General features: G+C 35.7%; 1 protein-coding gene and 1 long non-coding RNA gene across 4 annotated transcripts; one reads left to right on the plus strand and one right to left on the minus strand.

The window, feature by feature from the left end:
- Positions 1-29,333: 29,333 nt before the first annotated feature.
- On the minus strand, positions 29,334-49,504 carry LOC127472283 (uncharacterized). The gene is made up of 3 exons (XR_007904950.1): positions 49,342-49,504; positions 35,015-35,082; positions 29,334-29,438 (listed from the first exon to the last, which is right to left on the minus strand). It is a non-coding gene; the product is annotated as an uncharacterized LOC127472283 (long non-coding RNA).
- Positions 49,505-49,754: 250 nt separating this feature from the next.
- Positions 49,755-229,567, plus strand: SPOCK3 (SPARC (osteonectin), cwcv and kazal like domains proteoglycan 3). 3 transcript variants are annotated; one of them, XM_051790188.1, is made up of 11 exons: positions 49,799-49,891; positions 50,048-50,224; positions 119,593-119,638; positions 135,338-135,452; positions 162,258-162,384; positions 179,825-179,939; positions 210,820-210,939; positions 220,164-220,385; positions 226,914-226,976; positions 228,095-228,232; positions 229,215-229,567. In XM_051790188.1, exons 2-11 carry the CDS (start codon positions 50,048-50,050, stop codon positions 229,385-229,387), a joined length of 1,296 nt encoding a protein of 431 aa, XP_051646148.1. In that variant the 5' UTR covers positions 49,799-49,891; the 3' UTR covers positions 229,388-229,567. The 3 variants fall into 3 exon arrangements, with proteins under 3 accessions (XP_051646147.1, XP_051646148.1, XP_051646149.1); XM_051790187.1 differs by having other exon boundaries at positions 49,755-50,224; XM_051790189.1 differs by lacking the exons at positions 49,799-49,891; positions 50,048-50,224; positions 119,593-119,638 and adding an exon at positions 122,425-122,719.
- Positions 229,568-278,274: the final 48,707 nt, after the last annotated feature.

The raw sequence follows: 278,274 nt of genomic DNA on the forward strand, positions 1-278,274 counted from the left end.
CTGTTTCTAAGGGCAACCTATTCTCTCTTCACTTTTTTTTTTTTTAATCCACCTTTTCCTACTTGTTTAGCCATAAATGTGAGTGGGGGGAGAATCCCATTTAAGATTGCCTTGCCAATTCACTGCTTTGAATTTTTAATGATGACAGCTAAATAATAAACACTCCCCAAAGGTAAAAAAATCACAGTAACATTCTGATGGCTCTTCTGTAGTCTGCTACAAACATCTGTGAAAACTAATTTCCTTTAATGCTGCCTGATGAAGGTGACCTTTAGAGTTGTCACAAAAGCTATACTTTAACCACCTGCAGAGGAATGAAAGGCAGATATTTACATGGTAAATATTTTAATTATTGCAGGTAAAAATATTTTAAAAAAATATTTAGGTAAGTCATCAAATGATATGATAGTTGGAAGTTGGGCACTAGGAACTTCTTCAAAGTTAAATTGTTGCATTTTACGTTCATGTTCAGTAGGTAATAACAACACAAAGGAATAACTCAAAAAGTACCAAATACAGAAGATTTTGAATAGGCATGCACAGTATTTCATCTGAAAAGAAAGAAAAGTATTTAAAAATAATATTAAATATTAAATAAAGAGTTACCAGGACTTTGGTAAGCAGTGCAAAGTAATTACTGCAGTACATACTAAAGGAATCTGTGCTAGAGTAGCTCTAGGGCAGCAGCTGGAAGTACATTAGGTGATGGTGATATGGGCTGATGTGACCTAGCAAATGTCTTCTGAAAAATTTCTTAGGCTAAGCTGCAATGGGAAGCCAGGTTTACAGAAAACTTACATAAAACACAGTGTGGAATAGAGTTTGACATTTTTAATATTCAGAACAGTGGATTAATGAGCTTTGAATCTATGGCAGTATCATTTTTCAAGGGGGGAAAATATTTAATTTTAAGGTTATTATATATTTTTATTAAAATCCAGTTCTATTTACACATATTTACACAACAGTATATTTACACAGCAATATTATGCTGACATATTGGCATAATTCTATGTAATATTCATTGAATGTTAAGGGTTTGGAGGGGACCTTAAAGATCATCTAGTCCCAACTCTCATTGCCACAGGCAGGGACACCTCCGACTAGACCAGGTTGCTTAAGATCTTATTCAATCTGGCCTTGAAAAATATATTCACACAAAACACAGAACAAATCTGTCATAATGAAATCAATAATTTTTTTTGTAAAATTTAATTCTAGTTTTTCTCTGAATTATAATTGTTTTTCACCTTTGACTTCTGAAATACTGAACTTTTTCCTAAAAATCAACCCAGCTGCAGTCAGAACTTAAGTTCAGTGAAAAACTTCATACCTCCAGAAATGCATTTCTCACAGCATTAGGTGAGGGCATTGATCAATTTTGCCTTGGAAACATGTTGATCCTTAAATAAAGTCTCAAAAACCACTACATGCTGAACTACAAGTATTTTTGGAAACTTTTCCTTTCATGATCTTGCTTATGTTGCCAGAAGTGATTGAGTCACAGCACACAGTTCAATTTATATCTTTGTTTCCTGTTTTTGGTTTGTTTTGGTGTTTTTGTGTTTGTTTGGTTTTTATCTCCACTTTATTTCCCATTCAGGTGGGACTGATTTCATAGTGAAGAGATGGAATAAGCTCTAGAATATCTGTGATGTATTCTTTTTTGGTTGTTTTTTTTTTTCATTTGGAATTAAGACCTGGCTTTCACAAAGTAATCTCTAATACTGAGGAACTGTTAGTTTTGTACTGTTGACAAAACAGGATGTGGGGAGGGTGCCTGTAATTGTCAAGAATAAAAATAAATAATAAATCTAAAGGCATGAAAATGTATCTTTATATTTCCCAGACATTGATTTAGTGACTGGAAAAAAGATAAAATTGATTTTTTTTCTCGCAGAAAAGCAATTATAAAAGTTGATTAACTGTTAACCACAGGATTTAATAATCCTTAAATGATCCAGACAGAAGGTAAAGCATTAAAGTCAGCCTTTAATTATAGAGGCTGGGCATTTCTGGTAGGAGTTCATGCAAAGTATTTTCTCTGTACAAATGGTGTACAAATTGTGTGGATTCATTTCTTTTAATATTTCAGATATGCTGTACAATTTTGAGAATGGTTTGCTTAGACTAATTTAGGTAGATTAAGTTTAGTGGTTTTTTTTATAGCGGTTTTTTTGTGGAATTTTTCCCTATCTCATCATACAACCTGAGTTTGCAATGATCTTTTCTAGTTTTCCTGGCATGATTTTTAACCAGTTTACAGTTCCTTTAGAACTGTTCTTCCAGAAGAGTTCACATATACATTTTTTTCTGATGTGCATGCAGCCCATTTAGATCTTGGTTCTACAGCGGATACATGTTACAAGATCTCCCATCTTCTCACATAAGATTTTCTCGATTTTGAGAGAATATTTCTGGATTTTCATGGACCCATTGTCAGAAAAGAAATAACTTTCCTTTTTTCCAAAATTTTGAGAAGTGACTACTTGTATGATGTTTGAATTTCAGCTTGAATTACCTTGGAAGTGGTCTGGGTAGGTAAATAAGAGCCCTTTCAAGAGCCTAAAGTGAAATCATTTAAGATCACTGGTATCTATAGGTACTAGTTAGTCCTGGACTAGCATTACTCTTTGTTTATGGGTAGCTTGCGCTTGTGAGAGGAATTTGTCTGATGTTAAGATGAAATGTATTACTTTGAGTTACCAGAAATGAAAAGTTGCAGCTAATGTCTGTCACGGGTGGGAGTGGAAAGCTTAGACAAAGTTATTAAAAAGCAAAGCCTTGCTGATGAGTTTCAAGGTACAGAAAGGATTCCCTTGCTTTCTAAACCCCTTCTCAGAGAGGAGTCTAAGTGCAGCTAAACCCAGTCTTAGCCTCGGATTATGTTAACAGTTTAAATTTAAGGAATTATAGAGGTATGATTGAACAACTTTTGTCCCGCAAGTTTTAATGATTGGCAAAATGACAATATTTATATAAAATGAATAATTTATTTTATACAAATGGTCAGACAAAATATCTTAATTAGAACTATTTACTACATAATATAAACACTAAAAGTCTACTAGTAGAGTATAATATAGCATAAAGTAGTATAGTGCACTGTAACAAGGCAATTATTGAAGCAGTTATAATAAAGCTAGCAAAAAGAAAAATAATTATTAAGTAGAGATCTGATGTAACTCACCCATACCAATGCTCGTGGGGAGATCTCTTTCTCTCAGCCTCGAGGAGTATCTTTGGGGGGCATCCCCAGCCCAAGGGAGGAATCTCCACACATACACCCCAAGAAGGGTTATGTCAGAAGAACCTGACTGCTTGAGAGGACACTAGACTTTTAGAGTATAAAGTGATTGACTACTAATCACGAATTTACAGGCCAGCTTATCTGTCAAATCAGACTTCAAAAAGCAGGGTGTGTATTCAAAGTCTGATGAACCAGGATGGTTTTTGCATAATTAACACCAAGACAACACCCGGGCTCCAACAGTTGATCCTGCATGATAGCTTGCATGATAGCTTGATTGGATTTTAGGTCTTATCAGGGTGGGTCTATCCTGCCACAATGTCACAGGAATTTTAGAAAAAAAGTAAAAATTTCAAGTGCATCACATTATGTGGGAAATAATTCAAGCATACTCTCAGCACCTACCTTAATCATAAAACTGATAAAATTCAATTATCAGTTCTCAGAAGCAAGAATGTATGAAGTATCTTCTTTAGGGATCAATCTAAATTTTAATGAAGGATTACATTTGGGAGTTACAAAACAATATAAAGCTCTGTCTGTTGGTCTATGGTGAGAAAAATCATGAGGACTGAAATATTGATGATTCAAGGATTTGGGGGTTTAAGCAGTTTGTATATGGTGAGATTGTTTCATAAGACCTTCATTAAAATTTTGTTTGAGCAGTTAAAGAAGAGAAATAGCATTGCTAAACCCATTTTCTTGTAGTAGGACTATTATATTATGATCCACTTACATTCTAATTCAAGCTTTTAACCTCTTTCAGTCTGGGACATAGGCTCATATCCACAAAGCTATTTGAGAACCTAATTCTTGTTTGAACACCTAATTGTCACTGATTTTGAGAGAATGTACTTGCTAGAATGGGAGTTAAGTGTCTAAATACCTATAGCTGAGCTGTAGTGCTTTTCTTCAGAGCTGTAGCTTATACAGGAACTAATGTTCTGATTTTTCGGGAGACAAGGCAACACTTTTCTAACCTTTTCTATTAAAAAAACGCATACCTGCAAATTATGCTCTGACACGGTTAAACGTGAAGGCTTTTATCACTTTTGTCTACACTACTGCAGAAATATAAAAGCTAGAAATTCATGTAAGCAAGGAGAACGCCTTGCCAGTCCATTTCTGCAATATGCTTTGACTTTTCAGTCGTTAATGCTCTCTCTTGAAATGTTGATGCGAACATTAACAGCTAAATGACGCTCTTGTGAATTAGCATGGGATTATATTAACTGAAAGTGCAATATTCAGCCAGCAGAACCACCTGATTACTTCATATTTTTATGTTTATATGGCTATACTCACTTCCATGTAATTGGACTGCTACTATTAGCAGAAACCATTCAGACTTTATTAAACATATTTGTAAACCTAATTTTCATTAAATATGTGACATCTGCATTTCTGTCTTCTGGGTTCTGCCTTCCTACCTGAAACAATCAAATCTAGACATATACCTCTGTCATCTTTCATAATCTAAACTGCTTCAAGCAGGAACAATGCATTTATATTTTATAATGAAAAGAAAGCCTCTGAATGCCAACTAGTAGACACAAAAGATTATCTTCTGATTTTCTAGGCTTGCATTGTCAGACATTAAATTTTTTAACAGCCACTTCGGATGAATTATTGATGCTCTCACTATTTAGAAAATGGATCACATCACTAGAGTAATTAGCACCCTGCCACTTCTGCCTGTCTTATTTAATGTGTCACAAGAGAAGGCTGTGTTGAACTATTTCTTTTTAAATGAAAGACAGGCTTTGTTTCTCGTCCATTGCTCTGTTGTGTATTATCACCTAGTGAATACAGGTGGTCCATAGGGTTAGGATCTGACATGGATATGTGGCTTCCATTTAGGATAAGTCTACATGCTTCTTGTAGGAATTTAAGGATGTAGATTTTTCCTCAGGATTACTATGCCAAGCAAAGGTTTGAACCAGTGTTTTTCATATGTCAACAGAACCTGTTGACAATAGAGAAACACTTTCTCCACAAAATATGCAGTTTTATCAATTTAGAAAAGAATTCTTCAGTTTATCATCTGACAACTCATATTAAACTCGTAGTAGAAATTACTTCCTAAGGAACTTATGACAAAATTTTATCCTGCTAGCTGAATGTTTGAGGTTATCACAATACATGGTTTCCTTCTAATTAAATTATTACAAACCCATAAAACTGCTGAGGCATTGATTAGAAATTAAGCACAGTGTGGATGAACCATATATTTTGCTTTGAGTGATGTAAAATTTAATTTTTACATGTAAAACATAGAATGGATGCCTTCTAAAAGTGTTGAAGTTGCAGTAAAGGTAGTAATTGAGGTGTGTGGAAATTCAAATAACAAAGTGTTATCTCCTTATAGGTACAGATATCTCACTTCAGAAGGTCTAAATACTTAGAAATAATGATGATTAGCAGATTTTTATACTTTCAATAAAATAGAATGCTCTTTGGAAGTTTGTATTCAACAAATGAAGAAGTTCTACAGATTTAGATGAAAAAAATCCCAAAGCCTTCAACATAAATAAAGACTATTGAAATCTCATCAGAGTAAAAGCTCCTTGCCATAATTCGCTGTCCTTTTCCAAAATCAAGATGCGACAGTGGTAGTTTTGCTTTCTTCTTGATTTATATACATCTATGCATTTTTGAATTTGTCATGCCTTAGTCATGTATTTCTTCCTAACAGCCTGCTAGAAATGACTGAAAACACAGAGCTAAATGTCTATCAGCAAAGTAATTTTTATCAGAGCAGTAATTTATAAATTAATGTGTGTTAACTAGAAATACAAATTTTAGAACATATCTGGAACTGCATATTTGCCTAGGTTATTGTGCACTTAACTGAGCACTTAATTATTCTCTAAATTTAAATTATATCAATGCCTGATACTTGGGAAAGCAGTAATAATAAGAGATACTTAAGAAAATAGGAAAGTGGAAAGAAGTATCACATAGAGCTCATGCTTATCAAGTTTTTTTAAAAATCAGTAATTGTGTACCTAAATGAGAGACCACAGAAACAGAAACTGGCCTCATTCCGGTATTTAAATGGACAAGGCCATTGATCAGCATAATTAGATGCTTAACTGGATGCACTAGTCTATGAACTTGAATAAATACACAGTATTGAAAGGTAACCTGTTTCAAAGTGCTTTGTTTTCTGCTTTCAGGCTCTTTATATTACTGAAGATTGTAGATTATGTAAAAAGGACAATGAGAGCAAAAATTCAAAACCAGATGCAAACAAAAATCTATTAAACAAAATAAATAAAACAAAAGCTGAAAAATTAAAAGAAAAACTAAGCAACTATAAACAGAATAAACATAATGACCTTCTGGCACTTTTTAAGATAATTTATTCTCACTTATAGACATGCATTTAAATTGTGTCCCGCAATTGGAAAGTGGAATTGCTTCCTGATTTCCACGTTAAAGTGGATTTTGCTCAAAGAAATTATAGAAGCTGAAGAAATGGAAGCTTTCCCTGTTGACATCTAGCAGATCTGGAGTAGAATAACTGCAAGGCAATTTCTGTGATCACCTGGCAGCTGTGGTAAGTGCTGGAGCACCTCTAGAGTCTCTAATTTGAGTGCATTAAACCTTAGGATGCATTTAATGCATTAGCAGAGCATAGAATCATAGAATTGTTTCGGTTGGAAAAGACCTCTAAAAACATTGAGTCCAACTGTTAACCCAGCACTGCCAGGTCCACTAATAAGCCATGTCCTTAAGTGCAATGTCTGCATGTCTTTTAAATACGTCCAGGATTGGCGACTCAACCCCTTGGCAGCCTGTTCCAATACTTGACCACCTTTTCAATGAAGAAGTTTTTCCTAATACCCAATCTAAATCTCCCCTGGTGCAGCTTGAGGCCGTTTTCTCTTGTCCTGTCACTTGTTAGTTGGGGGAACAGACTACCCCCCCACCTGGCTACAACCTCCTTTCAGGTAGCTATAGAGAGCAATAAGGTCTCCTCTGAACCTCCTTTAATTCAGGCTAAACAATCCCAGCTCTCTCAACTGCTCCTCATCAGACTTGTGCTCCAATCCCTTCACCAGCTCTGCTGCCCTTCTCTGAACATGTTCCAGCACCTTACCTTGTAGTGAGGGGCCCAGAACTGAACACAGGACTAGAGGTGCAGCTTCACCAGTGCTGAGTAGTGGGGGATGGTCACTGCCCTGGTCCTGCTGGCCCCACTATTTCTGATACAAGCCAGGATGCCATTGGCCTTCTTGGCCACCTGGCCACACTGCTGGTTCATGTTGAGCTGCTGTCGACCAGCACCCCAAGGTCCTTTTCTGCTGGGCATTTTTCCATCCACTCTACCCCAAGCTTGTAGCACTGCAGGGGGTTGTTGTAGCTGAAGTGTAGGACCCAGCACTTGGCCTCATTGAACCTCAAACAATTGGCCTTGACCCATTGATCCAGGCTGTCCAGACCCCTCTGCAGAGCCTTCCTACTCTGCAGCAGATCAACACTTCCGCTCAACTTGGTGTCTGCAAACTGACTGATGGTGCACTCAATCCCCTCATCCAGATCATTGATAAAGATATTAAATAGAACTGGCCCAAACACTGGCCCCTGGGAAACACCACTTGTGACCGGCCACCAACTGGATTTAACTCTGTTTACTACCACCACTCTGGGCCTGGACATCCAGACAGTTTTTTACCCAGCAAACAGTCCATGCCATAAGCAACCAGTTTCTCTCCAAGAGAATGCTGTGGGAGACGGTGTCAAAGGCTTTACTAAAGTCCAAGTGGAAAACCTCCACAGCCAATAAGTGGGTCACTTTGTCATAAAGGAGATCAGGTTAGTCAAGGATGTCCTGCTCTTCACCTCTCAGCCCTATGTGTCTATTATGTTGTTGAGTTGACTCTGTGCTGCAAGGGAAGCCAAGACTGTGTAACAAGTGGAGCACACAGAAAGCTGGCAGAGGTTGTTGTCTCTGCACTGTCTGCTGTTGCAGTGGAATAGCAATAGCTTCATTTCTGCAGGTCAGCACGAGGGTCCACTTAAATATGTGAAAGGTCTACCAAATCTTTCTGTATGCCCAAACCATCTTGATCTCCTAGCAAGACCTGTATCTCTGCAGAGTTCTTTGCCAGTGTTAGATGTTGTGTAGTCTCCTTTTTGGTGATGCAGAAACACAGTATATGTAATTACCTCTATCTGAAAGTATAATAATTTGTGATTAGTTCTTATTTTGATTGGTAATAGGGGCAAAGAGAGATATTAGGTACAATTAATACAAACTACAACAAAATTGGCAAAGAACATAGGTGTGTTAGTGACCAAGGCAGTGCTGATCACACTGCAAATGAGAGCACACCACTCATGTATTCACTTCTGCTGTTGTCAGACTGAACTGGATGCTGTACACTGGAGAGCTGAATACAATGCTGTTAGAAAGGAGATGTGCAGATTGCTCAGCTTACCTTAGTGCTGATGCAGGAGGCTTTGATGCCAGGATCTGAAAACAAGGTAGTAGATGTGTTGGACCAGTGTACTCGATGAGACCATACACAGCTTGTGCATTTTCAGTAGAAGGTTGCTCCTGGGAAAAAGTACCTCTGAGGAGGCTGCTTTCAAATAGATGTCCTGTAAATTAGGGTGGTGGCATCACCCCAGAAGTGAGCATTATTCTGATGCAACTGAGTTTAGGGGTTGTGAAGTACTTGCAGTGGAAAAGCAGGATATCTGATTTCTATGCAGAATGGAAAAATAAGTGGTAAACTGTACATGCACTGGCTGGTTTCAGAGAGAGACAGATTGAAATATTTGAGTTGGGCAAGTCATCTGGCTTCTTTTGTCTTTCTCTTTTCCTATTATCCCTGCCCATTGTGTGGTCTGCTCAGGAAAACTTAGTAAATATGAAAGAGTATATTTCATATTTACTAAGTTTTCCTGAGCAGACCACACAATTTTCCGTACTAAAAAACTCACTGTGCTGGATCCCTTGCATTTCCTGATACTGCAGCCAAATTTCTTGCTTGCTGACCCACAGATGACTGCAGAGAAAAGTTTGCTTTCTGTTGTAGATTCAGTTTTTGGAAGAGGGTCTGAAAGTTCTCCTTTTGTTCCAAAAGTTGTAGTGTTGGCCACAAAACTAGAAAATGTTTGATATGTATCACAAAGTGTGTTTTATTTTCCCCCTCTGCTTCAGGGTTCCCAATTCAAAGCTGCAGTTCTTCTCCAGTAGCAAACTGCAGTAAAAAAGAAAAAAAAAATTGAAATGTAGCGTTGCTAAGCTTAATGGCCTGCACTCCTGCAGTTAGCAATACCAGGGTTATAGCACTCAAGTGGAATCTCTGATCACTGGAGGAGATCACACAGAACATGAGTCACTGTGTGAGCTGTCAGTTGCTAAGTGCACATCTTGGTTTGCATTCCAAAGTGTGCATTACGGACACTTGCATACCATTTAAGATCAAGTCTGTAGGAGAAAAGAGAGTGCTATTATGTGCTCAGCATACAAATAAGAAAGTTTCTATAAACAAAAAAGAAGTATATGTGTATGCTAAAAATCACTTGAATTATGTTGGTTTTATATTGTTGCTTGTGTAATTAACTTGGATGTACTTCAAAGAACAATTGTGGTTTACAAATCCTTTTTTTGTAAGTACAACCAAATAATAATGAACAAAAGATGTGTAGCAAAAAATAATTAAAAAATCACTTCTGTTGTTTTCAAAAAGTAATTATGTACACAGAGAAAAAATAAGAGACAGTGCAGCCTAATCACTGAAATTATTATTTTCATTTAACTCACATGGCTGCAACAGTCCAGAAGAATACTTAACTCCTCTTTCTACTAGGATTATAAAACTCTTGTAACATTGTGTTTTTAGTCACCTAATGTCAATATGAAAGCCTTGGCTCTCTCCACTGTAAAAATCTTGCTGTATTATTTGACATAAATAACTACATCACACTGTTTAATGGAAAGAACAATAAAGAAAAAAGTGCTTTGGTGACTCAGGACTTCCTTCTCATTGACTTTCAATAATACACAGGCGTCTACAAGTCTTACTGAGTCATACAGAAGGACACTGAACATTAAAATGGAATTAAAACAGACTTCAAGTCTATAATTCTGTTCAAAGAGTCCCATTGAGCAGTCACCTTCCCCTAAAACTACCTAAATTGACAAGTATCTCCTCCTTATCTGATCTGGCATTTACAAAGGCTCTTACTTTATGTAGCCATGCAGCTGCCCCAATCTAAGCATCTGACTCTTACTGAAGCTTTGCAAATCTAGCAATTAGGGCAAGTGATGCTTAAGTCCTTCAGAGGACCTTTCTGTCATCTCTGCTCTAGGGTTGTCCCATAAACCATGCCTCCCTTTCATACAAACTGTCTATGCATAACAGCCTTGCAGCCTTGCATTTTTTGTTTTTAAAGTAAAACAACATTTTTATGTAGTTGGTAAAGCATATTTTTTTCCCCTGTTAGACAGCTTAACTGCATTTGGGAGACATCAGGGTAGAAGCTTCAGATGTCTTCTCTGTTTTCTAATGGTGAAGGAAAAAAGGGACCGTGCAGAACAGTGGGGTACAACCCACAATATGTGAGCCCTCCAGATCTCCCTGAACTCTTTTTAAAGGGTCAAAACAGAGGAAACATTGTAAATCTAGCCTATTGTTTTGTGTCAGTTCACAATATAGAACTATTCCTTCAAAAAAAGCTGAAAAATAATTTCTTTACATCGATCACACTGTTCCATGGTTTGATCCTGAACTTAGATTTTTGGGTGGTTTTAAATGCCTAATTTCTTTAACATTACAGTGAGATATAAAGTATTTAGTAGTAAATATAGGCTTATTAACAGCACACCTAAATCCAACACGTAAGGACTCAAACCAGTATGTTAGTGTGCTGAAAAGCTATTTATTTGCTAAAACATCATTTTGAGATTTTAAATGGAGGACTAGGAAGAATATCAACATCCTGCAACATTAAAAGAGGACTTCCCATGAATTTGGAGTCATGCCTAGGAGCCTAACTTGCAGCTTTTCTTGTGTTGTCCCAGAGTGCACACACAAATCTCCAAAGATTTCATATCCTGAAATGAAGTTTAGTAGATAATATAGAAAATTCCCCAAAACAAAATGAAAATAATGCTTGTGTTTTTCTCTTTGGTAAACTTATCATGAAATAATGAGGATAAAATGTGTGTTTTCTGGGATAGGTTGTCAGGAGGGTAAAAAAAGATCTGGGTATATAAAACCACTCAATTATTTCTGGATTTTGTACACTGTAGTTCTGCTCCCATATGTTTATGGTTTTACATGGCTTGTGTTTGACTGAAAACTATGTATATGTGTGCTAATATACTCCACCTGGGGAATTCCAGTACAGAAACTAATTAGTTCTTGAAATTGATCTGACACCATGCACAATCGATACTGATGGGTGATGGGATTATAATTTTCTTGTGATTAAACTGATTGTAAAACTAATGTCATCTGTTAGTGACTAAGGGTAGCTTGACATTACAATTGAGTGATGGTCATAAACTCATCATCATAATTGTGTTGTTATCTGTTCATAATAAGAACCTATTGGACTTAAAAGTTTGATAGCAATTGATTTTTCTTTTTAATGTGCTGCCAAGCAGATACAAAGTACTAGTTGTTCTAATACAACTACATTTCCAAGCACTTGTGGTAAAAAAACTCAAGTCTAGTCAATGTGGAAGCTGGATCTGGCATCAGAAACTTTTTCTTCATGGCTTTGATTAGAAGTGGGAGCCAAATAGCAGTGGTGGGAGGGGCAGGGAGCAGAGTACTAATGATATGTTCCTTTATGACCATGGTAGTAGATTTTTATTTTTTTTGCACTGAGGTTGGATAAGGATAAGGAGGAAAAAAAAGAGAGCCTGAAATAAGATCATCTGAACATCTGTTTTATCCTGATATAAGCTTCATTTTCCTTTCCCGTCAGTCATAGATCTGCTACTGCATTGTTGCTCTGTTACACATTTTTTTGGTCTTGGAATGACTTGAAGGTGATAATGTTGCACTTGGGTTATTTACATGCTTTGGACTTGAGGGGAAATCTCTGCCCTTTGAGAATATGCAAGGATATAGGATGAGGAGAAGAGCATCATAAAAACATATTAGGAGACAGGCTGGCTTCTCTGAGTTAGATAAGCCTAACCTGGAGCCTTAAAAAATTTACCATTACTTCTTGCAAAGTCAAAATCTTAAAAGTGGTTACTGCCAGGATCATCTCAACGTTACCATTTTGAGTATGTCAGTTGTAATAACCTTAACAGGTCACATACTGCTCTTTTAACCCCACCAGACCTCTGTCTTATTCAATGTGCCGAATGTGTAACTGTTAGTTCCTACCTTTTAATCTTACTGCTCAGTATATGGCACTCAAACTTATCTACTGTGCATTATTCTAACAAGTACAACACTATTTCCCCCATATGCTTTTCTGTAAATCATTATCCTGTCCAAGGACTTAAACTAATTTTCATGATCCTGAGAAAAGAGATATTTTTCCATTAGTTCCATTTCCCAAATAGAAGACCTGGGACATCAAATGGCATCAATATTGGAGCAGCTTCTGGCTTTCTTCTTTGGAATAGTTTGCATTGCAAACTTCTTGCTTTGAAAGCACAGTTCTAGTCAGCTTTAGATAGAGTTGTGGCTCTTCAGTGACTCAAACTCCACAGTCTCAAAATGTGTATATATAAGTAGAATATATATTAGCATCTAACTGTTAAGCTTAATTTCAATTACTATTTTAACATCACATTCTGGTTTGTATCAGAAATAGGGTGGTCAGCAGGACCAGGGCAGCGATCATCCCCTGGTATTCGGCACTGGTGGGCCACATCTCAAGTCCTGTGTTCAGTTCTGGGCCCCTCACTAGAAGAAAGGCATTGAGGTGTTGGAACATGTCCAGAGAAGGGCAATGGAGCTGGTAAAGGGATTGGAGCACAAGTCTGATGAGGAGCAGTTGAGAGAGCTGGGATTGTTTAACCTGGATTAAAGGAGGTGTAGGGAAGGCCTTATTGCTTTCTACAACTACCTTAAAGAAGGGGTAGTGGAGAGAGGTTGGTCCCTTTCTCCAGCTAACAAGCGACAGGACAAGAGGAAATGGCCTCAAGATGCACTAGGGGATGTTTAGATTGGATCTTAGGAAAACTTTCTTCATGGAAAGGGTATCATTGGAACAGGCTGCCAAGGGGTTGAGTCACCATCCCTGGAGGTATTCAAAAGATGTGTAGATGTGGCACCTAGGGGCATGATTTTCTGGTGGCCTTAGGAATACTGGGTTAAGGTTGGACTTGATCTTAGAGGTCTTTTCCAACCCAAGAGATCGTATGATTCTGTGATTCTATCACAGTTCACATTAGTGTGTTGCTGTACAGTTATATCTCTGCTTGCTTAAACACAGAGTTCAGCAGTTCTGCATTAGTATGACATTCCTCCTTTGTCTGCTTTGTTTAGCCTCAGTGCAGCCAGCACAGCACTGCATTGTGCTATAAAGATATGTCCTGTCACATGCAGCAGTAGCATCCAGCTCAGCGTTATGCTATTTATGTCCTTGTTCATAGGAGCAGCTTCTGTCTCTGTGAAAGCCCTTGTCTTTTTTCACTATACACATTCTGCCCCCTGAAACAATGTAATATCTGGTAGAAAACAGGTCCACCTGTATATTTAATGCCAAGTGGAGAAAACTAGTGCAGAATAAGGTCTTGGAAGATTTTAATTTTATGCATTTGTGCAAGGTTCTTGGTTTGAAAAGCTTGACATTTTTTGGTGGGGTTTCTAGAGGAAAAAGAACTCCTGGGGAATTCTGATACAACTTACCTGGTTTATCCCTTACTCTAATCCTCTTCTTACCAATATCTATTTACTCTGTTGCTTAGTGTTGCAATGCCATCTTGCTCACATTGTTTTCTCTCTGTCTTGCCCAGCAGTTGCCCCCACTTTCTAAGAGGCTAAAACAAATCCAGCAATGTTTCTCTAAAAGTATGCAAAATGTTGCACCTTTCCAATGCATTTTAAAATACAAATTTCCCTACTTTGACAATAATTTTAATTAAAAGTACTGTATTTTAAAAATAAGTATAGCACAAGCATGAAGCTTACTTTGTGTTTGGTTATTCCGTTGTTTTACATTTTTTTTTTGTTTTTTTTTTTTTCTTTTTCAACTCCAATATATTTATTTGATCCTATAAACCTATCTTTGGAAATTCTGGTACAGCTCTATTCAGAACTCCAACAACTCATTGAACACTAAGAGGACAGTGCACAACCCTGGCAAACAGCAGGGATCAGATGGAGACTGAATCACAGCTCAGTTATTGCTTAGCATCAGAGGGAAGTAAATTCTCTCATTCTTATTCATGGGGTATCTTGCAACTCCCTTAATTTGTGTCAGCTCATCCTTCACCTCCCTATCTGGGAGCAAAAGTGATACTCTGTCTGTTGCAGAAGTCCTCTGCTTTACATGCAGAGTACCTGACATTCCCCATTCGGAGGAGTTCAGAAGATCAGCAGAACATCTCCTCAGCTTTCTCTCGAGGATATGTGGCTGAACTGGCCTGCAAGCCAGTCACTAGCTTCTGTTTGCTTCAGCTCTGCTCTTACCCTACAGATGTGTACTTGTGCTGGGCTCATTTGTTATGGTTTTATCTTACCTTAATTTTTGTTAGGTGATCTTCAGGGTATGTTCATATCAGATACTTCTGAAAAACCAAAGTATACAGTATTTCCACATGCCGCACTAATAAGATCTTAAAAAATTTCTATCAAGTTAGTTATGACATTTGTCTCTTAAATTCATGTTTGGTCTCTGTCAGAGCATGTTTTTCATGACTCCGCCTCACTGTGAAATATATCCTCTATGCTGAAAGCTGGTTTTAAATTAACATGTCCATAACTCTGTTCAGCCTCCTTCAGTAGTGCTCAACTATTTTATAAATAAACTGAACCTGTTTTGGTACAGCAAAAATGACATTATCCTTCAAAGAACACTTTCTTAAACCTGCATCTTCTGTCATTCATGGGAGAGTGGCATTAGTTTTTATACAAAGAGAATCTTAACATACATGATGTGAGTTTGTACTATTAAATGCCTCAAACCTCCATTTACTTCACTGCCAAAAGTAATAGACTGGAGAAATCAATACTGAGGTTCAAGGCAAGAAAATGTAGCTACAGAGCTTTTCTCATTCTGCTTTTGCTTTTAGCCAGACTGTGGTTTGTATGTGTTTGCTCTGCAGTCATGCAACTTCCAGAACTGAGAAGTTTTGTTGCAATAGGCTACAAAACAGTGGATGCACCAAAACCTACTGGAGTATCAGGGTTAGTCTATGCCATGACACCATAAGAGGCTTTTGGTTTTTGCACTCTGCTATCAGGGGGATTGCGAATGCACATCTATTGTGGTATTTCACGCAGTGCTAGGAGGCTTATTCTCCAAAAAGCTTTTCTTTTTCCTGGCTGTGAATTGAGAGGATGTCATCAAAGGTTTTTTCGGACTGGGTGAAGTGACCAGAGTCTCTTCTATCGCTATTTTCTGAATAGTTGTAATGTTCTAATATTTTTCAGGCTTTTGACTAGTGTGACAAAAAACTTTCTTCATTTCCATCTTCACTTCCTTTCAGTCTCTTAGCCATGTATCGCTAGACAGAGTACTTTGTCTATTTTAATATATGACTAATCTTTTCAGACCCATTTCCATTGCTGTCTGTGCACTACAATTGCTAACTGTATTATACCATTCAATATGGTACGCAGCAGTCCATCAATCTTCTTTCTTCATCTAAAGGCAGAAAATATATAGTAATTGCTTAATAAATCTGCCATTTCTTTATCTCAGTCTCCAATTCTCCATTTGCATTTTTAGTAGTTTTATCTTTAGGGCTGGCTGGTCATCTAACCAAGACAGGGTGATAGCTAACTTTTATAGTACAGAAAGCAATAGGATTCTATGGCGAATTAATATTTTTTTTATTAATAATGGGTACTAAATCTTGATGGAATAGTTAATGTCGTGCATAGCTCCAACCCCCACAGAACTTGTCTTGGGCACCTGGGATGGCTAATGTTTTCTGCTGTAGTATCAGAAATATATGTTAGTTGAATCTATTAATGATTCCAGTTTTTTATATATATTGACAAGAACTGTCTGCCAGGAAGAAACCTAAAAGTTCTAGCTAAGAAAAACAAAGGAAAACCAGAAAGCCCATCTTGTTTATTAATTGTTTATTAATCACGCTTGTGTTTTACACCTTATTCTGTGCTACATTGAAGCTTAAGATGACTCCATTACCTATCTGAAGTTTAATTTTCTATTTATTGTTTGCCTTCTGAACTTTGAGCTGTGTGATAGGGAGGATTTGCAAGGAAGCATTTATTCCTGCTCTTGCTTATCTGCACTTGACATTTCTGAAAAGGAGCTTCTGTTGAGCAAACCTTTTGATTTGATAGCGAAAATTTTCAGCATTTAGGAAGCGTGGACCTGTGCACACTCATAAAATATATGTCATCAGCAAAACAGCCTTTTGTGAACATATTTGACCCATCCTGTCCCTCCTACTTTTCAGACTTGGGCCAGAATATCCAAGCGAGTTCAAGATCTCTGTCTTCATCTTCAGGGAACTCCATAGCATAAGTCTTCAGATATCTAAAAGATCTTAAGAAATTCCAGCATAAAGCCTGTTTTGGAAAACTTGCATGATGCACCTTCCTATTTAGGACTAAATCTCATTTCTGATGACAATAAAATTCTTAAGGTTGTGCTTGAGACCATGGACTAAACTGGAAATTTTAACAAATGGAAATCTCACAAACTTCTCCTATCTTTAAACTATGTGTTTGCTAGAATAAATACATAGCAATAGACAGAAAAGAAAAAACCTCCCCAAACCAAATACTTTTAAAACCAAACTAGAAAACCTACTAAATCAAGACATTGATTGCCTGGGCTCCTGAGGGACTCTTAATAAATGAAAACACGTGGCTGATATTTAGTTATTTTACCTAAATACATACCAAGGAAATATTAAAAGCAACCTCTGTAGAGGACTTTCGTAGAACTACCAAAATGTACTGCTTCTTGCTACTATTACAGTCTACAATCAAAATTCAGGAGCAATATAGAATCCCTCATTTATTTTTAGTTGAGTGCCAAAGCAAGAGGAATAACCATGTATGACACACAGCTCCAGTCTCACGCTTTAGGGAACCTAGGAGACTTTATTTCTGGGGGAGTAGAGGTACATAAGGGAGTATACAGTAGAAGAACTACTGCTTTAACATTTAAATTTTCAAAATAATGGGAAAAATAAAAAGAGAAAAGCTTTCTAGTTAAGCTGTACAAATATTTTTTCATGGAATCTGCTAGTGTAATTTTTTTTCAGACATTAAATGGACCAACAGTAAGTATGTGACATGAATCAGACTTCCTGTGGTGTGTGGTCCAACACAAGCTGCATACAAGTGGGGAGACTGTCTCAATCTTTAAAAAAATGTATTTTAATGTTGACAAGCAAGCACAGCAAGAGACAGAAATGTAGTCTGTACAGTGCAAAGACAGATTCTAAGACTGTAGATGTTAAAAAGTAGTTACAAGAACACTTAATCCAGACTCATGATACAATTCCTGCTTGAAAGGTGGGATAGCCACATCCATTTAATTTACTGTCTTTTAGAGAACTAGATACGCAAACTAAAATCAAAGATCTTACTGCAGTGAGACTGCTGTGTGTGAATATCTCTCTTTTCTCCTTTCCCGTTATGGAAGAACAGTGTCTTTCTTACTCTTCAGTTTGCTTCTGATTCACCTAGGAATCTCAAATTCCTTTCAATTTTTCAGAGCATTCAATATTTAGAAATATTCTTATTGCTTCTATTGTTCTTGATTATTCAATCTTACTTGATAAAATTGGTCTCTGCTGCCCTATTTTCTTTTGGTTTCACCTTGGATGAATTTCAGTTATCTCCTATTCTTGTGCTCTCCTTGTGAATTTTGATCATGTTTTCTTGGAGTATTTTACATTCTTTAAAAGTTACTTATATTAAAAAAATAGCTTTATTTTTGTTACAGTACTTTCATTCTTGGGTGTTTATATTGAATTACAGTGTTTTATCAAAGTGTTCTCTAAAATCAAATTCATCTGCTTTACTTTTTCTCATTTGGCATATGAGTTCATGGACAGCCTTTTTGATGTTGCCTTGTGAGGAAACCAAAAGGATCAATCCCACTCCCTTTTAAAGCCAATGGCAGAAATCAGTCCGATTTATCTAGGAGGAAGATCAAGGCTTCTTGTAAATGTCCCTAGAAATGTCTCCCATGTTTCAGATCTGCAGTTGTTCTCCCAAACAATACCTCTGCCCTTTTTCACAGGTCTCATGAAACCTTTCCTGATGTTCTACAGATGTACAGCAGCATATGTTATTCATCTAACAGGCAAAATGAACACCTAGGTAACTTCTTACCATCCATAATTCTTTACCATTACAACTGACCTTCTTCCTGCACTGGTTTCCACTACACATTTGATAAAACGTGCATTCTAGTATTTTTTGGTCCATATGAGGTTTGTCCTTCAGTCAACCTTCGATTTTTTTTTTTATTTAAGTAATCAGTGTTTTCTAAATATCTTCATGGAGGTAAGAAGGCAAGCCTGCCTTTGCTATTGGTGTAACAGTTGCATATCAAGGCTTATACCTGTAAACTACTAAACATCTGAACTACAGATGACTTCACTTAATAAAATCTCTGAGGTCTATTTTAAAAGGCTATGCTTCTACAATGATGATTGCAGTAAAGCCTAGAACTGCAATGAATTAAACAAATATAAAATGGATTGTTTCTTTTCTGTCTTGTAACAAAAAGCTATTTCTGGGAAAAAGAAACTTAAAATTGTTCTGTGACAGCAATGCATATGAAGTTGGCTTCCATGTTCAGGAGCAGAAAAAAGACTAGAGGCAGAAGGCAAGAGAATCAAGTAGTATTTTGAATTATTTTTCTACATGGCAGGTCTATGAGCCACTTAATACTGTGTGGGGATTAAAAAAAACCACAAACCATTACATAACAGAAACAAACCAATGAGCCAACTTGACACTTGAATCATAAATTGATTCAGGGATTTCTATAGAAATTACAGAAATTATATATGTGAGAATACCATTGTGCAGCATCTATCTTCCTCTAGCTTGCTTTGACTGATCAGCTACACAGTGCAAAATGTTTCAAGTAGAAGCTCAATGGGTGGAAAAGTTGTGATCCTAGTAAAGTGCTAAACTTTTACTGATTTCAACAGAGCCAGGGTTTCACCTGAGGAGCCACGTGCCATTCCTAATTGTCCTGGGTGCATTCATGGAGCTGAGAGTGGGGGAAGTTGATATGAACTGTACTAAGAAACTGCAATTAATGACACATAGTGATCACAAAAATCATTCAAGAAAATGGTTTATTCTATGGGAAAGGAATGCAGCAGTGAATGCATATTATATTTATATATACATATATATACAAACTGTCTATTGTAGTGATCATAGGGATACTATACTGATAAGTAAACTTAAATTCTGAGTTTAAAATTAGCTGTTTACCTTAGAAATTTTATTCCTTGTTACCACTCTTATTGTTGGAGCAATAAGTTCCTTTCTAAGGCATCAGGAAAGCAAGACATTTAGTATGAAGGTTCTCTGAAGGTCCAGGAACACCAAGAAGGTAAGATCCACTTGCTAATGAACTGCTCAGTGTCATCCCTGCAAAGTTTTTGCTTCTTGACAAGCAGCAACAGCAGGAGGGTTCAGATCAGAAAACAGGATCCTTGGGTCATGAGTGATTTAAAAGGCTGACATATATGGTGTGCCCACATAAATAAAACATCTATTAGTTGCCCAAGGTAGACATGATGTGACCACAGTGCACAGTGCATGTCACAGCTATGTATGAACTGAAGAAACAAATATGACAGAATAATGATGGTGTCCTTGTGTACTCCAGACAAAACATAGCATGTACTCGGCTGTTGTGAGTTGAACAATATGGATGTGGGCTAGTCCTTACCATTTAACCATAACCAAAGCCTGAACCACACAAAACGTGTGTGAAGTCAAATATACCAGGCAAGGAACAGAATAGGACAACCATGAATCATATGTTGGTTTTGAACTGTCTTGCAAAACTAACATCGATATAAAATATTCTATCCTATAATGATACAGAATACATATAGATATAATGTCAGTTATGGACCAAAACATCCATCTGGAGGATCTTTTTTTTGTTTAGGCTGTTTCCAGTTCAGACACATGGGAGTCTGGAAATCACTTTATCCTTGCCAGCATGTATAGGTTTCTGGGTTTTATTGTTCACTGTTTCTGTCTTTTATTGTATTTCCTTTACAGCTGTGATTTGTGGCCATTTGCCTTTTTGCTGACATGTACTAAGAGTAAGTCAATATTTATAAAGTACTTTTTTCTATGCCTTCCTTTTACTAGAGACTTTCCTAATTGTAATGAGCTCCTTTTTCAGAAAGCAAAATACAATTTGGGTGCATATGCCAACAATAATTCTACTTGTCGAAAGAAATAGATAACATTATAACTGCCCAAAAATTTAATCACAAGAAATGCAATAATTCATACGGGAAATCATGTTTTACAATTTCTTTCTTTCCATGGGGTTTATAGTAGTTCAGGGAAAAAATTACACTGTTTAGGCTAAGCATGCAGAATGGTATAGAAAGGCAATTTAATGCAAAGAGTCTAAAATGTATTAGTGTTTCCTGCCAACAGAAACATATCTGAGACTACAACAATAAAAACACCATATGAGAACTTGGAAAAAAGGGATTTTATATTTAACTGTTGTATAATATACTGTCTTTGATTTTGTTTGGAATGTCAAGATTTTTCTGGCAGTTCTTCTGGGAGCAAGTATAATGTAGCATATAAAATAACCTCTCAGCTGTGAAGTGTGAGATTCAGTTCTGTCATTTGTGTAACATTGGGCTAATTCATTGCATCAGTTTTGTTCCATATTGGTAACCATATAAGTGAAGATGGAATCTTGGCCAGATCTTGTATACTAAAATCCACCATAATTTTAAATTCTGCTTTACTCAAATTACTTTTTAACAGTATCAACTCATTGCTCTAAAAACAAACAACAACAACAACAAAAAGTCACAAACTCAACAAAACCAATCAACTCATAAAAATCAGCTATTCAATCAAAAAGTTACTAACACAGGATTTTTTCATTTTCACATTTTTTTTCATTTTCATACTAATCGAGTTGTGCTCTTACTACATGGCTTGGGGAAACTGATAACCTACATGAAGCTAGACCTTTAAAGACAGACTTCAGATGTATGAGCCTGGCTGGAGGAAAGTGCAGAGAGCTTCTGTGCTTGGTTACCTTACAGAAAGCCTGACTAGAGTCCCAGCCATGGTTGGCACAATGGCTTAGCTCTGAGCATGCAAGCTCTTCCCAGGAAACATCTCTGTCATCCATCATATTCTGGTGGTATCTTGATACCTTCTATTTACTGAAGGCATCTTGATTAGTGACAGGGAGGGACTGATTCACTTGAGATACGTATAAAAACTTCAGAAAGAATGTGTAAATGCAAATTCATTACTCAAGTATGTATCCAGCCTTTGCAAGAATACAATCAGGATAAGGATTTATAGTCTGTTTTTATTATTTGTGTGTGGTGTGTGTGTGTGTTTTTGTTTTGGTTTGATTTTTGTCAGTTTTCTGCAAAGCAATACTCTCTTCCTACAACCTAAATTAAATATAGGGGAGAGTCAGTAAGTTATTTGTTGTAGTGCTCCTTTCAGAAATACAAAGAAAATTAATAGCTTGTTTTTTGAATTTGGACAATGCATAATAGGGGTAGTACATGTAGCTTGGAACTGAGAAGAGACTCTGCTCACTCTACTTTATACATACTAATTTGCCCTGGAAAGGGGAGAACTTAGCAATTCAACAGTCACTTGAGGTTTTTATAACTGTGATGTTCCCTGCCTAGAAATGGAGTTCTGCAGCAGAGTGAGGAAATGAGCAGCAACAGGAGGCTTTAAAGAAAACAGGCCACAGCAAAGAAAAGCAGGAAGCTTAAAACGAAGATGATAGATGCAGTTCAGAATAATGACTATATACTTTTCATCAAGATTGATAGAGATTTCTTTGCCCAGCAAGGAAACTTATCAACAGTGCAATGTAACAATTGGGACAGGAGATTCTTTGTACTCAATACCTCTTAATGTCTAAAGAAAAAAAAATAACAGCTTGTAGGTTAAGTCTTGCCATACTCTGATATAAACTCTTAATTTTGTTCAACACTATAAAAACACAGAAGATGCAGAATGAGATTTTTTTTTAATACTTTCATTTTTATTGTCGGATATAAAATTTGAGCAGTTATACAGGAACACAGTTCTATGAACTGATGTATTTAAATGTTAATATGACCATAATAACCCAGCATAGTTTATATTTCAAGGGAACTTTTTTAAGAACAGAGTAAGTTTCTGCTTCAGAAAGAAGTCCACCAGCAGTATATAGTGACTTAGAGCTGATATGATAATATATCTCTAAAGAGTCTAGCAAATAATTCTGAACAAACCAGCTATTTATACTGCACTTTCACGCAGCGAGACCTCTGGAGATGTAATCTAAGAGTTTTGAGCTCTGTACAAGTACTAATCATCAGAAGAGCTTGACAGCTTTGTAATTTTTCTCTCTGTGCATTCCCATGGCATAGTAGTAAGGTGATTCATAAAACAAGTCAGCAACAGATTTAGGATTATAAATATGCAAATTAGGAGAAAATATTTTAATAATTTTTTTCTATATTTATATGTAGCAAGATTTACTATTGGATTTCATTCTTTCTTCTGTTGGTGACTCCTGCAGTAGTTGTAAGTGATGCCTTTGATGTTGTGACACTGTTGGCAGTGTTCATCTCCCATCGTGTTGGGTATAGACACCAAAGGTGTAATAACAGTTTGTAAGAGAAAAGAAGTTGAGAAGAGCGTGTGTGTGTGTGTGTGCACACGCGCGCGTGTGTGATTTCTGAAGGCATTATTCATGCCCTGAACCATGCCCTATGCTTTTTAAATGGTGACACTTATTTCTAGCCAGATGCTACAGGAAATAAAGAAGAAATCCACAAATGAAAGAATTTTGATTAGAAAATTTCTTCTTCCATATTGAGATGAGAGAAGGCTTGCCATCCCACCTGTTTCCCAGCTGGTTTGGGAGGGCAAATAGGAACTGCTAGAGCTTAAGGAGATATCAAAATTGATTTTTAAGCTATCTTGACAGTTTGAAAATACATTTAACTGGATCACTAGGAGACTAAATAAATTTGGGACATCATCAGTAAGTCCATTAAAATTTCCCCATCTATTACATAAAGCAACAGGGAGCAAGAGCAGCTCATTTAGAACCACATCTTCCAAATTCAGCAATAAAAAGTGAAAGGCCATCTTTTTCCATTTCTAATGCCTGCTGGAAGTAGATAAAGGAGAGCTTCATGTGTTTTCCATCCATTTGTATTCCTTCCTCCTTTTACCTCTTAGTTGCTTCAGTACTTCAGGATATTGTGTTGCATTAAACAGTAGGTCTTTCCACTGTATAACCTTCAGAAGGGTTATACAGTGTTTTACAGGCTCTTTTGTAGGTGGACTGGAATAAATGAGAAGGGGTCTTTCTCTGGAGAATAACATACTGCTAAATAAGAATGAATATTGTAAGAACTGCTCCCCAAGGAACTGAAGTACGTAAGAGGGGTGTAGTGTTTGACATGAACAATTAGCATATGGAAGCTGGAAAAGTGAGACTTGAAGGTAGTTGGTTTTGTGTATGAGGGTCAATGGACTTAACTTACTTGACAAATAAAAATACATTTTTTTTTCACCTCTATGCAATAACAATTATTCAGCTCCTTCAGAGAAAGTGGGGAGCAAAGCAAGGTGGGTATTTTAAGCATATAAGAAATATGTACGTAAGGTCAGTAGTTGGTTGTGTGTGTATGCAGGAAGGTGAGGGAGACACTCATGTTTCCCTTCAGCATTTAGGAGATGGTGATTATTACTTAAAGAAACTTTGCAAACTGCATATCTCATAGATAACCTTTCATGTCTTTAAATTACAAATAATTAGAATAAAACAAGAGGTCCAAATATCCTTGAACAATTTAGAAATTCAGAACAGAATCTAATCCAATCTAGTATTAAGGCTTTCATCTTTTCATGGCTGCCTGATTAGCCCTAATAAAGATTTTGGTTGGTGCTTGGATAAGTATAGAAATATTTTAACATTCAGCTGGAAGTGTGGAACTACCAGAAATTCACTTTTGTAACTTTGGCTCATCTTTCTTTCCAATGACTCTTACATATTATTCACAGGACTCTACTTATTTTTCCTTTTGATGTAGAAGGGGGTGGTAAAAGTCAATCTGATTATTTCAAAGAGCTGTTTTTCTTAGTTCCCCTTGTCTATATTAACAGTTACATCTTCAAAGAACTTGCAGAGGAATGTATTCTGAACTCACCTTTGGACACGCTAGTTTTTTCAGTTTCCATTCATTACCATAGCCATAGTGTCATTTCTAAGAAATTCTTTAAAATTCATTGAAAACTCATAGGTTTATGGATTAATTTGTCTCTAAACAGCCTGGTGAAATTGCATTGCATTTTCTCCCTCATCTGCAATCCCTTTGGTGCACAAGAGTTTTGCTAAAGGAAATACAAAAGATGAACTTACTCAAATATAAAGAAGCATTGTGAATGATCTTTCAGATAATCTGTTGGTCTGGATTTAATATCTCTGAAACTTCTCAAACTATTCTAATACAGTATACTCTACTCTCTAAAGCATATTTCTGTGCTTAAACTGTGCTGCTTTAAAACTTTTGTTGCCATAAAGTAGAAATCTTTTTCAGCATTACTCCCCCCCGGTATGATGACAGTCTGAGAACAGCCTAAGCTAAAATTTAGAGTTATATTTTCAGAGTGAACTTCCTGTTCATATTTTTTTCCCCTCTAACAACTTGTCTTTTCAGTAGTTGATGAGTATTTATTGGGAATCAGACGCATCTCAGAAATGGCACCACTAGACTGGTGCCTTTAGCAATGAGTATGTACATATACACCATCCCCAGCACCACCCTCTAGCCTGAAAATTTGGATGGGAATATATAAACTCTTTTATTTTAATAGCTACCAATTATTATAGTCTGCACACAAATTTCTTATGTTTTCCATTCAAACACAGAGTTTCAGAACAGTCAGGACTATAATTTTGACATTATTGTGATGGTGATCAGTGCTCAGGGCCAGTGCTCCAGGTGACATCATCACTGTAATATGATACCTGTGAGATAGCAGGTATTTTGTGTAGGTTCATATACATCCTTCTTGTTCCTTTCAGTTTATTCTAGTTTCATAGAATAAAGGAAAAGGCTTCCTTCCATGTTATCAGTGGTGATAGTTAAGTCAGGCTTCAGGTTTTAAATTGGATTATTTTTCCTAATCATGGCATAATCTAATGGGTAAAATGTTCATTTTTTCCTTTTAAAGTATCTTTTAATTAAAAATATGAGACATTTACTCAGGAATCATTCACATATACATGATAACTTTAAAACTCTTTTCTCTGATTCCCTTGACACCTCCAGAAGCATCTGACAACAGTAAAACCTGCTGTATCTTGTCTCCAAATCATCTAAAAGTCCCTTATCTCTTTCTAACATGTACAATAGCAAGAAATTATTCTCTTGGAGTAGCAGACTAAATAGGATTGTCGGTGTCTTAGGCACACTCTCATCTGTGGAAAGGCTCAGTTAACACAAGTTTGTCACAGAAACAGCAGAGAAGAGAAAAAGCCAATTTTGCCATGAAAAGAGGACGTAAAAACCAAACCACCAAGGAATTTGATCTGACACCAGACAAGGGAAATAACAGCACAGCACAGGAACAGTTCTGGTGTTTGAATGCTCTGTGCTGCTTTTGCTGATATATCAGATCTGCCTGTGATTCCTACAATCATGCTTGCTTCTAGACATGTTTAAAGTGTTCAATTGTCAAATAAACGGGGAATATGATTTCTCCTAATTCTTTTTGCAAACAGCAAAGGACCTTCCCCCCCCCGAAAAAAAAAGAAAAAGTGATAAAAAAATTGCACTAAAGAACAAAATCTGGGACACCCATTTTCCTAGTCAAAAGGTAGAACAAACTGCATTAAACCTAACAAATGTTGTAATTTTTCACTTTCAACATTGGATCTTCAGTTTCAGTCCTGATTCACTATATGTAACATGAAATTCAGGACAATTTCATTTGTATACAGCTGTCTACTAAAGTTAGAGAAGGGATTTAGAGATTTTAGATAAAATCTATATGAATTTAATTTTAGAAATATCAGTGTCTTAAGAACTTTTAAAAATACAGAATGCATTAAATTTTCAAGTCTATCTACTTGGCTATGCTTGAGCTTATGAATAGTTATTTAGAAGCTTAATTTCACCATCTTGAATATAAATTTCTTCTTTTTTTCTTTCTTGAAGTAACCTTCCCCTTCCCCCCCCGCCCCTGTTCTCTCCCCCTGCCTCAGTGTAGCCTTCCACTGAAGATTTGTAAGAAAAAGATGTTTTACTGGCTGAAAAATGGATATTAACTGTGTATGGGTAAATGATGATTGTAGACCTTTATCATCTGTGCTGTGTGTTAGACACTTAGATCATGGGTTAAAAGAGGGATTTGCTCATTTCAGGCACTTAAAATGGAAAGGTAGGACCAGAATGAGGTGGAACGATAGATGTGATTTATCTTTCAAGTAGATCAGTCTAAAGCATGTGTAGGCTCACTGATTCAGTTAGACAGTTCAACGTAGATTTACAGTAGTGTATGGAAATTAGGATCTGGAGTCAAATGTCTTTTACACTCTTGGGAGGGTTTCTTATTTTTTAAGTGAAGGAAGAAAAGTCACGAATAGAGTAAGATAGAATAAAAGAGAAGACATAAATAAAAGATAAAATCTTATTAAACACTCCATGTACTATTATCTTCTAATGCTCCGTTGTAAGAAAGGAACTAAAGGAAAGAATAATGAGCTGTAAAAAAAGGAGAAAGAAAATAAAGTCAGAATATAATGGCTTATAAAGAGATGGTGCACATAGGCAGGTAACTGTCCATATTGGAAAGTGCTAAACAATATCTCTTTCCATTTACTATATTTTCAAACTTTGTGATCAACATCCCTGTATAGAACATCATTCCACAGCTATTTAATAAACAAAACCTTTAGCATCAAATTGTTAGCTTAAATTCTATTATGAATGGAGAAAGATGGGACTATTTACTCTGCAAATCATAGTTATTTCCCTGGCTGCCTTCTAGTTCCTGGAAGGAAAGTGAATTGCTTTGGATCTAACCCTCCTCCATGTCTTGAGTGGACCAATTCAGAGTGATTTACTGATTATCTGCTAGTTTGTTCTGTTTGGCTAAACATAATGTTTGCTTGCCTTGTTGAAGAATTCCAAATGCTTTCTTCATCAGACTTTCAGGGACTATAACCTACTCACCAGGTATTCCAAGAACTATCTCAAAATGGATTTTCCAGTTGTGCATCAGATAACAGTATTATTCATTTTTTGCCATGCACAGCCTCTCCTCTGAGAAATCCATTTTGAGTTGAGCTAATGGCCATTCAGCTGCATAAAGAAATACAGCATAGAGCAATGCTAGAATTGATTGGACGACGGGATACCATCACAACCTGCACAACAAAACAAAACGTTCAACAAGCAGCACGACTTAAAATCTGACCTATATTCACCACAAGTTGGGGGAAAAAATCTGAGATCATATGTTCTTGCTAGAAGACAATACACTGAAGATTTTTTTTTTTTAAACTTTCTCAAAATATTTCGATTTTCTCCAAAGTGGTGCTATTTCTTTAAACAGTTGTCCCATTTTTCATTTTAAGAGTTCATTTGCACAAAAATATTTTCACTTCTCTCTCTGATTTGTTTTGCTGTAGGGAAGGCTTCTTCCTTTGGTGTTCTGCACATTCTGAACATTTTATTAGGTATTTCAAATACTCAACACGCAATAAACTTTTTCAAGGACTGTATTGCAGAGATAAAAATATTGATTAAAATTCTGTTTATTTTGTTTTGGATTCTGAATAATGCATTTTCTGCTTACTTTGTGATTCTCTAGCAGTATTATTTTATAGATTCACTGCTGCTAAAAATCATACGGTAAGACTGACAAAGTACTCGCTTTCTCTTAGTAGTTCTTGTGACTGCTTGGAGTCCATTCAGATGATCTTATGCTGGTGGCTGGGTTTTTTGTCATTCTAATTGGGCTTCTGTCATTTTAATGACTGAAATAAGTTTTGACTCTGAATTATGTCCTGCCTTGGTCCTTCATCATCTCTTTTGAGTTTATACAGGATCCTAGAATAAATCATATTCTGGCTTTCACAAGCTTTCATAAGTCCCTTTTGTTATGTATACATATGGAGTATATGAATACATGCTGTTTAATAACATATATATCTTATGAAAAAGTACAGGTGAATTTAAGGCTAAATATATATTTCATTTTGGAACTGAGTCTATTAGTTTTAGAAATATCTTTTATAGGAATGCAAGGGCATAGCCAGAGACAATTGAAGTCAGTGGAAAAGACTGTCATTTAGGGACTAATATTTTTCTACAATTTTTAAGGGAAAATTTATTTTTTTTTACATTAAAATGCTTTTACCAGACCATAGTCCAAAAGACATTGAAAATTAAATTTTGCTTTTAAGAGTGTACTTATAAAAATTATAGGATTTACAAAGTGTATGAAGTGCAGGAGATTTTTGGCAACTCTAAACCATTGTACAATTACTGAAAAACTGCAAGACTTAAATAATTAAAGTATTGAATATAATTTAAAGAATCAGCTGAATAGATCACGTGCCTTGGATCAACATCCACTAATGGGCAGTTAATCAGTTTACAAATGGTGCCTGCTAAAGTCACAATGAAAAGTCATAACTTAAAAAGGAGAGAAGATGTGTATACAGTGGATAGAGAAATGAAATTCATAACTTAGCTTCACTTGGTCTGTGTGTCAAGGAACGGACACTGTGTTGCCCATTGCCAGCTCCTGCCTGTGTAAAACTTCAAATAAAAGGACAGAGAAGGAAGTGAAACACTATGGTTCATAAGAAAATATGGCATAAAAGAAAATAGAATGTTCTACTAAAAGTAGGGGCCTTGTACCAGAGTTAATACACATTTGGAGATTAATATAGTCTTTATAAGTATTTTATAAGGGATTTTTAATCTTAAAACCTAGATTCTAAAGAAACTAAATAAAAGTGCAAATAAAATACATTATTCTGATAGTTTGTACATGAATTTTCCATCAATATATCTCCACAAATTGGAGAAATATTTGGTTCATTTTTCCAATATTAAATAATGTAATGAACTAATCTTTTTAGAAGAAAAAATCACAAATAATATTGAATTGAAAACATCCTTTAGTAAAAATTATCTTATTCAGTCAGAAATTAAATAGCTTTAGTAATAGGATTTAGATTTAAATTACTGCTACTCTTGCTTACCAATTGTCTTTCAAAATATCATAGTATATTAGTTCCACAGCACTTTAATATCGCCCTACATTTTAATAAAATATTACCTGCTTTCATATCTCCATCTTAATTACATATATGTGGAAAATTGCCACAAAGAGAAAAAATATCTTTTCAAACTAACTGATATTTCCAGCAAAAAGGTGGTTGTTACCGTGGAGATGAACTCTTGAGTTTTCCAGCTGCTATATTTCTAAAAGTAACTATTCACATAAACAACCCACTAGAAGCAGAACAACAAAAAAATCCCAAAGAGTATAAGTGACATAGCAGTGTTCATGAAGTGTTCGTTAATCATACCAGGTTGGATGAACGGCAAAACCATATAATTACATTTTCCAGCTTTTATCACATATTATGTTTACCAGTTTGTGAATAAGAACACATTTACATAGTTCTCAACTCTAAGTTAAACTTCTTTTTTTAGCTCTACCTGATGTGATAAACTTCTCTCTGAAACAGAGATGCAAATACTAGATTAAAACATAGTAAGAGACATTATGATGTTATGAAAAATATGAAAAATATTAATTTGTATATTGTGAGATCCCACTGATTTTACAGTCAAAACAATTGGATTCGTTTAAGGTCTATTTTGACAGGGAAAACACGCAGCATGGGTTTTAGTAGCACTGCTATCTGGAAAACCTGAGCCTCTCTTTAATAATATGCATATTTTGTATGTACATTATTGACTTCACAGTGAGTTACAAATTTGAAACATCTAAGTCTGTACTCTGACTATGGGACAAGTTTACATTGTTAATATAGATGTCACAACATGTTTTGAAATATGCAATACTGACAATGAAGGAGGAAATTTGACTGAACTAGGAAATAGAACCAGTTAACCACATTTATATTAGCTTTAAGCCATTTCCAAATGCTGTACAGAAAAATACCGATAATGAACATTGTCATTAAATTTAAATCACAGTCATTGTAGAGTGTAATGCTATTTAAATTTCTCTCACCATTTGACTGAGTAAAATTTTTCCAGTTACATGGAATAAAAGAAAGAATAAAATGTCTTATTTCTGCTGACAGCTTTCAGACTTCCCTTCTTCTGTGTCTTTTAAAGAAGACAACTTATGAAGTCCTTGCCTTACAAATGACTCTGTTATCTCAAGAAATTATATGCATGGCACTGTCTATGAAAGGAAAGACCACTCCTTCTTAATTGGATGGTAGAATTGGAATTCTTTCATCTTAAAATCAGAGTTTTTCAGAGGAAGGAAAAAGTAATCGAACCAATAGCAAAGAATAGAGAGAGAATGACAAAAGATGAAATTATGAGTAATCATTAAAAATAAAATAGTGTAACCTTCCTAAGTTTGCAAGGTATCTTCTTTCCTCTTTTTACAATCTTGGTATGTCACACCTTAGTTGACAGTGGGGAGGAAGAAACTACTGAAGGCCAAGTCTTTGGGTTCTGAAAATGATCTTACAGAGAGGGTAATGGAAAGAAGGCTAAACAATCTTGTGGTGGATGAGTACTTCTGAAGATTTACAGCTTTTTAGTTCTGCTAGGTCACATCTGGAACCCTCAGTTAAACCATAAGTCTTGATTAATGGAAAGTTTTGATGATCTGGTACTTTGGCACAAACATAGTTTAATATTTCTTCAAAAGTCTTAAATTCACCTACTTTTGCTTCAAGAAAGCTGTCTGAGAGAAGGTCTTACTGCTCACAAATGATTACGCCCTTCACAGTTTTGTCGTTGTTCGTTTGCAATGAGTGTTCATAAAGCTAAATCAATGAAGACTGCATTAGGTGGGACTCTGAAGGGATTAGGGGAACAGAGAGAAGTATGTATAGCACAGCTTATCTGGGAGGCAAAAAGCAGCTTAGTAGGGCTGATGTACTTTTTCCACTCTCCAGAAGTTGCTTGAGACCAATAGCTGAGGACAGAAGTTCAACAAGAGGCCAACATTTTGCTGTGCCTCAGTGGAAAAAACCCAGGTCCACTCAATCTGATTGCATTACAAGTGGCTTTCAACAAGGTAAGCTGAGTCTGCTATGGACTGTTTCCAGCAGCTGTACTGTGTTCTGGGAGGATGGGGCTTGTTATTTAAGTGCTTAAGACTGCATCAAGAATATGCAGAAGCTAAATTTAGCACTGCCAATTTGAACTCTTGGGTTTGGCTTGTTTGATGTGTTTTACTGGCAAGAAAGAAAAACATGTAGGGTTAAAAATATGTACCTTAAAAATAATATTGTGTTTTTAGGATCAGAGTCTATTTTTTAAACAATTTAATGGAGCTTCTTGAAAATGTTATATACATGTCCAAAGGCAAAATTTAGAATACTTTGTGCAGCAAAAATAAATTGCAGACTTGTAGAATGTTTTGCATTTTGTGATTGCTTTGAAGAAAAAGCTGTTCTGTGAGGACTATTCAAACTTTTTAGATGTCTTATTATAATCTTGGGGGCTCTGTGAAGTATGCTCTTCAGTCAAAGAATGGGGTGGCGGAGGAAGGATGTTGCCTCTTTTGGGCCCATACTAGTGTCCAATGGCACTTGGGAGTAGTGTGTCCTGATAATAAAGTCACTGAATAGTTGGAAGAGGTATGACTTCAGTGTAAGGAAGCTGATGGACAGGTAGATTCTTTCTGTCATTAAGATACACTTTTAAAAGTCACCTACTCTTCCAGCAGCCCAGAGGACAGAGTAAAGTGCTAATGCAAGGAGAAAGAATAGCAAGTGCTTTAGACTGCCATTTCACCTTTAAGCAAAATCTATGTTATACTAACTGCTTTTGTGATAAAAGTCTACATAGTTTAAAAAAAAAAACCAAAACAAAACACGTATGCAGTACAACAGAACATAGTACATATAAATTTGCTATTAATTCTGTCAAAACTTATGCGCTTCAGCCAAGGAAAGACAAACAGGAATATGGAAAGATCCCCAAGGTTCTAAAAATTCTTCTTTTACAGTCACACCTATACTAAGGAATTCTGCCAGTAAACAGGTAACAACAGCATGTGCTAATCTAAACATTATATTTGATTTCTGTTAAGCAAATTTCTATGCCTCCCATACCTTCACCTAGCTCATTGTGGGGTAGAAACACTTCACCTGAAGAACTCAGGGCACTCTAATCCAAGAAGCCATAGTTCCTTTCTTGTTATGATCATACTCCATATCATCTAGGTCTTTCCCCACAACCACATGGTCTCCCACAGCTGCTCTTTGCCCTCACTCTTCTCTCAAAGGTAGATTCTGTGCAGCTAAAAGTGTTCCCATCTCCATTTTAGAATCAACATGCATGGTTCCTACAGCATTTCAGTCACTAAACCACTATGTGTTAGCTTGAAGATGAGAAACTTGAAAATAATGAAAACACACAACTGTTTCAGGTTCTATCAGACACTTGGCAACTAGTTCTGCACCCTGTGAACTGATGCTTCTAAATTTCAAAAAAACAGTTTGGCTGTATTATGGTACCGATACAATATAATTAACTGTGTATGTGCAAATCTTTCAAATGGGGAGGAGAGCTTCTTTGAAAGTATAAAGGAAACATGCAAATCTGTACTGATACATGTCAGTGCATAAGTAGTTTACAGCAGGGATGATAGTTATGCAGATGGAGACATTGAATCTTACAGAAAGCTGTTTCGAAACAATGTAGAAAACAAGAGCTAACATATCCCACGATACCAGAACCCTGTTGATGGATAACCTCAACATGCCATTCCCTAATGCTGTTTGTGTGTACAAAGTATTTTTGTGAGTACAAGTGAATCACTGGGAGATCTGGCTGATAGTAGTACTGTTTCTATGATCTATATCTGTTGTTCCCCAATTCTGAAACATGACACTGTTATTAAAAAAAAAAAAGTTAAATGGAAAGAATAAATATAAAGTGGAAAACAGAAAGTTGAAAGCAAGCTACTTCTTCAACAGCTAGACAGAAGGCTTTCATTTAGTGTCCTTGGCTGAGGGAGACTGAAAAGAATGCCTTAGAGTGCCAGGCATCCAACATATATTGTGATGCAGCTCTAACAGAGTCAAAAATCGGTAATCAGTGTAATTGTTCACTAAAGCCAGCTCAAGTACACAGTAAATGATTTACAAAGCCCATTTTAAATTAGCATTCTGATGCAGTATGTCATTAGACACAAGTTAAAACATATGAACATACCTGAGCACATTAACAATAGCAGTCAAAGATTACAGAAAGTACTCTTACTTAAATTTTGTATTTTAAAAAATTTGAGTGTGAGATTTCTGCTTAACCTTATATTTTATCTGAACTCAACACTGTTTTCTAAGTGGCAGAGCTAGCAAGTTTGGCTGAATGGCTTTGCTGCTTTGAAATATATTTCTGAGGCAGCTCAAGTGTAAACATTTCCACAGATGTGAAGGTTTTGTGGGTATTTTTGCAGCATTTGTGTTTGCTGCCTGAAAATGACATACTATCCTGTTGCACTTCTCACTACATCTCTGGGCTTGGCTATTTTCTCCAGGAAGCATTTCTGTTGATCGTGCTTGCTTTGCTATGTCAAAATTATGACCTGAATATAAATTTTTCTTTTGTATTCCTGAAAGTGGACTTACGATTAACAATGAATTTGTTTTGCTTAAATCTTTTCCACAAATATTATCTGTAGGAAATAGTAGTAAAAAATGTTCAGTCATTTTGCATGAAATTGCCAACATTAATAGTAGCACTTGATTATATGACCCACATATTTTCTCAATTAACAAGAGGCGGCCTTCCTCTTGCCAAATAATCTGGTTTACTGCACACAGGTACATAGATCTATTAATTTGTGACAGGCCTACACTTCGAAAAATTGTTATATTTCCTTGGTATCCACAGAACAATTGCAGATGTTTTTCAAGCACCTTAAAAGGAAGACAAGCTACTCATGTCACACTACTTTAATTCCAGCTTCTATTGTCTTCTAAGGAAGCACAGATTTGCAAGGAAGACTATGGAACTTGCACCTGGCATCATGCTCTGTGACAGCCCTACTTTGCTTGCTGCTGTGCTGTAGCAGGAAAATGACATGCTGAGGGGAAACACAATTGATTCTGAAGACAGATCTACACAACTGACTCCTATTGACATTAAATGTTACTCACTGTAAGAATCTTAAGGGTGCATGGCTCTTACTGATGTTCTTGCATTAGCTTCTCAAAGAACAGCAGTCCTGAAAGGCATATGCGATCACATTGGGGTGCTAGGAAAACTTAGGATAACTGTAAATGCATAAGTTCTAGTATCTGCAAGTAAAGTTTCCAGGATCAAGGAATTTTACAGGTGTTAATAGGTACAGTGTAAGGGACAAACAGAAACACATCCATTGTCAAATAACGTCCAATTTATCTAAATAAATAATTAATAAGGGAAATAAAATATTTTATTTTTAAAATAAGGAATGAAAAAAAAGTATTGCTAGGACGATGTGCAAGTAGAAGAATTGTAATAACTCATCTCTAAAAGCCATCTTAACTGATGTTCAATAAAGTAAATGTGATTCCCAGTCATCACTAGGGGGTGCTCCTCTCCTAAGCACATTAGGAAAAGGCACAAACTGTACATTCCTATAAAAGAGTTTTCTTGGTGAGATGTTAACATGCACATGGTCTATTTAAAGAGTTTCCTATGTTTCTAAAAGTAAATTTTAAAAGGTAAGAATATTTTGATAACTAACCTTTTGTCACGTTCCTTGAATTTGTGAATCTTTGACTAAATTGAATGTTAAAATTAGTTTAGAAACGACTGTGTCTTGAGAAACTGGGATGTTTTATTCTCCTTAATTTGAGTCAGTTAATGAAGATTATTATTGAATATCTTATTCCTGCTTGGAACTCATAAAGTCTCATAAGACTATCATGTTCTTAATTTTCATTGTCAGTTTGTAATCATTAACTTAACATTAATTAATACTTCCCTATTTATTATCCATATACTTTCAAAGAAATTTATAATTTAATACTCTTTGACTTAAAGGAACAAAAGATAAAAGCTTTCCAAATGTTCAGAGTATGTAAATTAACTGTTATTATTCTTCTGACCTTTAACCCAAATGTGTTTTTAATTCCCTGTGAGTGCATTGGCACTGTATGTAGTACAAAACAACTTCATTTCCAGCTGCATAAAGCAGTTTGCAAGTGAGTATATCTGAATAGAAAATGAGAAATTAAAAAGAAGGGAAATATCTGCCATTCAAAAAATAAAAAATACAAAAAAAAGGAGAGTAGTGGCACTATATAACATGACTTGTACTATAAAACAAGCCTCATAGATTTCAGCATTTAGCTTTCAGTTTCATTTTACTGTAACCTTCTAAAAAACATTGCTCCAAAATATAATACAGGATTAGAACAAGAGGCATTTTAATTAATATGTACATATGCTTTTTCATAATTGGAAATCATGTTGAACAAGTTATAGAAAGGACTATTATGTTTTAAATACCAAGTTTATTATTAAAAGAAAAGCATTAATTGCATGCTTTATAACTGCATTTTTTTTTATATTATCTGTGTACATGGCCTGGCATCAGGAATAATCAGATTCAGACATAATTTTAAGTCTAATGATTAGTACAGACTTCTGGCATACATAATGTGACTTGCTATATATCAATCAATACAGTCTATTCATTTAATGTGCTATGTGAAAAATATAATTTGCTTCCGTTGTTCTAATTCTATGCTTCACTTTCAGAACAATTTCTGAGAGAAGGTATCAAGAGGAAGGTTTTATATGCACAAGTTCTATGATACTGTCTAAAAATGTCTGTTCCATGTCTGTCAAAATATTACCTATCACCATAGCTTCTGTTTTGGTCTGAGAACTATGGTCTATCAAAAAATCTTGGAGCTAATTTTCATACTACTGAGATAGTTACAAGTTGATGTCAAATATCAGAAAGCTCCATGTCATTCACTCATCACTGGTTTTCAAGCTTCTCTTGGTGCATCATTCCCTCCCTCTTCCAGGGGTACTTTAGGTGAAAATGTAATTGTTTATTGTGAGTCTCTCTCAAAAAGAAATGATTAAGTCAGCCCAGTGTTATGGCTCTGATATGTGGTCACCAATATAAAAAGTTACAAAGTGATGAAGAATGTGGACATTCCTCTGTCTTGATTAAAAGGAGGTTTTCTATCATATGGCTAAAATTGTTCCTGTTCTGTAACTGTGAATCTCTCAGAGAGACTCTGTTATTAGGAACTGGTGATTCTTTGTTAGAGTTCTGATAAAAATGAGGCTGGATACTATGTAGTGTTTTGGAAAAACTCAGACATTGATTTTTTAAAATTTATGTGAATTTGTATCCTTTAATGAATGTAATGTCTGTATGAACATAATGAATGTAATGAATGTAATGTTGATAGTTTGGGATTTGGATTCTCAAAGATGCTGGTAAATAGCAGCTTCTATGTTCTTGACTCTCCCTCTTGACTCTCAAGGGAGAGTCAAACGTGAAAACTAAATTCCTATATAGAGTCCAGAATTGAATTCGTACAAAATAGTAAAAAATCCTGAAAGCTCTAGCCTTCTTTCTCTCTTATATTTCAGTGATGAGTTATATTTGGTATTTGGAGAGACTATGCTGGTTATAAGAGGTTTCTCTGAAACACAAGCAGCATCCTTCAAATGCATCCTGGAGCATGGAAGGTGCACTCTAGGTTATTGATTTTAATCTGTGATACAGGGAAATTATGTCTCTTTTGCAATGTTTGACAATAAAAGGAAATCTGAGATCCTTGGTGTTTACCTTGATGATGTGAAGCAGAGGAGGAAAAAAAAAAGCCACACTAAACAAAAAAAAACCCAAAACACATGGTAGTGAGAGATCAGAATTACCTGCTGTTCTACTCTCATGGGTAGGTAGAGTTAAGACGGGTGTGATATATGTTAATATAATAAAAGGATAAATCATAATTTATTATAATGACATAGATATATAAAAAAATCACAAACTTTTTTAAAAATGTGAAGTAGTATGTTGTATATTAACATACCATTATTTTACTCAAACGAACTGGGAAACTAGTGGGCACATAGTATTTTAATCTAATAAAATATCTAAACAATTACACTTTGAAGAGCTATTAATTGAAGGTCAGCTTATGGTCTAGTATACAGCCTAACTACATGCAAAGTGAGAGAAAGGGAAGAAGAAAGTTTCATCAGCTGTGTCAATAAATTTCTGCATTTCTGATGAGCTCTGTAGGAGTCTCTGGAGGAACTGAGGGTGCTGCTGAATCTAGAGTGTAGCTCAGTAGGTTACCATCAACCTTATGCTAACATCTTTGCTGCTGTTTGTAGAGGCACTACAGAATAACAAAATACACTGTAGAAAAACATGGGATCCCCATTCAAGACCAGAAAATTTCAGTAGAAATGTTAAACCTGTGACCCGACTAATCTAGTCAAACCTAGCTGGATAAATTACAGACTTTTAAAGGCCTATACTTGTCAAGGTGTGTGGAGGAGGCTGAGCAATGTCTTCTCCCCACTTTCCTCTGTATGCACAGCTATTTGGCATAGTGTGGGTCAATGTCAGGAAGAAAATGTTTGCTATGAATGTGGAAAAACTGCCATCTCAGAGGGATTTAGATTTGAGATTGGAATTATCGTGATTCTCCCTGTGGTATCCTATGCCCTTTGAAACAGATCATCCTAATGGAAAATCATCTTTATGTAAAGGGCATGCAAGCTTCCAATAGACTTATTATAAACTGCTTCCCAGACTACTCACAATATGTAAAATATTTTATTCCTTTCATATTTTCTTTCATGTCAAGTTGAGATGAAAAGTCAATGTCCTAAAAATATCTGTAGAATCCTAACTTTAAAAAGGACGTTTTCTTTTAATTTCAGTGTTTTAATTGCCTTGAATTGAAACGCTAATTTAAATTGAATGTCAGATTGCATCTACTGGTATCTCTGAATTAGTTCTTTATTGTCTAAACACTTCACGTTCATATTCTTTCCTATGGTCTACCTAAGAAGACAGATGGTTAGAAATTTCCATGTCTTTGACCAGGCTCTGTGACAAAACGATTTTCTACAACTCATCATGGTCTCCTCTGAGGTTTAGACGTACACCTGGACCACAGAGATTAGGACTCTGAGGAACTGAGCCTTTGAAATATAGAAACTACAAATTGTAGACAATTAATTATGATGGAAACTACTTTTCAGTAGTAGTAGTTTCTTTTCATAAACTACTTTTCAGTAGGTAAGCTAAATTTTGACAAAATGAAATCTTTCAATTTGGTTGAATAAAGTGATAAATTTTGCCATGTGAAAATGCCGACTGTATAAGCAGAATTAGCATCCCACAGGAAGAAATTATTTTGCACTAACATTTTAACTGTTTAACTGGATTATTTGTGAATTTGAGTACCATAGAACTGGAGTTCCTTTCTTGTATTTTCTATGGGTTTGGGTTTGTTTGTGGTTTTTTTTTGTTTGTTTGCTTGCTTTGGAACTTTTTTGTCTGATTGTTGATGTACTGAAGGTGATGAAAAAATTAAAATAGTTGCAAGAATGATCACATATTTATGAAATATAGTGTTTTCCTATAAATAGAAAAATATTTAGCTCCTCGATGTCTTGATTAATACAAGTTGCCAATTGTGAAACACTGCTGCCAATTCAAAATGTCCAGTTCAGTACAGAGAGATCTGGCTGGACACTGCAATAGTTTATAAATTTGTACCAAGCTCCCAATAGCTTCATCAGTCCCTGTAATCTGGAAGGGCAACTGTACTCTACAGCACAGTGTTGTTTGTTGTGGTGGTGGTGTTGTTCCACACTCAATTTTCCACTTCTGAAATAGACCACATATGTGATTATTAAGATAAAATACAGCCAAAGCAGTTAACTGAAGAAAGTGAGAGAACAAGGGAGAGAAGAAAAAGAGATGAAAAGGCATAAGTAAAAGAGAAACTAGGAATTTGTATTCTGAAAAATCACAGAAAAGGAAATTAATTAGGAGGAAGTGATTTTGAAAGACAGGAAGTGACAGAAAGATGAGACAGATAATAGTAGTTTTAATAAATAAAATTTCTGTAAATGGGGCCTGTAAGAAATATGTCATTGAAAGTTTCTTGTTTCCTGCAGTAAATTCCATATTTTCATATTTAAAAATTGGATAGAAATGTGCAGAGCCTTTTCTGAGCTATATCCTAAAAATTCTACCTTATTTTTTTCAATATATATGATGCATTTAATTTACTGTAAAATCTAAGGAAAGTTTATATGATTACAGCACATTCATAAAAAAAAAAAAAGAATTTCAGAGACCTAGACTTCATTTTAATGTTATTTGTAAAGAAATTGTACATAATTGTGTAGCCTCCTCTCCCTTTTAAATGAATCGGTAACAAAGTAAGACATACAACATGTGTAATAATGCCTACAGGCCCAAAACAAATTAATATAATGGGCACAAAGGTATACTCTTGTCAAATTATGTATTTGATTAGAAATGGACCTGGCTTCAACAGAAAATGGGGTTTCGAAGAAGATAAATAAGCCAGTAAAGTAAACTCATGTAATTCTGAAATGTCTTACACAAGGATAGAAACAGAGCAAAAGAATAGATGTGGTTTGTGATTCAACTGTGGAAGTGACCAAGATTCCTCTTCTGTTGTACATACAAATTCCTTTAATGCTTACACTTTGCTTCAAAATGTAACATGATAAGTAAGCAAAGCTTGACCCTCATAGCAAAATTCTTTTGAATATGCGCAGTCCCCCAGATTTACATCAAGTTGGGTGGGAGTGTGGATCTGCTGGGGGGTTGGAAGGCTCTACAGAGGGATCTGGATAGGCTGGATCAATGAGCTGAGGCCAGTTTTGAGGCTCAACAAGGCCAAGTGAGGGGTTCTGCACCTGGGTTACAATAACACCAGTACTACTGGTTTGGGGAAGAGCAGCTGGAAAGCGGCTCAGCGGAAAATGACCTTTGAGTGTTGGTTGACAGCTGTCTGAACTTGAGCTGGCAGTGTGCCCAGGTGGCCAAGAAGGCCAGTGGCATCCTGGATTGTATCAGCGGGACCAGGGCAGTGATCATCCCTCTGTACTTGGCACTGGTGAGGCCTCACCTCCAATCCTGTGTTATTTTGGGCCCCTTACAACAGGAAAGACAATGAGGTGCTGAAGCATGTCCAGAGAAGGGCAATGAAGCTGGTGAAAGGTCTGGAGCACAAGTCCTATGAGGAGCAGCTGAGGGAGTTGGGGTTGTTTAACCTGGAGAAAAGGAGGATCAGGGCAGACCTTATCATTCTCTACAACTACCTGAAAGAAGGGTGTGAGACGAGATGGGGGTCAGTCTCTTCTCCCAAATTACAAGCAGAAGTACAAGAGCAAACAGCCTCAAGCTGCATCAGGAGAGGTTTAGATTGGATATTAGGAAAAACTTCTACAGTTTCCAACAAATCATTATGAAGCACTGGAAAAGGCTGCCCAGGAAAGTGGTTGAGTCACCATCCCTGAAGTTATTTAAAAGATGTGTAGATGTGGCACTTAGGGCCATGGTTTGGGGTGGGATTGGCAGTGCTCAGTTAATGGTTGGACTTGATCTTGAATGTCTTCTCTAAACTAAAAAATTCTATGATTCTATAGTAAAGACTTATTTCAGGTGGATGATGCATAGTGGGTTCAACGAAACTCTAAAAATAACAGTACTGTCGCTAACTAGTTATATAGGTTAATTAATCAGCCTAAAGCTAGTCAACAAAGTATTGCAAGTAAACCCGTCATCACTACAAAATACAGGATACTTGTGTGGGAAAGCCTTTGTCCAGCTGCTGACAGAAGAAAGGGGCAAGATGGTTCTATTTTGATCAGCTTAGCTTTTGCTTTCATGAAGACTTTAGTTCCTTTTTAAGGTGGAAAGACTTCCATCTTTCAGAAACATGAGATTACACCAAATTTGTAGCTACCTATCTTTGATCTCCAAAAACACATGCCTAGTTTCTATTTCTCATGGAAAACATTTTTATAAAAGACAGCTGTCTTTATAAATGACAACTTATTATGAACATTTTTACACATTATTAGAATTAATATAAAATCCTCTGTAACAGTCACAATCTCAATGAATACATTAGAAGTGTGTCATAATCTGTGCTCTATTCAGAAGATAAAGCTTGATAGGATAGCAGTGTCCAATATAGAATAACCAAATAAGTTATATTGTATCCAGTGCTTTGGATGTCATGCATAAAACATTTTACAGGAAAGCATTCATTTCTCAATAAATGAGATACAAAAAAAGCCTGAAATATGAACTAACATAAAGGAGAATGTTTCCGTATTTTATAAATTGGATTAAAGATTTGTTTAAGTATTTGAGTAAACCTTGCAATTTTGATAAGTGTTTTGATAAAACAGAAAAAAACTAAATGCAGTTTTGCACAAAAAAAAAAAAAAAGAAAGAAAAGCAGAGCCATGTAAAATGTTAAAATACCATGAAAAATGTCTCAAGGTTAGAAATTTGTCATTAAATAATTTTCTTACTTGCTACATTATGTATAGGCTAGAGCTATTGTTAAGAGAGACATTCAAGAATTTCAAGAACCCTGTCTTCAAAATAAGATGTAAGAGCAGACAATGGCTTGTGGTCAGGGAGAGTAAATATTAGGAAGGAGATTAATTAGCATGCCAAAAGAACTTTACTAAGATGAGGAGGCTACAATGGGGCTGAAAATCTCCAGCTGTGCAGAACTCTCAGAAAGGAAGAAAAAAGTGGTAAATGAAGAATCAAAAAGGGACCCCTACCTGTTTAATCATCCACAATGATTAGAATAATTAATGTTTTTTCAAACTGGATGTTGCAGAGACTTTTCTTAAAAGTCAGGAAAAACAGGAGACAAAATGTTCCAGAGACAAAATGAAAAAAACCCCAAAATTCTACTGACAAGTAATATGCATTTTTTTCATGTCGTTTTCATTCTTATTTGAAAGAATGAAAATATCACTGTTTTATTACATACTTCAACTTTTAGTTTTGTCTGCACTAGAAATAAGTTCAACAAGTAGATTTGCAAAATTATTCTTATATCTTATTTCAGGCCTGAAAATCCATAATGAAATAAGGTCATCCAAACCAAATATACTTTTCACATCATACTATCACCCACACTACCTTTGTCTGAGCATAACTCAAATTGTATGTCTGTATTTCTGACCCGTATATTTGAGCAAACAGGAAACTTTCAATGGGTAAAAATAGCAGAAGTACCTCATTCTCTTTGCTTATTCTTATTTCTCATTTTTGCCTGAGAATGAAAAACATATGTGGAAGACCTTTAGTCACATACTTCAGAAAACATAAACTATAGGGGTTATGAATTAGAAAACTGCTGACCTACTCCTCAAACTTCTAGGATATCTAATTATAGAAAATTATGAAGTAAACATTTTTTCTCCCCTTGGGACCAGAAGGAACAAAATCACAGATCTGAACAAAACCATCATATAGCTTGTAATATATACAGTACTAATGACATAGTTCATTAAAGCCAAAATTCTTAATTTCCAAAGCATATCTAGAATGATAAGTAACAACAGAATCAGAGGCATATAGTGATATTTGACTCCACTCTGCTGATAAGGGAACCTGAACTCAAGATTGTTCCTATATTATTCATAAGGAAGAAATTTAGAGAATTCAAAGCTCACAACCTACCCAACTTCTGAATTGCTTCTATTGAGATTTTATGGTGTGAGATGGTTAAAACAGGTCACCGTCCAACACACAAAATCAGCTAGATGCCCAACATTTTTTGGTGCTTAAATAAAGCCAAGTCTGAAATTCCAGCCACAGCTCTCGAAGATGAGTACTTCTGTATAAGGCACATATCAAATAGCTAGAGATGCTTAAATTAGGAAGGTGTTTTTTCAAGGAGATTATGAGTAACATATGAAGGTCTTAACAGGCATTGTTTCAAGTGGTCCATCTATCTTACAGTGTTATGACTGTTTTGTTCACAGAAAATCTACTGCATAAAATGTTTGCTTTGAAAGGTGTGTCTGGGACTAGGGCATAGGGAGATGTTCAACTTTCTCTGGAAGCTGTGCTGTGTGCCAGATAAAACTCCCATACAGGAAAAGATTCAGATTTTTTATGGAACTACTGAGAACAGGCAAATGAGAAGACTTTTCATTTTATAATGAATAAGCTTCCTCTAAAAGAACTGCCATGTAGACATAGAAGATTCTCCTTGACATCAAGACACTGCTTATTGTGTTCTAAATTTTAATGTTCAGTTAAAAATTGTTCACTGGACACGAAAAGAGTTTTTAATTTTTGAACATCAGGAAAGACAAAATTTCCTTGCTTGCTTTCCTAGAGACATAGACTTAACTTTGACAATGACAACTTAAAACATTCAGTAGTCAAAGTGAAAAATTAAGATTTCTTATCTAAACAATGTATTTTTCTTGAATAGGCTTGGTCAAGTATGAGTTGCTGAGGTTGGTTGGGGAAATTAAATTTCTGCAGTTTGTATTGTATAAAAAGACAGATCCTTCTGTGTTTAACATCTTTGGATGAAGAAACCCCATGAAATTCTCCTATTTTTGAAGGCCTGAGTTCCAGGATTTATCTATGTGAACTCCTGTTGCATCTGCTGTGAGTTTTGGGGCTACATAGAATGTCAGAAAGAGTAGATGAGATGTCAGGCAGAGATGTCGCACCATTGAGATGTTTTCTGTTTCAGTTGTAAGCTTGTGAGGAGGACTTTGCTTTGACCTGTCTTGAGATGTTAGACAGGTCCCTGATGCTAGACAGGTCCATACATCAATGCCTTATTCTGAAGGCTGTCAATAAGAACAGATGGATGAGCGCTTAATGCTGACCATCTCAGCTCCCGTGCTTTCTGGATCTTTGTGGTTTCTGGCTTTTTGACATTACTTGTGTTAGCAGAGACCCACAGGTGTTTAGCAATCTAATCATATTCATGAAGAATGAGAAATATGGGCACTTTGGAGCATTTACCCTACAGGAAAAATATTAAGGATTAAATTGCAGCAACAGCAGAAGAATAGGGAAAGTCGGAGAAAACCAAATATACTAAAACTTGAGGTCTGCAGTGGCCTGAGGTAGAAGATGAAAGTCAAAGAAGAGTGAGAGATGAATACTTCAAAGCAGTTCAAGACACAAGTAGCAAAAGTCAAGGGGAAGCTAAGATGCAGCTAACAAAACATAGTATGTATTAGTGTAAAGAAGGTAAAAGAAAAGGAATTGTCCCACCGTGGAGGAAGAATGTACTAAGAAAATAAATGGAAGAAGCAATACTTTTAAAACCTATGTACCAATCATTAATGGCATATAGGTGGTTAGCTCAGTTATCACAGCAATAACAAGAAAAAAGAAAGTGCTTAGATAAGACTTTGTCTGTAATGACTCTATTTTGTAAATTTTGTAAAAATTTGATTGTTGTAATCATCTTATGAACTCTGCCCCTGAATATTCACAGAATTGTCTGAAACAATCTCAGAATTGTTAGCCATTGCTTTTGAGAAACTGTACAGAACAAGTGGCTACCAGATGACTGTAAAAAAAAAAAAAGCAAATGAAAAGGTCTCTTTTAAAAAGGGACCTTCAAAAATTGTGTTGAAAAAGGATCAGAAAATGAAACTCGTTTTGTTCTACTCTCAATTTCTAGAAAACATAGTGACAGGGAATTCAGCACACAATGTCTAAGTATCTGGAAGGTACCAAAAAGATGCAGTTCCTGTCAAGCCAAAATCCTTTGTGTTGATGAAGTAATTCTTCTGCTCTGTTCAGTGGTATTCTAGTGTTCTAGACATTGACAACAAAAAACCATGTAGCCAGATTTGAAAGATTCAATGGGATAATAAGAGATCTCAAAACCATGGTATAAGATTAAAAGACCAAGGTAATATGGTAATGAACAAATCACAGGGAGGAAATATAGAGTGGGATTACAATAGTTTCCAATATGGAAAAAACTGCTGAACGGAGAAAGATAGTAATTTGTTCTTCATGCTTTTGGTGAATAGGATTCACCATAAAATATAAGCTTAAATTGCAGCAAGATTAGCTTTTTTCAAGTATTGGAAACCTCTTCTGAAGTTAGACAAGCTAAACTCGCTGACATAGATTAGTGTGGAATTTCTGCCACTGGCAGACCCCATCAATGGTGACTCTGTGGTCTAAAAATAGATTTAGATCGACAAGTGCCAGCAGTGACAAGGTATATCTGGTTTTGCTTGTGGACAGTGGGATATCTAGATGTTCCTATGGGATTCCCTTCAACATAAATTTTTAAAACTATTTTAACTGCAAGGACTGTGTTATATTTGAATGAACTTAACTCCACGCTTTAATGCCTTAAGTGAACACATTCTTCATTTGCAGGAGGTGAGTAAAGCACTTTTGCAGACACAACGTTCAGGGAATAAATTTCTTTCTATTTCCTAGTAATTTCTCAGCATGTTTCTTCTGTTTCGTCATTAACCTATACATACAAACTTTTCTTTCAATATACCTCTTGGTGCTTATTTTACATAATTCCAACACCTTTTCATATAACATACAGATGTGTACACAAAATACATATTTAAATGCATACTGCCTCTTTTTTCATCTCTCCATCCTTTTCCTTGTGCAACATCCATATTGCCTGTAACCTGTAATATACTTGTAACCTACAAGTATATTACCAGCTACACCATCTTCCTTGCTACCTCCCTGTAGGATCCATCAGCTAGTCAGAGGCAAAGCAACGTGAATATTTATGATTCTAAATTATTAAGTCCTAATATTTGAAATTTTTATATTACTAAAAACTAAAAAAAAAAAAGATAATATTTTAAAATCAAGAAGAAAGACATTTTTATTAATAACAGCAGTGCTTCCTGACTGGACGGTGATGAAAAGAGCTATGAGGCAGTTTCTAAACTCTAAGTTTAAAATTATGTACCTGTTACCATTAGTATTATTCTCTTATCACTGTTTCACTAACTGATTCCTTGTCACATCTTAAAGCTGCTACCGTAAGGCACATAAGGATGTAAGAATATAGATATATTTTCTGTGAGAAATGTCTGTACATTTAAAGTAAAGGAAAGAATATTTCTCAAGATACACATGTCTAATCTTTGAAGAGAAATGAAATTATCAGGGAAAAAAAAGAATACTTCTTAGTTTTGTATCTTCAAAATGCCATTTCAATCAAGTATCATTTTTTGTGTGCTTGAATAAATGGAATTACCAACTTGTGTAAAGTCCTTGATCAGAATGAGGCTCTTAAACCAATTATGTGGAGATCAGAGTGCTTAAAATTATAAGGAATACATTTAGAATTATTAAAGGTTTCAAATAGCTTGGTTCAGGCAAAATTACATATAATTGATCATTAGTATGTGTTGTCAGTGGAAACTGCAGCCATAGGTGTTGAAGATCACTTTCAGACAAATTGCAGTGAAACTTTTGTAAAACCCAAACCACAGCAGAGCATCCTTTTCTAAGGATTTTTACTGAATGCAAATCCTAACCACTTCTATTCCTCTTCTAAGGATGGAAAGATGCACCATGAGTTAAAAGTACTAACTAATATTATCTGGATGAAAATGTCAAACAGAGATGAAGTAAAACCAAAATAAATTACCTTGATTGCTAGGTAACTGAAAACACAAATTCAGGATTGGGATTCTGTTAAAAAAGCTTAAATAAGTAATTCTTAAAAAAAAAAATATTAGCTTTATAGAGAAATTTTTCTTTGCCAAATGGCAATGCAATTTGCAAAAAATTAAGACTGACAAATACAAACTGGATTGTCAGAGAATGTATAAAGGACTGACTTTATAACCCACTCTGAGAATGACTGTTTTTTTGATTCTTATTTAGCCTCTGTACAGTTCCTCTATCCCTTTGCTTTGTATTTTATGATTCTTTTATTACAGAATATAACATCATTCTGGATAGGTAGCATTTTCAGAGATAGGCACATAAATTCTAATCTGGCAATCATCCTCTGTATCTGTCAGACTGGTGACAGGATTTTCACTGATTTTAGTGATACAGGTTTAGAAAAAAAATGGCATGTATTATGTACTGTATGATGCAGATTAGTGGATTTAATTAATCCTTTACTATATGTGTGTAGTTACCGTTTACGACTGAAATCAAAACTTTCTGAAATCAGTCACAATCTCATAATCACATCTCTTTTTGCATGAAGTGTCATTTTTCTGCTTATCGGATCTGAGAATCTCTTGATGGACTTTTCCTTAGTTTCTAGTCTGAAAGTAAATAACTTTTTTTACCACAGAAAACACTTTCAGCTACTACACTAGAAGTGTTCTCTTAACATACTTGGCAACCTCGTGGTGGGTCAGTTTTGGCTAACAGCCAAATGTTCACCCATCTGCTCACAGCCCTCTCCCTTGTAAGACAAGTATAGGAAGAACTGGAATGAGAAAGCTCATGGGTTAACATGAAAGCAGGAATACTGTTTACAAATTACTGTTGCTGACAAAACAAACTTGACTGGGAGGCTAATTTCTTGCCAATTAAAATAAAAGTGTAATAGCTAATTTGAGTAGTGGGAAACAAGATGATGCACGTTAAAACAACACCTTTTCTCCTCCATTTCCCCAGGCTCAACCTCGTTCCACACTCTTCTTCCTGACCAGCACAGGGGGAATTGAGGGAGCATACAGTCAGTATGTAACAGTTTCTGCTCACTGCTCCCTCCTTCTCACACGTTTACTCTGCACAGGCACGGCTTTTCCATGGGCTGCAGTCCTTCATGAAAACCTGCTCTGGTGTGGGCTTGCCACAGTTCCTTTGGGTCTATCCATTTGCCCTGGTACGGGTCTTCCAGGGTCTGCAGTGCTCTTGCCATGGAGAGCACCACCTCCTCTCTCTCTGACCTTGGTGTTCCCTGGTTTTTCTTACCGTTTCTGTTTACACCTTCTCTCTTCACACAGCATTTCCTGCCCTTTCTTAGCTATGCTTTCACAGAGGCACCACTAGCGCTGCTGAAAGGCTTAGCTGTGGCCGGCAGTGTCTCCACTGTGGAGCTGGCAGGAATCAGCTGTTCCCAAGCCGGGGGAGCCCCACACCTCTTCCCACCCTTCAGTCCCTGTCCCACTCCCTCTACCGAAACCTTGCAACACCCAGCTAATACAAACCTAAAAAGCAGAGTGTTACTCAAGTCTAGGGAACAAAGCTAACATTACAAAATTAGATGAATTAGGTCAACAGGATAGCAGATGGAACTCAAAATTAAATATGGAGTCAGCTATGCTGAAAAGGTAATTGAACTATTTATGCACCTTGCTCATTCCTAAATTAAATTTAACTAATTCGGGAAAGCAACCAGATGTCAGTGAAGGCTTTGAGTTAACATATAGTTGCTGTTTAAAAGACAGAAGCCAGAAAGAGAGCAGAGTACACGATCCTTACAAAATGGGTAACACGGGCAGGCGGCACCGCATGTGCCTCCAGCAGCGCTCAGAGACGACCTGCGAGCTTGCGTCTCTCCTTGCCCCGAAGGCGCGGGAAGTTCTATCTTAACGTGACTGCGAGTTTTGAAAGATCGTGTCCATCTAAGGATTTGCGCAGACCCAACTCGGGGTACGAGGTGCCAACGCAGCTGCAGAGAAGTGCCGCCGGCCTCCACCCCCACCCGGAGGGGCCGCCGGCACAGCGCGGCTCCCGTGGGGTCAGGAGGGGCGCGGCAAGGCTCGGGCCCTGCGGGCGGCCGCGCCGCCGCTCCCGGCTGCCCGGAACGCTCCGCTCTGCTCCGGACGGGGCTCGGCGGGAGCGCGCCCGTCCCGGTGCGGCGGCGGCGCGCGGGGCGGGGGCGGGGCGGGGCGAGGGGCGGGCGGCGCGCGAGCAGGAGCGGGGCGGCCGGGCGGCCGCAGACGGCGGCGCGTGCGGGGAGGGAGCGGGAGAGCGCGCGGGGCCGCCTTTCCGGCGCGGCGAGGAGCGCGGGTGCGGGGCGCGCAGCAAGGTGACGGGCCGGGCAGCCTCCCCTCCATCCACTCCCCTCCCCTCCCCGCCCCCAGGTGGGCCAGGGGGCCTGCGGCGGGCGGCTGTCCCGGCAGCCCCCGGCTGGGGCTCGGCTCCCCAGTGGGTAACCCCCGTGCCCGTGTCTCCTCTCGCCCAGATGCTCTCGGCGGCAGCCTTGGTGTGCGTGTGTGCAGCAGCCTGGTGCAGCCCGGCGGCGGCGGCGGCGGCGGCCGGGGGCAGACCGGACATTGGCAATTTTCTGGACGATAAACAATGGCTCACGACCATCTCCCAGTACGACAAGGAGGTCGGGCAGTGGAACAAATTCCGAGACGTAAGTTGAGCCTTTCCACCCTGCCAGCCGGCTGCCGCGCCCGGCCCGCTCCCGCTGGCTCCGTTCGGGGAGGGCATCTCTTGGGCAGCGGGGGCTGGGGTGCAGCCTCAACTTGCCCCGTTCTCCCGGAATCCTAATTCTCATTTTAATTCCCGGCGGCGCCTCGGCAGGGAGGAGGGAGGTCCCGGCGGGCAGTTCCCGGTGCGCTGCCGCCGCTGAGCGGCGCGGACCGCGCGGTGTGCCCCGGGCCGTGCGGGGCGCACAGCCCGCACCTCCGGGCCCAGTGGGTCGGGCCGCGGGAACACCTTTCCGCCCTGCGGGTCGCCAAGTGGCGGAGGGGGAGTCGCGTTTGTCCATTCTCCTCCCCGTTTCCCGCCCCGCTGCGGGAGCGGCGGGGGCTGCGGAGAGGTCTGCGGTGGGGGCACCGGGCCGGGCCGGGGGCAGGGGCTCTCCCCGCCGCCGCTCCGCCGGTGCCGCCCGGGGCAGAGTCCCCCTCCCGCTCTCCCCGGGCACCTGGAGCGGGCGCCGGGCGGCACTGCCGCGTCTCCGTGCTGCTGTCAAAGTACCGGCAGGGCGGGCGGGGGAGAAGGGACAGCGCTCACAGCCGGGGGTGTGCGGGGAGCGCGGCCCGTGTCCGAGAGGTGCGGGCGTCAGGCGGGGAGAGTGTGCGCGGAGCGTCCGGAGCGCCTTCCTCGGAGCCCCTGAACACCAACCCCAGCCTGACCCGAATCCCATCAGTTACGAAACCTGCCGCTCTAAGGTGGCTCTGTCCTCCCGCGTGCTTCGGCTGTGCTTCTAGTTCGGTCTCTTTGCTGCAAGTTCAGTGAAAGACAGTCAATTTTCACAAGTCCTTCACATTTCTTAAAGTGGAAATGATTTTTTTTTTGATCATCCAGTATCCTGCATCCTTTGGTGTCGCTTTTAAAAATTTGAATTCCAACCTTGCAAAATAATTTTCAGTTTTATTTACTGTCTTACCTACTGAATTTCTTTGATATGGAGTAAAAGCTTGATATAGTTTGCAGCTTAAAAGGCAACAGGTTTCTCCTTGTGCTGCAGCTTGCTCGTGACTGTGGTTTGCAGTCCAGGAAGTCTCTTATTTTCTGAGACCTGGAGTGACTTGTGATGCATTAATTTTCTAGCTTTATCTCTGTGTTGCATGTTGGATGCAAACTTGGCTATTTATGTTAAGCAACTAGGAAAGAAGAGCTACTGTTAGCATTGTGGGAGAACTAATTTTCCTAATAGTTTTTATTAAACATCATACTTTTAGTGTTGTGAACACTCCAATTAGTAGTCAGATATTTTTGGTTCCCTTGAATACCTTAAAAGAACTTATGTTCGTGGGAAAAATAGCTGTTTAGTGTGCTGTGAATTGGTATCTGTGATTTTGGAAAAAAACCCCAAAACAACATGCAGGGCTATATAAATGTTTTAGGATTAAAGGCTACTGCTAGAAAGCTCCAAACTAAGTACATCAGTTATGTTTTATAGTTGGGCAAAGTCATTTATGTAAGGACTACCCTGCAAGGCTGAGGAAGCTAAGTGCTCTCTAATGCCTGTCTCCTGGGTGCCTGCTGACATGTACTGTAATATTGGATATTAGCCAGATAATTTATTCTGTGACAAGTAGGTGTTCTCAAGGGTTTTAAGAGTGACTGCTTTGAGGAAGTACTGCATACTGATTCTTCTGAGGTAATTTACAAATATGCTGGCTTATTTATTTTTGCACTGTTCAAGTTTTATAAGGCTGGTACTTCAGTGATGAATATGCTTTTATTTTTTGTGCAGAATGTTTATGTCCTATTCATTGGTACTTGATCTGGAATATTTATGGATGGTCCTGATACTTCACTGTAATTTGTTGGTTTTGAATTTGTGATTAGCAAATTAGTGATTCAAATGTGGTCTTCTGTTAAGGAACAGGACAACAGCATTTTAAACATATGTAGGGGTAACCGTCTTGCAGAGTTAAAATCAAAATAAAGGTATGCAAGGCCTGTGTTTGTAATTTAATTCTCTGATCAGAGTAGGGTATTTTTTGTAGTCTTTAAATACCCTACAGATGTAAGGGTAACATGGAATTCTGGTGTGAAAAGAAGTATTTAAAGGCTTAACTTAAGACTTAACTGACAGGACTGATTAATGTGAAAGATAATGACCCTGACTTCTGGCTCATTGGCTCAGTTTCTTAAGGGTTTTAGATCGCAGTGAGAAAGAACACAGTTATTCAGAATGAGAGCCCTCACAGAACCGAATAAACCAGGATGTGATGTTTTATTTATAAAAACCCAAAACCCAAGCCAAACCTCAAACCTAACTCTCTTAACAATTGTCTAAAATGTCAGTTTTGTCAATGTGTTATTAACTTGAGAATATTAGCTAAGATCTTTTTAGTACTTTTTATAGGCAGAACTGTAACTGACTCTTCAATTCTCTTTAAAGGTCTTGACCATTCTGACACATCTGTTGAAAATAATAAAATAGGTCTGTGCCTTAACGTGTAACAGTGGGAATGTTAGAGACTACTTCCTCACATCTTTTTCCTGTGCAAAAATTGAGAGTGATCTCATTTTTGAATATGTGACTTCCCATCTTAAAGATGGAGGGAGGAAAGTGTATTCTTGATATGTCCAATATCAACTCCCTGAAGATATATGTACAAGTCAAACGTTTGGAGTTGTATATATACAAGCGTATGTTTACTTTTTGCCAAAAGTAGCTGGGGAGGAAGAGTTTTTAACCCAGTCTTAATGCTGCTGTAGTCCAGTTGCTGAGTAGCTGCAGCTATTAACATCTGTCACTAAAATAAGTCTCAGGGTTGATACGTTTATTAGGGTTTTCCAAGCTGCTTGGTTAGGCTGCTTCAGCAGCCAGTGGTGTCACAATGTTGGGAGGTCCTGTCCCACGTGTATGTATTTTATGTTTATTTCAGACTTGGGAACTGGGACTTTTCAGTAAATGCTGTTAAGAAAATCTTCTTCATTCATATTTTGTTATATATATATATATATATATATATATATATATAAACTGCGGTTTGTCTGAAATACAGGTTATTCTTTTAAAAAATGTGATCGGGTAATGGCATTATGTTTATACTTTCCTACTTAGAACATCCTGAGTCTTATCTGGGAAACCTTCATTACTTGTAATGCTGTATATCTGTGGAGCAGAACAAAATATAGGAATTATTCTTTATTCTCTTTCTGACTTGTTTCCAAATAGCGGTGGTATTTTTAATCCTAGAGCAAAACACAATGTCTTTGTCATTTATAGTCACTTTTTCTATTTATGTGGTCATTACAGTCAGTCGGACAAAATTGCATACAACTGTCTGTCCTATGCCTATTTGAAAGTCTTTCAGACTTCTCAGAAATTTTAATTTTTTATTTCTTCAAAATTCCATGAAGCAACATTCAATAAACTAACGCATTTTAGTAACTAGTATTTGTAAGCAATGTCTTGTGCATTTGTGTTCATGAAAAAGGTTGTATTTTATATGGTAAATTTTACTTGCTGCTTTAAGAGTTATTTAGGATTTAACTTGCCTCTTAGTGGTTTGTACTTTTTCTTCTCAAAGAGATAATAATTTAAGTGATTCCTGTATTTGCAAATTTAAAATGATAAATAGACTCCTCATCTCAACTGTGGCATAGTGTTTTTATGAAATAATATGATCGGTTGATCATTGTAATAATTTACATTGTAGCAGTGTTTTAACTATCATCCTACCATGTTAATACACTTGTCAAAGGTAAAGATGGTAGAAGAAAATTTAAGTAACAGACCTTAGACCGATCATCTATGAAGTTTACACTGGTAATACTCCCTTTTAATCTACTTCACTGTGAAGTGTTCTCACATAGACCATGAAATGTATTGCCTTCTACAACATGTGACAAGTTTGGGCAGCTCATGTTGGGTCCTCAGATGAGTCTTTTGTAAATATGTAAAGAATAGGTTTTTTCAACATTAGCAAAAACCTCTGTGTTTAGAAAAGAGATGAATCAAATACTACGTCCAATTCAGTAATATCCAGCATTCATTATTCTTTTATCTGTTTTGGAGGTTTAAGGCTTCTCAAAAATACCGCCCCCATACTGCCCCTCAACTAAGCTCTCCGCCAACTGTACATTATTGTTGCGAGCAGAACATCTCTTCCCCGCTGTGGATCACAACTGCATTTCTGTACAACTTAGAGAGCCAAAGGCAGTTTTAAAAAGGATTCATTACAAGTTCTTTGCACTTCACTGTGTGATTACCTTGTAAATATTTGGAAGGTTTTCATGTTTCTATGTTTTTGTTTCCAGAGTGGAAACATGAATGTGTTATAAATTATATATATATATAAAAATATACAAAAGTTATGTAAATAACTTTGTTTGAAGAGGAGAAGGACTTCAGCAAGAATAGAAGAGGGCAAGAATCTCTCCTCATTTATGGAGAATCCTGAATGTACTTTAGAGGATATTGACAATTTTGTATTGGATAGTGCAGCACTCATCATCTTTCCTCACTCATGTTAACATTTCATTAAGTTAATGAAAATAAGTCTGGTAGGCTTATTTGTCCTGTACATTTTGTGGTTCAGGGTAAGAAAAAAACCCATACCTTTTTCCTTTTTAGTGGCTACAACAGCTCTAGCAGCTCTTTTACTACATACATATGTTATGATTATGAAAACAGGAAAAAATAGAATTTCAAGACATGAAAGATTAACTTCTTTATGTTGTCTTAGGCCTAAGTTAAAGCAAAAACTTGTAATAAGTTAGTTACTTCTTCAAATAGGGTATTGAATCTTTTCTGTATGCCAGTGTGGTAGTTGAAACTTATTGGCACCTCTAATGTGGTATCAGTCATTTTTGTTCATGACTTATTTTGTGGACAAAATTTTAAGCCTAGGAGATCTGACAGAAAGAATAAGTATTTTGTATCTACACCTATAATTACTGCCTTTGAAATGAAACTAATAAGGACTTGACCATTCTGGTTTAAACTGTAAAATATGAGAAAATGTTGGGAATTTGTATTAATTTTAATTAGGAAATTTAAGAAGCTATTGAATTGTTCATAACTTCTAAATTGGTTATGGCAAATTGTAATGGGAAGGAGTAATGGAAATCTTTAATTTTCTTTTCTTCTGTATTGTAGACAAAGGCTTCTGATTTTTATATGTGCTTTTAATTCCTTCTGAAGTACAGATTCCTTTTTTCTTTCACATGATTACTTTCTCTGTGGTCTGTTTTTGCTGCCTGTTTCTATTGACAAATTTTTTTTGTCTGAAAAGGCAGTCTACTAATCTCAAACTATTGTTAACATTGAACTCTTAATGTCTCTTGGAAGGCATTAACTTGGAAGCTCTTTATACAGCTAACGTTTAGAAGTTAAGTAAATGGTAATGTGCTTTTCCTTAGATTGCCCTCATAATCTAAAGTAAAGCTGATAACATTGTTTCATCTTATCTTTATCTCCTTTCTCCAAAGAATAATCTTTATTTTATTTGCTGTAGGTTATTTAGTGGATATGGATACCCAGTCTTCTCTTGTCTTTCCATTAAATCTTATTGGAATTGACTCTAGCCATCTGTGCTTATTATAGTGTGGTATAAATAGCTTTGTAATACACAAGTAGATGGTAACAGTAACAGAAACTACATAGGCTGTCTTGGGTTTACAATCAGAAACGAAAGATATTTAAGAGATATATTGTAAGGGGAGGCTGAAGGTAGAAAACAGTGGAACATGGGCAGAATTAGAAATACCTTAGTTAGAATAAAAGTTTCCTTATACTTGAATACCTGGGAGTTACTCTGAAGCTAGGTTCCAAAAAAATAACCAGCTGCTCAAAGATTTCCTTATTTCATTCAGTGTATCTTGGGGCAGGGGTGGGGGGTTGTGCAGGGACAGCATGGATACACCAGGAGTCATGACACAACAGGGACATGGCACAGGTGCAACACGGCTATTAAACTCAGTGACTGTTTGATGATGTTACACCTCAAAACTGGCCAGGACTTGCAGACATACTAATCCAAGCTATGATTTCTCTTTTCTGCAGCTAGTTATATCAAATGCTTCAATTACTATGAAGTAATAGAAATGGAAAAGATGGAAAAAAGAATTGATGGTGTTAGTCTGAAAATATTCTGTTTTTCCTATCAGTACATAAAAAGTACTTGTTAGTAAAATAGCTGCAGTTTTGCTTTGTGGTTATTTTTCTAAGGTATTTTTAAATTTTTAAATGTAAAATTACATAGGGAAAATTACATAGGAACTAATGATTTACCTAAAGAAAGTGGTGCAGTATAAGGTAGCAGCCTTAGAAAGGACACAAGGAGAGCCAGTATGAAATTAGCCCATGACAAAGCTTTCACATTACAATAAGGATGTAATTTCACAGCTTTGTTATTATCTTTGCGAGTGGATGCTTTAACAGAACACAGTAAAAGAATGGATTGAAAAGATTTAAGCCATTCAACCTTTTCTGTATTTTACCACTTCCAGAAAGTATTATCTTAATATATTATTAAAGACTATCCAGTGCTTGACATTGTGCTCAGAAAAGTCTTATGAACTAATTTTTTTATTTTCTCATGTGATATGATCATTGGCTTGAAAGAGACTGTCTGCAGTTTGTTCAGGATCTCTCTAAAAAATTCTGCAATTCATCAAATAATTCAATGTAGTACACTTATACTGGGGTCTGCACATGCAGCTGAAAACAAACTCTTTTGACTTTTTGAACCTGCACTTGATGATGAAGTTTATTCCAGTTGTTAAATCTATGTAACATAGTAGTGAGAGGTACAGAATTTACTCATTGTTATATGCTACTGCATATGAAAAATGACTTGTGTTTTAACAGCTTTATTAAAACAGAGGGAAGTTATTAATATGAAGAGTGTGAAATATATATTTAATGATACATATATCTTTAAGGATTTGGTAGGGCTTATGTTGGTGTTGAAACACCACTTCAGGAGAAAACCCAAACAGTGATTCTTATAAGCAGAATCAGTTGATTGGCACATAAAGCAGCAATGTCAAGAATCCATTGTATGAAGTGCCCTACAAGCCTTTTGCAAGAGTAAGTTAACCAATTTGGTCAGATTTAGGAAGCCCACATCAAACTGTGAGAACTCTCTGTATTCATAAAGTTTAGGGCCAGAGTAGACCATGGGATTTGATGATACACTTACCTGTATATAGTGGCTTACTTTTATCCTGACAGAGTATATTACATCCAAAAATTCTAGTTTGGCAAAAGCATTTCAGGTTTATCGAGTCTTTACTCTGTGCTACTGGCATAGATTAAGATTTGATCTCCAAGACCTGCAGTGTGAGGGAATTAATTAGCTGCAGTATTCCCAGATGATCTAGGTAGAAAATTTATGCTGTTTTGCAGAAGGAACGAGGAAGAATACTATTTAAGTTCATACTGATCTGTCTGGAAGTGTTTCCATCTTTGGCCCAAATTTGACAGTGACTAGGACGGGTGCTTGATTTTTCTTATACTAATTTGCTGTTGAAAAGGAATTGTGTTCTACCATCTTCATAGCATTTTTTTGTGTGCATTGTCAGTAATTGTGACCAGTTACTTTTATGTGTAAAATCGCAAATGATGTTGGAATACAAGCTAATTCAAATCCTAAGGAAGAGGGAGAAATGGCTTCAGGATTTTCATTAAGTTAATCACCAAGATGGATATTTGTTGTCTTAATCTGGTGTTCAAGTCTTTAAGCATACTAAGGATTAGGTAGGGAGTCCTGTTTCCAGCATCCAGGAATGAAAAGCGTGAATGTGAAGAGCTCGTGCATTTCCAAGCCAGCAAAGGCTGTCAGATTGGTCAGTGTACTGCAAATGCTGCACAGTATTTCATATGTGAACTGGATTAAAGCACATGAAGTGTATATCTATTTTTCTAAATCTTAGTAAATCAAGAGTTTCCTAAACTGTTAAGATGCTTAATTTTTCACCCATGTGCTTATTTTATCTTGCAGTTGAATGTGCCTGACTTTACTCAGGAATTCATAGTAGGCAGTTACGAAGTCCCGTTTTGATGAACTCTGGTCTTGCATGAATGGACAGAATTTCTTTACTGTATTAAGTAACAGACTTAATTATGTTAGGAGAAAAGGCAGTTGGTTGCACCTGTGTTATCTACTGATCTTCATGGGGTCCTCAAAAGAAAACATCCTCTCATAGGACGCAGGGATATATGATCAAAACTTCCTTGGAGTTGCTGTTAGTAACATCTTAGACAAATTAAGTGTAACATGATGGTGAGTCGTGAGATTTCACTCCGAGATCAGCAGATGTAGTCTCATAAAGATGGAGAGGGAGAGATATGCAGAAGTAGAATTAACTATGTAGTTTTGTACTGCAGATTAAACTAATAAAGGCACATAAAACCTCAAAACATTTAAATGTTCTTCACTAGGACTGAAGGTCCTGTTTATAAACTGAACTCCGCACAGCCTTATGGTTTGCACAAAAGCTACCATAGCTTTCTGTCTTGGTGTACTTTTTACATATGCTGAATGTTTACAATTCCTCTCTTTTTTCTTTTTCCCCCTTCGTTCCTGCATAAAAATTATAGTTTTTTAGGGCATATGAAACTATCACTTTTTTCCCTTCAAATTTTCTAAGTTTGGATTGTAGTATAGCCTCTGTAAGTTGAAGACATTTTTGAGGAACATAACTAGCCTGAAGAAAATAAGTGACATTTTTCCAGAAGGTTCTAAAGTACTAATGTTGTAGCGTATTTGATGCTCAGCACATGGCAAAGTTGAGCTGTTTGATTTTTTTTATTTTTTTTTTATAATAATGAATGCATGCCGTGTGTGTGTGAGAGCACACACACACAAGCATATGATAACTGGTACTTAAATCAGTAAAAATTTAAAGAGATTTTACTCTGTCTATCCCTCATTCTGAGGAGCAAAAAACCTCACAGAATATTAGAAGTATTTTATAAGTCCAACCTTATCATGTCTGCAGATTTATCTCGCTATTTGATATCCCACTGATTGTAGATAATTTTTGGGTATATAGTGAGAGTGACATGGGTTTAACAATGTTTGTGGTATGCAGAACAAAATAATAATTCTGAGCTCATATCTCAGATTTGTGAGGCAGTTGTCTGCAGTAGTTTCAGTTCACTGACTGGAAGAATTACCTCTTTTTTTGCATGCCTACAAATATCATATGTACAGTATGTACAATACAAGGCAAATATTACTGTAAGCATCAAGAGATTTTTCAAGAAAATGGACATTTGAACTCCCAATTCCTCCAAGAAAGGAAGGAGAAGGTATCAAAAATGCTTTAATAAAATTTGTGAAGTTATTCTATGAAGAAAAACTGATGTTGGATTCTAACAGTGCTTATCTCGCTGTAGTTGGAAAGTAAGGGAGTCTTGAATTTTTTACAACGAGTTGGACTATGACTTTCTAGCCCAGTTTGAGTGTAGTTGGACTATTTAGGAAACCTTTTCCCTAAAATATTGCAAATTTCTGTCTGATATTATTATTAATAAAACGTTCATCTTGTTGAAAATATGTGTATAATACTGCTTTTTCCACAGATATTTGTGCTTTTTATTCTAATGCAGAAAAAGGTTAGTAATTTGCATGTGCTTAATTTCCGTATACACAGATCCTGCTCTTGCTTAATTTCGTCAAAAAGCATTTTTTTAATTGAAAAAATGTATTAGTTGAAGCTAGAACTTCTATAGCTGTAAAATTATTATCTATACAACTGAGGTAAAAGATATCAATGTGCATCATTTATTTATATTTCAATGAAACAAATTTAAGCTTGGAAATGAAGTAGATGTATTTTTGGATTTGACAACTGAGTTTGTCAGTTGTTTAACTTTCGTAGCTTTAACCAAACAGTTTGCTCATTAGACCAAAAAAACTGCCAAGAGTAATCAAGCATAGGGATGAAACAAAAGACATCACGATTTGTTATTTTATGCCTGGTGTTTATCAAGAGAAGTGGTTGGTTGAAGGAAAATGAAGGAAAAAAAAGAAAAGAAAAGCATCCTCATGCTGCTTAATTAATTATAATTTGAAAAACATCAGTGATGTGTAGTCAGCTAACCCTATAGTGTCTGACTTCTTACCGGAAGTCATTCAAATAATGTATTTCGAAGAAGTTTTGTTGGAAGTTAAACACTTCATCTTGAAGGTTTAGGGTTGCTTCTTTCCCCAGCTTTATTAAATCTTCACTGTGGATTTCCCTGGGATGATGTTGTATTATACTGGATCTGAACTCGGTTTGTATGGAGTCTTGTCTAATTGAGGTCCCTGAGAATATGTTCACTGATGTTTGTGAGAGGTGCAATTATGCCAGTCTACTTAATTAAAATCATTATTTGAACATTAAGTCTACAAAACAGACTTTTGGATATATTTTACATCTTTGAAAAATGGAAAGAAAGCGATCTTGAACTGGATAACAAACAAGGTCATCCGTGGAATAACTTACTTTCATTAGAAAATCCTATCTAGTGGTCTAAAGTGGAACACATATCAATATTGTTGTGTGTGAGTTTTAAATTTTTTTTCTTTTTGCATAAAGGAATTCTAAATTTGTAGCTGCTTATGAAACACAATGAAAACATTGTTTCTTTATTTTGTTAAGCTACTGGATTTGAGTAGAGATTTTATTTCCCTTTTTCAATGATTTTTTTCCTGAATAAGTTGTTACTTGTTTTTTATTCTGCTGCGCTTTCCCCCTGCCTCCCCACTTCAATCATTTGTGAGGTGCAGGTAGAAAACAATCTTTTAGTTTCACTGACCTGAATCAAAGTATTTAATTTTGTCTAATTCCTCTGCAAGGGTTTCTCTTTGTGTATTTAAACTCTGTGTCTGATTAATTTGCTGCGTTGCTTCATGGAGTTATAGGTGTCTCTATGCTGCCTTTACATGCCAGGCTTCTACAGTGTATTGCATATTGTATGATCACTCTACTTTCCCCTTTAGCTGAATCCCATGTTGCACTGTGCAAAACAGTACAGGAGTTCAATTAAATGGGAGGGTGACAATTATTACGTTGAAAAAAAATACAATCAGGCAAGCATAAAAAAAGCTGCACAGTGCATAGCAAGACAATATTAGTGAGTCAAGATTTTCCTTCTTATCAGAAGGACCATTTATATAGATAATAATTTTATTAAAAACTAAAGCTGAATAACCTATTTTGTCAGAGGTATTAAAACCTCTGCTGTGTGGCTTAGTTCTGTGGGAAATCATCGAGTTTATACTAAAGCAAAGCACCGGGATGGATTTACATAGTGTTTACTTCTTCCATCTGGTGCTAGAATAGATTGGTCATCTTGTATCATTAAATCTTAGATGTCCAAAGTAAGGTGCAAATCTGTAGGCAGAGCAAATCAAAACCTGGTGTAGGTAACATATACCATAGTATAATTGTAACTAAGTTTTTGGAAGTCTGTAGTTTATTCTCTGTTCTTATTATGGTATGTCCTGGGGTTTTTTTGCTTAGATGAAGTTCCCTTACACCCGTCTCAGCTTTATTTTCTTACAAAGCTACTGGATCACTTGATGTTTCCAACATTTTTATTTTCCTCATCTTTATTCAGAAAAATGTTAAATATTTGTTATTTCCCTCCTCTGCCTAGTCAACAAAAAAGTTGGGTTGTATACGTTTAAATATTTTCTCTAGAATCAAAATATTTTACATCACCTTCCTTTTGTGAGGTTCACCAGAAAATTAGAAATGAGTGTAGGGTGAGATGAAAGTCACAATTTTACTACTGTTGCACCAACTGTAGGGATTTTCAGCATGTATTTTCTCCACAGATGGAGTTCTTTGACATTGGTCACAGTGATAAATATCCCTGTCGATTCAAACTTTAGAGCAGGTTCAAGTCCCTGGTCATTCCCAAAAACATCTTAATTGGTAGTGTTCTTTCTTGGAGGCTTTAGGCAAGAACGAGTGATTTTATGCCCTCTTTACACGAGTTTAAGTTATTTTTATGTATCTAGTATGAGGGAACTGGAAAAACTATAAACTCTGAAACTGAAGGTCAACAGCCCCAACCGTTGAACACCTTGGGGGGTAGTGTTGGTAAACATGTAAACTCCCTGTCGTCTTTGAACCTAGGTTAGTGGAAAGCTGTGCAGTACAGTTGCATTGTATCAGAAATAGAACTTCTTATCTAAAAAACTTGGGTATCAATTCAGATCTTATCATCACTTAGATAATTTCGATTTGCTGTTTGCGATTTAAACTTTAAATGAAAGTTCAGAGTTGGAACATTTTTGTACTTTCTGACAATAGACTATGAATCTGGAAGTCTTCCTTCTTGTCTCCTGCTAGATTAAGTTTCTTAATGAAGGATTTGAGTGAATGGTGTGCTTGTTTAAGTTACGTATCTGTAACAAGAATCTGTTCTATTTGAATGTGTATTCTATGGAATTTGACTGTGACTCTTAGGTAATGCTTTCTGCTTTTCAAAATATACAGGTACTTTTGTATTTTTTCTTTTTTTTTTCATTCGAGAGGTATGATGTACTTAATTTCTATTATAAACCATGGCAATTTGGCAGAGAAAACATCCTGTAAACTATGTAGGTTGTTCACTGGGAAAAGGGTTTAAGAAATAATCCAGTTATATGCGATTAAGAGGAAGTTAAGGGCTTCACTCCAACAGCATAAAATTATTTAAGGACCTGATACTGTTACTTAGCTGTGCATTGCTGTTCTGAGTGATTTTTGGCTTGAGCTGTTAGGAGCAGGTATTTGTAATGACTACCTGGTATCTCTGCTGCCAAGTAAATTTCTGGGGCAGGGAAGAATCTTGAAATCTTCTTCAGACACTTACGTATTAGCTTTCTAAGAAAAGTTTGAGAAAATATGTGAAGGCTTATGGAACAGCAGAATATTCTTAATGCATTTTGCTAAATACAAAATAGTACCCAGAGTTCTTCTCTCATTGATGTCTAGTTACTCTAGATAGGCAGCTTATTAGATATGTGCTTATTTGGAGGAGTGGAATTTATCTGATTCTTTTATCTAGATTGGATTCCTAGTTAATTTCTAGGAGTCTGTATTTTACTACAGTAAAAAAATAATTTACTTATTTCCTTATATCTCTCACTAATGCAGTGAAAATAAGACTGACTGCCAAATCTTAATTTTCACAATAATCATTAGTGTTTGCACACACAAGTTTATTGCATCCTTAAGTATGAATGATGAGATAATCTGGTATACTGATCTTTTAATACAGCATTTAACTATAAAGATTGATTTTTAGTCCAGTACTGTTGACCAATATGATTGATATCAGTCTTAGAGGGGTTCTGACACTGAATTTCTAAGCTGAACCAAACTGACAGTGTAGTCATTGTATTTACTTGCTACTGGGATTGATTTCTGCATGTTGAATTTGAAATGCTGATGTCTTCTGTGCTCTGTTCAGCAAAGAGTTTAGGCCTGTGCTTAATGTAAGCCTTAGGAGTAGGCTTCCTTTGAAATCACTTGCGGTGATTCCATTAAGTGAGATTATTAATTTGTGTTAAGTTTGTCCTTATCTGGCCAGTTTCTTTTTTTTTGTTGTTCATTGCAGTAGTATGTTTTTTTTTTTTTTTTAATAGATATAATTGTTTTTTGCTTTTGGTGTAAGTAATACTTTATTGGTGGGTTTGCAATTTACTTCTCATAAAATATTTTCCCTATAAAGCTTTTTAATTAGATGGACTTGTTTCAAAATAGATTACAGTTAATGAAAAAAGTTATGGGTACTTTCTTCAAGCAAGTTGTATAAGAATTTCTGTGAATCATTGTATATCTTACTGGAGAAAGACATGCTACAGTGTTATTATGGACTTTGTTCCTTCGCTAAACCCTTTTCATACAACCTTGATTGCACAACCTGAAATTGGAAGTAGGAATGAAGGTAATATTGCATAGACTAGCAGGGATGAAACTTAATTTTCCTGTTTGTAATTTTATGTTTTTGTTGCTTGTCCCTGAGTTTAGGTGGTATTCTCTCCTTACAACTAAAGGTCCTTTTATTATGTATTTTATTAACTACCGAAAGTGGGTTTTGGTGCCACTATCATTTAAAGTAAGATATGTAAAGTTTTTTTTATTCTGTATTGACTAAAATACAATTTTTAAGAATTTAGGTTAAAACTGCATTCCTTGCTTTAACTACTGATTAGTAGACCTCTCTGTAACATGTAATGACTTACATAAATTAAGTTCAGGAAGACCTAAGTGGAGAATTAAATATTCTATTTAACTGTTCTACGTTACTTTAAATTTCAAAAATGAGGAATTTGGTTGGAGGATTCATATTTTGTTTGATAAAATCCTTAAGTAGTAGCCCACAATTCTCAGTATTTCTTAATTTTAGAGCAGAAAGAAAACAAAAACTGCTGGCATGGTGAAACAAGCTGCACCATTATGTTTTGGTGGGAGAAAAGGTGGATGTATTGCTCCCCCTGTCCAATTATGCTATTGTTATGATGTGATCTACATGATTTTTGATTCACTTTTCTAAGATCAGTTTCTTGTAACTAACATTTAAAAGAAATGTTTGCCTTTTTTCTTTTGACTTTTAACAGATGTGTCTCTATTGAAAAAAAAATTTTTTATTCATAAATGTTAGTTGCATGGGAAATCAGATGTTAAATTTAATTGAACCAACACCAATATAAAAAATTTTTATTCTGTTTCTGCAGTGACTTAAGTTTTTCTACATTACTTGGTGTTTGTGTTTGTAATATTTTTTGTTGTGCAAAACTGTCTTGATACAACAAGATTACTTGGACATTTCTGAAAGTAAAACTCTAGTACTTCGGAAAGATTAATTGTAGCAGCAGTTACTTTGACAGTCTAGTTCACTTTTTGTATGCTAGAAGGAAATACTATAAACTGTTGAACTATTTTGGTGACTGAAATTTTTTGGTTCTTTGTTTAGAAAATGTTATAATGGTTGGTTTTGTGAACCACTGAAACTTGAAAACTTCTTTTAAATTAAGTTTCTCATAACTGATGCAGTATAAATATCCAAGACATAAAAATTGTGAAGGGATCTGCTGTGCAGGAGCAAATAATGCTGCTGCCAGTTAATGTCAGATCAGATGCGTACAAATGTAGATTAATTTCTGGATTGTTACTTGCAGGTATCACTATTGTAAGTAAACACTATTCCTTTCAAGATTTTAAACTTTATTTCAGGGGAATATACATCAGGAAATCCAAAATCATTTTCAGTAGTTTACATAGTTTATCTTACTTGGACACATTTGAAATTCTTATGTTAAATATAAAAGCTGGAAGTAAGATTGTGTTAGAATTTAAGATGTCACTCAGTTTCTGCAACTTCAGCTATCACATCTTTTTAGTGTACTTTTCTGTGCCTGAAAATTTTGTGATATTTCTTTTATGTCTGCATACACAAACACCACCCACCCCTGCGCGTGACTTGCCTCTTTTAAAGTAAAACACTTCTGTAATACACAAATCAACTGTTGATTTTGAACCCTGGCTTGCAGAATATAGGTTGTAGAAACTTGCCTTATTCGTAAACCTACTTGTTCTTCTGCAAATGTGTTTTTGTTGTAGATCTTTCACAATAACTTACTGAAGAACAAGCAATAACTAATCAAGAAGAGCAGAAAACAAGAGTTACGACCTCAATTTTTTGTATCCTAGGGGAGCACTTATTATAGGAAGTGTAATATGACTATCATGAACTATGCACCAGGTTTATTTTAGCAGCCAGATCCTGTTTTTTTGTGCTTTCATTCAGCTAGAGCTGATACTCTGAACACAATATTCTGAGCTAGATTTGTATGTTTTTTGACTTCTCTGAGAAAGTTTTGTATTGGTAACAAATGGTTTCAGGTTTTATACAACAATTCAGCAGAAGATGAAAGTAGCTTTTAAGCTGAACATGTAGAAGGAATCAGTTTTTAGATGGAAAATAGCCTTAGCTTTATCCAGTGGGATTTCTGTATAGTTTTCTTATTAAAAAAGAAAAAATAAATTTGGACTTTTTGATGTAGATAATTTTCATCAGATCTGATGATCTGCATTGAACTGTTTGAAATTGTAAGCAGTCAGTTTGTCTTCATTAAGACTTTTTTTGGTAGGAAATGAAGTGGCATTTATTTGAGAAACTTGGTATGGAAAATTAGTTGCATGGTCATGGATTTGTAGTATTAAATTTTACACACTACCATCTGGGGGAAAAAAATTCACCAGAAGTACTGTTCATATATGAAAGGTTCTCGTGGGTTGTGGTGAATTCAAGGTAGAACTCTGAGCTGAGAATGAAAATTATGTACTCTATCCCAGTATTGAAACCCCCCCCTGTAAAATACACGATATGTGATATATTGCTATGTATGACACTTCCAATTCTCGCAACTGTTTAGCGGTCCTAAAATTTATTTGTAGTCTGTGCATTTCTTGGTTGTTTGTGTCAGTACCTCGCTGCTCCCACATTCAGAGTGAAAGCTTGATGCTGTGGTGTGGTTTCACAATAGGCATCATATTCCTTGATGGATTTTGGTGATTGATTATATACAGAGATATATATAGTTCTTATACTTGTATGTAAAACAAACAAAAAACCAAACCCAAATGACTAAAAAACCAAAGAAGAAAAAATTGCTGCACATAATTGAATTTTCCTGTTATTAAGTTAGTATTCTATGTCTTTAGCATATGTAGTCTATTTAAAATATGCTTAATATTTGCTTTCCGGTTTTAAGGAGTAATTTCAAATACTTTACATTTTCATGTAGTTTCCTGTTTGTTTTTATTGCTCTACTACCATGTTTTTCATCTTGTTGTTGATTACTTTTCTGTTGCTTTATTAGATAACTAATGGAACAAAGGAAACTGAATACTTCTCTAGGGGAAACAGGAAAAAAATTTTGATAAATATACAACATAAGCACTAGAAGGAGATTCTCACTGATGAAAAAATTATAGCAACAGTATAGTAGTTCCTTCATAGTGGGATTTTTAAAACCAATGTTATGTTATAGATTTATTAAGGAGCAAAACAGCAGGGCAAAAATATAGCTGTTTGCAGCAAGAGAAGTTTTTTTTTTTAGTGTGCATGTATGCACGTGGTGGAATTTTTTTTTTGGCGTAAAAGTCCTTTGACTGTAAAAAAAACCCAGATGAGGCCAAATGTTCATTTTACTTTTTCTTTAGTTCTCATTACAGAGCTAAGCTTGAGGAAAACATTTTAGGTTTTCTTATTGAATACCTTGTGATAACATATATGGTGTGGCATAGATTACAGTTAAAGGAAAATTAAAAGTTTTATATTTGTTTGGTTTTGTTATTTTTTTCTTTCTAATGCAGATAAAATTATATTGTAAGTATTCATTTGCTTTAAAAGCTCTTGCAAAAATATTGACTTATTAAATTTGTCATGTGCACAATTAAACCTGTGGTCTCATATATAAGTTTTTCATCTAAGTTGGGAGTGTTAGGAAGACTTTAAATCTGTTTGTGATAAAGGGACAGTATGTCATCCTTTCTGAATCAATTTCAGTGACCGTAGAGAGAAACTTGAAATTACTTTTCTCCCCAAATCAAAATGGAAGATCTTTTTTGTCGTCAGGGCATCAGTCACTCCTGGGGGTATTAATTTTTACTGAGCTCTTTTTCTATCATGAAAATGATAGAAATTTGATGGAAATACATCTCTGAGATTTATATTGAAGAGTTACATAAACAGGTAATATTTTTCTGAAGTCATGAGTAATCTGCTGAATTGAGTCCTGATTACAAAATTGCTATCAACAACTGATACGTGTATATGAAGATTAATGGAGAATAAGTAGGGATAGAGAGCAAACGCTTTACCTGTTCTTTCTGATATCTCCCTGTGGAGACACTAAAGGTGCATCTACATGCCAAAATGTTCTCAAGAGATGTGTGACTAGTGAGGGTATGGAAGTAATAATAATAATAATATAGAAACAGGATAGCTTTAGTAATGTAGGACGTAAATCAAGCAAACTTACCCTGTTTCTGAGCAATGCCTACAAAAAGCAATATGTGCTCACAGTTTTAGTGATTTTGGTATTTGAATTTGGTGTGCAGGGGTGATGTGGATATATCTATGTTGTACTATGAACAAAATATGTAATTACATAATGAAGTGCCGAAGTGCCTTTGTATGGACTAGCTTAACATAAGCCTCATTTTCACTAACTCCAAGTGAAAAGTTAGTGCAGAACAGTTAGTTGGCTTGCTTGTACACAGCGGCTAGTTCATTGAGATTATTTTTGACAAACAGCCACTAAAAACATGTATGTGTTGTGACTAGCAGGACTATTACTTTCTGAAATAAAAAAATGTTGTAAAAGTAGATAGCTTGTGTACAAGTATTTTGAAGCAACTGAAATCACTGCTGTTATCAGAGGGGTCCCAAATATACTTAGCTTATTTGTTGTTAAACCTGGAACTTTAACAAGTAATTTTAATTCAAATGAAGAAGAAAAATAAATTTTTGTTTAAGAACACATTTGGCACATTTCAGAAATTTTGCTTTCTCTTTCAATAATACTTCAGAGCTGTCCAAATGCTTCCGAGCATCAGAGAAAGACTGCATGGAGGTCAGTGGCTTTGTTTACTAATGTTATTCATAAATCAACTATACTGGTACAACATGTTTGATATTTCAGCTGTGACTTAATTCAGGACCCCAAGGTTTAAAAGTGACTGTTTTTTTGATTTTAAGAGTACATGTTTTCTTTAATTCCTTTTGTTGTAGCAACTGTGGTAGGTATGAGAGGAGAGAGTCTTAATCTGTGGAGGAAATTGTTTAGGTATTTTTTCAGCCATGGTTAACTTCACTTCTAAGTAAAAGAGGAAAAACAAAGAGAAGTATTAAATTGAGAGAGGAAAATAAGAGAGTGCGCACTAAAAATTCTCTAATAGAAGGGAGAAATGGGTTTTTCCTTGTCTGTTACTGATAGAGATTGGAGAGAGGAGAAAACCTCAAATTAACTGAGTGAAAGCACTGTTTGAGATGTTTATATCCTTTGCTGTGTATGCACAAAATATTTAAGTAATTTGCCCGTTGAGCATCAAAGTGAGAGCATCCTCTTCCTATTGATGTGTTGCTTCGGGATTCTCAAAGATAAAGCAGCCTCTGGGAAGTAGATATGTCCTCAATTACCTTTTGGAGGTGTAATTTAATTTGCTTTAGGCTATTGCATCTTCCCTTTTCCTGTAAGGACAGATTAGGAGCCCCACCCTAAAGTACCAAAATAAAAGACCAGTCATGGAAAAGCACATGATTGAGATAGGATATTGTTATCACTGTTCCATGACAGCTTTATGATTATGAGAGTATTTAAAACAAGCTTAAGACTCTTCAAGTGTGTATGTAATAGTCTTGACAGAATTGATATTAGGAGTTTCTAGTTAATATTACAGTAGCCTTTTTACTTTGTTGACTGTGTTCCTGTACATTAGACTCTATTTTCTGTTTTTCATTGTGAGACTATCTGGAAATGGATGAATCAGTAAGACATTTATGTTTTAAGCCTTTCATCAATGATTAGTGTGACGGTTGGAGAGGGAGAAATTTTGCAGAAGTTTTTATCTCCTGAAAGGTCATCTCTTTTCCACATAATTTGGGTTATAATTAAAAGCAAGAGTTGTTTAAATGGGGAATGAGCTTAATGGATACTATACTTGTTTGAAAGGGCAAATCTGCTATGAGTACAAATCCTGGTTCCCAAATGCCTGAATTTCTTTCTCAAGAGACCTTTCTCCATTTTTCCTCCTTGTATGAGCCTTTTAACACTATATGTAAGTTTCTTTCTGACTCCATCCTAATCATTAAGAATACAGTCCAGGCAGAGGTAAATTGCTAACGTTATCCTCAGAGGAATGAAAAACCTTCATGCTCTAGATGATCATGTTGGTTTTGCTGACTGGCTGTTACCATCTCTACCTTAAATAAGAATGTGTGGTGTGTGCAAGGTCTGTGCTTTGTACTGGTACACCTCTAACCCCAGTATCTTGTCTGATCACATCAACTGTAGTTGCAAATAGTAAGTATGTGACTTACATCTACTATACAAAGATACAAAATTTACTAGGGAAAGATTGGACCAATATTTCTGTCTTTCCTGCTTTTATATTTCTTTTCTGTTTCCCTTCCTATCTCTTGCATGCTGAGTTTTTCTTGTCATTTACTTGATCACATATGGCAACATCAGTTGGCAGAAATATGTCATGCATGAAGAATTCTTGGTAGGATGCTCAGGATCAGTTCCACTGGAGGTAGTTACTGCACTACAAGTGTTGTTTTTCTTCATAGCTATGAATGTTACCTCAAAGCTTCACTGCATTTCTTTGTGCTAGAAGGGAAAAAAGAGTCCTGTGATAAGGCAAGAGGAAATTTTAATTGTTATTTCAGAAAAGTTTTGGTAGCAGAAATAGAAATAAACAAAAAAGCTAGTATTTTCTGCAACCCATCATCTCTTCTTTTAAGTTCTAGAAAATCCACTTCTGTCATAATTTGTATCTTTGCCATTGGGACACAAATTCTTAGAATCTGAGAAAATGGAAAGAATCAGGTCAAGAAAGGTTTTGATAACAAGAATGCTGTTTCTCAAGGATGTTAAGATACTATGCATGGATATATACATATATCACCCTAGCAGTGGGAAAAAGTTGAGAAACCTATTTTTTACAGTTCACGTATCTTTGTGTATTTGTTTTTCTGTTAACATTATAACTGGGCAAGAAATAAAATCAGTATATGATTTTCATGGCTTGTGTTGAACTAGGAAGGCTGTTCAATGCCAGGACATTTACCATAGTTCCTTAAACAACCGGAAATTTCTTTCCCCTTATTTTCCTTACCTGATTTCTGTCATTACATTTCAGCTATTTCTCTTCTTCAAGTCTTCCAAATGATGAGTATTATTTTCATCACCACCTGAGGCTAGATATGTAATTTGTTTTTCCTTAGGAGTAGAATGTAAATTAGATATTGCTGTATTATAAGTGGAGATAATGAATCGTTTTGCCTAGAAAAACACCAGCATTAAAATTTTTTTAAACATTTTTATTTCAGGGAAAAAAGAACAAATGTAAATGAACTATTTTTACTACCAGAAAGAGGATTCTGATGGAGGTTGAATTAATTGTGATAACAATACATTGTTTCTTTTTGTTTGGAGTTGCTTAATGTTGCAGCCTAAAACTGCTACATAGATTTAAAATATTGCATCGGGAAGAGAAAAAAAGGTGGTAATGAACAGCATTTTAGTCCTCCCATTTCTTCTGAAATAGCCACATTTGGAAAAGTTCAGCTATCTTTGGGTCAGTTTTGCTAAACAAAGAAAACTTGTTCATTTTCCATGTAAAGCACTACTTGGTTTGTGTTGGGTGATAATCAGAGTGACAATTGCTTGATCAAGTAACTATTGGGAAGTGAAATGGAAGTATTCAGAAGGTGAAGCTGAGACCCATCCTGCCAACAGTAATAGTGTAGAGGCTTGACATAAGCATATTTTCTGCAGACTTAACTCTATAGTAAATGGAGACAGATGTCTACTTTAAACAGTTTTTGTTGTGATTCTGTGTATGATGTATCACCCCTTCAAAGTGGTCACCTTTTTCTGTCAGGAAGGATTGTCCCAGGTGCTTTGTACCGATGAAACAGCTGGTTTTTAAATGCTAAAATCCGATACAGTTAGTCTGTATTAGACCAAGACCCAAATTATAGGTGTTTTGTACAAGTGAATGGAAAGACAATTCTTTGTTCTTCTTTAAATTCAATTTTTAAAGAACTAAGTATTGAACCTGCATGTTAAAGAATTGTTTTATTTATAGATTATATTATTTTTTCAGCATAGCATTATACTGCAAAAAAAAAATTAAAATCTTTATCCCTGACATGTATAGTTATTATGTAGTTATCTGACCTTTCTCTAAAACCTGTTATTACAAACATTTACTGAAGCATAAAAATTAATTATTTTGTTTCAGCATTCTTCTACTTCCAGCCACATTTAAGGTTATTATTCCTTAAGAATAATTAGACTTTCAGAGTTGCTACCTACAGGTACTTTTCGGGATTTTTATTTTTCTGTTGTTTAATTTCAGTAAAACTGTTGATTAATAGATACCCTTTTATGAACAATTAGGACCCCTTTATGATCACACCTGTGTTAGAGAAGATACATTATATACTTTTAATTATTTTTTTTCTTTTTTTTTCCACAGAAGTGGCTGATTTTCAGGTTATCTTATTTAAGTGTGAAATATTGCAGTGTATCAGTCCTGCACCATACAGAAAATAAAGAGCATGACCTGAAACTCTTGGAAATCTTTAAAGTACTTAAGTGCACTGTGGGTTGGACCTTGAAGGCAGTGCAGATTAATGCACTCCAGATATGAATGTCTTGTAACACTTTTCCCCTGTCCCACTGATCTGTTACAGTACTTTCCTTAAAGAAGGTGTAGGCTTATATATTGTCAAGAATTCTGCTTTTGCAGTACTACTGCAGCCTGCAGAGTGGGTGTTGCTTTCTCCAGGGAGATCCAGAAAGAACATTCTTAGGTGTAGTACAGTTTGTTGAGGAAGTGTAGCTTTATAGCTTTGAATTACTCTTTGTCACTCAGCTAAACAAATCCATTTATTTTCAGTAGTTTCAGGGAGAACCTTCAAAAGCTGCTGATCAGAATGATGAATTTAAGGGTCAGTAGTAAATTCTGTACTACAAGAGGAAATTTGAGCAGGTGAGGCCAGTGTTTAAAAAAGACCCAGCTTCATAAATGATGTGAAAAGAGCACAAATGTGAGGTCAAATATGCATATATATCCATGCAGAGGAAAAATATTTTCAGCCAAAAGGAGAAAAATCTGAAAATGAGAAGTAAACAAAAAATTTTGTTTATTCTAGATGCCATACTCTGGGTATCTAGTGATACATTATATAGTATTTATAAAGTTCCTACTGTACCTATAAAGAAAAACTGTGAAACCTGTAAGCTTTACACTACAACTTTTTGAGCCTGAAGTTAAAAAAAAAAAGAGAATTGCACAATGTATTAAATTACTTATGCAAAGATAAAAGTGTGGGACTGTACCCAAAATTGCCCAAAACATTGAAAAAAAATAATGAGATGACTATTTTCAACTTGTTTTCTGATATAAAAAAACTTTCATTGTAAACATCTTTTTCTTGTCCTAGCCTTGGCCTGAGAGGCAATGAGAGTTCAAAGTACAAGTTTTCTGAATGTAGGGTCTTAAGTACAGACTTTGTTTTAGAAGGAGGGGATGGCATGAAAGCAGGGGCATTGGGCTAAGGATGGCTTTTGGTGGCTTATTAACACCTCAGACATCCTGACTAAAAGCATTCTTTCTCTTTTAGCCAAAATAGGAGTTTGCAAATAGTTCTTTCAGCAAACATTCCATGATTGAATTTGTTTTTCTAACTAGTCAAAAAGTATTTTATTATGGACTATGAGAACTCTTGTCTGTAGCTTATAAAATTAAAGTGATTTTGGGCAGCAGGATATACTCAGGAAAATATTCTGGGTAGAAGAATTCAAAGTAAACTGTTGTATATGAGTGGGCAATATAAAATAATTTTAAAAACTCATTTGAGTGCATTAAATGGAAGCTTTATGTAGTGGAGTGAAGTGAACAAAGAAATTTTGAGCAACTGGGAGTAATTACTGTTTTAAATACAGAATAGTGCTTTTAAAAATTCTTGTAAATTAAAATTGCTGTTCTGTATTGTGCAAAGGAATTAAGATATTAATATGATAATATTGATTGTGTATTTAAAAGTGAAGGATAACTGGTACTGTACACTGCAAGAAAATCTTAGAGTTTACTTTTTACTTCTTCACTGTTTCTTTCAGATAAGCTAGAAATGGAAAAGCACCTTTGGTCATAGGCTTGCTTAGCTGGTGAAGAGAGCTTTTAAACTAAAGTTGCTGGGAAGGGAACTTCAGTCCTCCCGCTCTGATACCAGAGCCAGCAAGAGATGCCCAGTGACTTTAGAGGGTATGCAGGGCTGCCAGGGGAGGACCTCATGGGCACCACAAAGGAATTCTAGCCAGTAAGTTGACTTCATGGGGGCCCAACTTAAATGCCTCTGTGCTAACGCGTGTAGCATGAGGAGTAGACAAGAAGAGTTGTGTGCACACCGTCAGGACTGTGATTTTGGCATGTTGTGGGATGGCTCCTATGACTGGAGTGTTGAAATGGAAGGATACAGGCACTTTAGGAAGGACATGCAGCGGAGATGAGGAGAGGGTGTCATTCTTTGTGTGTACCATGTGGAGTGCATGGAGCTCCACTTGGGGATGGATGAGGAGCTGACTAAGAGCTTGTGGATCAGGATTAAAGGGACAGGTAACATAATAATGAGGGTTTGCTACAGGCCACCTCACCAGGAAGACTAAGAGGGTGAGGCCTTTTATAGATAGATAGATAGAAGCAACCTCACATTCACAAACCTTAGTTCTGATGGGGGACTTCAACCACTCTGGTATCTGTTGGAGGGACAACACAGCAGGGCGTAGGCATTCCAGGAGGTCAGTGGAATGTGTCGATAACTTTGATGATAGAGGAGTCAGTGAGGAGAGGTGTTATGCTTGACCAAGTTCTCAGAAACAGGATGGATCTGATGGGGAATGTAAAGCTCAAGGGCAACCTTGGCTGCAGTGACCATGAAGTGGTGAAGTTCAAGATCCTTAGGACAGTGAGGATGCACAAGAGTCTCACCTGAGTGCCTAGCAAGATCATAGAGCAGATCCTCCTGAAAACTGTGCTAAGTCATGGAAAAGTTGGAGATTATTGTTGACAGCTAGCATGGCTTCAGTAATGACAAATCGTGCCTGACAAACTTGGTGTACTCTTGGAATGGGATTGCAGTGTTGGTGGATAAGGGAATAGCATGTGACACTGTCCTACACCACATCGCAGTCTCTAAACTGGAGAGACATGGATTTGATGAGTAGACCACTTAGTGGATAAGGAATTGGCTGGATGCGTGCACTCGTAGGGTTGTGGTCAACATCTTGATGTCCAAATGGAGATGGAGTGGTATTCCTCAGGGGTTGGTATCGGGACTGGTGCTGTTTAACATCGTTGTTCTTGACATGGACAGGGGACTGAGTATGCCCTCAAAAAGTTTGCCAACGACATGAAGCTGTGCAGTGTGGTTCATGTGCTGGAGGGAAGGTATGCCATCCAGAGGGACACAGACAGGCTTGAGAACCTGTGCGAACCTCATGAAGTTCAACAAGGCCAAGTGCAAGGTCCTGCACCTGGGTTGGGGCAGTCCCAAGAACAAATCCAGGCTGGGCAGAGCATGGATTGAGAGCAGCCCTGGGGAGAAGGACTTGAGTGTGTTGGTGGACGAGAAGCTCAACCATGAGCCATCGATGTGTGCTCGCAGCCCTGAGAGACAGTTGTATCCTGGGCTGCATCAAAAGTGTGGCCAGTAGGTTGGGGGAGGTGATTCTGCCCCTGTACTCCATTCTAATGAGGCTCCACCTGGAGTACTGCATCCAGGTCTGGGGTCCCCAGCATAAGAAGGATGTGGATGAGATGGAGCAAGTCCAGAGGAGGGCTGTGAAGATGATCAGAGAGCTGGAGCACCTCTCCTATGAAGACAGGCTGAGAGAGCTGGAGTTGTTCAGCCTGGGGAACAGAAGGCTCTGGCGAAACCTTAGAGAAACCTTCCAGTAGCCAAAGGGGGCCTACAAGAAAACGAGAGAGGGACTTTTTGCAAGGGTGTGTAGAGATACGATAAGAGGGAATGGCTTCAAACTGACAGAGGGTAGGTTTACATTAAATGGTAGGAAGAAATTCATTACTATGAGTGTGGTGAGGAACTGGAAAAGGTTGCTCAGAGCGTTTGTGGATGCCCCATGCCTGGAAGTGTACAAGACCAGGCTGGACAGGGCTTTGAGTAACCTGGTCTAGTGGAAGTTTCCCTACCCATGGCAGGAGGGTTGGAACCACATGATTAAGGTCTCTTCCAACCCAAAACATTCTGCAATTCTGTGATATGTTTTAATTCCTGAGTGTTACAGCAATCTTTTTAAATAATCTTACTAGGATAGGAAGTGTTAACTATAGTTCCTGATGCCTTAGTCTATATGAGGTTCATTTAACATTGATACTCTTGCCAGTTTGCTTTTTGATGCTCTTGGAACTTCACTTTTTGTGAACAAGTATAGGTTTAGTCCCATCTTCCCATTTTCTCCAGTGAAACTAGAAAGAAAATATGGTTTTTGTATGGAGTATTTCTTTCAGAAATTGTTTAAAATCTCCAATACAGTTTCACAGTAGTAATTTAAAATAATTAAACTACAGTTATGCTTACAGAGAATGGTTAATTTTTATATTATATTTTGAAGACTGTCACAAAGTCCTATAGCATGGATGGAAAAAAATGCTGATTTTCTCCTGAAAGGAGAGAAATGGACAATTTCAGAAGGTAGTTTATTAAAAGAAGAAAAGTATTTTGATGCTAAAATTAGGGTGGCTGGTGAAGAAACCTTGGATCAGGACTAACAAAATTGACTCCTCCATCTATTTCTTTCAGTAGCTTATATTGCTGGCAATTATCTAGGTTGCAGTTTTGTTTGCATGTAATAAAAGATACATCTAGAAAAGGAAGACTTTGTATAGCTTTTATGTATCTGAAAATCTTTTCTTCCATAACAAAGAGACTGTCCATTTACTCCACCATGTACTCAAGTATCAAAACTACTTAAGATAAAGATGCAAAAACCACAAAGGCATAATGCTGTCATCTCAAAGTGATACAAAGGCAGCCGATAATATTACAGGCTTTATCAGCATTGCATTAGTTCTTTCTTGTGTAAAATCCTTTACTATACAAATCAAATTGTCAGGTATTTGACAAAAGTGATATAAGGGAAAAGATGCTACATAATCTCCAGTACAGTTAAAATGATTGTAACTAAGGAAGATAATTATTTCATCATTCCATCCACAGTTCACCAATTAATCTATAAAATGTATTCAGAAAGACTTTGTAATTTTGATGCTATGTATTGTAAGCAGTTTTAAATTAAGGAGTTGGTTCACATGCAATAATGTGTCTTACCATACATAAGTCACTGGAAATCTTGATGTGCGGGGGTTTTTTTGGGTTTTTTTTTTACTTAGTTGTACATAAAAGTCCCTTTCCTTGGCAGTATCATACAGAATACAAGAAGCAAATACTTAGAATTTTTGCTTTAGCTGGTAGGCAGTCATTAGAGGGTAACAGATATTCTCATCTTGTGTTTGGTCTTTCCAAAACCTCAGGCAACTGCCTCTCTGTGTTTATTTAGTGTGTGAGGCAGAATTGGCAGCTTATTGAATGTTTGCAATCAGAATACTTTTGTTGAACATTGCAATAATGGGTTGCAGGATTGCCTGGAATCTTCATTGGGATAAACCATTAATGTCAATGTTGTTGGCAAATCCTGTATTTTCAGCAACTCTTGGATTATTGAGTCCTTTTAAATTTTACTAGACATGAAACTCTTTGTGCAAAAGAAAACCCCATTGAGAATCTACCAGGCTAATTGCTTTCAAAAAAGGATGACATTAGTCCTTTCTCATTGAGGAGAAGTATACAGTTGGTATATATATGCAGCTGATGCATATATTTGTTTCTGACTATTGCAATTTGGGGAGAAGAAAATGGAAAGGAGTTGTGGGTTTTTTTTTTTAACTTGGTCTCCTGTTGCATACTGGTCCACTTGATGTGTTGCTGTTCAGAATGACAAAGATATGATCACTTATTCTCAAATAATACTTATCAGACTAAGTGTCTCTCTAGAACTGAAAATTGTTAAATTTTTAACGTGATATTTCTATTCAGCACAGTCAGATCTGATCCTCTACAGTATCTGAAAGGGCTTCTTATCTCATTTGACAACGTAGTAGCTACAGATTATTTCAGATTTGTTCTGTTCTGCTCTGAGTTTCTTCATCAGACTCTACCAAGAAATGTTCTCAAAGATTCTACTGAATCAAATTCTCTACACTTGGAGGTGTATAGTGGTAACAATCTGCTTGTGGTAGTGGTAGTTGTCACCTATACAGGCAAATTCACAAGTGCATTTGAGAAACTCCAGTAATTTTCTCTAGAGTTCTCTGTTTTATCCTCTGATTTGCTAAATTCCAGTTTCTTCCAAAACTGTCTGTCCTTTTGCCCTTTTCTCTTTCCAGGAGATTAGAAAAGTTACATTCTTTTAGTTTTTAAAATACCTTAAACCTAGCCAATGACTGGATCTGTACAAGTGGTTTGGTAGACAGTCAAAGGTATGTAGCCAGAAACTGTAGGAAGACTATGAAGTTAACAGATGCATTTGTGTACTAAAAAATATATGAATGGTTAGAGTAAGAATTGTAAAGATAATTGTAATATATCTACTGCCTTCTAATCATACTGATCCCAAAGTGTATTCTTGTGCTCTCCATCTAAACATAACCAGGGTTGGGATTGGCCACCAGAGGGCAAACTAAACGTACATCCCTGTTCTACATGTTCTTGAAAATCAACTACAGTTGTTCATGTCAGTATCATTTGATTTTTTTTTTTAGGAAATAGTGTTTTTCACTGAAGAGGTCATATTGTCTTGGTTCATTGTGTGGCAACAATAACCTGAAAGGCCAACTCTGAAACAGCAAGAGATTGTTCAATAAGAATGATATAAAATATGAACAAGTTAGTAATACATCTTACTGCTGGATGGGTTTTGATGGCATGTATAAGCAGATGATTGTGATTGAGTCTTGCTTCTTTAGATGATCTGAAAGAGCATTAATCAGTATGAGGCTATCAAAGAAGCTACTCTGTATACAATAAGAAGTCTTTAGTCCTGTAAGAAAGGGATTAACTATTCTGAAGTCCATTTCCCTGATGCTGCGAGTGCTGACATTCAAAGAGGAGTCCCCATATGTTTGAAATTAGGTACAAATTTTGTTATTCTGTTATTCAAAGTAGCTCCAGGAGTTTCCTTTTGCACTTGCATATTTACATTCCCTTCAAAGCAAACCACTTCACTAGACAAAATACTAGGAAAGTTTTAGATGAAGAATATACTGAATTTGTTCTCAGTTTACATATGAAAGATGACACATCTCAGTGATTGTATATTTTCACACCATAGAAATAGAAACAGGATCGTAGAAATAGAGACAGGATAGATTTCTTTGAAGAATTATGTACAAAATTAAAATATGGTAAGAATAAATAAAAAATCCACTCTAAACCTTTCAACTGTTTCAGAAGCAGTCACTAAATTCAGTAGCTTAAATTGATATGATCTTCTGTCTTTGTGTAGTGATAGATATATCTTAAATTTAATCTGACTTTCTGTTAAAAAGTATTTTTCCTATTTGACATTATGGTTGTCAAATCTAATAGTATATGTAATGAAATGCCTATCTTGTTGGAAAAGAATGTTGCAGTGACTCAATTTGGTGTCAGTTTTCACGCTGCTTTTAGAATGTAGGTGAGTGCACTTTCTTCCCAGTATTTAGCAATACCAAACTGTGATGTGATATGTTCCTGTTTGAATTTTAGGCTTCTTGACCACAGTTAATTTTATTTCATCAAAATTTCAATATGGCCCCTATTGGACCAGTGTGAAGCTAGGTAAGGTATTGCAGGATAGAAAGAAAGCCTTTGACAGGTTCTCTATTGAGTAACTTTCATTGGTAGGAATTTTGCATTTATGAACCATCTGTGCAAGACAATAACATGGACAATGTGTTTATTCTAAAATTTATCTGTCATTCTTTGTAAAAATTTATAAATATATTTCTTGCATTTGTTTTTTGGGAATCATGGGATCCTGTAGAAATTTTGAATTTCGTTCATTTAGAATTGCTCATTTTATAATTAGAGGACTTAACAGTTGGAAAATGATCCTGACAGAGTAAATTAAGTATTTGACAAGTGTTCAATGGGTGTGTTTTGCAGACAGTATGTTGTAACAACATTATGTCTGGTAGAGGGAGAATTTGAACCTCTACATCTGTATACACCTATCTACTAAAATGAATTATAGTAGAGGACTGTTTTCTTTAGTGGCAGTTTGACATATATTTTCCACAACATCTTGACCATATCTGTTACATTTCCTAAAGCTTTTCTTTTGAAAGAATAAGTGGGTAAGATGAACATGTCATTGTGTGGAGGCGTGTCCCTGAGTCATTGAAAAAACCCAAGGAAACAAAAAAAAGACTGCAAACTGTCTAAAACCAGAAAAGTGACAAGCTTCACACATTTTTTCATAAATATGTACATTCTCCTACATAGAAAATTGATTCTAAGGATGTTTCAGACACAGGGTTTTTCCATTTCCTTTTTATCATGTGACTCAAGAATTGGATGCTATTCTGAAGCAATGCAGTTCAATGCTGAAAAAAGGAACCATCTCCCAGAAATATGTAGAAGTCAGCAAGCACAGAAAAAAATAATCTTAATGGCAGATATTTTTTATAAATTGTGTTGTAGCTTTAAGATGGAAATCAAAACATCCAATGTTGTTGTTATTCAGGATTTAGTTACTGTGTTAGAAATATGGGTTGTTCACCTACTTTTATTCCACTTAACAGCTCTAGAGAAAGTGTGTGTGTTAAGCTGCAAGTGAGAAAGTGTGATTAGGACTGTTCTTAAAGGAAAGAACTGTCTATAAGCAGAATGGCCTGTCTTTTATTGGTGGCTCCAGTTTACAGCAGGTGGATTTGGAAGCTGGAAAGGTCAATGAAGGGAATTTTTCCTTGGAAATGTGAATTTTTCAAGAACAATTTCTACATAAGTACATTTCCCTACCGTTTACTTTCCAAAGACTCTTGTAAAATATTTGGTTGTGCTTCCTCTCTATGGTGAATCAAACAACTTAAAGACTCATTTGGTAACATTTAATACTTTTTTTTTCTTTTTTTTTTCATTATCTCAGAACAAAATTTGGTTGGATTTGAAGGAGACTCACTTGAAGGGAAATGAGATTTAACCAACTTATATTCTTAGGTTCTTTTTCTGTTTGATTTAAAAAAAAACCCCACAATCAACAGCAAAACAAAACAACACACCAGAAGAAAGAAACAAATCAAAAAACCCCCAAAATAAAAAAAAAATACCAAACCAAAACCAAACTAATAAATACTCCTAAGTAAATAAGAAATAGAAGTAAATCCTTTCAAGTTATTGATATGCAGTAACCCATAATGGCTGCTATTTGTACAGCTTCTCTTCTTCTTTTGAATTAAAATACAGTTCGTATGAGAAGAGTCAAAAACTTGTTTGTTACTTTGACAAATTTGTATATATAACAATGTATATTTTGTTACTTTTATTCAAAGCGGATGAACACATGAAAATACACTGTATTCAATATATTTTTTTAAACTTTAAGCATCTTATTTTAATGAAAATTTTTGGCAGAGTTGTTTCAGAATTTCTAAGAAATTGCTTTTAAGTTCCCCAGAGCTGTTATGTAGGAGGCAACCTTGCAGTACAGAAAAGAATTGATGACGTCACAATTGGAACAATAGTCTGCATTAATTTTCATAACTTCATAATAGTAACATGGGAGATAATTTTATAATGCCTTAATACAAATTTGATTATGTTAAGCAAAAAAATATTAAATATTATTATATTACAATTTCATTTTCTAAAAATAAATGGTGGTTTTGGCATATTGTGGTGTTACACGAGATTCTTTCCTGAATGAATATTGAAGCATGTTTTAGAATTCATTTCAAAATTGTTTTTATAGCATTACTACCAACTCCTGTCTTGCTTGAACTCCCATCCGAATCAATAATAAACATTTTTTCCTCAAACAGATTTGACCTACTTGGTCATGTTCTTCTTGAATGTATGTAGAGATATCTACCCCAAATGAGTCCTAGAGAGGAGAAATATTTTTAAAGGTAACTGTAAAAATAGGAACTTGATGTTTTTTATTAATGTATTACTTATGTTTCATTCGCAGAGTATACTGAGTAACTCTAAGGGAGGTGGTTCATAACATATCAACTGAATTATTGAGATAAATGAATTCCCTGTAAATGTTCTGTTCACACAGTAACAAAGGGTTTTCCAGATGCATCAGAAAAACTGACATAGATGGCTTTCCTTTCTTTGCCTTTTCTGTTACAAATAGAAGTTCTTGCTGCCTCTGCATGAGGTAAGTGACAGTTCAAGGATGGAACACAGGAGAGAAAAACTGACTTTCCAGTAACTATATTCTTTATGACTACTTCAAAAGTGCCCTGGATAATTTGTTGAAAACTTGAACCTTAATGACATAGAATGCATGGTTTCTCTCTGGGGTAGAGTTCTTTCTAAAACCTGATATTTTCAGCTAGTCTTATTCTTCTGTCATTATGAACATATGTTGTATATTTAACTATGTGATCTCACATTTTTTAAGGTAATTTTGCTTGTTTGTTTAACAAACTGTCTTACTTTCAAGGTTTTTTTATTATTATTGTTTTACTAATGTGCACTTAGTGAGTTATAGACTGCACCTTAATTAAGTAATTATCAAGGGAAGAAGAGTCTGCATCCACTGTATAATTGTCTTATGCTGGTAATTACTCTCATTCAGCTTTTTGTGTCTCTTCTCTAGGGTCTTTTAAGTGGATTGTTCTGAAAATAAACCTCTTGATCTATTTGATATTGTAAATACTGTGGGGATTTAAGGCTTAAGATGTTTTAGAGGAAAAATACCCAACGTCTTCATTGATAGACAAACTCGCACGTGTGCAAGGTTGCCTATTGCTTTCCATGATGCTGGCTATTAGCAGTCCTTTTTGTAGTTCTCCATATTTGAATTAAATCTGGAGTTTCTCAGGAGTCACTTAGCAATGATTTCAGCTTCTAATAAAACATAATTGAACCTTATCTTTCTGCAGAATAGTGTCTGAAGTAACTATGCCAGTGTCTCGGGAATATTTTCTACAAATATAGCAGAGTTGAAAGAAGAAATAAGATCAATTTGTTCTTAAGTTATGCAGGAATAAGGCTGTTTGGAACCAAGATGTTCAATCCATGTATCAAACATTAGATATATAGATAACATTTAGATTCTGATAGGATTCTGTGCAAATTTCTATATTTTAGTTCTCTCCTTCAGTATTTCTCTTATAATCAAATAAGCTTTAAAGAGTAGGTAAAGTGTATGACTCGTGTGATACTGTTTTGAGGATAGCTATACTATTTGAATTGAACTGTACATTTTTCCCATAGATTTACAGACTGCTTGCAGAAGCAAGCCAGTGATGCACAGCTATAGAGATGTTAAGCTAGCTTTTGGCTTGCCTTTTGTGTTCTTTCTTGTTTGGCTATATTCTTTTTTTTTTAGTATAAAAATATGGAAAAGATTAAAAATTGTACGTGGTCAGGAACCTAATGATCATAAAAGGAAATAAATCTCATACGTAGTAATAAGTTTTTTGTATGAAATACATGTGAGAAAATGACACAAGTCAAGCTCAATTTCCATCAAGCCCAGTGGCCTGTGTCTGATAGTTGCCAATAACAGGCAACTAAAAGAGCAGCTCAAAGAAGTGAAGCAGTTAAAGATCCTTCCTCAAATTGCTTTTCCAGCCTCTTAAAAAAATTATTTTCTGGAAATCTGAATTGCAATGGTATCTTTCTTATTTCTGTAGTGTGATATAGCTGCTCCCCTTTTTTTGGTTCGGTTTTGCCTTTCATGACTTGAATGCAACTGACTATTTTTGGATGGGATAATAGTTTTATTTCATATTCCAGACCTTGTCCTATGCAGATATTTAAAAATTAGGAACAGCATTCCACTTAATTACATGAACCATATGTAATCTGTAGCTCCATGGAATTTACCCAGGAGCTGACTTGGTCTTCTGGTTAAAATAGATCTTAAGATACTTTTGAATAGAAGAGATTTCACCAGCTATGACTGCATCATTTGGCTTCTACCTAAACAAGGAACAAAAAATATATTGGATATTTTTTACTTTTATTTTCAAAAGTTAATCAGCAAATGTTTCCATCCAGTAATGAAAGAAAAAATATTTAGGTTTATATTTTGGTCTTAAATTACTGTGAAGTTACTCCTACTTTCCTTAGGTTTCCTATCTTTATCTTCCCCCCCCCCTCCACTTAATCAGTTATTTTTGGGTTTCCTAGCACTTTATTTGTATGTGTCTGTCAGTGATCCCTTCTACTTTTGAAAAGTTAAGAAAAGATTAGTCTTCTTTTCCTCTCATGCTGAAGGGGTTTTTAACTGTTATGAATGGCTGTGGGATCACTGCTATTTGGAGATCAGTGATGTTCTTAAGAAATCTCAGTTGTCACTTACATTGCTTGTTTGGGTTTTGTTGTGTACCAGTAAAACAATTCTAATGCTTCTGATCAAGCTACAATCAATTCTGCATTTCTTTTTTTTTTCCTTACCTCAGGTTAGCAACTGCTTAAGTTTGTTAGGTGCAGTGTGTACAAATTAGGAAGTTATCATCTACAATACTTACAAATTCTGAGGTGTTTAGCAGTGATGTTCTTTCATCAGATTATCAGATAAGAAAAAGGATAAAATAGCAGTTTATGAGGGAATTTGTTAACTGAATACCATAGCTTTTCATATCCTACCTTCCTATCATTCGCATGTAGTCTATCCTATAATCTTTGGCCTTCACTGATGAATAATATGGTACATGTTTTCATGGTGACCTTGATAGTCATGTTGAACTTAGCTCTCATTAGGTACTATTGTGGTACTTTAGTTGCCTTCTTGTTTTGTGTGGAAATTTCTCTTAAACAAAAAACTGGATTGCAGTAGTCATGGCTGAATTTACAGTTTGTGGGCTATATTTAGGCATTTTTTTATAAGGTAGGCTTTTCTGTACTTTCTCTTGGCATCAAATTTAACTAGAGTGAACTGATGTATTGCTGCTACAAAGAACAGGAGAGACATGCAGCAATTCAACTTAGAAAGACGAATGAGTATCTCCAGAAATACGTTCTGACATGAGTTGGTCCATTTTATTCAAAGGCAAATTGCACTGTTTCATCACAAGTATTTGAGATGGAATCATTTTATACAGTGGTCTATATTTTTAAGCAGCTACACATTGTTTGTTGTCTTCAGAGATCACTGATCTTCAAAAATTAACATCAGGTAAAATGAAATTTTCTGAGAATTTAGGCAACAGTCAGTAAAGGAGAAAATATTCAAAATAACTTTAATGAGATACAAAAGTAAGAGTTAAATGGCCTATTAAATTCACCATAGAGGAATCTAAAATAATGAGACCATTGACAAATATTACGAGCTCTCAGTGGCCATATAGTACAAAAGTAAGTTTATAAAATGTTATGGAAAAGTTGTGGATAGAAGTCTTAAGCTTTGTAATGGTCCCTTGTGTTTCCAATTTTGGAACACACAGGCTTCAAACAGGAGACAAGAAATATTTTAACATTGTGCAGATCACCTGTAAAGTTGCAAAATTAGTATTTTACTTTTTAATTACACTTTTACTCTTTAGTTTTTCTTTCTCAATAAGAGAATTTATATAAATGAAGTGAAACTATGACACATAGTTTTCAGTAACTCTAGTGTAATGTAGAAGATGAGTATGTGAAGTATATTTTTGGAATGTGATGGTCAAGAATTTTTAATTTATACCTCACTGAGGTTTGCTGTGGACCTAAGTGAAGCTGATATTATGGAACTTTCTCATAGATAATGATCTGAAAAAGTAGATATCATTTGGCAGTTGGTGATGGCAAAACAGAATGTGTAACCACATGCTATAGCTTTGCCACTTTTCAGTAAGCATGTGAATACTTTTAGGTTAATAATATTCTCATAAATTATATTTATATTTAAATCCATAAAGCTCCATTAATTGTAAGGAGTGAGGTAATCTTAAAGTTCGGTCATTGAAGTAAACGTCCTTGTATACTTTGATATCAAGTGGGGCAAATGTGTCATCTTTAATACTATGAAGTTTCTTTGAGGTCTTCAGAGCTTATGTGGGTCTCTTGTCAGTGCAGAATCTTTAAAGGAAACAGTATTTTTTCATTACTTGAACTTTATACCCCTAAAAGTTCACTTAGAGCCAACTTCTCTCTTTCTGCTTGAATGTTGCAACTGGCTGCTATATCTTTCAATTTCAAAGTTTGTGTGGTCATAAACTGAAGATCATTGTGTTTTCTCTCAACTGTAGGGGTAGGTATTCTTTACCTCTGACAAACCTGTGTGATTTATGGTGTATTTTTTTTCTTCTGTCTTTCTCCCTCCCCACTTTTACCTATCACTATATAGGAGACAAATGATTGTAGGACAAAGATTTTTTCATATGTGAACTGTCTTTTTCTTCATCTGAGCTCCATGAGTTTGTCTACCATAAAGACTGTGTAGATAATAACCTATGTATAATATCACTGTTACATAAAAAAAGATTTAAAACAGGAAGATTGAGTTTGTGATCCCTTTTTATTTAGGATGTATGCTACATTTGGGATTACAGATATTTTAATTTAGATGCAGTCTGTAGTTTAAAGAAGTGTATGATTTAGGTTTAACGTTACTGCACATCAGGGAGGAGGAGGGGACTTTTGGTTTTTGGTGCACTTGGCAGATTCTTGCTTTAGGTAAACTTTAATGTTACAGAAATTGTACTATGAAACTTCTGCTGTAATGAGTAACATGTTGCAGAGTTGTGTGCCTGAACAGCTTCAGGAACTGATCCTTCCCAAGTATTTATGTATTAACGGTATTGTGCACCCTGGTTCTTTGCCAAGGATCCTTTTAAGATTGCAATATTGAAGACTTTATCCTTTTTCATCGTTAGCTGTGTTTCTTGTGTCACTATTGATTAATTTGGTTTTTATTCGCTGAAAACATTGGAGACCTATAAGTCATTACATCATAGTACTGTTGAAATTAAGTTTCAGTATTCTCTTGCATTGACCCTCTCCTTTCATTTGGTTGTAACCTTGTGGGACAATTCCACTGAATAGGGGAGAGAGTGCTAAACAGTGGAAGCACTCCTATGAATTAAGTTTCTAATTACTTTTGTTGAATAGTGTTTCTTCTGTAAGTAGTCCAGTTAGTATACATTCAAAATTCAGGTGATGAGTTACATAACATTATCATTACTAACATGAGCCAGCTGACAATAAATAAGGTCAAATTGTATGTTAGCAACTGTTAGAAAATCATAGGAAACAAATTAGAAGATATTGTTAAATTCCTATATAATTCTCTGGGGCTCATTGTCATTCCCCCTCTGCTCACCCCTAAAGATATATTAGAATTAGAAGAAATATTAAAAAGAGCAAATATGTGATAAACAGTATGAAAAAGAGCAGATTTTCATAAAAATTTACTTAAAATTTTAGGACTCTGATATTGAGAAGGAATGGTGATGAAGGGATGTTGCTTTGCTTGCTTTCTCTAAAGACCTCTATCTTTGTCTATGTGTCAGCCTGTATCTGTTCAATAACAGACTGTAGCTATCTGTTCTTGGTTCCAGCTGGAGATGAAACTGGAGTAGTTGGTTCCATGAGGCAGAGTTAGTTACCTAAATACAATGGCATATATTTTAAAACCAGTGGAAGTATTTAAATGCTCAGGAAATCTAATGGAATGAATACAAAATGGATTCACTTGAAATTTAAAATCAAAGAGAGTAGCATAGTTTTGACAAACAAAATGGACAGGTCTGTGTACTGTAAATAATGGAAACATTCAAGAGTTCTCAGTCTTATGGATGACTGTTCATTTTGAGACCAGAAAATAACGTCGCGACGGAAAGCTCTAGACACCTCAATGTGAGAATCCAGGAACTTCGTTTATTGTAGATTGACAGTAGCTTAATATACACTCTATAATAGGTTCATGAATATTACAGAAATCAGGCTCATTATTGGTGCTCAGTTAGGTGGTGATATCATCTTAACTGCTTCCCACTGTTTACACAGGTGGCTCGTTAAGTGCCTTTGTTTTGGTAATGCCCAGCTCCTGTTTCTCAGCTCAATTTAGGATACCCAAGGACGCTGCTGCTTTCTCACGGCCCTGCTATCTCAGACTTTCTCATGGGCCTAGTGAAAACTGCATCTTATACTTTAGCGGTAGTCTTGTACTTTAGCAGCTCATCCATAGCCTTAGCCATGTTCATATGTCCTCGCATTTCTAACCAATCCTCTACAATTCCCCCGTTTTTATTATGGGCCAACAATGCTTTCTTTGTCGTAGTATTTAGACGTCTAGTAATACAAGAAAAGGCAACACGAGCTATTACTAAGATTACAATAACTGTCAATATCCATTGTATAACTTAGAGCCCATTCAGAATAAGGAATCACTATGGTTCAACAGAATCACGTTACACATCTCTAAAATCTTGACACCGGCAGAAAGTATTTTTAAGTTTACACATTCACACATTCATGTAGCTTTTTTCTTTCACACAACATTCAGGTGGCCACCTCAGACACACTCCTCAATCACACACACATTTTCAAGTGGTCATTGGCTGTGCACTTCTTGTCAGTTTCATAATTCAAAGGAAATTTATGGCATAGCCGCCATCAGCAATCTGCAAATCCTGCATAACTCTCCATGTAAAAGACAAATACAGTAAGAAAGAACAGAATATTATCTTGGAAATCTTCAACGCTTCTTATAGAGCAATGATATTTTATCATAAAGGCAATAAAGCTACTTTTGCAGGGGGAAGACTATATCCCCTTCTGTCTCATCGTTCCGTCTCCAAATCTTCTACCTGCACCCTGCCCCTGGGGGAAACAGCCAAATTTCATGTAAGAGAAGCAAAATGGCAAACTATAGGAAATTCTTAACAACCTTCTGCAATATGCAAAAGCTAAGCACGGATGTCGCGTTATTTCTAATCTTACTTCAAAGGATTTTTCGTCAGTCTCCCTTTCTGTTTTTGAAGAAAACATTTGAGAATGCCATGAGCACACTGCATGCTTAACACCTATTGCTGTAAAAACAATGCAATCTTATTTGATTTATAAGTTGGGATATTGTTAATTTTAAGTTGTTTTTTCTCTTTTCCCTTTTTTCCGTGTTTTACCGTCTTTGCCTCCCCCCACGCTCCTCATTGCCGAAGGACGAAGGAGGGGAAGGAGGGACTGGGCTCACCCAGAGAGATCAGCAGAAGGAACTTAATCACAGGGTCTGCTTAAGAAAAGACAAAAACATAGGAGAGGGAGAGAACAGCTGCAAACAGGCACGTTTCAGAGAAGGGGTGATTGGTGTAACGGGGAAAAAGAGAAACAGCTTTCCCCCTCCCCCGACTGCACCCCCCAATGTTTTTGCTACCGTCATTAACTCTAGGAAGAGGAGCAGCACCAGGGAAAAACCACTCGCTGCAAAGAAGGGAAGGGGAACGCACACCCCCCGGGACCATGGCTGTCAGCAGTGCGGGGGACACAGAGCCCCCCCGCTGCGCCCGGGGCCGCCGGCGTGCACGCACTCGGGCGCACCGCTCCGAGCTGGGGCCGCGCACCGCTCCGAGCGATATCACCGGCCCCGGCTCTGCGTCACCCAGGAGCGCTCCGAGCCGGGGACACGCAGGCGGCGCGACCACCGCTGCTGCCCGGCGCAAGCACCCAGCGCCATGAACACAGCCACAAATGTGCAGCGCAGTCCCGCTGCACAGTTCAGATGAAAAGCTGGAAGTGTCTTAAGGTGGAACTCAGTCATAGTGTTCCTAAAGTTCATCTCTGGTCCATCAGCAGTACTTTCACGCCGCAGCCGTCGTCTCTGATCGTCCTGGATATGCACTGCCGAGACGCCAGCACCGCGTTCATGTTGGCGGGGCCACTTCGTTGTTTCCGGCCCCGTTCCGTGATCTCTGGTCCCGCTCCGGCTCCCTTCAACTCCGCTCGACTCCCTTTTTACACGATTTCTCCGTATGATGGTATCCAGTAGCATCCTAATGTCCTCAGACTGTGCTTTAATGCCTTTGACTATTCCAGATAACAATCGCCAAATTGTAAGGAGGGAAGCAGCAACTTTTTCTCCCTTACAGGCAGCACTAAAGAGTTTATCACTAAGTTCTTTCCAAGTAGAGATAGTAAAGGCAGTTACAGTGTTCGCTTCATATCCCTGGCCCGTACATGAAAGCAGCATCTGCCGCAAAGCCAGTTCGTCTTAACTCCCCGCTTTCCCAGAAAGCATTGGAGCAATGATAGTGCCGCCTGTCCCTCTATTACCTAAAAAACGTGTTACCACGCTTTGTGCAGCCCTTTCCACGAGACTTTGCGGCTTTGTCGGCGGGCCTCCTTCTTCAGGAGTCTTCCCGGGCGCTGGGTCCAACTATTTCGTTGCTAGGAACGCGGAACTTAACTCTTTCGCCGTCCGAAATCCCCAAAAGGGAGGCGTCCGGCGGCGGCAAGTTGAGCTCTTTTTCGTTCAACCCTTTCGCCTTCTTGTGCTGCACGGCAAGACCGACCGAAACTCCTACGTCCGACCACGGCTGCGAGAACCCGACTTGGCTCTCGGGAGTCCGACTTGACCTCCTAGGGACCCCCACTTGGTCCCTGTCCACGGGCGCCAGTAATAACGTCGCGACGGAAAGCTCTAGACACCTCAATGTGAGAATCCAGGAACTTCGTTTATTGTAGATTGACAGTAGCTTAATATACACTCTATAATAGGTTCATGAATATTACAGAAATCAGGCTCATTATTGGTGCTCAGTTAGGTGGTGATATCATCTTAACTGCTTCCCACTGTTTACACAGGTGGCTCGTTAAGTGCCTTTGTTTTGGTAATGCCCAGCTCCTGTTTCTCAGCTCAATTTAGGATACCCAAGGACGCTGCTGCTTTCTCACGGCCCTGCTATCTCAGACTTTCTCATGGGCCTAGTGAAAACTGCATCTTATACTTTAGCGGTAGTCTTGTACTTTAGCAGCTCATCCATAGCCTTAGCCATGTTCATATGTCCTCGCATTTCTAACCAATCCTCTACAAGAAAAGATGTACTTTTCATTGAATTTGCCCTCAGTTTCACAAGAGGAACGCTTAGGGTGACAAGGACACTGAAAAATTTATTTTCCATGGTGTATGCCAGCCCTTGCAAACATACAAGCTGGGTGAATTTTCTATTTAATTTAATTCCAAAACCATTACTAGTGATCAAAAAGAATTCTGAAAAACAGGTGGTGATATCATGACACATTTTTGAAATATATTGCTAAATCCATTATTTTATAATAACAGTAATGTTCTGGGGAAATATGATCTGTTTCCAGTGCATTAAAGCTAAAATTCGTGTGTAGTTCATTATGTAATTTTCCTTGCTACTTGCTGAATATCAAGATGACAATTAAAAAAAACCCAACAAAAAAACCAGCAAACAAAACTAAGAAAAACAATACTTATGATTTTTCCTTTACATTTTATTATCTTCACTTCCTCTCATTCTGGTTTTCCTGTTTTAGTTTGAGTTTAAAAAAAAGATCTGCAGATCAGTAAGCACAACCATCACCTCCATTAATAAACTGGAATTTGTCATATTATCATATATTTGTCATATTTATCATTGTACCTTCTATAAATAGAACTGTTGTGGTAGGTTTTATTAATTGAGAAAGGCTGGAATCATAAGTATGGAATATCACTGCTGCAACACTGAACTCGCTGTTCTTTGGGGAACTGCTGAAAAAACCACCAGCTTGTGACTGATATGGATAAGGAGGGCTCAGTTCAGACACATTGCTTTATCTTTACCACTGAGATCTCTGTATCTTTCAGGAATTTCATAATATGTCACAAGTAGGGTTTGACATAAGTTAATTTTTTTGTTTTGCTAAGTGAGTGTTTACCATTTTGTTTTTCTGGTATTTATTTCTCTTAGTTTCTTACCATGACTTTTTTTTTTTTTTCTGGTAAGGGATGGCTGCAGGAGTGGACATTGCATTTTGGAAAGGCAAGCAGTGATGGCTTTAAAATGTGGTCCTTGATATCCTGTTGCTATTACCGATTATACAAGATATTCAAGAAAGACCAAACCAGAAATATCCTGGAGAAACAGTCTTCTGGGTTACATTGTGCACTGTCAAAAACTGCTTCTGAACAATGTGCATTGAAGCTTAATGCAGACAGATGGAAGGACTGGTACTTGGCATAAATTATATAAGTTCCTTAAAGAATTAATTTCTTCCTGGTGTACTTGTTTGAATTAGATGCAGTAACCAAATAAGTAATTGGCTTTGTCAGTCAAAGCATGCACATTTTGTCCTTGTACAAAATATTCAGAGGAAATTTCACCCAAGTCCTAAAATGCTTGAAACTTTCAGATTTACAGTAAGCTGAATTTGCAAAAGAGAAGCTGTCTGGCGGAGATGAGCTGAGCATGAAGTGTAAGACTGCTTTGTTTGGGAGTCATTTCAGTGACACTGCTTTTAAAAGTACTTTTTTTTCCTTTTGACTTTCTGTGTTCCTTTTAATTTGAATGAGCTTGGACCGTGTGTGGTATAGTTTCTCCTTTCTTTCTCAAATACTCCTGGAAGATTTTGTGGAAATATTAAGCAGCAAATCTTGTAATATTTTGTCATGTTGATTCATATGTACATCATCGTGTGTGTAGGAGAGCTCTTGCTCTTTTATTGACATAAAATAAATATGTCAAGCCAGCCTCTTCATTCTGTTGAAACTGAACAAAAATTCCTTCTCCATGTATTTAGCAAGGATTTGATTGGCTAATATGGCAGGAGCTGGGCATGATATATAAAAGAATTTTACAGTGAGCTCTGCATTAGTAGCACCCTAATCAATGTTAGTTTGACTACTTTGAGTACAAGGATTGATACTGCTGAATTTTTAAAGATCTCCTCTAATGTAACTGAACATTTTCATCCAGAGATATGTTTAACTCTTCAAATGTTTTGGCTTTAGTTCTTTACAGTGAATATGGGTAACTGGTGACTTTCTTTGGAACATCTGTCCAAATATTGCTTTGCCAAGTATTTCTAATAATGTGAATTTTTTTTTAACTTCGTGGTCTCCAATTTTCCATATACTGTTCCTGAAGTATGACAAGTAGAGCCACAGAGAATGTTCAAAGAAGCAAAGGTTCTTGATTTATAATTTTAAGGCTAGATAAAAAGCAGTATTTAGTTACTCCAACCTTCTGTGTTATGTAGGCCTAGTAATTTCACTACTAAGCCCTGGAAAAAAGCCCTGATTAATACTCTCAGTCTGATTACAGATACCAGGCTGATCCTTAGTAAATGTAAGAAATTTTAAAATACTTAAACTTTCAGCCTGATGCCTGTACCAGTGCTGTTGTTGATAGCAGTATGATACAGACTTGTACCTGCATGCTCATATCTTGCATGTTTTAACTGGAAGGGATTTTCTGTGAACTGCGAACCATGCTTGACTTTGAGGGCAAAGGACTTAAGAGTCATTATACTTGTGTTTCAGTCATGTTCCAAAGTGCAGAATGGGTAGTGAGGGCACAGAACTACAGGAAGAAAAAGTAAGAACTTCTGGTGGAGGTAGTTTATACTTCATGTCATGTGTACTGAAATGTAGTGTCTTGTTTCTGTGTTTATTTTTAAATATTCAAGTTTTCTAACTTGAAGGAAGTAGTAAATTCTGAGTGTAGCATAAAAAAAAAGAGTTAATAGAAGTAAATGTTTTGCACAAAAGCAGCTATTAAATGTGTAAGGAAATAGAAGTGGTGGATCAGTACTGTAGCACTGTCATGTCTAATGGAACATACACTTGGTTCTTATACCTAAAGAGAATGTTACACTTCGAATCCTGACCAGTCTCATTCAAAGATTTTTTTGAGGGAGGTCCCAAATGGGCTTTCTGTCAGTGAAACTCAGAGAAATGTTGCATAATGACAGAGTGAGCATACCTGTAAATCGGTTTAAATTCTTAAACCCGATGCTACTTTAAAATAGAAGTCCATTGATTAATCTGTAATGTTTTGCTGCAGAATAAACTGCAGTGACTAAAGTTTCAATAAAGTTTCATCCAGGCTGTCATAGTGATTTACGGAATTGAAAACCTAACTGAACATGACTTAGAGCAACCTGCTCTGGTTGACCCTGCTTTGAAGCATGGGTGAAATTAAAACAGTCTCCAGATGTTCAACTTGAACTTCTCTTTTCCTCATCCAGTAAAATGCAGATTCTGAGAGTTCCCTGAATTAACAAATGAAGCTACTGGTCATTATTTTCAAATTTACATTTTACAGTAGACTGTTGATAAACCCTTAAGTGTCTTCTGTGTTTAGGGTTTTGGTAGTTCTTGAGGTTTCTCTTTTTTTTTTTTTCAAGGCATTTTGATTTGTCCTGTTTACGAGCAAAGAATGCAACTCTTTTGTTGTTAAAGTGGGGTTCTTTTGCAATTCCAGTGACAGCACTGCAAATGTGTGTTACATGTACACACACACACACATATAAAAAATATTATACAACTCTTTAACATTGTTTTTTATTCTCCTAAATTATTTTTGTTTGTAAAGAATAAGAAAATAGGTGTTCAGGTTCTTTCCATTGTTTCCTTCTTGTAGGCTTGAATATTGTGCTTCTTCATTGTCTGTATATTTCTTGTGACCATTCTGTTTCTATGTTTAATAGAATCTTTCTTTTAGGTGGAAAATATGTAATGTGTATGTTCTGTAACAATGCAATTCAAGTTGTGGCAACCACAGAGTAGTTTTCTAATATGTCTTGCTATCTGTAGCATCAATTTATACTTCGCAAAAAACAGCACAAAATATAATCTATTTTGTATAAACTTTGCATTATTATATGGCTAGAAATACCTATTCAGTGGTAGAAGCACACCCGTTTAAAGATATATTGAGTTTCAAGTACAAATGTGGTGTCTTTTTCTCAAGAGAGGTTATAAAATAGCTGGTTAACCTTACAAAGTAGGATTTGCTCTTTATGCTTAAAATTTCTTGCTTATGATTTAATGCAAGCAGTTGCTTATGATTCAATGGAAACCTTAACTTGTTTATTCTACTTAGTTTTTCAGGAAATTTTTTTTTGTTAAATATAATGTTTACAAGCTAAAATGTAGATTATTAAAAAAGAATAAAACATAACCTGATCTATGTAGAGACACATATTCATGCTAGCAATGTTGCTCACACACACGTGTGTGTATCTGTGTACCTCATAACAAAACTGTCCAATCTGTTGTATTTTGCTGTGGAATTAAGTAAACAGTTTGAAAGAAAAGCTTATTTGTGTAAATGCAGTAAAGATGTGTATGGAGGCTGAGCATGAGCCAACAGTGTGTCCAGGTGGCCAAGAAGGCCAATGGCATCCTGGCCTGTATCAGGAACAGTGTGGCCAGCAGGACCAGGGAAATGATTCTTTCCCTGTACTTGGCACTGATTAGGCTGCATCTGGAGTACTGTGTCCAGTTCTGGGCCCCTCAGTTGAGGAAGGGTGTTGAGGTGCTGGAGAGTGTCCAAAGAAGGGCAGCAGAGCTGGTGAAGGGACTGGAACAAAAGTCCTGTGAAGAGCAGTTGAGAGAGCTGGAGTTGTTTAGCCTGGAGAAAAGGAGGCTCAGGGGGGACCTCATCACTCTCTACAACTACCTGAAAGGAGGTTGTAGCCAGGTGGGGGTTGGTCTCTTCTCCCAGGCAATCAGCAAGAGGGCACAGTCATAAGCTGCACCAGGGGTGCTTTAGATTAGACATTAGGAAGAAGTTCTTTACAGAGAGAATGATTGGTCATTGGAATGAGCTGCCTGGGGAGGTGGTGGAGTCACCGTCCCTGGGTGTGGCACTTAGTGCCACGGTCTAGCTGACAGTGTGGTATTGGGTCGTAGGTTGGACTCAATGATCTCAGAGGTCTTTTCCAACCTTTTTCAACCTTCTTTGACTTCGGTACGTAACTCTGAAACAGGATTTAAGTAGTCTCAGTATACTTTTGGAAAATAAGTGGCTTGATATCTTATAAGCGAGTAGGTATGAAAGTAATGTCTTAAATTTGTGTGCACATAAATACTAACCCATCAAACTGCTTAGTAAACTAGTAGTTTTCACTAACCACTTTAGGCACAGTCTACTTCCTAGTAAAAAAACAAAACAAAGCATTCCATTATGAAATTGATACATTATTCAAAGAATGCACTGCTTATTTATAATGTAAGTACTACAGTGCTTTAGTGAAGATTTGTTTCTTGCTGTGGAATTCTTCTATATTTGGGGGTTTTGGATGAATTTGGAGAACTCTGTGAAAAGTACTTGTCCACATTCATATGTCTCTAAATATTCCAGTAGTAGTCTTAATTATATACAATTTCTGTATAAGTAGGAAAGCTACAATGAGGCTAATGTTACGTGTAGTAGGAGGATGGGAACTGAGAAGCTCTTTTCCCCCTCTATGTTCTTCAAAATATGGAAATGAGCGCTCTAGCTCTGAGATAATATATATTCCTTAATATCAACCACAGCTGTTCAAATAGTAAATCTGCGTGCAGATATTCGTACAAATTGAAGGGTCAGTATTGTTTCTTCCTCTTCCTTCAGTGTAAGGCAAAGCAAGTAAGGTCCAGTCTTTCTCATTCTCTGTGTTGTTATCTGAAAAGCTGGAGATGACTTAGGCTTGGGGTAAAAAGCCAAAGGAATTTTAACAATATTGTAGTCTCCTCAACAGGATATTATGGTTAAGTTCAAATATGTTGCTTTTCACTGTTAATGGATGCACAGAATTGGGATCTGGAAGGTGACGAGAGCTGAAGTTTGCAGATATATATAGAGCCATTGATCCTGACTTGGCTGCAAGCAGTACTGGCAAGCCAGAAGGGACATGGAAATACATGGTTTACTGAATAAATTTCACCATAAAAGGCAGTCAAGACCTTTCTATATATTGAGTAGAGATCTGAAATAAAACTGTGGTTAGCATCATAGAACAGTTCTCCTCTTAGTATTATCATACTTATAAGTATAGTTTGTAGTATTGTATGTAATAATATATAGTTCTTATAATAAGCAAAGGCATTCATATGTTTGAATCTATTTCATAGAATCATAGAATACTTTGGATTGAAACGGTCCCTTTAAATGTTCTCTAGTCCAACCACCCTGCTATGAGTATGGACATCTTCAACTAGACCAGGTCGCTCAGAGTCCCATCCAACCTGACCTTGAACTTTTCCAGAGATGGGGCATCTGCCACCCCTCTGGGCAACGTGTTTCGGTATCTCACCACCCTCATCTTAAAAAAATTCCTTCCTTATATCTGGTCTGAATCTACCTTCTTTCAGTGTTAATCCATTAACCCTTGTCCTGTTGCTACAGATATATTTGTTGTGTTTCTGTTATTTCATAGGTAATTTTATTATTATCTAAGCAGGAGCAGTCAGCATGATTGGGCATGATTCTGTGCCACCTTTTGTTATTGCACATGCTTTAAGCAGTGATTAGACTGGATGACCTAGGTTTACAACCTAGGTTTATTTAATGATTATAAGGAAAATTAATATCAAAGAAGAGACTTTGCTATACTTACAAAATATAAGGAAGCTACTAAAACCTCGTTCACCAAACAGTTTGTGATAAGATTTTGTGTAATTTGTGAATGTAAATTGGAAGCTTTAAATATTAGATCTGGTTCTGTTGAGGAAGTTTACAAGATGTTTCCTAACTCAGAATGAGCAATTATCCATTACTTCCTAGCTTATTTAATCAGGAGACTATAGGAAATATTTGAGGGAGAATGATAAAATAAATAGCTCATTTTCTTTTTAGATATAGCACAAATGATACATAATTACAGAAGTTAAATTGCAGAACGTGTTTTAGAAAAAATTATGCATATTTATGTGTAGTTTACCACACACATAGGTATGTGCACTGGTTTACAAATTCAGAAACCATTGCTGAGTGCCACTATCAAACTCGGAAACTTGCTTTCCAGTCTAGTTGAAAAGAATATAGAGCAGAGGATAGAGAAATGTTTATGTCTTGCAAAAGTTTTTTCTGTTGTGTCATGTCTTTCTGTCTCCCTTTATCTGTGTACATAGTGGTTTTGGTGTAGTAATTTCCCTATCTCATGAGAGTAAAGACATCTCTGTGTGTTGGTCATAATAGGCAAGAGTAGACTAATTCTACCTTCTTTCTTGTATCAATGGGTTTTTGTTAGGATTTCTCAGCAGGGCAGCTTAGAGGCATATTTTTCCTCTGAGCCTTTTAACTGTGTTATCATTGATTCTGGTGAGGCAACTACTTTTATTTTTTTATTGTTTTTCTTAAATTTCACTACATAGTAACATGGGAGGGGGTGGGAGGAAAACACAGTCTCAGGCCCAGCATTTTTTTTGAGGGAGGCTGGTGCAGTATTATTCACTTTTGGATCTGACAGTATTGTTGAAGCATCCCTCCTGACATATGAGAGAGATGCTATGGTAGAGGAGTTGGGGCAAAATATATTATGTTCACAGACACACACATAATTTTTCCATGGTATTTTAAGGTCTGTTGAGAAAACTGGAGACTAAATGCAGAGGCTTGGCATGAGGTGTCAGATCCCAACTGACCTTGTAGTCCAAAGCAGACAGGTTCTCTGAAGTATTTAATGGAGAAGATTGTTGTTTCAATGCAGTAGATTGAAACAGTTGACCTGTGAAATATTTTCTTTTTTTTTGTCTATCACCATAGTGAACTACAGCTGATCTTGACAAAATATGACTAGATGAGGAGGGGAACTCAATCTGGCTTTAAAGTATTACTGAGAAGAAATAAACTCAAATGTTAATGTACTCAAGTGCCCTTTCAGGCCGTTGTTTTTCTTTTCAGCAGAAGAAAGGCGGCACATATAGGTCATTAGAAATAGTAAATGACAGTCTTCGGCTATGATTGCAATTCATATATATAAAGTGTGTTATTATTGAATCTTTGCAGTAGACTGAAGAAGGGAGTTGGCATCTAGTCTGAAATGTTAACTGTAGTTCTTGTTAGTGTTGAATTCACTGCAAAGATTTGCAGATTTGATACGTTGCTTTGGTTTCATTTTGTAACTAGCACATTGACAGCCATGACATTCTGCTACTACTTGTTTGTCATCATAACTAAGACAACCTGACATAGAGAGCTTGTAGGTAAACACACAGTAAAGGCACTAAGGATTTGACCCTCAGTCTTGATGTGTAACTGGTTATTATTGCAAAACTTCCATGACAGAAGGAGGAAATGATACATGCAGTATTTCAGAGATTAGCTTTATGGGAGATCAGGATTTTCTAAATTGCCCTTAGCTGCTGCATTGAGCCATCATTCTCTGCAAGTATAGCTGTTTAGGCTACCAGAGTCCTTCTGGTTTTAGTTGTTCTGTTCTTTCAGTCTGCTTGAGAGATGCAAAACCCGTACTCTTTACATGATGACTTGGAATGAAATATTAATGTCAACATTTCAAGGAATTGTCAGGCAAAGAGGACGTACAGACCGACAAAGTCTTATTCTCCTTCTACTTATTTAATGTACCTCTTTTAGAATCAACTTAACATTAAATTAATATAATAGTTATCCATGATGTTTTCTTTGTAATCTTCAGTTTCCCTGTTTGGAAATGGAAGGTTACAGCTGATTTCTTCTCTGTGCCAAACTTTCCTTGGGTGGGAAATCTACTGGCAGACACTTATAATACCTTGTGGAACTTGATATGCCGTATTTAATAAACCTTGTTTAGAAAAAAACTTCATTTCTGTAGTGACACCACTGTAAAATAGAAATAAGAGAATGTGTTTAATTAGTGATGGAAGTATCATTTAATGCCAGTCATCTTTTAATAAGACAGATTATGCTACTTGATATTTTCTAATGAAGTAACCTCTGGATACAGATAGTCTGTGTTAAATAAAAAGTAGTGGCAAATAGTACCAACCCTCTTTCTGCTATTGAAAGATCAGTAATTATTGTTTGTGTTAGAGTTTGGGATAGTATGAAAAATGCAACTAGATATAGGCTGAATGTGTTCAGCAAATAGTTATAATTAATTGTACTTTCAAAGTCTTTTTTCCTGCATATATTGTGTGACTTTTTTTTATCTTTTTTTTTTTTTTTCCTAATAGTCATTAAAGTAATGGTGGAGCCTGATCCCAAGGTGAGAAAAATATTTGGAAAAGCCTTAATTGGCTTGTATGGATTTTGGGTCAAGTCTATGGGGAAATGTTCCTGAAATCTAGGTTTAGAAACCTGCTATAGTAAAATGAGAAATGAGTCGAGGTGATTTTCAACAGAATTTTTTTTTGACAGCATAAGGCTATGGAGGTTCTTACAGGAATGTAGACTGGGGTTTAGAGGCACTATAAAAAGAATGTTTAATTTGATTTTATATAATTTCATCTCACTTTGGGTTTTTAACAAATAGCAGTCTCCATAAAGTACTGCAGAAAATTTCTGAACAGAAAAGACAACACTTTTTAGTGAGAAAGAGTAGACAATTGTGTGGTTTTTGATCCTCAGTGTAGAGTGCTGCTTCAGGGCTTAACTCAGAAACTAAGAGAGCAAAAGAAGAGTAGGAAGAGGCTGAAGTTCACAAAACGTCTTCTATTTGGGAAGATCCCAAAATAAATTGCACTGTATGCTGTATAAACGATTAACATTTGGCAATATTGAAATTAATCTCATTCTGTGGCAGGATGTAGCAGATTTTAGTGCTCAGCAATATAATTCTATTTTAAGGCAAGTTGAAGGCTCTCACTGTTCTTGAAGCATAGGGAAATCTCAAGAATACAGAATGTAATTTCCTAATTGAATACTAAGAAGGCTAATCTCTTCTTGTGTGTGTGTGTAAAGTGTCAGTTCAGTTGTAACTATAGCTGCCAAGAATTTATCCAAAGTAAAACAGTCACATCTTCATTATTTAAGTAAAAATGCTTCTAACAGCATAGTTCTAATACCCTGCATCTCTAACAGTTTAGCGTGGACTTTGTGTGTCATGTACTGAAGCATCAGCAGGGTTTCCTGCAGCAAGTGGGATTATCCTTTGTCAGTCATCCTGGCAAGGTCAGAATGTGCTAGGTTTGAGATTAAAGGCTATAACCTGACATAAGACCTGAGGGACTGAGATAACAGAATGCTCTTGTGGATGGGAAAGGAAGATGATATGATCATGATATGATGATGGGGTGCAGTAAGGTTGTGAAAGTAGCATGTTAAATAATTATTTGTGTTGATTCTGGCATTTTATTGTAATAGTTCGAAGTTGTTAGAAGAAATTCGGTATTGGCAGTTTGCAGGTAAGAACCAAGCACTTTGATACACACAGCTTCTTAGTTTTCATGTGTATAAACTAATTCTTTAGTAGAGTCAATGAATGGGAGTTACCATTGAAACATTTACCTTGTCTCACTTAAGTCACTGAAAATATTCCTGCTGTTGTCCTTGGGATTTGGAGAAACCCTGAAGACTGAAATAAGCAAAATGTAATTTTGAAAGAAAAAATGGTGAAAAATTTCAGGGAAAAATTCAAAAGATATAGACTAAGGGTGGAGAGTAGGTGATTAGTAAATGAAATTTGGAGACTATGATGGAGTCCATTAGTGCACATTGTAATGCTGCAGCAGGGATACCAGCCAATAGACTTTTCTCTTTCAGAAGATTGTCGTCTCATATTTAGGGTAGTTTTTCCTCCATCAGTTAGGATGGAGGATGCCTAGCATAGGCAATGAGACTTTCTTTACTCATCCTTGGCCTTTACTGACAGTTCTTACTAAGGAACTTTGTCCTGTTTTACATTCAGGATGCCCTTTCATCAGAGGATCTATACCAATGTTCTTCAAACCGTTTTGGAATAGGTTACTTCTTGATTCTTGTTTTACTGTTCTTCAATGGATGCATTGTGAAGCATTTTACAGCACCCCAGGCCAAAGTTGATTGGAGTTTTCTGTATAAACAGGACCTTCAGAAAACGTTATATATTATTTCAGAATAATGCAATCCCTAATGATGTACAAGAAGTGGGTCAATTACTTTGAGTTAAATTTAAGTCACTTGTCAGAATAATTCCTTTAAAAAATTCAACACTTCATGATGTACATATTTGTTATCCTAAGTGAGTTTAATAAAAGAATAATGCAGGTGTTTCAAACTTCATTTGTGCTTAAAATTTTGAGGATTTCTTTAGTGAACTGCCTTTGAATGCTTTTGTTTATTTTTTTCTTTAAGCTTCATCAGTAAAAGGTACTGCTTTAGGGTCTGACATATAATGTTCTCTTACGGGGCCCTGCATATTGAATTGCTCTTTCTCTGAATAGCTGCTGTTATTAAAAATGACAGTGAAGCCAGTCTTTGCTCTTAAAAAAATGACTAATGGCTCTGATATCTTTAGAACCAATGGAAGATAGCCATTTTGGAGAACAGTTCTTCAGTAATTTCCCTGAGGAAGACTATTCTTATGCAGCAGATTTAACAGATAACGTTCAGTGATTAAAAACAGTTGCCTGCAGTTTGAAAGACAGAAGAAAGCCACTGTGTCTCAGCTATTTTGTGGCTTCTGTGAATACACAGTAGGTAGGATGTTTTGACTTTTACGTGTTTCTGTGTAACATGTCCTGATTTGCTATGTATTTGATGAAAGTTAGTATTTAATGAAATAGTTTTAGCACATCTTAATACAGATATGAGAGTATCATAGACAATATTTACTTCATGTGAGAATTTCTTATGTTCTTTTTTCCCCAGACTTAGTTAGAATATCCAAACAACCTTAACTGTCCGTAACACAGGCATGGTGGGTGGAGTTAGGAAAAAAAAATTGTAATTTTTTTAAAATTAATTTACTTTTATTTGGGATTCATAAAATTAAGTGTCAGCAGGATTCAACCTAAACTTCTTGTCTTGTTTATAGACCTGCTATCACCATCATGCATTTTATTTGAAACTGTTTCAACTCTATTTTGTTAACTCCATTTTAGCATAGCTTTTGTCAAGGGAAGAAGTAATTGGAATGTTCAGTATTGAGAACATTTTTATTATTTAATATTTGCAGATAGGATAATGAAATATGTCACAAGACAGATGTCTCTTAAGGGATGAGTAAGAAGCTCTTGAATTGCAGTCATGTTAGAACTGGTGTTTGAAAAATTGGAACATTAGAAAGCTTTTTGAGACAACAGCCTCTGTTGATTTATTTGAGAAATATTGTACTATTATATTAATCTCTGCTAATATACAGAGAGCTTTCCTTGGAAAGAAAACATCTAATTAGGCAGAGTTCAGAATAGTTAAGTAATTAGTGATATTATGAATTTTAGACTTAAATTCCACTTTAAATGTAGGTTGAATGAGCACAGACATTACTGATTCTTGTTACAAAGACTGGTGCACTTTTGAAAAGCAAGTTATAGTTGTGAAGTACCTTAAGGAGATTAACTAAAGCCTAAAGTCTTCTTAAGCACATGGTACATTTATCTTGCAAATAGTTTTCTAAGAAATAAACCTTGACTTGGTTTTGTTTAAACAGACTAAATATACCTCTGAAATTCATTTTATCTGTAGAGTAACTATTTCTTTTCTGCGAGACAGCTAATCTTTTCCAAATGTATCTGATAATGAAACCCAATTCAAGTACGTATTGCATGCTGGAATATTTCTTTATTTTCCCAAGTTACATTATATATTACTATTACTCTAATAAAAAATAACATATCACCCTAAAATCTATATGCTTTTTTTTCTGTTGTGTTCTCCAGTTTACTAATTTTGTACTTTTCTAATGTTAGCAAGAAGTGTGGGAATTTTTTTGTATCCCACAAAGCCAAAGGGATGACTGACTGACTTAGAAAATAGTTCTTTTCTTTTTGCCAATGTTATTTTCTCTTGTCCATATATTTGTTTTATTATTGAGTTTAAACTGTGTGGCACCTTATTTACATTCCAAAATTGTAGATGCACAATTATGATTGTACTTTCAGAGTACCCTCAAATCTACTGAAGAAACTGCTACTGGTTCTAGAAATTAAAACAACCCAAAAATCACAATACCTCGGCCAATGTCTATAGGGCATGTACAAATAAAAACTAAAAACTAATGAATATAAAGCTATATAGACATTAAAATTACAGCATTGTAATAGTTGATACAAGTTACATCAGCTTTGCAAATACTTTATATTAGGACATTGCCTAGAGGACAGTAAAGTCAACAGTGATGTTTTACTACTTCTAAACTTTAAAATGCATATGTTCTCACTCAGATAAAGTAAGTGTTTTGTATCCAATATTTGGAGGTGAGTTTTTTTCAGTAGCGTGGAATATTGGGAAGCTGAGCAAAGGGCAGCTTTGGAAAGCAGAGAAAAAATGATCACTTAGGTGATGAGCACACTCATAAGGAAAAGGATGATAACTGTATCCACTAAGTAATAACATCAAAACTGGAGTGGAACTGAACAACAGTTAAGTTTATAACTAAATTCTGTGTATAAGCACACACACACACACACATATATATATACATGTATAAAATAGTAAAGAAAAAAGGCAAGTCTTGTGTCTCATATTTGAATACTAGCTACCCTAGATTAAAGTTAGGAAAAAGAGGTAATTTATTTTTGGAGTCATTAGGAACACCACTAAGCTTATGTAGGTCTGAAAAGTTCCCATTCTCTCCCAATTTCAGTCTGCTAATCTGCTACTTGACATTTTGTGCTGCAAAAGTAGTTCTTTACCACGATTCTGTGTTGACCAGCTTGCTCCCATATAGTTTTTCTTTGAAGACTGATCCTCAATCCAGATCTCCAGTTCACCCACCACTACAAGTGACTCAGGCACTCCCAAGTAACAGAAGCTAGCACACGCTATCTAGCAGCTGAAAAACTGTTTGGTCTCAAGGAATCACACCTTATCAAAAGACTTCTTTTGCACCTTGATTGTTAGATAGGCCATAACATATATCATACCTCTTACAACTACCCTGTAATAGAATTACTTTATATAGTCCAGATCTAAACAAAGCATCTAAGCTCCAGGCTTCTAGAAGCTAATCAGCCCCAAATTAAGTGGTATGAATAGTAATGTGATAGTCACCTGCACCTTCACAGGAGATCTTGTGTAAGAAAAAAAAGTTTATAATAGGAATATATGTCTATATATGCACACATACATTTAGTCTAGGGTTTTGGAATCCCACATGTACTATCTCAAAGCCTTCATTACCATTTTGATTTTTTTCCTTTTCCAAATGTTGTATATTTCTTAGAGATAATCAACATGTAAGCTTGTTATCAATCGATATAAGCTTGGTAAGACTTCTCTTGGATTTTCTGTAGGTTACTGGTGTGTGCAAAAGTGTAATCAACATCAAATACTGTTACTTGATTCCTGCAGGGGGAGTCAGCTTTTTTTAATCTGACTGTAACTGCTGTACAGCTGTTATAGTCTGTAACTGCTGTTGCTTCAGTGGTACAGTTAAATAGGGCTTTAAATCAAGATGGCACCTCTTTTATATAGGTTAATCACTTACGGCTGTGAAAGGATTCTGAATGAAAACATATCAGAGGTTTAAACTACTTTTTTTTTCTTGATGAAGTGACGTAGTCTGGAGTTACAGGTGTATGTTATTTTAAAATGCGTGTGCAAATTCTTAGCTTGATATGCATAATTTAGAAATTAGTAGAACATATAACTGTCTGAATAGTTAGGGTGCACAGTGCTGAAGTCATGTAAAGGCTGCACATTCAAAATATAGGAGAAATCTGATAGCATTTGCGTGTCCTGCATCCCAATTACAACTAAGCCTCAAAGATGGGATATATTATGAGCAGTTGGGATATATATTTCACTTAAATGATACTATTCTACACTCTGCTATTGCACATCCATGATCAATTTTGCATTTCCAGTTCTGAAGTCTGGTCCCAGTGCAAGTAGTTGTTACTTGTTAGCAAAAGACATCTCAACCTGTGTCAATCATAGATAATTCTATACATGTACATCTTTCCTTTGAAAACCAGTTCTGAACAGCTCTCACTGTTTTTTTTCCTTTAGTGATCACTAATTGGTCATGTTTGATTTGATTTTTATATTCTTTGGTATTGTTCTGTGTGTGTACTTGAAAGACATCTTGTGTTATCTTGTCCTTTTAGGATTCTTGTTGTTATCTCCTGTTCTTTAAGTCACAGTTTTCTGTTAAAAGAACTAGTATTTATTAACACAGCCTAGTTACATGTGTGGCCCCATTCTAGAATCAGTGATTATTCCACTCTACAAAAGTAATAATGTATTAGAAGATGTATCTATATGGTGATTTATAGACACTTAGGTATTTTACAGATGTGATCATGACTTTTTTTAAATTGTAGCAATATCACTGATACTTATTAGAATTGCTCAAAAAATGGAAACTGTTACTTTTTTTCGGCTTTTATGGACTTCTGTTTTTAAAACATTTTTTGTCAGTAAGTTAGCTGTGTGATGCTTTCTCATTTGTTATAAGCATATAAATGTACTTAGCATTTCAGATGTATCTAAACAGTGCTAATTAGTTTCCTTAAGTGTGAAATACCATTCTGAGATACAATCCTCAAGTGTTCCCCACTGCTCAGTATTAGGGCCAAGCCTGTTTAGTATCTTTATTGATGATCTGGACAAGAGGATCCAGTGCAGCTCAGGAAGTTCTCAGATGACACTAAGCTGGGCAGGAGTGTTTGTCTGCTGTAGGGTAGGGAGGCTCTGCAGGAGGATCTGAACAGGCTGAATCAATGGGATGAGGCCATTTGTCTGAGTTTCAGCAAGGCCAAGTGCTGGGTCCTGCCCTTGGGTCACAACAACTGCAGGCAGTGCCACAGGCTTGGGGCAGAGTGGCTGGAAAGCTGCCCACCAGAAAGGGGCTTGGGGGGTGCTGTTTGACAGCTGGCTGAACATGAGCCAGCAGCGTGCCCAGATGTAAGGAAGGCCAGTGACATCCTGGCTTTTATCAGAAATAGTGTGGCCAGCAGGACCAGGGCAGTGATTGTTCCCCTGTACTTGGCACTGGTGAGGCTGCACCTCGAGTCCTGTGTTGAGTTTTGGGCCCCTCACTACAGGAAGGACAGGTGCTGGAGCATGTCCAGAGAAGAACAGTGGATCTGGTTAAGGTCTGGAGCACAAGTCTTATGAGGGGTGGCTGAGGGAGTTGGGGTTGGGGTTGTTTAGTCTGGAGAAAATGAGACTGGTCTCTACAGCCACCAGAAAAGAGGTTGTGGAAAGCTGGGGATTGGTCTCTTCTCCTGGCTAACTAGTGGCAGTACAGGAGGAAATGGCCACAAGCTGAGCCAGGGTAGGTTTAGATTTGACATAAGGAAGAATTTCTTCACTGAAAGAGTGGTTAAGCTTTGGAATGGGCTGACTAGGGAAATGGTGAAGTCACCATCCCTGGAAGTGTTCAAGAAATGACTGGATGTGGCACTTAGTGCTGTGTTCTAGGTCAAAGGTTGGACTCTGTAGTCTTCAAGGTCTTTTCCAGCCTTAATGATTCTATGATTCTGTAAGAGTGTCTCAAATTTGGAAGAATAAATGTGTCACGAAGTTCTTCTACTTTGTGCTCAGAATACAAGATCTTACAACCTGAGATAGGTCTTACGCATTTCTAGTGAGAGACAGCATTTAAAAGGAATGATCAGTTTTTCTCTATAAGCACAAATACATAAGACATTTTTGAGACTTTAAATAGCAAAGCTGAGACTTTACTGCCTGCAAAGCTCTTACTTTTTAAAGAGTTCAGTTACTGCCAAGTATTAATTTTTTTTGTAATTTCTTTCTTCAACTGCTGCATATTTTCTTTTGTTTGTCAACTTTCCTTACTCAAGCTAAGGCAGACAAAATACCCCAGTTAAGTCTTCAAGACAGTACTTTCAGACACACAGAGCAGAGGTCTTCTGATCTTTGATATATATCTAATATTATGGTATATGGCCTTGGTGTGGATGCTGCAGCAGTAAAATAAATTTTAATTTTTCAACACTAAAACATTTCAGTCCATCTTTTAAATGATCCTCTGTGAACCTGTTTCTCTTTGGACTGTAACTGTCAACCTTGTGAACTGATTAAAATGCAGGTGACTAACAATTGCACATACTCAGTTCCAGCAAAACTGACTTTTTCTTTTGATTTCCCTTCAGTCTGGGCTCTAATAATTCATTAGAACTGAGGAGAAGGCCTTTTAATTCTGTTCTATGCTTATCAGTATGTTTAACTGGTGACTTTTTTCCTTTGCATTGGAGAATGCTGTATCATTTTTCATTTACTGAATGAGACTGAACAACATCGTTTCTTGTCTCTGGGAATGCTTTTTTTTTAAAGATAGAAATAACAGCATCTTTGATCATGTAAAATAGCTGAAGTAAATCACTTGAAAAATGTTGCAGTTCAGATTCTTATTTTGTTCAAATATGAAATACAAACTAAATTTTTAGTACAGAGATTGTCTTATAATCATTCTTGCTCCCTTGTTAGATACTAGGCTGTAGTAGTTTTGCTGGAAATTAAGATATCACCTCTAAAATATACAGTTAAACTTTTATGTGCTGTAGATTAGTGTACATGCCGATACAGAAAATAAAAGGACTTCTATAAAGAGCAAAAAATTAGAGGTAGAAAATAATAATAATGCTGGTCTGTGAATAAATTAGGGATTATGTGTATATATATACATATACACACATATATATACATAAACCAAATTTTGCATTAATAAAAGGAAAGTACTTTTTCCATCCCGTTGTTTCATGTGTTATCTGCTACTGACTTGTGGGTTTGTGCCAAACTTATGGCGCAATGGGTTTTTCTGTGATACAGAGTGGCTGTACAAGGGAGTCACAGAAGATACAGGAAATTGGTTTAAGCTTTTTCCAGCACATGCCAAGGAAACAAGCAGGATCTCTTCCCAGTTACAGATTTTGTAGCTAAATAACTTATGTTGAAAAATACAACAAAACATGTTGACAGTATAAAGGGTAAACATCTTTTCTCAGTCTTGTGGTGAAGTTTTGAACACGTCCATATATTAGTAGTATTTCTCATTTAAAGTATGTAATGGTTTAATGTTAACTAATAATATTATCATCTCTTTTATATTTTCAGTACCCAGTGGTTGGGAAAATTTAAGTTATCTCCCTCAATTTCTATGAAAGACTGACCAAAGGCAGAGGTAGTAACCTACTCAAGGCATTTAATCCAGACATGTAATGTATTTTGCACACTTTACTACTAGATTTGTAAATTTCTTACTACTTAGTGGCAGGCTGTGTTAATTCATAAGCTGCAAACTCTGCATTGTAAGTTAATGAACTTTTCCGTTAGAGGGCAAAGGTAGCAACAATATTCCAAGTGAAAGGAATTAAAATGGGTTTCCTTCTGCATTTTTTATCACAACTATTTAGTTGGTCCTCTCAGTGTTCATACTTTTCTTTCTTTAAGAAACAGCAGCATTTGCAGACTGTGAAAGAAATGTTTTCAGTTCTGAACATCTGTAAAGCAGCACATGCATGACTTAGCATGGATTTCATATTATGTCATCAGATTAGTGTCTTGTGGTTTCTGTGCTCTGTTAAAAGAAGAAAGAATATAACTGATGATATAATTCAGTTTGCCTTCAAGTATAGGGCCTTACTTCATGTAGGACTTGGACAAAGCTTACTATCTACTTTAAGTATGTACTTTTCTAGAGAAACTAATGCTACGCAGTTCCCTTTTGCATCCATGTATCAGATTCTGAGATACTGAAATGGAATTCACTCATTTTGACACTTGAGTAAGGGTGTGACCTCTGCCCCAGCATCTAAGGATATGCACTAGTCTGCATATCCTTAGGTGCGACACAGAAAGGGGAAACAACAGCTTTTGCTTTCTAAGTTATATGAAAAGTTGTAAAACATTACAAATAAAAAAATTTCAAACAGTACTTTCTTATTTTTAATTTGTCATCTGTAATGGAAGCACTGGGACCTGAGCAAACAGAGTGGCAGAAGTTAAAAATTTGAATTGTATCACTTACTTCATTTCCTGCTAGAATGACCAAGTAATTTTTACTAGTTGCTAGAAGACAAAATGATTTCCCCAAAAACTTGGAGAAGGTTATTTGACAAGTTTCGTCAGAGTCATGGTCTGTAAGATACCTACAGTAACATTTCTCAGTAAGTGGTATTGGATAGTATTTTAGCCACTAAAATCCAGCTATGGTGCATGAGTGTACCATATTTAGTGTCAGGTATCTGATGATCTGGTTGAAATGAGGTATCTCATTAAGATTCACTGTGCACTTCTTTTATCTTTTGACTAGAGAGCTACCTTCTTAGATTTTTATTTAGGAAATTCCATGTGCATTTAATGGTATTCTCTTATACATCCTAAAAAACTATTCTTACTCAATATCAGTAAAACATGTTGATGGCATGGGTCAGAAGATATAGGTGTATTATTAATTGTTTGATTATATGAAAATGATGAAATAAAATGGCAGTAAAAAAAAATATGTTAAAAATGTCCGTACTGTTTTTTCTCAGGCAACTGTAGTGACTGTTTTTTCTAGTTTATTTTTCTTTAACTTGGCATTTTATATTCATGCAGTTTGCTGATTCATGTGATATTTTTAAGCTTCTATATCATTGACTATCTCTGTAAGTTCCATGATTGCAATAGGGCCACTAGAAGCAAGAGGGCATAAAAATGCATTGACCTTGATGCTTTTTATTGATAGGTTAGGACATAACTGTTGAGAAATCTTGAATCCTGTCTTGAATCAAAGAGCAATTTGGTTACATTATGAGTAGTTTTAACAAAAATAACACCTAACCAGGGTGTATTTTTATAATGATTCATATTTCTGAAGTGATACGAATTTCTGAAATTGATATATATGTGTAAAAATTTCTTTCATATTATTTTAGCAATATGTATTTTTCTGTTTTTACTGTCTTTACTCTCTCTGGATCTACCCAATTTACAGTATTTTTCCCCATCTGATACAAGCTCCATAGACTTGACTATAATAAAAATACATTAAAGTAATCATCCAGCATTAGCATTCACTAAGAACATTGAATTAACATCTTTATCACTGGTTTAATTACAGATTCTGAAGTGCAGTTTATGTCTTCACAAATTCTAAGTTCAGGTATTGATTTTTTAGAAGTCCTGAGCTTGCTTAAAAGTGATATTTTTCTCAGGAAAAAGCTGTACAGGTCATATAAAAATAACTACTAATTATTTTCTTAAAATCTGTGCAACATTCCTAAGCTGAGACCAATAATTTTAACTGCTTCCTTCTATTAAGTTGCAAACATTTTTTAAACCCGTGGTTTTCCTTCCATCCCATTTTCTATTGCCACATCTGTTCTTATTTGCTTTGTAATGATAATTGTGCTATAATTCCTCTCTCATAATATTTTGTATTCCTTAATTTCTTCCATTTTGGGCTGTTTTCACACTAGGGTGTTCTCTGTCTCCATGGCAATGAGAAGTAGCCTAGAACATTGTTCTGAGCCTTGGCATAAGAGACTTTTTTTTTTCTTCTGCTTGGAGAAACATACTAAAATTCTATCTGTGTGAGTGCCATGATATGGCAAATCTCATGATTATCTTTTTAATGAATTTTCTCCAGACTGAAAAACAAACAAAAAAAGTCAACAAAAGTATGGTATGTGTTTTGTAAATGATTCCAGTTTTTTATCCTTGAGATGCTAAAAAGACAGAAATTTTCACCTTCTTGAATAAAAGTTGATGAGTAACAGTTTTTTTCCCCTCTTGCTCTTGTCAGATACAGGTATAAAATGTTGTGCAAAAACTATGTAAGGGCCAAAGCCTTTGCAAGTACCTTTCTTAGACACTTAGTAGACCCTTAAAACCTAAACTGTTACTGTCTTTGGACCCTCTGTGTGTACTTCACATCTTTCAGGACTTCTGTCTTGAACATGATACAACAATTTTTATTAGCTGCATTATATTATTTATATCTGCATTATACAAAGAAAGATGGAAGGGAGAAGAGGAAAAAAAAGACAAGTTACATGAGCTCTGGGCAGTCTGGCTGGTCAAGCACTGAGTATGTGCAAATTCTTGATGGATGTGCACAGACTATTTCTTACCTTTTATTTTTTAAGATGTTAACTGTTTATACCAGTTCCCAGAGATGCCCTTATACAGTTCACTATTTGTTTTGTAGATACAAACCATAACCTCACAATCATATTGTCAGTCTCTTTCAACACACCTAGGTCAATTCCCTCCAGCCCCATGTTGTGATCTTCTCTCTCTGCGTAGCCTGTTGCTGTTTCGCCACTCTTGGTTGCACTGTGCCATTATATACAGAGGTCGTGGGTTAATTTTTGCCCTTGTTGCCTAAGGCTTGTGCATTATTGAAGGGGCACCTGAGGAAATGGAACAGCAACCCTTCTGAAGAGGGTTGTGAAAGTCCCGCGGATAGCCTTTTACCTCACATGTATCATCTATTTTCATTTTTTCTCTCAAACTGTGTTAGTCTACAACCCCTATAGTCTAACAAAGCTACTGTAAGGCCCTCCTCAGAAATTGAATCTTGACATCATAATAGGAGGAGCATGACCAAAACTTTTCATTTCTGTTTGTAGTGAAAAGATGGTTCATTATTTCTTTAATTCATAATGAGAAGTAAGAGATGCACTCTTAAAGAAGCAATGTTTTAAATTTTACTGGGATTTAGAAGCTTATAGTGTTCATGCTTTGATATTAATTCTTATGTTTTCAGTATTTTCTCGGTATTTCTGAATATACGCTTTAGTGAGCACTTGGTATTTCTTGGCGAGTGATTTCAGTACTGAGCTATTCGAATGTACTGTTAGCAACACTGCTAGTACCAAATAGACAGCATCTGCAGAAGTCTTACTGAATGAGATCTATGCAACGGAGAGAGAAGGCTGACAAGTGGTGGCTCCTAGCCCAGCCTCATCAATGGTACTAGAAATGTGAGGCAAAGAAAGGGAGCGGGATAAACATTAAATGTGTGGAACTTGGTGCCAGAGTCACTGGAAGCAGCTATTGATTCTAATTGTGCTTTGCTGGCCCCAAGAATACAGACCTCGGGGGTGGCACAGCCCAGGGGCTGGAGCAGTGGAGGAAGCTGACATCAGCCTCCCCAGAGGCTGGCACTCAACAATAAACTAGTGTCCTTTCACATGTCACTCCAGCACCCCACTCATGGAGGCTGGGTGCCAAACAAGTAGGAAAAGAGTTTTGCTGCAAGGCTCAATCTTGCCTGCAGGTGTTTGGGTCTTTCTCTGCCAGAGGAGCAATGCTGATATTACCTCTGTGGTGGTTCGTTATTTTGGAGTTTTTCTCATATTGGTTCTTTGAGTTACTAAACTGATTGTTAAGATGGTAGTCAGCAGTCTTGAATTCTTGATTCCTAGGAGTACTGATGTGAAGGGCCACTGCCTTTATCTGTATCTGAGGTGCTTTGTACACTGAACTCCTTTTGAGTTATATAATATAATGTAAAAACTATATAATTAGTTTTGGCTAAACTAATTATATTTCTAATGGTAGACTTAATCTGGAGATATGGAGGCAAATCTGGCAGCAGTCACCTTTTTGCTAGCCTGTAAATATCTTCTGGACTTTTTTTATTCTAATTTCATAAGTCTGTGTAATAAATGTGATTGTGTTTTCTTGAAACCTTGATTCACTAAAGAAGGGTTCCTGCTCTCTGCAGTTCTCAAAGGTGGCTTCATGGGGAGCATAAGAGGTATTTCAGCTGGTAAGAAGAGGGGACATCCTGTTGAGAAGAAAGTATTGAGCTAAAAAATTTGCTAGACTAGCAGTCCCTGCCTTCCTGGAACTAGTTCTGCTCCTATTTCTACTGCAGATCTGTAGCTATGTGTCATCACATAAGGTATGTACATATTGTCCAGCAGATCAAGCCGCCTGTTGAATGAATCTGGGGCAATAAGTAAAAGATGTGCTAAGGAGCATGGTGGTGCTGGGGAGTGTGGTATCTCCCTTGTTGTCATGTGGGCACTATCCTGCAATTAACTGACTAAACCAACACTCTGCATTTATACAGCAGAGTGCTCATATGGCTTATGATAGATCAGATGTCTATGCAGGTCATCAGAGATGAAAAAGGCATCTAATAAGCAAGTAGGTATCCACATGCTACTGAATAACATCTGCATCTTGGATGCAGATTCCAGACTGGCTCAGATTTCAGGGTGAAGAATTTCCCACTACATCAGCATCACATAGTTTCCTGGTGCAACTTACACTTCCTCAATTGCGGTTTATGCTTTGGGGTAGTAATCTCATTAGATGTGGTTGTAGTATCTTAGTTATTCTGTGTATTCGGTCTGTGGCCCTCATTTTATTTGAGGAAACTGCAGTGTTTAGGAGTGGTAGATTTCCCATATGATATCAGCTTTGTTGATGTCTGATCCTTTTATTGCTGTAACAGTTCTCCGTGTGACCAACAATTTAAAGCTTTGTAGGGTAATGACAGTGTTGCTGACATTACACTGAGGGTCCTGGAGTAAAACATAACTGAAAAAAAATTTCTGCACACTTTTGGTGCTTTCTTTTTCCAGCACTGGAAGAGGTTGGGACAGAGGTATTGGATGACAACCCTACCACAGCTCTTTCAGTGAGACTTAGGATATAGAAATATGTTACAGAGTCACTGGGAAGGTTTGGAGCAGATGAGTCAAACCCCTACTATTGTACAGGTGCAAAGACATGAAGGGGACATAGTTGGTGAGCTCAAGTTTGCTGCAGAAGTGAGCTTGAGGGCTACAGTGTGGGATAGTTAGGCTATTCAGTTGGCTTGTTGAAGTGGAGTCTGAAAATAGCATATCTACCAAATAGCAAAGACCTAACCTAAAAGAGGTAAAGAGTTTTCACATCAGATGAGAAGCAGATGTGTGTACTTGAGATGCAGATATAAGAATTGGAATAGAAAGCCCATTAAAAACTCCTTGAAATTAAAAAGAGCAAAATAGTCTCATAGCTAATGGCAGAGAGGAAAAAAAAAATCTAAATCTGAACTGTAGGTTTTAAGTTTTGTTAGGGAACATGTGCATCCTGACAGATTTTTGCTTTTGAAATTGTCAGATGTGATTTCACGTCCATATACAAAATGGAGTGTGTCAGTCTTCTTTGTTAAAAACAACCCAAACCCCTATGTAGGAATAGGGAGACCAGCAGTAAAATGTATTTTTTGCATTATGTAAGTTGTATAAAATCTGAGTGGAATTTTGTATGGGCAGACTTAAGTTTGGTGTTGAATAAAGTTCAGAAAGTCTTGTCTCTGCTTTGATAACTGTTAGAAATATTGTTTCTTGAAACAGTACCTGATATTGAACAGTTACCTATTAGACTTTTTCTAAAATTGTTAGTTTGTAAGTCATATGGTTAACAATATCCCTGTGCTGTAGCAGTGAAACTGTACTTGGATGGAATATAATTACAAAATCAGAAAGCTGCTTCAATTTTAGTGGTTTCTCTCTTATAAATCAGCTTTGATTTTAAGATATAAGCTTTTAATGTATAGGCCATACTAGAGCTAAAATGCTGAATACAAAACAAGGGGTGAGTTTTCTATATTCAGCTTTTCAGGTCAACCTTGGTCTGAAAACATTTGTGAGGAAGCTGCCTTCCTTGCTCTTGGACACCTGCTGTTCTCTGAGTCAGTCATCATATCTACCATGTATCATTATGTTCATTAGAATATAGATATCTCTTGGATAATAATTCAAGCATTATATGGCAGCATCTACAGAAAATGTTGCAGAGGAGAGATCAGTGAAATGATGTAACAAAGGCTTTACAGAAGAAAGAAAAGTGATAGGGTCATATTTTTCTATCTCTATTAAAAGATAGAAACTGCTGCATAACAAATTTTTTTTTAGTGAGCTTTTTTCTCTTTTACCATACTTGACTGTGTATTTTATAAAACTTATGTAGTAACTCATACTTAACTCATATAACTTATGTAGTAACACATTTAAGAATGTGAGAATTCATCTAGAAGAATATTGAAGTCCAAAAAGAAGCAGTAAATTTTTAAGACAAAATACCTTTTTTCCTTCCCCCCCCCCTCAGTCTTTTCTTATTAAACTGCTTTTTTTGGTCACGTAGCTACTTTTTTTGTTCTTTCTGTAGAGTTGTCAGATTTTCAGATGACATAGATGATTTTTTTTTTTTACAGTAAGACCTTTTCAGGAAAAAGAAAAAAACATATTAGTCTCAAAGTACGTAAGTAATTGTAGCATGAACTTAAGTTCTTAAAAAACACTTCATCACTATGACCCTGAATGAGCATAATGCTTAAACGTGCATAATTTTAAGGCATGGATATTAAACTCATTGAAATCCATCATCCATGGCTGTTAGAAGTGCTTTGCATCTTTCAGACAGAGACACACTTGAAAGAAATAGTGACATTTCACACAGTTTCAAGTAGAGCAGTAAGAATGAATTTTCTATTTAAAATGTATGAATATCTTTAGCTAGAAAGTTTTCGATAAATGGTATGGTTACTGTTACAAATTTGTGACTTTATTCTGTGTACTTTTGTAACTTGCCCTTTAACATGTTTGGGACAAAGGCAAGGAAGCTCCTGAAGAAGTTCAGAAGACAGACTCTCTCCTGAGATCCTGAGACATTGCTTTTTCAGTTTATAGATTGTTAAAGGATACTTTACCTAGAGATGCTGTAATGCTACTCAGCCTTCACTGAGGTAGAACCATGTATTTGTTCATTCTGGGTTTTATATTAAAATTATGAAAATGAGGCTTTGTAAATTATATTATGATCTTGATTACATTCTGCAGAGGATATTGAACATTATTATAATCAAACTTACTGACTGAAGATTAGGAAAGGTTTGAATGTAACAGGAAGCCATGTGATAGGATAAACAGCTTTAGGAATATTTGTAAAATTGTGGAACTACGATTTATTGAAGCAATTTCCTTGTTTATTCTGAAAATCAATTCTAAACAACCCTTACTTAATCTGACAATCAATTCTAAACAGTTCTGTTTGTAGAGGGACATAGAAATTTTGTTTAACATATTCAATAATGGATTTTATTTAAGTCACAGATGATTTGAAAAATTAATTCTTTAGAACAATCAGTATAGGTATATATGGTATGTGGGTATATATGTTTTGTATTTAAAATAGAAAATTCCATGCAAACCATAACCCATTGAAACTATAGTGCAATTAAAAAGAACATAAACACTCCTCCCACCCAGCCTACAAAGACAACAGAGAGGTAGACATAATGGGGAGAAGAATAGAGAGCAAAGTAGTGTTGTGTTATGGAGAGATTCATAATGCTGCTTCATCTTGAATGCTCTGCACAATTCTAGTTATCAAGAAAATAGACTTGGAAGAGAGTCAGAGAATGGTAATGAGAAAGGTGTGAAGTTGCTTTGTAGACAGAAGTAAGTCAGCAAGACTTCTAGAAATGCCTGAGGGATATTATATTTGAGATCCGTGGAGTTGTCTGCAGGATAGAAATGAACAAGAATTGATTTATCTTCTGGTTGGTTTGAGGCCAACTTGAGAACATGTAATTTATACAACCCACACTTGTACATTCTTCCTTAAGCAAAATGCAGGCTGCTTTCCCTTAGAAGGGATTTTTGTCTCACTCAGAATGATTCCTCTTTTGTTCTGATAGCTTTATGTTCTAGTTATTCTGATATTTCACTATTTTCTGCATGGGCTTGTTGTGAGTGAACACTGTTGATTTAGTAGAAATGGAAAGAGAATCTACCACTTTGATGTGTTTTCAAGAATTGTAAGTTTTGCCACTGTGGTGGTGTTCATGGAACAGCATCGCGTTACAGCTCGTTCAAGCGTGTTCACAACACCACTGCAGGAATAACATCTCCATAGTTAGTATTAGGAGGAATAATGGGAAAATGCTGTCATAATCATGATTTCTGCTTATTTCTTGTGTGAGTAACAAAAATCAATAGGTCTGTGAAATTTTTTATTACTTTAAAAAAATTTTTTTATTACTTAAAAAATAATAAAAAAGGCAAATAACATATATTGATTCATAGATTGTTAATCTGTGCAGCATCAGAGTATAGGAATATGTAAGTATCTGTACAGAAATATGGTTAATTTTGCACTTCCAGATTCTGCTCATTTCTTTCTTTTTCTTTCAAAGCACACATTTCCATAAATACATTTTCACTAAATAAAACCTCATCAGTGAAATATGGTTTAGGCTGCAAGCACTGTTTGTTTGGGTTCCTTGGGCGTTTTTTGTTTGTTTGTTTATTTGGTTGGTTTTTTTTCTTTTCATTTGAGGTAAAAATCTTTAACGATTAAAACCCAACAAGTGTTTTGTACCTGCAAAGATGTGTTTGATGCTTGATCGTTTTTAAGTTATGATTGTGGCTTTGACAACTGCATGAGACTCACATTTTCCCAGTAGTTAAATTTAAATTGAGATTTCTTTACAGTGGTCTTTTAGCAAGGTAGATGGAACTGCTGCATTTGACAGTACACCCACTTCAGTTTGTGAAGCTTAATTTAGGCAGTCTTAAAATGTTTGGTATAGTCTTTTAAATATTTTGTTCTACAGAATAGGGAGTTAGAGTACCACATAATAATAAACAATTCCAGTCATTTTCCTGTGCCACGTATTGTCTGAGATATGCAGATCAATTTATTGTTTTGGCTATGGATTTGTAATTTATTTCTGCAATTTATTTAATTCAAGGTTTTCTTTCTTGAAATTGTAGCCTAATATAGCTGATGACATAATTAGGAAGATATTTTATGTTTGTAAGATGATTTGTAGAAAATACAGCTAATTAGACTTACCTAATGAAAGGTCTTACTGATGCAATTGAAAGCTACATAACAAATTATTTATTTTTCAAAAATTCATGTATCATTCTTTAAGATAGCTGAATTTATTGATGACAGCTTTGAAGCTTTACTTTTGAAAGCTCAATCAGTGAAAATGTAATTAAGTTTTTCAGTATTTTAGAACTTAAAGTACAGGAAAACTACTGTAACATTTTAAAAGCAGTGTTAGAAACATTACCTATGCAGGTACTATGAGAAATACATTTTCTATTTTAAATGCTAAGGAGTAACATTTTTAAATGGCATTTTTATTTTATGAGTGCAAATGGCCTCTGAATTATACTGTTTTATTCTGTGTAATTTGTCCCATTATGATAACTGTAATCTTTTTCTCTCCTTTTTTTTTTATTTTATTTTCCTGCTTGCCTTTTCTAGGAAGTAGAGGTTGGTATACTTCTTCTGTCTTTCATGATACTATGAGTTTTTTGTGTATACATTGATTCCTTATGTTTTACTAAATTTGAGTTGTTTCTCCCTCTCCAGGATGATTATTTTCGTACATGGAGTCCGGGTAAACCATTTGATCAAGGTAAGACTACTAGTTACTTAAATTTTATCCTATTCAAGTATTAGTAATTATGCTCCTGTTCTAGAATGCCTACAGAATTCTATCAATTTGTATAATTTCCTCTGTCTTCAAGTGATTTATTTAAAGAGGACCAGAAATTCAGCTTAATCATCATTTTATATCTGTGATTTTTTCAAACTTTTTTCGATATAGAGAAAGAGATGGAAGCATTAGAAACCTCTAAAGTAGCTTAAAGTTCCCTAACATAAACATGAGGTTTGTGAAGTTTTGTTTTATTTATATATTTAAGTAAAGAACTGATGCTTTTCATTAGGACATCTGAAAAGAAACAGGCTTGCAATCTAATAGTTGTCTTTTGCAGTTAAAAAAAAATCACTAGGATTTTGAAAGTCTCTTTATATGTGGCACATAAAAGAAGATCTAGAAAACTAGTTTTGGGAATCTCATGTTCAAGTGATCTGTCTTGGGGCAAAATGTAGCTGGAGCTTTGAGAATGCTATAGTACAACAGTTTTAGTCTAAAAATAATTTGAGTAAATGCAGTAAATTTTCCCATTACACATTCCCTCCCCAGGCATTGGAACTTAATGATTACTGTCAAAATAATCCACTTCATGTATTTTGTTTCAGAGTGTAGGGCTGCCATTTTGAAACAACTGAGAATCTTGATGCTTTTTAATTGCTGAAAGAAATGCTTCAGGGACTTGGTCTTTTTTGATAGTACCAGTGGCACAAATGCAATGAAGAAATAGCATAGGGACTTGTAAACAAGACACTGAGATAAAAATATGTTGCAAAAATGGTATTTATTCAGTTTAAAGAACTTACCAAAATGGATACTGACTTATAAGGGAGATTTACAATGAATTTTATTTTATTACAACCATATTTCTTAGAGGTTTCCACCAAGTTCTATGACTTCGTTACTTTAATACGAAGTACCTTTTGTCTTTTCCCTTTATTCTCTGGTTTTTGATAGAGGGGCATGGTCTGAAAGTATGTTTTTAGTATGAGAACTTATAAGTGACAAAATTTTTCATCTAAAAGCATTGAATTGAATATTGCGTGAGTTTTGAAGTTTTGCTCATGCTTTTTTTTTTTCTTGATATGTTTTTGGGGTCTTTTGATTTTGGTGTTTTTTGACTTTGTTGTTGTGGGTTTTTTGCTTGTTTGGGGTTTTTTTTCGTTAGTTTTTTGCTTTGTTGTTTTTTGTTTCAATTGGCTGTGAGTTTTTTCAGAAGTTATACTGAAATGCCTTTTCCCCCAGATTTGCAGTTTTACACACACTGGTGTGTTCTCTTACTCTGAGTTTTTTAGGCATCCTAATACTAATGTTTGTTGAGTACTTTTCTGAATTTACAAACAATCTAACTAAGAAAACATTTTAAAGTTCTTCTGCCTAGTTTGCAAAATGCATTGTGTATTGGACAGTGAATATTTTAAAATCACATCTACAGAGTTCAACTTTCTATTTTTATTTCCTTGTTAAATGAAAATTTACATTGAAGAGTGAAATGCATTTGCTGAGTAGTTTTATCTACAATTTACTGTGCAATTTTGTAACTGAAAACCAAATAATGGTAGTTTGTAACAGTTTTTAATAATAAAAAGTATACAGAGGTTTTATTATCAAAAATGTTCCCAATACCTTAATTTGTCAGTCTGTCATTTAAAGACTATTAGGGGTTTTTTTACCTACCAGTGCACTGGTTTTCATTTTTCCTGCAAGAACTACTACAGTCTTTGTATTGAATTTAGCAGTGATATAGAATTGTAGTGTATGTCAAAAAATTTACCGTTTCTTGAGAATTTCATGTTTTCTAGGCTCTGATTGTCATTAGATATTCTTTTTCAGTCATGGGTTTGCATTCAGTTGTTATTTATTTGAAACTCTGTAAATAACATTACCGACTAGATCTGGAAGATATCCTAAAAGATAAAAGAGGGTTTCCTAGTCATTATCTTGTTTTCCATGTTGGCAGAGTTGTCTTCCTCTTACTTTTGGGTATAAGAGGAAATATATATTTTTTTATTTTTTTTTTTGAAACATAGAAAATATTCATGAGAATAAAATATAACTAACTATGGAGGTACCGTGTACTTGTTCAGATATTCAGGTCGCTCTCATCCAATGGAAAAAGTAATCAAGTGTAACATTTTGTGGGAAGACCCATTCATACTTTAAAACATGTCAGCCTTGCAAATGGCAGTTCCTTCTGTAGGAGTGAATGTAATGTTCATGATTTACTGAAGAAATCAAGTCTTCTATGGTTCTCTCTCTTTGTGAAAGACATACAGCAGTGACAATCTCGACACGTTTTTGTCCTCATATAATTAATGAGATAGGAGAAAGTGAGAGTTGGTCGACTATACAAACTGAGTTGTAGGTGTACATTTTGATAGTGCCTGTAAATGTTGATCCAAAGCTGTGCCATAAGCACTGCTGCAGCACCATTCCACTCCAGTTGTGTATTACTTCACTAGTAAGTTCGAAGCAAATAGTGTTTAACTGTTAACTAGCTTTTTCACCTCAGTAACTGTATTTGGACGAAGTCGGGATGATATTTTTGGTCTGTGTTTGTCCTTAGCCACCTGCAGAAGTTTATAGTTCTCCCTGCCAAGTTCACTGATAAAACAGTGAATTTGGCCTTGGAGGGAGAACTTCTGTATAAACTGTTTTAATTGGTCTCTTGTGATTGGTCAATGGCTCGTCAAGGGCATTTGGAGGAGAAAGTGATGATGAGAGGAGGAAGGCTCTCCCCCAGACTCAATTGGAAAGACCCCCAGGACTCACTGTGCGTGTGAGGGGATTTCCAAAGTGCTCACACATGTGCAGAAGGGGTGCCCTTACATAACCAAGGGGGTGGGATTGAGAACTCCTGACGGGGCGGTACTGGCCACACCACCCCGGGCAGGTGTACTCAATGAACTGTATAAAAGCAGACACGCTTTCTGTGTTGGGGGGCCGGCTCTTCACGAAGGACCAAGTTGCTTTTAGCGGGGACGCCTGCTGAAGTGGGAGCCTGCCAGCCCTTCGGAACACGCAGCTGCTGCAGAGAGGTTTTATTACTGGTTAGAGTGGGTAAGACTCTCTTATAGATGACACCTGGGTGAGTAGGGTGTCGAGCCTTCCTTTTAGGGTTTTTTTGTTCACTTTTCTCCTTCATAATCCCCTTCTCTTGAGTGCCTGTTTTTACTGTTAGCCACCCTTCATAATAAATAGTTACTTTGTTAACTAGCAAAGGTGTCTAGTTTTCCACGTTCCAGTATCTCTGGAACCTTTTTCCCCCATAAAGTAACCCCTCCCCCATACAGTAACCATACACATAGACGTACAGGTTTTAGATATGTATTTTTTTCTTTTACCAAAGTGAACTATTCAAAAGAATAAATAAGGACGTCACAAATGACTGAATGTGGAGTCCTGTGATCTGTTGGGGCTCATTGCAAGCCAAGCAGTCTGTGTTAGAAAATCTTTATGAAGGTTTACCTTTCAGTCTTTTGTTAGTGCCATTCTGGTTAGTGCAGCAGCTACTCTCTCAAGTGAGAGCGTACCATAAAAAACACTCTCTCAAATTAAAACATGACACTCATAAGTGAAAGATAAACTTTTAAAATGTAGAGATAAGGTTACAGTAAGAGACTGAAATTGTCCCATGTCTGTTTTGTTCAAGTTTGTAATAATACTGCTGAAGATACAAGCAGGTATGTTCTTTGAGGACAGAAATAAAAAATATCCCTAATTTATCAGTGTTTTATTTCTTTCTGGTTTTTTGTCAATATTTGGCTTTTCAGAAACTTACCTATAAAGCTGCAAAAGTATGGGATAAGTAAGGAATCTTTTTGCCATGAAAAGATCTGAGCTCCAGTTCTACTAGACAGGATATTTTTTTCTGTTAACTATGAAAGCAGTGGATTATAGGAATTACTAGTGCTTTACAGAAATACTTTTTTTCCTTTGCTAATTTGAACTGTAGCAACATTACGTAATGAAATGACAAATATATATCTGAAAGTTTTAAAATCAGTATATGAACAACATATGAAGTCTTCAAACTCCAGCTGACTACACGTAATAGAGGTGTCATATCTGCATTTTCAAATTTTTAGTTGTAATTTAAAAAATACTCAATCTGGTGGTTTAGGCTGTAGTGTAAGTACCTGGTACACATATAACTCCTTGTTGATATCACTAGTAGTCAGACAAATGGGTTCTCATTATTTATGTTTATTACTTTGTTTATCCGTATTCTGCTTGAAATGGGAACCTTTTTCAAATAATTTTTAGTCAATGCTCTTAAGAATTTGCAGGTAGTATTTTTGAGGAACCATTGCATGACACGTAGGTGTATCTTTGAGGTCTACACGTAGTTATTATTTTTCTAAGATTTCTTTGTCTCTTAAAACTTTTTCTAAGATTTTGCACAGATTTACTATAATGGATAATGTATTTTTATATATTTTTTTAATCCTTAATCAGAACCCAAACATTATGCTAATATTTTGTTGTAATATTTGAAAAGACTGTGGTTCCAGGAACTGGTAGTTGTGCATGTAATAATAAAATGTAGCGACTTAGTTTTAAGCCTTCCAGTGCCTAAAGGGACCTACAAGAAAGCTGGAGAGGAGTGACTTTTTACAAGGACATGTGGTGATAGGAGACAAGGGGGAATGGCCTTAAGCAGAAGGAGGATGGGTATTTATATTAGGTATTAGGAAGAAATCTTTACTGTAAGGAGTGTGAGGCACTGGAAGAGGTTACCCAGGGAGATTATAAACTCCCCATCCCCAGAAGTATTCTCCCCACCCAGAGTAGGCTGGGTAGGGCTGTGAGTAACATGGTCTAGTGGAGGGTTCCCTGCCCATGGCAAGGGAATTGGAACTAAATGGTATTTAAGGTCCCTTCCAACCGAAACCATTGTATGATTCTATGAACAGTGTTTCAATTCACTCTTCTATACTTCAGTGTATTTTTAAAGGCGTTATGTTAATATGAGGAAGTGTGTCAGAATTGCTTACGTAGACAGATGTGTGTAATTCCATTTATATTAATAAGAGTGGCTATATGGAAATATAAGTCCAAGCATTCTAGGAGGTTAGCCCTTACCATGAAAATGTATAATGTTATTTACTCCTGGTGTGCAAAATCTATTTTAAAAGATGGAAAAATACTATGATTTGCATTGCCATCTACCAACACCATTCCTTTAAAGCAACATTTGACATTTGTTCAAGGTATACTTATTCTCATTGAACTTTTGTCTGTTTATATCCATATGATAGAAAAACATATTTAAATAAATGTTTTGACTATATATATACATATATATGTGTATATATATACACATATATATATGTATGTATATATATACACACATATATATATGTATATACACCCTTTAATGTTTATATATTTCTATAAATATCCCAAGGTAACTTCTTAATAAATAATTACGTGGAGCGGGTATTATTGTTGGAATAAAACTGAATGCTCTGTTATAGTTACTGCTGAAAGGAGGGTTTTGCTCTTTCAGTGGTTTTAGAAATAAGCAAGTAGGATGTTTTGTGTTTTAGACTATTCCAAGCTGACTATTCTGGTAGCTTTAATTTATGTTTTATCAGTACTTACTCAAATTAACCCCCCTATATACACAGTGTTTTCTAACACATTTTCTTCATATACCACTTCTACATCAGATGTAAATATATGGGATGCTTCTGGTGCATTTTATTTTTAGACTACAGATGGTAGCTTGGAGGGTGTAGCTATTGAATAGAATTACATACACAAAGGCACTAGTGTAATTTTTGAAAGTGGAGGAGATGTCTTCCTTTGCTCAATACTGTAGAGGAACACTGGAGTATATTCATGTAATTGAAAAAATACAAAATGACATTTCCATGGAGGATGAACAGCCTGAAGGTATAAATGGTTTGTAGATGTATTTATAGCATTTCTTGTAGACCATTCCACAGAATTATTTTTGGCTTTCATAGTATCAGGTTATATTAGATGCCTGTTTACAGAAGAAAAACTGTAGATACCATTGTACAACAGAAATAGATTTTGAAGCAATTTCACTTGTATTACTTTAATCTTTACCTTGTATGTTTCATCTACCTAGTTCTGTAATAATTTTGATAACTAAGGATATTCAAATGTATGCAAACACGTCTCTGTAATTTGTGAATACATTTCTGTACTGTGAACTGAAACCATTTAGAGTCATATTCAGTAAAATAATTTGATTCACTCACTTCCAAGCCCTGGGAGGTTACAAGAGAGTTTAATGAAGATCCATTAGTTGAAGACTGTGAAAACAGTTGGGTAGATTTAACTTTGCTGCATTTGATATGTGCACTCATGATCTAGTTTATGTAGCAGAACTATTGATGTTTTTAAACTAGAAGTATATGTCCATCTCTTTCAAGGTAAATTGCAGTACTTTGTAATTAGTATGTATCACAAGGACTTTAAAATGTTGACTGAGATAAAGAAATAATGTCTTTGTAGGAGGATTCCATGAATTTTAGAAAGAACAGAACTGAAAAGCTGTTAAAAATATTTCATGCTTATTTCCTATTAAGAATAAACTATATTTAATCTAGTTTCCAGTTTGAGGTATTTAGGAATCCTGCTCACTAATGAAATATGCTAAATCTTGTGTTAAACAGATTACCACTACTTTATGATCCCTTCAGATAACCCTTGCCTGAAAAGATTTTTTGTAGGTGTCTGAGGAACCCTTTAATGGTACTTTTTGTTAATTATCTGATGCTGTGCTTCAGTGATTCTTTTATTATTTCTCTTTTATAGATTTACCTACTGTGTTAACACCTTCCATGAAAGAGCCTTGTCCTGTACGATTCACAGACTTGGCTCCTAACTCAGAATAAGTGGGTAGTACACATCTGCTTCTCTAGTTAGGGCTCTCAAATTGTTTCAGTATTTATTTCTATAGAATCATCAAATGGATTCTAAATTGTATAGCTATTTTCAAAAGAGGCTATAGAAAGAATTTTTATTGAGGCCAAACCCAGCGCATAATACGAGATTTTACTTGCCTTCAGTAGCAGTCTAAGCCCTTGCTCCTGCTCTCCTGACACCTTTGCTTTATGCCTTACTGTTACATCTACGGAGTCACCAAGTCTTGAATTGTTATAAGATAAAGTAAAAAGTTTATTTTTTCTTTTTTTTTAACATGACCAAATCCTGGATTCTGGTAGCCATTCAGACACACGAATAATTATGTCAGAAAAGTGGAAATATGGCACAGGGTGACAGTGACTGGCTAGAGGTTCAGCATCAGAACTATGGCCTGATGAAGTTTCCTAGTTTGCCACAGAGATTAAGTAGAAGACTTGTAAAAATCTAATGGAGGTAGTTATTAAGAATATGAAATTTGAAATCACATATTACTGTTTAGTGGTGAGGGAAAACGAAATAGCTTAATAAATCCCTTAAAAAACCCCCAAACAACAGAGACTGTAAAGAAGAAAAAAAAAAGGCTATACATAGTTTTTCCTGAATAGAAGAATGATATTTTAAATGTTGAAAGTTGCTTTTTGACCCATTTTTATTTAAATTGCTCATATTTAAAAACCTGTTTATCTTCTGTAGAATTATAAATGGAAAGAATGTAAAGACCTACTCCATTTAAAATTTACTTTGTAATGTCAACTTTTTTTAATGCAACTTCTTTTCTGCAGTTACAGATGTTGGTAGCTATGAGTTGGGACACAGGTGAATACTCAGAAGTGACTGAAATTGTAGATTTATTACAAGCTAATGACTGCAGAACACCTGTAGTCCCGTCTGTATTTCCAGACTACAGGGTTCTCTATGGGTTCTCTCCATCTGGAGACCAGAAGTGTGTCACATAAACATGAATCTAATGATCCAAGAGAAACCCCGGAATAAGCATTACAAAGTCAATTCTTAATGGAATAGGTCTTCACATTCTTTACATTTGTATTTTTATAGAAGATATTCTTACGGTTTGAGTTTTCTTTTATTTTTTTCCCTAGTGGCTACTTAAATCTGCTTGGAACTTTTGCAGGTTTGGTATATTTGTGGTTGTTAGCTTGTAACAGTGAAATATCTTTAAATACTTCAAAACTGAAGCATTTTAGGTTTGCCTTTAATTTCAGTATAGTAAGCTCAAAGAAGCTTTCATAGATGGTTTCTCTGAGTCAAGATGCATAACTGACTTAAAAAATTAATGTACTCTATATATTGTGTGCAATATATGATTTCAAATTTTGTGTATTCTTTACAAAATGTATTTTATAATTCAGTTTTATTACAAGTGCATTTCTTGATAATTTTCATTATTCTAGGCTTCTTCAAAATACAGATATATTTATATTTCTGATTCATTAGATACTTACATGAATTGTCTACTGGATTCTGGTTTAATTGCTTAAAAAAATTTAAAAGCTGAAGTTGATTACTGTTAAATAAAATTCTGATTAAAATACCCTTTTTAACATAAAAATATATAATGAAATACTGAAATTAAAGTTCTCCAACAGACAAAAATAGAATCATGCAATCATTAGGATTGGAGAAGTCTTCTATAATCGTCAAGTACAACCATTAACTGCGCACTGCCAAACCCACCACTAAACCATGTCCCTAAGTGCCACATTTACACATCTTTTAAATACCTCCAGAGATGGTGGCTGTCCTGGGGAGCCTGTCCCTGGGCAACCTGTTCCAATGGTTGACAATCCTTTCAGGGAAGAATTTTTTCCTAATATCCAATCTAAAACTTCCCCGATGCAACTTGAAGCCATTTCCTTTTTATCCTCTCACTTTTTAGCTGGGAGAAAAGACCAACCACTTACCCTGCTACAACCTCCTCTCAGGTAGTTGAAGGGAGTCATAAAGTCCCCTCTGAGCCTCCTCTTCTCCATGCTAAAGACCACCAGCTCCCTCATCTGCTTCTCATAAGTGCTTCAAGACTCTCATCAACTTTGTTGCCATGCTATGGACTCACTCCAGCACCTCAGTGTCCTTCCTATAGTGACAGGGTCCACAACTGAACACAATGTTCGAGGTGCAGTGTCACCAGTGCTGTATCCTATAGCATGTTGTTTGCAAGATAATCATCTCGGTGTGTGAGGTAATAGGTGAGAGAATTTTCAGGAGGATGCATTTCTGCTGTTACAGGTCTGCAGATGTTTCTTTCCCCTTGTTGCCCAATTAGAGAATCTAGAAGTCGGTTCTGACACAGCCAGCATGTCTCTAAATTATGAGTTTGTGTATTTAGGAAAGGATAATATAGTGCTTAACTGTTTGCTAGTGATATATTACTATTGTGAATGTTCAAGTAGTCTTAAGACTACTTTGGACTCACCAATCTGAGCCCAAAATAACTGTGTTCTTTGGCAATTTAAATGAACAGGATCTTTTCTGAATTTTCACAGATTATGATAAGGAGGGCATTTGACATAGACTATGTGGAGTTTCTCATTTACATCTCTTTCTGAGCTATGGGTAACCTATATTCTTGTAAACTTTCAAAGAATACCCAAAAGAGAAAACACAAAATAATGGGAATGTTTTTGAAGCAGGGATCACAGATATTTGTGAGGGGGAGAATTTCTTATCATTTAGTCACTTCACAAGTGGCTAGAAAAGTGTGGCTCAGTGAAGATGATTGTTTTAAAGGGAGTGGAGAAAGAATGAGTGAATTACTTTGTGAAAAAAAGAGATCAACTTTAGTGGGTTTGTTCCAGAGGAAGAATAAAGACCAGTAGATTTAGTTTTGTTTTTTGAGCATTTATTTTTACTTACATTATCAGTACCCAGAATAGCAGGTACCATGTTATGAATCAGTATAAATGCATTTTTATGTCCTTTAAGTTTAAAAAACTTAATTGCAGCAGTGAGCAAAAGTACAGTATTTTATGTGTCAGGTGGTTAGAAGTCGGTGTTAGACGTTTCTTGGCTTATCAGAACTTTTGTTCACATAACTGCAACCATTGCAGGGTAGCTGGACACTCAGTGCTGATGTACCAAGAGCTTAGTAATATAAACCACTAGGAAAAATGGTGCATCTGAACAGAAACCTGATAAGAAACTATACACAATTGTCCCTGATTCATCGGTATGGAGATTTCTGAGCACTCATGAGAGCAGGCTTCTTGGGTAGAAGCAAGCTCCATACATACAGACACCTTAATTATTGCAGCACTTGCTCACCAGTCAGAAACCAGACTGGTTCCCAGGATGTTCAGGGATTTGAATCTAAACTTCTGATTACTTCCTTGGCCACCTACAGAGAAACCTACTGTCTAGCCTTCTTACTGAAGTTGTAGATTCATGTAGCCACATGGAACAAGTATTCAGGAAGATTCCTTTTGTGAACATCCAACTGTAGCTATCCATTCTGGTTTTTATGCTATGTAGTGAATCTTAAATGGCAGATACAGTCCCTGGGAAAAGAAACAAAAGTATGAGATTCTTCTTTTTCGGAACATCCCCATCAGATTGCTGAGGTAGGCTCTTTCTTGTTAATGCTCTGATTTTTATTTATGAATTTCAGATTGTTAGCTGCACAATGATTCATTTTCTTTTTGAAATTAAAAGGTGTTTATTCTTAGTATGTATGTTACATAATAAGATAGGGATGTCTTGTTACATATCCACAGCAGTGTGGATTCAAACCATCTGTGGCTGAGGATAGTCTGTATGTACAGATGCAAATTTTGAATGCTGATCACTGTACAATTTAGGCAAAAAATAACCATTATCACTGTTAACTGTAATTAAACATTTATCTGGATTCCATGCTAGCTGACAACATCAGCTGAGTGTTTAGGTGTTCTGCCTTGTTGTCCTCCCTACTGTTACTAGAAATTGTGGTGCTGGGATTCTGCTCATATCTTTAGACCCAACACACTTCTCAATGAGAAATCCTGCTTTAGAAGGTGAGAAATCGTCATCTTTCGAAATGGAGAAGTAAAGACATTGATGATCTTTAGGTATCTTCAGGAATTGTGTGGCTTATCAAAGCAGGTAAATATGAGTCATTCCCTCCAAGGGGTCTGCCTAGGGTTATAACATAGGCATTTGACCTATTTATTAATATTTTAGTTAAAATATTTCAGATAATTTAAATATTTTTCTCCCTCTGTTGTCAAAAAATGAAAACTTTGTAGACAAAGGAGTCAGTCAGACTTGCATTTTAAATTACAGGAACTAAACTACTCGTGGGATACACAAAGCATAGCTGAAGTTTCAGTAAGTGCAAACACAATATCTAGCTGGTTCTTATTTTGCCCATCAGAAATGAATCAAAACTCTGGAGGAAGGAAATGGAGTTTAAGTCTGAAAACTTTGTCCTTAACCTTTTTTCTCCCTTTCATTTTACTAGGAGTGGAAAATTAGGAATATGTCAGAGTGCACTTAGAAGATTGTGGAATGATGATAATTTACTGTGGCTTCTGCCACAGAACTCCTGTTAAGAGTATTCCTGTGTTATGTCTTACTAGTCTTTATTTCCTTTTGTATTCCCAATAAAAATTATGTTCTGGCTAATGTCTGTTTTCGGGAGCACTAGCTGTAAATTAACTTACAGAAGAGATGATGAGAAGCTTTTCTTAATTGCTTTTCCAAATTTGAATTATAAATGAATAAATCTATTAGTAATAATTGAATCAATTTTTTGAATATTAATTGCTTCCTTAGCATGTGAGAAGAACAAATCCATATTCATCTATAAAAGTCCCTAATTACGTTCTATAATTTTTCAGCAGAGCATCTTATTTGGCATTTGCAATATAAGTTCTTAGAGAAATAATAGATGTTTAAAAGCATTTTATACTTTGGAAGTGCATTTTGTAACAGTGGTATTTTTCTATTTGTTGGAATTTAATTAACATGATATTTCTTATTATTGTTGCCAGATATATGGACACATGGCATATAGGCAAATAACCTATTGCAAGCTTAGTGTCCTGAATATTAAAAGCTATGTAAAGCTGAACATTATCAAGTTGTTAAAGCTAAGATCAGACCTACATCTTAAGAAGCTGTTTGTATGACATTCTAGGAATTCAGCTGATACAGTAATAAAGAGATGATTTCTGGCAAACCTTAATAAAGACATGATTTCTGACAAGCCTTACATAACTGTATTGCTCATGTCTGGAGTCTCCTCACCATAGTAGAAACCTTCACCAATTTTCAATAGCAGTGTAATTGAGCTGTACAGTCAATGTTTTCACTTCAATTATGGGGAAAAAAAGGCCCTAACTTTCATAATTATGACAATATTTTAGTAAATGTGAATTCGATAAAAAATTGGATTGATGCCTATTTTGTGCTAAAGACAATAGCTCTGGAAATACATCAATCCCACAGTGGGATTTGTCACTTGTTATGTTTTTGGTGTGAACATTGTACTGTTTCAAAGATGCTTATTTTAGCAGAAATGGAAAGAAATATGCGGTGTCGTCAGTGCAAGTCTGCGTACTGTAAGTGAGCTGACATAAAGCAGCCACATCTTGTCAAGGATAGCTAGGAGATGTAGTAAAGAAGTAAAGAATTAATGCCATGTATTTCCTGATATAACTGAGTTACATGCTTAGAGGAAATCAATGGTACTTTTTCTGGAATAAATTTATTCATTTTCATCATAGTTTAAGATCAGACATATAGTCAGCTATGTCCCTGCATTGTAAGGGGAATCCAGTTCTTCCCCAGCATGAAGAACTTCAGACTATGGTTTTGAAAAATGTCTTTCTTGTGGTTTAATCTTTATTTCCCATGAAAATTGTCCATTGGTCAGTTCCAAGAATCAAGTAAAACTGGCTTTAAAAAAAGGGCAAGTAATTTCCCTGCTTTTGTAAATATCTAATTATTTTAGTCCTTTCAAAACTGGGAAAATAGCTAATGCGATCCATAAGTTTGCCATTTTTAAAAAACAGGTTAAAAATAAAAACAGAAGATCATGCAAAGTAGATTAGTGAAATGTACATCCTATGTACTTTATAGCATGGGGTTGACTACAGCATGTGATACTCAAAAAAAAAAAAGAAAGAAGTGCTTTTTACATCTTCTATCAACATTTCTTTCTGTGTTTTTATCCTCTGTGTTGCTAAGTGTTAGTCCAGGAAGCCATTGACCCTTCAGTTAATTAACTTTTTTGCCTTCCAAAAATCTGCATTTTTGTATCAGTGGTTTATTTGGTCTCGCCCTTGCTGTTATAAGATGGTTTCACAACAAAAATATTGGAAAAAGGGAGGCCACATGACACAGATAAGATGAGGAAAAGGGCTTCTCTAGGGAGTTTGTGGCTGAGAGAGAGCAAGTCCATCATGTCAGAGAGTGATAATGTGAGTTAGTGTCAATGGTAAGACCATGAGTGTTGAACATGCCTTTGAATATAAAGATGGTCTTGTGATTTGGGCACCTGTGGCTCTGGTGGCTTACTCACCCTTCTTAGATAGTAGCCCTAGACACAGTCCCATAGCCATTCTTGCTATATAATGATTATATACCTCACCTGAGGTGATCAAGAGTTACATGCAGGACATGATAACCATTGAGTCAGCAAATACTAAAAGATTACATTGGTTCTGTAAGAACTGATTGTGTGTCCTGGTTTCCATTTGACCTTCATATTGTCCTAAAGGCAAAGTATGAAAGTACCATCGCTTGCTTGCAAAGTTGGGTTCTGCCTGTAACATTTTGCCAAAATGTAACATATTACCAAAACCATGTTGTATGGCTTGCTAAATTTTGATGTAATTGTCAAAACACACCTTCAGAGTCTTGGGAAAAGAAATAACCTTTTCAATGGGAATGGTTTCATGATCTCCCCCATTCACCCTTTTTCCTGAAACCTGTTTTCTGCTTGATATTGAACTCAGCATCCTTATATGATTCCAGATTTCTCTTGCTTATGTTTTTTTTTATTTCATCGACCTATTCACTTTTGCAAAGCAGTTACCTGAAGATAGGCCATATTCCAGTATTGCTACCCTAGTGTCTCCAACCAGGGAACATTTGGGGGAGAGGTACTTGGACAAGTACCTTAAGTGATTATCTCTTCAGTTTTACTAAGGGCTGGCATCACGTTCTGCCTGACTTTAAGCAGGGGAAGTATTTGACGTGGAATCTAAAGTAAATTGGAGGAGGATACTGAATATGCTCTCATTAATTTTGACTCCAACTCTGTTATCCTAGTTCAGTATTTTTTTTTGCTGTGCTTGCTTCCTATTTGTATAGAGTTGTTGTAATTGGATTACTTGTTGTGTTTTTATGGCTGACTTGCTGTAAAGTAAAAAGAAGAATACATCTTTTCATATGTCTTATGCTGTAATTAACAAAATGCTACTTTTCTGTCTGCATTGAATTATTACCGTATTAATTATTCCATCACTTTTCTGTTCTGTTGATAATCTTGTGTATTTGTTTTGCTCAGCTGAATATGTTATTAAGAGGGAAATAAAACTGAAGAAGTCACTGCTCAGACTATATTTAATCATACTTAGCACTGCAACCTCATGCATCAAAACTGCAGCTAATGATCAGCTTGGTTCTTGTTTTCTGGGTACTTGCCCAGTTAGCGGTCTTATGTTAGTATCCTCTGGCAGGTCAAATAAAGATGTGATTAGAAGCTTACTTTTGATAATGAAGAATAGAAGAAACAACATTTTTGTTCAGAAAATGTATATGGAAATAAATGCTCTCAGGCACATGGTGTGATTCTTAGGGTGCAGGGATAAGAGTCAATGATCCTTGTGGGTCCCTTCCAACTCAGAATGTTCTGTGATTCTGTGATATTTTATAAGCAGATGTAAAAAATGAGAAATTTCTGAAATATAACTGAATACTGGGCAGTAACATGCTAAAGTGAAGAACACAGGGAAACAGAATTCTAATTGTTTATGGCTTTCTTCCTTGATAAAAAAAGGATTCTGATAGGGATAAAAAAATTAGTGTTGGAATATTTAGATCTACCTGAAAGACACCGTGGAGATGGGAGAAGGCAGAAGTTGATCGTTTCTAGTGAGAGCTTAAATTGGCAGATGTTTTTCTATATTACAGTCATGTAGGCATGGCTACTCAAGAAGAATGCAAATTTAGTAATAAGCAACAAACAAAATTATTACACTCTTTTAGTACAGCCAGAAATCACTATTTTTAGCTGGAATTGTACTTGAAAAAATGAGTATGGAGGATTCCTAAAGGACCAGCTACAAAAAGAACCCCCCTAAAACTCACAAAGCAGAAATAGAGGCCTAGAAGCAAGTACAATTTATATATAAAGACAGAGTCATACCAATCACTTGCCTGCATATTTTACTTTTACTGAAATCTCATCTGAGTAATAATTTCTCAGTAAATTCAGTGCCATTGTTCACCACTTAATGCTGAGTAGGAAGAACCCAGTTGTATCTTAGTAAACAGTTAAGGGAAAATGCTTTCAAGTTGGAAATAGCAGTGTTTGGGGATTACAGTCAGAGAGTGGCAATTGTTAAAAGAATATAGCAGTGAGTAGTTTCTTACCAATACAACAGCTGCATTTTTTTCCTGGTGACAGTCAGCTGCTTGCGGTACAACATGCTGTACAAGCAGCAGGCCAACCCCCTCCACAACCTTGGTAGGTTTTTTGTGTGGTGTTTCTTGTTTTAATTGCATGTTTCTAGATAATTGTTAACAAATTTCTAAAACTATTTTTAGCTTTAGATCCGGCTAAAGATCCATGTTTGAAGATGAAATGTAGTCGCCATAAAGTCTGTGTTGCACAGGATCAACAAACTGCTGTTTGCGTTAGTCACCGAAGGCTTACGCACAGGTAAATACTTCAAAAGTTAATCCTGTAGACATTTTTTATAGTGTTCATGACTGACTTTTAAACCATAAATCCATTATAATTAGTTTAGTTACTTAAACACATATAAGAAGAGTAGAGGTGGATTTTAGGAGTAATTATCTATGCATAGTTTGATTATAATGTTTAATATTTGGTTTTTTCAATAGGCTGGTAAACTAGAAGGGGTACATATTTAAATATTGCAAGCTTCTGGTACAAATACATTTACGGAAATACCCACTGTGCCAGTAGCAAAATAAAGTGATTATGATAATGTCCTGCTGCTGTACATTACTTTGACATCATCACTTCTTATACAAAGCTAGAGAACTCGAAACTGCCTCTTAAAGTGTAGGTAGCAGCCTCATACAGTGCAAGTTGTTTGAGGCTGGGGTTTTTCCCCCCTTTTTTCTCTTCTGCTGTACATTCCAATTTAATTTGCATACTGGCCTGGTTAAATATAAGGAGAAAATACATGATAAATTAATATACTTTTGTAGCTTTATCTGGGGCAGAAATATGAATATATAGGTCCTGAACCGTACATTTAGTTGTGTCATGATTTTTGTGTGCTGAGAAGATGGAGTCAAGTTGCACTTTGGCTTGAGATTATTGGGTTTTTTTGCACTTCCTTGTGCCAAATGAGCCATAGTAGAATGGCTAAATTTCGATAACTTGGTTTAACTGTCTACTACAGTGCTCAGTAGGGGCTGAAAAGATGTAAGGGAAATAAAAGACTTCCTTGTCTGTTGGAAGAGGATTATTTCAAGTACAGTTTCATCAATGATGTAAGAAATGTTGTTCTGAGTGTCTAGTTATGTTAAATACATCCATCTGGAGCTTTTCAAACAAGCAAGATAGTACATAATCAAAGGAAAGGTTTAAACTGTTCTTAATCTGCAGCTGAAGTTAATAACAAAAAACTTGACAGTATTTGCAGAGTTACACTGTTTATATTAAACAATCTCAGTGTAGAACTAGGCATTTTAGTTTGATAAAATACTATATAAGTTGCAAGAACTATCGGACAAAACTAGGTAGTCTAATTTCAACTGCACATGAAGTGTCAGGAATATGTCAGTGTTAACTGTCCAAGAAAACACAATAATTTGAAATTTCTAAGAGTCATTGAAAACAGTGGAAAAAAATGACATCTCCAAGTTAAGTATACATGCAATAGATGAGGACTGAAAACTTTTTTAGCTTAGATGAAGGTATGCACTGTGGTTGCATTAAGAAACTTTTTGACATCAGTCTTCATCCCTGTATTATTCCTCCCACAGTTCTTGGTACTCTTTTAGAAAGGTAGTATTTTAAGAGGTAAAACTTGTCTGAATATAATACAGTAGATAATGTGAAACTTTGGAATGGCACCAACTTGGTGATTGTAAAAAACACCGTAAGTCTAGTCTTGTAAGCTAGATGAAGCCAAGACAGGGATTTCCCAAGCTTAGATCTTCCTGTTCCCCTAGATTATGACATACAAGGAGAAATAATTTGCTTTGTTCTTTCTTTCTAAAAAGGTTTTCTTCATGCAGTCTCTGACCTTACTGTATATGGTGGGATAAGAGTATGAATAGCATGTACACAAGCAGTCATGTCTGCTGGATCTGTTTACTGCTATTAATTTCTTTAGCCCAACATGTTATTCCTTTGCTGGTATCTATAATTTGTATATTGATTTTCAACAGAGCCATCTGTTTTTCAGAGTTCCCAAAGGACTACTCCACTCTTTATAAGTCTTGATAAAAATTTGATAAGAATGGTTATATTATCAACTGTCCAGTTATATTATCTGCCTGTATCCATTTCTAACATATCAGTTGTGCACAATCTATTGGGAATAAATATTTGCAAAATATAATCCCAGTAATTTTTCCTTTTTGCTTAGTTAGTGTGTGTGCACACGTGGTGTTCTTCAAAGATTGGATAATGTAAATAAGTAAGAAAAGACAGCTGGAGGTGTTTTCTGGAAAAACAGTTGAGACCTTTTTGATGGATTACTGGGAACTCTTCATAGAAAAGAACTTGCCCGTAGATTTCAGTTTGGACATATTTGCTGTATAGATCCATAGATGTTCCAGAGATTATTCCCAAGACTCTTGTGCAGAAAAAGTATTTTTAAGCCTGTGAATTGATACAGTGTCAAAGACGATCCTCAAGAGGCAGACAGGGAAGAGTAGACTTTGCATACCTCCAAGATAAATAAAAAGTTTATGGGCACCTTTGAACTACTCTGGAGAAAGAAGCATGAAGTACAGTTACAACTGAATAGATTTTTCTGGGCTGTCATCAAGTTGAAATGCTGAGATTTATAGTAAAATTATCTATTATTAGTAGCAGCATTCCCAAGCAGTCCTGTTACCTGGTTCATAAACTTCTGTATATAAATTCTGTTACCTTTTTTAGGTAATTGCATAAATACAGAGGTTGCTAACGAGTGAACTCTGATAAATGTATCAAGTGGAGAAATCGATTTAGTAATTTCTTTTGTTGTTTGTAAGAAATCGACTTGCAGAAGAAAACAGGTAGGCGTAGACATTGTTGTTCAGTCCATGCTCCCAGGTGTTCTTATCTGTGCAGTACAATCTCCAAACTATTGTAGCCCTATATGGATTGCTGAGGGCAGTACCACATAGTGAAGCATGGGTGGATGTCCCAGCCATCTGCAAGGCTGTTAGTGACATGATATGACAAGGTCCCAGTAGGATTAATTAATGTGAACAGCACACTTTAGTGATGATTCTACTTGTGCTTTCAGAACTATTAACCTTTTTATTAGCTTGAGGATCTCAGCACTGTGATCTTGATGCAGTGTACTTGCCTTTGAATGGTTTCAAAACTAGCTACTACATATCACTGCCCTTTTCATGGAGTTATGTGGCAGACAAGCCTATGGTTTTGCTGTTTCCTCAGTTTCCATGACAGCTGAGATCATGGTCTTCCCTCAGTTTAATCTCAAGGCTCATTTCCTTTTCTGGTAGACTGCCAAGATGGCAAGTTCTCTTCTAGCACAATTCTGCAGTGCCATAGCATTCCCAGACAAGAGTTTCCTTTATGTACTGTCCTGGAAAGACTGAATAGTATTTGACAAAAAGGTGAAATAAGTGTTGTAGATCATTGGTCATGAGAGTAGTTTGGAGTACCAGAGCTTTAGAAATTATGGGGGGCATGCTTAAAGGCGGAAGATTTTTGTTGGTAGCAGATAGCATCTCTGCTGGCTCTAACTGTGGTGAAAACTGTATTCTGTGTGCTACCCTCTTAGCACTCTTCTTTCATCCTATGAAAGAAAGAGGATGTACTTGAGGAGGGGAAAACATGCAGGATGTATATATAAATGTTATTTATCCAAGTACTTCCATGTGGATTGCTGTGGGAAAGGAGTAGCTGCCTGCACTAGACTGTATCATAAACAGGTAATTCAAACTATGGTGTAAAATAGAATTTTTCTTTGCTTCTTTTAAATTTGGGAGTTTGTCATCAACTTTTCCTTTGGCTAAATGGTGTTCTTCTATCCCTTTGTGCTTTCCAGTTTATTGGTTAAGTGATAGGCTTTAGGGGGGGAAAAAACCTGTAAAGACTCTGTACATGAAACAGTGAAATGCTTTGGAGTATACCTCATTCAAATACTGATACAACTTGTAGAATATTGGAAAACTAATACTGGGATATGTTGATGTGAATGTTATGGTCACAGGCAGAATATTCATGATACTAAGAGAAATTGTCTACTTTTTGTATATGCAGAGCAACAGGTGGTAAAGATAAATCCTTTAATCTTCATGTACTTCTTATTGAGAAGTACATGTTGAGAACTCTTGTTGAGTTCTTTCCTTTTGAGCAAGGAAAGAAGGGATATGTGCTGACACCACAACATGTAGGAGCTCATTAGGGCCATGGAAGATGGTAGCTAAGCAGGCTTAGAAAAGTGGAAAAGTTAATTCAGCAGCAAGGTATCACAGATTTTCAGGTCCTGATGAATAGTGTGTTAACCTTCTCTTAGATTTGAAACAGACTATTATAATATTAATTGACACATACTGTAATTTTCAATAAGACTAATATTCTGTGAATCGTAGGCTACTGTAGGAAACAAAGCAGTGTATAGGTGAAGTTCTAATTAAGTTCTGAAAATGAAGTAGTTGTGAAACAGTTTTGAGCCAAAGATCGTGCTCCAGGGAAAGCCAAGCACGTTTGATATATTAGAACCCAGTGACTAATATTGTACTTACTGAACCTAGTGGAATCTGAGAAAACAGTCTCTTCTTCTGTAAGTACAAAAAAAGTACTGCATAAAATTGATTTGATACCTGAAATCAGTCAATCCTTAGAGGCATTAAATTATTCAATGCATTAAAGGTGTGTGGACTTTTTCTAGGCACATGTAGATCTGTCTCTTTTAGGAATTCCCCACCAGAGATAATGCCCCCTACCCTCATTGTGAAGGTCCTGCTGTGCTCTTACGACTTTAGGTAAAATGTGCCAATCAACAATACAGTTTCCTGCTACAGCAGAAATAGATTGTATTTGTGTCTGCCATGTTATATCCACAGCATGTTAAGATGGAGTAGGAATGTTTAAAGACTTGACAGCTCTTACTTGTGTAAGGATGCTGAACTTCCTTTTTCTTCCCATTGGATTTTTTACCTTCTCCAATCATTTATTCTTAGGTTTCAGAGTAGGAAGCAATTGTAACACAATTTAGGCATTTTATATCCAGTTTTTATTTCATGTATTAAGTATAGGAAATCTGTAGGGAATTAGAAATAGGGGATCATTGCTTTTGTAGAACATCTCTTCATTTATGATTTACTTTCTTTCTCTTTGCAGATTATACCTTTTATGCCTTACAGTCATTTATAGTCCTTTCTCTATCTTGTTTTTGTACTGGTTTTTTCCTTCTTTATGATAGCAGCTTATACCTATGTCATTTTAATAATGTAGGGAAGGTGTTCATAAGAAGAATATAATTTCCTTGTGTAGAAGTGCACATCTTTTTGGATGTTCTTTATGAGTAACTGATTCCCAGTAAATATTAACAGATTCTGATGATACTAGCAATTCTAAAATGCCCCACCCTATTTTATTAAGGTTAAGGTAGGAGAGAAAACTTAATCATGGTAAAAACATTTCAGTTACAGATGATGATCACCTGGAAAATGAGAATTCACTAGTCATGAGTAGAGAGTAATAATAAGAAAGCATTTATTTAAGTTAAAAGTAAGAAACAAAAAAATATAGTGGCTCTTCTATTAGAGCTCCACAACACGGGTTCCAGAGAAGTGTGCAGAATGGACATCTATAAGTTGCACAGCTGGGTAGAAGGTGAGCAGTATAGAGGGCCTAATGATAAAGAGTTCACTCTCTAAGAATTAGTGACTTAATCTTAAGAGTTCTGTGAAATGAAGTTAAATTTAGTGACAATGGTCCCCTGCCCCAAGCCTGTGTGTAATAGGACCTGAATTTACTGATTAATAAAAATTTTCTAGTATTTTTGCCTGTGGGCTCAGTCTTCAAATTACCACAGTTTCACTATTAAAGTGTATTAAGGAGCGTCACTTTATTATAGACTCACAGAAGCTGATAGTGGTAAAGATGTTACATCAGCTTATTTAATTTATTAAGGTAGAGGAGTTGGATAGCTTGATAGATTTTGTGCTAGCACTTGATCTTGTTACAGCTTCCTTTAGGGTTTTGAGTTAAGTGACATTTTAAAGTGCTGATTTAGTTCAAATAATTGGTCGACTAGACCATTATTTTGCCTCGGACTCCTACCCTCTTGCAGTTTCTCTGAAAAATGTGGAAAACCATTCTAAATGCATTATTATATGAGGTAGATTAACAGAAATTCTTCCATAGATGGGTTCATCTTAGTATTATAACTTGAGGAAAACTTTCCATCTCAGCTTGGAAGTGATGAGTGTTGGGCTCTGAAGCATTAGGTGGATTAGCCTGGATGATGTGACAGAAGCTCAGAGTAACACTGATTCTACTGAAAAGCAAGCCAAAACCTGTTCTGTTTCCATGGATGTGGGTACTGCATGGCTAAGATTATACTCCCAAGCATAACAAGTGACAAAGTCCAAAAATATGAGAGACCTGTTTGAATAAAAATGCACATATGGACACGTGCATACATACGTACACATACATACATATGAATAAATATGTACACATGCCTATGTATTCTTTTTGTTCATATTGTATGGATACATGTATTCCAGATTTTCAAAATATCATACTTTGGACTATGAGGTACAATAAAAGAAAGAGGTTTTTCAATTTGTTACCAGTAAGTTTTTGATTAAAAGAAGGGGAAAAAAAGCTGTAATTACAAATCTGTAGTTATATTAAATAGTGTGAGCAGTTTTGAAAGAGAGTCAGAACTGACATGGAAGATTCATTTGGTTAGAAAGAAAGGAAAAGAAGAAGAAGGAACAGTATAGCTTTGTAACTTTTCTGTATCTTTAGGTGCTGCAATGCTTTATCATGATTAAAAAAAACAAACAGCCTTTCAAAAAACTGAAGCAAAAAAAAAGGACTTGCTTTGAGCAGATTTTGTGAAAGTTGCAAACACCACTATTTAGGATGTCATCATTTCACATTATAATGCTGCTGAAGAAGGCCAGCTGGTGCAGTTAAGTCCCTTATTGGAAATTTTAGTCTGATTCATTACTGTGATTTGTAGTTGTACACAGAAGCACTTAATCATTCTTATCCTCCAAGCTCTATTGAATCTACTGAAGGCTTTCTGGTTCTTTGCATAATTTGTGCTGCCAGTCTGCCAACTTGGCAGTGTTTCAAGCTTGTTGCATTATCTTTGTTTGTTTGCACAGGAAGTGTTGCTGCACGTAGGCTGAATTTATAGTAATCCTTTTGTAAAAGGCTAATGAGCAACACTACTTCGTTCACAATGCTGACATTATATAGCTTTGATTAGTCCAATTATTGTGTAACTATGCATTGTGATCATACTTACACTCTACAAAGTACTGAAAAGGAAATTTGCTTAGCTGTAGCTTAATTGAACTTGCTGAGAAAATAATTAGGACTCTTATGGACTTAAGAGAGGTGCAAGTTTGAATATTTTGGAGATTTTTATATGCTATGCAATTTAATAAAGTAAGAAAACAAAGGTTCTTTTTTACTCTCTGTTTCATTTCATCGGAAAAGGAAAAAGGTGACTAACACTATGCATCATACGTTTTGCATATGTTGTGAAGGTCTGTTCATTTTAGTGGGGAGTTATGGATACACAGCTAGAGGAAAAATAGGGTCCTCTAATGGAATTAATTCTCTCTATACAGAACTTTTGCTAACACTAGTGGAAGATACATATGTAAATTGCATTGTATGTTGCAGTACCAGTGTTGTCCATATCAGCCTTAAAATTTATTAAGGTTGTAACTTAGACTCAAAAATTGCTGTCCTTAAGAAATTAAGAAAAAAAACCTGCCCCACTCAACGTTTGTCTGTAGAAATATAAAATATGAATATTTTCATGTTTGGAGATTTTTTTCTTAGTATGTAATATATGTTTTGTAGTAGGTCAAAGCAAACTTTAAATAAAGGAGACTTAAACAGAGCTTCTCTATCTTATTTATTAGCAAAACACGTGTTTTCCACAATACTTTTCCAATTCAAAATTCATGATATGCCTTTTTTTAAGGCAAATATGGAGTCCTATGCTGGACTAATTCATATGGACTTCAATTAATTTAGTAAGTCCTGTGCCTACTCATGTTCTACCTGTTCCAGTGCTTGTTCAAATTCTCAGTTTCCTGCACTGGATAATCAGTTGGCATGATGAATTTTCTGTGATCATGGGTGTCCTACTTTCTACAGTGAGATTCTAAATTAGGATTTAGGGGTTTTTAAGGAAAACGGATACCTGCTGAAATATTTGTTTTTGTCTTGCTGACAGTGGCTGAAGGTGCTCTCAGTTGTACCACCCACTAAAAAGCAGTGAGTTAGGACACTTTTGTCATAAACTAGATCATAGGAAAGGATGTGATGTTTTATCTAGGAAAGCATTGCTCTTAAAGTGTACAATTTTTATGCAATCCTGGGGGATGTTAATGTGCTGTTCTGTTAATAAAAAATGTTATGTTAGCTTTCGTTGTGTTTTTGTTTTAAAATGGTCTTTTCCCTTACAGTATTCCTGTGAATATACTTAAAAAGATTGCCTTTTTGTTAAAAAATTAAGAATGATGCAGGCAGTGCTTATTATAAATGATTTCTCTGTCCTTAACTGTAAAGTTGTGATTATAGTCCATAGCAATAAGAAGCATTATGTACTACTATAAACATGGAAATAATACAAAATTATAAGAATAAAATCTTTAAATATTCCTTCAGTAGAAAAATTAGGCAAAGTCAATTCCAGAAGAGTTCAATGCCCCTTCTTAAAAATACCTGTCAAGCTTGTAGTTTGTTTGTATAGTGCTTAAAAAACTTGCTACCAGTATCAGTTTTCAGTGTACTTTATTAGAATAAATTATCTATTTCAAATTAGCTGATGCAAACATTTGTAATCAGGAATTTGTTGTTGAGTTGTGTGTTTACAGGGTTTTTTTTGTGTTTCAGTGTTACTGAAATACTCTTAACACTGGGTAATACAATATAATATATTATATAATATAAATACAATAGAACTTCAGGATGCTTGTATGTGGAGGGTTCTTTTACAGGTTTTAAAATTTAAATCTGATTATAAATAGGTGATTTGATTACTACTTAGCATCAGTTCTTATGTGTTTCATGTTATTTGAAGGTTTTGGTTCATAAGTTGTGTTTAGAGGTTCAGAATATATCTGTTGTATTTCTTACATACCAGTGGTGGGAAAACTGTAAAGTGTGTGAAAATGAGTAGGAGTAGTGTTTAGGGAACAGAAAGGGTTGTACTAATTTCCATTTGTATAGAACAATACACTTAAGGTTTACAATGTTGAAAAATACATTAATTGTAGTAGCTGGAGATGTTTGTCATCATGAAGTGAAATATTTGCACATATTGCTACTTTACAGTAAAATGGATTACTGCTTTTGGAAATGAAATAGTGTACGTAGGATAGTGAAGGCATGTCAGGAGTCACTAAATGTTTGTCTTTGTTACATGGTCAATAATATAAGGGGTTTTGGTTTTATAAAATGCTTTATAAATGCTGTAGTCTGCTAGAAGAGAACAGTAATACTTTACTTAGAGGTATGACTTTTTCCACAGGCTACTATATATTCTATATGAGATCCTTTTTGCCTAAAAAATGCATCTTTTTTTTTCTATATTATGTCAAATGCTACATATTGGAACACTTACACCATACAAATACTTTTCCTAAAACTCTTATGCACTTTCTGCATTTCTGTAGTAGTAGTAACAATAATAATAATAAATTCTTAAAATAACACTATAGTTAAGGCTGGATTTAAAGCTTCCTAAATCTGCGGCATCCACTTCCTTAATTCAGGCAATATTTATCCAGTGGTTTTGGGGATGCTTTGGCTTTATTGTACATGGGCAGATTATCCACAAGATGCATGGTACTGTACATTCTATGTCCAGAATTCTCAGACAAATACTCTAATTCTGTGTAGACAAAACTTCTAGGTGAGGCAAAGAAGAGATTGTACCTGAGGAGATCTGCAGTCACAATAGCTGTGACTCCAGCATGTTCTGGTTCAATTCCTTTGAAGGAGACTTTTGTCAAATACAGACCTTCAATGATATATTTGAACATCCACAGGCAGGTAAACTTTGGAGGTAAAATTTATATAAGCATTTTATAGTAGTAGAGTGTTGGTTTTTATGGGATTGCAGAAGTGCACAGAATTCAGGATATATCATAATTTTGTAGATTGACTGTTACCTGAAGATGCAGGTACAATAGCAATAGATGAATATCTACTTTGTAACACTTTTCTAATAGACACAGACTTGCAACTCCTAGACTGTTCCACAAAGTAATAAAAAGCAGACAAACATAATAAACAAAAACCACCCCTAAGCAAACTAAAAAAACCACACAGAAAAAGAAGTCTCAATTTTCTCCGCTAACTAAAGGAGTAGAGCGATTAACAGACCACTGAACTGGTTCATAGCACCTATGGATCAAGCCATCCAAAATTATCATCTTGGGGCATATGTAGTAATCAACACTTAATTTTCACTGTAATTTAAAGTTATTTAATTCTTGATGTTTTCAATCATGAAAGTGCATGAGGACATAATTTTTCTGTTCTGTTTTCCAATTTTTATCCTTTTCCCTTAGCTGTAGATTATTTTAATTCAGAGCCTAAAATAACAAGTGTTGTAAAATACAGCTTTTTGAACCTTAGAAATAATGCCTCTGGAAAAGATGTGTCACAGAGGAATATACCTAGGTGGGCTTTTTCTTACCAGAGAGCTCCATGTGTGTGAAAATTTAAAATAATTGCCTTTATTGTAATTCAGAGATTACTTCATTTCATGATCAGCTGAAGATCTGGGCACCTAAAAAAAAAAATGCTTGGACTTCTTGAAGAACTCGTTCCCCTTGCCTTTGTCTTCACCACTTGCCCATTCATTTCCAGTTAATGTTTATTGTACCAAGATTTGCATACTTATGAAAGCTAATTTTGATCCTGAGATTCAACCCTAGTTATGTTCTAAGCTTTTTCTACTGGGCTTTTTTTTTTTAGAGATAGTCCCAGACATCATCTCCTCTTCAACCCCAAACTCATTGGTGCAAGGAAGAGGCAAATAAGAGAAAAGATTATTTCAGGAGGTTTAAGCTGGGTAGTAGAGTGATAAACATATGACTACAGGAAAGTGATATCCTGAGGATATCAGTGACTGATTTTTCACCTTTGGGGCATTCTACTAGGATCTCTAAAGGGTATGAAGTTACAGCCAAGATGATCTGGATGATCTTAGATATCATAAAACAAACTTGCATGTTAGGAATTAGGATGTGAGGGCTTGCTGTTCCCTTATTCATTATTATAGCTAGAGCTGGAGACCTCTGTACTCTCTACATTTCTTATCCATGAAATTCCTTCAGAGAGAACCAACAATAGCAACACTTCTAGCATGACTTTAGCCCTTTTCCTTACAGATTTAATGTTTCTGGAAAACTGAATTTCTTTCATATTCTAGAGGTGTACGGACATCTAGAAGTTATATGACATCATATAACCATTTACTTCAAAGTAGAAATGCTGGAGGTTTTTTACCTACACTACAATATTTTTGTCATGCTCTAATTCACCTCTCCTATCTTCAAATTGTAGAACAAGGTAATTTCTGTTAGAATCAATTATGTCTATATGTTCAAATGAGAAGCAAACACAAAGTGTCATTATGAAGGACTTGGAAAACTTATGCAAATGCAGTACTTATAAAAACAAACAAAACTTGAAAATTTGTAAAGAATGGTAAAGAGAATAGTCTGTAAATGTTAAGAAATCATTTTGAGTGAGGTCTCACAGTTTATTTAATAATGGTATTATATAAGGCCACCTTGAGAGAGGACACATACCAGAAACACTTTATAGCTGTTAAAAATATGATCAAAGACACGAAGAGGCTTTTGGATGAAAAGACACTGGAAAATGGTCACTTAGCTTAAAGTTAACTTAGTAAAAAGGACTATGACAGGAATTTATTTCTGTAATCATTGCTCAGTTAGTTTCATTTACCCCCTGATAATGATGGAAAGGGGAGAATGCATGAGGCAGCAGATTCTAAACAAATTTTAGGAACCTGTTTAATTTTGAAAGACTACTGCCACAGAGCTCTTGGTTCACATTGTGCTTAAAAGGAAGGTTGAGAAATGTGTGTGGAGAGCTACAATCCTCTAAGCTAGCATACAGGTAGGACAGCTAATTTTTCTGGCATGTAGCAAAACTATTCTTGGCAATAGAGTTGTAAATTTTGCCTCTGATCACTTTCCTGTTAAATTCCTTTTAGCTGTTCTTTTCCAGCTGCTGTCTAAAAGGAAGTTCTTTATTTGATCAGCAGACTGGATACTAGTCCAATTAGATACCACATTTACTCTCTTACCAAAATAATTCGGATATGAAAAGATAGAGTAATTTATATATGCCTGAACCTATAAAGATTGTAATAAAAATAAAATTTGAGGTAACTATGAAACAGAGAGGGAAAAGTGTCACTGGAAAAAGTAACACTGTCTGCTCTCAGGAGTTTTAAATTTAAAAAAAAAAAAAATCTTTAAAAAAAAAAAAAAAGCAGATGCTTTCCCAAGCAAATTATGAAATGCTTTTTCTACCCCACAGTGGGGCAGAAAATATGTTTCCATTTATGTCATCTCCCAATAGTTTACTTTTATCTTCCCCATGTAACCACAGCCTTTTTGTCACTCTTAGTGCATTTCAACTTGGGGATTTCTAGGCTGAATTTATGGTTGGTCTTCTAAAGCAAAGTATTTGGAAACGTTCAGCTCTGAGGCTGAGTGGTGAATTTGTTGTTTTGCAGTCATGACTTTGAAGTTAGTAATCTAAATCACAATAAATGTTGTGTTACCAGTTTGCAAAATACCAGGGGTGCCCAGCTGAGGCACCAGCAAAGGCCCCAGTTGTATGAAAATGTAGACCCTCTAGGAGCAACTGAGCAGAGCAAAAGCTGAGGCCTTACATGTCTTATTTTTCAGTTTTTCTGAGCAGCTTGAAATAATTTTTGAAATATTCAGAGAACTTTCCAAATTCTGCATGATTCAGAAGGAAGAAGTCAAAGTTTAAGTAAAGCCCTAAAAGCTGAACCACAATTCTCTTGATGTCACCATCACGTAAATACTGGTTATTGCTATTTTACCTTTTAGAGGATGTTTTTATTTCTTTAGGATTTGCTCCTTTGGCATTTTTCTTGTAGTTTTATATATTCATTTTGTCTCTCTTCAAATAATTCTTCTCCATTTTCATATGTTACTTTTCTCCACCACAGTTGTTCACGTTTTCACTCAGCCTGACTTAATGTTAACAGAGTCATGTCTGAAACCTGAAATAAGTCCTGGTAAGAGATGCTTTATAATGACTTGAATGGAGAAGGAATAGATTATGTATTATCCTGTTGGTACCACTTTGTGGAACTCACATTAGAGTAATTTAAGGAAGGGAGAAAGAAAAGGTAAGAAAGAGCCTATACTGAGGATGTTTATGAACATTAATAGGAAAAAAATCAAATCAAAATAGGAACATTACCAACTTTCTTAATAGCAGAAGAACAAGGTATATCTAGCTTTTTGGCTACCAGACTATTTTGTGGAATTGAGTTTCGGTTTTTTAAAAGACAGAATGGGAAATATAATTCTGACATAAAACAGAATTTTTGTCATGCTAGACTAAATACTGTGAGACAACATTACAGTAGTTAGTAAAACTTCTTTTAGCGGTATTACTGACTATTTGTTTTTCAGTGATGTACTAGTACAGATATTTCATCATGGATATTTCTGTTTTATATTAAATTTTCATCTTTAAAATGATCTATTTATATGTGTGAATTAGCAGACTAGAAAACCTCACAATTTAAATCTCTTTGATTTTCTTACTTCAGGCAATAGCACAAATAATCGTTTATGTTTTAAAAATAACTTTATTTGTAGATGCCAATGAAAATAGCTTTGCTTTTTTTTAAACTGGTTTATTTCCAATACATCAATAGCCCTGTCTGTCTCTGTGAGTTTAATATATCTATGACAAAATCAGGTGAATAAGTAAAACCAACTATGAATTAATTTAAATTGCAACTTTTTCAAGCTGTAAAAGTCCATACATACAGTATATCAAAAATGCTAAATTATTTCCTAACTACAAAGGGAACTTTTTTTTTTTTGTTCCAGTCAGACTCACTGTTGACAATCCTTGGATTTAATCAGAGAGGTAAAAGAGTATTACAAATTAAAACTAGATTTTGAGGAACAACAGTACTGTTGCAAAATGTGATTGAGTTTTGAAGAATAAGGGCAAACACAAGTAATATGCAGCCAAAATGGAGGCTGCATGAGTGTTACTCTACCTTTTAGTAAGTTTGGCTGGTACAATGCTTTGTTGAACTAGGTTTTATATTTATCAGTTTTCCCCATGAAGTTTATCAAAACAGGTTTTGATACTCATTCAGTGAATTTCTGCATATTTGGCAGTATGACTAACCACAGTGTTACAGACCTGTTGCACAGTGAATGTGTAATAGAAATGGTACTCCTTGATGGTTTGGGTTTGTTGTGCACATGCACCAGTTTCACTGCCTAGGTGAACTCTGGGATGAGTTACCTATATGAGATTGAAGGAGACATGCTCCTGAGCTATGAGAAATTTAGCCTCCTTTCAGTAATGAACAAGAAATAAAAAAAAAAAGGAAAAAGGAAAATTTTTATGTTCATATAATGTACAAAAATATCAATAGAATAATTTAGTATAATCCAGCAGATTAATGAATAATAGTTTGACAACCCATTATTGCTCATTTATCATCTTACTATACTCTTATTCCTGTATGTTTTGTCTGTGCAGACCCCTACGTCAGCTTGTCAGTTTTATCTTCCCATTTTCTGATGTTATCAGGCACCATTCATAAATTCAGGAGATCCTGTAGTGACAGAAAAGATAATACCAGGCTGAAAGCCTTTCTGTCTCTTTTTTGTTTGTTTTTTTGTCCTCTTCCTCCTCCTCTGCAGGAATGAGAGAATTGGTGCTCTTCTATCTTTCTAAGGAGCACTTGGAAGGTTAGAGTGCAGGAAGTTGTCAGTTGGCTACATGATCTAAAGGGATTCTTTCTTTCGTAGACATGGCATAGCTGTTAACCAGTGCCAGAATGCAGAAGTTAAGTTTTGTGAGGCACTGATACACAGACATACAACATTCTCTTAAAAATTCATCAACTGTAAAGCAGTGCTTTCTGAAGCTTGCAAGTACTCTTCTAACACCTGATTAACACCATCATCTAAAAACATCACAGCCTTTGTCACCAGTGACCTAACATAATCGCAACAGCAAAACTAGTTCGAGATAATACTATTTTAGTTTTAATTTAAATACCATATAGAGATTACTTGTAATTCCGAGCACCCTTGGATAAGACAATTTTCTGTCCAAGTGTGTGCCATAACTTAGAATGTATAACAAGGCATGATATTGTGATGCTTTTGAAATTATTTTGGGAAGATAATGTGTTTAGGTGGCAGAATAAAGGGAGTGTAATACTAGCACTAGAATTTTCAAGATAGCTGGCCCATTTCAAGCCTTATTCATAGAATCATAGAATAGTCTGGGTTGTAAAGGACCTTAAAAATCATCTAGTACAACCCCCCTTCCATGAGCAGGAACACCTTCCGCTACTGCAGGTTGCTCAAAGCCCCATCCAACTTGGCCTTGAACACCTCCAAGGATGGGACAGCCGCAGCACCTCTGGGCAACCTGTTCCAGTGCCTCATCACTCTCATAGTGAAGAATTTCTCTCTGTCTAAACCTGCTGTTCTTCACTGTAAAACCATTATCCCGTGTTCTATTCCAATGTGCCCTTGTATTACTCCTCAGCACCTGGCAGTAGATAGTACATAAGGAGGTTTAGTTGTGTCTATTATGTAGGTTTCTGTTTAGCAGAATTTAGACTAGTATGAGTCCACTTCAAACTTGTTAAATGTAAATGGATGTCCAGGGTAGGTAGAATTATATTACACAATGCCTGTAATAGAGCAGTTTAATGTAAAAAATTCCATTTTTACTCTTTAAGCAAAAGAGGTGTGGTACTTCTGGAGGTGGAGAGAACAGTAAATTAAAACTGTCAGGTTTAGAAAGATGAGCTATAGGTGGGAGCAGCATCAACCATGCAGATGGACACACTGATGAATGGAATTGAATACTGTAGAATGAAAGCTAAAGCAGGAGGTGGGGGGGGAGAAGTAACGCTCACTGTAAAGTTGTGCTAAAGAGCAAAGAACATTTATTAAAATGGATGACTGCAAGGTTATGTGCCATAAAGAGACTCTGAGGCAACTCTGATTCACTTATGCAATTAAGGGATACTCAGATCCTTGAACATGAATACTTTGAATGTATTCTTTCTAAAAGTGGCTTATTGCTCATCACAGGTGTAATGAGGAGCTCGGAATTGCTAAATACAATCTGGAGGCATATAGTTCCTTATGTCTCTCCTTCAATTTTTCAATTTTGCCTCAAAATAGTTCTGTGTGACATATACATCATAAGAAAATAAGCTACTAAGCTTGAAATACACTGCTGTATGTGATGTTAGAAAATAATTTCAGGTAAATTTTGTCCTTTAAAGAATGGATTATTCCCTCTTCTCTCCCCATGTCTCAGTTGGTGTGAGAAAAGCCATGATAATAGTGGAAATACCATCAATATAAATAAAGGAAAGACAAGTAGCAACTGCAGTGAATGCAGTAAAAATTTCTTTCAAATTCAGAGCTAAGAGTCTCAAGTGGAACGTGCTGATTTTAAGATACTTCCAAAAGTTATATTGTGCCATACACTTTTTCTGTTGAAGTGCTAAAACTATAGTTGATATAATTAAATACAATAAAACATACACAAATGCGTCAATACAGGAAAACATTCCACTATAGGTAGTGCAGCAAATCAATTTGCCAGTTGCCGTATTATTAATGTATATATCCCATTTTCTTTTTATGGAGGAACAGGGAAAAAAAGGCAGCTGAGCATTTTTATTTTTAAGGGAACAGGAGAAAGCTTGTGCAAGCTGCCCCATTAATACCAACCTTATTGTATTTGTTTTCCCCTGTAGTCCCATGATTTTGTCAGTTATACCTGGGATGCGATAGAGAAGAGTAAACCTCTGCTTTGCTTGTTGTAAATCAATGACTTGTCATTTAAGCAAGGTACATGAACTGAGGTAGTGTGTTCTGCTGCTAATTGCAAAAGTTAGTATGAGCTGTGCATCAAGTAATCAAGACCACAGAACTCAAGAGGATTTTCAATGTATGTGCATCCATTTGTGTACATCTCAATACATACTAATATACATTTTGTTATAAATAACTTGTGAAGATAAGAAAGAAGCATGGTATATCAGAGTGACAAACCTCCACACTTAAAAATGTTGAAAACCAATTTGAATAAACCCATAGCATGACATTTGGCTTTGAAATGGTAATGTCAAATACATAATTGTAATGAGTTAGGGATTTGTGAGTACTAGTAAAAATCTATAATAATAATTTTAGGAGTTGTTGCACTAATACTTGTAGTGATGCAGTACCATGTTTTAGAGATCTTACTTGAAAGAAAGCAGCTGTGATTTTTTTTTTTTTAACTCCAGTGGAGAACATAAGGAATCACAGGACTAATATAATAACCTTGTTATAGTCTAAACAGAAGTTAAAGTGCTACAGACAGCATTGAGTTGGCCATGACCTTAAGGACTGTAGATAGTAGGAGGTTGCAGAAGTCAGCCTACAGCCCTGGTTTGACAAAGGGTGGTTTTGGAGGCAGATGCAAACACTGTGCTATTCCTCCACGCTTTACAGTCATTACACAACATGAGAGTTTTTGGGGTTTTTTGGAAAGGACACTTTAAAATTAAAATCAGTATAATAAAAATATTTATAAAGGCATTTTTCATTGAGAGGTAGGCTTTTGTCCTTGACTGTGGTGATTATTCTGATTAAGTGTCCTGGATCACAGCAGAATGCTTTTGCCTTCTTCCAGAGATGAAAAGTGAAGCTGGTTTTATCAAATTTGGAGGGTTTTTTAAACAGATTAGAATGAATTTATAAAGCCAAGAATGGCAGACATATTTGAGAGAATTAACAAATGGGAAATAGAAATACTAAGAGAAGGCTAAAGCATTGTTTCCTCAGGTGTTTGCTATTTTGTTTACCATTTTATTCTCTCCCTTACTACTCTGAAAGAATAATTTAAAACACTCAACACTTAAAACTCTTTCTTCTTGTAAAAAGCTGAATTTTACCATAGAGTTTAAATATCTTAGAACAGAGATCTTCAACTCTTCCTTGTTTCATGACCTGAAAATAAAGCAGGTCTAAGATCATGCTGCTGTCAGTAGGCGGTCCCTAATTTTACCTGCTCTGACTATGCAATTTTAGTTCGTGTATGGTATACATGGAGCACTGAAAAAGGAATCTTTGCATAGAAGAACTCGTATAGATTTTATCATCTCTTTTTGTCACTTTAAATACAAAACTGTATTTTGTATTCTTTGCTCTCATTGAACAGAGGAAACAGATTCTGAAATATCTGCCTTAGGATAACAAAATAAGTGGACACAAATCCAAAACAATTTTCTTGGGGAAAAAACCTAAACGTTTCTGGGAGAGAGCAAAACTCCTTTTATCAATCCTATTTAAAAAAAAAAAAAAAAGAAGGTATTAGAGCTGACAAATGGTTTTATATTCCTTGGAGGAACATGAATAGAGGATACAACTAGATTTTTAAGAAGTAATAAGATTTGATCAGATACATTATATGAATATGTAAGAAAGTGTGAAAGGTTGTTTTTTGGCTGGCGTGTGTGGTTTTTTGTTTTGATTTGTTTGTTGTTTTTTTTAATCCTGAGGGGAGTTGCATCATCTTAACATTTATGTCATTGCTGGGAAGTTGGTGTGTTTTCCAGAATATTACAAATGTCATTCTTGAGAACGTACTATCAACTTGAAGTAATTTCAGCATTGGTATATGGATATGACAATACCTTTTAATAGATAAGAGATGACAGTGAGTGGATCTCTTTTTAAAAGTAAACAAATGGTCGAGTTTGGGAAAAAATGAGCAAGTACAGAAAAACTGAAAAACTTAAATGGTCAAGCGATACATTATTTTAATTCCTGCATTTCATTAGTCACCTTGCAGAAATAATGTTTCTTTAGTTACCTTCTATACTGACTATTCAGAAGGAAAAAAGCATGTTCTTTTGTAATTGATCAATAACTGGTATTTCTTACCTATAAGCCTCTATATTTAACTCTTTGGGTAATTTTGAGGAGTGCAAATAAGGTTTTTAAGTACTTCAAAGAAATAACAGATTTAGACTGCTTACCAGCCCTAAAATTCAAGTGATTGACAAAGCAGACATATGATGATAATATTAAAGGGAGAAAATGGAAATCCTTCTTTAAGATATTGATTACTGTGATGCTTATTAATGGATTTTTCTTCCTTCTTTTCTGTCTTCATTTTCAAAGACAGTGTGATTGATCTCGCATGAGGGAAGAAAGAGCTGGGAGCATGGGCAACAGGAGCGCAACTTGCGCTTGCCAGGCAGTGAGAATGATAGATTGTGTGAGAATCACTCTACAGGGTTCTGAATCTGATCAGTGGAATATCAGGTTACTCCTGTAATGGCCAAAGAACATTTTCGTAGCAGCCGGTGTTTTGAGGCAATAAGAAAATTATCTGTTTTCTAGTGAAAACCATTCTGTAGTTATGTTACATAAAGTAGTGAGTCTTGTAGGATTGGCCATCCTAATAGTAGTATTAATCAAAATACTATCACTATTTGTCTATTAGGGTTGTAGAAGTGATTATTAATTATTTTATTATGTTTCATTTGATCTGTTTTTCATGTTTAAATTATTTTTCTTCACTCTTTTTTAATGAATCATAGCCATTAAGATGCTTTCTGATGACATAGGGCTATCATACACAGGTAACAAAAAGCATCATATGCAAAACAGATTCCGAATTAATAACTTTGACTTCTCTCTCAATAATACAGAATCATTAAAGAATGAAAACAATACCTGACCTTGCAGTTTTGCAAATGCAAAACATGCTGAGACATAGGACTCACATTTAAGTGACATTATTCAAATCAGGTTATTGCACTTCGCTTGTTAAGAAGGAATTTTGGATTCCTGTTCAACAAAGTATATGAATGTAACACATGACACAATCCTCTGGTTATTAGATGAAATTCTTAAAATTATCTTTATTGACTGAAGAGAACTGGTTTCTGTCTAAAAAATAAACACGTTTTCAACTTCATTAAATAATGTGTAAAAGAAAAAGATTGTTTTGGTTTCGATGTTGTCTGTATTGGAAAATGTTGAAAAATCTCTACTTTCTTTTGGAGCACAAATTAATTGATGTCTTTTTCCAGTAAAACTAATACATAGTGAGTATATATGTATTCGAAGAAGTAAACTCTGCAAGGATGAGTACACACGGAAAATCTCTGTAATGTTCTGTCTTTGCAAAGTAGGTTTGAGAACTATTAAGTAATTCTTTGAGCTTTATAAAATGAAAACACTTCTGAAAAAATATAATAACTCAAAGAGAAATGATTAAACCATCACATTATGACAAGGTCAAGCACTTAGATTAGCATAAAAAGCACTTGTGAAAGACATTTGCATATCTTGGCAAGTGGTCAGAAGGTGAAGTCTAAGTTCATAGGTTAATATACGCTATTAAAAAATCTTCCTAAAATAATACATTGTTATTTTGCTAAAGTGGGATATGTGTGCGCATAAATCTCAGTTTCTTTTTTAATATTACACATACATTATATCCACTAAAATATGTATTAAATTATTTGAGGCCTTCATTCTGGAATTACTTAAAATTGTGAGCATCCCATGTTATCATTCAAGCTGTTCAAACCTTCTCAACTTTATTGCTCTTGGTTTCTGCTGTGGAAGAGTTAACTATTGATTATTAGTGAGGGATGTAATGAACTTTTTAAAATTTTACAGAGTAAAATAATAATAGAGCCCCTTTTTTTTTTATAAATAGCACTTAAATAACCGTGTTAGGTAGAAGATTGTTAGTTTCTTACTGTCTGTTCAGTCAGTAAAAATGTATATATGTACTGAAAGACGTCATGTTTACTTCATACTTCCATGAAGTGGAAGAAATCTTCTAAACAACTTGAATTAGGAAAAACAGTTGGTTAGTTGATAAACTTAAAAATTATTAAGTCAATTTTGCCAAGGTAATTTTGTATGATCTATAATATGTGAAAAAAATAACTAGCAAAGGAAACATCTTTATCATATAAATGATAATATATGTTTTTATAGTTTCAAAATAATTGAAAGATCTTTTTCTGTATCTCCTGTAACTTCACTGTTCTCTAACTCCTATGTTGGAGGCCAGAATAACTATGTTGAAGAGTCAAATTAGACATCCCATGATAGTTGGGTGGATTGTTCTGCCATGTGTATACACCCGCTTCATCCAAGTTTTTCTTCCATCGTACGCTGAACTTGTGAAACTATAGTTACAATCTTTGCTCTCTGGAGTTCAAGCAGTTTTTATAGGTTACAAAGGCTCTGTAAACAGGATACGTGCTACCTGAAAGTATAAAAGTATTTATCACCAAATAGACACAATATTTAGCTAGGGCTAATTTGCTTTCAGACTGTATGTGAAGATGCTCTCTAGCTCTTGCAAGGTACTCAGTGGGTCCTTGCTTGCCTGACAGTTTAAGTACAACATGTGTAGACTTCCATGACTCATTGAAATGGGCTGATCCTTAGTATTGTTTAAACTTCTGACTTGGTGTTTGCTTTTATGATTTTACAACTTTTCATACATGTGGCTTGTTTTCCCTTTACCTCGACTGACCTTATGTCAACAATCTTAGTTCTGTCTGCAGTTTTACCTTTCTTATATTCTATGGTTCCGCTGTACATAATTTCTGACAGCTCTTTCTCACAGTTTAGTAGTTTCCTCAGAAGTCTGTGCCAAGGTTATTAATCCCTACCATAATGAAACCTCAGTCCTTAGGAAGAAAGTTAGGCAGTTAGCTGTGAGTTAACTCTGTGAAATATGTGCCAGTCATCCCCGTTCTCATGGTTTGAACTGCTGATACTTGTTGGGTGATGGAGTGTACTTTGGTCCTTCATTGATCAGCATGTCTGGGTTTCTTAGAGGCAGTGAGAATATGGTTTATGCTCAAGTCTTACCTTTAGCAGTCAAGTCTAAAGTTTTGACAGCCTCTGTGGCTCAAGACTTCTAAGTAAAAGGATTTGTGGAGTAGGCAGGAATAAAAGGTGTAAAGTTCACAGAAGTCATACAGGAAATTACTTATGTATCTGTGGCTTTCTTATTAAAACAAACAACCCTCCCTGGATTGTGCTCTCCTCTGACCTGATTATCCACTAGGTAGTTCAGTATGTATTCTGAAGCCATAAAAATAAGGATGAAGGATGTCTCCAGTATCACTAGGTGAGACTATGCTGATTTCAAGGAATTCAACATTTAATACCAATATGCTATGGGAAGATGCACTCTTGTTCGTTATCTTTGGTAATACTTTATCTTTGTTCATACAAACAGATTTGTTAGTTCTGCTCAAAGTTGGGGTAAAAATGTTAGATACTAATTTATTTAGTTGTCTCATTATCTAGATATTGTTTATGCTCGTGCCTCATGTGTTTCTGTTGAAGTAATGTTATGTATCTGCTAATTTAAACAGATCTTGTGATAGAGCTATTACAGATATTGAGTCAACTTGCACTCTGTCTTTAGAAAAATCTGTATGCGTGGTTTTTGTGACAGAAAATGAGGTCTGTGATATACATGAATGCTTTCCACATCTCCAGTATTTACTAAGCCAAATCTACTTCAGCTCTGTGTATGTGATCATTTCTAGTTAAATATGTAGGAAATGCATGGAACTATGTCAGATCATTTCATAGTAACATAGTAGGCGTATCTTTTGACATTTGAAAGAAATATCTCAATAGTATATTGACAACTGTAGTTTTCTTCCAGGATGCTTCTACATGAAAAGGCAACTTTGAAGGAAATCCAGCCAACTCTAAAGAAAGCAAGTTAGATTTTATAATACAGGTGTTTTTTTCTGATTATGTTAATCTGACACAGACTGACTGTCCTCCAAAGACCGTGGCAAAACATAATCAGGCAGTCTCTCTAAATTGGAATAACTCTAAAATCTTCTAAAGATGCAAATGTAGTTATTAGAGAAGAGTTTGAAGAGTTCTTTCAAAGATAAGTTTTTAGTAACTCAGATGTTTGTCTACTAGTCGGTATTTGAAGAAATGTGTTTGAAGATTATCAAATCTAGGTATGAAATACCGTTTTTCAAGTGAATTCGGCACTCATGCATTTTATAGATATCATTAAATATGTCATGTTGCCAAAGAGTTGTTTGAAGCTAAATTATAAATGGGTTATGTTAAGCATTCTCAAAGTATTTGCAGGCACAATCACTGTGTATACAGGAAGGTAAGTTTATGTATGCAAACAGGTACATAGGCTAAAGTAATTGGGCAGATTGGCTAATTATGTTTCTAGGCAGACATGCACATTTGGTATATGCAAATTAATGCAATCACAAGCATTGCTGATAAATGAAGCCCATATATTTCATTTTACCCTTTAGATGTCAACAAGGTCACATAAGGTGGAGCTTGCATATTCAGTAGTAGTTATTTTACAGATACCAAAGCCCTTTTCAGGAAATTTAGAAAATTTATCAGTGGAAGAGGTTGACTGTCACATGGCATCATATATTTATTGTGACAACGTACTAACGAAGTGTCAGAGCGTTTATAGTGTTTGAAGCGGAATCACAAAATTAAATGGAAAAATTTCATTAGCTACAAGTTGCAGTGATCTGGATTTTTTCTTGCATGTTGAATTATAATAAATACAAGGAAGCGATTTATTAAAGTGAAGCAACCAACTTCTTTGTTTGCTAATTTTTTTTCTTGTCTAACATTTTAAAATGTAAAAATATATTGCTTTATCTGCATATCTCACATTAATGATAACCAGTTATTCATACTGGGGTTAAGTAATGTACTTACTTCATGATATTGTGATCTTAATTCAACACGATTTATGTCATCACAGTAGTTTCTCAGTTATTTCCATGTCAATAGTTTGTATGCTGGCTCATTGCCTAGCTGTAAAAAAAATAACCACAACACCTGGTTACAACGAAATAGTCAACAGAAACAATCTGATTCAGTTAAAGTAATGGTGAAAGGAAATGTTTTAGTACATAAGTAAAATGCATTTTTCATGTATTTTATGAAATGCACGTATCTACCATAGCTAGCATTAAAAATACTTTTAATTGACTTTTCATATTTTCCAATCATCTCAGTGACTGACAATCAAAAATAACTATTCACCATCTTTGATAACACAGAATCTAGTTTTGGCATCATTGTACTAAAGCTTCTGAATAGATATCTATACAGACCGTTTCCATGATAAGGTATCTCTGGATTGATACCTTCAAAGTATCATTTTTTATAATTTGTTTATCATTGTACATTCCATTTCAAGTTTGGAAAAATACAAATATAGGTTTTTTACAAAAATATTGTTAGTTATGTAGAAACCCAGTTTTTGATAACAGTCATCTGCTGAAGGTCTCAGGGGACTTCTGTGTAAAACAGGAAACATAATGTTCTTCATCTTAAATGAGTACCCTGGGACACTGCATTTAAAAGCCCAACAAAGCAGAGGTTAGTTGAGGGAAGGTAATCTATCTGACTACATCAGATATTTTCTGGTTTTTTCATACTTCTTCACTCTTCACAGACCTGTGATTTCTGTGTTCTGAGCTTATTCTAGTTTCCATTCTCCTTTCAATCCTTTGAGACACATCATTCTCTTTTCTTTCAGGTGATTTTACTTATCTCCATCCAAAGGGGCTTTTTGTTTACCTTTCTCTGCCTTTTTTTGTCTTTCTACATCGAGGACATGCACAAGAGAGCACAGATACTAAAGCACCACTAGTCCTTTCTTTGACATGTTTTAGGCATGAGAGACCACCATGTGTCTCTCAAATTCTGCTTCCAGTTTCTGTTTTTCGCTGATATCAGTGAGCTTCTCTCTGATGTCTGGAACTTTTGAAATGGATTTGTGCAGCATTTTAAAGTTACTCTATCTCTGATAAACAGAAATTGCATCATGTTAATAGTTGGGACACTGGTCCTGTCAGTAGTCTGGGGCATTTCTGGATAATTGTTAGCCATAAAAGTAACAAGAAGTAAGAGAAAGATGCAGCCATCTATATAATCTAATGATGCTGGAACTCATGTGAATGATTGGAAAACTCTCAGTCAAGTGAGAGGAACAGCAGTAGTCAGATTATTACTGTATATTATGCATAATATACAGTTCAACTTTGCTTTTTCTTAATATAATAGAAATAAGATGATTTTTCTTAGTCTTCAAATTATGCAACTCAGCAGAAAGGATTGCTCTTTATTCTTAATTAGGGTGGTATGTTTGAATTGTTTCCTTTTTTAATACTTCCTAGTGGACATAAAAACTTCCTGTATTCATATTTTACCACTCATTATGCTACACATAACTGAAGCTATGACTGACTTTTCCACCAGTAACAGACAGCTTCTGTGTACAGTGTTTCAGGCTCCTGTTGACACTCTAAAATATCTGTGCAGTTCAAAATTTCACCACACCGGCATAGTCTGAATGTAAACTTCCATAACTTCTGTGATTTTTTTTTTCCTTCTAAAAGACCACATTTACAGCTGAAATTATGCACAGCATAAGAATATTAGCATAGCTTGAAAATGGGCTTTTGTTTTCTGTCATCACCACTTTACTGTTAGGTGTGTGCTTTTAGCCTTTTATGCTGCCCAATATAGAACCAGAGAATGAGAAGTTTATTTTCTCACATTTATTTTTATTACTCCAGACAAGTTCTTCTCAAACGGTGATTCATTACTAGCAAAATAGTTCTAGATTATCTGTAGGTTAACCAACCTGAAAGAGTTCTGCTTCATTCAAGAATATTTGATTTGAGTTTTTTATAGGTTTGAACATTTGTGTGTATCCTGATAAGTCATTGCTGTGTTCTAAGTGTAATCAATTTTAGATTCCTCACTAAGATCCTAAGCAGAAAACACAATATAAAAATCACGTGTTATTGTTTAATTTTTTTTGTTTATATGCAAGAAGTTAATGTGTAAAACATATTCTTTGGTCAGTCTGTGAACTGGGCAACTCTCATAAAACAGCTGTTTCAGGATACAGTGGCTACTAAATACTTTCATAGTTGAAAAAAACAATTGGAAAAATTAATGAATAAAAAATAATTCAAAGCTACAGAGAAAAAGCGTGTCTGTCTGAAGATGGCCATGTGCCACAAACTGAAGGCTAGCAAAGTATTCTGAAGAAGCATCATAACTTATTTTAGACTTCTAGTCGTACCCAGTATAGCTGGGTTAAAATGATCCATCTAGCTCTAAATATCTGTTTGTATCAGCATACACATATGTAGATTGATCTGTGCCCTAGTGGATTAGCTTTTTTTTCCCCCTTTGAACTTTGAGTGTTGACTGAATTTTACAAGTTGTAATCTGTGAAAGGCAGTGTTCAAAGTGAGACAGAGAGTACTCTGAAGGACCACCTACCTATAGTATTTTATTTACAGTATTTATTAGAAGTATTTATTATATAGTTTTCTGAAACTTAAATATTGCCTCCTTAAACACCAGTATTGATACAACAGTTCTAGTCATACTATTTAATAACAAAAAGAAGAGTAAATGCCACATAAGTCAGACATCTTTCACTCATCAATAAGTGTAACATTCACCAAAGCATCATCTTAATCACCTTTTTCTACTAAGTTAGAAAGTGAAATCACTACGATGAGTAATGTACAAAGGTAAGCAAGTGTATACCAAAGACATTGGCAGCTCTTCATTTAGAAGAAAACTTTGTGTTTTAAGTTACTTATGGCTTACTGTTTGTAAAGGCTCATTGAAATACCCTGAAATATGTTCTATTTTTACTACTGCTTATCAGAATTACATACTTTTTGTTTACTTACAGTATGAAAGAGGCTGGTTTAGGCCATAAACAGTGGAGGGGTGGTCCCATTTCATCAAACTGCAAGCAGTGTCCAGTAGTTTATACCAATCCTGTTTGTGGATCAGATGGTCACACATACTCATCTCAGGTAAGAATTAAAGAAAGAACTAAATTAATCTTTCATTGTTCCAGTCCATTCCAGCTCCTGGAAAACAAAATACTGTATGATAACAGAAATCAATATTTATTTGTTTTGGCTAAAATATATATTGCAGACTACAATCTACAACAATTTTAGTATATTATATGATATAAAAGCAAAATAGTAGCAAATCCTAAGCAGTGTAAACCACTAATCCCTGGAGTAGCACAGTGTAAGAGTGTTCCACAATGTAACAGAGCTCCAGGTTAAGTCTGTCTGCAACAGACACCGTGGCAGGATTTTGAGTAAGCAAAAAAGTGTTGCTTGTCCCCCTTGGGGGTAAGATAGGTATTTTAAGTTGGTCCAGTTGACCATTAAGGGTATGCTTTATGTTCCAGGTACCTAGACAACCTAGATGTAACATACACAGAAAGAAAATGTAATAATTTAAATAATTTTTGTATATCTTTCCTTGCAACAGCATTTTTTGAGTTTTCAGATCATAATCAAATCTTACTGCTGTAGTCCTAAACCCTCCTTTCTTTTCTCTCATAGTTATTTGAAGACAGAATAATAAATTTAAAATATTACTGTTAGTTTACCCAGACTTTTTTGGATGAAAGATTTTGTGCTGCTCATTCTGAAGTCCAGAAATCATAGGACTGCATTGGTACAGTGCAGATGTGAAACTTGTGAGATGGAGGGACTTCATAATACTGAAAACAAATTAATTTGTGTAGCATCCTTTCTTAAAACTTTCAGTAGGAGAATGTTCTGCCAGCATTAACAACTGAATCCTCTCTAGCAGAAAAAAATGTGGGCCTTTTTTCTCAGAAACAGCATGCAATTCAGTAATGTGAGAGGAGCTACTGTATTGTGTCTTACTGACACTATAGCCTTACACAAACAAATTTTTTCATTACTAGATAATATCCAGTGCTTCAAGAGAACTATAGTAATAGATTAAAGTGATGAGTTGGAAAACCTCTGTGTTTGTTACTTATAAAGAAAAAAATTCCCTAAAGCTTCTTAAACAAAATACATTTGGGGTATTTCCTATTATTTAAAGATTTTTAGTTACCATTTGCTGTATAGAAGTTTTTGTTTGTTTTTTTACTGTAATCACAAACTACATCTGAAGTTTAGAAAACAGAATTATTTTCCAGGAGTGACTGGCTGTTGGATTGAACATCAAGTATCCTCTCAATGGATAGTTTCTTCTTGATAAAATAAAAACATCAGATATAACTAGTGCTTCCTAAACCCTGACAGTTCTTATGCTTTTATCCTAAATCTTATGTTAGAAAATGTTTTTCTTACTACCTTGAGTTTTTAATTATAGGGATTTGATCTAGAATCCTAATTTTCCTTTAAAGAAAACAATTACAAATTTCTAATGCTTACACCAGGATATCTGAGGCCTTACACGTGAATTTTGGACTCTTTGGTGTAGCAAAAAAATAATTCCTTTCAGTGACAATATGACTTTAATTTAGGAATCTTGAAAGTGTTCTTATTTTGATTCACAGTAATCTCCTGGCTATGTTTTCTTTTTTTTTTTTTTGTATGAGATAAAAGTGTGCTGACATCTTACTACATGTTAGATGATACTGTCATTTAGTATTTATTTTTCCTTACCAGTGTGAAGGTTCAGTCAGTCTTTAGGTCTAAGCCTAGCCTGCACATAGATATAAAACAGATGGTAGTCTCCACAATTTTGAAATTTAAGTAGGTGAGGTAGATAAGTTGATATAGATGATACTGGATGAGCAGCTTTTTATTTTTTAAATACTGTATACTTGATCCATTACAATCTCTCCCTGTGTTCTTGCTAGTGTAATAAAAACATTACCTCCAGTTTTAACCTCATTGCTTATGTCCTATTTTATCATATAGGAGTACTGTGTTATAAATAGTCCTATAGGTAGAAGTGATCCTTCTGGCCTCTCATGGTCTGGTCTGGAGTAGGTGTACAGAAGTCTGTAAATATGGCTGAGATACACATATTTTTAACTCAGTTCATGTGCTAAAGGTGAGGCTGTGCTTATCCAACAGAATGATTGAGAAATCAGTGGATTAAATAGACACACTGTGCTTCCATCCCAGTGCATTGTCAGTGCTGCAATCAGTTCAGTGGTACATTATCTAACCTCTGTGTCCCTTTATGCATATAATGCAGAAATAATGCAGCATCAGAGAGGTTTTGAAGGATTTCCTTTTGTCTTCCACTTCCTCGTAATGGTAGATTTCAAATCTAAGTTTATGACAGCAAAATGCTAAAAAAATTAATTACCACAGAAGATGTGTATTAGCCTATAAATATTTATTTTTATTTCATGTCAATGATGTAAGGATTCTATGGTGCAGTTTCATCAAAATAGAGGTCCCCTTGCAATGTTATTTCAAGAGTAGTGGTTTTAAAAGTTGACATAAAGACAAATATTTGTGTTCCTGTACTCTAGGCAAAGTTTAGTTTCATTGTGTCATCAAGCTCCAGTAGGAGTTTATACACCAATTTTTTTGTGTTTAGAATGCATTCATCAGTGACTCTGGAAAATTGTATAATACATTTTCTGAAAAAAAGTCATTAAATAGTAGTACTATTGTAGAACACAGCCAGTCAGTTGACAGCAGAGGGATACTGTTTTGGGAGTATACCCTCACTTTTCAGAATAAGCCCATGCAAATGCTTGTATTAAGTTATGTAACTAGAGATATTTCATACATGTGTTTTGTTTTGGAAAACAAACAAAAGGATTTTATAACAGCTGGACTGTCTAGAAAGAAAGGTTGTCTTCTAAATGGAGCTTTTCCAGAGTTGGGTAAGGATGTTTTGTTTTCCACTCATTTTAGCAGGCCAGGTTATGTTTACTGGGTTCTCAGCCCACAATTAGTCACGTGCAGTCAGTGTAAAAGAAAAGCAGCAGATGTGAGATGTTCGTTATTACCATTACAAGAATGTTGAAATAAAAATATTACATGCTGAAATGTTGAGTAATCAAAGTGAACATTAATCATTGTCTGAGAAGAAATTCAGTATAAAGAGATCCTGCCAGGGTGGTGTTACAATTTTAGCTTAATAGCCTTTAAATAATACTGCATGTGTTTCACGCTTGGTCTGTTTTTACCTTCTACGTTTCTCTAAACTTTGGCACTTGAAAGTGCATATGCATTTTTACACTTAGGAATTCTCAAACAGTACTGTAGCATAGAGCTTTGGGATCACTGTATACTTGACATTCTCCGTGAAAAAAGCCTATACAGCTCTTGCAGCCTGTTTCTAGCTTCATCTTTCCTGAGATGAAAAGGGAAGTAAAACGGACATGGAGTGCACCTCAGATGGGGTGTTTTGTGAAAGCAACCCGCCTGCTGCCATTCTTTTATCCAGGGATGCAACTCAGTGCTGTGCAGCACACACTGTAAAGCTGGTGTAACTGTGAATGAGATGATGATGCTCAGACTTGAATGCTTCTATTGGAACAATTCTCCCATACTGTACTATATTATTACTGGACCTTTTGAAAAATGGCCATGAGGAACAAAAGTACGGTCATGCGGATGGAATTGTCTTTTGAGTGTTTTTTGCATATTTTGATTACAGCTCTGGTACTTGGTATAATAGCCTGAAGTTTTCTTTCTTAAGTTGAATGTGATTGACAGTTAGTCCTGCTATAACAAAATCTAAACTTAAATGAGATCAATGAACTGTGCTTTGAGTATTTTGAAAGGAAAACACCACAGAAATAAATTAATCTTTGGAATATGCCCATTGCCCCATGATTTAATTTCAGAATCACTTTGACAGTTTAGTGTTAGCAACAATTTGCTCAAGATGATTTTGTATTGATTGTGAATTTTTTTATGGAATACATTTTCTCCTACCTATGAAAACTTCATGTTATTGATAATATCCCTACATATGTAAATAGCAATAAAAATCACGTTTTGCAAAAGCAATGGGTCTAAACTAACTTCTCAGACTAAGATAGAAAATGTATAGAAAAGCAGTCAGAAAAGAGGATAAAAATTCTTGAAAGGCTATACAGATAGACAGGTATGTGGATTTTGATTTTTTAATATTCAAATATTTTCTTCAGTCTCCCAAATTATGATTCATTTCTCATTAGAAGTGTTGAAAGAGTCAGTGGATGAAATCACACTGTGTGAAGGGCTGAGATTAGTACTAGTTGTTTACTCCATCCATGTTTTGTTTATCATTCAGCATGAACCTAAATTGCTAGATTTTTATTCTTATGGCATCCCATATTAAACATTTTCGTTTTAAAATTGTTGCTACCTTTATTAATTTCAGGTATTTTTAAGACTTTTACTTAATAATCTATATCTCTTAGCAGTGTGTTTGGTATAAGACAGCTAGTTTGGAGGAAGCATAAAATATATGTATTGATGTTTTTAATATTTGATGTTATTTTAAAAGATTATGATTTTATAAAAGTTAAATTGATTTAAATATATTAATTAACATATTTTGAGTTTTTAGGTCAAATACCTGAGCTATTGACAGATCTTTTCTACTTCAGAAGAGATTGCTAGAAGTGGAATTGCCATACAAAACAGATGTCTATTTTGTAATAGTGAATGAAAGTAGTTTTTACAAACCTGATTCAATGTATGTCAGTCTTGCTTCTTAAATTGGGCTAATCCACTATGCCTTTCCATTTTTATCTGCCTTGTTACTAAGCAATCCACTGTAGATTTAACTGTCAGTTGAAATGTAGCCAAAAATAATAAGGTTAAATCATTGCCTACCATCTTTAGTAATAATGTAATCTCTCTGAAATAAATTATTTGACAGCATGCAGGTCTTTAGTTTTGCAGCTGGAGGAAGCAGCTTCTTCCAGGTGCTCTGCCAGCATCGATTTGTTTTTCTAGTAAAAGTGGATTTTGTCAAAAAAGGCCTCTCAAAATTTAGATTTGTGTCTCTTCCCCAAGCAACACCCAGCCAAAATCATTCTGTTCAAAGTGGAAAAATATAATCAAACAGAACAAAGTGTTTAGCTTCTAAAAAGATACTCTTAGACACTGTTGATGCAGGTCACATTTATACTTAGCAAGAAACTGAAATACGGTAAAGTTTCATGTTTCAGACACCATAACAGAAATTTAGACCAGCAGAGCTATAAACTAGTCATGTTGGTGCAGAGAAAAAGAAAAGCTTCAGTCCTAGTAATTTGGTAGATATCAATGAGGTAAAATATCTGTAACATTAAAGAATCATCTTCCAAGTCTTACTTCGTTTTTTAAATTTGTAATTTTAAGAAGCTCACAATGAAATGTTTTAAGCACAAACCATTACTACGCAGATATTTCACTGAAAACAAATTCAGACGTACCAGATTGTTTGATTTTTAAAGTTTTCAGTATTCCTAATGCTTTAATGAGAATTTATTGTGTTTTTATATACTTAAATTTCTCTGCTTAGAATACCTCTATAATTTTTGGATTTGTTTATAATTTATGGACATCTGTAATTTATGGATTTTTAAAATTATTATTGAAAGGGGGACGATGTTTGTGGAGTCTTCTGATATGCATGCTAATCTTATTTAATGAGCTTTAATGAAACATATTTAGCATTCAACATTGTGATACTAAATAAATACAAGAAAATACTGAAAGAATACAGTTCTTTATCCACAGAAAACTGTCTGGACAGTTTTCCACCAGACAGTTTTCCATCAGACAATCCACAGGTTGTCTGATGAGGTGCCTGGTAACCATATTCACTTCTCACCCAAAACCATGTTACTTTAAAGTTTCTAAAACCACATATGGAACTACACATCTAGAAGTTTCTGGGTTGTGTGAATTTTGCAATATTGGGTGTTGCCGTTAAGTTCCTGTTCACTTCAGGACCTTTTGAAGCCTTAATGTACACCTGCCACCCTCATTCTTGGGGGAGGGGGAAAGAAAACAAAAAACTAACAACAACAACAAAAGCCCAACCACAAAAAGACAAAAAATCCACAGTGAAACAAAGAAGAAGAAACTGAAGAAAGTAATAGTTGATATTCAGATATGTTAAAAAAATTTTAGACAGTTCTCAGATTCCTTCAGGAAACCTGCCTTCTTTCCTCCTGCATCACTTGTCTTCAGGGGTGTGATTCTGATCTATCCCAACTTCAGTTATTTCTAGTAAAGTGAAGAACTGTCCAATCTGTTTATTTTTAGTATGTCTAATGATTTTAAGCTGTATCCTTTCTGCTAAATTTTCCAAGAAGTTAAGATGTTGTTGCTTGCTCTGCTTGCTTGTTTTTCTGCATTATCCTTGAGATCAAAGTGAGATTAAGTATTTTTTAACAAACAGGTCTACTGTCGGATGAGATCTGTAACTAAAGTTCCCAAAGAACAGATCTGGACATTGATGAGAACTGAGAGGCAGACAGGGATCTGAAAAATATGACTGAGTATCAGAGGTAGGTCCCCTGCATCACAGAACATGTTAACAAAAAACATGGACTTAGTGGAAGAGAAAAATAAGAGTTAGTGTAGCAAAATTTGTCACTGTAGCTCTTCCTTCAGAACATGACATATGAAGACTTGGCTTTGTGTGATCCTGATGTTAATCCGTATGTGTTTGGCACAGAACAAGAAAAGTATTTGCATCTTTTAGAAATGAAGTACTAACAACACAAAGTGGAAAGATTTAGGCACAGTTCTGTGTACCTCTATACAAGATGTATCTCTTTAAGCTCAAAAAGAGATTTAACCTAGGGAAAAACAGCCATGCTTTGGAATAATAACTCCCACTTGTACAACACCATGTTTCTTCCCTGACAGGGTGAAACGTGGAATTTCATAAATATTTTTGTCACTGATAGCACATGGAGCCTTATATTTTGGACCGTTTAGTAAATTAAATCTAGTACTCTGAGTTCAAGTGGATTTTAGCATACATTTTTAGCTGGGAAAAAAACCAGTAGAAAGCTGTACAGGTTATATGCTGAGAATGCCTAGATGTTTCACCTAAATGTAACTAGCTACACAGAATTTCTTTTTCCTTTTTTGCTTTCTTCCCCTCCCCCCCCAGTTGACAAAGTATAGTTTAAATGTCTGAAATTTGGATGGGATAACCAAGCATAGACTAGCTAGGTCTGTGCACATTACTTTTATTACTTTCATTATTTTTCCTGTAATTGAAGACTAATCAGCATGCCCTTTAGATGCTATTTTAGCTCACATAAAACTTTATAAATATTTCAACTTAGATATAATTGGATAAATTGAACTTGTTTAATTAGTATTGCAATCAGCCAGCATGGCTTAGGAAGTCATATCACATTAAAAATACAGTGATAATGCATGTTAATAAGGAATAAGCTGATTCTTTTAAAAAAAATTCCACACTTTTACAAGCCATTTGTGTCTTATAAGGCTTTATAGCTTTACCATTATTTTATTTTACTATTGCCATTACTCAGAAATTTGAGTGTCAGCTGAAAATCAGTGATCTTTATTAGCTGACTTTGACCAATATAGTCACCTATTTTTTAGCTGATCCTGTAGGACAGTTAAATGTTTTTGTTCACACTTTAAATTTTTTTTTGAATGTCTTCAAATTTGAAGCAGGAACTTGAAAATGTAAAGTTAGTTTTATCTGAACAATATTACTTTTTCTATCTCTCAAGGCATTTTCTCCAAATTGCAAAACTCTGAATGCAGCAATGAGGTACACCAAGGATCTCACATACATGCAGCGTTGAGTGACTGTAGCTCGGGCCTGATAAATATGATGGAGAAGTTTGAAACAGGGAGCCTGATGAAGTGCTGAGATTTGGACTATACAGGCAAGAGCTCTGAATATAAGCCAGGATTTATGGACTTAAGTATATGCATGTATATGTCAGAAAAAGAATTTTTTTGTATTAAGCATGTTTACAAGAAGCTGTCAGTACATTTTCAAACTGCATCAAGTATTTAAATTTTTTTAATAAGTCAAGATCAGAAAGAGTAATATGGTTATATTTTTTGTATCTATTTTTACCCCTTTTGTTAGTAAGTTTTTTAAAACACTCTAATTTTATTTTTTTATTTTGAAATTTATTGCTTTCAAGGAATATAGAAATAATAATTTGGATATGAGGTAATATATTACATTTTTTACACAAAAAAATACTAGAAGCATTATTAGTAATAATTTACTGGAAATAATGTGTTTCAAGTAGGGATATCACAGAGTTTTGTCATTTTGCATTAATTAAGCTTTGCGTTCTCATTTGATGGTATAAAGTATTAGTTAGCCTGTTTGCAAGATGTATAGAGTAAGATGGTGAGCTACATATTTACCAAACTGAGTAGGTGTCTAAAAATTCAAATGGCTGATTTTAAAAACAGATAAGTCCTTAGAAGGATTTGCAGAAGTTCCTAAGCATCACAGGTGGCTAAGAAAACCTTTAAGTAGGAAAGCATAGATAAGTAGGTGCCTAATTTAAATAATCCCAGTAGGCATCAATCGGCATGTTTCTATGACTTAATATGATTTCCAGGGTGTCCGAAAAAGATTTAATATCTAGTTGACCTGATTTCAGGCTTTTCCTTTTATGCCATTGCACTGCAGAGTGCTGAAGAAAACAGGCTGTAGAGCTATAAGAGGTGAACTGGAAGAAAACTCTGCATGCAGGTATTCATTTTGTCATGAAAATTGCTTTCTCTAGTTCACAGATTTATAAACAATGTATCATCAGTTCTCTTTCAACCACTAAAGATTTTCTTTGCTCAGGATCTTGTTTCAGTAGACACATTTCCTTTTGTTCTCTGGTCAAAATGCTAGTTGCATGTCTTTATGGTTAATATTTTTTAAACAGTTGTTTTCATTTTAAATAGTAGTACTAGTTTGCTGAAAAGCTTTTTATCCAAACTCCTGTTGTTTAGGTAAGTAATAAACATGCTTTGCAGGTTTCTGATGAGACAAAAGAGGCATCTGTAGATCTGGATGGCACTTCATAGATGGATTTACACGTTAATTTTTTATTTCTAAAGCTAATTAGTTAAAATGGCAAGATTAGTTAATCTTGGCATTGTATATAGCTGAATTCAGCTTGAAATTCTTTACCTTCTTGTCTGCTTCTTCCATATTCTGTATCAGGTGATGGTCTGTGTTGAACTGGACCTGGAACATACCTGGTAAACACTCACTCTGCCCACCTCACCCCTATGTTTGGTGACAGAAATCACCACCCCAGTTAAAGACTGTAGTTTCTTTACAGATTTTCTTTAGGAAACTCAAATTTGAGGCCATAATTTCACATAACAATTTGCACCAAATACAGTAAAAGCAAATTTTGGGCAGCAGAATGTATGTAAGCTTTGCTAAATAGTAATAAAGTGTGAAGATGGGAAATGTGGTTAAGCAAAATAGTATGAAGTCAAAAGCACACAGTACTGAGTACTGGTAATCAGAGGTTGTCTGTTCAGCTGTCAGAGACAGCAGGTTCTAACAACAGAGAGAAATCAGATCTGTATTGATGCATGAATGCAGACCTCATGGAAAAGATTTCTACCCATGAGATACATGATGATACTGGAAGAAATATATCTTCATGGTACTTCAGCAAAGAGCTCTTTTCTCAGGGATCCTGTTGATTGCAGCATACAGAAATCTTCTGACCATTAATTTTTAATCATCTAGAAAACAGACAGGAAAGGAAGAGCTGTGGGCATTTTTCGGTGGGAACATGTCAGTTTAAAAGGATATTCCAAATTCTCTCAGTAATTCTATTTGTAGCATATGAACTGATAATTATCAGGGGAATCTGAATTTAATTATTCATCTGTGTATTTTTTCTTAGAATTGGATAGCATGCCCTATTTAATTTTTAAATGCACAAAAACATGAGGGACTTCTACAGAGCTGTCATTGAGATAAGGTACAGTTAAAGGTGACAAATACCTTTCAAAGATGAGACACTTTACAGTTGCATAAGTATTAGTTATTGGTTGTCTAAAAAGTAATTTACTAAATGCTCAGTATTAAATGGGATGGTGTTCTAGAAACATTTTAAGTGTCAGCACCTCAGCAGATGAAAATTTCTAAAATACTTAAATTCACATTGAATTCACACTTTGTACAGTACTACAGTTATGTTTCTATTGTAGAAAAGGTGTATTGATGTATCTGGCCAAACTTCAGTCTCGCAGCCTCAAAGGTTTGAAGCACATAATGGACACACTATGAATGAATACCCTGGCAGTTAATTTCTGCTGACTTGTATGCTGTACAAAATCTGCTTCCAGCTGCCCAGGATGTATATATGTATACAGTGGGGGAAAAGAGGAATTGGGGGGGAGTATCTGCAGATTGTACCTCAAGGCAGTAATGAATGAGCTGCTGTTCCTTACTTGCCAGAGAAATCACATGTGCCCTCATCACTAGCTTGAGTTAGATTGTTTAAAAGCCACTAGGTATTCCTGGCAAGACAGTCCTATTGTGGAAAAATGTTATCTTGCACTGAGATTGTAACATTCTCAAAAAGGAACAGAATTAAATCAGTGAGAAAAATGAAATTGATAAAATGATAGGAAATGCTGAAGTCAGTGTTGCACAAGCACTTTATCTTCCTCTTTGGGTAGACTTATAATGTGATCTTAATTCTGTTGCTGTTCCTCCTGCAGGGCTCTTCACTCACATAACACAGAGAATGGACATACCTCCCTTTTATCTAATCATTAAATCATTTTATCTGCACCATTCAGTAAAGTCTTATATCTTTTATTATGTGGTAGCCACACAGTTCAACTAAAATCCTCATCTACTTTAATATGTCTTCATTCCTTGTGCATTTTTGAAGTCTGCGACGAGTAACTAATTTACAGCTACCTCACACACAGTCCCTCTGTGTGATACGAGTGTCTTTCTACAGATAGAAGATGTTTCTGCAGATGGAAGCAGAAAAATTATTTGTGAGATTTGGATATCCAATTAAAAGATTTTTTTTCATGTTTCACATTGCATAACATTTATATATTCAATTAATTTTTGTTTTAGTTTATCTAAAAATATTTAGCATGTTCCCAAATCATATCTCAGGTTTTCAAGAGCATATATACCCTCAGTGCCAAACAGAATTTTGCTGAAGTAAGTTATCCAAGATCCATAGACCAGCATAGGCATTACTTTCCTTTTCTTTTCATGCCATCTCCCTAGTTCATTCATTACACATCTTTAAATCTCTTCAGTAAATGACAAACATTTATGCAAGCAATAGTCTCTTCACACTGGTTCATTCCTGGAGCAGGTCTGTCCTGTACTTCCCAACTGAATAAGCTTGATGCCATCTGATCCACCCATTTTCTCAAAGCAAGATAAACTACACAGATGTCATTCCTGACAGATTTATCTAATCCTGGTTGTAAGGACAATGAATAGGATTCAATAAACTTCTCCAAAAATCTATTTTAAGACATCACTACTCTTATTAGCAAGTCTGCCAAGTATCTAATCTGATATTTTTCTGCAGCAATTTAAGCCAATTATTTCTTGTAACATTCATCATGGTATTCTTTTCAGGTATCTTTCAGATGTCTTTCACCTGTTTGACAGCTGCTATTTGAATCATCTTTTGTTAAGACCCACTCCTTGAGCCTCATTTTGGTGACTGTTTTCTAGGCCTCTCATTATTCCTGTTACTCCTTTTTTCAGTTAATTCTTGTCTTGTTTGAAACCTTGTCGCAGAGCTGTACAAGGTGCTCTGTTTTAAGTGCTGCCAGAGCTCTGTGAAATTACTCTACATGTTTTGTAGGTTACACTCATGTTTATATATCCTCGTATGATAATGTTTTAAAACACTGTTCAGTTGTTCTTAATGAACTACATTCTTATTTTTCCTTTAAAATGGATGTCTAACCACTTGCTCCAGGTTGTATTTAAAATATGATTTGATTATTTTGTCTACCTTAGAGTAGAACATAGCAGTTTTCTGTATTGAGTTACATTATATTTTAGCCTGTTTCCATAATATGAGTATTTTTATTATGTTCCTATCTTCTGAAGTTACTCCTCATCCATGTTTAATAGAATATCTATTAGTTCATCTTCCAACCGATTAGAATCATAGAATAACCCGAGTTGGAAGGGACCGACAAGGAACATTTGAGTCCAACTCCAGGCCCTGCACAGAACAACACTAAGAATCACACCATGTTCCTCGGAGTGCTGTCGAAACACTTCTTGAATTCTGGCAGGTTTGATACTGTGACTGCTTCCCTGGGGAGCCTGTTCCAGTCCCCAGCCACCCTCTGGGTGAAGAAAACATATTCCCAATATTCAACCTAAACTTTCCCTGAGACAGCTTCAGGGCATTCTCTCGGATCCTGTCACTGATCACCAGAGGATGGAGATCAGTGCCTGATCTTCTGTGTCCTTCGTGAAGAAGTTGTAACTGCAGTGTCTCCCCTCAGTCCTCCAGGCTGAACAGACCAAGTGACCTCAACCACTTCTCATACGACTTCCCCTCAAGGCCCTTCACCATCTTTCTGTTTCTCCTGTGGATACTTTCTAGTAGCTTCATATCAGTCATATATTTTGGTGCCCAAAACTGCACACAGTATTCAAGGTGAGGTTTCACCAGTGCAGAGCAGAGAAGGACAATCACCTTCTTTGACTGGCCAGCGATACTTGTGTGATGTATCTTTTACTATCAATGTATTTTTAAAAGCCCTTTTTACTGTCCCTGACAGTACTGGGCAACTTCAACTCTAAGTGAGCTTTGGCCACGTGTTCTCTCCCTGCAGTGGCAAGCAGCATCTCTTTAGTCCTCCCATGTTACCCGACTTGCTTTCACTGGGCACTTTCTTTTTTTACCTTATCTCCAGAAGATCCCTGCTCGGCCAGGCCGGCCTTCTTCCTCGCCTGCTTGACTTCCAACATTTGGGAATTTCCTGCTCCTGTGCCTTTATGAGGTGGTATTTAAAAAGTGAGCATCACTGGTGGACCCCAGCACCTTCAAAAGCATTTTCCTAGGGGAAATTAAAAGACAGAATAGTTCCATGGTTGTGACTTAGCCTTGCTAAAGTCCACCAAGTGCAGTCTTCCATTTTGAGACACTGAGTGCTACTCTTGGAGGATCACTTGCAACTAGTTTGATATTCATATTACAATAGATGCACACAAATAACCATAATATGGCTTAATAGGTTGCAATGTAAAAGAGTGTGATGAACCTTGGTAAAATCCAGCTACTTGCAATCTGTCCTTCAGAGTTTCTCAAAGGCTGTGAAGTTGCTCAGCCAGTTCAAGTATGCAAGGCTGGAAATATAACATTCAACTAATTTGAAAACTTCTAGACCATATAAGTATTCTCTAAATGTTCTTTTTCACTCAACATAGAGATTTTACCTATGTATAGATGACACATATATATATGTCCTGACATATTACTCCTTTCTGTAGAGGTTTCCTGAATATTTGAAGTCATCAAAAAGTTTTATATATATATAAAAATGTATAATTTTTACCTGGAACTTGGTTTACAAATACAAGGGAAGTCAGGATATTTGGAACTTAATGTAATAAATAAAGTGTATTCTGTCTTTGCATTTGTGCCAGTCAAATGCATGCAAAACCAGTAGGGTTTTTTCCTTATATTTTCATTTTTTCATTATTTTTCCATGGAAAAGTAGGTGGGGTTTTTCATCTTGAGAAAAAACTTTAGGCTCTTTATACGTACAATATACAGAGATATATTTGGCAGCCTTTGACAGTTACTTTGGAACGGAAGGTGGAAGAGCTTAATGAAATATATTACTGTCGTTTAATCTTTGAAACTCTATAATAATACTTCTAAGAGCAGAGCTCATGTATATCAAAATAACATGCACTGTAGTAGTTGTACCAGAAAGATAACTGTTCTCATCTTTGCTGTTGTAACAGTAAAGAAAGCTACATGAGTCATGTCTAAAGATGACACATACTCTTTGAAGTTTTTCCCACAGATTTTAATTGCTCATCTCTAGTTCACTAAACAATCTACTTTCTGTAAATGGTGAAGAATGTTGAGTCCATTTAAGACTGAACAGGTTTTCAAACAGGCAGAATATGAGTGAACAAATTGCATTTTTCTATGGGACACTTGACAGTACAGAAATGAGGAATTTTTCATCCTGAAATATATTGCCAAGAGACCCTGTGGTACATGTTTTTGTCTGTATTGAAGTGATTTATTTTCCTTAAGCGTTGTGCAAGCATATTGCTCTGAAGTTAAAAATACTTACTCTTCTGTCTTGAAACAAAACATGTGAAAATTCATACAGTAGAAGTGTCCTTAGAATCAAGCATACAAATGAGACGTGGTGAAACTCCAGCATAGAAAACTAATATCTAAGAGGAAAGGGGAATCAAGATCAGAAGATAAAAAGCTAGATTTATTCAAAAGTTAAATGGAATTTTTTCATGCATATAAGGGATTGTGATAAAAGTAGCACAAGCAGTTAGCAGTTTATAAAACCAGTTTAAATAAGGAATATTACAAAATCTAACAGATGAGTGTCTTGAAAATTTCATTTTCAATTTCATTTTCCCCACATAGAAAAGTCACTAATAAAGCCAAATAAATAAACATTATTTTATTGCTATACATAATGTAATATTTCATGTATTTTTTTGCTATTTAAACTATTTAGATATTTTCCCCACAAAAACCAAATTATTTCATCACTGTCTTCAACACTACCTCTCCTTTTTTACCACTACTTCTTGTGTCCTCATAGTCTGTATGTCACAGATTTCTTTTTCTATGGAGTTTTTCAGGTATGTTGCTTGTTCTTCTACCAGCCTGAGAGTAACATGGAAGAAAGTTTTTATTTAGCTGAGCTATCTTAGCAGTATCCCAGTGCACTATTTACTTGTGGAATGATGACAAGATGTTTGAACCAGAGTTATGTTCCTGGTGTCATTAGCTGCTGATATGAATTTGTCAGAACAACCTGGATTCATTTCTGACTAATGCAAGCACCATGATTTTCCTTTGTTTCTGGAAACAATGAATATATCTCTGCTGCCTGCTTGCCCATAAAATGAGTTCATTGAGTTTAAAATTTTATCATACTTGTGAATGGGAGTACTGATTTGGAAGTGTTGTGTGCTGACCTTGCAATCAGTGTTTCACCTGCCTGTGGCAGGTGTTGGACATTAAATTTTTTTTAACGTTTAAAAAGATAGCGTTATTTGCAAATAGGACTGAGTAGACAACTTAAAGGAAAACAAATCAAAAGGACTAAACTCACAACTCATTATGTTAGCTGGAGCAGCTATGAACTATTTACTAGTCTCTTCAGCTACATTCAAGTGAATCAAAGTAGAAGCACTGGAGTCTGTAAAAATAATCTCTCAAAAGATTAAGTGAGAAATTAAAAAAATATTCCTTTTTTTTTGGCACTCTTGATACTTTGCTTCTCAGTAAAACAAATCTGGAATGGGTTTATATGTCAAGTTTTAAGTGGTAGTCTCACTAAGTGGAGTAATCAAAACCTAAAGCACAGCTGTCTGTAGGTATGACTCCGTAAACTACTTAAGATTGAACAATAAAAATCCTCAGATCTTAAAATGAAAAGTTACCTCTTTTTAACAGAAGCACGTATTAAATTTGGACTGTAATCCCTTTCACAAACTCCAAATATTGTTTTGAATATCAAAATGTGAATTAGATACTGTTTGCAAAGAGGGCTGGTGGGCATCGTAGCTAATGCAAGCACTCTCCTGTACGGCCAGGATAATTGTGCAGAGGTACAAAAGATTGTTTCAAAATCATCATAGGCAGGTGTTTGCTTTACTGCCATTTTCTGGTCCTTTAGGAGATGTTATGGCTATATAGCTTTCAAATGGAGCAGTTCTGTTTGGGTTTTTTTGTTGTTGTTGTTTTTTGTTTGGGGGGTTTCTTTGCTTGTTTGGTTTGATTTTGGGTTTTTTTTGGGGGGGTTGTTTGTTTTTTGTTGTTTGTTTTTTTTTTAATTAAAAGTTTTTTTCAGCATCATTTTACTTTAACAGTGCCTTTTTGGCAAAAAAGTAAAGTATACTTCAGTTATTCAGATAATAATGATTTTATGGAAATACATAAAATATGTGGTATCCTTTTCTGTCTTCTTTTTGGTACTGGCAGTGCAAAAAGGTATTATATCAATACAGTGATGCAGCTCAGCTTATGCTAGGTAGAGAACTGCATGAGTGTGTGGCAGGACTGGAAGTCTGACTGCATGAAAGGTTGATGAAGTTCTGTAAATTCCCAGCACTTATATCTGCAAACTAGTGGAAACCTCAAGTGCAGCCTGTCAGGAAGCTTCTTGATTCTTACATGGCTAGAGTGTTCCCACCCCTTACATATTTTTAGGAGAGAGAGAGAAACTTTGATTCCGTGGTTTGCTGGAAAACCTGATAATTTTATAAGGGAATTGCATTAAACTGAGGTTAGATAACCCTAACGAAAGATGAGTCAGAGAATAAAAGATACAAAGTCTGGTGTGACTGTTCTTCTGAAGTGTTGTGATGCATAGAAAACACTTTTTACTTGTTACTTGAACTGGTTTTCTGACTCATATATTTCTATGTCATTTACCTGACTAATGAGATATCTTCCGTCTTTTGTTCAAGGATGAAGTTTTCTCTGTAACCATCTCTCTCTTTTTGTTTTTTAAAAAGCTCTTTGTACATGCTTTCCCCCCCCCCCCACTTTGTTTTTGGGTTTGTGTTTTTCCTGATAATACACTGACAAAATACCAGGGAAAGATCTCTATGTAAGGAACTGTTCTTTTGGAATAAAAGTTCAGCTTTTCAGAAGGAACGACAATGTACAATGATGTTAGTTTCTCTGTATGTGGTTTTTAGCTACATTATATTTGTGTGCTTGATACAACAATTCCATTTCCTGGTTAGATGTGGTTAATTTTTATATGGTTTCTTGATTGGAGCTCTAAGTATATAGATCAGAAGCACCGAAACTAATCTGTTTCCATACTGGAAAAGACAGTCACTATGCAGAATTACATCAGGTGCAACTTTCCATTTTATTCATTAATGCTTTTTACTAGAATACTGTCATCTTAAAGACAGAAATTAAGTGATAAATTCTTTAACAATTCACTGTTAATTGCTTCCTATCAATTATTAATATTGTTGCTGTGTTTATTTGCTCATATACTACAAATAAAACCAATGCACTCTACTTCCATTCAGCATGGATATTAAAATCAGTCTTACACCACACATGCATTCATACTTGAATCAAGTCTGAAACTGTAGCCAGGTTAGGGACCAAAAAACTTTGTACCTTTATTTAATCTAATTTTTGGTACGAAGGTAGCATATACTGCAGAAAACTTTTCCTAGCACCTGTGTCTGCAAAGATTTAAGCACCGTGAAAAATTGCTTCAAAATTCTTTAAGTTATAATTTTCTGTTATATGTTTCTATTAATGATAGTCATTCTCTCTCCTTACAGTGCAAATTAGAGTATCAAGCCTGTGTCTCAGGAAAACAAATCTCAGTGAAATGTGAAGGACGTTGTCCTTGCCCTTCTGAAAAATCCACAAATGCAGCCAGAAGTGATAGGAGAGGTGAGTGATGGTAATTCGTGTAATATTTTTAACAGCTGATTTCCAGAAGGAGGTAAGATTTTGCTCGCCAAAGATTACAGTTACCAGAAACACTGATTATTCTTGAATAAAAACAGCTTTATTTTGTTCAAGGTTTTTGCCAAGAGTTTTGAAATTGTACCTGTAGTAAAATACCACAGTGTTATCAAATGAGCTGTTGTAGTATGACTTACTACTGTTCTTATTTTGTTCTTTTATACTCCTTGAGGTGCTTATGGCTGTATTTAAGACAAAGAAAAATTCATTCCTTGCTTCTTCATGTTTTCAGTTGAATATTCAAGAAAACAAAGTGTGATAGAAAAAAATGGAAACTTAAAAGTTCTTGTTACTGGTCATAGGAGCAAGTAGTTCCACTATGGAACTATTAGTAAAGGCTTCATTATATAAATGAGTCAGTTTGACAAGTGCTTGATAGGAATAAATCAGCTTCCTCTTGGACCACGCATGAGAATAGGCTGCTAGAAAATGAAGTTGCTTTGTACTCCTCCTTAGCCATTGCTACAGCTGAAAGAAACTGGTGGAAAAAAAGTGATGGCTAAGCATATTTGTATTTCAGTGGCTCCCCGGTGATTTTGGAAGGTTGTTGTTAAACAAAGCGTGATACCATCTTCGGTGCTTCTGAATAAAGAGCTGTCATAGCATGAGGTTTTAGGGCACTATGGACGTGAATTTGCCAAGAGAAGCATGACTGGAGATCTGCATTTGTTTCTTTCTTTAGACTGATCTCTATTAAATGCAATTTTTTGTTCTTTCTGTATAGTAACACTTCTGATGAGTAAGCTAAAATCTTTATGCACAAATATAATTGAAAATACAGCAGAATTAGTGTTTTAAGATTGAGGTTTTTTTCCTGTAGCAACTTCATACTGATAAAAGAAACCAACATTACATTCCTGCGTTATGTTAATGTTGATATTTCACTATAGTTTGATGCGCTCTTCCAAATGTATTGTGCAAGAGAGTCTTACTGTTTCCATTATAAACTGTAGCTACTGCCAAAACTATTTTTTTTCATAGTTTAAAAAATAAATTAATGTTCTTTTAACAATGAATAGAGATGACCACTATAAACATTAAGTTGTATGCAGGCATACAAATCAATTAAAAACTGCTCTGAAACACTCATTTAGGTCACTTTTTTGGTCTTCAGCAATATAATTGATTGTGTAATTAAATATTAATTGAATATATGTCATTAAATACTTCCTGTGCTGTAACTCCTCTGCAAAATTATAGTGTTTTGATGGTTTTTAAGGCATTAATTTACAGTTTCAAGTAGCACCTTTAAATAAGTAGATAAACCTGTCATTTGCTCGCATTGTCAGACAGAACGAAAAGCACTGGAAGACACAGCACTGTATGGTTAATGTGGCCCCTTTAATAAGATATATAATGTAACCCCAATGTGGTTGCAGTATTCACTAACAATAATTTCTGCATCTCCAGGATGAATATGGGAATAATTCCTTAACAGTGCGCTTTAAGTGAAATTAAGATAATGAGCTGAAAAGAATCTCTCCATGAATAGCAGGCCTATGATTCTCCAGTGTTAGTCTTTTAATATGGTATCATTGCCCTCAGTTTTTACCAAAACAAGATTAGTGTTTTCTCTGCTGGAAGTTTTTTCAACTGATGCAGTTATTTTTGTCCTTGGTGTGTCCGTTCAAGCACATTCTGTTTTTTGTACTCCTGTACTAAAACACTGAAAAAAATCTAGAGACAATTTTTTTTTGCTTCAAAAAAATGGAGTTGTTTTTAATTAGGATTGAACTCTTCTTGAAGATTTATGCTGCCAAGGGATCAAGATTGCTTGTGCCTAGTTATGTAAAAGAGAAGAAAAAGGTTCCCATGTGTATGGGAATTAACACTAATCCCATCTTGACAGAATGTCAAGGCAAGCAAAATACAGGGCTTTTCCAAATGCTACATTTTATTGCAACACTGAAATTTGAATATCATTTTTTTACAAGGCCAAAGGCCAGGAGACTTGAGAAATACAAAAGTGAGCTGAGTATCATTACTGAAATTTCAGCCATTTTTGTGACAATACAAAATTTCTTAAAACGGCAGTTCTTATAGCAGAAGTTATAAGAATACAAGTTTTGTCTTTTAAGTAGAACTCCATAAAGCGTTCTAACAGTTGGACTCTGTGATCTTGGAGATAATTTCCAACCTAAATTATTCTATGTTTCCATGATTCTAAGCTGTATACATGTCAGTTGCTTAAAAAATTGACGAAGCCAAACAGACAAAGTAAGATTATTATTCCTGTTTCAGGGATAACTGAAGTAAGGGTTTCCTGATATACATCACTTATCTAAGGCAATTGTTCATCTTTTCAGATTAAAAAATTTACTGACTTTTTTGGTGTATCAGGAGAGCAAAGCATGTCTATGAACTTTTCCAGATAAGTCTTGATGTGGAATCCCATACTCCTTTGGGAAGCAAAATTAAACCAGTACTCAGAGAACCAGATTTTCCTTATAAGATGTATGTGAACCTAATCATAAAATCATAGGATGCTCTTAGTTGTAAGTGAATTCTAAAGTTTATCTAATCCATATCTCTGATGAATGCATGAAGCAGATGAAGGTATCCGGGTTTTTGTGAAAGCTGTCTCATTTTAATGATAAATTTAGAAACATTGGATCTAATTGATGTTCAGGGGGCCTTAGATTGAATCCATACATGAAAGGGCTAAGAACTTCACCTGGAACTAGATGTGTAAGTTGCTGACAAAGTAAAAAGCAAAAAAAGACACAATAAAATAAAATCTTTCTTTGTCATCTCTTTGTTTTGAATTTAGTTTAGAGAAAGCAATGGGTATCATATAAACTATAAACTACAGTAAGCACTCCAATATTGTTTTAGTTCAAGATATTACAAGAAAAAAAAAGATGGACATCTGTCAGTTATTTTGTACTGTTATTTAATTGATATTTAATTCATAATTAATATAATGTGTATTAATACATTTAATTATTGGTGTAGATCAAGAACTATGTTGCCTTTTTTTCTGCATAAAGAAATAATGCAGTCTGTGGAATATGTGTCTTAGAAAAAAGGATAAAATTTTAACTGCATTTACTTCCTATGTCATTTAATGTGGCATATATAAGGCTTTATATATATATTTTAACAGTATAATCGTTTATATTTTTTAGCTGACTGAAAGAGCAGTTCTGAAAACTCTTAACTACTGAAAAATCTTAACTCTTAACTTCAAAGGTATCTAAGAAAAGCATTCATTGTAAGTTGTCTTAAATTTGCTCTACTCAAGAGTACATATATTGGGAAAGTTTAATTATTCTTTTATATAAAAAACTTGAGAGAGCGCCTATGTTTTATTTCCCTGTTGAGCTACACTAAAACTGTGATAATTGTGTGCTGTGACATGCCCAGGATCCTGCTCTTCCAAACAGAGTATTTCAAAGTGTGCTACAGCATCCTCCTGGATTACCTCTTTGTATATCTTCATCACAGAAATAAGGTTGGGATTCTGCCCTGACACAGAGTCAAGGCAGCTGGCATATGTAGTCATACCCAAAAGCTCAGAATCAGTTGATGGTCCTGCAGTTTAAATGGTAAAAGGTATGGCATTATGGGTAAAATACTGCATATTCATCAGCTACTGAAATAGAAGAATTTGCTCTCAATAATTTTTGAGTTAATTTCTAATAAATCCTGTGATAAGAGCTCACTTGATATTTTCACTAAAATAAGAGATAGGCTTATATTCATGGAAGAAAAAAAGGGCTTCTCTTTATTTCATCATCTGAGGAGGACTATATAGGTAGGACTGGAAGCTTCTATAAACATCATACTCTTTGAATCTAAGCTTTTGCCAGGTGGAATTGAAAAGGCAACTGAAATTGCATGCTGAAAGGATTTTCAGTTAGCATGTATGAAAGACTTTAATCACAGAATATAGGTACTCTCTCAGCTGTATCCTGTTTTGTACTGAGTACTGCCGAATTGTTAATTGCTGTGGAGAGATGAGGATAAGTAACAGTAGGATTAAAGATGCTCTGGATTCTGTTTCATTCTGTGTGCATCAGTGCTTGAAAAGCAAATAGAGGGACAAATAGCAAAACAGGACTCTCCCAAATCCTCTCATTTAATTTGCATAACATCATCTTTTCAATACATGACCTCCACCAGTCTTCGTATAGTACAGGTATAGATGCCAAAAAAGAGCTTTTGTTTTGTTTGCATTCAGAGAGTACACTGAATGGTTTCCAGACATAAAAAATAAAGAGATCGAGGGCCAAAAATAATGTTTGTGTTAACTCTTTAATCTCTACTTTGTATTTTTGCCTTTCAAAGACAGATAGTACTGTTTTGTAATTCCCTTTTTCTCTTTTGCCAGATGAACTACAGGACATCAATAGAAAAAATCTGTATTCAAACCAACATATACTAGACCAATTAGACCTGATATTATCAGTGATCAGTTATGGGATAGCCAGAAGGAGCCATTTGTGTGAGACAATGAGCAAAATTCCCATCTAGAAGGTGAAGAGGTTCATACTGTGTGATCAAGAATAAAATTTGACTTTCAAACCTCAAATAAGACAAAGATAACCCACCAAACAAAATTAGTGTTATATTATAGTGCTGTTCGGGGTTTATTTACAAATATATTAGTATGTTTTAAAACATTTCCTAAAAGATCTAATTGTAACATTTAATTTTACACTTTCATGCCTGTTACAGAAAGTAAGTGACTAGCCTATAAAAAGATGTACAGAGAAGCATGCTCATTTTCATCATGGGAAAACTGTTCTCAGTTGTTAACTTTCTCTGAAGAATATGTACAGTAAATGGAAGGAGGTGGTCTCAGTAGTCTGGGAGTAGCAGTAGCAACATTTTATATATGAGACAAATTTGCAGTAGGTAATTGTCAGCTTTCTCGTCTACTGTTCCTCTTAGCCATACATTTATATTCAATAAAATATTTTATTATGTAATTACTGCTGCAGTTCTATAGAATACAACATTAAAAGAAAATCTCTATGCATTTTTAGTTGCTTAATTTTCATTAGAAAATTTTACTGATTTTTCTCAAAATAGTCTGTAGCAGAAGCCTGAAATACAAGAGCAAAACTATCAGTGGTATCAGTGGAAGCACTCAAATTAAGAATGTGTCTCATCTGTTCTGGCATATACTGTTTGAGATTGATATCATTTTGTGACAACAAAAATCTAGGCTGGTATGTCTGCTCTTGCCTTTACTACTGGCATCAACATGAATCTTGTCATTGATTTAAATGTAAATAGGCTTTAACATTGTGACTCAGTTTCCTTGTTAGAAGAAAAGACATCATCCATAGGTAAGCTTTCTTACTTGACTATTTCTAAACAGTATTAATGCTTTGAAACCTTTTATGATTTTAAAGATACTACAAAGATAAAATGTATTACTCTATATCCATTTTAGTTCTTCAGAAGCTGTTGACTTAGCAGTGAATGCCCATTTTGCTTTTACTGCTTTTTGTACTAGAATACATAGTTTTCACTTGTGAATCTTAAAGCTGTTCATCTTAGACCTATATTTGTCCAGGCACACAAGCTGAAATATTGGTTTTCCCTTTTTTTAATTCATTATATACATTTACAGTAATGGTGAGCTGTAAGTATAGATTATATATAAATTGAAAGTATTTGAAGATAAAATGAAAATTGATGCGTTGTAGATTTTTATACTTTGAAATTTGGTCATCCTAATTCATTAAGGATGAGGTTTTTTTCCCTCTGTTGTATTAAGGATGAATGATGGACCACTTTTTACTTGATCTTCAATAAGAAGTACTGTTGTTTTATCAGATTTTAGTGCTTTGCTATATATTTTATAAATGCTAGGTTATTTCTAAGATAGCAGGCTAATAATCTTAGCAGCAGTTCATTTGTATCTGTAAGTTGTTTCTATATCTATGATAAAAAGGGAATATGCTAGCACAAAAATACTGTATTATTGCAATTGTAAGACATCTAAGATTCATTACTGTGTTTGTGTAATAACAGAAATGCAATGGAGCTAATTTGTTTTGTCCCTCAATGTTAAGATAAATTTTCTGCATGAATCTTGTTTATATTTTTTAACTGAATATCTTTTTTGCTTGAGTGATGCTGAGCCAAGTAAAATTGTCATCAGTATCTTCTTTCATTAATCAAACTCCATTCTCGGACTTTCTGAAAAGAGACCACTCCATCATAATTAGTAGTAATCTACTGTAGTGTGATTGGTAACAATCTAATGTGGTGTAGAGTGACAGAGAATGTGTTTGGAATGAGAGTGATCTGACTTGTATGCCCACAATCCCCGGTTCCCTCATGTAGCCTGAGCTTAGCCAGAACCCACCCACATACCAGGCTTCCTTCCCCTGGAACCCTGGGAAAGATTGGAAAGAAGAGGTATAGGCCACTTGCTGTATATTGTCTGTGTGTGATGTGGAAGCAATGAAGGGCCAGTGGAAGGACTTTGAAGGACTGGGGAAATGGAGATGCAGCTGTATAACCTGTTGTTAGACTGTAGAAGTGGCTCCATTTGTCAGTTTTGCTTCAGATGCATGTTTCTCTGTAATTTCAAACTTCTGCATGGAACAGTGTGTGTTCAGTTTGTTTTAAACACCTTTATAATTCAAAAAGGATAACTAGAATTGGTTAGTCTATTGGTTGATGATATTTTGGCTAAAAAATTTTTACTTTTGCTTTCTGTTCTTACAGGGATTAAAATATTTGGGAACAAGCGATAGAAATATGTGTCTTGCTAAAAAGAAGTGATATGACAAACGCAAGTAGAGCAATGAAGCAGAGACATTCTAGTAAAAAGTATACTATTAATTCAAATCAGAGTGGAGCTGATAGTGTGAAAAAAAGAAAACGAGTAGAATGTGCTTGAACAGTGATTTATATTTTTGTAATTCTCTGCCATGAACTCATAATTGCAGAAGAAATTAAAATTCCATTGAATTTGACTGTTAGAAGGAAGAAGTGAAGGATTAAGGGGAGATTGTCCATCCCATAATAATATAGTTTATATAAAAAAGGCTAGAGTGTATATGCTGTGTTTATGAAAAATAATCCACATAACACTGCAGAACATATTCAAGAATACTTTGAAAAAGGACATTTTATTGTTGTCAGGATTAAGTGTAATCCTTAGAAAGGATTGTTAGCTGAGTGCTTGTTGTCAATATTGCAAAGAGCTACAACACTAAAGGAAAACAGAAATATTACATACCTATCACTGGAAACAACTCTTTGCTCACAGTTCCAAGTGCCTTTGCAACAGCAACCTACCCTAAAATGACCTTGTCTTTGCTCTTTATTTCTTTATTTGGACTGCTTTGTTATTTCCAAGTCCTTCCACTTTTATGGCTGCTTTTAAAAGCCTTGGGTACTCAAGGTATGCAGCTTTGACAAATCCAGGTATGTATATCATATCCACAAATTTACTTTTAAATGGAAAAGACTGAGGTCTCAAGGCTGTGGAAATCGGTTCTAGCCTGCTGTGGTGAGCTGCCCTTCAAAAAGTTGCTTCTCACATTTCTTCTGTTAGCAGCAAACAAGCACATAACTGGAGATCTGACCCTGTGTTCAAGTATTTGTGTAATGCAGTTTTGAATTTCTAAAATAATGTTAGTGTCGCATCTCTGCTCACTGTGTGAGTATTTTTTTATCACAGGATGCCGAGGTCAGGCATGTCCTGTGCTAGTTGTGGCTTACAAAACAAGTGTGTATGTTTGAGAAGGTGGGCACAGCTGGAATTCCTCGGTGACCTTGTCCATCCTATGCACAGGAAGCAATTTCAAGGTGAAATTTCCAGGCTTCCTTTCAAGTAAAACTAGCTAGTTCCCTACAAATAAGTGTATTACACACTTGGGATGGACACTTAGAATAATGCATTGCCTGTTTTGTAATCCTTGATTTCTGCGGGGCTGTTCAGACTCTCCGAGCCATTTAGAACCTCTGGTTCTTTTTAGGTAAAGACTCAGTATATGCAAGATGAGTAATTAGTCATTCAGAGTTGTTTTCTTACTACTACAAAGTAATATATACCTTTAGTATATACTCTTCATATACTTTTCACAGAGGAAAAGATTTCTCTGTAGGAAGGAGGTTGCTTTAAAATGATTTGTTATGAAAATTTTGATTAGCCTGGTTGATTTCTCTATTTCCTTTCCCCCTATGTTTTAGTTGGGGGAGAAAACCCAAAGAACTCACATGGTGAATATGTCTTTAGAGGCAAAAAAGTTAACCTTCAGTGTATCAGCCTGTGGTTTTGTACTGCTGCAGTTTTAAGAGAGTTAGACAAGCTAACCTGTTGATGAAAGAAGATAATAAATGCTGTTTCGTTTTGTGTTTTATAATCATTAATTTTCACTTAGGTCTTTAAACAATTAATGAACAAAGTCAGTCCTAGAGTCTCTGAAACACTCAAATTATTTGGAAAGTTTAGTCTGTGTAGCACAACAAACTCTCTTAATAAACTATTATAGGTATTCATGAGATCATGCTTTTTATAGGATATATTCATTATTTTCTTTTGCTCTCTGCCAACCAGCTTTCATAGATTATAAAGCTGGAAGCTTAAATATAGTCCAGACCATTAAAATGGTGTTGCATTCAATTATAATGGCTATAATTGCCTTAATTATGTAAATGAAGGGGCCTTGCCAATCTTACAATACATTAAAGGCTTTAGAAGTATGTCACAGTAGTTGTATTGAAATAAATAACCAAAAGAGATGCAGATGATATGCTGAATATCTGGATCAGCATTGTCTTTCTGTTAATGCAGTGTAAAATAAGCTAACAGGATGCTGCTATATTTGCATCTTCATTACTGATGTAATGGTATTTTTTTTTTACTGATACTATTTTTATACTATCGATATGCAGTAATATTTAAAAGTCTTTCGTTGCTCATCAATAGGAGATAACAATAAGAAAAAATCCTCTTTTTTTTTTTTAAATCAGGTAATTCTTTTTGACTAGTTTATTTGCCCCTCCTTATTTTTGGCGAGTAAAACATTTGGTGCTGATTTTGTAATCTGATTCTGACTTATTTTTTCCTGTAATTATATCAGAACTTATTGGACAGTGAAGCTATTTGAGATCCTTAGGGAGCTCAGGAATGGACTGATGATGGTGCAGTAGTGTCCTGAAGGAGTGCTGGATCTGTGAGATTCACTGAGTTGTCTTCAAGTAGGATGTAAACCCAGTGGTATTTAAAGAATGTGTGATACCCTTTTTGCAACCAGTTCTCAGTAACATTAATTGAATCTTTAGTATTTCAATTTCCTATTTACTTTACTATTTCAACTGTGCTATCTGTGCTCCATCTTAAATAGTTGCAGTATCACTTTTCTGAAGTGACTGTTCTAATAGCTGCTAGAATTTTGATATTTTGTTTAAAATATCAAAGTCCTTTAGAAGACAGGGGTTAAAAAGTCTGGTTTTGGCAGCTATTGCTAATGTTTCTATAGTTGCTACACAAAAATTGACAGAAATAAAATGTGCTAATTACAGCATCAATATCCTGGTGATATGGTTGCCCTTTCTAATTTTTTTTTTTTAACAAGCGTGTTGGGTCTCATTTATTCTTTGAAGCTGATCTCTGTCATAGTAACTAATTTCTACTTGAGCTAACTTTAAGTAAATATTCCAATAATTCATTATGCAAGGAAAAAATTTTACTTGGTATCAGCATGTCCCTATGTTGTTACACAATGTCTTCTTTCTTTCAGTAGTTAAAATATAATCAGTTAATTTCAATAGTTAAAATATAATTACACATAAACGTACAAGTTTTCTCTAAGAAAAACCTTTCTCACTTCTCTTGAGCATACAGACGGAACAATACTGATTTACTGTTTCACTTTTACTCTTTTTGTATAAATATTTGAACGCTCTTTCACAATTGAAAACCTTTATTCTCTTGGTGTAATGTTTTGAGGCACTACTGGAATGGTTTAATGTGCCTAGTGTGTATTCACTGATGCTCTGAAAATGTCTGCATTTTAAAAGTATGATGACACCTAGGCCATGTTCACATCATCTCATTATCCTACTCATTTCAAGCTCTGATAATTTCTAAAAGTTTGAAATGATGATACAATGGTAAAAAGAGATTTTACAGTTTCATCCTCTCCAGGACAATCCTTACATACTTCGGACTGTCTTTGAAAATACATTTTCCTTTTCCTTAAAAAAAAAAAATCCTTACTTTCTATGCAAAATTGTCATTTTACAACTCCTGCTAGCTTTGAGTCTTCATGTAAGTTACTATAGTTTTACTCAGAGTCCTGGTAAGGAAATTTAAACAAATATGCACTAGTGTCAGCAAGATCTAAATCTATTTCAGGTGATACATTTTTATATCTTGACTGTTTTTACTGCCAAGAAGGCAGATTTTATATTGGTAAATAAAAAGATTTTTTTGTATTGTTGATGAATCAGCATTATGAAAAAATATATTAATGAAATTATTAAATTCTACATGCCTTAAATTATAATAATTACCCAAAAGTGTTGCATTTTATCTGCATCACAAAATACAATATTTAATTTTATTTTTTCTTGATGTCTTAATTTTATATCCCAGATGCAGACTACTTTACATGTCAGAAATCTGCTAAATAAAACATTTAAGTCTTCATGGGAAATGAAAAACCCAACTTCTGCCCTGAAGGCACCATGGTCCATGAAATTAGCTGTGGCATCTGTTTTAACTGTTGTTCCTGCTGATACTGCAAGATCAAGTGCTACAGCCACCTTGCATGCAGGCATCAGCAATTGTTCAGTTGTGTCAAACTGTAAGCTTTGGCTCATTAGCATGATGGCACCTTTATAATAGTCTGAATGCTAAATTAAAAGCATTTGGCTTTAAAACATAACACCCCCTAAAATTAAATGGCTTTGAAAAACAAGTTTGTATTGTGATTTGCTAGTACTGAAATATGTTTTTGTAGGGAAAAAAACAAGTCTCTGCTAAGAGTACATGGCAAGTCATAAGAAATCCTGGATTGATAGATCTTTAATGATAATTCTTGTCAAAACTATTTGCATTATTTATGCTCTTTAAATAGAAGTTTATTATAAATTCCTGAGAATAGTAGTAGAGCATGAAACATTTAAAAAGAGATTTGTAAAGCCAGCTTTGAAGGAAACTAAGTAAATTAAGATGGCTTTGTTCTGTTTGGTCTCTTCAGCAGAGTTGTCTTCTTTTCTGAGATTAGGTGTAGATGAAAGTTTCAAGCAAGTTTGTATCACAGTTTACTATGTCTCATAGGAATCTGATTTTTTGGGTCTAGTTTTTCTTTTAAGGTCAGTATTTGAAGTTGATTAACCTCTGTAGTATTTCTCTCTACACAGTTTAAGAGGATTAAAAGGTACTTCTGAGATAGATGCCACTAATAAGCTGTTATTATTTAGTTACCTTCTTTCAAAAGGTTTAGCTTCAGAAGAGGAATACCAAAAGAGTGTATAGTTTTAACAAAGCGAACAGAGTACTGTTGCAGCTTAGAAAAAACAAAGAAGATAGTATTACTCTTTCTGTGTTGTATTTCACCCTGTTTGAATCTGTCAAAGAGGAAAAAACCCACAGTTTATACAAGTATATTCAAGTCAGTTGGGATGTTTCTGACAGTTTAATTGGTCATCAGATCATAACTAGGCTTTGTAGAAAATAGAATACATAAAATTAGGAAAGCAAGTTTAAAAGAAAATTACTACATATTGGACTAATTTAGGAAGCATTGTCCACCAGCTCTAAAGACTACTGGTAGGTAGTTTAAAAGTATTTTTTCTGAGTCAAAAGCTGAAAATAGCCAACAGTATGAAGTGTGTCAAGGCTAAAGAATGCAGGCAGTTGTCAGAGATGAGCATTTGTGACAATTTGCTACCTAGAAAAAGAAAACTAAAGATCAATTCAGTTATTCACAAGATTATTGTGTACATGTGTTTATTTCTTGACATCTCTAGAATTTCATTCTTTAGAGTTAAAGTTAGATTTTGTAACTCAAGCACTGATTTACCATGTCTGTAGTTCATCCAGATAGTCATGTAATTGTGAGTGAGAGCTCTCACTGTATGTAAGGATTAGCAGCCTGGACCTGTTACAGCAAGCACCTTTGTAATGTTTGTTTGTGGGCAACATGAATCTTGTCATGTAAGATGCAGTGGTCATGTTTACCTGTAGAACCAGACTGTCTTGATATCCTTAACATACAGCATGTAGGGTTCTTAGAATTTCATGGATGTGAGTGATGTATGGCGCTAATTTCTTTAGCTTGTTGAAAAAGGTTCTCAGACAGGCATTTAGCATGCAATATTGAGTAAATATCGTAATTCAGCTTTCTAGCTGGAGTATATACCCTTTCTGGAGAACATCCTAATTTTCTTGTGCGGAAGAACTGTATATTACTACTTTCTTTGTCTTTGTCCTTTGTCCTATAGGCCACTTTGTACTATTTTGCACATACTATGTAACAGTTCATTCTGCAAGTAATTAAGTCTAAGGTATTAGTCTTTGTAAGTTAGGGTAGGATAGTTAGAGTGAATGATAAGCATTGTTACTCATTTATCTTGTTGTTTGATTTGCTATTTTAGTTTGTTGATATTATTTGAAGTTACTTCAGTCTTCCACATAAAGATTTGTAATAAGTGATACCCAGTGCCATAAACATATTTCCTTTTTTTTTTCTTTTTTAATTTAGGCTATTTCTAAATTCCTCCAATGTGTTGTGTAACAACAGACTTTGATATGACCAGGATATCAGGCTTCTGATTTGCTCCATTTCTCTTTTCAAAACCAGAAACAAGTACAGAAATAAGCTTGACAGTGTGGTGTGCGGAGGTGGAAAACTTCATTTAGTGTAAAAGGAGACAGGAATACCTTTTTTCCTCAAAATAACCTGTGCAACTAACACAGAGAATCTTAACAAAGATCCAGTAAATGAAGACTTAAACTAACTGTCTCTTGAGTTGATCTTTGTTGAGATGTTTGAAATTATCAGTAAAATAGTTCGCTACCAAACTTTCACCAGGCTACACACCAGTATTACAGAATCACAGACTCACTAATGGTTGAGATTGGAAGTGACCTCTGGAAGTCATCTTGTCCAACCCCCTTGCTCATGCACAGCCACCTAGAACAGGTTGCTCAGAACCATGTCCAGACAACTTTTGAATATCTCAGAGGATGGAGCCTCTCTGAACAACCTGTGCAAGTGCTCAGTTACTCTCAAAATGAAAAAAACATTTCGTCATGTTCAGCAGAAACCTCCTGTGTTTCACTTTGTGGCCACTGCTTCTTGCCCTGTCACTGGGAACCACTGAAAAAAGCCTGGTTCCATTTTTGTGTTCTCCCTCCAGGTATTTATATACATTGATAAGATTCCCTTGAGTTTTCTTCTCCAGGGAAAGCGGTCCAAATGCTTTCAACATTTCATCATGTGAGATTTTGTTGATTGACAAAATGTAAAACAAAAAGTGCACATTTTAATTAGCTAACCAAAGTTGTCTCACTATCATAATAGAATCTCAGGACTGATTTTGTCATATTCAGTGACAATTAGTGAGACAATTTGGTTAGCTGTGAAGACCTGTGAAAGAGAAAAAGCTTCAAAAAGTGGTCTGAGAACTATAGCATATATATCTATACTTAAAAAACACTAAACTTAGTTCATTGTGCTTCTGCGTGCAAATGAGTATTTTTCTTCTTTAGCCAAAATACAGAGAAAGAAATACAATCTGATCTGACATTTTTGAGGAACAAGTTGAGAAATGTGTAGCTTAGCATATAGTGTAAAATGTAGTCATGAAAATGTGATTTTTAACTCCAAATACATTTATCACAAAAAATTCTTTGTAATTTCAAAGTGATGATGTAAATCCATAAATTTCCTAGAAAACTTCATACAATTTACAGTGATTCTAGATTTATATGTTAGCTTATGTCAGAGTTCCTATTTAAGAGAAATGTCTTCAAAAAAAATATTGTTTGCTTACATGCACACACAATGCAGAAGTCTATAATGCTTCACATATATATATATATATACACACGCTATATGTATGAGGCACCTAGAACACTGAAACTGTTCTGTGAAATTGAGCACTGTGATTTATTTTGGAAGGTAACATAGTCATATACAAGATAGACAGAAAAGTACAATCAGTAGTAGTAGCCTAGAAACTGAACATATTTTCCAGAACATGAGCTCATAAAAAGTCTTGCAGATCATAAAGCCTGCAAAACAGCCTTCACTTTCCATCTACTTCAGGCCCAGTGATGTAACATTCAATTTAATCCGACATAAGCTTTTTAATAGGGTAATGATTTATTCTTGACATTTGGACAAAGGACACAAGGAGCCTTGGAAGTAATTTTTAAATTCCTAGCTATATATATATATATTTATATCTAGAAGAAAGTTGAGGATAAGTGTAAGGATAAAATTATACTGAATTTCATTACCACAGAGGTCATCAAATAATTGCACAATCTACTATTCCTTTTTTCTGTTATTCTACCTCTAAGCAGGATTTCTTCAGACTGGAAGAATGTTTCTTTTGCAGTTTAGGACTTTCATAATGGAAATAGAAATGTATATATCCATTAAGAAGGCGTTTGCAAAGAGACTGACGGTGTTGGCATACATTTGTTAAGCCCTAAGCCAGTCCATGTGTGCAGATCACCTGCACTGCATATACAGTGAGTTCGGTGTATCCCAGAGGCTTGCAGTTTAATGACTTCAGAACTGTATACCCTTCTGGGAGAGCTGAACATGAAATGGTCTGATCAGAGCTTCTGATCTTGTTCTCATGAAATTCTTTTTTTCCAGAGTTTTGGGGTAGATAAAAACCAGCATTTTAAAAAAACGGAAATATGGGAACTTTTTTCCTGTATTGTTGAGCAGTTTGTTTCAGTGTACCACATGGACATGGATCATTATGTTATATAAAATAAAAGTGCATATAAAATCCTTATCAAGCATTATAAATGCTCATCAGTGTTATTCTGAACAATGAAAAGTTCCTTTTGCAGTGGAAGCCAAACAGTAACAAAGTGAAAACAAAGTGTATCTGCCTATTGCGATCTTCATAGATGACCTATTTTTTTGCTATCAGTGTCTCAGTGTTAGACTGCATTATTTAATTTTTTTAAAACTTTGAATTTCTTAACCTGTGACATATCAGGCCATACAAAAAAGGGACTATTTCCTTTCTTCTTTCAATACTATGAGAGAAAAAGTTTATATGCGGACTCAAAAATTACACGTAACAGTATTCATTTTCTTTGTAGTGATTGCATAAATGTCAGTCAATTAATTTAGATTAAAATGTTCAGCATCTTACCTTTCTGTAAAAATGTTTTACATTTTAGTATTTTCAAAAAAAAGAATAAATACTGTTTTGGTCCAGAAAAAAAAAATCACTCAGTTAAACATTATGAAAGATACGAAATGATGAAAGGTGTTCTGTTACGGAAACATGTGCTGACTGACAAATAACTTCTTTTCACGGAAAAATTTTTAAGACCAAAGTGATTAAATGGGACACCTGGATTATGTGCTGTACAAGTAAATATAAATAAGGTGTGGCTCATTAGCTCTTGACACTTCAAAATGTGAGGAAGTAAGGACAGAAGCAGCCTAGAAAGGGAAAAGGGTAAAAAAAGAAAATGTGAATAGCGAGGAGATGATGATTTTTTTATTATACCTTAAGCTTGGGAGTTTTGTGCAGAGTTTTGTGCCCACCAGGCAGGTGCTTGGCTGCCTTATATAGGTAGAAGAGAGGAGAAGACCTCATTATTTTTTTATGTTTAGATTGAACTATATGTTTCTATCTTCTGCTGAATAGGTGACCTGGTTTTTGTTTTGTTTTGGGGAGTTTCTCTGTGTGTGTAGAAAATGAGAAACAAATCAAATCTAGATACCTTATGTACCTAGTTGACTACCTTTCAGAAAGATTTTGGAGAGTTTGTGTAAATTGCTCCCCTGTGGGACATTATCACTGTCTGTATCCTCAGGAAGTTTCTTGTAATTATCATCACTGCTGAGTGACTGAGTAATCAGAGGAGCTGTTGCCTGCATCATCTTCACAGGTGATTGATGTCAGTGTCTTTTGAAAATGTCAGGGTTTCTGTTTCCTTGTTTATTAATTCCTTCTAAGATACTTACCTAACTCTCAGGCATTTTTGGACTTAAAGAAGTGACTAGACGTTCAGTGCTCATTTGTTTTGTTTTGATAAGCTGTTTGTTTGCATCAGATATTTTACACAGCAGTTTCATGGTGGTAGCAGGTGTGTTTTTGACTTCTATGGACCAGGTGTTATACACTGGTATTATTTGGACGCAGCTCCTTCATGCTGACTAATACTGAAAGAAACAGTATTGCTAAGTAACGCTGGACACAAGTTAAAATTGGGAGAGGACTGGCTGGAGAGCAGCCCTGCAAGAGAGGCATCTGGGGGTGCTGATGGGCAGCAGCTCAGTGTGAGTCAGCAGCATGTCCAGGCAGCCCAGGGGGCAAAGCCCATCCTGGGGAGCATCAAGCATGGCACAACCAGCCAGTCAGCAGAGGTGACTGTCCCACTGCATTCAGCCTTGGGGTGGCCTTTCCTGGAGTGCTGCGTGCGGGTCTGGGCCCCACAGTTCAAGAGGGATGTGAAGGTCCTTGGCTGCATCCAGAGGAAGACAACAGAGCTAGTGACAGGATGGAAGGAATTTGTGTAAAAAATAGACATAATTTCACATTATAAATATTTCTTACTGCTCTTACTAGGATGTCTTCAAAACCATTATCAGCAGGCATTTGGTTATTTCTTAAAGCAATTAAAATATTGGTTTTGTTTTGAAGTCTCAGCTACTGATGTATTATTTTCAGATTCTTGCTGATGTCACAGTCGCTGTTCTGGACTGCTTGCAAAATCTGTGGAAGTGTAAACACAGTGATGCCATTATTATGGCCAATAGTTTTGAAGTCTCAGATGCGGTAGTGAAGAGGTTCACAGTTGATGACATTTGGCAGTTCTTTTCAGCTGTAGGCAGTGGTGCTGATAATCAGCACATCCAGTTAGTTCAAATACCTTTCATGGCTTATGATTAACAAGTAAAACTGTAACTGAATAGATTACTGCCTGGCATCTCTAATTGCCCATACTCTTTTTGTCTTGACAGGTTCTTAATCACCATATGGAGAAACAATATGCATTCTAATTATATCAATTTTGTCTTAAATACAATACATTGTCTTGAATAGATTTTTTTCAAAAAACAATGTCATATTTTTTTAAACAAAAAGGTTATATTTTTCTTTTCTTTTACATGTTGTGAAACTTACAACATGTAATTTTTCATTGTGAAAAATGTCAACAAAATTGTTTAAAAAAACATCACTGTGTTGATCAATGTGAGAATTCCCTTCCTCTTCAAAAAACCAAGTAGCCAGTCTAGACAGCACCAAAGTGGGCTGTCGAGTGACAGCACCAAAGTACTGGCTGTACTGAAATCAGCAAGAATATTACTACTGATTTCAATATGATAAGTATTTTAGGATAGCTTTTTTCTGTTTTGTGTACACATGGTGTTGGTTTGTGCCTACTATAAGCAGTTCCTTTCAAAAACTTCTGTGCTTGCAAAGTAGCCATGCAGATAGACTGCATGCAGGTAGACAGTAGTCTCATGCAAAAAACCTGCAGCTGGAAAAGAAGCATTTCCTGAAACCTGTCATGACTAATATATTTCTTCTTATACTAAACATGACATGGTCTCCATATCTGGGCCACAAATTTGGGGGTGAAGGAATACAGTAGGGCACATAAGGGTATATTCCCACTTAAAATAATGTATCTCATTGCTTTGCTCCTTGACTTTGTCCTTCGTTATCCACACTGTTAGTTCAGTGACAGATTCTCTGCTGAGGTAAAGTAGCTGTTCCCTTTTCAGACGTACTTCTGGGAATAGTTTTCTCCATGGACTTCTTCCTGCAGACTGTATGAATAAAAAAGCAACAGATTTAACTTGCAAATAAATGGTATTATATCAGACATTGTACCCTCCAATATTTTCACATATTCACATACCTCACCAGTGCATGCTTCTTATATCCTTATTACTTATTTATAAAACAGCACTGAACAAGTTTCCTCTTCCTCTCCAGAAATAGTAATTGTAATTCAGTAGGATCACTGTTGGTAATACAGGATTTTTTGATTTAAAAGATGTATAAGGAATAACCACATTAAAAATTACCAAGGCTAAATAAATTTGTATTGCCATGAATATTCATATACATCTCCTAAAAATTCCCTGATCTACATAAGACATTAATGAACAATCCATTTAGTGTTCAGTGCAGAGACTAGCAAAACATAATTGCACTTTGCTAACATATTTCATATATGCATTTGTAAACATTTTGGATGTTGGTACCCTAATCATATCTTTTTTAACTCATTACTTTCTGCATTTCTCCTTCGGCTTTTGATTAGTGAATTTGTGTGGAGACACAGCTGCAGATTTGCAGATTACATTTACTTAAGTAATGTTCTCATTTCATTGAGGTGGTGATACAGTGTAGTAGAGTTTGCATCCCACTGCATATGGTTCGGGTACCAGGGAAATTGGGTCCTGCTGTTACATTGCTGTATAATGGATTAACTGTCATAGGTTTCTTCAGTAGTAGAGAAAGAGCTTGTCTACCTCTGTTGGCCTCACTTTAGGGAAGACACAAATAGCTAGTTAGATTGGAGTGATTCTACCCTCTCAGTCCTCACTGAAAGGTCTAAAGGCAACTGTGCTCTTCAATGAACAATTTAAGGTGATTAAGAGCGATTTTAGTGATTAAACATTCAAGAAGAACACACAGGCAAATGGTTAGGGTAAGTACAAAGTGGTTTAAAGCATCAGATCACAATCTAAATACAAAAAGAAGAAAATTACTTCAATGCAGCCTTGGATCTGTTAGACTTAATTGGGATCCGATACGATGTACAATTCCTTTATGCCAGATACTTGCAGAACAGAGTGTAGTTAATTTCTACAATCTAATGGTAAGATTGATGGAGAGATAGACAGCAGGTTAGCAAAGGCATACAGTGCCTTCAGAAAGCTTCATAAAAGAGTTTGGTGAAATAAACACTTGAAGAAAAGCACAAAGATCAGTGTTTACAGAGCCATAGTGCTGTCTACTCTCTTATATGGATCATCTACTGCCACCACCTGCAACTCCTAGAACGCTTCCATCAACACTGCCTCCGTACAATCCTAAACATCCACTGGTCAGATTATGTGACCAATACTTCTGTTCTAGAACAAGCAACAGTCACAAGTATTGAGGCCATGTTGCTGAGAACACAGTTGCATTGGGCAGGGCACGTCTCCAGGATGAAGGACCACCGCCTCCCTAAGATCTTGCTTTATGGTGAACTTGCCACCAGCTGCCACAAGAGAGGAGCCCTGAAGAAAAGATACAAGGACTCCCTGAAACAACATCTCAACCTTGGCCATATTGATCACCATAACTGCTCTACTCTGGCCTCCAATCGGGAGGCCTGGAAACACACTATCTATAACTCTGCTGATGCTTTTGAGAAAGCACGCAGGATCACTCTTGAGGAGAACAGACAGCACAGAAAGAATCGTGCCCTGCAGAATATACCATCTAAGGAGTCTTTCTGCTGTGCCTTTTGCAACTGGACGTGTCTATTTCGTATTGGCCTTTTTAGCCACCAGCACACTTGTAACAAATGTGGGTAGAACCCTCCCCAAATCTTTGTTCATGAAACCCAGCCATGATGATGATAATTTCTACTAATTGGTAATTCTTGAGCACAGTGTTCAATTCTACCAGAGAAGAAGTGCAAACCAGTCGACTGTCATAGTGAGACACAATGATAATTTTCTCTCACAATAGAAAGAAGGGTCTATCAGTCCCTTCCAGCTTCTGTGTGCGTAGTTGCCTGATATGGTAGACTTTCAAAGTCTCTTATCAGCACTGAACATTTCTGATTTCAGGAAATAGCTATTTTAAAAGACCGAAATAATGTATACATATTTTTAAGTTTTCTTTGTAAAGAGCATTGTCCAGGGATCCTTTTATCTTTGTCTGCTGTGATTCAAAGGGTTGTATGTCAAATGCAGTAAGTCTTTGCAGGACTCTGTCAGTCATGACCTTGAAGGGAAGAATGTCCAGACTTTGTACCAGGGCTGTGTAGTGCTTTCAGGAATCCTTAAAACTGAATTTGGAAAATGACAGCACTTTTGGGATATGGCTGTCTGAAAAGCTTTCACCGCTAAGAGTGGAATATCTCTTTGCTATCCTTTTTTTACTATCTTCATTACTATGCAATGTACAGATTAATAACATAATTTTCATCCTCAGAAATTAATAGTTCAGAATAACAGAGCATGATGAGAAATAACCAACACTAAAGGTTAGCAGCAGTTAGCAAAGGAAGACTTATATGTATATTGACTATGCTCCAGAAAATAAATTAGCAAATTCCACAATAGGTCTGTGGTACTTCTGGCAGACTAAGGAATTAGTATTGTCTTATTTAATTGCAATGCTTTTGTAATTTTATATATTTTAAGTTGAAGATAGTATCTTGACACATAATTCTGTATGTTGTAGTTACTACTATTTTTCCTGCACTCAGACATCATTGTTATATTTAAATGTGAAGTGTTAAAAACTGGGAAGACACAAAAAGATCAGATTTATTTTATGAAAATGTAATTTAATTGAAATAGTTTTGAATTTTATGAAACATTAATCATGAGTGGAATGTGAGTATGGAACATTAATTTGAAGCAGTAAGAATAAGCAGCTGCAGTTCCCTGATACGGTATCTGCAGCATTTGTATTAATTATCTCATAACATAGACTAAGTGAAGTAGAAAATTCATTATGTTTATTTAAATAGTAAGGAAATCAGAATGCTTTTATTTGTTAATTTCAAGGTATCTTCCAAAAATCACTGGCCCTAGAGGTAACAGATGGCTAATAAACATCAGCTTATAAAAATAGAAATATACATAGGAAAATTTTAGTTTACAACCTTTCAAAAACAAACAAACAAACAACAAAAAAACCCAAACCAAACTCTTCTAACTGTACATATGGACTGTAAAAAGATGACTGAAATGACTGTCCCATCCTTTAGCTACAGGTTTGAAGGGATTTTTGTCCTTCTGTCAAATGTATTGGGTTTTGCTACTACATTTCATTTTGCTATATGTAACTTGTCCCATTTGTATCAGATGATGCAGAGCTAGAAATGCTGCCCTATATTGCAGGAACTGTAAGATCACTTGCATACAATTCTGAGACATTTAGAGTTAGCCAAATGGGTACTAGCCCTTATTCTGGAGCCATCAATTTTCAATTCAAGCAATATCAGTTCCTCAGGGCTAAATTCATAAACCTAGGCAGACTGACAACCTTCCAGGGTACTGATGCTGAGTAGGTATGCTTGTCATAATGTTCCAGTTTACTATAGTAGATACTGTCTTTAAAGGCAGCACTGAATTCTAATGGCAGTATTAGGGTTACTATATTTTGAGAAGTACTTTCAAATCCAGGTGCTGGAATTGTAGTTAATCAGTGCATCTCAGGTGTTTAACATTTACTGTGCAGCCATACAGTAGTGCATGAATGGTAGGTAACACACTGAAAGGTATTGGACTACATAAACATCAGCTGTGCACGGCTCTAAATAATCCTGCTAACAGTTATTCAGAATTGCTGCTATAACCAGGTGTCTGGATGTCTAGCAATCCTGGACAGATGGGTGCAATCCTCAAGTTACAGCATGAGGAAATGCCCTTGTACTTTTCAGGGAGAACAGTATAGAGTTACAACATAGGTGATAGTAGTATATTGTTCCTTTCTAAGAAGGGTAGTCTTTAATACAGTGAGGAACCTTAATGTGAATTGCATGATGGTCACAAGACATGAATGACTGGACACTGTCCTGAACAACCTGATGTAATTAGACCTACTTTTAGCAGAGAGTAAGACTGAACAACTTCTGGAGTTCCCTTTCAGCATAAATTCTTCTGTGATTCTGTGGTCATATGCAGTGATTCCAATATGTAGAAAGTTTGAATGGTAAGAAGTCTTGCTTTAGCACACACTGATTGCTGAGTTACCCATCTCACATGGAGTAATTTCCAGTTTACTCTAGGAGGTGGTTGATGTGTACCCTGTTCTTCAAGTTGTCCGTATACTCTCTTTATATTTACTTCTTTGTTATTTTATTACATACGTGAATCAGTTCTGCCTGATTGAATATGATTGTATGTGCTGGGGATGACATTCTGCAGCTCTGGTTGTAGGGGCTGTGTTTCTCAAAACACGGGATAGAGTTGTGTGACAAGCACCACCACGTGAGGCACTGGTGGAGTACCGCACTGCATCTTGGAAGTGTGCCTTCTGGCAGGGCAGAGTGCTTCACATCTCACACTGAAACAAAGCCCTAATCTTTCTCCTACAACTTAATCCCACTGGCCATATCATCAGTAAATCATGGTTTTCGGGCAAACTGGCCATCAGTGGGTTCAGGAATGGAAGTGTAATATTATATTAGGTTATATGAAAACTTCAGGAATATTCTGGCAGCAGATCACAAAAGAAGAGAGATCAATAGCTGAGTTCTACACTTAAGTTACTGCTGTGAACTAATAATTTCTTTGTGTTTGTATAACTTGCTTCCCAACTGTCAGACCTTCTGCTCTTAGAATAGAAGGTCTGCTGCTGAAAAAGTAGCTGAAAGTATTTCTTTGTGAAGTAAGCAGAAACACAGGTTCTGTCTGCAACCCTGCCACCCCATATAGCATTGTGAATGATGCTACGTAGTGTGAGATGTGTTTATTGCTTTTTTTTATTAAATCACTTTTTTGACCCTTCACTTAGCAAAAGCTACTCCTTGATACAACAGTACTTGTGTGCTTATTATGTCAATGTCCCTTTAACACTTACTAATCTACAGATAATTTTATATATCTGTCTCTGTTTACATAAAAAATAAATACTGTTAACTTACTTTCTGTAATGTCAGGAAGCGAAGACTGTTTAAATGTGTTAGGGAATTCGATCCATAATGCTAGTCCTGAAATATGTTCTGCATGTCTTTACAGCTTTCAGTAATGCTATTTTTACATCATTAATTAGCTTGAGTTGGAAGGCACTAAAATAACACAGACTGATACAGAATTTTCAAATGTTTTACTTTCAATCAGTAAATTATATTCAAATGCCAACACAAATCATAACATTTACTGTATGTGAAAACAGATTGAACAGTTGGTTCCATCTAACATTTAAATAATATTTATCATAAAGATATTTCTCAATTAAGTACCTGTAAGTTTTCAGATGCCTTCATTTTTTTCATAGTCATAGATGTTGGTTTTAGAAGACAGTCTCATTGTTCGAAATGACAGGAGACCCCAGTAACCTTTGAGCTACTGACTTCATACTACCTTGTACTAATTCTCTTAGTGGCTACTAGAATTGATTGTAATAGGAGGATTGCCTTGCATTGTCATTATACAAAAACAGAAGTACTTTTAGGCAGATTCCTGACTGGATTCATGTGATTTAATATGCATTTTTTGATTACTGTCTAACCTTCTACAACCTTTACTGTCTGTCTTTCGCCATTAAAAATTCATCTCCCAGTCTATCAGGTGAAATCATAGTCTGAATAGATCTGTATTATCTCATCTTGACCTATTTTAAATCAGTACAGACCAATTCGTGCAATAATTTCAGTACCATGTATCTTCACTGGGATGAAAAGTCCCTAAACATATTCTAGAATTTATCAACCCATTCATTATTATAATTTTTCCTCATATAACATAACCATGAGCAAGCATGTTTCAATGGCAAATAGCACCCTAGTGAACGGATTGGTGGGTTGATCATCTCTGCTACAGAATATGAAGTTTATTCACATAAATCCACATGAGTTAAAGTGGAGTGCTGAGGCAGGTACTGTACTGAGGCATGATACAGATTTAGAAACAAAACCAAATGTATACATTGTCAGTGAATATACCTGACATTTTTTGTGTCTTAAAGACTTCACTTAAGCATAACTTAACATTCTGCAGCCCAGCTTCTCTGAAAAACAGTTGTGTTTGTGATAATGTCTGGATACTGTTCTCTGCTTCTTACAACTTCTGACGACTTTCTACTTTATATCCATTACAAAATGTTCTGAATGTTCTTGAAAAGTCAAACAAAACTTATTGATAAGTTTCTGTGCGAGAGGAAATTAAATTGTTTATGTCACTATTTTAAAGGCTATTTTGCTGCTTTCCTTTTTACCTCTCAAAACGGGAACAAAAATCTGAAGTGTAATAAGTGCTTTTAGAAGAAAAAAATTGATATATTTGAAGTTATTCAACATTCAAAGTCCTATCTTTTGCATGTGGAAGTTGTTAGAAAGGATTTTTTAACTTTTTAATAACTCATGTTGTAAGACTTCAGTTTTTCTGTGTATATATGGCTGACTTGATACATGGAACTTTAAATGGGATTCTTTTCTACTCTTAGTTTATGTAGAATGTACAAATATTACCTTAGAAGTTTTGGCCAAGTATAGAAGTATGAGTTTATTCTGAAACAAAAAGGAAGAGAAAATTCCATAGTAACATCATTATTATCATCATCATCATCATCATCATCATCATCATCATTATTATTATTATGTTAAGAAGTAATATGGAATCTGTGTACTATTTGCTATAGAAGTGCTCAAATAGCTGATAGTAAATAAAGTTAATATTTAAGCATCACCATTTTTTATTCTTTGAATTACTGAAAAAAATCTGTTATTTTCCAGAAATTATGGTCATATATGTTCATGGGCACTGATATATGTGGCAAAATCCAATACACTTTTTAGCATTACTTCTGTATATATGGCATTCTTTTTTTTACTGGACTAAATGTTTGAGCATTTAGTGTATACTCACATTTTGTGTGGGCAGAAGTATCTTTTGTTACCAAAAAATTGTCTGTCCATAGTGACTTGGGTACAATGAAGTCACTGCTGACTATCCACTAACTGTGTATTTTTTTCATAAATTAATTTAGTGACTAAAAACCTATGAACAAAAAGGAGTAGGTTTCGTATGGTCAGTGCTGCTTCTTAAATAAGACAGTAACATATTTATCACATCTATTCTCTTGATAACTATTAAATGATCTGAACTTTTTATATTTTTATTTATTGTCATTCTTTCTTTTATGATATTAAATTTAGATGCTTCCTACCTTTTAAAGTTTGAGCAGAGAATACTTCAATTTCCAAATAATTTTCAAATAATTTCAGACATGAATTTTATTACCTGCTATATAGTTCACTGAAACTGTAAGATGTTTTATAAAATAAATAACCTTGCACTAGGCTGATGCATAGTGTCACACCATTGTGCTCTGATCAATCGACTGCTGTACAAGTTCAGGTCAAGGTATGGGTGAGAGAAGGAAGATGGGGGCAGCAGGCTGCAGTGGGAGGAGGATCTTAGCCCACATAGCTCATCTCACAGTTTCTGTGGAGAAGTCTCTGCTACTCCCTTGCAAGAGATAAGGTAGGGGGCCAGAAGTAGTGCCAGTGACAGATACTCTCATGAAACAGTAATTTATGTGTAGCTGAGACAGGGCTAGGAATGAGAAAAGAAAACTGCTATGTCCTATCTCACACCTGCTTCCTCCAGTGGCTGTGTATTATCCAGCCACTATGTTAGCCCCTTCCTTTTCCAGGGCAAGAAGCATAGGAATTTAAGAGAACAAGCAAAAAGCACAGGATTTTGTTAGGAAGGGAAAGTAAAGAAAAGAAAAGTTTATTCGAATAAAGTCTCAAAGCAGTGAATCCTCACAATGTCTCGTCTAACCTTGCTTAACATTAAAACTGACAGGCCAGTCACCACCTCCCTGAAGTTCTTGTTCCACTTCCCAGACTTACTTTCCCTCAATTTTTTTCATTCATCACTGTAAATATTTTCTTCCTGGAAATAGAGTTTTTTTTTTAAATTGGACTTTTTGCAAGATAGTAAGACAAGAAAGCTCTGTAGCTGATTGATAGAGAAATATAGATATGTTAGGCCATATTTATTATTCAGTAGTCTATTTGAAGTTTACACTATGTATATAAGCTCTTAAAGCAAAATTTCCCCCTGGACTATACCTGAGTATGGTACTTGCCCTGTAAACTAGAAATTTTTCTCTTTTCATTGAGAATGACTGCTTGATGTGCCTCTTACACTTGTGAGGTGATGAGTAGCCTGATCAGATTGATCCAGATAAAAAAACGTTGAAGATTGAATCCGCGTTAAAACAAGCAGTATTCATAATGTATTAAGTTATGGTAGCACCTATCCTTATGAATAAATTTGAACCATACCTATAAAGCACAATTGTACAAAAAGCTCTTAAAAATAATATTGATCTTGAGTTGTTCTAGAATTTGCTTTTATATATTCATGCAAACCATACGAAAACACTTAATTGGAAATTTGTAAAATATGCCTTCTAGCATATAATAATAGTTATATGCATTTTTTTCAGTTTGCTGTTCATGCTTATGACAGCTATAGATCTGCTTCCAGATTATTTTCCTAATGTAATGACATGCAAAAAAAGTTAATAGAAAATTTCTGAGTTTATGTATTTATAACTTAACATGGAAACAGGTTCATGCAAGTTGGACTGTTCTGTGTACTGTGTTAATATTAGTTAAATTTATTTGGAATATCTTTGAAATACCAATCATAGTATATTTAGGAGTACAGTATTTGAAGCAGTAAATATATTAAATGTTTACCACAAACTGAAAAAATATGTAATTTTAGAGCTTTTAAAATTCATTTGAATATATACTTTTAATAAAGAAAATGTTATGCAAACTTAAAGTTGAGAAGTTGACTTTCAAGATGCCACATGAATTGCTGCTTATATAAAATACATTGTAAGCAACATTGCGTGTAAAAGAAGTACTTTATGTGATGGTTCATTTCTGTCAAGCTTTTACATACATGTCTGTGTTGTGATAGGTTCTACTACGTGATGTAGCTTTAGGAACTCTCAAAAGAATTCGGTCTTTTCCTTTGAGAAAATTTCTCTGTCAAGTCACTAGTCTTCTGCTTCTCGGTATTACCAGATGAGACAAGTGGTGCAGCTTTCCTGCCACTGTCATGGCTTAAGCAGTCCAGGCACCTTTTACCTAATAACTGAGGAAATGGGAGTTTTTGGCCCAGAGCTGCTCAAATGCTCTTCTCAAACTATTGAAAAAGCTGTGCTACTTTGAGGATCTATTTGCCACTTCTAATATGTTCTTGTGTGCTTGTATGTTTTCTGCTTTGTCATTTTCCAGTATAGAATGTCATGTTCTAATTAGGTCTGAGGTTATTTGATACATTCTGATTTACTTGTCAGAATAATACTGGCTTTTTGTTGCAGTAATCAGAATATAAAAACTGAGTTATCTTCATCTAATAGTTTTATGTTTCAGAAGTGCTTCAAACAATATAATATAACAGAATATTTAGAGAGGACCATATGTAAGTGTATCTGTGTTCTGTGTCATACTGTACATGACAGTGGCTAGTACCATATGCTGAAACAGCAAACTCTAGTTTATTCTTATACCAAATAGCCAAAGAATGTACTGTCTCCTCTTCTTAGTACTTTATTTTTATACCTTCATGAGTTTAGAAGATAATTATCTTTGGTGTGTCTATTTCACTGCTTCTCCAGAAAGGAGGAATTCATACATTCTCTCCATTTTGCAGCTACCATATGCATCTTTCTGTTAATGTTATTCAAAAGTTTTTAATTGTAGCTGACACTTTCTCATGCTCTCCCTTATATGTATACACACACACACACATTTCTGAATATGTATGTATGTGTCTGTAAACAGTGAGTTTGTATGCTGGCATCAGAGGTTAATCAGAGTAGCACTGCATATAGAGAGCTTAGAAGTAGATGGAGATAGTCAGGTCAGTCCACCACATTAGTGTAACTGTGTTATTTCTGGGACCTGTGGTGATATTAAACAGTATTGTGCAGGGTAGATATATCAAAGTGGTTAGATGGCAGGTCAGGTACCCCTGATGATTGTGCTGTGCTCCATACCCTTGGATTCAATTCTAAAAGTCTTTCTCTTAAACTAAAGGAGGGTAATCAAAAGAGGGAACAATATTATTCTATTTCACCTTGTAGTGGATTGACCCTGGCTGGATGCCGGGCCCCCACCAAAGCCACTTTATCATTGCCCTACACAAGTGAATGGGGGAGAGAAAATGCAATGAAAAGTTCATGGGTTGAGATAAGGACCAGGAGAGATCACTCATCAAATAACATCACAGGGAAAGCAAAATCAGTTTAGGGACATTATTGAATTTATTAGTAACAAAATCAGAGCAGGATAATGAGAAGAAAAATAAATCTTAAAAACACCTTACCCTGCCCTCTCTCCTTCCCGACCTCTACCTCCTCCCCTGCAGTGGTGCAGGGAGATGGGGAATGGGGTTGCGGACAGTTCATCACAGGTTGTTTCTGCCTCTTTCCCCTGCCCCCTGCTCGGCTGTGGGGTACCTCCCACAGGATCGAGTCCTCCCCAAACTTCTTCAACATGATTCCATCCCACAGGCAACAGTTCTTTCTCCACAAACTGCTGCAATATGGATCACTTTTTCACAGGGTACAGTCCTTCAGGCACAGCCTGCTCCAGTGTGAGTCCCCTTCAGGATCACAAGTTCTACCAGGAAAACTGCTCCAGCATGGGCTCCTCTCTCCATGGGTCTGCAGGTCCCTGCCAGGAACCTGGACCAGCACAGGTTTCCTGTTGGTTCACAGCCTACTTTCAGGCATCCACCTACTCCGGCGTGGGGCTCCTCTATGGGCTGCAGGTGGATCTCTGCTCCTCCATGGTCCTTCATGGGCTGCAGGGGGACAGCCTGCTTCATCATGGGCTGCACCATGGGCTGCAGGGGATTCCCAGCTCTGACACCTGCAGCATCTCCTCCCCCTTCTTCTCTACTGACCTTGGTGTCTGCAGAGCTGTTCCTTTCACATGTTCCTTTCACTCCACTCTTCTCTGTCCGCAATTACATCTGCATAGTAACTTTTTTTTAACTTCTTAAATACATTATCATTCCTGATGGGCTCAGCCTTTGCCAGTGGCAGGTCCATTCTGGACCTGGCTGGCAGGGGGTCTGTCGGACATGGGGGAAGCCTGGAGCCCCCCTGCTACCAAAACCTGGCCACACAAACCCTGTAATTACACACCTGTGATGGGAGGGGAAATTAAAGAGGAGTAAGGTGACACAAGTTAATAGCTGATTCTGATTCTTTGTGCTGACCTGTCAGCTGATTGCAAGGTAAAGGAAGGTGTCTTTGTGGCAACATAGAAATCCTGCAAGTTTGAATTCCGAGATGTAGTCTTGATTCAGGAGACCATTTTTATCTGATTCTTGTCATACAACATTTTTTTGAGTACACATGCCTCTTTATCATGCATTTTTCTCAGTTCCCTATCAAATTATCAGAAAAAAATTGTTCCATTACACAAGAGAAAAGCACAAATAAAAGTTTATAAAAATATCAGTTCACAGTATATGCAAAGATATGTATAAATTGTGCCTAAGTCTTTCATAGATAGAATCAAAGTATCAAGAGAGGCTTCAGCAACAACTAAATAATCAAATGCTTACATGCTTGCAGTTGTACAGACATTGATAGTTGTTGGCATAATGACGTTTCAATCTTACTCTAAAATACAAATAGGTGTTTCACAGTGTTGTTCAATTTAATGAAGTGCTGAAGGCTGTGTCAACAAATATATTGGATTGCTACATAATAAAGGAAACGTAAGCTGAACTGGAGATCTGTTTTCAAGGGTGTCACTGGGAAGCTCTGCATACTTAGGTATGAACTCTTCAGATTGTACCTTAGTCAGTTACTGGTAGACCTGTAGAGTGATCCCGATTTGGAAGTGATAACTGCTGATAATGACAGTGGAAGGTATTTTGTTACCTTGGGGTGGAGATATCTAGTACTCGTTCCATTCTTTTCATCCATTCTGCTCTTGTCATCTTCCAGATACTATTACTTCTCTTGTCTTCTCCTAACTTTTCTCAAGCACATGACAAAATGGAATTCTGGGAAGGGTATCTTCTATTAGCAAGCAGCTGTACAGTTGCCAGTTTGCAGTTAGGTGCTCACGAATTTGGTTTGTGAAACTTCATTCAATCAACTAATATTCCAGCACACTCTTTAAGCACTTTTGCTGTCAACCCTATTTTCCCTTTTTATACTTCAACTTAGGGGGAAGCAAGTTCCTGCGTTATATGCCTAAATTACATCTCTGACCTGTGTTGGTAGGAGCTTCATTAGTATTGCCTTAATGAACATGGAAATGAAATGCCAAAAGACTGTCATAGGTGTCCCTGATATACAGCCTCATCTGCAGTAAGATGTGAAAATATCTGTGCTAGAACTGTTTATAGAAGTTTGCAGTAGTTTGCAAAGGAAGCTTTTAATTTCTAGGTGTATGTAGTTTCATAATTCCTTTATACATCAGGCATTTATTTCTGAGGACCTTAATTGGGTTTTGAAGGCATACCTAAGTAATGCAAATGAATTTTATTAATTAAGAAATCTGTGGAACATATATGTTTGAATTATTTTGTGTTCTTTGGTTTCCATGGAGGGTTTTTTCCCTTTTTTTTTTTATTTTTAGCATACTTTGAAAAGCTCTATTTAGCACCTTGGAGAAAAATATTAAACAGCTCTGTGTTTTGTTTTTCAGTGTGCAGTGACCTGGAATTCAGGGAAGTAGCGAACAGATTGAGAGACTGGTTTAAGGCACTTCATGAAAGTGGAATTCAGAATAAGAAGACTAGGATTGTTCAAAGGCCTGAAAGAACCAGTAAGAGATTTTTACTTGTCTTATTTGATGTTTTCTTTGATTCTTTTCTACTTTGGTATTTCTGTTGCTACGACTTGCCTTATTCTCACATGGTTTAAATAGGCATGTGTACCAAATCATAATTTCGGGCTTTTCCAAAGTTAATTTCTTACTTATGGCTTAGTACTAGCAGACAATGTTCACTTTAAACTTCCAACATTATTTGGCAGGACAGCTACCATTCAGAATGCTTTTATTTGTGAATGCTATCAAATTGAAAGAAAAAATACAAAGGAGCTGTAATTATGTGTGACCCATTGTTGCTATGTGATGCCACTGTAGGTACTGGTAAAGAAAAACACACAGAAAAGGAGCTTGTAAATAAAAAGGAATTTTCAAGGATAAGCTTGAAACTGGGAAAGACTCAGGAGTACTAATGAAATGGAAACAGTAAGGGTCATAATTTGTTTTTAACCCTCTCGAATACTTAAATAGTTTCTTCTGTTGTGTAAAGCAGTAAAACTTTAAAATGTAATTATCAAAGAGCTTATTTAAAATAGCAGCTGAAGTGTGCATTAATAGTTTCAAGAGTGATGTCCTACTGTGAAGCAGAGTCAAATTAGATTTGTTAAGCCATAAAACTGTACCTTTGGTTAATATGAAGAGCAAACTGTGAATTCTTCCAGTGTATGTTTCACGGAACTTGGCCACCACCATCTTCTTACTTTACTTATTTTATTATTAGCTCTTTTGAGTATTTGAAATCTTTATTTTTTATTATTTTTCTTTGCTTTTGTTTGATTGCAGTTTGTGGCATTACTTTTCTTTTTTCAAGATCATTTTATTGTGTGATTTGTTCATCTAAGTATGATGTAGTGCAAGCACAAAGTTCTTAAGCGTGTGAGATTTTACCCTTAGACATCTTTTTTGACCTTTTTTCCCCAAGCACGCAGATGGTATTAATAAGACCTTCAATCTATACTTGAGACAGTCGACTGTATTATGATGTGTATGTGGATATAATATACTATTTTTTTTGCCACTGGTTGGTTTGCAAATTTTTACTTTATAATAGCAATCAAGGACTGTATTTGGACTTAAGATCTAAGATTTTAATATGTGTGACTAGTAGTGCAGGAGTCTCGTGAATTTTTGGATCTTGTCAGTTTTGGAAACCTTAAAGTCCTCTTCTTTGACAGTGTAAAGAATATGAATATATTTTAGAGGGTATCTGAAATTTAAGGCACAAGTTAGATTGGATCCTATTCTATCATTTTTTTGAGAGATAGAATCAAGAGTTGATTTGGATGGCTAAGAATAATCTTTGCAGGGGTCTTTTTCATCAGCAGGTAAGAAGGTGCAATCTATGTGGAAAAATCTGTTTCCTGTGCACTGCTGACTTTAAATTCCCTGTCAATATCATGATGTCAGAAATGTTTGACTTATGTTTGTATCATGGTACTAGAAATCGGAATGTTGTATGAAATATTAATTTATTGCTGTCCTGATTCTAAATTAGATGGAAGTGTGATGACAGGGTTCGGCATGTTTATTTTATTTTTACTAAAACAAAGTAAATCAAATTCTAGAAAATGGTTACATATGAGACATTTAGTTTGTCCTATGTTTTCTTCTTTTCTTTTTCTTTGCAAAATTAAAAACCCACAGTGCTTCACAAAAGCATTTGAACTGTATAGTGACTGTTTAGAGATCAGTGTTTTAGCACTGTGGGCAGTTACTCAAACTGCATATAGCTAATTGGGAAAAAATATTACTTTCAGATATGAAAGATTCCATTTGTGCAGTACTTACTTGATTTTATAGATAGCCAATATTTACATGATTGTATTAATTTGAGAGGCTACTGCAGAAAGGCAGTCCATCTATAGACAGAAAGCAATGGAATTAATAGATGTTCAGTAATAGTTTTTTCCTTTGCGGATTTTGGGATGCACAAATTATCTTAAAACTGGTTTCGTTAGTGCAACTATCTATTTTTTCTAGTATGTACATTTCTGTACTTCAAAATTTCTAATTTGAGGCAGCACATCTTGTGAAGAATTAATATGTCTGTGATTTAGAAGGAAATGTCCCTGTAAATGCATAAAGAAACAAGAAATAATGGTAACCATTCAACGCGGTAATGTCCTTTCTAATAATATGAGGCAGTTCTTAAAATTGTTCTTGAAGACTTAAGCTCTTAAGTAATATCCCTCTAAGTCTCTCTCCAAAGTAATAGGAGGTCAGAGGCATTAGGCATATTGATACACAAATATACCAGAGCTGTCCAACCCCTGTTTTGAGGATATCAGAAAGCTACACCTACAAATAAATATTGCAAAGAACTTACCATGTATAATGAATTTTTACTTAGCACATGAGGCTTAGTGGTCTGTACGGAACAATAACTATGACAAAAAAACCACCTGAACGCAACTTCCTCTTTCAGCATCCTAATTATTCTAGCAAATACCTGGAGTTGTTCATTACCCTTGAGGAGTTAAAAATCTGTTTTGGCACCTTTTTCCCCAGGCTATCCTTTATTCTTGTCATAAAGTTCCTTCCTCACTGAAAAACTACATTTAAAAGAGCAATTTGTGACATCCTTTCTGCTTGTCTGTGTTTAGGATTTCTCATATTTCAGTCTCTTTGGTGGCACTTGGAACAGGATTTATTAAAAGACTTGGGCACAGTCCTTCTGACCAAGGCAGATGTGGTGCAAGTGTGTAGTGCCTTGCTGGTGTTTTTCGGAGTTGTTTCAGCTATTAAATAGTCCACATTGATCCATAAAATCATTCATATTACTTCTAAGCAAACCAAACGACAGTGTTTAAGTTGTTCTGCTGGAACCGTCAATATTTCAATAACAAGTTAAAAATGTAAGGTACCTACGTTGCTGTGTTTGTAAAAGAATGAGGTCGTTTTGTTTTACTGACACTTTTTTTTTTCCAAAGCTGAATCTTATTAGTAATTCAGACTAGAATATTTCAAAACAAAAAAAAAAGGGTTTTGTTTCCAAAATCCCTTTTGTGTCTATTTGTGGTCAAATGGAATATATCTAGAAGTATCATTAATATAAATGCTATATAAAAACTTAAATCTTTTCCTCACACCATTTGAGGTCTAAATAGATGACACAAAGGGGAAAGGGATGCTTTACCTCATACTGCAATAATAACCCCGTTATTTTTCCCATATGGGTAGGAAAATATGGAGTTTAAAAATAAGTGACATTTTATATACCTATTTAAAGTCTATTAAAATACTGTTCTATTTCTATATTAATTTTGTATGATAAAACACAAAATTAATGTCTCATATGCAAAGCACAAAAATTACCATAGTCCTACAAATATTTCTGCTAACAGGCAGTCTATTTCTTAAGAATACTTGTGTACCTTGTCATGTTAGAAGATGAAAGACCAGAGGCCAAAGGTAAAAGAGAATCTTATGCCTTGGAAATAATATGATTATTTGGAGTCTAATACGCTAATAATTTTGAAAATAACATAAAAATACAAGTAGTCTGAAAATAAAATTACTTATAATTGGCTTGTCTAGAATTAGCATAGTGAGATATTATTACACTAAAATTGACAAATCCCCATACAAACTTGCAGAAGGAAAAGTCCAATTTTGTAAAGAAAGGTAAATAAAATAAGCAACTTCAGATTTTTGCTTGGAGGTTTTTATTTCCTTCTGACTATCCTAAATTCTTTATCAATGAAGAGACAAACTGACATTATGCAGTGATAAATTACAATTCGCTGATCTTCATTGCTGAAGCATATTTGGAAATTCTGAGGTACAGACAGAACTTCTAAGCAGAACAATAAGATTTTTCTTACTTTTGTCAGTACTCTTCCATATAGTCACTATATAGTTATAAGAGCTAGAAAGAATTGTGTTTTTAAACAGTGTTTTTGATGTCTTCAAGATACTGACTGCCTGGGAATTTGTCTAATTCCTGAGATTATCTCAGAAAATGTCACATAAGCTGTACTGCAGAGTTGTACAGGCTGGCAACCTGAACTATAATTCTAGTTTACTAGAAAGAAAAGGTTCTTCTAATGAATTTCTGCATGTATCAGGTTAGCTTATGCAAAGGCATCCTTAATGCAAGAGTCTGGAAGAAGAAATCCAGCATAGAAGTAATTCTGATCAAGGATTTTAATTAATTCATCTCTACTTAAAATTAAGAGTCTGAATGAACTAAACCAGTATTATTGACTGAAGTTGGTTTTGACTCTTTTTTTTACAGAATTATTCTTATACACAATGTAGGTGTTTATTATAGCATTTATTTATTTCTCCTCAGATATCTTCTACTTTTCTTTAACGATCACAGCTATTAATAAAATGGTCAATTGGGTGTCCAAAATAATACATTTTATCTTAACTCTCAAGATATTAGGAAACTGATAGCCTCCAGCAATAGGATTCATCTTGCTTCCCCTTCCCTCCATAAAATTCTTTAAAACACTTTCTTGAAAAGGAGAGACTTCAGGATGCAAACTGTTACAGGTGTTTAAAGAACATTGCAGCTGTACTTTATTTCTTCCTCTTGTACATTTTGTTGTGAAATGAGGGTCATTTTTCCTAGGTTTATCATAATACCATTGGTACCTTCCCCATATACCATGTTCCCCAGGGCCAGGAGTTGGTCTTCGATGATCCCTGTGTTCCCTTCCAGCTCATGGATGGATGATTTTGTGTGTTGCCCTAACCCAGCTTTAGGCAGGTGACAGAGGGTGTTAAAAATGTCTCCTTCTTGGGCTAGTGTGGAGCCAGATGAGGCTCACCTAGATCAGTACTTTTGTGATCAAGTATGACAGAAGGCATTCATATCTGCTTAGTCCTCTTTATTTTACTCTGTCCTACTCGGGTCCATCTTGATTACATTAGGAAGGAAAACATTTTCCCAGCTTGTAGTCGACCTGAGCTGTGTAATGCTGTTAACTGAAGATTTTCTGCAAACCCAAATATTACAAAAATCCATTACAATTGAAAACCTGAACATATAAAATCCATGATCTAGATGGCAGTCAGGACTCTGGCAGAGTGCACGTGTGTTTATTCACGTGTGATTTGTCGGTGTTTTTTATTGTTTCAGAGAGTGTACTGGTATTGGAAAGAATCGTGCACTTTTAGGTTTATTGGATAAACAATTTCTACATAATGCAATACGTGAGCCCTATGTATGTATGTATGCTGTTTTGGTTTCCACATGATGTCAAAATCTGTCTTCCTCAATGTACACAAGTATTTATTGCTTATATCCTTAATAAGCAGGCAAACAATAGTTTTACCTTGGAAAGCAGATTATATTTACTAAGAGTTGAAATTCCCCCCTGAGGAATAACCAGAAACAGGAGTGCTTCTGTTGGTACCTTTTGAACAAATGTTTTGAATGCCTAGTGTGTAAGCCATGGAGGAGGGCTATATTTCTTAATAATTTTTATCTTGGGATTGTTTTGGCCGAGGAAAAGAGCTTAAGCTGGTACTTCACATTTTTCTAGACAATGTTCAGAAATAGCTTCATAAAAGCTCATCTTATTATGGTATATGGAAATAGATTTTAGATAAGTGGTTAAAATTAGAGGAAGCGAAAATCTTCTTTCATAATTTAGTCACCTGAGCAGCAGTTTTTGCTCTCCTCAGTATAATGTCCTGGTACTTCATCATCAAGAATAAATTACTATCATTCAACATACTAATTCATCCTCCTTAGTTTCCGTTTAGTGTCTTCTGTCACAACTGTGAAAAATGTCTAAAAAACCAGCATTCTAGTTGGTGCTCAAAGTGATAATATATGTAATGTGTAATTTGGGCAACTAACTTGCTAGTACTAGGTCACGTGGTGATTTTTTGATTCTTAGTTCTGTATCACCTGACCCCTTCATGTGCCAAACCATGTTAGCAGATGTTAAACTCTAGGTATGTACCTAAGTGCTTTTCTGTCTCCTTTTTCACAAGTATAACATTTTCCATAGTGACAGATGTATTATTTTATCAATATTGTAAAAATCGAAGAAAGTCATTGCCAAGAGAAAATACTTCTGATAATCTTAATTTTGGACAGTTCCTTAAAGATTCTTTTAAAATGAACCAAGAATTTTACTTTACCACAGTAATCTCTAAAAGACTTGATAATGTGCACATGGAACTGAGGGTGATGATCTTTTTGTGGTATAGAAGTTCTGGAAGAGGTGGACTACTCCATTTTATTTCAAACAAAGCTTCTATCTCTGTCAACACCTACCTGGCTTACCTCTGAAATACTTGAGACATTTTTATTTATTTCACCAAAACTAGTATTTGACCTAGATTTCAGACATTTCTATACTGCAGTGACTGATGGTTGTGAAATAGTTTGTCTTGATAAAACAAGACAAATGAAAACTAAAAAGATATGTGATTTTTCACTATTTAAAACACTAAAATTGTGTATACCAGAGAAGAGGAAGAACAAAAAGAAATAGTAAAAACAACAAATGTGCCTGGGCTATAAAGGAAAATACAAACTACTTCAGAATTAAGCTCTGAAAAAAGAAACAAACTACTTTCAAGGTAAAACATGATCAGTTTTAGAAATTATTATATCAAACAGTTATTTAGTAGAAAGCTAGACCCCATGACCCACAGTGCTTTTTCTCCAGCATGTGATGCTATTTAATAGGTAGGTTATGACAGCTTTAATAAATGTAAGCTTTATTTTCCAGGCTTGGAAATAGCATAAAAAATTTCTTATGTGAAATGTTATTGTTTAAACCAGGTTTATTAGTTCTGATGTACCAGTTATAATATATTCCTGTTTCTGGGAAGAGTATGTTGTGCATATCAGACTTCAGACTCTATATTTAAATATTTAACTATAGTTACGTTGAACCTTAAGTGGATTTATTGAAAATATTAGAACATAGTGACATTTTTCTGGTGCTATCCTGTTGATATCAGAGATCTGTAATAAAATCATCTGTCTTTTAGTGATATTGCTGATTCCAATGCAATTTTTTTAACTTCAAGCTCTGTCTTTAACTATGACAAATGTAATAGAGAAAAGGCTGGTGGGACATTACTATTAGGCACACTTTTTAAAAAATCTAAAAACTATATAGAAAGAAGTGAGAAAAAAAAATGAGAAATAGGAACAGAGAATGAACTCAAGTCACAGGCTAATGCTAATTAAGGGAATCAAGAAAAAAATAGGGATAAAGTCGTATGCAGTTGTATAATATTGTTCCAACCTTAATTTAGTGATGCATACAACCTTTGAAACGTTCAAAGTGTTCTTTCACTAGTCGTCAGATTAATTTATTTCTTTTTAGAGTATGATTTGAAACTGACTGAGAAGTAAAATAAGGAGTTGTTTGGGTTTTTTCTGCTTTTCCTTAGTTTAATTTATTAAATACATAAAACTGTCTTCTAGTGTCCTAAAATACAAAGTACTTTATGTGTGAGCTTTGCCAGCTTGGACCACAAACACTAAAAACACTTTGTCTGAAACTTGAAAGTGATGCTTCTTTCAGTACATTCATGCTCAAAATTCCACGTGCAGATGTATTATCTACAATTACTTACTTTGGCCCACAAGATACACCTGAATACACCCTTAAAGTGGCTTTTATATATTCCCTTCCAGCTGGCATCTTGTTAATTAGAATCTGTCTCCTCATGGTTACTCTTTTTCTACCCCTTCTCTTACAGTTTGATGAACTGGCCAGAGTGGTAAATTCAGAAAAATTTTATGAGCACAAGAATAATTTCTCCCGTCATGCAGGTACACAAAAGGCAGGATAGGTGACAGTACGTTTCATGTCAACCTCTTTCTGAATCCAAGGTCGTGAGAAGGATCTCTAGCTAAAAGCAGGACTAGGAGAGAAAGTGTTAAGAGGCCTTCAGGAACAGAGCCTTATAGGTAAATAATGTTATACTGAATATTTAACCTTAAATAAAATGTTTTAAGATGGAGGAACCTTACAGAATTTTTCTAATCAGAAACACCTGTTGAATAATTTTGATATAATTTACAGATAAAGTTTAATAACACATCTACTATAATATCCTTATTCATTCTGTTGGGTCCTGTATCTTGTTGCTTTTCATAATCCACAGAAAAGAAGTTTAGTCTTTATGTGTTAACAGGGGCTGGAGAGGAAGGAAGAGAGAAGTCATTGGTTGAACGCTTGGCTATGTTTTTAAATTGTGTTAAACTCATGAAAAATATTAAAAATATCAAATGACTGGCTTTTTTTTTGCTTTTTTTCTCTTTCTTTCAAACAAAATTAATAATTAATGCAACAGGTTATAAGCGAACAAGGAAAAGTGAGATCACCCTGATGAAGAGTCACAGTTAGTCCAGGATTTCTGGGGAAAGGGGATTTATGTGGTGGTCCGACTTCAACAAGGAATTTTTGATGCTATCAGCTTTCTTCTTTTACTTTCTGGAGTGGTTGTTCTGCCATAGTGTGGACATGTACATATGCAGATATATATGTAAAAGAAAATTTACTGATTTCTAAATACAATTACTGGGTTATCCAAGTTGACCTGTTTTAGCAGTATAGAAGTGCTTTACAGATTTCTCTAATGTTGTCAAAACAACAGCAAAGGCAGACAGGCTTGATTTTTAACAGCAGTAGAAATTGGGAATTCCTGTGTCCACTTATCTTTTCCATGGTCTCCTCAGAGATAGAAAGTACTCCAGATAAAGATAAAATACAACTTTCAAAGCATTGCTGAGGCTATCATGTTACTTTTTCACAGATTTAAATGTATATTAATGGAACAAAAAAAACCCCCATGAACTCCAACAGGTTTTCTGGAATTTATTATCTTCTTAGTTCTATAAACTTTGCAAACCATTTAAGTTTCAGTCTCCTGGTTTATAATATCACCTAAATTCTTTAACAGAATTGTTTTCCAGGAACTCACTGTATATCATTTATTAGCGTACGTAGTGTGTATGCTATAGTTATGACATTTGACAAGAAAACTTGTATTTCTAAATGCTTTGAGACCGATGATGGTATTAATTTTTTTAGCAGGTTAATTTAATGACTTTTAAATTGAATCTGACATATAATTTATATGTAGTATTTCAGTAGCCTGCACTGTGTATGTACTGTATCTGTGTACCACCAGAGCTGTTCCCGTGATGCAGCATTCTTTTGGGATGGCTAAACTCAACAACTACTCTATCTTTCTTAGTATATAATTTTTATTATTTTTGTTTTACCTCTTAGGATTTGATACCAGTATTTTGCCAATTTGCAAAGACTCCCTTGGCTGGATGTTTAATAGGCTTGATACGAACTATGACCTGTTGTTGGACCAGTCGGAACTCGGAAGCATTTACCTTGACAAGAATGAGCCATGCACCAGGGCGTTCTTCAATTCTTGTGACACATACAAAGACAGTTTGATATCTAACAATGAGTGGTGCTACTGCTTCCAAAGACAGCAAGGTAAAAGATGAGAACAAGTTGCATATGTATATGACTGACCTTTTTGTTGGGCTTCATCTTTTTTTTAACTTATTAAGAAGATTACAGTAAACTACAAGCTCTTAAATGCTGTACAATGAATTTGTGTTAAGGTTTTTGACCTATGGTGAATACCTAAAATGAAATTAAAAAATCACAAACAAAAAACCCCAGCCCAAGCTAAATGGAAACACTTGCTAAAAATTCAAGTATTCTAAATAAAGTGCAAAACAGCAACAAATGCTTTTACAACTATATTGTTCCTTGTGCCAACATCCAATACATATGTAGAGGAGAGAGATCAAAATAAAGAACAAAATTACTTAAATTCTTTCACAGTCTACTTTGCCTACATTATAAAATAAACTTTTTTTATTGCTAATGTAGAGTATCTTAATGTTCTGTGAGCCTAATAAAATAGTTGAATGAACATTATGGATAAAGTTATTTCCAGTCATTTGGACCTAAAACTGGTAGATTTTTATTGCCTAGTTAAATATCTTGTTAATGTTCTGATGTGATTTGGTTATACAAATAAACATGACCTGTAAGCATTATTTCCTGAGGAGTATAAAAAATTTTAGACGTAGGTGAGACATCAAATAATTTATATGATCAAACTAGTTATAATGTATCAAGGAATTTACTCATTAGATATTGTCTAAAATTGGTCAGAATTGCCCCTTCACTTTTCTTACTAACATGAGGGAGTTTTTTTAAAGGATAAATAGCAACCAGGGTTTAAATTTCTTCTGCCAGTAGAGGAGATAAAACTGATTTGGTGGAAAGTTTGCAAAGGCAATTCAACCTTTTTGAAAATTTTAGTATCAGTTTTTAAATCTCACTTATACCCTTAAAACTCTCATAATAAATTCCCATTAGCAATCAACATGATTCTGATTTCTGTGGAAATAAAGGTTTTTATCATGCCACATCTACCAGTTTTAAATCTATATAAAAATAAAGCTGTACTTCTATAGATAAATACTGAATAGCAGATTTCCTTGGTAAATTTCTAGTTATAAAGTTAACATTTAAATTTTCAAAACACCTTGTTTGTTTCATAGTAGAACAATAATTTTGGCTTTTATCTTATAAGCATGTATGTACTGCTAACAAAATTAGCAAATTAAAAATAACCCATCCCAGAAGTAAGGTAGTTCTTAAAGAACATAACATGTTTTGTTCAGTTGTCTTTGAAATAAAAAAAACTACCACCACAATAATTTCAGCTTAATATATAAACAACCTTACACTTTGGAGGGCAGCATAATTCTTTTCAGTTGCCAGAGGAAGTACAGCACATAATATGTGGCCTAATATGGTCCAAGGTTTTTCTACCAATTTTATATCGTGTACGTACTACATAACCAGGGCATTAAGAAAACCCTTCCATAGATTAGTTTCAGGTAGTTTTGCTTTCTATAGCCTATAAACTCATCTTGTCTTAAATATTTGTTCAACATACAGCTAGAACCTGAGGATGGTATTGTAAAGACTGCTCTATATGCTACAGAATGTTATTAATGGTATGCCAGCAGATCCGACTTTCAGTGACACTGATTCTCCACATTGCAGAATCCAACATTATCAAGCTTTCCTTCCCTTTTTTACCAATTTCCTTGCTGTCTTGATAATGGTGTTGAGATAAGGCACTGATTTTTAACAGATTAGATAGCATATAGTAAAAAAGATGTGTCCTCAACATTGTTAAATGAAGTGAAATGTCAATTTTGTCAGTCCTTGCAGATTAGACATGCCCTTCATCCTTCCAAATTAGCGCTGTCATCAAAATCTATATTCTCCTTTTTAGGTGTAAGGAGAAAAAAAGAAGCTTATCATCTTTTTTTCATGTCTTAGTATTAGCTCTTGCACAACGGTTTGAGTCCTAACTCCTGGTATTAGTAACCCACTGAATTCTTTATTCGTAGTTTGCAGTGTTGTGCTAAAACCTTGAAATATGTTCATGTTTGGTTATGTTTTACTTGATTGAACAATCTAAATAAGGCCTTTAACTAAGCCTTTGCTATTAATAGCAAAGGGATGGCAAAGTAGAGAAATTCAGTGGCTTCTTTCTGATGTTTATTAAAAGAAGTTGATATTAACAGAATGCTTCGAGCCATGCAGAGCAGCTCCCTGTATTCATTGAGTTTAGTAGCTACTTTCTGGGCAGATCAACGGTTTTACAACAGTGTTCTTGATTAACAGTGTTCAAAAGTGAATACAAAACTTAGTCAACAATATGTATCAAAATGGGATAGCAATTTCATTGTGCTTTTTGAAAGCACATTGTATTGCTTAAGTCATTATCTGAGAAGCCCTCATGGTCTTTGATCTTAGCTTCATGATGCAAGACAGTCGGGATCAGACAAGTACTTGCAACTCTTCTTCATTCTTTCTTTCTGCTTGAGATATACCATGATGCATTACACTGCACTAGACGCATTACTGCACATTGCTCACAACTTCTAGTCAATATAAGCAACTTCCTATGAAGTCAGATCCTTCTTGTGGAGAAGATGATCTTCCTATAGTAGCTGTCCCGCCTTGACTAGTGCTTAAATACTTACATACATCTCAGTGATGCTCATTGCATTTTTTCTTGTCTTATTCTGCTTTAAATGTAGTTTAGTATTTCTGAGATATATCCAAGAAACTATAATGCATTTCTGCAATACTTTAAAATCTGCACTTTTCCGGTGCTCTTTGCAAGTCTTCCTGTGTGCTTTGGTTGCTATTGCCCTCAAGTTTCAACAACAATTCATGTAAGTGCTTCAGTGCCCATCTCCAGAACTTTGTTTTCTTAGTTGTTTGATGCTAGTTTGTCACTTTAGTGCTTACCTAAATGCTGAGGCCTTTGCAATGTCAACCTTTTAATAGGTTGATTTTTTTTTTGCCAGTAATTCATTATTATTGTAGCGTTGCTTTGTTGCATCACTGAATCAGAGTAGAAGAGTACCCAATTCTACTGGGAATATTTGTGCTTAGCACCTAAGTATTTCTTTACTGCAGGCCTCTGCATGAATCTATTAGTCCAGCACTTTTCTAGGTGGATTTTCTTACAGACTCTCTGTCTGTCATGCCTAGAAGACATCATCATGACTAAAAACAGTCCATCTTACAGATGAATAATAATTATCATGATTCATATTTTTCAGTCTTCAGATTGCAAGGACTTCAAATATATTTATAGATGGTTGTAAAGGAAGGTGTATCAAGATAAATGATGATCATCAATGAGATCCCCTGAAAGAATTCTTGAAGTCTAGTGTTGATGCTTCTGATCCCTAAAGTAAAAACCTTGGATGTCCAAGAACAATTACAGTGCTTGACCACAAGCACAGGCAAGACATAACAAGGCAGGCTAATCTGCAGTGGACCATGTTCCAGAACCTAGGGGCTCTGCCAAATATTACCTACTTGATATGTGGAAAATCACTGTTTTGTATTTGAGTAAGATGGAGAATCTTGGAAAGCTGGAGGCTCACTGTGCAGGTAACAGCTCCTTCAGACGTGTCTGTAAAAAATGAAAGACATTCTTTATAAAATCTACTAGTTTTACTCCAGTTGCTCTGTTAATGTGCCATTTTGGTAAACCAAAGCTTAGTTGTGCTGTCCTGGAAGCACCTCTTGACACGACTGGATATTGATGTCTCAAGGGCCAGTATAAATAACATGGTGTGCATGAGTACTTGTAGCACTAAAGAACTGTGGATGGCTGGTGTTACATGGTTCATGAATCACTCATAATAATGCAGTGATATTATCAGAAAGACAATTCCTTCCACGTCTATGGAAGTAGATTAGGAATGAAGATAATTAGGTACATTGTTTGTATTCAGGTTATCATAAAGACTGATGTCAGATTAATTGCTATTTCAAAGGAAGCCACCACACTGATTTTTGTAAAGGGATTTTTTCTTCTTGGCTCAGGACTGCCAGAAATTGTCCTGTGACTCTTCTTTTTTATTGAAATAAATTCAGAAATCTTAAAGAAAGCTTTTCAAACTTAGGAACTAACTGGAAAATAAAGAGGGAAGCACTATAATTTGGGGAAAGAAGAAAAAGGATATGCTATAGACCAAAAGGAGATGGTTGAACTTCTAACCTTCTCTTTGACAGTTTTTAGCAACAGAGTGATTTAGTATTGTTAAGAGTTTTTGCTGCTTTTATCTTGAGAAGCAAAGCTTAAATGTGAATCTTGAAGACCTAACTTCTGAGAAGAAGAGAGTTTTGGGTAAGTAACTTTCTCATGTTGCCATGTTACCTCTTGGTTAGTTGTATTCCTTTTTGTAATTATGTTCATCATTCATCCATGGCTGGGCTTCGCGAACGAAGATTTGAGAAGGCTCTATCCACATTTGTTACAGGCACGTGTAATTATGTAACCAAAGATTTATAGCTGTAAATGAAATTTTTTTTTCTTTAGGCATAGTTGATAATTTTTACTTTTCCACATGTTAGTGCTCATGTGTTTAGATCTGTGTTTCCAATTTAGGATTTTTTTCCATAGAACAAAATAAGTGTATTTTTCCTGTTTGACTAGTTCTTCTCCTTCACTGTATTTCCCATCTCTTTGGAGGATAGGATAGACTAGACTAGACTAGATGGAAAAGGTTCTGTAACATAATCTGACTGTTAACCTAACACTGCCAAATCCACCCCAGTCCTAGATCCTTCTAGCCTATTGATACTTGTGTATTAAATTACTGTCATTTATTAGATTAATGATTAATGGAAAATACCTTTGTTTTAAGAAATAATTGATCCTCAGAATGTTGTAGAATTAAAAGTTTTAACTCTTTAAATATCAGGAAAGGCAGAAACCTTAGTTTTGAAAAGTAATGAACATCTCTGGCAAATAGCGATCATGATCATCATCAAAGCACTTCTTACAACAAAAAAAATAAAACTTTATGTAGCCTCAGCAAATACTCAAAGACTAAATTCTTAAAACCCAGTACCCACCCAGTGATGTGAAATCCCAGTGATTTTTCAAGAGCACACACAGAAAATCGGTTGGTTATCTGGAAGGACAACTGAAAATTTGTTTTGGCACTGAGACTCCTGTGGACAGTACTTTGAAAGTGGAACTTACTTTTAAAGTCTTAACTCTAAAAAGAATCATCATAGATTTAGTGTGAAAAACCTGGCCCACTAGAGTTGAGGCCACTGGAAATGTTTATAAGCTTCTTTAAATGTATTGGATATGTAAATGATATATAAAATGTAGAGCCAAGAGAAATTAACAACCTGCTGTCAGTAAGGGGCTATTATGGTCTTCTAGTTTTTATTTACTCTCTTAGAAAAGAGCTCATGAATAGTACCAAATGCCAGCCAAGAGGCTCTGTGTTTACCAGGAATATATTTTTGATCCACAGTTCATCTAGGCATTTCTCACCAGAGTGCCCTGCAGGGACTGGGTTCTGGTCATACATGCGTTCTTCATCAGTAAGCTAGGCCAGTCTTACTCGTCTTTAAACTACCTCAGAAGGCTTTTTTCTGTTTGCATGGAAAAAAAGGGCACCTACGTGGCAAAGCTGTATTATAAATTGTCGGAGTCTGCCAAAATGTAAAATGTATTTAATATTCATAGAATATGAGATTTTGTCTGGGAACAGTATAAGCTAAAGACATATGTGAGTAAAATCAGTAATACAAATGCTGATTCAGAATGGGAAATGCTGTTGTGCTAATGGTCTAATGTAGTACACGATGTCAGTGTTCAGAGATTAATTAGTACTTTGTTGTCTTTGATTCTTTCATGTATTCAACAGTAAGGTATATACATTCACATCTTATTTTCTTCCCATTCATGGGGCATACTGTGATTTCCTTTTATGGACAGTAGAAAATTAAATTTTTCAGAACTGGATTAGGCTATAACTGAAGAATGGAAAACTGAATTTTAATACCTATTCTACCTCTTAGAGCCATCCGCATTTTGGCCAACATTTTTAAGTTGGTTTGCTGAACATGGGGCTTTGTATCTTTAAGACCCAGTCTTAAAGTGTTGCCATAGAACCACAATCTTGCAGACTTCCAGTGAAGTAAAAAAATATTTATTTTCTTAGTGTATTATGTAAAATACAAAACTTGGGCATGACTTCTAACAAGGACAAAAGGGAAGAAATTGAAAGAGCCATCCTTTTTCTAAGCAGTACATGAAGCAAGCTTCACAGTTGCATTTTGATTTTTGTGGACTGATCAAATAACATGTGATGGACTTAATACTTTGGTCTAGCATTCCTTGATCCTCCAAACTAGTGACTAATGCTCACTTAGAGGTGAGTTAACTGGGAGTGGTCTTCCGCACAAATCCATGGTGGTGTGCAGATTCATAATTCTGGAGCTGTAGCAAGGTGCAGTAATTCTTTCATTTCAGATGTGTGTGTTTCTTAAGATCAGTAGTTAGAGTGACCTTAAAGTGTCATGAACTGTGAAAACTTAGTCCTATGCTTTCTGTCCTAGATACAGTGTAATCTGTTTAACATTTTTATGTCGTTTTAGACCCACCTTGCCAGACAGAACTCAGCAACATTCAGAAGCAGCAAGGAGGAAAGAAGCTCCTAGGTGAGCCATAGATCATTCTTTTGAAGGTTTTATTGCTTACATAAATAAGCCTAGTGAAACAGCAACGTAAAATCAATATTAATCCAGCGAAGATAGACCGCAGTAAATTTCAGCTACGAAATTTATGAAATTTTTGAAAGCTATTAAACTTAGTTTTATTACCTTACCTACCAAAAGATCTTACATCTGTTTTATTACCCTGATAGAAGGTACGTTTTCACAGTTATAGAGGGGACAGTCTAAGGCACTCCTAAATTAGTATCTCTGCTGATCCTTTGACTGTAATATTCTTTAAGTAATTGAAATCTTTGCTGTAAATCAGCTTATACTGTATCAATATTACTGAAGTGTAAAATCTTCCTTTTACCATTAGCCACTGTATAAAAGCTACAATAAAAGGCTTGACCCAAAGCAGTCAAAACTGTATTTCTGCTAAGGATGATTTCTAAAAAGAACTGTACACTTTCACATGAAAGTGTCCAAATGAAAACCAGTGGATTATTCAGCCTTAGACAAGTCACTGCCTCACAAAATAAGTCCCTCTTTTACGTATAAATGCAAATTTAACACTGATTTTTTTTTACAGTTGGTGGTGGTGTGTTACAATGCATTTGTCTTCTGTGGTGAAATAATTAAATATTACTATGTAACTAAGTGGTTTGTAAAATACATATTAAATACAATTAACTTCTTTTAGCAAATTGTTAGTCCAGGAAGCCTGGCCCTTACTATTCAGACCTCTTTGTACTCCGCAGATGATAGAACTTCCCATTCAAGAGTGGTTTCTACATTTGAGCCTTTTCCCCAGAATACAGTGAATATCTTGACCAAGGCATTCAGGAAGAAAGGAATATGTATCACAGGATCAACAAAAAATTTAAAGAAAGATTGCTCACTTTATTTCTTGAAATCAATCCAAGACTGCTATGCGTTATTTTCCCTCCCACATTTGATATACTGAGTCACTTTCTGCTAACTGAATTTAGTAAAAGTAAACCAGTCAGTGTAGAGTCTGGAATGATGAAACAGCAAAAGGTAGTTGCTTTCAGCTATAATTGTTATGTTGGCCAAGGGGCAGATTTTAATACACTCATTTACTACATATCTATGTGTCGCAGGGCAGTACATCCCCTTCTGTGATGAAGATGGGTATTACAAACCAAGTCAGTGCCATGGAAGCATAGGGCAGTGCTGGTGTGTTGACAGATACGGTAATGAGGTAACAGGATCCAGAACAAATGGTGCAGCAGAATGTGGTAAGTTAAAATCCCTTTGTGGTATTTGATTTAGAGGTGCTATTCCCTTTGATTGCCAACCAGGTTAAATTTCTTCAGTAAGAACAGATGTGGGACCCAACTACATGGATTTTGATGCAAAAAATATCAGTGCATAATTCGTTATTGTTATTACTTCATTATTTTTTGGAACTTCTGTCACTGGGGTCAGCTATTAATAGACTCCTTATACGTGCTTGGCATAGTGTCTATAAACCCAGGAAAAGTTAATTTTCTAGAGTAGAATTAGATAAGCCCCAGAATGTTCGATGGAATTCCTTTGGGTAATCAGCATGCTAGTGAATTCAATTTGACTTTCTTTTCAGTTTATATTTGAGGGAATTACCAAAAGTTTTTAAAATCTTCCCTTATTTTTCCCTTCTGTACAGCACTGTGCAACTTCTTCCAAGAATTCCTATGTCACCTTTATTTGCTGTTTATTTGATTAAAAGATGAAAAAAAGTATTTCTCTTTTTTTTTTTATAGTCATATATGACTCCTTTTCACTTCTTCTGCAACAAAAGAACATAGCCTGAAGCAGAAAGTAAATTGAACACAGTATTTGAGATACATGCTCAGGCCTATTGTCCATCTGATCCAGGATCCTTTCTAAATAAATGGGCAGTTTGATAGATATGTAAGAACTGAACAGTAGTCAGTAGTCCTTACTGTCATCTGTAAGTTGAACTTAATTTTTTTCAGTTGTTCCTAGCGTTCATTATAGTTCTACAAATCTGTAAAATTTGTCTCCTTTTGTTAACATTGAGGAATTCATTAACTTTTGAAATTTATTTCTTTTATGACAAAAAAATCTTCTTATTATTTGTATTTTATTTTTATGTCACACGTTGTAGTTGTCCTGGAAGTAAATATTCTGGTGTGCCTTTTGTATGCTAATGTAAAATATACTATAAATATGTAGTGTATCTTGTGAGTCTTTTCTATAACTATCATACCTTTTTAGCTGTCGATTTAGAGACTTCAGGTGATTTTGCCTCTGGCGATTTCCATGAATGGGCAGATGATGAAGATGATGAAGATGAACTAATGAATGATGAAGATGAAATTGAAGATGATGATGAAGACGAAGGAGATGATGATGTTGATGATGACGATGATCATGATGGATATATTTGATGATATTAGAGGGTCCATGTATTGTACCTTTCTAAGTTTCATGAGATGACATTTCATAAAATCCCTTTGCTCTCTGTGATCAAAAGGGTACTAACAAATATGTATATTTTGTATGATTATTTCAAACATTGCAGCTGGAGTCATAGACTTTTTTGTTTAAATAAGAATAATTATATTATGTGCTTTTGAGTTTTTAAATGCCGTTGCGCTGAAGAAAACATATTGGGAATCTAGCCTGAAGACAAAAATGTATATGAAAATATAAATGTGCAAAACACAGTATAAAGACAACCATTCTCTTTAAAACTCTGGTGAAAAGATATTTGCCCTTACTTGGAACTGTGCATGTCCTCTTCAGAACACATACCATAACTCCAGTTCTGTCAGTGTTTTAGGCCTTGAAGTCTTTGCAGGTTGTCCATTTTATAAATCAAAAGTGTATTGCAGTACAAAAACCTTGATGCACAAGTAGCATCTCACCAACCTTTAATTAACCAAAGGTATGGAGAAAAATTATCAGGAGGGAAGACTAAAACAAAGTCCTCCTTTGAGTTTTCTTTTGTAGTTACATTTTTATTAGGGGATGACTAGATTACTGAAAGAATTTTTCAAAAGCAGTAATATGGACAAGCACCAATTCTGTAATTCTAAAATTTTCTTGTCCTTATTTTTTTTTCTTTTCTTCATGTCAAGACAGTATAAACTTTATCATTATTTACTCAAACATTGTTTCACCCTTTGTTGTTTCTCTGTATTTCCCTCTAATCAGATTAGCATAAAATACTTACATGGGGAAAAATATTTGCTTAAAATTGTATTACCTTTATACATGACTGTATTTCAGAGTATTGTCACTTGACCCAAGGTAGTTTTTAATAAATGTATAATGATGTTTTTTATTTTCTTAATTCAGGAAATAGTTTCGCTTTTTATCTTAATTCATGTTGTTTTCTGTTACTAGTGCAGAAACTTAGAGAACGTATTGTAAAGGTGCCTTGCAAAATAGAAATAGAGAGGTTTTAGCATGCATACCAGTATAGGATATTAGGCAATAGGTAAGCACACCCAATTACCAAATTAATACCAGTATAGGTACTGCTGCTGGAATGAAGAAAATGGATTATTTTAATTTTTTTCCTATTATTATGTAATTACCATGTGGACTAGATTATACTTATTGTGTAGAGTAGCACTTAAGATTTGACTGTAGAGAAAATTACTTTAATCACTGTATTTATGTTAGCATGTTAATTAATTGTGTAGACATTTTGGGACTCCATCATCTTAATTCATATCCTATCTGTTGGGTTTTGCCCACAATAAAATTGACATGACCTGTATAATGTGTTACTACAGGTTGTAGTTTGAAAAATGGATCACTGGTTTCCCATTGTTTATTAAAAGGAAAATCAGTTTCTTATTTGAATTAATTTCTACACATTAAATACTAAATCTAATGTTTATTCTGTGTAATATTGAAAAGTATAATGCATTTTCTTTTCTACTGTTTCTGTATAGTTTGCAAAATAAAGACTGTTGTAGCCAACCCAGTATAGCCCATTATTTTGACTTTTTACATAATCTGAAATTTTAAATCGGCAAGAATTCCATGTTTCAATACATTTTATTTATTAAAATATGTATTTATTTGAATAAAACCATTTATTAATGTTTTATTTCCATTAAGAACATTTGACTAGGGCAAAACTCATAGCAAGCTTTCGTTTTTCTGTAATTTTCTTGGTTTTTCTATGGCTTTGTTATGTACTTTTATGACATTGTCTTCATTATATAGTAAAGAGAGATATTTCTTTTCAAACTCTGTCATAATTTGTGGGGCATAGTTGTATTATTTTCTTAAATAAAAATAGTTAAGAGTTTATGATTCTGATAGTGGGATTTTGTTAGAGAGCAGTTTCTTAGCACTGAAATTAACTGATATAAAAATTGGTTTTAAATAAAGAAGCTAAAGAAAAAGCGTTGTCATTATTGGCTGATGCAGCAAGTACTGTGTGGAGGGTTTTTTTATGTGATAAATGGTCATTAGATGACAAACTAAAAATGCATTTTGTTAAAACTTGTGATATTAGGAAAATTAAAATGTGGAAAGAAAATTCATAATATCTTTAGTCTAATAGGATTGCAGTATGAAGACCTTTCTGAAAACAACTGTCATGCAGAAGAGCATGAAAGTAGTTTATATTCTTTCTTCCCTGAAAATTCCCCACTGAATTGGAAGAAGAGGGAATATGCATGCATTTCAGTCCCTGAGCATCAAAGCTATCTATCATAAATTCACAAGTAAGTTAAGATAGCTAAATTTACTAAAGAACAGGGACAATGGAGATTTGGGATAATTTTGGTCATTTTTGTGGTCTAAAACTAAAACAACAACAACAAACACTTGAATTATTGCTCATTCATGAGGAAAAGCCAGAGAAGATTGACAGTGTAAGTCTTCCTTTGAAAAGATCCTTTATTTTTTTAAAAAATAGGTAACTGTCTATGGATTAATACTATGGCATTGCTTATCTTTCATAATACCAGATGAAATGGAAACCACTGAAGCATTAAAGAAATGCAGGAAATCAGGAACGGGTAGAACAAATAAAGGCAAAGGCTTTAACTAAATGGCTAAATACTTAAACCATTCAGAAACTTTTTCCTTTTTTCATTAAAGGCAAAAATTTGCACAGACATCTGTCCTCATGACTGCAGTCATGCAGAAAGCAGTAGGGAACCCTTGACTATTTTTATATCGTCGCAATCATTTGTTACTTTTTTCTTGATCTTGTAGTTCTGCACATGTATTTATAGATATGCAAACATAGTGGTATAAATTTGGAGATTTTCAGACACAGTGATTAATCCTTGTGCTCTTCTAAGGATGTGTGGAATTATAATTCTCAGTTTCATTGAAAAGTAAGAATACCAACCTCAGTGCAATAAATTATGTTATAGTTTTTGAAGGGAATATTTCAGGTCAAGCCACAGATATGCTTAGTTTAAAAGCAAATGAATTAGTGTCATTAGTTTGCTTATACAAAAAACTGGATTATTGTACAAGACTCTGGAAGATGGACAGACCATACCAATAGTAGAAAGATTTTTACCTGTTTTGTGCACATGGACAAGAATGGATTTCCTTTAGTATTATTTTAAAAATCCAGTGCCCAGGTGGAATAACAAAAGTTTTTCAGGAACTGGATTAATTTTGCGCTTCATAGGAAATTAAAAAATACCTATATTTACAGATTCTTCATTAGAGCAGTGTATATATTTCTAATTACTAAAGCTTTTGAAAATTGGATTTAAATAAAGCTGTGGCAGCACAAATTTATTTGAAATACAGTAATCCTTTTTACTGTTTTTCCACTAATCCAAATATATTAGTCGCAAATCATTGACAATTTCATTTCAGTTAGTGCAGTGGACATTAAGGTAGTTTGTCAACAACTTTCTCTGTGAAGAAAGAGATTGGAATTAACATGAGGAAGAAAATAAGGTATTGGAAGAATCTTTAACTTAACCAGTTACCACTGGGTGAGTAATTAAAATATCAAGTTTTAAAAAACTCAACCCACTCCTGAAGGCAAGTACAATACTGGACATGCTAAATTGATAGAGTAACCCTTTGTTATGACTAGATTGCTGCTAACACAGTGTCACTGTACTCGCTGTAGAGGGTGGGTGCACTTTGCTAATTTGTTAATTCATCCACTTACATGGCAGTAGAAATTACTCTTTGAAGTCAAGGAACATAGCAAGAATGGGAAAAAATGTTGCCTAGCTTAAATGATGACATCTCTGCTTGAATTTTTTGTTGTGTTTCAGGTGCTAACTGAACCAAATCCTGAAAAAGAGACTTCTGCACTGTATCTGTCCTCTTGAAGGTGAGTTTTACAAGTGAAATGTGTGTGTCTATTTTTAAAGAGAATCTCCATATTTTAATGTTAGTAATAATGCAAGACATTTTTCATCTTTTCACCATCTTTCCATAAAACTCTGTAGAAAAGTTTGATTAAAACCTCAAACAGGGATATGTACAAAACTCATGCTTGTGCCTCTAACAATTTTTGACCAAGATGGTTGAAATTCATCACTTAAAATCAAGATGGACAGGGAGATTGCCAGTTCTCCCCTTCTGCCAGTAACATTCACAGCTGCTTTCTATACTCTTGGAGTATTCTGCAGTCTACTGAATTTAAAAAAAAAAAGTATTAATACACATCCTTCCAGCTCTGTTCATCATGTCATTATCCTGCTCATCAGGCAAATGCAGTTTTGAAAGAGCCAGCGGTACCAAGCACAAAGCACTGAAGATCTGCCCTATAAGTCTTGCTATTGACATCAGATACCCATTTTTAGGAAGACTCTCAAATTCTTTTACCTTGTCATAGTTTATTTACTTCACAGACTTTAACATAGTGACATGTGTTGGTGAGGTTAAGTTGTCTGCTGGACTTTGGTTTCTGTGAAGAAGAGGAGGTTAGGTATCTTTTGATGCAAATGTAATGCTTCTGATTAATTTCCATGTGCCTGAGGAGCTTGGAGGGCACAAGAAGATTTATCAAGTTTGGGGTGTTAGAATAGAGTAGTGGTTATCAAAATACTTTGTTAATTTTGTTTGAAAGCTAGCAAAGGTAACTCAGCTTTTCTTCTCTTTCAAAAAACATCCAACAATAACAATCTGTAGGGAGAGTCCAATTTTGCAGCCCTAATGCCATGATTCTTTTTCCTTATTTTTTTGGAACAATACAGTTCTTGAAAATGTACTGTAATTCTAAATTGATTGGGCTTGAGCATTATGCAAAACTTCTTCAGGGCTTGTTCAATTTTATTACACTTCCGTAATAAATTCCATTAATGCACATTAATTCCATTGTGATGCGTTGATATTAAGGAATTGAAACATGCTTTAATTCAAAATCTGTTGGGTGAAGTTGTTTATTTGTTTGCTAATGTAAGCATTCATTATTAAAGGAAACAAAATCTTGAGATGATTTTACAGATGCCATCAGTATAAATCCAAGCCAAATCCCCCAAAGTAAAAAATTACTGTAAAAACCATGTTTGGTTCCTAGGAGGCATACATTTTAAAATTGAGGTTGAAATGGTTAAAACTGTCTTAAGAATTCTTATTGCTCTAACATCTGTGGCAGCTGCCTGAGAAATACAGTTGTATTTACAGGGAAGTTTATATATTGATTTTGTGTTGGGAAGTTTTCATGTTTGTTTAGTGTGATGAAGATTTGTGCAAAACTGATGTCTCTGGACTGTGTTGTTGTGATTAATTGTCACCAAATGGTTGTCACAAGTTTCTAGGTTAGTGTAACTCAAATGAGAGTGTGCATAATGTGAAATGACGCCATAACAGCACAAGATGTTGGTACCAGTCTGTGTTTCTTCTTGTGCAAGTGATCTTGCTTCCCTCAATTGCCCCATATGATTGGAAACATAGACTAGTTTCCAATGAAGGAAGTCAAATGTTGAGTAGGACTACTGCCTTCAGCAGTAAGAGCTCTAGGATCTGTCACTAGAAATCTTGCCAGAATATAGGAAGGAGGCTTCTTTGAAGACACAGCAGCTTAAAATGCATGGTTTAGATGAGACTGATAACTCTTAATAATTTTGTAAGGAAAGTCTACCACTAGTTTTAATTTATGCCTTGAAAATGTACCTGAATATAATCTTTTCTCACAGGAAGACAATTATTAATTAAAAATACTCAAAAAACAACCCAATGTAGTAATGCTATAAGCGAGGCAAGTTAAAAGGAAAGGAAGGCAGGAAAAAAGTTAGGATGTGGCAACATTGGGGCTGCATCTATGTATTTGAGTAGCTGACATCTTATCATTGAATAAAAAAGTATAAGGATTCTAAATTCATTATTCATGCTACTCTTTCCCCTCATAATTTCACCACACATGTTTTTATTAGGCTATATATAGCTATATTATAGCATATAATTCACATCAGAAATTACATGTGAGTGCTGAGTTCAGTTCCCATAGTGGCATCAAGGCACAAGGTATCTGTAGGAGTTGCACCATTGACCAGCCCAGAAGCTGAAGACATGTTACTGACACATTAAATAGTTCTTCAGAAGTAGCTTTATAGCAGATGTTTGTCCCGATGTAATCTAGTACATCCATTACAAATGCTTGCCTGACTCTGTCCAAGGAGTTGTCCAGTTGTTGTTTATATAAACGGTAATTTAGATTCTGATGTTAGAGTGGAGTAATGACACTAATAGTTGTATATCTTGTCCACTAAGATAGCTTGATTTTTATGTAGTAGCAATGGCATTACTATTTTATCTCTCTGCACAGTAACTTTCATTTGAATCAGCAATACTGGCAGAAAAAGCACTGCCATCTAAGTATATTTCCTGTATCAGTTTTGTAAAGACAAAAAATTTCAGTGCTGACACAAGGTATGTCTTAAGGTCAAACAGGTAGTGAGTATTTACAATTCACTCCTATGATTCATAGATCTGACTTTCACTGCTAGCTGCCTGGTTAACCATTGTCTGGCCATACTTAGATTTCAATTATGAGAAAGCGAGTGAAAGAAACTCTTCTTTTTTTACCCTTTCAAGTCTGTTACTATTAATAAGAGGTCAGTTTGTTTTAAATTCTCTCCCACTCCACTGCTTCTTGAATACCATTACATAACAATAGGGAGAAAGGGCCTAATAATCTTCAATAGCAGGAATAAAATCGCACAAAATTCCTGTTATTTGATGCTGTACATGTGTAGGTCTCTTTCTCCATGCAGACAGGAACCTTGCTGTGCAGCCCCCATCTCCTCTGACACAACAGAGGGAATGTCATGAGCAGTGCAGGGTTTTGGAAGCCTCTTCTGGCAGGCACAGCTCATCTCTGTACTTGCTACCCTGCCCCTTTGCAGCTGATGTGGTTTTGCTGAGACCTGACCGCAAAGGGTTCAGCTGTACCACAGATTGAGTTATTTGCTGAAGGGAAATTGCATGTGCCCGAGGGGTTTATGGTAGTGCTCTGCTGATGCCGAGTGTGATGGAAGAAAGGGAAAGATTTTTCTTTTTTTGCATAGTGAAGTTATACAGACTGGATAGTCCCACAACAGTGGCTTCTATAAGCTCTGTACTTCATAAAAGACTTTTGCTCTTTCAGGTGTGTCAACTTTCCATTTCTCCTGGTTGGACTATAAGCCCGGAATAGCTAGCTGCTTTTCCCTACCATTTTATCTGTCTCAAAAAGAAATAAATATTGTTCTCATGAGATTCATTTCTAATTTTAATTCTTAACTTCACTTTTAAAGTGTTCTTGGTCTAGCTGTTGTTAAAACGGCAAACTACCAGGGGGGAATTATGGAAAATAGTAATCTAGTGAGGGTGAGAAAGCCCCACACTGCTCTTCCTCCACCTTACTTTATCTAAAGACTCTGTTAGTTTTGTGATCTTTATCTTTATCAGTCTGTAGCCAATATTTTATCCCATACGTCTGGGATTATACCCGCTCAAACATCTGTGAGTTGCCAAAGCTACATTTTTCTCATGGGAAGAAATTCCAGTCACTCTCCCTCTTAAGACAGTGATTCCAATGCATAACTCTAAACATGTGATTTATTTTTTTAAGTGTTTGTGTGTGTTATTATGCTGCAGGATCATTTCTTCCATTCCCTTGAGTTCTGTAGGACTAATTTCACATGCCACAAAAGATAATCATCAACTCAGTATAAAAATACCAAAACATTGAACCAAAGGTACTGATATCCACTCTAGCCTTGCCTTTACCTTGTAGAAGGCCATAATAGCTGTTATTTAGTAAAAGGCATTATGCCTAAGCAGTTCTATCTAGCAGACACTGCCTGGCAAAAACTAAGAAGCGAAACAAATATAAATGATTAATTGTTAGATAATAGCTACTGTTTCTGTTTGTCCAGTACAATAACATGTTCTTCAGTGCATAGTCTATTTGTAGTGGTAATCTGAGCCCTTCTCTCTGAATCTTACCAGACCAGGTACTGTTTTTAGGCAAGGTACTATCATTTCTCCCCTAAAATAAATTCAGAAGGTCAACACATGGATTATACATGCACAAAAAAACCCTCCAACAGCCATTAATTACAACTGTAAGACTGACTTTTTTTTTCCTATTAATTCCTGTTATTGTGCTTCTAGACATTGCTCAGGTGTCTTGTTTCAAAAAGTAACTTCCAATCTTTTTTGAACTATGAAAGCATATAGCAGATCCTGACTTTCCTTATTGAAGCTGTTGGAAAGAACCAAAACAGAACTTTTTTTACGGATCCTTCCTGTCCTACAACTCATCCTTCAAGTGGCATCTTCTTAGCAGGCTCATGAAGCAATCAGTACATGCTCTGAAGAATTGGTCTTGACTACAAAGAAAGCAGGTATGACTTTCAATACCTTCTTACTTTCAATATCTTCTTACTTTACTAAACTGTAATATTTTGTTCTCATTTTTAAATGTGAATTTAGTGGCAAGACTTTCATTGTGAGGAGGCTGATCATTGTTATTCTACTCTCTTTGGCAATTATCTGTTGAAAATCATCACAGCTAATAGCTAATCTGCTGAAAAAAATCAATTTTCCGTGCATCTACATCTCTTCTACACCTTCATTTTATCTATTTTGCCACTAAATAATTCTGCTCTTCTAAGAACTACTACAGCAGTGAGGATTCTCCAAGGTTGCTTAACAGATCTCTTTCAGCAGAAGACCCTTCACATATGATTTGTGCAGCAGCAGATGGCCAACTTCATACTCCCTGGGAATTAGCAGTTGACTCAGAAAAGTTCAAACTACTATTTTTGGTCTTACACTACCTTTTCTTTGCTCTCACACTTGTTTCTCTGGCTTATTCCTTGAATGGAGACTTATCTAGTGGAAACTTGTCAAGTGCTTTGTAAAAGTCCAAATAATCAGGCCATATGTCTTGCCATTGTTGACATTCATTGTAAATTCTTCAAAGGGAAACTCAGTGGTAGGCAAGAGCTCCTGGGGGGCTTATTGCCCTTTCCTTTTACTTGTATAAGGATTGGGAAAGCCACATCTGGATCCTCAGGGAAAAGAATACTGCATGACTTAGTGGCTGGAATTGATATTCTGTGTAACAGAATTACATAGAATCACAGAATGGGTAAGGTTGGAAGGGACCACAGTGGGTCATCTGGTCCAACCTCTCTGTTCAAGCAAGGTTATCCTAAAGCACATGGCACGGGATTGCATCTGGACAGTTACAGAAGATACCTGGTGAGGGAGATTCCACGGCCTCTCTGGGCAGTCTGTTCCAGTGCACAATCACCCACACAGTAAAGAATATTCAGGTGAAACTTCCTGTGCTTTTATTTCTGCCCCCCCCCCCCCCCCTTCCCGAGGGCAAAATATATACGTACAAAACTGTATCTCATACTTACTTCAATTTAAAATTGCATTTGCCACCATCTGCCAGATCCCATAATCAAAGTGGTGTAACATCATAGTGACTGTGCTGGCAATGTTATAACTAACTTTAATTTGTTGTTAACCTTGCTAACACTAGGAAACACCGCAAATCTCAACTGGAAACCTTCTCATACATTTCCCAGACCTAAAATCTTCTAATAGCTGCCAAACTTCATTACTTCTCAGAGTCAAACCTCAGAATTTTCTCATTTGGCACTTGCCCATTTCACATTAAGTACATTTCCTCAGCGTGCACAGCGTGTACCTAGAGACAAGGCCAGATTCAGCTAGTGTCAAATCCTGTTTATGTCCCCACAGGGACCTTGCTGAGAAAGGAAGCAGATCCTTCCCTATAGTTTTTAAGAGTTAATTGGTTTTATTTAGCCCTTTTGGACTGCTTATTTTCTCTGAGGAGTCATTTATAAGACCAAATATGGGTGTAAATGCATTGAAGAGAAGAAACACTGGTATTGCCTTCAGATGTGCTCTTTTGTATGCATTTTTAGGAAGTTGTTTGATACAGGACTCTTCCTATAATATATTTTTTAAATTTCCTTTAAACATGGTTTGTGGGGTTTTTTTCCCAATCATGTGTCTTCCCTTTTCACATTTACTTGTTAGCTTGGAGTGGAGTGACCAAAGGTGTTACACATGACTTACACTGGTTTGTTCTTGGTATTTGTTCTTTATCAATAGTCCTGATAATCAGTAATATTGATTTGGCATGTAGGTATATAGAAATGTTTCTGAAGTGTCATTCCACAAAAGTGTCACTAAGTGTCTTCCTACACTTTGCAGATTGAGGTATTTTGATTATGCTACCTCTTGGACACCAGAATTTATCATCTTCATTTTTGAGGGTAAAATCTGAAACTTTTCAATGTAATTAAAAGATTTTAATTTTATTTGATATTGCAAGATTAGGACTAGAGTTATGATTAACGCTATTTGTGAAGGCAGTGTCTAATGAAAATTTTCAGTAGACAATGCTATTTCCATGGTTACTGCTTCAAAATGGGATTAATTCTATGGAGAGTTGATTCCAGAAAGGCTGTGGTAGTCACTACTCTCAGAGGAACACTAGATGACAGAACAAACAGAATATTACATGCCTGTGTTTGCTACACAGAAGATAAATTTTAACTTCTTTTCCTTAGAAAAGAGTGATCATAAATTTTCTATTGCAGTACACAAACAGGAAGGCCTTGTTTCTAAACAAAGAATTAAATATAAAGTAATAACTGCAGTAATTAAAGTTTTTATTATGTAGCATGTGTTCCAGATTTTGGTAAAATTAAATAGTTACATAATTACCCATTTTGCTTTAAAATTGTGCAAAATACCGCATAAGTGTTAGTATATTAAATATTAAATGTGTGCTGTGCAATAACTTAGATAAACCTATCAGTGTTCTATTTGTATTTGAGTTCTGCTCCTGATCGTATAGACAACTAATCTTGTTAAAATCTTGACCATCAGCGAATGCCCTAAAGGTAAATTAAAAAGCACAACAAAATTATTTGGGAAAAAATTTAGGTTTAGGTTAGGTTTCATTAGGAATTAAAACCCCCCCAATTTATTTTCTTTTTTGAATTATTTTAAAGTGAACTTCATAATTTGTCTGGTAAACATAGCTGTGAAATGAACCCTGAGGAGTGGGAGAATCTCCATCCTTGGAGACTTTCAAAAACCAGCTGGACATGGTCCTGGGAAACCTGTTCAAGATGGTCCTGCTTGGACAGAAGGTTGGACAAGATGATGTCCAGAGGTCCCTTCCAGCCTCAGTCACTCTGTGATTCTGTGAAATGGAAATAAGAAAACCATTTTCTATTCACTGTTCATCTGTTCTTCCTCATCTCTTTCCTGTTAGAGAGTGCTAGAAAACAGCCTGCGTTATTTAGAGCTCCCATTATTTAGGTACCACTTACTGAAATGGAGCCAAGATCTTTCTGAACCATCCATGTGTTGCTGTGATATAAAATCAAAGTAACCAACTGTTTTGTATGTAAACCAGACACATGTTCCTATTTGATGTGAATTTCTGCTGGCCCTTGGTAAATTCCGAGAATAATTTATATTTTTTTTAATTGGAGGGGCGAAGGGGTGTTGGTGGAGACAGGGGATGCAGGAGGAAGATGAGAATTACAGAAGGAAGTTTGAGAGAATTGATATGCAGAAGTTGGTATGAATAAACTCACAAGACTTCCCTCTCCCAGTAGAACTGTTCTGTATAACACATGCCATTTGTTTTTATATAACTCAAGAATACAGGCAAACTGTTGTACTTGTCAAGGATTACTACAGACCATCACTACTGCCCAACAAAACTATACTAAATTATGATTGCCACTATTTTGATACTTCTTGCTGATCTGACTTTTTTCTTCTTTTAGAAAAAAAAATTGTGGGGTTTTACCATTTCCATATTTGTGAAAGTTAGTGCAAAGTTTTCCATGTCATTATATTTTATATCTGTGCATCCTGTCTGCTAATGACTTTAGTAATCCGTTTCTTTCTCCTGCTACTTGATTTATTTCACTACCTATCTTACCTTAAAATAAATCTGGGATTAAAAGCTTCATTTTATTTCACCATTCCGGAACAGATGGCCATAGGTTCGTTGGACTACTTGCAAAAGTGATTTGGATTTCACCCAGAAATATTGAAGCAAATGTCACTAGGAAGCCCAATGACAGGAGAGAGCAATCCACTCTCCATTTCTTTGACACCAGGACTCTTAATAGCAGTTTTTTAGCCAGTACAAATAAAAGCTCTAGAGAAATCTTTGAATGATTTTTTTTTTCTGCTGTCTGTCTTTATTAGGTACCTTGAATATTTATTGTATGTAAGCTGTCTGGAAAGAAAGGTGATCATGGATAAGGAGTAAATAGAGTCAGAACTTCAGTAACTCCACAATCATAACAGAAAAAAACATGTTTCCTAGTGACAGCAGAGAATGGGATGGACTGACAGCATGCTGCAAGATCCCTGATAAAGTGAATAGTTACAATGTGATGTGGCAGCTAAAGGATGAAAGAAGAAACTCTTGTATTATTTCCATGGAAAAGGATGATTGATGGGATGCCAGATTTTTTTGCCTATTCTCTGCAAATTTTTGTGATTCAGAAGCAAAATGCAGAAACCTTTATACAGGTTGCAAGTAATTTCTCATAGTCTGGTAAATAGTATTTTTGGCTGAGAAAGAACAGAAAAATCTGTACTGAGGAAAAGTTAGTCTTGCCTTATTGCCTAAATGTTGCAGGATGTATTGAATAAATTCCTTGTAATCTGACTTCTACAGGTCACGTTTGCTCTAAGGTCATGTTCCTTCAGCTTAGGTGTTTTTAATGCCAATCTTGAAACCTCAGTCTTCGTTATAGTAGCTTTATGAGTTACCATTGGACTGGTAGGAGAGCAACTTTTTAAATTCTTCTACCATCCGGAAAAAAAAGCCCCTAGTGGGTCTAAGAAACTTTCACTTGCTTTGCAGTCAAAAAAAAAAAGACAAATTAATGACAGGACACAGAGGAACATTTTATCACAGCCTCACAGAGCTGATTTGCCTGTCAAATGTAAGAAAAAGAAGTCTAACTAATCCCCTAAACACATAATAATTAGCAAGTTCTCACATTTTTACCCCTGAATTGCTGTAAAAAATATGTTAAGAGGTCTAAAAAAAAGCTTAAAAAATCACTCTTTTCTCTGGTTATTTGGGAATGCCCTGTAATGAAGTTACTGTCAAATGAGTCTGTAAGGTGTCTAGAAAATATATATATATATTTATATATATGTAAATACATATACAGAGAAGCCATGAATATCCATTACAGGACGATTTATATTCATTCTTGCTGTGACAAGATGGTTGTGCTGTAAAATCAAATTACAAGTGGGCCTTAACATGTGTGATCTATGTTTGGTTTCACATATCACTTCTGGAGTCCATGGGCAGCATGTGTCCCTTCAGCTGTAGATCAACACTACAGTCATTCTCAGCTGTCGACTCCTAATAGGATTCTGTGGTCTTTTTATCCCCCTTGCTGCTCTGCTGCAGGATGATGGAGTTGCATTGAATGGGAACTTTGATCCTACTCCTCTTTGGAGCCAATAGCAGGTTTAGAAAGTATTTTTTGTTCCAGACTTACAAGTTGTGCTTGTGAAAATATGCTATGGATGGCAAGGGAACAACAGATCTGTTCTTTGAGGACTGCACAGTGATGCAAGGACAGAAATAAAGGACAAGGGTATAATGGCATTTTTGTTTGTCTAGTAAAAAGTTTCAGATAGATTGATCTAATTATAGTTAAATAACAAATGCAAGTGGGAAGTCAATTAAATTCCCTAAGCCAGATGGTCTGTTTCATCTCTCATTTAAAGCACTTTGATTTGAAAATTTTGAAAGGGTCTAATTCTTGATTTTATCACATTTAATTCTAGAGAAAGGTAGGAGAGCAGTGTATTGCCACTTAGGATTTTAGAGTCTGAGTGTATTAAATGAGAACTTTACCACAATGAACTGCCAGCATCTTGCTGTTATAGTAGTAAGCCAGACATGCTTTCCTATTTGTTAATTTCTAGCTCTAGATGAAAATCATTAGGAAAGCAAAATCTCCCGAGCCACTCACTTTCTAAAAAAATTCAGATTTGCACTTTTCTTTCTCCCTGCAACCTGAAGTGGGTGTGGATACTGCAGTGGGTGGTCCTTACCAGTTTTGTTTTCACTTTTTAAAACAAACACAGAAGAAAACCTCCGTAAGTCCAACAAAGCATAGCTGAACTCTTGAGACTGATTTACTGACTTTATCTAATGACTGTGGGAGGTCTGAAATGGATTCTCTCTGAACATCTACCAGACATTCACTTGCTGGGGAGCTGGGCATTTTCCCCTTAGCATATTGACTGGCCTTTCCTCCAACTGTTTTGTACTGAATGAAGTTTGAAGCCCAAGGAGACTTAAGAGATTAAATCTATTGTCTGAGGCTTGTTTTCCACAAATATTGTCATGTATAAATGTGTTTATCTGGAAAAACCACCATCAGGGTAAAAGGATTTTGTATTCTCTATAGTTATGAGGATTTAGAAAGGTTTACTGAGACCAGCAGCAAAGAGATTGCTTGAAACGAGATTTCTGTGATCATTTATTTACACTAGTTAAACATGAAACAATGAACAGTGTCGTGATTTAGGAATGGTGTTCTCCAATTTAGTACTCCCACTAAAAAAAACCCCACCTGCTGCTCCCCTTCCCCCCTCCAGCTGGTGGCGCAAAAGGCAAAGATCATGGGTTGAGATAAGAACAATTTACTGTCTCATCCCAGCTACTGCAAAAAATTAACACTGCCCTGGCCAGAACCAGGACAAACAGGTAATAAGCCCCAAATAAAAAATTATCATTAGTTACTCTGACCTACTCTCTTTACAATCAGAGGTGATGTATTTTTTGAAAGAGATTGCTTATTCAGATGCACATGTTCTAAAGAAAAAAAAAACCAACCTGAGTGTTTTATGCATTCTTATTCAGTATTCATGTGCAAACTTTGGTACTGAATATTTACATGAACCTGAAACCCTGGCTTCTCCGGTAGTTTTCAAAGTGTAGTTAATGTGCAGCTTTAAATTTTGTGCTATTTCAGCAAATTTATAATGGTGTGGGGACAATTTTACTGGAAGTTTTTTCAAAATAATTACCTGGACTTGACATTTTTGGGCTTACCATGTAATGATTTCTCAACTTCTCAATTGATCTCAATAAAAAGTTTCTAAACTTTTTTCCTAGTGGAAAGTTGGTACTCCACACTCAGGTTTACTGTGGAGTTCAAGAAGAGTACTTCTTTTTGCTTAACTTTCTCCTGTGACTGACTTGCTAGGTAGCTGCTGCATTCATAACACTCTGCTGTCTCAGCTTGACAGGCTTAGCACCTTTTTCTCTTCCTCTGAACTTCCTTAACTGCCATTCTAGCATATTTCAGGCTTAGATACTTATAAGTCATTTAAAGGCAGACTTATAATGATGTACTGGGAAAAGTAGTTCTCAGCAGAATTGTCAGAGCTGGTGGTCGGAATAATGTACGGATCCTTTTAGTAATGGGAATGATGGCATCTATCTGAAGGGAGTCGATGGGGATAAAAATGAATTTTGCAAAGCGAGTTCTCTTCTAGTATTCAAAACTGTTTCCCCTGAATCCATATTTTAAGTCATTGATTTGTTACTCATAAGAATCACTTTCTATTGATGGCCTTGATCCTCAAGGGCTTTGCCTTGGCTGAAATTTTACTTTTTCCTGGAGCATATGTGAGCAGTACCTATGTGGGAGGCCTAAAGGAAAAACATGGATGAATATCACGAGTATGTCAAACTAAACCCTAGTGTTTTATGGTCTCTACCATTAGAGGTTACTGTATTGCTGATGCAAATTCTGTAAAACTGTGTTGTAGAGAACTAAACCATCAAAGTAATTGCCAGGCTGCCATTAAGATTGTGACCTATAATAGATGCCAACTGAGGGGTGAATGATGAAAACAGAACCTCTAGCAAAAATTTTTTTGCCAGCTTATAGTCTTACTTGAGAAGCGCAGAAAAACATTAAGTCAATGTCTGTCTGTTTTGTCACTGTCATATTACCTTATAGATTAAAATCTATCCATGACATAAAAGATGCATGAACCCTTCAAGCCTGGTTTGTATTTCTGTGGCTGGTGATTAAATTACAGGGTGCTCTTCTCAACAAGTTCTTGCTAAACAGTGTTAATGAGCCTCCTTGTAAACATGCCATAGGATGGGGACAAACATGCTTCTTCTAAAATACCAATAGCAAAACCTGATAATAGTGACTCTTACTCTTCGGCTAAGTCAGAACAGTCCTACCTATGCTAAGCCTGTACACAACAGAGGGTTTCATCTGCTGCTTCTAGCTTGGTAGTGTTTTAATATGCTACAGGCTTTTGGGTTTATATAGGAAGAAGAAAGGTAGATTCTTGTCAAGCCCAGGTGCATCTTTCAAATTTTTTGTTTTTGAGACAAGTAAGTAAAGTGCATCAATGATTTTTCACATGTAATTTTGAGTGTAATCAGGAAATAAAATCTATACTTGACTGAAAGACTCTGAATTTGGTAGCTATGGCAGCTGCACATTTCCTAACATTAAAGTACTTATTGCTATATACATTGCTGTATACGTTGCTATATACATTGCTATATAAAGTACTATATTGCTATATATATACATATGTATATTGCTATATACATTCACCAAAAAAAGGAAGTTCTGCTTTTGTGCTCCAGGACAGTCCTTGTCTTTGGGCACAGGTCACTAACTGAGGGCAACCAGGATGTCCTCAAGAAGTATGCCTGGTCTGAACATAGATCCACTTCATCTCTTGTTTACATTATTCTGTTGTCTGACAAAGTGCCTCAGAGTAGTTTCTGAAGTGTCTGTGTGCACAGGAAGTTTGTATTTTTTTCCCTAAACATAGGTGAACTATTTGTAATAGTTACTGGACTGTGCTGGTATTCATTCCCTATCTGTCTTCCCAAGATGAGAGCTCAGCTGAAGGAAGGATGTAAAAAAAGGGATTTTATGTGAGAGGGTGTCTGAAGGAGCATGCTTTTTCTTTGGTTAATATTTTTTTATATTTGCTAGCACAAGCACAGAAGCTGTAAAGAATCAACAGTAGTGACAGCAGAATAGGGTGTTTGTTGAGGTTATTGATGTCGAAGGTACATTCTTCTTCTGAAGTTCAATAACACTTCTTAAATAGGATCAGTTTGAAAAATCCTTCATTGCAGAAAATGATTTATCTGTGTGCAGGCTGAATTGCGACAGGTTAGACTTTACATTTAACCCAGAATGAAAAAAAATTACTGTATATTTGGGCTCGTGCAAGTAAGTGGACATTTTGAAAATCAGAGATGTGCTCAAAAGTGAGAATTATTAGGGATTTCTGGAAAGCTCTCCCTTTTTTTGGCATATCAAAGACTTATCTTGTGGTCAGCAGCTGACATCTGTTTCTGTGTTCTGGTATATCATAAGTAGCTTTTCCTGCTTTCACCTAAAGATTAGAAGATAATGCTCTAGGGTCAAAGCTTATTCTAACTTAAACCACTGAAGTTAATGAGCAAAACTCTGCTCTGTCACATTAATACACCTGCTGGCCTGAAGTGTGTTTCAGTGATGGAACTTATAAAACCACCAAATGTATTATTTTGTTAGGGTTTTTTTCTCTCAGCAGCATGGATGCAGCTTTAGAAAAATCAGTGAAGATGATCCATGAGTTTATACACGGTGTAAATTCAGCAGACAGGTTTTTTTTCTGAAGTTGCCATAACACTTTTGAACTAACCTTCAGACAACTCACCTTCTTGTACCTTTTCTTTTTTATAATGTAGCAGGCATAAAAAAAAAATCCAAAGCAGTAACTCTGTTTCACAGGGAAACAAAGACACAGAGAAAGACATCTGTCTAAAAGTTACTAAATATTTTGTTTTCCTTGAACCCTGAGAGACAAAGTACACATTTCTAAAAGATTCCATGTGAAAAGAATTGTAACAGGATCTATATGAGTTAATAATAAATTGTTTGCAGAAACAGAAAACAGACCTGTAAACTTTAGACAACTAATAAGGTCTTACTGAAAGAAAGGCGTTTTGAACCAATTTTTCAGAAGGATGTTGTAACCTGATTATAGGCAGGTCAGTCAGATATTGTTTTCTGTGGAGTCGAATGTTGGGAATTGTGTGACTGATAATGGATTATTGTTTGATATCAGCAGGCATTTTTTTACTGCATCTGAATAAGCGAAGGCAGGGGTGGTACAGAAAAATGAAGCGTATTTGCTTACTGCTCTTTTCATGCCTGCTGTTAGGTATGAAAGTATAAGGGTCCAGAATGCTAAGATGATCCCAGATATGGAGGTAGAAACTGGAATACTTTATTGAACACATGAGTGCAATTTAAGGGTCTTGGAGGCTGGACATGTTAATGAGGAGGACGAGATGTTAATTAGGGGATGGCTTTATGTTAACCAGAGGATTACACAGGTTTCTGGTACAGTTACACAATTGATTAATATTTCCCTTAACCAGGATTACATGGGGGAAAAGAAAACAAAGGGGGTTCAACATGGTTTGATAACTTCATCTCAAAGTCCTTCCTTATCCTGCTGCAGGAGCCAGGTTAATCCACATGGTTGTACATCAACAGGTCTTGTGAGGAAGGTCCAGTCCTTCAGATGCAGGGATTTCTCTCAGCCTCTGTTGCCCGAGGTTTACTGCATAGACCCACCAAGCTCCTTTCTGCTGACAGCCGGGTTTCGGATCCTACATGAAAGCATTCATATGAAAGAGGGGAGACAAGAAAGAAGGGAGGAAAACAAAATCTCTGTGCTTAAAATCCTAGTTTATTATTCTTTTTAAAGGATCTATCCAATATGTGGATTTTCTAAGATATTTATTATTCACCATATGGATTTCAAAATAATACACCCATACACTAGTTATGGAAAGGTCTGACTACTAACAGTGTTACCTTCTATGTGCTAGTAATGAAGAAACTACGTGAAGAAGCCTAAATCCAGAGAAACAAAGTAAACTAAAACCTGTGGAGCAGAGAATAATGAACATATGGGGAAAAGGCAGTTAACTCTGAAAAGCTGAAATGGATTCAGAAGACAACTAGACTGTTTTCCTTAGAAGCAGAGCGCTGAAACAGTAAACATAAACAGAAAAAGAGCAATCATTTTAGCCACATGTTCCCATGCACATCCTAAATTTATTTGCAATCTGCAATATAGTACATGCTTTGAGTAAGAAGTGATGGGGAGAGAAGGAAGAAAATAATTTGTAAACATCTTAAATTTGTGTTGCATTTAATAATATGCTTCCTGTCATATTTTACATGTAGAATCAGTTGTCTCTGCAGGCTGAAGTCAGCTGCTGCCCTTGTCTAGCATAATCAGGCTACCTTTCTTCAGCTAGGTGAGCCATGTAATGGGTGATGGGTTATGTTGCCAGCCATGGAACTTACTCATTTGAGAATAGACCCTGAATATTATTTATATAGTTGGCTCAAGGCAGGATAGTGTCTGAATGTCAAGATGTTTCCTGAGTTAGTTTCAAATTTTTAACCTTTTGTATACAGACATAAAAAGAAAGGGGACTCAGGAGGTTCACATCTCTTGGAATATTTAGTACTCATAAAAAGGCAAGAAAAACTTGTGCTTTCAATGCCTGAAATAACAATCTGGTTATGGATTTGCTCATCCAAAGTAAATCCAGCTGCCTTTACAGGGGAGTTGTATCTCACCACTATCTCTGCTGCAACCCCTTGGGATTTATACTTTTCAAATATTTACAATATCATATTGTGCATACTGAGAGTATTGCCAAGTCCAAACCTGGTAATCTGGGTACCTGTTTCTTTCCAGTTTTGTCCTTCTAACTCTTACCTAATTCACTTCCACTTACTCAATGTTTGTCTTGTATTTACATGCCTGGAAATGAAGCATGGTGTTCTTGCTACTCATGTGGCTGAGGCACCCTTGTTTCTTTTGGTTAATGTGAGTGAGACTTTTGCATCTTCAGACTAAATTAAAAAAGCTATCAGTTTTTGTGTTTAGTATCCACATCTCTATCATGGAATAAGTTTCCTGCAAATGAATCTATCGGTAAAAGAGCTAAGTGAAAATCTTTTATTACCAAGTCAGTCTGCTAATGTCAGTCTGTTTACTATGGAAAGGAAATACTTCAAGATGTTGAAAGAGAAAAGGAAAAAGAAAACATACTCTGTAGCTACTTAACACACTTCCTGTAGGACAGGTTGAATGGGGTTTCTTCTGTAATTCATTTCCATAATATTTGGTTTTAATAAGTCCATTAAGATGGCAAGGATGGTGATGTGTCCATAATTGACAACAGGGAAATAAGTTGTCTTCTGATTAGTAGCTAGTGTATTGGTGACTCAAGCATGATGAAAAACTTACTACAGGACTACAGAAGTAGAAAATTCTTCTGTTTTCACCAATCCATATACTAAATTTTTGTGGTCTATTGCTAACATAATTTCACTAACCCTAGATTACTTTATTTCCTCAGAAGCGCTTATGGCTTTTTCAGATAGCCTTTGAAATTTGCCTCCGTTTTGCATTTCCACTGATCTTCAATGCCACACTGCCCAAGCATTTCATAGTGTTGGAAAGTAGCCACAATGCTGATGGAGAATTGAGGCAGAGAAGAGAATATATAAGGTCATAACATGTTCATAATAGAATGAAAGCAAACCATCTCTATTCATCCTCAACTAAAGGTTATCCTACTTTCCCTAGGAAAATGTATCATGTCAAAATTTCTGTGACACTTAGGAGAGGTTCCCTGTGGTGTTTCTGACACCACATTTCTGGCAAAGCAGTGTGAGCTACAGCAAGTACTCTGACACACAATATCTGTTTTCAGGTATGCCACTATCCCCTGTCTTTCCTCCAGCATGTTAGACTATTAAAAATACAGTTTCCTTTCCTTTGCTTTCCTAAAATGGTGGAAGTGACAGTAATGCCCACTTGTCACTATACTTTCCATCTAAATATTTCTTTACTGCAAACAATGTGCCTTTGTTTTTAAACAAGGAAACCAGTTTCTTAGTTAAACATTTTTCTTCCTTGGTTAAGGAATGCAGTTTTAGTAAAACAAATACAGTTCTAGCTTAGAAACATTCACTAAAATGCCCTGAAGAATGTGCCATTTTTATTTTTGAAATATCCTGTTGTGAGAGACTGCAGTAATGTCTAAAGCATTCTTCTATTTTCTTGGCACAGTTTTAATTTTTCCTAGAAGAATTTTAGGGAAAAAAAAGCAAAAACATGTATCTGCACTCAAGTGTATTTTTGTGTGCATATGGAAGATGAAATTCAGGTCTTATTGAAGACAAAAGGTGTTTTGTCACCTAGAGAAAAGACTCAGGACCTTAAAAACCTAGTATATCCTTAGGGGTCTTGTAATGTATCACACCAATCCATCATGACTGAATCCATGTTAGGATGCTTATCTGCATAAGCACATATTTTGAAGATAAATTTTTGACTTGGTCAAGTTGTAAATTCTGTAGTGGAGTTAGAAATAATCTTTCTTGCTGTTATCTGTTTTACCAATTCGTGATCTGTATCTCTCCATGCTTTAGCTTTCCAGATATTTGTAGAAATCCTCCTGCCAGCTGTGTGTGACAATTTTTTTCCCTATTCTTGTCTTGGTTTTTTTGAGTGTTTAAAGCTGGTAAGCAAGAGAGGTGACTTTTAGCCAATTGGGTGGTTGACCTTTCTGGCAAAGAAATGGGAGGTTTATAACAGATTTTATGTGTATAGTTTTGAACTGTGGTAACATAGCTCAAAATAATGTGTGATAGATATGCTGCACTGTAAAGGGTAAGGTTATGTTTCAGTGTATACCAGCAACATTGATAATCATATTATCCTCTGTAAATTTGTATTTCTGTTGACATTTTGCCATTTGAAACTTCATTCATTTCTCTGTGATGTCTTGTATTTGTTTTATAAATGGCATGTGCACAAAGCTATGCCATGGTCTAGAAGAAAGGGGGAAAAAAAATCTAATATTAAGGCCTAAAGGCATCTGTTCAGTAACCTGTATCTGAGAGTAAGGCAACCATGCTGCCATCTGTTATGTTTTCTGTTTGATGGCTATTGCCCTCGTTGTAGGTTATTGCAGGTCTCAAAGGGCTGTACTCACTTTGCCTCTGAGCCATTTTTCTAGAAAATAAAAAATATTTTGCATTGTCTCCTGTCACTGCACAAGCGGTATTGAAAAGATTGCTTCAATTACTAGATCGCTTATGTTATTTTTAAGCAGAATTGATTTTGTTTTCATGTAGTATAGATGAAAGTGAATACTCTAAAAGGTTTTTGAAGTGTGATGCTGTTGCCTTGAATGATTTTGCATAATGGAATGACATTGTTTACTATTTATTTCAGGTATTTAGTCAGAAGAAAACTCTCTGAGAAACTCTCTGTCATCTGCATACATCAAAAGGAAGGCATTCTTTAGAGTTGAATGTTACAAAACAAAAAAAAAAAATAACATGTATAGCAGGTTTGCTTTTTTCAGTCTCATTCCAGCCACTAATCTGCCATGATCTTTGTCAGAGTAAGTCAGACTTTCTATAAAGAAAAAAGTTGCTCTCTCCTGTCACTATATTAATGACTCTGCTAAGTGTTAAAGGTGCAATACACTACTGTGATCCTTCTCAGATAGTAATTCCATTTCTTTGCCAAGACTAACAAACAGAAAAGTAAAACCTCCACCTTTTCACCTGCCAATACCTGCATTTAAACTGTATCTTTTCTCTGCAGCAGAATTTTCCTCACTTTTCGGGGTGAAAAAAAAAATTGAAAGCATGACTTTGTGAGGATGAAACACTTTGTTTTTGAGGAAAGAAAGAGTCTGGAATTTTCAGAGCCCTTTTATGACCCTTAATTCATGAAATGACAAATGAATGGCAAAAATGTCCTCCCCCACATTCCATTCCTTATTTACTTGATTTTTAAGATAACAAATTGCAATCTCTCTAACATGAATGGCTTATTAAAGCCAGCAAATCTTTGGGGGGAAAAATATTCCAAGATTAAATAATAGCACTTAAAGGGGCTGGGATAGGGGTATTTATAGTCATTTATTAAAATTCCTTTTGGGAAGGTCTGTTCTATTGTGATCTGAATGCTTCGGAAGGTGCCATTGTAAATTCAGGACTTCAGCTCAGTACTTACAACTCAGTGCTGTTGAGAGAGGAGGAGGGATGAGGAACAACAGACCTTTTCATCCAGACATACTACAGTGGCAATATCCTGAGCCAGCTGTGTTCACCACTAAATGAATTCCTATAGCAATGGCAGTAATTTGAAGCATAATATTATGAAAGCCTTCAGTGCATCATTTAACATATTTCTATATACATGTGACAGGACAAGGGGAAATGGCTTTAAACTGAAAGGCAGTAGGTTTAGATTGGATATTAGAAAGAAATTCTTTACTCTGAGGCTGGTGAGGCACTGAAACAGGTTGCCAAGAAAAGTTGTAGATGCCCTATCCCTGGAAGTTGTCAAGGCCATGTTGGATGGGACTTTGAGCAATCTGCTCTGATGGAAGATGTCCCTGCCTATGACAGGGGTGTTTGAACTAGATGATCTTTAAGGTCCTTTCCAACCCAAAGCATTCTGTGATTCTGTGGTACCATTTAACAGCTGTAAACAAAGATGACAATCAGCATCCTATCAGGTAGTGTTTGGAAAACTAGCTTTGGGAATAAAATCAGCAAATACATTTTGAGTTGCAGTTTACCAACAAGTAATATAGGCCATCTCCCTGCATATTTTACCTTATGATCTCCTACATGAAGAAATAAGTTGTAAATATGGTAAGATATTTCCTGTTTCTTTTGTATGTTTGAATGAAAGTGATTGTAGCAGTGTCTGTCGTTTCTTTAACCAAGATATGCAGTTCCTGTGAGGTGAGCAATAGGTTAGTTTAACCAATGTCTCATTTCAGATAGAACCCTTATCTCTCTCCATTTCATAGGTTGTAAATGCTTTCCTGTAATTTAAAATGGTATTTCAGGGTTCAGCTGAGTGATTTATGTATCCAGAAGAGCGAAGGAGAAGACAAGCTTGTTTGGAGGGGGAAAAGACATGTGATCTTGCAGCAGGGCCTAGAAAAGTAGAATAGAGGTGACAGCATCTGTTTGAGGTGGACCAGGCACCTATTTGTTATGTGTTTAGTCCCTGTGAACCTACTAGAGGAGAAGTATGAAGTGTTGAGTGTTTAATTAGATGTAGCATTGAGTTTGAGTGCACTGAGTTAGAAGAGATAAGTCAGAGGCTTATCTCATCTGAGCCAAAATGAGACAAACCTGTGCTAATGTACATTGTTGAAAAAAATAAGGAAGTCTAAATCACTTGAACATATGGACTCAGTTTCTGAGATATTTCCCTGTATTTTCCCACAAACAATGGTACATTTGGATTCCGCATCCACCTTAACAAGTTGTCCAAGTGAATCTTAGTGTATCCAACTTTTCTTTATAGCATCTGTAAAATTTTACACTTTGGTGAGAAGATAAAAGGCAATAAACAGAGACAACTGTTTCTCCCTGTGGTGGTGCAGTATGCGTATTTTGAACTTTAACCACTTTCAGCTGCAAGAAAGATTACTGGGTAACCATTTCTCCTTCAGACACACAGGGTGAGGACAGCAACAGTTGAGAAAACAGCAGCCTGTTCCATATCTGATTATCTTTTTTTATCTTCTTCATGGCAATAGGGATTTGATTAATTATAAAAAGAACCTGAAATGGGAATGAGGACAGTTATTCTTTTTGTGACTTCATTAGTGCTGATAGGTAACTTAGGTGAAGTTTTTCCAATACTAAGAAATGTGTCATTACATAAAACTGGCAATTTTTTCTAGATGTAATGAAAAACTTGGTGTAGAAGTGATAGAAAACACCCCTTAAATAACCCAGTCCATCTCCTCAAAGTGGGCACTTTGCAGAAAGCTATCATGAGAAAAGGAGGCAGAAGATACCTAAAGAAGCATATTGTGTTGCTCGGAGTAGTTTTATTCATATTCTATAAACAAGGGTAAGGGAAGCTGGCATAAAAATCCCTCCTCTCAATCACTTTATCAATGCACAGGATTACAAAATGGATTTGAAAGTAAGAGTTGGTAGTGGGTAAAAGAGAAACAGTTGCTTTTAGACAACTAATTCAGGAATTTATATTTTTTTACATTATCCAAATATCTCGTTATCTTGTTCTGTCTTGTTATCATGTGAGTAATCTAGACTCATGGGGCGGTCTTTGGAAAGATGGACAGAAATGCAGTGGTGGAGTGGTGCGATAGTAAGTTTCTATTTTTAAAAAGGATTTTGCAGTCTTTTGGCCTATTGGTCACTGAGACTATGGCTTTAAAGAAAAATGAAAGGATATTTAAAAGAAAAGGGAAAGAGGAAAGGAGAGGAAAGGGGAAGGGTCTGTTGGTTCGGAGAGACTACTGATTAAATATTGAAAGCATTCTGTGGTCTCTGGTACTTTACTGCTGCACGGCTCAGCTCCTATTCTATGAAAATCCTTTTTCACTCACCTTCTCTCCTTTCAGTGTTACAGGAACAGAGACCACCTCCATAGTATATTTGAAAAAGTATTTCTAAGGCTCCCTTTAGAATTATTGCCTACATGGATGTGGTGTCTTGGCAACTAGTTCATGCTATCTAACTGTGTGCACAGCATGTCCCATTTTATATGTAAGAAATACAAAGTTATAAATTCATGAGCCTCAAAAGGGAAATTTCTGCTAAATACTTCCATGCAAGATATAGAGCCCTTTATTATTATTTTTAAAAGACAGAAGAAGAAACAAAGCTTTTCTAAAAGCAATCCTTTCAAATTTGGCTTTAAGAAACTAGACTAGAAAGCCCTTTTTCCTTCATTACAGACACCTTTTTCCTTCTATTAAGAAAAGTCTATTTAAAAGCAACCTTTGAAAATTACTAAGAAGAACTCTTAATCTGTTATGTGGTGTATTCCAACTCCGTGTAATTAATTCATTGTAATTACCCATCTGTTTATCGCTGAACTCATCTTCTGATACATTCAGTCTTTGTTAGCCTTTTACCATTTGTTTCTTAGCATTTTCTGCTAAACCTGGACTGCTTGGGAATCACTTCTTGCCATTTTCCTCTCTTCATCTACTTCCTGTGCATTCCTGGTTGTGTGGACACATCCAAGAAATAAGCTGCTGATCTGAGGAAATGACATGACATTGAGACTGAAAAAGGCATTTGCAAGGTGTGAGAAAAAAGACCTTGAGTCATTATAATAGTATTAGGGGAGAGAGGGAAAGAGCTAGGTGCTTGTGCATTCTACTCTTCCTCCAAGTTTATAAAGGAAGCCTTTTCAGTAAGTCACTGCTCCATCTGTTCTGTGTCACTGAGGAGAAGGAAACTTTCCTCTGATGCGGGAGACTTCACAAGCCATGGACATTTGTAATGGGCTTTGGCAAGTTGTTCTCTTAGCAGCTAAGAAAGAATGAAGAAGAGGTGATTATAGATACATGGATGTATAACAGTGCATTGACTCAGTCAACACTGCTGCGTAGTGTGCCCTGGAGTACCAGCTGCCAGGACTATGACACCACTAGAGCTGTTGCCACATTTATTAACCAAACCATCTGTCACTGTAAGATAAACCTGGGGATTTTTTTCCTGAGACAACACAGCTTCCAAAAATCAACAAAACCTGATTACTCAGTGTGACAAAGCCAACATAAATGCCCTTGGGGATAGCATCTTATTTGATATCTTTAAGTATCACATACAGGGTTCAAAACACAAAATGAAAAAATATTACTGATCCTGCCCACAGAAATTTTTGCTGAGTAAATAGCTTTTCGAGCTATTGGAGGTAGGAAAATAAGATCTTTCTCAAAGAAAGTTTATTATCTGTCCCAACATTGTCAAAATTTCAGATCAACTAGGTTGAATCTCAGGAGCTGAAAATACTGAAGGACAGTATCTGATACACCAGCTGATGTGACCTATGCTGGATAATGTGAGTTGTCTTTACTGAAGAAAAATTACTTTTCCGTAAAGCTCTTCCAGGGCTCTCAGCAGGCTATTTCCCATTTCAGATATTTTAGAATGAAATCTAAGATACCCATTTACAGTGAGTAGAGCATTCAGTGATCTGGCCAGATAGTGACAAGTCAGTGACAGGAAAGGATAACAGCATGGTCCTTCAAAAACTACATAATTCCTTATGGATTCCCTACCTTAACATCGTCTAGTTTTTGATGCTAAGAAAACATCTAAAAATCAGTATCAGGTTCCCTCTGGAGTTCATAATAGCATACACTTAATTTGAACCTGCTGTATGTCCTGAGTGTTTAGAATTACTTTGTGACTCTACACGTTCTTGAGATGTTCTTGATTGCATGTGTTTGTGGTAATTGAAAGAGTTAGATCAAAAGCAGAAATGGGAGTTTTTCTGATGAGCCAGTAGTCTGCCCTTAGTGATATCTTCAATGATTCACTATTGTAACGTATTTGAACTGCTTTGCTGATGCATTCAGCTAACTGAAAGGCACTGTTCCCTTAATGACTGAGATATGTGTGGCTGGGTAGAAGACTTGGAGAATGGCCTTCTTCAGATCAAAGGAAGCCTGGGGTAAGTTCTCATCTCTGACTCTACTAGAGGAATTGCTAAACTCTTCCAGAAGTTGCAATTAGCCCATGAAAAAATAATCTTCTGGTATGTAGGACTGTTTCCCTTGGAAGCCGTGGAAAACATCACTAGGTAGAACATCTCTGATCAGCAAGAACTTCAGCTCTGCTTAATTTTAATGATCAAATGTTATCCCTGATGTGGCTGAGAGTAAAAAGAAATATTTTTTTTAAATACTTGCTGTTAAAAGTTTAGGAGAGAAAGGTGAAACAAGACAGTTTTCTTACACAGGAAAAGTAGTTACTAGTTTAGACAACCAGCAAAATTAGGCCTTGGGCATAACCTTTTGTTTGTACAACAAGACACTGCCAGAATTCTCTCTTCTCTGTTGCTCGTATTCTGAAAATATTCTTTTTTCTTCACAGTAACTGTTTGCCAGTCATCTGAATTAAATAATTTCTAAATCTTTCAGGCCCAAGAAAGATACCACCTTTCATATGTACATCTACAATCAGGTGCTGACATACATTTCTGTACAGCCAATTCATTCTGTATGTCTTTCTTACTCCTAGCTCTGTCAGTGCTCTTGGTTACTCTGCCAATTTTTATGATTTTTTATGGGATAAAAATTCACTAGCTATCCAGCTTTTGAGTAAGATGATGTTCTTACTCATAAGTCAGAAAACATAGCATCGCCTTCAGCCTGTTCTCCTGTGCTTGAAGCATGGCACAGCAGTTGATGGTGCCCTTGTTATTATTAATCCTTTATATATATATATGGGGAGAGAGAGAGAGAGAGCTTAAGACAAAGAAAAAAAGAGAGGGCAAGCTTATGAAATTAAATCTTTAATTAGCGTAATGGGAGACAGTGCGATATTGCCTGAAGCAGAGACATAACCAAGGAATAACGCAAAAATTTCCACTGAATCATATATAAATGTAAAAATAAGATTTCACATTGGTGAATGTCTTCTTTGCAAAGTTAGGGAAAAGGTCTTTGCTGTACTGATTTAAGAGTTAGGAAATATTCTTTGGAAGCAATCTATAAAATATCATGTTGTTTGAACCATCCTTTTTCTTGCTTCCCACAAACTATATAGGTGCTCCATTCAGAAGTTATCTGCAGTTTTTCCTGAGAGTGTCTCCACGGATATATGGAAAGGTGAGTCTATGTAAGAAAAGTGACCTTTAGTTAGATTTTATGCCAGACATGTCATCATGTATATCTGTACACACTCTTATCTTTGCTTTATGTCCTGAGTATTTCTATCTTATGCCTTTAAATATTTATACTTTGTTGTGGTGGGGGAAAAAAAGTTTTCCCCCTAGAGAAAAAAATGGTAACCCCCAGAGGGGGTGGTGTCCCTTGGAGTTGACCCAATCTGCATTCCTGCAAAATTTAAACATATCACCCAGACCTGAAAAGAAGGGGGTAGTGGTTGTTGTTGGAGAGGTGACCATGTTCTGAGGCCACAAGGAGAAGGGGCCCGGAGCCACACTGGGGGCTGGGCCCCCCCCAGCCCCTGGCTGGGGGACTACAGGGACTTGGAACAGTGTTAGACTGGGCTAAGTATCTGTAGCTGAGAAGCTGGGAGGTTTTTTTCCCTCCACTGTGAGCAGCAGCAAGAGATACTGAAAAGCAGCAGCAGAAACAGTAGTGAACGGAGGCTATGGCTGAAAGCCAAGAGATAAAAACTGAAGAAGCAGCAAAGCCGGTATGCAGCCAAGGAGGAGAGACACAGAAAGATGTCTGATGGAGACAGAGCAGGACTAAACTCTACAGAAACAGAGGTTTGGGGTAAGAACTGAAACAAACTCCCCAAACTCCTTGGAGACCTCTCCTAGAGAGGAGGGGTGGTGGACTCCCACTTGAGAGGAGTCCTAAAATGCAGCACCAGAGAGACAGAGAAGAGCGAAGAAGCTCAGGTGTCCTGGAAAAGCTGGACTGGGATGGCCAGAAGGAATGTGGAGGAGGGCTTCACCCCCTCCCCGCTGCTGCTGCTAAACTAGCAGCCTGATGACAGAGCACGGGAGCTTTGCAAGGGAACTTGAATCCCCTGAGGATAGGGACCATCACGAAGACTCCTGCACTTTGTGATATGACGTGGTGAAGTGACCTTTGTCCTGGTGAACAAAGCCCACGGAAGAGAAAGACCCTCGCTTGGAGTCGAAGGGCCGAGAGCAGCTTGGATACCCCCTCGTGTGTAATGATAAGAGATCCAGCTACAGCTGCTGCATGGAAGAGAGAGGGAGACTGCTGCCCTGAGAGTGGAAAGGATCTTTCTTTTTCCCTTCTGGACTTTTATTTGGAGGGAGAAGAGATTGATCCATTGTAAATACTGATTTATCATAGAAGAGATAGTTAAGATTATATATATGATGTATTGTAATATTTATTTGTACAGTGTTTGTAATATAATTCCCTTTCCCCCCCTATTGAGTCTTGTGTAGTGTCTGGAAAACCCATCTCACACTGGGCTGAGATGTGGGAGTGTGGGCTTTGAGGAAAACCCATCTCACACTGGGCTGAGATGTGGGAGTGTGGGCTTTGACTCAAGAATTGGATTTTAGGGGTCTCAAACCTCAACATGTCCTGAGTATTTCTATCTTATGCCTTCAAATATTTATACTTTTGCCCAACAGATTTATTAGGTTTCAGGTGCAAACCTCATTCATTTTTGTATGTGAACATTTTTCAATTTTGAATTATTCTATGCAGCATGGCTTTGTCACCACTTGGAAGCTCCAGAGCTCCGAGATAATGGATTCATCAGCCAAAATGACATAAGTTTCTGTGCTTTCTCTTGCATGCTGAAGAACTTTACAGATAAATGTCAGGAAAACCTTGTTGTTCAGAGGAGAGATAAAAGGAGGTTGTAGCTGAGTGAAAGCAAAAGATTCCTTGTGTTCTAATATGAGGAAAAAATGAGCAAGTGGTAGAAAGAAGATCTTGAATTTGGGACATTGCTTCGAGGTGCTCTGCAGAGCTCCAAGAAATAATTTGGCTTCATTTATTGCTGAGGATTCACCTTTCTTGACTAAAATGTTGTTTGGAAACAGATGCTGATGCTTTTTTTTTTTTTCCAAAGAAGGAAGTTTACATGCAACTGTTGTTTCAGGAACTGAGCATGAATTTACATGTGCAAAATGACAGATGGTAAAGACTCAATGAAATATTACATGCATATACATATTGAACAAATACTTCATTAAAACAGTGCTACTGCTAGGATTCAGGTCTTGTTTTCTCTATTTTGCTACTCAGGTTTTTCTAATTACTTCCTCATCTCTCTTTTCCATATGTCTCCTTTTTGCAACATTTAAGTCACACATGCCTTCAGAAGACTGATGCAGAAAATCTCTCTCAAAGGAGATCTGATGCTCAGATACAAATACTTTGAAATGTGGAGACTTTTTGGAGGCTAGAACAGTGCTTGCTACATCTCTTTACATCTTCTCGGTGCAATATCTACAGAGAGCGTATAATAAAAAGGTCTTCATTCATGAGCAAGGGCTTAATACTAGTAAGCAAATTTTGTGGTTATCACTAGAGATATTCTTGTGTAGAATGTCTTTTAAAATAATGCATCCTTGCACAGATGTTATAAATATAACACAATATAAATATTGCAATGACAATACTTTCAATAATTAGAACTGAAAGGTATCCTTGATACTTTCTTGGTTCTTTTTTACAAATCGTCCTGTTCTTGTTTTATGTTAACTGACTCTATTGTGTGGCAGTACATTCAGTAAGCATTTGTTTCTTCAGCAATAGCTTTGAAACTTAAGAAGCAGTAACTACCCCTAAAGGATATTCAGAAAACTCTTAGTAGGAGGAATGAAGAATAATTGTTTTGGCAACTGCATCTTGGTTGTATGATATTAAAAATTTCTCCAAATCCTTTTGAAATAGGTGGAAAGATTTGCATTGACTTCAGTGACTTTAGAATCAAGCCATTTAAAAGCTGATAGCCTCAAACACTCTCTCACTAGTAATAATACTTAATACCTATTACACTGGTAACTACCTCTCTTTCTGTGTTCTCCCTGCTTTTTTCCAGATGTTGTGACAAGCACGTGCTGTGTTTCTTTATTCTGACCCTGAAATAGATTTCTACGTTATATGTGCTTTTACTCTAAGATACTATAGGTGACGCAGGAAAGCAAACAATCTCTATGTTTCTATTAAATCCTCACTGTAACTAGAAATGAAACAAAGTGCTAACGGTTGTGCTTACTGTTTCAACTCTATACCAATTCATTAATCTTCATGCAAAGATTTACTTACTGAATGATTTAAACTGTTACACCTGACCTTTTTTTTACCAGTCAATTGAGTAAAGATTTTGTTTGAGCACTTTTGAGGTCCTAGCGTAGGTGACATTTTCTTCACTACTGGCATGTATACCTAGTTCAGAAGAGGCTTGAAGCTAGAAAGCTCCTTATATACACACCACAATAACAGGACACTTCAAAGGAAGGCATGTGAAAGTTTTTTGCAGAATAATTTTCAGAATGGTTTAAAAGAAAAGATAACTTTGAAAAACTGGGGAAAAAAAAATCATCTTGACTTTAATAGTCATTCCGTAGAAGTTTTTTTTTTTTCTTTCTTTGAAAATCACCATCTTAGCAAATTCAAAGCTGTAACAAACAACTTGGGTGATTGCACAGCATTGGAAGACCTCTTAAAGGGGCATACGCTGTTAAAGCTGTGCCTGAAATGAACTTGAGATAGAGGAAAACCAGCAGTTTTCATAACTTGATTTCTTGGAGTGGAAGAGGGAAGAAAGTCACTGAGGTACATGAGGGGAAAGATGGAAGGTTTGTTATTTTCAGATTTTCTATTATTTTCCTACAGCTTTTATTTGATGTTCAGGCAGTAGCCTGACAAATGGAGGCTCTGAATATTGCCAAAATGACCAACTTTCAGGTTCTTGTTCTCATCATAGAGAGGACATGCACTTTAGCAATAATTTCAAATCTTCATGACATCAAATTGTTTCAAGATGATTTTTCTCTGACCCATTTAATTTTGCCTGTAGGAAATGTCAGGTGTGCCTGCTAAAATAAGGCCACAATTCAGCAAACTTTATATACCACAAACTGAAGAAAAAATATCCCTGTGTTCTGTATTATTTCACCTTGTTTTGCAGGTTTGACACAGAGGCAAAATATTAATAACCTCAGTATTGATTAAACTGTTATGATTATCATTGTTATCTTTCAGTTCTCAGCTTTGCTAACTGATATTGAGCATTTCTTAATGCTAATACTGGCGAACTTTTAAGGTTACTGTGAAGGAAAATGAGAATCAATCATGGATCTTCTGTGTAGTGACAAAAGAAAATCCTTTCTGAAAACCAGAACTAACAGAACTATGTGAGTATTGACTTGTCAAGTGCGTTGCCACAATGCTTTCTTTGCTCTTCCTTTCACAAATCAATTTTAAAATCCTACTAAGCTTTTAAACATTTAAAATTTTTCATGTACTGAGTAAGTGTAAGCAAACTAATGAAAGCAGCTGCATCTGACTGGAAGGCAGCAGACTGTGAGTGCATAAACTCTGCTGACTAAAGAAAGGGTATCTTAGTAATTAGAGGATTGATTTGGTGGTGGCCCCTTTCAGCAATCACCCCTGTGCACTCATAGACTGGGTAGAATTCCAAACATGGCAGGCATATCTTTATGGTTGTGACAGTAAAGAGTCAAGTTTGCAATGGCAGTCACAAATGATGCAGAATTTTCTAAAGGACAAAGTGTCAATCCTGATCCTGCAAGAGCCGATGAGACTCCACCCGAGAAGTATTTTTGGAAACCCCACCTGTACCTTGCTGTCAGTGTGAAATGCACATTTTGGAGTCTATTTTCTTACCATAATAGACCTCTTGAGAGTGCAGGAAGAAAATACTACCCACAAGAAAAGAAAGCCTAAAAAAGTCAGTCAGGAAATAATGGCAAGCTAAAAAACAACTCATGAGGAAAGAAGCAATGCAGAGGTGCTTTAAAATAAAAGTCGAATATTAAAGGAGAAGCAATGTTGCTGTGACCTTTACTGTATAGCTCTTTGAGGTATGTCACCATGGCCATTGCTTAGGTTTTGGCTGCAGCACACTCACTTTGATCTCAGTTAGTCAAGGCAAAGAAATACTTTCTTCCCTCTAATTGAACAGTTTCCTCCCACAGGCACCACATAAGACGGTAGATTTGCAGTCATATCAGTAGGAGAACCTTGCTTAAAACAGCTAACAAAAGCTTTCAAGAAAGTGCCAGGCAGTTCAGTACCCAATTCTCCAGGCTGCAGAGGCTGCAAGGTACTGAAGCCAGGTGAAAGTATTCTGACTGATTAGGAAAGATCCCAGAAAGATACCAGAAGGTAAATGCCACCAAAAAAAGCAAGTATCAGCAATGCTTAGCACAAATTTCTGCATGAGTCCATTAATCACATCGAGTGACACTTCCATCCTTAATGGCATTATAATGAGCAAAAGCTTAGTATTTAACTAACTTCAGCAATTGATTATGCTTTTGGAGAATTTTAATGTATTACTAATGCAATACAAATTGCTGGAAATAAATATGTACAGTAACCAAATGAGATTTGATTATTTGGTTTCTATTTTTGGCAGCAACAAAGTTTTCAACTACAGTAGTAGCAAAGTCAGACATCAGTATGTTCTCCAAGACACATTAAAACAAATATTTCACAGCCCTTACTTTCCTGCCACGAGATATACTGGGTGATGAATAAATAATGAATTAACATTATCCAGGTTTTGCTGCTTCAGAAACTTGAATGAAATCTGCTGCTTTAAACAGTGATCTCCAGTTTTTCCACTCTAATACAATGCTGCAAGCAACATCACATGTTGCTTTTCCAGTCAGCCCATGAGATGACACAGTTACAGAAAATGGGAAACATAAGCAACCTGAGAGGGTCTTGTGGACCAGGTACTGCCTGTGAGTCAAAACTTGGGACTCACAGACCTACACCCTGGCAATTGTATTAATGTGGTTTTGAACTGCTGCTCTGAATTAATCTACATCTTTGATATCAACTTGAGTGATCTCTCATTACTGAAAGTGTGAAAAAGGAGGAAACAGAGGAAGTCTACTTAACCCTTCTTTTCATTTATAAAGCTAATTAAAATGCCTACATGTTTTTAATTAAAAGTGATTTTGCTGAAAATTCTGGAAAATAAATTGGTTAGGTAGTCTAGAAAATAGCTTGTTTTGTTTTTTACTATTTCACTTTTTTTTTTCAAGAATTAGTCATTGGCAAAGACCTAGTGCTGAATACATTATAGACAATATTGTCTGAAGTCCATGTGTAGGGGTAGTTGTGTAGCTTTCTTTGTCAGAGAGTGTCATTTCAGTTTAATAAAACATCAGTAACTATATCAAGAGAAGCTTCTTAGTCACCACATTTCAGGTGAGAGGTCTTAAATTTGTTTGTTTTGGTAAGCTGCACGATAACGTGGCAGTGTTTCCATCCCAGTAGATATCAAAAGCAGTGAATAGACAAGTTTATTGTGCACCATAGCTAAATGTGTTTGTAAAACTAGCCTCTTTATGCTTATTCCCACTCCTTACCTTCTACTGCCATTAGTATACAGCAAAAACTAAAGCTGTCATTCTTCCCTTTGAAGTGCATAGTCACATATAATGGTGTTGACCATCAAATTATACTGCTATTAGATAGGATGTAATATTTTGCTCAATTTGGCCATGAACTATTACTGAAAACCTAAGGTTGACAAATAAAATCCAGGAGGGAAATGTCATCATTGATGAGAGTAACTATGAGTCTCTTAAGATGGGAGAATAGTTACTAACTGGGCTCAGCTGCGGAGGTCTCACATCCCCATGGTCCTGCACCAGTTGGTCCCTGGGACCCATCCCCTCGGTCCCTAAGGGTAACCAAGTTGACATCTGCCCCAGTGAGAGTTATATTTACTCTCTCCCTATCGCTTGGATTCATCAACCAGTGATAGTACTAAATTTGGTGAAACAAATTTATGGGAACAGCTTTACTGAGCTTGTTAACCAGACCCCGGCCTGCAGGTTTTAGTTGGGCACAGCTCAGCAGTTACTGAGGGTACACTGTCTGCTTATACTGTTTCACATTAATTGACTGATTTTACCAAATTTGACAAAATGCCTCAGTCAATGTGATTAATGCTCGTATCAACAGCCACACAGACCATTAAAGCACATCCTGTTGTATGGAATCTAATCGTGACATGTCATAAGCCATCAATCTGAGACAAAATGTTACCAATTTTGACCAAAGTTCACGGGCCACCTATACTTAACCTTTGAAAGCAGCATATATAAATTATATGTGTTTGATAAATAACTGAAGAATCAAATATTTGATAGCTAGCTGTTCTTGAATACTGTTAGACACCAGATTAGTTATTGTTGGGTCAGAACCAACCTGTGAGCAGTGTGTTTGTGTGTGAGGGGGAAGGGATGGGTCAAACCTCACAGAGGTGGGGTGGCATCTTGTCCCTCATGGCAGCCCTGGGAGCCCACATAGGGAAGCCTCAGAGGAGCTGTCAGTCACAAACAGCCCAGGAAAACTGTAACACACCGCACCTCCTGCAGCCCCTCACCCAGCCTCAGATTGGCAGGGACAGTGAGAACACTGCTCCTCACCCTGACCTGGAACCCCCAGAGTAGCTGTGGGTCAGAGATCCCACCTGGAGGGGTTGGCCACAGGGACCAGAGCAGATAAAACCAAGGGCATGTGTGTCGTGGCCCTGCCACTTGGACTTGTGAAAGCTGATCTTCTACGAGGCTTTAGTGGTAGTTACATAATCTGTCTCTCCCTCTTTCTCCTTCTCTCTCCTTGCTTCTCTGTTTCTCTTTTTCTGCTCCTTTCTTGATGCTTAGAGTGGTTTGGAGCTGGAGGGATTGGATCTTGATTTCAGTGTTGTGGAATTGATTGGATTCTGGCTTGAGTGTTGTGGATTTATAGTATATGCTGAGTCAGTATTGTGGTGGAACATATTGTCTAGCTTGTGTGGTGTCCTTTTGGACTTTGGGCAAGTCCCCTTATCTACTCCCCTAAATTAATAAATTCCTTGGGAACAAGCCCATGGCTTATTCTCTTAATGCTATCTCGAGGTATTAAAGAACCCTATATCTTTATATTGAAGTAAAACTCATAGCCAGTCCTGTGAGCTGGCAGCTCCGGGGGCTGGAGTTTTACAAATACTCACAACACTCTTGTTGTGGAAAAACAAGTTAGCCAACATATGTAAAAGATGACATCTTGTGAATAAAGCTGCTTAAACCTCTTTCTTAAGCATGCCTCTTTTTAAGTAAAAGCATCTAATTAATGAATGCTTCCCAATATATTGTATTTTATGCCCCTAGTTAAATATCCTTTACACTTATACTTGCAGTGTTGCTATAATCCTAGTTATCTTAAAAGTATTTTAGAAAATTGCTCAGTGTGACAAAAACACTTAAATTGTAATTCTCACATAATATCAAAACATTCTCATGAGCTTTAAAGTGTTTGTAATCCAAGAAATAAGGATGTTATACCTCATTAACAAACCAAATGTCTTCCTGTATTTGTTGTTTTGTTGTTGGGGGGGGTTGTATTTTGACTGCCTGCAGTTTCCCAACAACAAGACATCTCTGGGTATGTATTAAGATACTGTATTATTTTATAATATTTAGGACTAAGAGAAAACTATTATGGCAATACTACATAATGCAGTTGCCTATGACACTAGAGGACTAAATTAGAGTTCCCTCAGTTAACTTGTATTTTGATGTTCTGTTCCTTGCTACAGCTTGACTAACATGAATCCTACATATGAAGACAGCATACGAAGCACTGTTTAGAACATATCATATCTTTCATCAGGGATATGTGACTGAACTTCTTCAGGGAAAGAAATATGTGGGGAGGAAGGTTGTATGGCTAGGTCTCACTCAAACTGAGCATAGAAACAACTGGGATAAGCACAGAAGACATGGAAATAAGATAAATTATTGTCAAAAGAGATGAGATATAGGACAGATACAGTTTTCTCTGCTCCTCTCTTAATTTGTCATGGAATTAATACGTATGGAATGAAGAGCTATTTGAACAATCTTGAGGGCATGCAAACACAGAAACTTCATCCAAATTAAATTTCAAAGAACTTTGATACAGGCAGGTCAGAAAATGTGAAGAATGAGATTCTTAAGAAAATGGTGCTGTCATGAATCTCAACAAACTCATGGAGAAAGTGTCAGATGTAAACCTTCATTAAAGGTAAGATATATACAAGTTTTAAGTGTTAGTTGCTTGAATGAAAAATCATTTGTTTATATCCATTGTACTTAATAAATGTATTTTGCTGTAAATAGTGGGTATTTCAAAGTTTCTGAAAATCTGAATGGTTAAACTGAGTGCACAATTGCTTATATTATAAAGTTTCTTCCACCTGAAGTCTGACAATAACTCCTCCAGCAGAATGGCCTTTGCTGTCAGCAGAAAGATTTCCTTCAATCCACATACCTTTGTGAATTGTTGCTTTCAACATAAAAATATTGGGTTTATATTATTCTTTCTGTTGTTTTTAGCATTAGAGCTTGGAGATAAGGTTATCTTCTGCTGCATCACAGAAGGTTGTTCTCCTACAGCTGAGATTCATTTCACTGAAGGTGGCATGAGGCATACGTGAAGTAGGGCAGAATGTAAAGGTTTGTGCTCTGTCTTCCCCTGATACAGATAAATGTAGGCTTTTGTGTCTTTAGTGTTGTTGAGCCAGAACATTTCTCAACTGCCAAAATCACACAAAAAATCAAAATTCACAACTGGCATAACACTATGTAAGACATGCAAGCTAACATTTTCACAGCATGCCATCAATTTTAAAGTCTTATCTTTCCCAGTAAGTCTTGCATTGGGTAGGCTTTCTTGAATGAGAAATCACCAGCAGTGTGGGATTATTTATGGGATTGGTGATACACTGTGTGCTATGGAAAGAAAAATATTATTCATATTAGTGTATAATTTTTAATAGTGTGTGTAATTTTAAACTCACAGAGTAGGGTCCAGAAACATAAAGCCTCCATCAGTTTTTCAAATCTCAAGTTTTATAAGTGTGGTGGGGTCTCAAAATACGACAGTAAGCTTTATATTTACTTGTTAAATGTAAACTTGCCCCTAGCTTTACGAAGAGGGAAGTGTGTTTACTGTTCAATTTGTTCTTAAAAGAAATACATTATGTTTATTCGGGCAATTTGTATACCTGACTTGTCTGAATAATTCTTCACAAAGAAGAATGTATGGCAGGTTTGTAAGTAGAATATTTATTCAAGAATAAATATTTTCTTCAGTCCCTTAAGCAATTTTATAATGGAAACATGTAACTAAATTCTGCTTTTAAAAACTCAGGTTGTAGAAAACTCAGGGAATGTTACAATGGAAATAGCAAAGTACTTTTTCATGTGCTAACATTTTACTTGAAGGGGAGACAAACTGCATTTATAGAGGCTGTCATAAGAAATGAGAAATATTACTGTGTGTAGTTTATCATAGGATATACTTTTCCAGTAGGAGATGTTTCTGGAGATGGAATTTGTACGAGGTACCCATACCTGAAATCTGGAAGCTTGAAATTCCCCTGTGTTGCAGAACTCAGAAAGGATGAATTTTATGGTAAGATAACTTACTAAGAAATGTGTACCTATTTTCTCTTTGCACTGTGAATTTCTCTATGAACTATGAATTTTCATAAGTTAACATCAATATTCATCAACCGGTTTAAGTCTACTGTATCTACATGCAGTAAAATATGTTCTTGTCTATACAGGGCTGAAATTAGCACTGCTTGTTTTCCCAGAAGATAGTTCACAGTATGTAATATATTTTTTTTGTGCAACTTCTAATTGATATTCAAATATATGTGGAGATTGTTTATTTTTAAAGGAATGCAGAGTGGCATCCCTGGGTGCACTGTAGCATGAGTCAGTGTGTCAGGGTAGGTTTTTCAATGGTCTAGTGGAGCAGTTTGTGACCAAGCAGTCCTGTGCTGAGTTGCAGGCAATTCCAACCTCTGTCTCTGCTTTTGCCATATGTTTGCTTTTCTCTCCAAGGGTATATTCGTCAAAGGTGCTGACAAGCAGCACTAATCAATGTATATCAGAAAGGCCTTGGTTACAGTTCTAGTATGAAGCTTGGTGTAGCTATGTCATGAGAGATGCTTGAGTTTAGCACTTAGAGCTGAATGGATACATCCAGGGAGGAAGAATATGAGATTCTGCACTAGCTGTCTGTCGGGGCACTGAGATTTTCTTTTTTTTTCTTTTTCTTTTTTTTTTCCCCAACTATGTGCCAGTGAATGGGAGTCAGTTTCAGGGTTTTTTTCCATTAGTGTAATTTCTAGACTGCAGAAAAATATATCAAGGTATTTGAATAGCAAATGATGTAGTGATAGAAACCCCTGATCATTCATTTCTCCTGAGCACAACAGGAAGCTAGCAAGGTGACATTTGGACTTAATGACTTATGCAGACTCCATAACACTGTGAAGTACTAACAACTTCAAGTTGCATTTTTCTACCTAAAAACTGTAATGACCAAAGACAGGTATAAATATTGCTTGAAATAAATTTTTTACATCTTCTTCCTAAAAACTACAATATTCTTTAAAGACAGTAATTTAAAAAATTTATCTACTTGTGCTTCCGTTGACTTTCATCCTTACAACTGACATCCCCTACTTGATCTAAAAGTAGGCTTCTGTACTAGGAATTTATTACAGACCTGCCTGTTTAGTCTTTTTAAAAAGAAAAATCTGAACTTTGAAAAAGCTGCTATGCATATTTTATTTTTTTTATGTGTTTTTATTTGTTTTCCAGCAAATAATGGGTGTTGTAGCTGTTTGTTCATGGTATCAATGTTGTATATACTGTTTAAATTTTTGATTTATGCACTTTACATATTACTTCGTAAAAGGTAGATTTTATAACCAGACTTCTAATTTTTATTCCTTTTTTTTTAATAGGCTGTGCTTCATTTTCATGACTGTTGTGATAAGAAATATATAATTACATTTGGCTTGTCATTTTGAAACCTTTATCTCTTGATGTCCCTTTTCAAGATAAAGGAACAATTAGGGGCATGAATAATTGATGCATTTCTTCACATAATTTTGACTGCTTTAGAATAATATATATTTATTTCCATTTTTCACTAATTTTGGTTTTGATATCTCATGCTTGTATGTATAAAAGCTCCATATAAATGGATGATCTGAGATTGTTCTCTATGAAGTTCTTTCATGGGTTGAAGAAAGTAGTTGCTCACAATATCACTGAAAACCAGTTGTATTTTCCTATAAGATCCATCAGAGTTCAGAGTTTGCATATGAGGAAATAGAACCAAAACTAAAGCTGAGGAGCTTCTGCTCCTTTTTCTGCTCTGTCTGTGTGAGATGTTGGCTGTGGTGTCAGGACTCAAAGCATTTCTGCTCCTATGTAGTGCCATAAACAGCTCTACCCTGGACAGAATCCACAGCTGTGCATGCATATGTGCAAAATGATGACAACTCACTCTGGTTCGTCTTTAGCACAGTTGTCGTTTTACTTCATACTTCTGAACATACAGTTTAATGGGTATGCTGTTATTTGGGCAAAGGTTGGACTCGATGATCTTGGAGGTCTTTTCCATCCTTGATGATTCTATGATGCTTTTTTCATATGAGGGATTTTCGGACATTTTGCAGTGTTCAGGACTGAGGTGAAATAGATGTCAGGCTCTTAGTATCTTCTCTTGTTTATAATTCACATATTTTTACTCAAGTGCACTCCATAGTTACCACTGAACTGATGTTTTCCTTGGACCTTATCCTTAACCTCCCTAAAAAAATGGAGTGTTTACATGTTTTATGCAACACAAGCATATAATGGAATTTTCTTCACTCATAATAGTTTTCTGGACATGCTGTTGGGCAGTGTGAATATTCACAACTAGTTTAGAAAGGTATTAAAATTTTCCTGGCAGAAAGAGAAAAGTACTGAAGTGGAAGTGGTTTTTTTACAGTATGGATTATTACTGATGTCTGTCTTGTGGCTGAAAAGATTGATTCTATCTGTGTGGAGAGTCTGTTTCATACACGGACAATTTTGAAAAATTTAGTGAAGCTGTGGCAAAATGGGTGAATGAAGATTACTTCCATTGAATGATGGAACCAACAGATGTGCTGCTTGATATCAAATAAAGCTAACAAATGAAATACTAGACCATTTATCTACTTATAACATGTTGGAATACGGGAGAATCAACTAGCCTGAGACTCAATATCTTTTCAGTGCAACCATTCCTACATCATTAGTAGATCCCCCTAGATTTAGGATCTGATTAAGTAGGTGTTAAAGTAAATGGATATCCTTTCATGAATTGAGCCAATACAAACACATGGACACAGGTAGAAAGAAAAGTAAAACTAATTGAAAACGAATGCACATACCATTGTGAAACTTATGGTACACTTGATTAGACAAAAAAATTAAGAGTACTAACGACAAACCTTGGAAGTAAAACTAGGAGAACTTGTAGTTGTCAAGACGGAGCGTGTTTGTGTTGACACTGGGATTGGAGGAAAGATATGGTTGTAGGTTCTTTACAGTCAATAAACAAGTCTTGCACCTGTGATTTGCCCTTGAACTATGATGTTCAAGTAAAAATGTAACAAGAGTAGACAAAGAAGTTTTCTTTGCTTTCATGGTGTAGACACGATGATTGCACAGCAACTATGCAAAAATATGAGTAATGCGTTTTAAAGAATTTATATTTTGGCATATTCTTTCTCTGTTTTTAAACTAAAGTGTCCTAAAAGAAAAAATGGATTTGAAATGAGAAAATTAGGGAGTTTTACAGTTTAAAATGTTAAACTGAACATTTCAAGTGTCTAGGGGTTCTAGAAAAACATTTGATAATGCAACTGCACTTAAGCTGACCTTTTTTTATAGAGATTTTCAGTACTGGTAAGTCAGCATTTTCTAAGAGAAAATTATTCAAATTTTTAAAATCTTATTAAAAATATTTACTTAAAAATCTGAATTTGTTGTTTAAGTAAATCATGAAGATGTCAGGTTTTACACCTAAACTCTTCGTCCTGGGCTTCCTTATTTTAGTGGAAACATGACAATTATTCCTGTAAAATATTACCTCAGAAAAACACCCAATACTATAGTCACTGAGACAAGGTAAATTTGCACCTACTGAATTCAATGTAGCTGTGACTACAGTGCCACCAGTCGTCAGCTGGCCACTGTGCTGCGCTTTTCACATGTATGTGTATATATGTGGTACTCAGATTTGGTATGAAGTGTGAAATGGATACAGTATTCTGCGTAACAATTGCAAGGGTTCCTAAAATTTGATTTCTGGACTGAATGTTGAGACTTCAGGCTTGGAGTTGAAGATTTTTACTATAGTTTAGTCAAAAGGGACAATTGCTCTTGCAGATTTGTGCAAGCACCCTGGCAAAGACTTGTGACTTTGGTTCTGTTCTGGGCAGTTACACACCTCTCTTCTACACAGGTGCTTTTCTTGCAAAATTTGTGATAATATCTGACAAAGCAACAGGCAAACAGGAAGCATCTGATTGCATAAATCCATCTTTAAAAAGAAATGGGGCTAACAAGCAGACTCGGATCCTGAAATTGCTGGTTCTCGGATTTTTCTAATGAGGTTGATGGTATGTTGCTTCAATCTACAGGGTACCTTGAATGAATAGGTTGAGTGATGTTAAATCTGACAGAATAATACATATGTAACAGAAGTTAAAAATTATGCTTTAATGTGATGAATATTGTCACATAATGAGTTTTTTAACTCTATATGGAGACAATTTCCCTCTCACTGAATTTCATGACTACTTCTAACTTAAGTGGTAAACCTTTAAAGTGATGCAAACATATTTAGTAATACAGCTAAGTAATACAGCTTCCACTTAACACTAATAGGACTTTTAAGGCTAATTTCCTGTGCATCAGCTGGAAAATATGCCACTTAATATAATCTAAACATGTATTTATAGCTTAATTATTCTCTACCATTAGATAAAGTGCACCATTACATAGTTCCATAACTTATTTTAAAGATATCCTGTAATATGCCCTTGTTGGAGAAAACACATTCAAAATGTTTTGATTTTGAGTCAATACAGGTGAAATAAATCTGACCATCATGTGTGTAAAGAGTTTGTAAAAAATGCTCCAAACCCCAAAGTGCAGTGAAAACTTATCTGTGAATCTGGAGAATTTTGTTTTGGAAATTGTGACGACAAACAAAATGAGAAACACTTCTGAGAAATTATCTGATTTTGAATCTACTAGAAACAGATAGTAATAAACAACTGTTATTTTCTTGGTGTAAGTAGCAGGAGAGAACAGACTTTGTATCTGAAACAACAGGACAACCCTGCTGCTTAGAAAATCTACCCAACTGATGAAAATAAAATGTCCCTACTTTTAACAATGTTCAAAGTGTCTGTCCTGAGTGATCTTTGCACAGTGTTTGAATTCTGAAAAGTATGAAGTTTGACAGTTCCAGTAAAAAACAGGACAGTTAAAAAAATATTTTCTTTTTTAGTTCTGTCTTCCCCAGGGTATGTTTGATCAACCAAAGTCAATTTGAGAAAAAACTGAACTTCCTTGAAGTGGCCTTCAAAATAAAAAAAAAAAGGTAAAATGTTAACCTACTGGGAGTATGTAAGACTGTAAAGTCCTGTAAATTACTTAGTGGAAAAGCAGTATGCAAGAACTCCCAGTTATTGCACAGTGGTCTTAGTTCCTATAATATAGACTTTCAAAATTTGGTCATACCAGAGGAAAAAAACTCTGAAGATTTCTGCAAGACGCCGGTTAAAAATGACCTTTCAAACAGCACATAGCATGACTACTGGTGTTAAGGATACCAGGTAAATTTGGTATCTCTGTAGTACACATACATTAAAACAACCAGGGAAATGACAACAAAAATCACACATGATAAGACTGGTAGATCCACTACCATTCAGTGCATGCAGTTCACACAGTTGATTAAATTACTTTATCTGTGCTTAAACATATTGTACCATAGCTACCTATTATGTTAACAAGAAAGGAGATTAATAAGATGAGCAATTGTTCTTGGTGTTTTTAAGAAGCGTAATACTGCTGCAATAACATCAATGATCTTTACTGCTTGAACTAATTGCAGTGTATTAAAGGGAAAAAGGATCCAGTGTTTCTAATATCAGGTGCCAACGCTTAAGAGTGAGAGCCTAGTGTTCATTTTATATAAGTTTTCATGCCTTCATTTATGCTTGCTGAGAATCTGGCCTTTAAATTAAATGGTTTAATTTCAAATTTGATCAAAAATACCTTTTTAAATTTGAAATTAGTTACATGCCTGAGACTAGATTATTAGTTATAGACACTTCAGTGGTCTATTAGGAGAGTGTGACTTACATTGTGTAAATAGACACAATATTAGATGCAGAAGTATACATTCTTAGCTAAAAAAATTAGCCTTTTTTCTCGAGAGTAAATCTGAGGAAGAGCCTTCTATGTCATAAATCAGAAAGGGTTAAGGAACTTCTTTGTGGTGTAGCACATAAGTGGCAGAAGTTAACATGAGGAAGATCAATGTGACATACACATCCTTCTTTTCTGTGTTATTGGAGGATCGGAATTAATGGCATTTACTATGATTAGTAGCTGTGGGCTAACACTAAGGATTACATAATCAGTTTAATGGATTTTTTTACAAAAACTTGCACTGTGACAAACCTGTTTGTATTGGCACTATCACAGCAGTTTAGATCAACTCAAAGACCTCCTCACCTCTGTAGGCTGTCTCTATGGTGAACTTGCACAAGCTGATGCATTAGGTGGAGTATTTTTCTTCACAGTCACAGACATTTTCAAATGCATTTTTTAGATTTCATTTTTAATGTATTGATTAAAAAATTCCAAAAGGCAACTTTTTATTAATATTCCCTGTCCCTAAGGAAATGGATATCTTCTACCCCTTATAAATCAGTTCCACATGGAAAAGGAGATTCTGTATAAGAATGACCTATACCTAAATGTTCGAGTATGGCACAGGCTCCTCGGTCCTCTTTATCTTATAGCATCCCTCATCAAGAAAGAGCATAAGGTTTTAGTATTTCTAATGCAAAAGTCTTTATTCATTATCACTTCTAATCTCTAACAGAAAATGTCACTAGAACCTGATGCTATTTGCCTTGGTTCAGTTGACCTGTTTCAACCCCAATCCTGCATTTCAGTTTTCTGCATCATTACTTTAGCAGTAAAGATTTACACATATCATCACGTCTCAGAAACTAATTTTGCACTGCAAAAACATGACCATGAGAGTTCTCAAAAACTGGGTGTTTGGTGTCCATAAGAAACCAACACGTAGAGTATTACAGGGTGTACTCAAAGAACTTGCAGTCAGGAGTGAGTATCACTTCCCTTAAGAGTATTTGCAGATGCAAATTCAGATTTTAATTCAGTGCTCCTGGATCAAAACTATTTTCTACTACTGCTCCTTAAGATCTGTGAACATTTAGGATACTAAATATATAAGTTTAAAAGAGCTTTTGAGTCTGATGACTGGCTATTTTCTAAGACACATATTCCGATTAAGAAAAACATTGGGTTACAATATCTTCCTTCTTTTTTGTTCTAAATCTAATTGTATCTGAGGGAGACTGATTTGTGCAGCTGGATGTATCTATCTCAAACTTAATGAAAACGCAGATGATGATATGATGAGGAAACAATATGCCATAAAAAGACACCTAAAGCGTTTCTACAAGGATAGAAGTAGAGGGCTAAGAAGTCCTCCACAGTTAGCTCACCAACTGTAAAGGCAATTGTAAAATTTTGCTTTCATGTTTAAAACTTATCTCACATTAGTTTTCTCTAAAGTGGGGGGAAAGTCTATTACAAATATGAATAATTGGAGTGCCATCTGCTTGAGGGACATCAACTTAGAATATAGCACAGTTACTATGAATTAAAACACTGTCAAAATTGTATGCCAACAAAAGAGGTAGAGACTTTTTTTTTCTGGCAGAGCGCTGACTCTTGGTAATTTATCTTAATTTTCCATTTATATAAGAGCTGTAAGCGTAAGCATACAAGATTAATGAAGGTTGATTCGACTGTCCTCTTTGCTTCCTGTGCCTTCCATGGCATTATAAAGGTGGCAGATTGCTAATCAAGAATCCTTGACACTTTGTCCGAACTCAGGGGTGAGTTTCTCAGAAATGATAATTACCTGTAATTCCAGCCATGATCTCTTTGACTATGAGTCACAGTTAAACTATTCATCTTTTCCACACATCTACCTTACAAAATGAGACCACACTTATAAATAGCATTTCATTATTCAGAGAACTGTTTCCTCTTTCATAGTTTTGTCTCTGACACTGTATCAGAAGATGTCATGAAACTAGAGATGGCAATAGTTCACAGTGACTCTGTCTTATGTACTAAATAGGACACTAGTCTGTTTGCTCCATTTTTAAAATATATTTTTGTATGCTCTACTGAAGGATTATATTCAGCCCACTGTATACTATATGCTGTATATTGTACTTGGAGCTGAAGGTTATAGATTGAGATCATATCCACTGAATGGGTTTTCTTCTGAGCCTTACAAGGATCTTATATTACTAGAAGATCATGTCTCTTAATTGCTAACTATTCTGAACCAATATAATGCTGCTGTTTCTTAAACTCTGGTATGTAAACAACTCACTAACTGATATGTCTGAATCAATGTAAAAGCAAATATATAAATTGCTAATATTTCTTTCATGGACTTTGATCACTTCAATGGAAGAAGGGGCTAGTGGTTTGTCAAGCACAAGAATGCTGGCAACTGGTCAATACCTCATCTATGGGTGTACTGGGTCTGGCTGGCATGGAGTTAATTTTCCTTATAGCAGATTTAATTATCCTGTGCTTTGGATTTGTGACTAAAACAGTGTTGATAATACATCCATATTTTAGCTATTGCCAAACAGGGTCTGCATGGTGGTGTTGTTTTCTTTTTTTTTTATTTTTCCCCACTGAAGGGATATTTTGTACTATACAGTGTTGTGCTCTGCAATAAAAGCTGGGGGGAAAAAAAGGAGGAAGTTGGATCTTCATGGTTATGGGGTTTTTCTTCCAAAGCAACCATGATGTACGCTGCAGCCGTGCTTTCCAGGAGGCAGTTGAACATCTACCTGCCTATGGGAAACAGTGAAAGAGTTCTTTCATTTACTTTGCTCGTACATACAGCTTTGCTTCACCTAATAATGTGTCTTTATCTTAACCAACCTGAGATTTGCTCTTCTGGTGCTCTACCTCATCTCTTTGTGGTAAGAGTGAGCAAGAAACTGGGCGGCAGCATAGCTGCTGGCTGGGGTCAACCCAGCACAATGGACAATAGTATTTGTCTTTTGTCTTTTAAATGTGTTAAGGTAATAAATAGCCTAAATCTTGTATAGCCCGGGGTAGTTTGGGACAGGGTCCTGAAAATTTGTATTTGGCCTTGGAAATACATTTCTTCTTCTGACTAGATGGATAAATTGGATGGATTTACTGCCCCAGAATGTCATTACTATTTAGTTTTTCTTCCTTTCTATGGTATTTGCATTTATTAGAGTCTTTCTCTACTGTTTTTCATTGTTTCCTGCATTTCTCTGGATTACAAGTCAGTTGTTGCTCTTGTTTTTTCCGTGTTACTCCCTGTGATAGTATAAGCAGATATGTATCAAATGTCCCTTAAACTTCAGTGTTTCATTTTACTTTGTGCAACTTTATATAAAAAGAGCTTGTGCGTCAGTGCAGGACAACAAAGAAGTTGTAAGAAATCTTAACGCTTGAAAATGTTGCATGAAGAATACCTCTGTTCAATAGTACTGTGCCTTTGGGCAGTCACATCTCTATTTTGTTTTCCCATCTGTTACATAGTCCTAAAAACTCTGTTTCTTAACAATTCAAGGGCTACAGTGACTGCATAGAATGCACTGTAATAACTACACTTCTGCATCAAGGTTTTGTTCTTTTATCACTGTAAAACAGTGTTGTATGAGTAGAAGACAGAAAACATGCAACTCAGTTACGTTAAACCAAGCAAAACTTTATATATTTGTGCTATAAATTATCAATGTATTACATTTTCAGAAATATAGACTACAAAATAAAAACTGGC

Source organism: Manacus candei, unplaced genomic scaffold (genome assembly GCF_025592945.1).
Source record: "Manacus candei isolate 608988 ecotype Guabito, Panama unplaced genomic scaffold, ASM2559294v1 h1tg000028l, whole genome shotgun sequence".
Taxonomy (NCBI): domain Eukaryota; kingdom Metazoa; phylum Chordata; class Aves; order Passeriformes; family Pipridae; genus Manacus; species Manacus candei.

What these genes read in the sequence shown, in the direction of transcription:
- SPOCK3 (XM_051790187.1), top strand. Translation starts at nt 50,048, where the DNA reads ATGCTCTCGGCGGCAGCCTTGGTGTGCGTGTGTGCAGCAGCCTGGTGC. An exon ending in TCAAAGGCCTGAAAGAACCA is followed by an intron (nt 210,940 to 220,163) that starts GTAAGAGATTTT and finishes TTTACCTCTTAG; the next exon opens with GATTTGATACCAGTATTTTG. An exon ending in AGGAGGAAAGAAGCTCCTAG is followed by an intron (nt 226,977 to 228,094) that starts GTGAGCCATAGA and finishes TATGTGTCGCAG; the next exon opens with GGCAGTACATCCCCTTCTGT.